This window comes from Vidua macroura, chromosome 8 (genome assembly GCF_024509145.1).
Source record: "Vidua macroura isolate BioBank_ID:100142 chromosome 8, ASM2450914v1, whole genome shotgun sequence".
Lineage (NCBI taxonomy): Eukaryota > Metazoa > Chordata > Aves > Passeriformes > Viduidae > Vidua > Vidua macroura.
Window position 1 is genome coordinate 25164213 of NC_071578.1, and position 288358 is coordinate 25452570.

Genomic DNA, 288358 nt, shown 5'->3' on the forward strand with positions numbered 1-288358 from the left:
AACAATAAGACTTAGGCCAAAAAAGTTATGGATATTTATTTCAGAGAGAATTGTCACTGGTCTAGAGTGATATCCTCTTTTGTAATTGTGTAATGTAATTAGTCATTTCAGCTTAGAAGTACTAGTATTAATTTTGAGCATTCAAAAACCTCCCACCAGCCCCCACCAACCCTACCACATGAGAAGAAATTGACCATTGATTCCAGCAAAAACAATTTTTTCTGGTTTTTCTAGAAACTTGATTAAAAACCCCCTTGGCCCATGGTTCTTGAGAAAACTGAGTTCAAATTCAGCCTTTGGTGAACTTGACTGGCAGGATGTGCCACAGGCTGCCAGGGCTCCCTTATCTTGTATAAATTGTGAGCTGTACCTCAGAGTATCAGGTTGCAAGTGATCTTTCATTATTGGAAGTTGAAGCATATTTTTATAAAATCCTATTAGCCAACAGCTACACAAACACAGCTGATTCCAAAACACAATAGATACAGGATTCTTGGAAATTAGAGTAGCACCTTAAAAAAATTATAAGAGGACTGGGATGTTTTTTTGAAGTCCCTGTTAGGAAACCAGGTTTTGGCAGAATTTCCCTTAAGGGTTGTAACCCAGGTGTGATGCCAAGTGAAACCTGGAATGAAGCTTTCACCCATCTCTGCCCTTGTGGCTCAGGAGCTGAACAACACTGCAGAGCAAAGGTACCTTAACCCTTGAGCAGGCTGTGGCAATGGGAACTATTTGACTATTAAAGAAATGAGATATTTTCTTGCTTTCTATTGGCTATACAGCTTCTGTGTTTTTTCTCAGCTGAGCTGCACCAAGTGACATATCAGAGACATCCAGAGGACGCAGGATCCTCTTGGATCCTGCAGTTAAGTCCATGGGGCAAGATGGCAGGAGCATTCATGTGCACTGATCACAGGTGAAATGAAGACTTTCTGCTCTAAAATGCTGCTCATAATTTAATTTTTAAAAATGCCTGTTGAAGTCTGCTATCCCAAGTGTTTACATCTTGCTGAATTACTTTTAGCGCTCAGAAAAAACAGCCTTAGCCCGCCTCTGAGAAATGGGACCTTGTGTCTCCTCATGCTCTGTGCTCTTCCTGCTATTCCCAGGCATAAGAGAGTTGCTGGGGACAGTCTGACAATTATTTGGAAGAGAAAAAGATGCAGAAAACACAGGACAAGGTGGAAACAAGGTAGGGTGGAAACAACAGCAGAACAGAATAAAATCAACTTAAACAGAAAATATTGCTGAGGTTGGGAGCATTTAAATACAAACAGAGAATAAGAAAATACTTTTTAAGGTTACCTGTGAATAGCACTATGGAAGAAAAAACCTAACTTTCAGGAGACTAAGTATACCAAGGAAAGGCTAACAAACAGGCTTATGGAAGGAGCACACAGCCATTCAGCTATTCAGCTCTGTCCATATTTCTCAGAGCAGCTAAGAAAGCAGCATTGACCAGCCTTTGTCCTTAGCAGTTTTGCCTTTGCCTACATACACTGCACAACACAACCTACTCAGAATATCCATCATTTGCTTCACTGGCACTGAAACTATTAAACCTCTTACTGATTCATGTGGAAACTGAAGAAAAGTTACCTCAGTACTCAAAAAAATAGTTTGTTCTTTATCAGGTCTGTGTCCTTGAATCTTGCTAGACCTCTGTGATATGTGATTCAAGGAAAGATCAAAAAATAGTTTACAAGCTATGGTAATTATATAAAATATTCTATTAGGCAATAATAAACAAGCAGATTAGAAATGAAGGTGCATTTAAATATCTATTTAACTTGCACCATCTTATTCATATCCTGATGAAAATCAAGGGTTTACAGTTTATCAAATCTACATGTTTTTCCTCCAGAGTCTATCACAAGAAACCTTTTGTCCCCCTCCTGGTTTCCCAGGCCCTGAGTCAGCATGTGAAACCCACAATTGCAGGCCAAACCTCCTCCTCTTCTCTCACTTGCCTAACTTGTGGTTTCTTCCAGGTGCAGTTAAATGTTCAAGTTGTTCTCACCATGGATGCAAAGGGCCAGGGTCTGCCAGTGACCTTTTCCAGGGCTCATCTAGAACCCAGGTACTGGCTTGTCTCATGTTCTCTGTTTGATTTTGGTGGGGCTTTTTCCCCCAAAAATATCAATTAAAAAACCTCTGCCAGAAGAATGTTGAAAGCATTACATCAAACACTCAAAATCTAAGAAACTTGAAATTTGACAAGAAACTTGAAACAAAAGTAACTAGTGCAAATTTAAAACAGCCCTCTTCTGTCAATGTGCATAAAACTGGGTACAGCCTATTTGTTTTTCACAGGACTGGTGCACTCAAGGGCACTCAATAAACAATGAAGCAGGATTTAATCCAGCATCTGTGGGCACACTACCAAGGACAAAGGTGTTGAAGCACACATCAGAGGCTGAGGTGAGCGTGGAAGTGCAGGGCATGGGTGCACAGTGCCTGTGGAGGTGATCTAGCCTTGCTTGGAGCCAGTAACATGTTAGACTAATACAGATACTGCTGACATTCCCCATCCAGTCTCAAAGCACTTCACTCCCCAGCTGTCTTGGCTGTTGGCCTTGCTGCAACATCAGGATGCTGGCCTGACACCACAAGTATGATGTGACCACATCTGACTTGGTTGAACTGGAACACAGACTCAAACACCTTTCCTCAAAGTCTTCCCTGCACAGAGCCAACTCTCTGCTGAGAACAGCTGTGAAATACTTGGCAAGGCCATCTCCATTTCAGTGATGCTCCTCATCTTGGGCCTCTGTACTTACAGGACTGGCATAAAGCAGTTTCTTTCCTTCACTGAGAGGTCCTTGCTCCACTAGAGAAAACTGCTCTTTTTAACACATAAATTTCCCCTGGAGTGTTCTGTAAGTTATATCAGCATGTGTCTCTCTAGCTGTCTCCTCTACATGTGCTGCAGATGCAACGCTGTCATTTGCCTTTGTTGCTACAATTGTGAGATTCTGTTTAGTTATGAGACTTTGGTCATTATCACTGGTAAGTCCTCAGTCTGTAACAAAAATGATGGTGGTGTTCCTGGTGAATATTATATTTCAGGTGAACTTGTTATGACTTGTTATGCCACTTGTTCTGTGGCATTTGCACAACCACTCTGTGGAAATGTTAGGTATTTCAAATATGAATTGAGAAATTTGTTCTGTTCCAGGGTTAGTGTTTTAAAACCTGTGAAAGTGTTTCTACAAGTTACAAAAGTACCATGTTTTAAGTATGCTTACCTCTTGAAAAAACATTCCCCCTATCATTCACGTTCAAGTTCATTAGCTTTCCATTTATATGCCAATTCATATCACATGATCTATTCTTTGTGCTCTCTGTAGATAAGAAGATGAATCTCAAGTTACATGCCCTATAAATTGGATCATTTAATGACTCTTTCTTAATTCACACTGGAGCTGCTAGGTAAGTTGAACATCTTTAGATAGGTTGCTGCTTCAACTATGCTGAATCTACTAAACTGTATCACAAAACTTTTCAATTTTGATGTATTATTAACAATTTCACCTCTTTTTATAGACCATATCACCTGAGGTGAAGAGATATTAAAAATGGATGCTGCAATAGAAGAATAAGTATTAGCAGTTGTTTTGCTCTTAAGCCAATTGAAGACAGCATGTCCCATTTTGTCTTAAACATTCTCTTGCTAAAGCAGCCATGGGTCTAATGCTCTCCTGTAAAATGAAACTATAACTTTTTGCATGGGGAAAATGGCATATAATGGTGTCTGATGTACAGGAAAGACCTTTGAAGGGGTGTTTTGGGTTTTTGCTCTGTAGACTTTTGTAGACTTAGCAGACTGTCTTTTGGGAAAATATTTTAATTGTCTGAAATAACTTTGCAACTACATGAATGGCATTCATGTCACTGCAGGCAAAGCATAATACATGTAAGACTTCACACCCAGAAAAATTCTAAAACATTCTCTTTTTTTTTAATGCAGGACTCTACACTGGAGACTAAATCAGTCTGGTTTACCTTTAGCTTTAAATGATGCTGTCTCCACAGCTGCACAAAATCTTAGCAGTAGCTTTTTTCCTGCTCGCATTCTGTGCTCAAGGTAAACTTGCAGGATTTCTTCCAAAGTTCTCTTTCAAGCCTTTTTTTGGAGGTAGGAGCAACAATGGAGATGAACAACAAATACCAGGTACATGAAGTTATCTCCGTTTTTATCTGTTGTGTTCTATTGTTCTATTTTTATGCTTTGAAAACTCAGTGCTATCTACCATAATCTGATGTGTGATCTACTTGAAATAAAATAATTAGAATTTAATATGAATTTCCTTTTATGAAGTAAGATGCTTAAATCTCTATTTAATGATGCAGTAGTTCAACTCACAGAGAAAAGTTTAGAATTTTCCATAGCACAAGAAACTTGTTGCTGAGTCCTAGGTTGTAGCTGTAAACAAGTGCTTGAAGAGCCTGAAGGATTCTGTCAAGGATTCAGTCCCTAGACACAGTTAAAAATCAGCTAAATCTACTGCACAAGTGCCAGAGTTTTGTCTGGACTGGCTCAATCACTTAGAGAGAAAACTATCTCCATTTTCCAGTTCCAGTTTTCCATAAACATCCCTGCTCTGCAGGTGACTTCCAGGAACTGATCCCCTCTCCTTACAATGATTAATGTGTGAAGATATCACCTGCTTAAAACACAGAAGTAAACTAAAACTTGTTAAACAAACATTTCAAAAGTTCATATTAATTTCATATGATGAGCTCTGCTTTATTTGAAAGCCAAGGCTGACACTGTAAAGCAAAGTGCATAATAGCTGGTTTTGTTCACAGATCTCACACCACTGGCTGGTTATGAACATGGAGATGCTATCCATCAATTAGAATATCGGATTTCCAGACTGGAAGGAGGTATTTTATCTGCCTTTACTTTCTGCTGCTACTGGGTTAGTGGGAATAGATCAGGTGGGCAAAAATTGCTTCTTAGGAAAAAGGCAGAATTTTCTGCAGTTTTATTGCATTCCTTTTATATCGTTTTTATTGGTATATCAGTGAGTGAAAACTTACAAATGGGAGTGGGGGAGTGGGAATTAGATTTTCATAACTAGTGGGAGACACCTGGGTAACAGCTCTGAAGTATGAGTGCAAGCAAAGCAGGAATGTGCCAGATTAAAATCCCTGCCTATGCAGAGCTGCTCCATGCACACCTTGTGCCCCCAATAGACAAACAGAACACTAAAAACATACTACAATCATGACCAGATCACATCTAAGATCCCACTCACTCAAAAACACTGGTATACTGCAAATCACCTCAGAGCCTTATAGAGAATCTCAAAGAAAATCATATGCTTAAAAAAAAAAAAATCCTAATTTTCTTTCCTCCTCCAAATTCTTACGTGATTCTCCTGTTTCATCACCTGTATGTTTCTTCCTATTCCTCCCTCCTCATTTTCAAATTTCTTTGAAATATTTTATTTCAGGTTCTCCTTTCCTGTACCTTTTCCTGGGTTTAATCTACAGTTATGGAGCAAAATAGCAAGAGTTAACACTGACAGCAAAGTGAGCACAAAACAATGCACAAACGTTTGACAGCTTTTCCCTCCTCTTGCAGTCCTTCGTTTGAACAAGATGATAACAGAGTCTGGAGGAAAAATCTTTGCTACCAGTGGAAAAAAAGCTAATTTTAATGCTACAGTGGAAAAATGTAAAGAGGCTGGAGGCTCTATTGCCGCTCCAAAAAGCCCTGGTGAGAACGATGCCATTCTGTACTTTGTGAAATATTTTAACACCTACGCCTACCTGGGGATAAAACAATCGCTAATTCCAGGAAGATTCCAGCTCCTGAATGGTGCTCAGCTGAGCTATACTAACTGGTATTCAAATGAACCTTCTGGCAAAGGGGAGGAGGAATGTGTGGAGATGTACACTGATGGCACTTGGAATGACAAAAAGTGTAACAAGAATCTCCTTATTGTCTGCCAGTTTTAGGGTTTCCCTTGCTGCTCTCTGGAATATGCTTCCCTATGACTTGTGTCTTCCTTTGTAGCTAGTAAACTTAGATAATGCAGCATGAAAAAATAAAATACACTTTTTCCCAGTCTGATTTGTCTTTTAAACAAATGCCAGCCAGCCATAAAGAGGAAATTGTATAATGAAAGCAGAAGCCATTTTTTCTGCTTGCTAATCATTGCCCACTGAGTGTTTTAATACTGCTGCCTATGAGCTTCTGCTGCTGTTAGCCTGCTGATTTATTACAAGACCAAAAATAAGAGTTCTTGGCCACATATCTAAAATGACTTGCAGCCACAAAATCTTCCAGTACTCCTTTACCCATGAGCCTCTGCTTTGTGTGTATTTGGATCCCTTTCTGTAAGTTTCCCTCACCAGAACTCCCCATACAGACTCTCTGCTGTTGCTCAGCCCATGTTGCTTTGGCCACTCTCACCCCCAACAGATGCCCTGAAAGAAGACATGAGCAGTGCTGCTGGGCTTCTTACATATCCCATTGGAAAACTTCAGTCAGCAGGTCTCTATCCTTCATGCACCTCAAAAGTGGTGACCAGAAGCCACCTGTTCAGCAATTCCTAATCCCTTTCCTGACTCAAAGAGCAGAAGAAGACCAAGGGCCCCTGTCATATGGGATGTGTGGGGAAGAAAACACACAGGAGACAACAGGAAAATTACTAGGTCTATGTGATTTAGGGAAAATCAGCAGAGCCATGACATGGCCAATTTTTTTAGGCTATATTGTCACGAGATTCAGATACAGCTAATTTTGGGCACCACAGAGGTGCTTGTCAGACCCTCATTGTGATTCCCACAGGGCCAAGGCTGGTGGATGCCCAGTGACCTGGCACTCTTTGCAGAAGCTGCTCAGTCTCTACCATCCAGCTTAAATTAAAGGATTAAGAGAAATCTTTCTCAGCTTTCTTGCTTGAGTCTGTTCACCTACTGAAGGTGAGGAATCCCCAGGCTTAGATTCACAGTTGTGCAGTATAGCTGCACACACAGAGATGTCTGATTTGGATTTTTCCTTTCCCCAGGGCAGTTGACTTCAACATAGCTTAGGCAGTGGAGGCTCTGCATCAGCTCCATGACATGGTGCAAAGGCTGGCTGAGCATCTGGGGGTACCTCCATAAAGCCAAATTCCTGACTGTAAGCCACACTCATGCACACTGTGTTAGTCCCAGCTGGGTCACAGAAACCTGAGCAAGGACATGCCCAGCTCTAGAGCCAGATCAGCTCCCCTCACCCTCTGCATGACAGGGAGACAGAACAGCCAAAGTATGGAAGGTAACAGGGGAGGGAAGATGTGCTCACAGCTCATGTGAACCTGGGGGCCAGCAAAGAGGCTGCCTGGGACCTCCTAGCTGTGCAAATCACTGTAATTCCAGAGCAGCAACTTGCCATGCACAACATTCCTGCACTGGCTGAAATTCAATTACAGGATTATTCTGGGCACATTGTCTCACCACCTGCTCTGTGGCAAGGAATGGGTCTTCCTGGCCTTCTTTAAGCCCTCTGCTTGATGTCAGGGCCTGTGAATCATTCTTGCTGTTATTGTCTGCAAACTAAGCTGCTTGTCTTTTAAGTATTAGGAAAATTAATGCAACAAGGTTGGTGTCAAACCAAGACAACTTTGCTTGAACAGCCTGGTGCCTGCAGGGGTCCACCTCCATGGGTAGGCTCAATTAGTCACTCCAGAAGTATTTAAATCCTTCATCAAAATGCATACTAAATAGGACCCTGTTTCCAAGATCTATAAAATTATCTCAACATATGCAAAGATAAAACTTTTGTGAGCAAAGTCCTTTTTATGCATGCATCTCTTTGGCATGTAAGGAGATCTTCAAGCTGTTAACAAGTGCCTTTATTTCTGGAAAGCACAGCCAAAATACAAACTACTGAATCCCATATCGTGTAAGGTGTAAATAGACTCCTTACTCCTCTGTTAACCCAGTGGAAACAGGTACTTAGAGGGGAAATGAGGACTCAGGAGTCCATATGGCACTGCTTCACTTTCCAACTCCATTCTTACTCACAAACACTTTACAGCTCACCAGTATCTGCCTGCACCCATCAGCTCACCTGCCCAGTCTTCAGCCTTGCATGACTCCTGTTGTGAAATTAACTCTGCCACGAGCACAAGGAAACAGGATCACAAACATCATCTCATATAGTAATTTTCCACTCATCATATTCCAGTAAAGTTTAAGAAATTTACAGTGATTAACATCAGCCTGAGAATGAAGTTGGACACACAGCCCACCATCAGCAAACATTTAAAGCCATGGTAAGTTTTTTATTCTATCCTGCTAATCTCCAGGGGGTCACAGAGTTATCAAAATTAAAGCTATTTGCAGGTGTGTATGAAAGAAAGCAGCTACAGTCAGTGTTAGTCTAATGAATATGCATCAGAGCAGAAATGTTCCACCACCATCCATTTTTGGGCTTTTCCCCTGTGGGCTCCCAGGGAAGAGAGTAAAGGATTTTGTTACTCCACAGCTGCAGGTGCCCTGCTGAGACACTGGAGCTACTGACAGTACAAGGATGAGGACACAGAACCTCAAAGCAAATGTTTGTCACCCTGCCTGAAGCTGCCACCTTCAACAGCCCTGCTGACAGCAGGCAGGTCTGGAAACATCAGTCTTGGCCTGAAAGGCAGACTGGTTCAGCATTTGGGCACCAAATTTATTTCCTAAATCTGAATGAGATGGCTGTACAGCATCCTCTGATTTGTAGAAAGACAGGATTTCTCAAGGCTAGCAAGCATTTATTTCAAAAGCTGTTTTCTGAATAATTTGTGAAATTATTTTAAATAATGGATTATTTAATAATCCATCCTATCCTAACTCTAAATACTAGTTGTGCTTTTAGAAACTGCCACTATTTGATGTGTATTTACTAGTACTTGTGGATATTCTGGACCACCCAGCATGCTGACAAGCCAAACTTTGTGATGTTCAATTTTCAGTCAATGGCATGCACTTTTCACTTCTGATTGTAGGACTACTAGTACCACCACTAGGATTAAGTAAAGTTAAAATTGTATTAATCTGAAGAGTTAGTAAAAGAACAGGACAAACAGGTTTCTCAGAAGGCAACTTAGCAAGGAATCTGATTTTAGCAAGATGAAATATTAGTGTCAAATATCAAGAGAGGTCACTTGTCAAGTTCTGCAGGGAAAAGTGTTACTGATTCTGCCTTATATAGTGGAAAACACTATTAAATTATTCCACCCATCCCCCTGCCAAGAATTGTTCAGAAAATTGTTTTGAATCTATAAAAAAATCCATCATGTGAAAAACTATTAACAGCTGTTATTTTCTGTGAAGACACCCTAGTTAATATTTTTTTCTGCTTTGTAAGAAACTGAAAAACCTATTGCTGGTTGTGTGGCTTTGAGGTCTCAAGGGACATCGTTGCAATCTGAAGCTCTGTACAGCCCTTTGGATGCATCTACTCCAGCACAGAGTAGATATCATTGCTAAATTTTTAAGGCAGGCTGCAGTTTGGCCTTCACATCTTCTCTTGTCAAGAGTCAAGAGCCAGATGCAGTAGTGTGTTCAGGCAGGAGGGCCACTTCTCTGGGACTGTGCAGTGCCACCTCCACAGCAGCATGGAGAGGAGCCAGAGCTGGCTTAGCAAAGCCTCTGAAGAGGTTTTTATATGCACTTTATATAACAGATACTGCAGCAGCCTGAGCACAGCTGTAGTTTTTCAAATATTGAAATAAAGCTAAGCTGTTGAGTAGCAAGTGGGTTGTTGAAGAGAGTTGGGTGTATGAACGCCTTGGATCTCCAATAAACTTAGGGGCATCAGCCTTCATACTCTGAATGCTGTTCACAGTAATCAGTCAGAATGAGTTACTTAACCAGATGACTCACTCGTCAGTAAAAAGATGGTGGTTTTCTGGTGAGAAACGGGCCCTCATTTTTCACTGCAAGTGGCTGTCTCCTACAGCAGGCTGTGCGTGTGTGAAGAGCCAGCTATTGTTGTGCTGATCCCGGGCAAACTGCGGTCAGGGCAGAGCGGCTCCCTCGCTTCCTTGGGAAGGCTTGTGCCGCTTTAAGAGCGCTTTAAGTGGGAGGCGGTGGAGGCACCGCTGTCCAAACACGGGTGCCTGAGCACCCTGCTGCGCTCACCTGGGGCTGGCACAGCCGGGGGAGCCCGCCCTGCCCTGCCCTGCCCTGCCTCTCCTCCCGCAGGTGGAGCAGCAAAGGCGCTGCAGCCCAGGGGCAGCGCCCGCAGGACTCCGCCAGGGCACTGAGCAGGCGAGAGGGGACGGAAAAGATCCAGATGCCGACTGTCGGGTAGTCAGGCTGCGAAAGGTGAAAATATTCGACACAAATTCAACTGCTTTGATGCCTTTCTGTAAAAGTAAGGGGGATAATTAAATTATTTCTAATTTGGGTAAAAGGTTGTCAGCAGGGAAGAGTTGAAGAATGTAGAGTTCTTAGTCACATAATTAATTTTAAGTGCAAAATAGTTTGCTAAATGGTTAGTATTATGTCTGTAAGTGGACTGCATAAGGCAATCTTCAGTCTCCTTTTACAGTTAGCACACCTCCAGCCTGTATAAGTTTATTCAAAAGCATTTAAAATCTAAATATTTCAGAACGCAAAATGTCTCTGTGACTCAGATGTAGGTATCTCCTCACTGCTACACATTCAAGAATCAGAAACCTAACAGACATATGCCTCAATGTGTTATCTATGAGAGCACAAAACCATCTTTTTAGACAAAATACAAAAATCTGAATTCATATGTCCAGAAAAGTGTGATTTAAATAACAACTGAGAAACTCTTCTTGCTTTTTTGACTTTTATTGTAGTCACCTGATTAAAATTATTTTTGGAAGTGAGGTGAAGCTAAGGGCTTGATCAGCTTAATTACAAAAGTTTGCTATGCTAGTTTTATCTATTAAATAGTCTGTCTTCATCATAATTTTTGTATTAAAAGTCTTCCCCCAGGTTTCATACATTTAATTTTTACCCCAAATTTTCACATTAAGAGGTTTTCAGTTTGATTTGTATCCTGCAGTGTGTTTACTCACTGAAAGATAAATACATACAGATTTGACTTTAAAATAATCAGACTAATCTGCTTCATCCTTATAAAGGCTGAAATACTTTTAAAAATTAATACTGAATTTTAATGAATACTTTAGTTATTTGTAGAGGGAGATATTTATAATAAACAAATTCAGTGAAATTTCTGTTAATATTTTGATGATTCTGAGTGTGTTCATACACTCTTGGTTTGAAAGGTTTGTCCCTCTAGAGACCAAAGCAGCACTATCAGATCTTTCTAAGGTTTCACATAATTGAAATGCAGCCTTTTCTCTAAGGTACCAAGCTCATTAATTTGATTTCTGGTTCTTACAGGAGTTCTAAGTGACAATTTTAATTTGCAGTGTAGTTATCTCTCAATCATCACCCCCTTTTCAAGTCCATCACTGTGCCAGACATCCAGGTCTGAGAATTTTTCCAGTTCCTACCATTTGCTACCTCTGTTTGCAGCACACAGCCCGGGAAGTGGCAGAGGAATGAATTCACCTTGCTGCAGTTGCACAGGGCTACAAGGCACACCGAGGAGGCTGCTGCAGCAGCAGTGACCTCTTCAGAAAGCCAGCCATGGGTAATTATGCAGGAGAGTTAACAGGAAGCTGGCAGTTCAGTTAGAGAGCAAGCACCCAGGAGCACTTGTTTTCCCCACTTGAAGGGCAAATATTTATATCACTGAGTGGAAAATGAAGCAGAACAAGTTCATTGTTGTTGTTGGTTTGCCCCTTTCAGCTTGTTCTTCCTTTAGAATAAGTGTGTGCCTGGGAGAAGAGTGGTCACACCGCTGCAGGGTGGGAAGTGTTTCACAGCTCTGGTTGTGCTGAAGCCACTGGGAGCTTTCTTTGTATCTGACTGAGCAGCTCTCAGGTGCAGATAATAAAACCCCTCCCCACATAAACAGCTGTAAGCCCTGTTTGTAGAAGATACTGAAAATTCCATATAGTCCATGTGGTTTTATCTGATATAATTTGTAGAATCTAGTGGAATTCCTGACCTAATAAAATACTAAAAATTGTATAAAGATATCATTAATGAGCTCTAATATTTCAGATATATTGTTTTGTGTTTTATACAAATTTTATATTGTTTTGTACTATTGATTGTGTTTTTTTATCCAATCTGACTGTATTCATCTCCACCAAAGTAAGAACTGAGCACTGTCACTAGATTTCACAAAGACAAATCTTCGACTGACATTAAGTACTCTAGCTCCTAATCAGAATATCTTCCTAGAAACAAAAGAAAATATAAATATTCATTGATATAAAACAGACCTTGCAGACTTCAATCCCTTCTGCCATTTGGTGGCTGCATTTACAAATTTACTGGGCTCCCAAAGTTTTAAAACTTGTTTTTCTGTTCCCAGAGTTTAGCCAGTACTACTAGCTCTGTGACTTTCCAGGCACAGAGAAAAATTATATGATAGCCAATAATTCTGTAGTTTGAAGGCCAATAAATTATACAAATATTTGCTAATTCAGATACCAGTTCATCTTTGAGCCCTATGCAATACATTTTCCAAGAAACCTCAAGTGAGAGCAAGTTACAGACTGAGAGGCCACCACCTCCCACAAGCATCTTGCTGAAGGGAACTTCTCAAGTGACAATAATTAAAGTTACTGTAAGACTCAGAGGGCTGTCTTGAACCTTCACACCATTTCTGTAGACTGCAAATAAGGTTGATTTTTTTTTTTTCCCTTACAGTATTGCTACCTTCTGCATTTGTCTTCATTGGACATTGAGGAAGTGCAATTCTCCCCTCCTGGATGTGATATGGGATAAATACATCTGGGGGTTGTGTAAGGTTTTCCCTTCTGTTAGTTCTCTAAAATCAAGATATCCATGTGTAATTTGGAGGGGGCAGGGGGAAACAAGATTAGCAGAGAAAAATAACTGTCTTTTTAACCTAGCAAAGATTACATTCAATAGAGCAGGCAGGAAAAGCACTCTTCAATAGTTTCAGATGGTGGGAAGGACTTCAATAGTTTCAGATGGTGGGGTGGATTCTTTGCAGGGCAGAGACCCCAAGGCAGCTGTCTCAGCTGCATCCTGTAGCAACACAGCAGCAAGACAGAGTAAATCACTGTCTCCCTAAATGTGGTTTTGCTCTTTTTCCTAATAATCAAAAGGTAAGGCTTCAAATCAAACAGTCAAACAGTATTTTCTGGCTTTTCAATATTGCAGCAGGCTGTAAGCCAGCACACAGTACATCAGCTAAAAACACTGAAGAGAAAGTATTTTGTTTCCTGCTTGTACTGTCCTCTGCAACAGCTGTGTGCCATGATCTTCAAGTATTGCAATTGAAAAGTGAATCTTTGCTAAGAGAGGGGGAGCAGTGAAGCAATCCACAATCTAGGATACATTTTTACAGAGTATACTTTAGCTTGTAGTAAATATATTACGTTAGTGAAGGATACCAACTTCATTTCCAGAATTATATAAGTTTATACTTCTGAAAGACAGAATGGTCTTTCATCAACTATAGTGTAGGAAAAAAACCCGCCTCAATTTGTATAACCTTCAGGCAAATCTTAAATGAAACACTGGAAATGGAAGGTGCAATCACAAATCACACCTCTAATAGGTCTTTTTTTCCCCACCCTATCTTCTTTATTGTATGCTTCTCTAAAGTCTTTAATTGCATGTCATTCAATATGTTCAGCTCAAATTCTGCTAGACACCCTTACTCATCTACCCATTTCTTAAATTTAGGGATAGATCTAGAACAAACCATTATTTTGTGGCTTAAAGACCAGATTTGACATGCTAACACATTCACTGATGAGGATTTTAGTTGAGATAAAGAACTCTAGAAGCTCCAGCATGTATTTATTCTGAAGACTTTGTATTTCCAGAGCTATGTTTTGGTTGACCACTATTTTGATTAATTTATGCCCTCCCATAATCAAATACTGTGTCCCTGTGAGAAACACCTGGTTAATAGAGCAGCTGCAGACCTTTTATAGCTGTGCTGAAGGGAGCAGGCTGCCTGAGATAGGCCTGCAACATTCAGAAGGGCACTGAGCCATGGCCTGCAGCCTCTGCTGATTGCACAGCTGAACAGCTTCACCTGGCAGTACACCCATGTTCCCTTTGGGATGACCTCTGCTTTGATGAGTGTACCTTATTTTTGATTATCTTACTGAAAAGTATGTATATAGCAACACTGACTTATGGCACAACCTCCTTGTCACATCAGCAGAGTTGTTGTATTCAGCCCCCAAAGACCAAAGCATGCTGCATGTTGTGCCCTGAGGCTGTGCAGCACTCCCTCAAACTAAGAAAAACCTTAGGACATGAGAACATAAGTACAGGAAAAGCTTGGAATAGGTTAATGCAGAACAAGTCCACACTTTGGGGACTTTATGTAACACTTGGTATCACTTCCCAGCCAGCAGCAGCTTTTCTAGCTAAAGCCAATGTAGCCAACAGCTCCAAAAGGTGAGCAAGGCCCTTGGCAATTGATCTGCTGCTCTCACAGCCTTGAACTACACATCCTTGAATCCTCAGAGCTGCCTCAACACTAACACAGACCTTCCCATCACTTCCCAACTGCTTCTGCAGCATCATCTTCGCCAAGGGCCAGGGCAGATGGAAAGCCAGCAGTGCTTCCCCCATGTAGGGCTCCTTGGTCCAGCCCTTGTTTCACTGCCAGGGGTACAACTGGCAGGACAGCAGCTCCTTATCCAAGCACAGAAATATGTCATGTCATCTCCACCCAGGGATGAAGGAGAGGGATGTGTGCCCAAACACACTTCACCTTCCCCACCCCAAACCACAGGAAAAGAACAGAGCCTTGCTTCACCCTGTCTCTTGGGGTCTCTATTTCTTACATGGATTGGGGTACAGTCCAGCTGAAAATCACTCCAAGTTTGTTTTATGCAGAATTAACAGGTGTGACCTTCCCTCACAGCCAGGATTTAAGGAAAGGGGCAGTGCTCTGCTCTCACCCCACCAGATCTGGCTGCTGGCAGAGCAGTGGATGCTCTCACTGGATTTTTTTTCCCCCCAGATCCAGACACTAGTCAGGAATCAATAAAGCAGAGAATGGGGACAGGGATTTCCCATGCAAACCATGACTGATTTTTCAAAAAAGAGAATTGCAACAAACAGAAGGGAAAAATAAAGGGAATGGAATGACAACAAGATTTGAAACAAAAGCTAGAAAACAAAGCAAAAGTAGCAACAGCAAGTGCTTAAGAGAAGATGCCTGGCAGAGAAAAAGGCAGGAAAAAAGGACCACAAAGCAAGTCAGAAACTGAGATATTTAAAGGAGTTAACTAACAAAGAGATTCACATTAGGAGACTAGAGGCTAATACAGCTTTCAGGTGTGTGGGTTCTGGCAAAGGACTTGCAGGCCTTGTGACTTTCAGGTGTGTGGGTCCTGTGGAAGGAATTGCATTGAACACTGCACTCCTTAAGACTTCCCTATTAACACTCAAGAACGCTGTGCAGCAGCTCTAGGCAGCAGAGAAGCAGCACAAGGAAGCTCCCTGAGCAAAAAAAAAAAAAAAAATCCCTCTCCAGGTAAAAAACAGCCTCACACCTATCTTGACCCACCAGCCAGTGGGAAGAGAACAACACCAAAAGCTGCCACAGGAAAGGTCAGACTATCACACAGCCTGATGGGCTCTGCAGCACAGCCCACACCAGCAGAGCCAGAGGTCAGAGCAGATAAAAACACACACACAATCAAGCAGCTGCTCTGTAGCTTGGGTGACAACAGACACAGAGCACAGCCCACTTCAGGGAATGAGCCTGGTGGCAGCATTCCAGCTCCAGCCACCCTCCTGCCACAGGTATGTGGCTTCACTGGTAAGGAGAGCAGCTGAGAGAGTGCTCCAGGCCCTGAGCTAGGGGAGCTCCAGCTGCAGCCTCTGTACTTTTTCTGTGCTTGTAAGATTTGAGATTAATCCAACTAGAACATGGCACAGCAGCCAAGGAGAGCTCCATCAGGACTCTGCTGATGGATAGCTAGGTTTCATTAAGGATATCATGGCCTGAATCCACCAAGATTTGTTACTAGACATACACCGGTAACACACACTCTCCTTAGAAACCGCAGGGAAAAAAAATTGAGCTAAGGGCAATTTTAACACTGTCGTGTACACAATTGCTGGAAAGTATTCAAATTTTCTACTCTCCTTAGACAAAAATACTCTATCAACCCAGTCTCTATCTTCACCTTTACACAAAGGTCAGGATTTAGTAACAAAAGCCCAGTAAAGCACATGCTTGGACAAACCTTAGACCTCCTCTGGTGAGTTGTTGTCCCACTTCCCACAGCAAAAGCAGCACTGCAGCCCCTCAGGAAACCTCCTCACTACTGGTACAAGGGACTGGGGAGAAAAAAAAAAAACCTCTTCAGCCCCTGGCACCTCATTTATTCACCCAGCTTTCAGGTGGGTCCAGGAAGAGCACTTGTCATCCTGATGACTTTCAGGTGTGTGGGTCCTGTGGCAGGAATTGTATTGAACCTGCATTCCCTAGGACACACCTGTTAACACTTAACAGAATCAACACAATTTAACTCTTTCCTAAGCACCCTGCTCTTTCTAAAGCATTTTCCATGGAAAAAGATAAAATATGCATTCTGATGGCCGTTCAATTTCCAGTTCTCCTTTCCATCATATTCTTTTATTTTCAGCTTTAGGGTGGATCAGGTGTCTTACACCAGCATGAACAACTACAGCTGAGCCAAGGGGGAAAGGCAGGCTGATGCTGTACGGAAGCCCCTCAGGGCACAGAGAGAGAGAAAAAGAGAGAGAAAGCAGGAGCTCTTCTAGAGTCTGCAGCCCCCAAATGGGTTTATTCTTCAGGCTGAGAAAGGAATAGGCCAAAGAGGCTGACACCCCTATGCTGGCTAATGCAAACCCATCTATTCAGACATAATTCCTATTTGCAAGTAAATAACGCAGCATGTTTTTTGCTTTGCAGCTTCAGACTCTTGACATAGAGGAAATCATGGTGGAAACAATCCTGGCCCCATGGGAAATCCTGCTGGTCATTTTTGCTGCAGTGCTGGTCATGAGTTTCCTGATGCTGCTGCCCCCCGCTGCGGTGGTGATCTGGAGGATGAAGCGTGTGCCGCAGATCTCGCTGCAGGGCTCCGTGTGAGCCAGCCCTGCTCCCACCAGTGCCCTGGGAGGATGGTTCACACTGATAACACCTCTCAGGAGCACTCTTGCTACCTGTGATCCACCCAAAAGCAGTGGGTCTACCAGTCTGCTGCTGCTAAGTTCCTGTGAAAAGAGAATGTGTGTGATTTTGTTGCCATGAGCTGCGGCTCTCTGCACTTTGCCCTCCGTGTTTTGGCTGGGTAGTAATTACTGTTGTTGGCTCAGTTCCTAGACTGAGTTCTTCTCTTGTGGACTGAAAGAGAAGTAAGGATAATGCAGCACTGTATTCCCTTAATTAATATCAGGAATCTCTCTCTCTCTATAGTTACACTGTAAATACTACTGAAGCCTTTAGCTGACTGACACTTATGCAGTTGGATTTATCCAAAGCATGCAGGATACTCTGGGAAGTTGCAACTCTGGAAGTTAGTCTGGTTGTATTGCAAAACATAAAAAAAAATAAAATTTCAGAGACTGTTTCAAGAAATAAGCCTCCCCTGCTTCTGTTGTTTGATCTGGAAACTTAATGGTTTAAAATGTTCTTACATTCTTTCCTTCTATATGCATTTTCCTCTTTCTTCAGTCCTGTAGTGCCAGAACAAACCCCATCGTGGGGCTAGAGCAGAGCACAAGGAATGGTCCAATGCTCAGACAGGCCAGACACCAACAAGAAGTTAATGCAAATACTCAGCAACCATTTCTATGAATGAAATTATGCAAATGTACTCTGGGAAATAACACCATTAAATTTACTTTAGTTTTAACTGTGTCATATGGGCTTATTGAGTCAACTTCCTGTCTCATATATAACTAAGAACTCAGGTGGTGGGAATAGACCAAAACAACTTCCCTGCAAGTTTTTGGAAAACACCCCAGCAACCCAATCTCCAGCTTAATATCAAGTTCATGACAGATGATCATTAAAGCTTTTCAGCCTCATTCTTCCACACTGTCCGACACTCACATGAGGATTTCTGACCCACAAATTAAACAGATTCTTCTGCTAGTTTACAGGTTTGATTTCCTCATGAAATAAAATATGAGTGCCTTTTCTTTTCTTTTGTTGGTTGGTTTGGAAAGTCAGTAGAATAGATTAACAAAATTCAGAGAAAAAATGGGGTTTAGCACCAGTAGAAAAATTATACTGCAAAGTACTCCAGATATTTTATGTGAGCATCGGTTGATGATGATTTGACTGGAAAGACTTAAAACCATTATAATTTCATTTGATAGAGATAATCTGTTTGCCATAAATAAATAAATACCAAAACCCAGTGATTCAAAACTCAATGCTTTCCTTTAAGACTACAGCACTTTTGTCTCCAACACAATGACTTAATTTATTGCCACATGGTTTATAAGCAGCCAAAGCAGCCAACTCATCTCCTTTCTGGTGTAATTGTCTGTTCCACTCATTGTCATATGTCTGCTTCTGGGCCCTAAAGCAGCTGGGGTTATTTATGGGTTTTTTTACTTGTAATGACTCGATTCTGAGCCTGAAATATAAGTATGTAAATATATCTATTTGAACCATTTAGCTGATTAATGAGGTATAGGTCAATTTTACATCATGTACCACAAAACTATGCTGTCTGTGTCTGAGAGACAGATCAACAGATCAACAGAAACAGGGAAAAGGTAAAAAATGGAAAGGAAACACAAACAGATGAGTTGTCTGTCTTCAGATCTACAGCTTCACTGTTTGCTCAACAGAAGAAAATTAAAATATTACCTCAAGCACAGATTCCACTGAAAACCAAGCAAGCAGTAACTAAATTTCTTGTTTATATTTCACAATAATTCACATGCATATTGTTTGATAGCTACAGCTCCACAAATAAGCTGGATCACCAGTGCTAAGTTGCCTTTGATCTTCACTTTCACTTAGTGCCAAGTGGACAATGGACAGGTTTTCTGCTGCTGTTCTAAGCCCCAGTCAAGCAAGCAAGTGAATAAAGTATTATACCCCTACAGCCAGGAACTGTTGTCACTTACAGCTTAAGCGGTCATCAGAGCACTAATAGTGATTAACTGGCAGCTGTAAAAGTGAGTAGAAGTACAGCCCTTTCTCAGTAAAAAGGACCCCTGACACGGGACAATTTCTGACAACAATCAGTGCTATCACTATCTGCAGACAGCCTAAAGAACTTAAGCCAATAGGAAGGCATCCATTTAAAAACTGCAGTTCTTACTTAACTCCAGCTAGACAAATTAAAGCCATAAAAGCGGTCTTCTTTCTTTGAAACTCTTCTGCCATGAGCTGCGGGATTAGATTTAGCCTATATATCCATACCCCAAAGCTGAGGTCATGACCATGATCTCCAGACCTTTAACTAAATAAAAGCTGTGTGTTTACACATGCTAGCCATGATTTCACTGCTCTGCTTCTGCTGCCCAAGTGCAGTGAGAGGCTGGGCTGTGCTCAGGCTGCTGCTAGTAACCACAGATGATACAATCGGCCCCCTGGTCCCGGCTGGAGCCGTCGATGCCCTGCTCCGCAATCTCCTGGAGGAAGATGTTCAGCTGCTCTGCCTGACTCTCAGGGAAGGCAAGCGTGTGCACACAGGTGCTGTTGCTGGGGAAATAGGCAGATTTAGCTCCACTGATGGCCACCTCAGAGGCTGGAAAAGATCAAAGATGATAATAAATAAATAAATAGGCAGCTGAATTAGCTTAGCATTGTCCTGATTTTAAACATGTGCTGGGATTCCAATTTTCTAAACTAAAGTCTCCAACCTGGAATAATTGTCTAGATGATTGCTTGCTTTTAGTAAGCCTTGGAAAACAACTAGCAACTGCTCTAGCAACCAGGCACTGTCAATGGTAAAATATTTTCCATTAAACATAGGAGTGGTAGAGTGGTCCTTTTGTGTATCTATATGCACATTTATTTTTAAATTAAGACAATAACAACAGAGTCATACAGCCTGCTTTGGGTCACAGATTGAGCAATGGATAAAATGGGAGCAGTCTTACAGTCCTTGGGCTGCCATGAAGATGGCATCATTGCTGGCTAGGGCCCAGCTGCTAGGCTTTATTGTATGTACATACAGGTGTTGGCCAGTTTGCTGAGATTCTTCAACTATTGTTGCAAGATAAACAGTTTTATGTCCTCTTGCTGTCTGTCCCGTGCACACAACCCTTGTGCAACATGGAGTTTGTATTAGGATGATACCAGTTTTCTGGTTTTTTTAAAAAAAAACAGGTCCATCTTCCCACAAACATTTGCAGAAATGCCTTATTTAGTACCCCAAGATGAAACAGCAGTGCCTTCATGAGAGTATTATAGCTAATGTGTTTTATTGCTCATCAGTTTGCCAGCTCAGCACTGACTCTCACAATGTCACACATGACAAGACTGTCATGAAAAGAGAAACTTTTCTTTCCTCCTATTTTTTTGAACAAAAGAGAGGAAGCCTCATGTCCTTATGAACAGATATATCTGAGAAGCACTCACGGTTGCAAACAGCCAGTGCCTTTCCCCCACTAAGCTGCGTGGTCCAGGAAAACCCCGTGGCATTGCCACACACTTCATAGAGCCTGCTCCTTCTGAGGAACTGGAAGTCATAACCCTTGGGAAACAGTGGTGGGGAGAAAATAAACAAACACTGTCTTAGGGTACATCATGGTAACTGCAAGGGGAAAAAACAGGGCAGGGAAGTACAAACACTACAACCTCTCCCAGCCCTGAGGGATATAAAAAAAAGTATAGCAAGCAAAATTACGCTTTACCTAATTCACCTTAGGCTTTACCAAAGGAAGGAATAGGTGCAGCAATATAGCAGCAGTAAGGCAGGAATGTTACCTTGTTGCACATGGGTTTGCAGTACTGAGTGTTGTCAATGGTCACACACACGAGCCCCCCGTTTTTTGGGGCCACTGGGCGCGGGCATGGAGGTAGCTGCTTGCAAACTTTTGGATGGATAGAAAGAAAGAGAGTGAGAAAACAATATATCAGAGTGAAAGTGGGTATAAAAGCTTTCCTTTCCCAAGCAAATTCATTGACCTGTCTCCGCCAGCTGACATCATCAAAGCAAGCATTTTTGCTTGTTTAAAATTTTTTGTCCCCTCACTTTTTCTTTTGGCCACACCCACCAAATTTTCCCTTCACTTGTCACTGTGACTACAGGGTCAGCCCCAGTTACACTTTAGAGGTGGCTCACTGTGGCATTTGCATTTGCAGCACTGACATTCAGCGCTATTGTGGCCAAACCTATCCAAATATTTCTTGGAAAAATGTGACTGGCATGCCTGCTCCAAGACAGCACAGAGGCTGGAGGGCAGAGCAGACCCTGCTGGCCCTGTGACTGTGCTGCTGCTCAGCACCGGTGCCTGGGCTGCAGAGACAGCAGGACCCCCTGTTTGTGCTGCCGTGCCTCCCCAATCCCAGTGCTCCCTGTTGCTGAGACATCTTTTACATTATGCCCCTCCTCCCGTAAAGAAATGCAGACACTTGGTTCATTCTGTAGTAGAAAGAATTTCCTGTGTGCTTCTCCTCTGCCACTTTGTTCAACGCCCAGCAAAGGGGAGTGCTGGTTCAGGAGGGGCCTCACATTTCTCCTGAACAGGGCGCAGCAGATCAAGTGTTTCTTGCAGTGTCCATGCCAGGAAATTGACTGAAGCTTTTTCACCCTCGGCAATAATGTCAGGCAAGCATTTTGAATATTTCTGTGGAGATAGGGGAGAAAAAGTTGAGGTTGAAAAGGAAAGACTTTGGAGCCTTAGAATTAACCTATCTGTGAACACATGTAAATAAAGAAGCTCAGGTATTTCTAGGTAGCTACTGTTATTTATCTCGCTATTCTGCTTATGTTCAAGCCACTTTATATATCTAAAGCAGAGCAAAACTGGAAAATATATCTACAAGGACATTTTTGGACAAGCAGTAGCAGGACCAAAGCTGTGGTAAGTCAGATGACACTAATGTTTTTCTGCTCTTGCGTGTGCCTCCCCTCCCCAGCATGTACTTTGTACATTGCCAAAGCAATACACGAGTTGTGCTTGCCCAGCAGCACAGGCAGACACAGCAGGAGCCCACCAGCAACAGGAGGTGGGTGCAAAACAGACCCTGGGTCAGCCAACCTCTTACCTTGAGACTCCCATTCACATCATCTATGGTTGCACTTTTGCATTCACTTAGTTCGGCAAAAGCTCTGATTTCAGTAAAATCTAAAAGACAAGCAGAAGCAGGTACTTAGCTAGGTCATAGTCCCTCCTGACACAGGAACAAACCCCAAATACCACTTGTTCAGAGGAACTGTCCTTCTATCCTGCTTCTACCCTATCCCACAGTCCTAGTACCAGCTTGTATATCCGACATGATCAGGGCTCAAATCTGAATAATCTGTACAAATATTGATTTGTTGGAAACAACAATGTAAGCACCTGCTTGGGGCCACTCAGGGCTGGGTTCCCAAGCAGGCCCTTCATTTCTCTAAGACAGCCCTATTTAAATAATTGCTAGTCATACTCAAGAACATCTTACCTGCAAGAAGAACTGCTAAACTTAGAACAAACCATATTTTCCAGAGGAGGCAGGAGCTGATCATTTCTCTCTGCAGGAGACCACAGGTAATTATTTGTTGCTTGTGGTGCCTAAGAGCAAAAGCCCTGGAGTCAGGCACAGAGCTGTGTGGCTGGATGTTTACCCTGTGCCTCACTCCACAGCAGTGCTGTGATCAGGGGTTAGGGGGAGGCACACATTGCCCCACTTGCTGGGAAGCCCAAGGAGAGCTTGCCAGAACAGTCTGGGGGAGGGCAAGGGCATGTTCTTGTTAGGGCAGGCTGGCTGAGGCGGGCTGGCTCTGCTGCTGCCAGCTCCACGGGGAAATTTTCACATTAACTGGTTTACTGTAAACATGTTCAGTGTATGCACGTTCTTGCATGCTATGGCTCTCTCACCACCTTCTGTGTTTGCCTTCTCTCTGTGTTTGCCTCTCACACACACACACAAATATACTTTTATAAAGAAGACATAATAATGCCTTAATTTGTATGTCATACTCAAAGAGAAAGCGTAGAACATCAAGTGACAACTGATTTGAACCAATGGGTTATGGTCTGTATCCTGTAGCATCCAGAGTTTTACTCTTTTCTTTTCTTTTCTTTTCTTTTCTTTTCTTTTCTTTTCTTTTCTTTTCTTTTCTTTTCTTTTCTTTTCTTTTCTTTTCTTTTTAATGAAGCCATGATCCTCATGTGGTTAAATCCATTTATGGGAAGAGCTGAATAGGTAGCAAAATTGCCACAAAAGTTCAGCCTTTACTACCCTGCACGTTTAATAGCAGATTAATCCAATTGTCCTAGGGGTGTGCCTGACCCATGTGTGAAATGCAGGGTTCAGAATCACAGCCTTTCACCTGACAGCTGTCACACATCTCCTCACACTGCCAAATCTAGGGCCATTCAGCCTCACCTTCCTGCTAACCAGCTGGGCACACACACAACCCTCTCCTTTCCAACAAACCTTTAATGGTTGTTATTGCCACCCCCTGAGCAGAACTGTTCCTTTCATCTGCAGGTGTTTCTTTTTGTTGAGAACGGACTTTATGTTTTCATGTCATGTTATGAAACACATTTGTTTATTTCTTAATTAATTTTAAATTATTTTTATTTAATTTTTTTATTAATTTGTTTTTATTAATTTTTCATTCACTTACTTCTGCTGGTTGTAGTGTACTACATTATGACCTGGAGCTGCAGAAGAAGTTAAGCCAAAAGGAAGGCACCCAGGGCACTGACAAATGTCTGTTTGTGCTATCTCAGGGACCTCTTGATAAACAGGTATGTGTAGGAGTGTAACACTTCCATGAAACATGAAAGTTCTGTGTCAGCATGAATGGTGACTTCCTTATTATTAGCAATGTGCCTTTCTATACATCCCTGACAAGTAAAAGGTCATTAGCAAAACAAGTCTTCAATAACAAAGGTCAAGGTAAATGTTTCTAGGCAGACCAGTAGGACCTAGCTCCAAACAGCTTACCTTTTGAGGCTGACACACACATATTCCATATTCCTCGGAAGACAACCAGTATGCAGCTAGGAAAACGGTCCCTGGGAAATCTTTGCCAACTCATTCTCTAAGATGGAGGTGGTCTTTAAGATATTTTCCTGCCAAAATATACCCAGGTAGAGACCCAACGAGGCCCACTGATTAATGTGCTAAGTCCTACACATAAACCTGTTTATCTCAACTTACACAGAACACAGAGTACATTAGCATAATTAATAAAAGTGAGAGACCTCTGGCTTGACTAGATATAAATTGTGTTTATACTTGAAAAGGACATACTTGAAAGGAATAAATGGCAGCTTTTTCTTTAATGTTCATCACAGGCACTTTCTTTCCACCACCACATCTGCTCGAGAGGCGCTGTATGAAGACACTTATTTAGGAGATAGATAAACACGGGGTGGCAGCACTTCTCCAGCGCAGATTTATCAGAACGCTGGCTAAAAGCAAGAAGTCCCTCTTGGGGGCCATACACAGACAACCCTTGCACTGGAGGATTAAGTTGTTGCCTACTGACAAACAAAACTGAGCACAGAAGATAAACGTGGTCTCACACCCTCCCAGTTTAAACAAAGCTGTGCCTAACTCAGGCATTTGCAAAGAGCAGTTTGCCACTGTCAAGGACAATACAGCACATGGGCACAGAGACGTCCTTGTCCTCAGCCTTGGCCGTGTCCCGGCCACCTGCAGCTGCGACCCTGACCTGTGGGGAGGAGAGGCGGGCGCTGGTCCCGGCAGGAACAAAGGGACACCGCCAGCAGCCCTGGCAGCCGCCGGGGGCAGCCCTGGTAGCCACTGGGACCAGCCCTGGTAGCCACCGGGAGCTGGGCACCGCCCCGAGCCGGGACCAGCTCTCCGGAGGGACACTGCTCCAAACGTAACCTCAGTGTGTTTGCTGAAGTTTTGAAGTTATTTCTCTCAGCTATATTTTATTCCCAATTTTATTCCCAACATAGAAAGCCATGCAATAAGCCTGATGCTTGGGAGTAAAAATTATCAAAAAATACTGCATAGCACAAACCTAAGAGTTACAAATAAAAATCGAATACTTTTTCATAGAGTTTCCATTAATCACAAAGACTAAAGAGTGATCATACACGTATTAACAGGGAAATGCATATAACAATTTCAAAATAAAATTAAATTATGTTGGTAAACTAAATTCCGACAAGACTAGAAGCAGCTGAGTTGAGATGGACCATTTAACAGCAACATTAAAGAAACATAGAAAAAATATACACCTTTACATACATGGTAGGAAAAAGTTTTTTATTCTATGATCGTTGTGTCACAGGAGAGCACTTATGTTTCAAAACCACAGGTAATTGAAACACGACAGTAACAGCACATATGCACTGAAGGTGATTTAAATATTACATATATGTTAACATCGTTTATAAAAGAGGCAAAGATACTGTCAGGTGCTATTCAGCCTTCTCCCATCAAAGCAGCCCCCAGCCATATGCATTGCTAACTCCAGTAAGGAAATTGGACCCCAGAATTTCCCATTGTCTGATCAGAAGCAACAGATCTGCTGATCCTTAGTCAGAGTTAGGAAAGTCGTCTTCACCATTGCCCATCAAAGGCTGAGGTTCAGCTTTTGGTTTGAGTACCTGAGTCACACTTAGTCTTTATCCAAAGAACCAACAAGCAGCAGTTAAAAGTAAACTGTATTTTGTTGTCTTATGCTGATTTTAAAAACAGACTCTGTCCATTATATCTTAGATAATGAAAGATACTGAGGGTTAAAAAAAAATCAATTTCCAAGAAAATAACCTTTTCTTTCTTTCCTTTTAAAATTTAAAATTCCTTATGCTGAATATAAAGCTGTCAAATTTAATTTTCAGAAGCATCCTCATCATTAGTGGTCTTCCTTTCTGGTTTTAAAAGGTGACATGTCACTAATGTCAAAACACGAGTTTTTTAGGCACTTCCCATGAGAATTCCTGTCTTCCAAAGTGACCATAACATGCGGTCTTCTGGTAAATAGGCTTTTTTAAATCCAGATCCCTGTGTGTATAATAAAAAGAAGGAAATTTTTTCATATTAAGATACTTCATGATAACTACTATTAAATGGAAAAGATTAAATAATCTAAAATTCCTTTGGTAAACCAAAAGATACCTTTTTATCAGAGCAAAGTAACTTAAAGTTCTTGGAATACAAAAGTTGTTTTATTTGACTTCCATATATTATAGAAGAAACCTTCACTAAGAGCTAGAAGAAATGATTTTTTGCAAGAAATAATTTCTTGGATGCAACTACTGGGATATTTTCCTTTCTGTGTGTTTCTTTACCTGACAATGACTCCAGGCCGAAGATCAAAGTTTTTGTGCACAATGTCCAGCAGTTCTTTCTCTGTTTTTTGGGAAGTTCCGTAAGTGAACAGTGAAATAGACAGTGGATGAGCAACCCCAATGGCATAAGAAACCTGTGGGAAAAAAGGTACCTTAGTCAGCCAATAAACACAGCACCTCGGGGCAGCAGTGGGCAGCAGAAGAAAGCATTAATTTATGAATCATCTCATGAAAACTAATGCCTCTTCTTCACTTCTCATATTTGCACAATCTGTATTTATAGAAACAGAGAAGAGAAAACTTTGAAAGTGCTAAGGCCTCTGGATTACTTTCTCCCCCATTATCCAGACACTTCATGCTCATTTCAATGAGAGTGAGTGTCAGAAGGTTGAGGGCTCAACAAATATCTGGAAAAATTGCCAATAAGCAAATTAGCCAAGAAGCTAAATGCAAACTTTCAGTTTCAAGAAGCCTGTTTCAGTTTCAAGAAGGCTGTTAGTGACATTACAGTGGGCTTGAACCAAGCATCAAGTCTTCCTTTCTCCAGAAAACCATCACCAAGACCACTTCTACTACAGGGGCTCGTACAATGGGCATTCAAAGAAAATCTAAAGAGGGAAAATGGTTTTGAGAGAAGCAACATCCTTAGCAAACCATACCTGAACCAGAACACGGCGACAGAGCCCGGCTTTCACCAGGGACTTGGCCACCCAGCGGGCAGCGTAGGCGGCCGACCTGTCCACCTTGGTGTAGTCTTTGCCAGAGAAGGCCCCGCCGCCGTGCGCTCCCCAGCCGCCGTACGTGTCCACGATGATCTTCCTCCCAGTGACACCAGCGTCACCCTGAAGCAGTGACAGAAGTTGTCCGTTTCACATCCATGCAGTCTCAAACAAGGCTATGCATTCCCTCAGAATACTGCAGCAACGTGTAAGTTCACCACACAGGCACTGCTGGGGGCAGCTGAAGGAATGAACTTGTCTCACCAAGGTCCAGTGCTGGCTGCAATTGTTCTTTAAAGCCAGATTCTCAAGATAAGCCATTCACAAATTTGTTTGGTTAATCAAGCAAACAGGCCTACACCCAGATAGCTACAACGTGTTTTAATTGTAAATATGGAAGCTTTGATTTAGAAATTACCTATTAAGTATCCAAACCTATTACAGAATACTGCTAAAATGCTACGTGCCATAAAGGAACCCTTGAGAGATTTCACACTGTTTAAATTATGAAAAAAACCCCAAAAACATCCAGGCTTTCCTATCTTTTAGTCAAAATCACAAATTGTGTGAATATTAAATAGTAGATTCCTTTTTTATTTACAGTAGATTATTTTTTTTATTTTTATTTATGTCAGTGGTATGTTATAGATGGTCACATGGACATTGGCATCCAGCACTTCCAGTGCAGTATCAGAGACTGTCATATATGTACTAAAAACTGCATTTCCAACCCCAAAATATTTATAGTCTAATTTATTCTTTACACAACAGGTATGGAATACTAGGCAGTTATAGGAAATTGAGAAAGGATTACTTCTTTCTAACAACAGACACTTATAGATGAGTATTCTAAAATATTAAATAAGGAAGTACAGATAATATTCTAGTTGCCTACAGCTATCCTGACTGCTCCTCACAAGTGCTTTTCAATTGATCTGAGTTAGCTGATCAACACCAGACTAATTGTCTGACCCCTGCAATTTACTAAATCCTTAGGCTTTCTGGTGTGAAAGAAAACATGTTCAAATTTTAAATTCCACTGCCACCTGTGCAGGCAGATTTGAAATTCTTTGCCTCAGAACATCATGTCACTAAAATTCAACTGCTGGAATGTTTGCATGGCAAACACAAGTGGGGAGTTAAAGTTTTTCTTAGAAAAACTGTGCATATACACAAAAGTAAACCTTTGGCACTGTTTTTTCTATTCTGCTAAGAAAGCACTGTGATGTAAACCTGGATTTTAGATAGCTGAATGTGTATTAAAGGATCCTGTCCTTGGGTTTTTCTGCTTGCCTCAAACATCAATTTTTTGATGGTGCAGACAGTTGCAATGAGAACACCTTGCGTGCCACCATGACTTGGCTGCAGAACTGAGTGAGACGAAGAATAAATGGACATGTGAAAGGCAAAAAAAACACCCCTTGTTTCAAAGGTGCTGAACAAGTACAAATGCACTTGTAAAGCATGTGGAAGTCATCATTGTGATGAGCTGTAAAGTCTGTCCTCATCACACCAGCAGGTATTGCTGGTGGGAAAACAATGACAGCAGCAAACCAACTCATTTTGCCATAGCCAGAACTCAAGGTCCCACCATACTCAAAAACATAAGATGAAAATCCCAAGTTAAATATGTGTATCTTCCTTAGATTAATTGAGCTGGAGGTAAGACAGCCTCCTGTAGCTAGCTTTGTTAAAAATAAAACTGAGTAACACTCTTCTGAGAAATAAGCAGAAAGCTAAAGTTGTTAAAGTCAAGAGGAGAAATAGTTATTTTCTGGTTGCTGCAATGCCATTGTAAATTGCACAAGTGATGATAGCAGTTAGAAGGTCATGGACACATAGGCAGATTGATCCATACTGAGTAAACTTAGGCCAGGTTTAAACAGCTGTAAACGCACACTGTGACTTTTCTCAGTTCCTATGTGCAAACACAGCTCCAGCACAAGAGTAGCGAGAAATACCTGGCTGGCTAATCACTTGTAATTATAGTACATTTTTTAAATGGATGCAGTTCAGTACACATCTGAAAGATTTACATTTTTAATGGGTGCACTTCACTGCACACATAACATTTTTCCTGTGTGTAGCCCTCTTTTTGTATGTAGCTATGATTGCTGCCTTGGTTCATTCACTCTAAGTTACAGCTCAAGTTTGACTTTCCTTTTGTGCATAGTCTAGGATGTCAATGATACACAAAATTACAGTGATACAACCCATTCAACTGCATAAAAATACTTTTTTTTTTTTTTTGTAGAATCAATAATTATAAGTCTTGATATCTTCCTACCTGTTACATGGCACTAATATTAAAAAGAGTGCTTTAGAAATAATTCTAGAAAATTCTGGTAAGTGAATGAATTTTAAAACAAAGGGAAAACGCTGTCTACTTGGATTTGTTGTAAAACTGAACCTAATTTCAGGAAGGAGCTTTGAAGTTTTGTTGTGATAGTTCTGAAGGCATCTGAAGATTAAAACATTCATAATGGTAAATTTGTTTTCAAAAACTAAATCTCAGAACTGCTGATCCTAAAGAGAGTGGAAGTTCTTCCTGACTTTGGTGAGTACAGGATCAAATTATAAATCCCATTTCCTGCATTGCCTACAAGTAAGAGGAACATTTATTTTCTCAACAGAAGAAGTCTTATTGGGGCTGATTTTCAGGACAGATTAATACCTTCAACTCTTACTGGTGTCAGACAGAACAGTGAGAGCTATGCAGATCTGAAAAGCGGGTTCACTGTAAGAGAAGTAAAGCTTCTCTTGTCCATCTCTCTGAAAGAAGTGCTTCCCATGAGGAAGGATTGCAGGTCTCTCTCAGTGCTGGTCCCCAGAGGGTTTGAGAAAACCCAGAACTGGGCTCTACACTCTACATGCAATGGAAAATTGGATGCAGACTTGCCTGCCTGGTCACCACACAAGTACAGTATCACCAGGCCCTCAAAGGTTACTTTGGCACAGGACATGTGAAACCCTGGGCCCTTCTCCCCCATCCAGCTGCAGGAAAAGTCTTCCACTGGGCAGCTTGCTCCTTACCCTGGGACAGAGATGCCAAAACCATTGAAGACAAACATATAGTGAAAAGTAACCTCATAAGACCACCAAAATAATACAAGAACACAAACCTGAGGCCCACCAATAACAAAACGTCCGCTAGGCTGAAGGTGATAAACAGTTTTGTCATCCAAGTATTTTGCAGGGACAACGACTTGGATGACCCGTTCCTTCAGGGTTCTGCGCATGTTCTCCAGAGAAATGGTCTCATCGTGCTGCACCGAGATCACAATGGTGTGAACACGCACGGGGATCACTGCTCCGTTCTTCTGGACGTACTGAACTGTCACCTGAGGGGCACAGGGACAACGGGAAAAAACAACAGAGTTGCCGTAAATGTGTTAGTGGTATTCATCAAATGTCACCCAGGCTATTCCAAAAGCAAAGCTGTAGCAAAGTGTCAGTACTGACATTACAGTGATCAGTGCTCACAGTGATGCCGGGGTATGAGAAATGAAGCCTATTTCCTCACTGCATCTTTGCTATGCTAAAGGAAAAAAGAAAGAAAGAAAGAAAAAACCCAACTCAATAAGGACAACTTGATTCTCTATGAAATCATTCAAAATATGTCTTTCAGGTGGGGCTTCCTTCAATACACTCAAGCCTCAGAAATTTATGTTCTTCATGCATCTTGAAAATGTCAGCCTGAACCCCTAAATACAAATAAATCCTTTGGATGTCACTTTTCCAACAAGCAAAAGCACTTTTGTTCTGAAGGGTTAAATGTCCCTTCGCTGGCAGGTGGTGAAGAGCTCTAAGTTAACCATTTTCCAACAGCCAAGGAGACAATGTCACAAGCAGTGGAAAAGCTTGATCTGCTACTTGTAGGTTATCCTGATAGGCTGAAACACATCAACTGCTGTCTTCAAAAAAAAATTCAGTATTTCTGGAAAGAAAAGGTGTTGGTTTCTAACTTTCTGGACAATCCCCTGCAGTATTTACCTGTGTCTTAGAGTCGGGCCTCAGCCAAGGGAGTTCTCCACTACGCCTCAGCTCTGCTAACCTGGCGTTCAGTTTGTGAGCAAGAATAATTGTTAGGGGCATGCATTCTTCTGTCTCATCTGTTGCATAGCCAAACATCAAACCCTACAGGAGGAGAGAACATACTTCAATCACTGTTAAAGGCACCACAATCAAAAGGAATGAGATTTAATCTGAAGCAAAGAGTCAGCAGTATCCTCAGGTTTACTTTCTACTGTTTTACATCACAGTGCAAGAAGCCAAAACTCAGATCAGGCTCCAACATGTTACAGTGTAATGAGAAGCAGAACATGTTCCTAGAATTTTTTCACTAGCGTGAAGGCTTACATGTTGAGCTACGAACCTGAACAAAAATGAAGACATTTCTGTGAAAAAACCAATAGGTTCTTTCACAGGAAAAAAAAATCTGCTGGAGAAAATATTTCAGGACTATTCTGTCATGGGAAAGAGGTTTTCAGTAGCCTGGAAATGTTCCAGAGGCTTTTATGTATGAATACAGACATAGTTATACTTACTGCAGCTCACATCTGAAATTTCAGTGGAATGGGGTGTGAGCACTCCATGAAGGACATACCCACTATTTAAGGCACCTGCCTCAGATTTTTCAATGCCACATGCTTAGAGTCACAGCTTATACTGTTATATATTATATTTATACTGTTATACATTACTTTTATAATTCTGTCATGTTCCCTGCATCAGATTATCATTTGCTAAATAGAATTAGCAGCATTTTCTTCTTTCTCCTCATCCAGTGTATGTTGTAGGAAAAAAAAAAAAAGGGAAAAAAAGACAGGAAGGTACTTGGATCAAATGGAAAGTGAGGCCATCAAAGTGTCAAAGAAAGTAAAATCTCTTTTCATCTTATGTAGTATTATGTCCCCATGACAGCAGAAAAGCATTTTAATTTAGTCCTCAAGGTATTTTTTTAACAATATTAGCTTGGCTCCTGAACTCTGATACTTGCACTTACAGCTCTCAACAGCACTCGTATAAATTAGATATCACTTCTAATGATAACTAGTAAATATTAAATTAACTCATATGGCATCAGTCACATTATGCAGTTTTTCTGTTAGTATCTTTCTCTTGGGATCACAGCATAAATGCCTACATGTGTTCTTTAGCTCAGAGAAACTCAGTTTGGACAGCCCTAATTGCATGGAACACCTATTACAAGAACTGCCTCTGGGAATAAGTGAGAATTAGATGTACTCTGGTATTTATTGTACTCATGCCAAGGGCAGGTGAAACATCACCTACGTTTTTGCTGCACCAAATCTCAACAGCTCTTTGAATGTGAAAAGATCCTTTGTTTATTCTATGTTACATGGCAAGACTGGCTGCAAGATGAATGGTCTGATGAACCTAAAACTACGCAACAAAAACATGAAAGACATAAGCAAAAAACCTTTGCTGAGTTCTAAAGGGAACCTCCTCAGCCAGTACAAATTGCCAGAGCTCTCCTGATTTGCCTGGAGTGCTAAAACAATACCAGACAAAAGTCTGCCCTCAAGGAACCTCCAGCTGTTTTAGTATAATTATGGGTTTTATTCTGGGGTAAAGAGAAGTGTGGAAATACTTTGACACGTGTTTTGACATAAAAAACAGGGCATTAAGTTGGAGTCAACTTTTCCCATTAAAACAGCTTTGGTGTTTTAGATGTGATGCTATGTCTACCTGATCTCCAGCACCAACATCCTCTTCATTCCTATGTAGATGAACACCTTGGGCAATATCAGGTGACTGCTGTTCCAGTGCCACTAAAACATTACAAGTCTTGTAGTCAAAGCCTATTTGGAAAAAAGAATAGCAGTGAATTAGCTTTTTCTGTCACAATTTAGGAATGTAACTTGCAACCAGAGGACATAATTTTTATTCTGAAGGATACCACATTCAAAACTCAAAACCAAACTGCTATTCTTTAGTAAAATTTTTGTCAATACCACACTTGAAACCTTTTTTTTTTTTGATGGGGTGGATCATACAGAGTTGCCTTTCTTGCTTGTTACTGGTTATTTTTTCTTGCACTGACTCCCTGTGCCAAGCCAAATCAGATTATGAGCCTCTCCCAAATGAATACTAATGAAGACCTCTACAGGAATTCCCAGAAGCTGAGTTTTTCAGCAATGGAAGACTCTGCTCTCTCCACATTATTTGTAATACATACAAAGCAGTGTCCATACTTAAATCTCTCATGGGATTTTGCATGAACCACAAACAGAAAAACACCAGATTCAGGTCTCACAACAAATCTGGAAATGGGAATTTATATGGCTTTCCAAGAGCAAAAATAAGGTCTTAAAAAGAAATTGAAAGACTTACAGAAGACTGTGGCAAAATTTCCCACCTCTTCCTAGGTATATTAATAGTAACTTGCTCCTCTCCAAATCCAACCTTTCCTAGAACTGTAGCTACTGACAGGTTCTGACCAAACTCATGTTCAGCCAGTACAACATATATACACATCCATATGCATATGATCCACTTGAATGCTCTTCACCCTCTTTTCAGTAGACTATGTAGAGAAGAAAATTATATTTCTGTACATAATTGTTTGGTTTAGGGTTTTTTTTACTTCTAGAAATTGTTTTTCACTGGCTCACCAAATGTCCCCTCATCTTTGTTGGCAGTTTGGATAAAAAGGAGATTTATGACCTCCTAGATTTGCTTCTGTGTTCTGGAAGCATTGTTGTTGTGTGACAGTGCAGGCAACCTGGAGCTGAGCTGCTGTAATATTCTCCCATCACAACCTCCTGCAAATTCGATTGCAATCAAAGGACTGCAGTAAACAATTTGTAAACCAAAAGCTCTTAAAAGATACACTTCACTGCAACAGAATACTTGGACTATTTCTACTGTATAAACAGATACATGCAAATCAGAAAGTGAAATGTGTCTGGTGCACAGAGCATTTTGTCTTTTTTATCATTTGCATATCTCACAACCTAGGTCTGGACAACACACTGCTCAGTGTAAAAGGAGATATTCAGAGCTAACAAAGCACCCTGCAGTGACAACCACCTTTACTTGGGAATTCTAAATGCTACTGCAGTACAAAAATACAAAGGAAAAATACAAAAATACAAATGAAATTAACTAGGTTTCTTCTCTCTTTTGCAATAAGATGCAACAATCAGCTTGCCAAATGAAAAACCAAGAGTCAAGTTTTTGCAAGTTTGGAGGAGTGACAGGTTCTATGGTTCAAGTTGCAGTTAACTATTGTGGCCAAATACCACAGCTCAAAGTATAGTCTGCCTACTCCAAATTCAGTTTTAACTAGTAAAAGGTTTTTACTTACTGGGGTAAAGCCAGAAAATGAAACATGTAGCACCATGTAAGCAGCTTTCACACAGCACATTCATTTTGTATCAGGCTTGCTAAAGCCCCTGTATGGAAGTGGTGACAGACCTGTTTTGCAGTTGCCTATTGCTTGCTTTTCCACAATTTCATGAGGTTTTCCACCAACCTTTAGCTGAATCATCATAGCCAATATGTCTAATTGCATCTCGGACAACTCGCTGGTAGTCCACAATAGCACGAGAAGTGATCTCCCCGCAGAGCAGCACCATTCCTGTCTTACATACTGTCTCTGAAAAGAGAGATGAGAACAGGATTACAATAGCAGAATAAGCCAGCCACTAAGACACAGAACTGTGTTTGTGATCATGCTGATTTTGAGAGATCTATTGGATGCATATACAGTGTAAATCCTTTCTGTCCATATTTTTAGCATTGTAACTCCATCTATAACAAATTTGTTTCATATTCACCATCTGTCTGAAAGCAAGGAAAAAATTAGTATGTCCAATTTACAAATGAGAAAGTCATAACACTGAGCATGATTCAGTGATATGCACCTGTTTCTTCCAGGACAATTTAGTCCACACACAAAATCAATGGCTCTACTCTTCCACAGCCTGCTTGCTCTTCAGTCTTTACAAAAACTTTTACTGTTTCTTCTCATCTCTCCTCTTGAAAACTGAAATTCTTATGTCATTTTTGAGAGTGAAACAAGCTAGGTCCTTGCAAACATCCTAAAAAAATAATGTGATTGTGTGATGACTTAAAGCAAAGCAGCAAACAGCTTACCACAAGCAACCTTGGCATTCGGGTCCTGTTTGAGATGGGCGTCTAGTACAGCATCGCTGATTTGATCACAGATTTTATCTGCAAGACATCAAAGCTGTGATTCAAAACCGCAGCACTCAATACAAACGTGGACTGTTTGCATCACTTTCAGTGGGTATTTCAGAAGGAATTCTTTTATTGCCTATTACTGGCATATTTAATGTAGCTAAATAGAAAAACACATTAAACATCCTTCCAGCAAACTCAGTAGGCACAGTGGGGCATTCACCTATCAGTGCAAACCAACCAACCAGAACTTTGTCTATAGTTTTCTGCACTTAGATGTGAAACAAGTGTGCAATGCACAGAATAACCTGAGAGGTTAAGAGATTTTACTCTCAGCTTTCTCCTTCTCTAGCACCACCAGCTCTGCAAACCAGTGGTGCTCTAATGGAGTGGTGACGTTCCAGCACCAACTTCCATCACCTCAACAGAAAGTTACAATGTACCTGACCAACACTGCTGGTAAAGCCTGAGAGAGTGTTTAGATTAATAGACATAATTCACAGCTCAGTGAAGGGCTGGGTTTTGGGTTGTTTTTTGTCACTGCTTCCTACCATCTGGCAGTGTCACCTCCTAATTCCTGCAATCCACCCAAAGCAGCACAGAGAATACACACACAGAAGCAAAGAAGGGGTTACCAGCTGAAGTTTGCCTGAGGTAAACTTTTAGTTACATGCCAAATACAAAGGTTTCAGCTCGAGTTTGTCACAATGATATTTTATCTTTTTCTTCCTTTATTTTCTAATCTATAAAACAAATATTGAATCTTAATCAAATAATCTAGCTAATCTAATGGACACAAAAGGGCATCACCCATAGCAATGTCTTTCACATGAAAATGATAAATTTTCTTACATAATTTAATTTTATTGTTCTTTAAAAAAAGGCCTAGTACTGCTTTTAGATTTTGCCATAACAAGCTGTGTGGCAAAATAAATTAATCTCCTGCTTTGCTGTGTGCAACACAATCTGTTGGAAAGGAATGTTTTGTAAGAGTCTGTCATTAGCGCCTTTAATACACTTAAGCTCAAGTCAAAATAAATTCACACTTATTTTCATGAGGAAGGTGCACATTTAGCTAAGAGGGACAAATCAAGGACTGGAGAACTAATGTGATTCTGACACTTTCATCTCCCATATTCACTCCCATCTCACCACTTCAACACAAAAACAATGAACACAAAAGACAATTAACACAAATGTAGGCTGCGTTGGAACTTTCAGCATTGCAAGAACTGTACATGGATTACTAAATTTGGGACATTTATTACCAAACAGGAATCAGACACCATTCTTGCAATTTAATTAGATATCCAACTGAACCTTGTTTAGCAAACCTGGGTACAAAGGTGGCAGGAGTGATTAAAAATGTATCTTTGCTTGCTGTCTTCAAAGTTTTCATTTTTATAAGGAAATATATCCACATTTTTAAGCATAAAATATGCAGTTTATTACCTTTGTGACACAACAGATCAGCTGGGGTTGGAATGGCTTTCTTAGTGCAGGTCCAATACCCAGCAGCAAACTCTAGTGGCGGGGACTGCTTTGTAGTCTTTTTTTCACCTCCCAGAGTTTCAATGAACAACCTTTATTGCTGTCCTTGCTCCACCTGAAGCATGTCTCACCTGCATTAGATGCCACTGTCCACCATGTCTAGGTTCCCTGTATGGCACACATGGGGTTTATTGTATGCATTCTTGCTAAAATGCTCAAGAAAGATGTTAAGAAGCCATGAGAAGGTTTAGGACAGAATGAGAAGAATGCCCTAAATCAGAAAAGTCTATCTTACAGGATGAAATCAATCAAACTCAATCTAGTTCTGAAAGATTGAAGGAAAGGCAGCCTACCAGAGGAAACCCCTATAGGCATTGAGATCCTGATCCCTAAGAACCTAAAAATACTGTGCTGAGAGAAAAGTGTTTTTTTGTTTTTGGTTTTTTTTTCTGATGGTAAATAATGTAACTACAGTTGATAAATGAAAGTTAAAAAGAGACAGATAAAGACTCAAAAAGGAAAATCTGAAAAGAGTGAGAGTCATGGAAACAATTCATCTAGAGGCATGCAGGATTCCTTATCCTTCAAATGTCTACATGAAAATTGGATATCTTTTTAAAAGGTATGAATGAAATTCAACTGCCATTTACTGCTTGCTTGAAGAACTCTTGCATGAAATATTACTATCTATGGAAGGTCAGATCAGATTATATTTTAGAGATCCCTTCTGATCTTTAACATCTATGTGAGACCCTAATAAACTAAAATAACAGATTAGAGTAATTTGATCTACTATACTTGGAGCATACCTTTACATTAAAATAGTCTGAGGCAAATCAGTTTGAAAATACACGTCATATCTGATTGTCGGTGCAACAACCAGCAAATCCAGATACAGATATGTCTATGAAGAAAGGAAAGAGAAATCCAGCTGGATGATTGGCTGATTAATGCATTAAAGTAAAGGCATGTCTATTACTAAAGGTCTCTGGTGTAAAATAAAACCAGGCTTTCTATTTTTAGCAATGCTTAGCAGGCTTTGTGCACTCTTCATTATGTTATTTAAATTTCTCATCTCAGCTGGCCCATTTCTCTTATTATCTGCTACGTGTGAGAGTTAAGTTTGTCCATTATTTTTTTCCATTTTATTTTCCCTTTTTTTAGAAACAGGGAGAGCATAATGGAACGCCTCTGAGATGCTATAATCTTTAAAAAAACCCATTTAATAGGTCAGAATTCAGTCCATGCATACCTTCATGTCATGAATTACTATCCAATAGAATGAATATTGCAAAAGGGGTATCTGAAATGACTGAGCAGGAAAGTATTAGATAGCCATGACTCTTTTCATGAAATCCAGTCATCCCACAGGCACCAGCCTTATGGCAGAGATGCCAACTAGCCATGAAACAGCTCTTGCTAGCCATAAAATGAGTCTGGGGAGGCTGATGATAAACCCTACTCAAAATCCCAGTTGTAATACTAGGAAGTAAAGGAGGTGTTCAACAACAAAGGTGATCTCTGATAATTAGAAGAAACTTCACAGTTTTCCAGATAGTTAGACATAAGTTTGTTACATGAATCTAGAGTATGTAAGAGCTTAAAAAAAGTTCTCAGAACCTTCCCAGGAATTCAGTTTCACAGACTCACCACACAGAGAAAAAAAACCATGAACAGCAGTAAAAACTGAAAATTTTATTCAAAAAAGCTTGAAAAAGCACAACAAAGTGGCACAGCCACTTTGGCTTTCATGGTGTAGTAAATATAATAAACATTGAACATTTGAAATGGCAAAACTGTTTTTCTTCAAAACCTGTAATAATCAACATTAAATTCAGTATTTTTAATTATATGTTATTTTTATCAACAGAAAAAAATTAAACTAGGATATGAATTTTTATATTCAAAATATGGCAAAAAGAGCAATTCTCAGTTTTCTGCTAAAAAAAATTAAACAGTGAAGAAATGCAGATACTTTTCATAAGTATTTCATCAAAAAATCAGCTTTCCTACAAAAGGCTTTCACTAGAAAGACTTCAAATACCTGCATTGTGCTGTACATTTTTCCTATTTAAAAGAACACTTGGGGAGTGCTAGTTGATAACTGGAGTGGTACTGCAATATTAGCAGTGTCTAAATGTCTTGTACATCTGTTCTCCTTGTTCAATGCACAGTTTACTGAAGTACCATGCATATCATTAAGGATATATAATCTTAGATATAAGACATGCTGGACAGATCTGCATTTTCTGGGGTATTTTTCCTTCATGATTTTTTTTTGTTCCTGTGAATATCTACAAGATAAACATGTGCTTTTAATATGCTTGAAAACCTGAGAGTGCTTTTAGAAGATGTTTTGTCTCATATTTTTAAAGAGATTCCTTGATACTTTCTGGAAACCTGAATGGCAGAATGGCAGTTTGCAGCCAATTCCACCTGAAGCCAGCTAGGGGAAGGAATTACTTCTTGGTGGTTTGACATTTTTAAGACATTGTGGGGCACAGAAACACATAATGCTTTTCAAAGCACCATGAAACCTGTGCAGCATGACAGACACTCCAGGACTAAGGAAAATGGAGCAGTGACAAAATACAGAGAGCAAAAAAAAAAAAAATTATCTTTTTCATGCTTCTGTCTGTGTGCTTTTATCATTATATTGAAAGGAAGAAGTCATGTGCAAGTCTTCAGAGAGTTTGGAATTTACACCAGTAAATGATTAAAGATCTGAAAGGAATTCCCAAACATTATGCCCAAGGGATTTTGAAGAATCTGGAGTGAGAAGATGACATAAACAGTCTTCTATAATGTCTTTGGGGAGCACAGGTGGTACCTGTATGTTAATTATTGACAGCTATTACTTGCTTCTATGGAATCTGGACTTCTCAGTGACACCCAGCTCTAGCCACTGCACAGATTCAAGACAGCTCTGTACACTCAAATAAATAAGCATGTAATTTCTCCTGCTTTGTGCATTAAGAAGGTCTCCATTAAAACATTCAATACTCAGCTAATACAATCACAACAATTCAAATTTCCACCAGACAAAGATCTGGTTCAGGATCTTCACTTCACATAATGCCCTCTAGCAAAATTATACTATCACATACGGAAGAGAAATAATCAAGAACACGCAAATTATCCATTTTGTATAAACAGAGGAAATCAGAACTCACAGTAAAATTCTATTGCTACAGATAACATCAGAAGCCCAACTACAGCCTCAGGCACTGAGCCTCATTTTAAGAAATAGCCAAGATTTTCCTAGGTGATAAAATCCTAATGGCATGTCTACACCTCTTGTGAAAAACCACAGAGGGAAAAAGGGGAGTTTGGCCAGGATGTGATCAATTTGCTGTCAGGAGCCAGAGCTGTCACTGAGGTGATTAAGATCCAGTGCTGATTCCCAGGAAAAAGAATTTGCAGGACAACTCAGAGTTACTGCCAGCCTGTCCTCCTTTGATCTGGAAAATCTCTCTCTTCCCTTTGCCATAGGCATTGTGGTTTTCAGTACCCTAAGTGAAGGTCTAGGCTGTTTAAGAAAGCATCACAGCCTTGAAAACACCCAGGTAAATTTCAGTTTTCCACTCACTCGAAAATAAACATCCCAGGTTGGTACTTTGTATCTCATAGTACCCAGAGACCCAGCAAGCTCTGCCAGGCGAGAGAAGCTGCAGAGATATCCAAGTGGTAACTGTGTTTCTCAAGGGCCTGCCTAGCATTTCAGTACATGAGAAAAATAATATTCATGGGGCTTAAAAGAAAGGCTCAATAGAGGGTTTGGAAATAAAGGCGGGAATGTGAATAAGAACTAAAAAATTGGCCAAATTCTAAAACAAGAACTAAGATAAAGAGAGAATTGGTAAGGAAACAAACCAAGGGACAAAGCTAAATCTGGGGATTCAGTTGAACTCTCTCTGCTCTGAGACTTCCCTATTTTTGCCCCAAAATGATTAGAAAACAATGATTAGAGTAGCATAACTTGCGACCAGTTATCTTTGGAAATAACATCATCCACATAAAATTACCACACTGTATTATGTTATTTTCCCCATGAAATTACATAGCACTACAGACACAGGATGTAAATAAATATAAATTTGACATGGGACATAGGTTCCAAGGACAAAATGTGGCTGTCATTTTCTGACTGTGTTACATCAGAAAGAACCCCAACCTGTTTAACCTGATGTAGTTGACTTCACATTGATGGAGAGGTACTCAATTGCATCAGCCATGGATTTGATCTGCAGTAATAAGTTAATCTAGAAGAGTATCAAACTATAAAGTTCTTATTGCTGACCTTTTTATCCTCTGCTATAAATTCATTCTGCCAATTTATGGTTCACTCACATAATATGAATACAGACCTGAAAAGCCTTATTACAGCAAAAAGCACAGGCCACCAAATCAGCTTCTAAAACAAATACACTTTTCAGGACCTCAAATAGCCCATTGTCCCCTGGCCTCACTTGAGGGAACAGTTGCTGTTGACATAAGGTGTATGTTTATGGTGGATGAATATTTGTTTTCAATAAAATTGAACTAATCTCTGCTGACCATACATAAAGTTTAGCCAATAACTGTCCACTATTTGCTTAAGCAATTCCATATATTGCATCAGATGATGGAAAGGGGTGGGAGGTGGGGGGTAAATTGGTGGCTTTGCCATGTACAGCTGCTGGGACCACTAAAAAAAGGCTCTAAGATAGGCTACTACTTAGGGATATTCCTGTCATAGGTGACAGTCTTAGACCACTCCATATGTGCAGGACAGTTCCACAGGGCCCATAAAGATACGGAACTTGAGAAGCAAGCGATGCATTCTTACCCATATGTGAAACTTGAGCCTGTCAGAGATACAGTAGTGTCTTCACATGAATACTGAAAGAAATTTAGATGAAAAGGAAGGAGCAGCACCCATAAACCTCACTGTCTTCCTCAGCTGAACACACCCCCTACAAAGGCACATAAACTCCTGTTGGAAGCACTGTAGTTATAGCAATTCTACAGTCTGTATGGACAAAGTCCACTAGAAATAAAGTAGAAAAGCAGCCTATTACAAATAACTTCTCTAGTAAGATTAACACCAGGTGGATTCTTCTTTACGCTTTTGAAACACCTCAAATGAAAATATTATACCTTTTAGACTTTTACAAGAGCTGGCTTCTTACCTGGATGTCCTTCTCCCACGGACTCCGATGTGAACATGAAAGCCCCTTCATCATCAAGCGTGTAATCACATAAACCATCCACTGGCCCATTCATGGTTCTGATGCTTTTCCTGATGGATTATTATAAATGGTGGTTGAAGAGCTCTAACTTCAGTGCCTTCTGTTTAAGAAGGCTCTTCTTATCAGCACGACTGTTGCTGTCTTCACTTATTACCTCTTTGGCTAACTTGAATTTCAGTGTGTGAAAGCAGCATGTGCTTGCATCCGTGCCTGTGTGCAAGGAGTATGCATGTGCCTGGAGTCTGTATCCCTACCTAGCCTGATCTGTCAGTCCCTGAGCTGCTCCTATATATGGAAAAGTGAAAGTGCCCAGATAATCATGTGAGAAAAATGGAAGAGCCCATTTCTTGGCAGGGGAGTTAGTTAACTTTAGGATACTTCACTAATTAACTCAGTTCTTGGAAACGCTCTGGATTCAACCTGTGCAAGACTGGTTATCTTAGCAGCACCACTGAGCATGAAGTAATGCAGGAGTGCTAGTGACAGTTCAGGTCAGCTGCTTTTCTCTTTGGCTCTCCCCTGATTCTGGGATCTATGGTGTACTTCCAGCTCTGTGTTGTGGTTTTGCAGGGATGGATACAAAATGTGTAAACTCACATCTTTCCTAACAAAGGACTAGAAGAAGGTTGCTCTGCATTGTAAAACTGTATTTTCCTTTTACCTTTTCATCTCTAGAAAACTAGAATTCCCCAATGAATTTTTTTTTTTTAATTTTCATTCATTTTTCGTGCATGTTTGAGCGACAAAACATCTGATAAGATCTAGCACCACGGCTGCTTCAGTCTGCTACACAGAGCTTGCCCTTCAGCCTTTGCTTTTCTTTCCCGCTGTCCTTTCTTCTATTAATCCAGGTCCATTTAATTATATTTTTGTATCATATTCCCATACTATATTCCACAACCCTTATAAATACAACAACTGCTGCATCTCAGAACTCAGTGATCAATTCTGCTGCAAAGAATTTCTTCTAGTCAAATGGCTCATGTCTGGAATATGCTGATGGTATGTCAGGTATGAAGGCAGAGGGCATCTAGTGAGTATTTGTGTCTTTAAGGGAGTATATAAGAAACAAGTAAACATACCCACAGGACAGATCCACAAAATGCCCACCACTACTGCAACATTATAAGTAGGTGTAATTTTATTTCTTTTACAGAAACCATTATAGTCTCAATCTCTGACCAAAGCACTGGTCTGTGAAAAAAATTATTTCAATGTCACTCGTCAGTTTAAAAACTTAGTTTACTTCAAACCCTTAGCCATTATTATTATTATTATTAATACCATTATTTAAAAAATCCCCAACATGGTTCCTTGGATTCAAATTTCTCACTGCTACATATTTATGTAAGAACTCATTAGAATTTTCACTTTCTGCCTACATTCCTGAAAACAATAACCAATGCCTGTGAATGTTCACCAGTAATCTGCTGCAGCATTGGCCCCTCTCTAATAATCATCAACATGGAATCGTTCATTTCAAATACTCTTCCTTGGTTTTCTATTGTACAGAATTCATCTCATGGAATGATGAGCACTGGTTGCCCTTGAAAAATTCCACAGATTCACACATCAGATACACATTATGAGGCACAGATTTCTCTGGAGTAAACTGTGGTCACCCCACTGACATGAAGATACTATCCCAGCCTGAATAAATTATACATTAACACCACCCAGAAAAATAGAATTTGTAAAAAAAAAAAAAAAACAAAAAAAACCCCACCAAATAGTAACTAACCATATTAAACCTAGTTAATTTGTAACATTCAAAAACTATATTAACTTTTAAAGTGAAATAACATCATTGATAATCACTCATTCTTAAATGCAAATGCTTTCTTCTTCCTTATGAAAGCACCAAAAGACACAATGGGAATGGATGAAACAAAAAATTATTTTGTGTGTATTAAGGGTTTTCTTTCTGATTCTACAAACAATCATCCAACAAAAGCAGACAAGACTGATTATCATTAGCCTGTGAGTTCCACTCTCTCTTGCTTCTGGTTTTGCTTTTCCTTGGTTTTCAATACCACTTAAAAGAGAGAAAGTGTAGTTTGGGAATCAGTATTCATGGTTTTAAGATAACACTTCAGGAGAATGCAGGGCATTCACACAATTCTCTTATCACATGTAAAAAAAAAATCACAAGCTCTCAAAATGCTGAAGAGCACAAGTATTGACATACATGAGGAATGAGTTTGCAGGACCATTGTTTATTTTGCTTTCACAGTTCTTTTTGCACTTGCTTCTGTCTAGTTAAATGCATTGGTCCTTGTGACCTTTGGAGGGTCACCCTTCATCAAAAAGCCTCTCTGCTACTAGTACTCCAGAAATGTTGCCCAGCTGCATTTCACATTAATTTGTGTAAAACCTCCAATTTGAGCTTCTTCCAAGCTGTGCTTTTACTATCAAGAACAATACATTTGCTTTATGGCCATGAAGCACCTCAGCATGTTCTCTTCTAGGACATCTATGACCAATGCTAAAGCATTGTAGGATTATGTAATGTTTAATTTGGCTTCTCTTCCCAGACAATTTGACTTTTTAAATATTTGTAAAAAGGCAAGATAGTGCTTTACCATCATGTCTTTTTGGCATAGCACTCCTGTCTATGAAAAAAAAAAAAATTACACTGAGTGATATCAGCATTTTTCCTTATTCCATTTTATTAATAAAGACCATCACTCAATGTAACAGGATTCCAAATTTTCTATTAACTTTATTGCCATACTCGCTATAACTACTGATAAAATCTCCCAAATCAGTATGACTACTGTGCTTTGAAATGAGGCTGAAGACAGGAAAACACTTGATGTAAAAACAACACTGCCCCTCTGTATTTCTCTGTATCGTCTATAATGCCAATTGAAATCACCATTTCAATTGGAATAGCAATGTAAATCTTTCTATTGACTTTAAGAGTCTTCATATTTGGTACCATCCTATGGTTCTGCTGCTTTTACTCACAGCAGTTCTGCAAGACCACCCCTTTTCTAGCTCATATAACAAAGACTGACAAGAAGGAAGAGATTTATCACAGCCTTGGGAAAGCCCTGGAAATCAGTGAACAAGATTTAACAGACAAACCTTTATGAATGATTGCTATTGATGGTGCTGATTCTCTAGAAAGATGATAAATTGTCTTCATCCTAGACCTCTCATTCTCATCAGATTGTTTTACTTGCTCATTTTCTCCTCTTCTACATTTATTTGCCTTTCTCCTGTTCCCTCATTTTGTCTTGCTTATATCCATTTAGTTAAAACACATTTTTCCTTTCTTCTTGTTTTTCTCCTTTACCTTGTGCATTTCCATCTCCCTTTTTGTCACTACTGATATCTTATTCAAGTTATAAACCACTGAAAATGGAGCCTACATGGGTGAATGATATCTGTAGAAGTGAGAAACAAGTTTGAGCTAATGAATTACAGACAAACATTAGGACAGCAGAAAGGCAAAGAAGAAAGCAGGTATCTCTTAAGGCTTAGGCATCCTCACTTCAGCTGCAGAATAATCAAGTTTTCCTGGCAAGAAGTACAGGCTCCTTCACTCCTATGGTTTCACCACCATGGTAACTTTTTGGTGACTTCTTTTGAGTGAGGATTGCATCAAGATCTCAGAAGAACTCTACATTACTAGAATCAGTTATGGGAAAACCATTTCTTAGGCTGTGCAATTTCTCTTATCACAGCTTTCAAATGTTAAGGATAATTACTTGATATGTAGAGATCACACACTTTTCACTACAGTAACTTAAAATTACAATTCCACTACATTAAAGAACCAAAACATGTTTAGGTGTAGCAATATACAGGAATACTTAATGGATACAAATAGCATGTAGGAAAGTGCTTTCCTAAATGCTTCTGTTTTGTTCTCTTATCTTCAGATATTCTTTTACCAAGTTAACTGTTTAACAGGCTAATAGTTTAAATTTCTTACTTGGCTATTTTATTCTCACTTCATGCAAGGAATTTACTCCTAATTAATGCCTGTGAAAACAGTTTTTCAGGTGCTTACAACAACTTTAATACTAGTTTCATTTTTGCTGTTTACTATTAGTAGTTTATATTATATTAATAATGTGTTTTCAAGGAGTTACTGCAGTCCATCTTTTTTTTCCTATTAGAAATGAGCAATAAATTTTGCAAGCCTCATGGGAATATCGTCTAAGGCTTTTTGGTTGGTTGGGGAAAAGCCTTGATTTAGCCTGTACATTTTGGTTAGGGGGAGGTAGCTGTTTTGGTTTATTTTTAGAGTTAACATAAGGAAAGTTTCTTAAGATGTATTTATTTCCTTTGCATGAAGAATGACAAACCTGCTCAAAGCAATAGAGTTTGAACATGGAGAATTCAAAACTTGCTTCCCACCTGCTTCAAAACTCTTGCCTCTATCTAGTATTATCTGAAAATGAGAGTGGCTCAAGGCCTCTCAAATGTGCAGGTGTACATTTCACTGGCCCATAAACATTCAGGGTAAAATAAATACAGCAGAGCAGAAAAAAATGGTTGTGATTGTAGAAAGAAAGAAGGTTGTGTGTGCCCTGAGATGGGTGTTTATCACCCAGCATTTATTCTTTCATCTCACATTTCTCCTTCTCCAGACTGGACTATGGGGCCTCCTGCACATGACCATGAGCAATTCAGCTCTTTCATTCTGGAGGGCCTTTATGACTTTTTGAGTAAATACCAATTCCAGTCAGAGCAATTTCTTGGTGTGCATTCTATGTAACTCACTCCACAGTAACTTCAGCTTCAGAGAGGTCCTCTGTTGCATCTCCCAACTGCCATGCCTGCCATTTCCTAAGAAGTGTTTCCAGGTTCTTCTATTACCAATATCAGAGAAAAGATTTAATTTTACTTCCCTCCCCTATGCTTGTCCTTTTTGCATCTGTTTAACCTCCAATTCTCTATTCCAATACCTCACTCAATCACAATGTTTAAAGCTGGACAGTCTTCTCCAACCTTCTGCTCAAAGGAGAACCAATCTGAACAGGTGTTCATGGCCATGTTATAAAGTAGTATGTGCCAAGCCTTTATACATGAAGTGGCAACTTTTAGTTTCTTAGGAAATAATTAAAGCTACACTGGGGCTAAATTGGGCTTTCATTAAAATATATCTTGGTGTTAATTTCACTGGGAGCATTATTTCTTTAAAAATAGCAGAAATTAATACAAATTAATTTTCTATTTATTCACCTAATAAAAGTACTAGCAGTTCATGTCTCAATCCCAAGATGAAAATAAATTTAAAAGTTTTTCCTAATAATTTTTCATTAATAACCCTCGATGTACTGGAAATGGTACAAAAATAGCTAGATTAGTTAAAGTTTAAAGTTTTCCATTTGCTGATTGGTTACTATTGCCTCATTTAAACAGCATTAAACCACACTGGTATATAATCAGTTCTGCCTTTAGTCTTTGGCAGTTTTCCTGTTTAAGTGCTAAGCTCTGTAGAGCAATGCACAAGCTTTTGTTTGTGTTACATGCTTATGTGAAGGCCTATTACAACAGAATCATAAGTTCTTTGTATCCTTCACAAACAATGAGAGGGTAGAAGGGAAAAAATAGAGCTCTGTTCCATACTCACCTCACACAATTAAAAGATTCAGTTTGCAAATGTAGCAGTGTACAACATACATATTTAGCATTTTACTCATAAGCCACCATAGTAAATTTAGTAAATTAACCCATTCATTGTTAAAATTATGCCTTAGACAGGTATGAGAAAGTCTTCAATTAGAAATGATCTCCCTTAAACCTTACAAAAAGCCATCTATATATTTTACTGGATGTTTTTTCCAGCTGCTAAGATGAGTTGTTTGGCTAGGAAAGACTCATCTGACATGTAACAAAGCACAACCCTTAACTTCAATTGCATGGGGTGTGACCACACATGAGATCCACACGCAGCCACAGTTTCTTTCTGTGGGAGTAGTTAGAGCTCTTTGCTGTGAATGACAGGTCTGATCACCTGCCCAGACTAAACCCCATTACAGCCATAGATCTGTATCTCAATTTGGCTTCCAGCAGCTTGGGCTCTGTACAATCTTCTGCTTTCCCGTGTCTTGTGACATTATCAGTGTAAACCATTAAGATTTCCTCAGTACCTTAGGAAAGAGACTGATGCATTTAAACAGCTATTGCCCAAGAGTTTTTGCTGCAGTGTTTCATAGATGTTTACAGTACAGGTGGTCTTTGGACTTTGAAACAAATATTGACTTTAGTACATGAAGTCAGGTTTCAGAAACCTATCTGCAAGAACAGTTGTGGAATTTGTTAATTCTGGCTTCCCAACAAGGAACATCGGGTTAAATTCAGACACATTTGACTTTTTTGAGATACAATGCCAGTACATACTTCTCCTTCATCTGGTATAAAACTGTAGTTACTTCTCTGGACCAAAACTCTCTACAAGCCTTCCCTATGTGAAACATACACTACACATATGGAAGCAGTGCACATTTCCTACACTACTAGTGTATGTTTTCCTACTCTTCTATGCTTGCAACAAAAATATTTACATACTTGAGCTGCTTGATACAGGCAAACATCTATTCAAACACTCCGTACTAATCTAGTAAATAATGTATAGCATAATTTTACATGCATTTTGCATGACTGAAAATAACTACACAATGCTGTGAGCTCAAGAATTAGGCTTGTATGGCTATCCGGAGAAAAAGATACTGCACACATCCAACATCCATTTTAGCCATGATTCCTATCCGTGGTTATTCACAGCCTTTTCAGAAATTCTCTCACTGTCACTGCTACAGAGCTCAAATGCTCTACTAGTGCTGTGAGGTCTGCAGGAAACTCTTCACTAAATCAACTGATTGGTGACATCTTTCAGAAATCCTCCAACCTGACCTTACTACAGTTGATCCAGACTGGGAAGGTTGCCACCTAAGTAGCAGTTTCACATAATTCACCTAGGCAAATATATTAGCAACCAGAAAAGATTGTTATCTTTTATCTGTGTCTGAAAGATTTCACTGCAGGTAGTCATTTAGCAATTTCAGATAAGCAGGTCTGAACTAAAACACAGCCAAAAAATATTATTAGATATCTGTCTAAACAGGGGATATTAAGTAATGGATGAAGGGTATGTAGGATCACCTAACACAAGTATATAAACAGTACTACACAAAAATTCATACAGCAATCACAATGCATCAATATTTCTAGATTCCCGTTAATAGAATATCGAATGGAAAATGGATCTCACCAAAAGATCTTTACACTTATAGACATAGTTGCCTTCTCAGAGTTTCATTATGATACTCTTCTTTTTTTTTCCCCTTCCAAGTCCTTTACCCTGAAACAAACTAAAAAGCTCAAGAATTATGATGTGTTATGATCTTGCTTTGACCCTTAGCAACAAGAATACTTGTAGCAATGAGAAATATCAGTACCTGGAATGTTATGTCCTACCCGTTGTACTAAAATATGAAAAATTATTCAAATGAACAAAAAAAGCCCCCAGAAAACCTCCTGCAATGAAAATTAAGACTATAAACTTCAAAAGTTTATTCTTAAGGTTTTAGATCAATAACCTTTTCATTTTTGCAATGGAAAGTATTCAAGTTTTGCACAAATCTCAGTACTCCAGAAAATAAACCAGCAACACTAGATCATCTCAAGGAAGAAGAGAATTTTAGTCCTTTAAGTTGAAACTGAAGCCTGCAGCTCTACTAGGCAGGGAAAGAGATGGACAAACCTATTCTCTTTACCATCTTAAATCCTACCCTACATAGGTAAACAGGCTACCCACAATGGTAACAGCTCATAGCTAAACATGTGGAAGAGTTGGTCTTAGGGTATATCTCTAGCTTTCTTCTCCAGTATTTTCTTTCCCCTTGAGTCTTCTTTTTTTCCTCTTCCAGGTTTTCCTGCTAATCAATTTAAGGAGCACCTAAACTTCCTACATTCATACAAATCACTGATTCAATTTCTATGCAGAGGATTCTTTTCCTGTTTCTTGACAGGAGGTTGACAGCTTGTAAGTTTCCTGCTGCTGCTTCTTTTTTATGTCTACAATCTGTGTTGCTTGTAATTAAACACCAGTGTTGCCTTTGGCCTCTCAACAGTTTGGTAAGTCAGCCAGAAAACAGAGATCAGAGCAGACCTGCCACAATCAAAACCTATCAACTACTCCTATTGACTCTGAGAAGAAAAACATTTGAGTCACACATATTAGAAGGTTTAGCCAGTGAAGTGAAGCCTCTCATTTCTGCTTTTGAAAATTGGTATTGAAATCAGCACCTAGCATAAGCCAACTCCTCTCAGGTATTCTCTTTTCTGTGTTTTTAGAAATCTTGGCTAATGAGAAAACTAATGGCAATTTTATTGGGCAGCTTATTGTTAAATTCTTCCCAATGGCTGAGAATCCCAAGAACAAGAGTCAGAGGTTTTGGGTAATCAGTTCTGGTTTGTTCCTTCTCCCCCTCTGCAGTACCATAAAACATGTCACTGGGATTTGTAAGTCTTTAGAGGCAAGGTCAGCAAGGTCATTTCAATGTGTAATTATTTTTAAGACACATACAGATATTCCCACGCAGTTGGCATGAGTGTTTTACTAGGACTCAAGTTGGATTCGTGCCAGCAAATTCAGTAAGCACATACCTGATCTCTTTAGAAAGTAAAATATGGAATTCATTTCCAGATTTTGAGTTCACAAATATGTGAATCTATTCAAAGCTGCAGGTTTCATTTTTATGAAATACTGTAAGCAATTTTTTTTTTTTTTTACTTAAAACTAGGAATTTACTTATCCTACCAAACAAAGCAAAATTGAGAGAAGTCAATGGACCTTTCTCTAAAGGTTAGATGGTCCTCTGATTTAAAGAAGTATGGAAAAGAATATTGGTGTATTGATGCCAGTTGCATGAGCTCACCACACACAAAAGTGGTGACTTTCTTGTAGTCACAGAGTAATGAAAGAGTTGTAGCTGCTGGAGAGACTTTTGAAGAAACAGCAGCAAAATAAAGAAGCCTGCCTTTACTCTGTCAAGAGACAAGCCAAATGTATAGAAATGCAAATATATAGGTCTGGCTGTATTTCCTTTTTTTTTTGTGCCATGCACAGCTTGGGCAAATTCACAGACAGATTCACATACCAACTATGCTGAGTTTTTAAGTGATAGCTAAAAAAAAACAACCTAGAAAAGTCACAGAAGGAAGGTAAGGGAAAAACATGGTACAGTTAACAGCAACCTACACGTGAGCAGTGGCAAAGCCATTTATCCTGAAGATACTAAGAGGCAGGTGCCTATAAACACAAACTTGAGAGATAATAGTGTTTCAGTATACTGCTCTAATATATCATCAGTGGTAGTTTTTATAGGGTTCATACTTCTTACCAATAAATCCTGCTCAATAGTTTTAAAATACAGGCAAATACAATAACAACCCAAGTTCAAGTGAGAAACAAAATACTGGTGCATGTTTGCTATAGGCTCCACTTAGATATATATGCCCACAGAAAAAATGTTGAAGAACAGCTGTCTCAGAACTGCACCACAGTCCCAGCCCTAGAAATTTTCAGCTGTCAGAGCCTAAGGGTAACTTTTCAGTGCAGCCTGGCTTACAATGAAACAAACAGATCCTGTTTCCAGGGTTACAATTATCAGCTAAATAAATAGAATTTTTTAAACTTATCTACTAAACACATCAGTGGCAAAACCGCAATTGCTTACGATAATGAACCAAATACAGGTGTGTCTGTATGTAGCCAGTCATTTCTGCAAGAAAGTACATCCAAGAGGTGGAGTAGAAATTAGGCAGAATGATTGGAGAACCTAACACACTCCCAGGAATGTGACTTGAAACAGAGCAAAAGAGAGCTGCAGTGCCCCTCTGCTGAAATGGAAATGATTTATTATCTGAATGTTTCCTCTCTCCAACCCTCCCCACAATTAAGCCCTTTTTATTTCTGTGGTATCTGCCTTGCATACAGTTTGAAGCAATCAATTCTCTCCTGTTTTACTATTAAGTACATTAAAAGTTTAATAACTAGGAGATGGCTTCTCAGGGGTAGAACTCCATGTTAGTTGAGAGCTCAATCCTCTTATGATTTCAACCACAACATTTTCAGCAACTTCAATGAGACCAAGACTGAGATCCTTGGAATGCATCTTCACCATGCCAAAAAAGGGTTTGCCTTGATTTTTTTTGAAACAAAATAACAACAATCAGCTCTATAATGGAGCTGAAAATATGACTCAGTTCATTAAGAAAAACAGACTAACCAAAATACTGATCAAGTTCAAACATACATCCACCTCCTCCATCAGGAACAGCCAATTTCTTTATCTGGCATCTGCTAGACAACATCTGAACTATGGAGGAACCGCTGAATAAAATAATTTGCTGAACTCAAACACCAGCTGGTTCTTGCATCAAACTAAAGTCACATTTTTCATGAGTACTTTCCCAAGATTTTTTGGAAGAAAACCCCCAAACTTTTATTATATCAACTTCCACTGAGATCCATGAGTAACTACATGGAGAAAGTGGCAGAATTCCCTTGGGGAGTTCATTAAAAAATTCTTAAAACTTTTTACATGCCCTTAGAGAAGCTCGCATTATTCAGATAACTTTGGTGTGATACACCCAAATATCAGTTTTTATTTCTAAATCAAATCCATGCTTCACATCATCATTTAAAGTACACTGAATTTTTATACTGTGATGGATGAAAGTAATGGGGGAAAATTTGGAATTTTTAGTGAAGCGTATATGTCAATACAGCCTTTGAAATAGGTAACTCAAAAAAATATTAATCAACAAGAAGCAAATGGCAACCTTCTCTGCTCATTCTATTACTTGACAGTATGAATGTGCATTTACTTTCAGGTGATAAAACAAACACACCCAGTATTAATGTATTAATATGGTTTGAATTTTTGGGCATTGATTTTGTATGACCTACAACTAAAGAAAAAATGGGAGCACTCAGTACCTTCAGACAGGCTCTCATGAACATAATTTTTCATGACATAGTATCTTCTAATTTATTTAAAATAAAAAAGAGTGTAGATTACAAAAATTGTGATCTAAGTTAAACACTGATGTTGGCTAATGATAATGATTCTGTGATGTACAAGTTAACAGGGAAGACCCATAATACTGAAGTTGCATACATATCTGAGAACTCTCAAATTCTGAGAATGAGTCTTCTGCTTAACTTCTTAAAAATCTGCTACACTGTGACAGCTCAAAAAAAGGGCACCTTCCCCTACCTTCTTCCATTACTATTAGCCCAATACCTGTACAAATGCTTGTAATAGTGAAACTTCTTCCATTGTATGAATTATAACAAATACACAAGTATAAAACACAATGACTGCATGAAGGTCTATAATGGCAGTGCCAGAAAATAAACAAAACTAATAAAACCAAGCAAACAAACTCCCCCACAAGAAAACCCAAACAAAAACTCCAAAAACTCAACAACTCAAAAACAAAACTGTAAAAGCAAACAAGTATACTGGTAAGATATTTTTAAAAGTCCTTATCAGCAAATAACAGGCTTAGACTCTCATTTCTAGCTGTAGCCAATAGACAACACTGCTCTTTTTCTAACCTAAGTACAGGAAATTCTTCAAAGAAGTAAAGCAATTAATAGCTGACTTCAAATATTAGTAAACTGTATTAGCAAAGTTCACAGAAATTCAATTTAACATTTCATCCAGACTAATTCATATGGCTCCCATTACCAGTAGCAAATTACTGTATACAACTTTTGGTAAAAAAAGATAATTTAGTTCCTTTAGACTACAAAGGAGAACCATTCATCATAAAAGGGACTCCAAACTTAATAAAACCTATTCTATTAAAAGATAACTTTAAAATGTGCTTGCTGCAACATGTGTTTCTCCATCCAAGAGAAGGTTCTCACACTGCAGACTTGTTTTCACCTCTGTGAGCAGACTGATAGTTAATCAGAATCATTTTGTCCTATTCTGGGCTTCATATCTGTTTTCATCCTTGTGCTTCAGTATTGCTGGAATGAGAACAGCTGTGAATGGGCATAGAACATACTATCAGCGTGTTCTCTGGAGGATCTGGACATGGCCTGGTCACAGCCTAAACAAGACTGCTCTTACTCTGAAGAAAGGAAAAATGAAAATTTCATAAATCTTCTGTCAGTACTTAAAACCTTATTTTCAGTGACAGTTTTCATCATCTGTCTATTAATTCTATCTTCTTTCCATAAAAATTTATTCAAAGGGAGTGTAAGCTGCAGATGAAGTTACATTTTGTAATTGTTTTTTTCTTTTTCCAAGGTACAATTTTATATTTTATGCAGGGGTTAAATTGTGTTAACACTTCTGAAATCACATCATGTTCAGTAACTAAAAGAGTCATCTGTTCTCCTCCAGGCTCTAGCTTGCTATACTCCAAAGAAGGTGAAAGTTCAGAAAGAGAAGGCAAAAATTATTTTAAGCTGCCTTAATTTCCCTCCAGGTTTAGACACCCAAGGAGAAGTCATCTCTGTTGTGAACTACATTTTCAAGTAACCTACAGGCAGGTTTGCACCTCAAGAAAGCACTGAGCCAATAACTGTTTACCTCTTGTCCCATATCCAAGATAAGAATTCCTATAAAGCTGTAGAAGTGGAATAATGCACTAGGTCTGTGCACACCAGATCCTGAAAAAAAAATGGGTATTCCTATAAAAAACATTTTAACAACAAAAAAATTCTGTACTTAACAAAGAAACTGGTAAATTGGAATCTACTTTATTTTGACCCTTACTTAGTAATTTTCTGATAAACATTTGCATCCAAAACTTCCTACCTTGAAATAAAGCGAGGAATATGGACTGCAGCATCACAAAGAAAAAGTCATAGTTAAAAATAAGCTGAAACAGAATGACAAACAGAAGCTGTAGTTTTCATGGGCTGTAATTGACAGAACTCCCAGTGTGCTTATTTAGGATGCACTCTAGTGGACACACATATAATGAAATCAAACAAAGATACAAACAGTATGAAACAATAAAAAAATAAAAGCAACATGTCATTAGAATTAATTTCTAGCATGTTTTACAATAGTGTCTTACATTTTGAAGGCTGTATGAAGGTTGAAAGTTTCATGGTCAACATGACTGGACATTATATGTAAATGGACATGAGTTACCAATTTTTGAAAGGGTCAGTCTAAATATTAAGAATCAGTTATACATATTGGTTTAAAAGACAAACTCCATCTGTTTATCCATCTACTCTATCCCTTTGAGATTGGCACAAGAGGTTGCTGTGCATGCAGTGTTAACAGGTGCAATTAGAACTGTGGTATCACAGTGTGTCCCTAAATTACTCTACTGTAACTGTTACTAACAAATATAATTGTAAACTGTGTCAAAATCTGTTTACTGGAACATTAACCACAAGGGTGTATTCATGCCACAGGAAAGGTTTTGACTATCACAGAAATTGCAAACCAATCAGAATTATTGTAGATAGCAAAGCCTGACCACTTAGACACAAAAAATAGTCCCACTTCTCATTACTCCAAAAGTTACACAAACATTTCTAAGTATTTATACCTCGTAAGTGACATTGTCCTCTTTCAACTTTAAGGATGCTCATGTAAGACATTGTTATTAACAGCATTCAAAAAGCAGTAATATGGGCACAGCATTTTTTTAATAGGGGTATTTTATTTTTAAGGGAAAAATACATTAATCTATAAAAAAATCAATAGTGCTCATGTTTTTAAAATTTTGTAAGATTATTATTAGTTTGATCTACATGATCAAAACAAGTTATTCAGAGCAGGAAAACATTTATTATGTGATTGACCCTTGTCAATTTTAGGTGTATAGTTATTTTCAACAGTTTGCCAAGCATAGCAAACCCCTTAGACTCAGCAATACTATTAAAAAAAACGAAGTGAAATTATCAGAAAAATCTTTTTCATCCCAAGACTGAAGAATGCAGTGAAAGCATTAACTATGCACTGATTTTGTAATGAAAGGTATTTTCATTACACAATATTGGCCACGATCATCCAACCTGTAGTAGAAGACAGATGCAAAGGCACATTTTATAGAAGAACAGCAGGATTTCTTAATGCTGATGTTTTTTCCATTTATAATGAAGAGACACAGAACATTCTTGACAACCTGTACCAAGATACCAGTGAGTACAAACATCTGTTCTTGTAAAAATGCAATCTTTAAGGATTATAAAACTTATTTCTATAGATAACCATGGATCAAGCTAAATATTTTTCTAAATTTTTAGAAGTGAAGTTTTGGAAATAATAATGGTATTTAGTGGAGAACACGTTTAATTTCTTGATTAACAAATTCAAGAAAAATGCAGAAAAGTCTTAAAAACTTGACTACTCAAGACTAATTTGCAGACATTTTCAGCTTACCTAGTACCACACAATACCCAAAAAAGGTTCTAATAATAAATATATTTATCCAATAATAAAGCCTAAAGCAAACATGTCATGTTACAAAGATCCCTTCATGACTTCTAGGAGACAAGATCTTCTAGTATATACTGAGTCAGAGTTAAATTTACCTCTTTCAAATATATTTGGGAAATCTGATTGGATTTTTGCACCAAGTTTGATGTCCAGAATACTCTCTCCATCTTTTAATTTGCAGAGTATTCCCTTTTTCTGTCAGAAACCATTCAAATTCTTGGAAAATAATGTTCAGTAATATTTTATTATTTTAATATTGATTCAAATTATCATATTGTAGCATCTATCCTCAAATCATATTGACACTTTAGTTATATTTTTATTTATTATGGTTACTTTAATGTGCAATAAGTAGAAAATATATTTGCTGCTTTCACTTCAGCTGCAGTTTTCTTCCTGCAAGTCAGCCATGCTACCTACAATGCTTTAAGAATAAAAAGGAAGAAGCAATGTCAGAAATAACAGACTTTATGCAAACACCTTGAAAACAGACACTGGAGAAACAGTTATGTAAATCACTTATATTTATAAAATACATAAACAAAGATACTACACTTCAGAACAGCAAGTAATGAGTAGAAAATATATTTACTGCTCTCAGGTCAGTTCTAACTTTCTTCTTCTTCTTCTTCTTCTTCTTCTGCTACTGTTGGGAGATTTGTTTGACTCTGGAAAACAACAACAAAACAACAACAAAAAAAACACTTACCAGCATACACTGAACTTTATAAAAAGGAAAATAGAACAAAACTGCCCATGACAGACAAGTTGGTACCTTTCAGTATAACCATGTATTCTTCCATTCAATACAGTGAATACAATGAATGCCATCACCAGACTTCTACTCTAAAATCCAGCAAATTTAGATGATGCATTGTAATTCTGAGGGCAGAATCAATAGTACAAGCCTATAGGTCTTATTTTATCAATATGATCTTAATTTGTAGCAAACATGGCACTGTAAAACGTGAAATAACATCCCCAAAAGCCAATGTAATCTAACACCTTCAGGCACAAAAACTTGGCAGATGTAGGAAGCAGCAGGTACTTAAGACTCATTTTCACTTCTAGTTTTGCAATTTTCTTATTAAAGAACCCATAAAATAAGCCCAAAGCCACAAGAATATTTTAAAATATGTAATTATCAGAAAATTATAAAAATTGGGGCTATATGAAATCTTGCATACACACCTGATTTACCTCAGTGGAAAAAACACCTGTGAAAACCTGACCCTAAGAACAGTCATAAGTATTTTCATAAAGCTATTGAGAGAACACTTGTAAAACAGGCTGCTATTAAAACAACCTTAAGTATAAAGCACATTAATATAACAAAATAAATTCTGGGAAGAATTACACTACTGATACCAGAAATGAAGTGATTTTGTACGTAACTGTTCACACAGCAGGGAAAGGCTGCTTCCTCTTTACATATATTCATGCTTTCGTCAGTAACATGTCTGAATACAAAATGGTGATTTAAATCTTGAGGATTTAGTCAGCTAACACCACAGAGTCTTCCACAATGGCTTAACTCCTACCAGAAAGCAGCTATGGGCAGTTTGGAGGTTGTGGCCAAAATACCTCTCCTTAAACAGTTTTAACCTATTGATGTGTAAGAATCAATCATTTATAATCCCTTTCTACACACTTACGGGTTCACTCTCATCTGGCTCCTCAGCTTTGGGTGAAGTAGGTGTTCCAGGTCTATCTGTAACTTCAGCTACTGTCTCTTCATTTTCCTGAGGTAATGAAAACCAGTTTTCAGTTAAAATGTCCCATGTCATGAAATCACATTTCAGGTGTGTTAAAATGCCATTATGTATTAATGTAAAGAGAACACTTTAGATAAGTGCTATACAAATTTAGCACTATGGGAACATGGTGTTGGTATGCTTAACCCTGTTTTTTGGGTTTTTTTTTAATTAACAGCAATTTAAAATTTTTACATATTCATTTTTTCTGTCGCTTCCATAAGCTCATCTTCCTACAGTTATGTTTTGCCAGTATTTTAACAGAGTTTTCTAAAAACTTAGATTTCTAAAATGCTCTACAGAGTTTTAAAAGCTTTAGGGAGATAAGCATGCCAATTATCCATGTATGTTTTTACTGAAGAAGCTTAAAAGACCATAAACATGGGTAAGTGTATACACACTCTCCTGTTAGTACAAATTCCCATACACCACTAAGATATCAGAATCCAGATGCATTACAATTCCAAACCACAGCCCTTTTTTCAGGTACAGTAAATAGATTTTGTGCTAACCCCATGAAAAATATTATTGCCTTGGTACTTAAATTAGACATGCTTATTCTAAAAAAAAAATTCTAATAAATACCATCAAGAAATGTGGAAGCATCAGGTAAGCTGACCTTATGCTGGATTTTTGCAGTAAATTTATGTTCTGTTCTGACCAAAATTCAAGTATAAAACCCAGACTGCAGAAGCCACATATTAGACATTCTCCCCTATCTACACTCCTGTTTCTTTATTTATGTGTTAGTTCAACACCCATGGGCTTCTGCTTTGTGTTTTGTAATAGATGCTTGCATCTGGAAAAAATGGCTGATAAATGGTATTTTCAAACCACCAACTAAGCATTGGCTTAAACCTCTTGATCTTCCTGCTGCAACTGCATTTCAGCTTCTTTTTTCTGTGCTTCCAACTCTGCAAGTTCTTTCTCCAACTGTGCCTGCAATCAGTTTAAGAAAGGACAAATTAGAATGCAAACAAGCCCCATATTTATCTTTTTCACCACATTGTTTACAATGTATTTAATATTGAAATAATTTTTAAAAAGTAAACATAAACCATAACTGCTGTGCTATGCTAATAACAAAGTCCTTTCAGTATCATCTGGTTTAACATTTTCAAAGGTTTGAGAGTCTTATAGATAAAGCTATAGATAGCTTCCTCTACCTAGAGGAAGCTAAAACTGAAGTTAGTGTACACACTTCAGATACTGTCTCATTACACAAGCTCTTTATCAGTCTGTATTAGTTATCTCCTATCCTTTGGATTAAGCTCTTTGATATTTTGTGTAGCACCTAGTACAGATGGATGAATCAATACAGAATCAAATCTATAGAAAAAATTTGGCAAGCAATGTCATTAGCATTAATCATGTCCATCAGCAACCTTTAGTATTTACAACTGGAAATATCTAACAGGAAGTGTTTATTAATTGTGAACATAAGTCCTATTACAGCAAAACTTCAGAAACTGCATAATCTAAGTACTTACATTCAACAAGCTTAGAGAGTTGGCTCTTGCATTCTGTGAGTAGTTACAAGTATAGTCATAATTTTCTTTTCCTTTTTGGTACATAAAAGCAAAACTTACCTCAGTATTTGACTACAGCCAAAACTGAGTTAGGTTAAAAAAAAAATGTATCTACAGTGAGTATTGTTCAATATCTTTCCCATAGCTCAGGTGAAATAATTTATTCAATTCTCAATGAATTATCTCTAGACACAATCTCTTTATTTTCATTTACTATTTTATATCACTCATGGAACCCTTAAGCACATTACTTTTGGTTTGCAAATTACTAAAAGCCAAATTTTAAAACAGTAAATGAAATAAAATGAATGCATCTTACACTAGGGCTGGGCTTAATGTGATCAGCATAAATTTAAAATTAAGCTTTTGATTTTAACATCATGAAAGTCATCCATACAAAAAAAACCAGTCAAGTCACACCAACATCACCATGGCAACACTGAGTTCATATGACTCCTCTACAAAGAATGGCTAGAAATGCAGATAGTGTACTTCTCATACTGTAAGCCCAAACAGTATTTTCAGTTACTTGTCACGTAACTCCTAAATTTGCTGCCTTTTAACTTAACAGCCATAATTTTTTAATAACATTTTACTGCATAGTATGTAACTTTTCCTACCTATGTGCTGACTAATAATTTTAGTGACTCAGAAAAGTGAGATTAAAATACTTGCTTTATGCCACCTTTACCAAAATCATTATACAGCTACTGTTAGTATACAAAGAGCTCCAAGATGCCACAGCACCATAAGCTGCTCAGAGTTATCTATTATTAAGCACTAATAACCTGACGTTGTTCTTCAAGTTTCCGCTGCTCTTCTTCCTGGATTTTTAACCTTTCCAGTTCTGCTAAGGCTGCCTCCCGTTCTTGCTCCAGCTCAGCTCTCTCCAGCATTCTCTGTTTCAGATGTAACACAGGATCAATTAAACATAAAAATGAAAGATAAATTAAATAGCATAAACTATACTGTAGCAATTTTTTTTTTCCTAAGTTAGATCTACCTTTTTTTCTTCATCTAAATTTCTTCTGTAATTGTAAATCCAGTGTGCAAGATACTCTATTGGATCTGCTGGCCGATGCTCTACAACCTCTGCCAGTCCTTTCTTCAAACAACTTCCCAGGCATTGCTTCAGGTACTGAGACTCCATTCAAATCTACTGACAATAAACAGGCAGATATTAGACATCAATGTTAGAATTAAGTTAGGGGCTTTAAGAGGTCTTGCTTCAGGTGCCAAACACTGACTACAACATTACTTTTTACTAAGCTTACAATTTATATAAGTTATTTAGCAGTAGTTTAGTTCTTAAAAGCTCCAGTGACAGGTCAGTTATAACAATCACTGCAGTAAAAAAAAATGCTAAAACCCCACCTTGCTGTTTGGACACGTATAATTCATAAACTACTTGGAAACACACTGCTAATTCTAGGTCTGCATGATAACAAAAAAAAAAAAAAAAAAAAAAAAAAAAAAAAAAAAAAACCAACAAAAAAAACCCAAACCTGAAAACCACATAGGACATTGAAAACTTCTATACAGATACTCAAAGAACAAGCAAGTAACTCTGAGGGCAATTAAGGGGTAATTTTAGTTTGAACTGTCAAAGCTGTCTTTAAGACATGTATGCAAGCTGAGGGCCTGAAGCACTCCACTCCCTGTGCAGTGACGAAAGGCACAGATCTCTGTGCACACACTCTACCAGCCCAGTCTAAGGAAACAGGAGCCTTCCTTTGCTGTCAGGGGGGCTGAACACGTGCCGGGGCAGAGATCCCGGGCACTCCGCACACCAGCGAATCCAGCCCCATCCTCCGCGTTCACGGCGGCTCCCGGTGACCTTAATGACCACCCTTTTAACCCGGAGCCGCCACCCACGCCCTCTTGTCCGGGCTCCATTTAAGCACCGGCTGGGCCTCGCCGCTTCCCCTACACTCCAGGCGGGGCGGGCCCGCTCCTCATCCCTGCGCTGGGTGTTGGGGATCCTGGGCGGGCCCGGCCTGTTACCCCGCCTCGTCTCACACTCCGCCGCAGTTCCCGGCAGCCGGTAGTGTGGCGGGGCTGTGCTGTAGCCGCTCGCCTTCCCTCGGAGCGCAGCCCCGCTCCGGCTCCTCGCTGGCAGCAGCTCCCCGAGCCCCGGGGCGGCAGCCCCAGGCCCGCCCCGCTGCTACCGCCCGGCCCGGCCCCGAACGCGCGGGGTTGCTCCGCAACAGCGCCGCCAGCGCAGCGGCCCCAGCGCCGCCCGCAGGAGCGGATGGAGGGGTGAAGGGCCTGCTCGGAAAGGTCACCGATGGCACCAAACCGGGAGGAAAGGCCGAGACCTCAGAGGCTTTTGTGGCCCTTGAGAGAGACCTCGACAGGCTGGAGGGATGGGCAGAGAAGAAACTGAAATTCAGCAATGGCAAATGCAGAGTCCTGCACCTGGGGGGGAATAACCCCAAGCACCGGGAGAAGCTGGGGGTGATGTGCTGGAGAGCAGCTCTGTGGAGAAGGACCTGGAGGATCTGATGGACAGCAAGCTCTTGCAGCAGTGCCCTTGTGGCCAAGAAGGCCAATGGTATCCCGAGCTGCATTAGGAAGAGCATTGCTAGCAGGTCAAGGGAAGGGAATCTGCCCCTCTGCTGAGGCTCTGCCTGGAGTGCTGTGTCCAGTGCTGGGCTCCCCAGGGACAGAGAGACATGGAGATGTTGGAGCGTGTCCAGCAGAGAGCTATGAAGATCATTAAGGGATGTGGGCATCTCTTACAAGGAAAGGCTGAGAGAGCTGAGCCTGTTCAGCCTTGAAAAGAGATGATTTATAGAAGATCTTGTTAATATGTATAAATATCTAAAGGGGAGGTGCCAAGCTCTGCTCCGTGGTGCCAACCACTAGGATGCCGGGCAATGGGCAGAAACTGATGCATAGGGAGTTCCATTTAAACAGGAGGCAGAACTTCTTTACTTTGTGCAGGTGACCACACACTGGAATAGATTTCCTGGAGAGGTTGTGGACTCTGTCTAGAGATATTGAAAACTGTCTAGATGCAGTTCTGTGCAACGTGCTCTAGGATGACCCTGTTTTAGCAGGGAGGATGGACCAGATGGGGTGTTGATCCTTTCCAACTGTTTTAATGCTATCTCTCTGTGAGCGGTTTCTCTTTACAACTGACGTGATCTTTTCGGCTCCCTGCCAAACTCATCGGCTGACGTTCACCTCAAATTTACCAGCTGCTTGTTTTGCTGTCAAGTTCTAATCGGCTATTCGAAAACCTAGCAAGGAACTACAGCTGGAAGAATTAACTCCGTGTGTTTATTAATTCCGACGTATAAGTGCACTAACATTATCTCGGCCGCTCCCCGGCAGAAATGGAAGGCGGGCTGCTTCCCTGCAGGAAGGGCAGCCGGCGGAGGTGCCGTGAGGGGCGAGGGGCGGGCTGCAGCAGCTCGGGGTGGGCCGGGCGCGGGCAGGGCCGTTGCGGCCGGGGGGTGTCGCTGGCGCCCCGCGAGCGCTCCGCGCAGGCCGCAGGGCGCAGCCGCCCGCCCCAGCCCGAGAGGCCGTGCGCCGGCGCGGCCATGGCGGCGGAGCGCGGCACGGCGGCCGAGGCCCTCGTGGGGCAGGTGGTGCTGCCCGGGGACCTGCTGCTGCTCCCGGCGCACTACGACGAGGACGCGGAGGGCGAGCGGCTGCGGCTGAGCGCGGGCACCGCGCCGCAGGGGCGGCTGCTGTGCGGGCCGGGGCTGCGGCGCAGCGGGGCCGGGCTGCTGGTGACCAAGTGCGGGCTGCTGCGGCACCGGCCCGCGGGCGGCGGCGCCTACTGGGTGGACTCGCAGCAGAAGCGGGTAGGGGCGCGGCGGGACCCGGGTATCCGTGTGTGTGTGTCTGTGTGCTAGCCCCCGTCTCGCCCGCGCTCCCCTGACCCTCTGTCCCCCTCCCGCTGCAGTACGTGCCGGTGAAGGGCGACCACGTCATAGGGATCGTGACGGCCAAAGCGGGGGACGTGTTCAGACTGGACGTGGGCGGCAGCGAGCCGGCGTCCCTCTCCTACCTGGCCTTCGAAGGCGCCACGAAGAGGAACAGGCCAAACGTGCAGGTGGGTGCCTGGTTAGCTGGCGGTAGCGCTTCAGCTGCGTCGTTTGGTGGCGCTTCTGTTGCGTTTCAGTAGCTTTCCTTAGGGGAGATTAGAGGAGGTGGGCAGGTCTGGCTGTAGTGGTTTCGCCTTGGTCCTCCTCGGAGGGTTTTGCACCCTTAGGCCGCGGCCTTTCTGAGGTTTCTTAGGAGGACTGTAACTAGCGTGGTTTGCTCTCTCTCAGCCGGCTGGGTGCTTCACGCTCATGTTTTTGTTCGCTCATAGGGCTGCCAGGAGCAGATGCAGTTCATAAGGTGCATCCGAAAGGGCGCTCCCATGTTAAGATTTTAAAATATGTGATGCTGGTAGAAAACGTTAGTTCTGTGGGTTCTTTTAACAGCACTATTAGGAAAGGTTGTGTTGCACATGAATGCCATAGTTTCTGCACTCGGATGAAATGCCATTAACAGAACGTAAAAGGAACTGTAAAAAAAAAAAAAAAACAAAATAGGTAGGCGTGATATTTTTTATTGTTGTCGTGCTAAATGATTATAAGAGATAAAATCCTATACTTTTGTTCTTTGACACTGTTTTGTTTAGGTGGGAGATCTTATTTATGGTCAGTTCGTTGTAGCAAATAAAGACATGGAACCAGAGATGGTGTGTATAGACAGCAGTGGAAAATCCAATGGCATGGGAATAATTGGACAAGATGGCTTCCTCTTTAAAGTTTCCTTAGGTCTAATAAGAAAGTAAGTACTACAAAATGTAATTAGTCACTCTCACGTGTAAGATGACCACAACTGTGTCTTCTGAGCAGAGTGGGGAGTTTGGTAAATCAGACTTGGTGATTCTTGTAGTGCATTGAAACTAGATTTACTGAATAGAGTATGGATTGATCTAGAAGGAAAGTTTATTTTTTCTCTTAAGAGACTTAGAAACTCTTTTGTATGGTGTTACATCACGTGTTCAAAAAAGTGATGCGGTTGCCAAAGCAGTATGGAAAATAAAAGTAGCAACTTGGGGAAGTCAAACATTCAGGATAGTATTTCAGGTATGTACATATTACCTTGGAGTTTAAAACTTGGCAACGCTTATTGTCCTTTTCCTGTTTCATGGGGTAGTAGAGGGTGTATGTTTGGCTGACAGCTGATTAAAGGGATCTTTGCACATCAGTACACATTATTTTCTGACTTCTAAAGAAAAATAAATAACATTGAAATAAAGATACAGATTTTTAAAATGTAGGATTTTAGTTTAAAACTGACATGTAAATCTAGGAACTGTTGCATAAGCTTTTAAATGTATTGTGAACTTCGGAGTTGCTTATGCTGATGTAAATACATGATTTTTTTTGTGACTGTCAAAGAATACCAGATTACATGGATAAACAATAGTCAAACTTTGTTGTTGCTTTTTGGGTGGACTTTTTTTGTTTTTGTCATTCTTTGGATAAGCAATCTGGCACTGCAGAGCAGCTTTTTCATACCTGATTTATATGTCCTATTAGAAGTCAGTGTGAACTGATACAAAAACTTCTTGCAGACAAATTTTGTCTGTATGCAAGTAAAAAAATAACAACATATTACAAGTAAACTGCTAAATCCTGATATGCTTTTAGTTTTTGTGAATACTTGTCCAGTCTTGATTTAATCCTAGACTTATTACAGTATTTAGTATGCTGTCATCTAATAAAAATAAAGTAGGCTGTTTATTGCTGTTAATACTGTTTCCTGAAATAGAAGGGAAGTCCTGTTTTGAAAGACACCTCTGGGGTGTCAAATAAATAGCATGTCAAAGGTGTCATTTGGTCAAACAGTGTACTTTTAGAATTTATTAGCTCATAGAATTGTTGTAAAATTATCAATTTGCTTTAAACTTGTCAGGGATTGCTTCTGAGTCTAATGAGAAAAAACCTAAATTTATAATGGCTTTATTTTTTTTAGATGCATGCATTTTATATGTCAGGAGCCTTGAAAATCTGATACTGTATTGCTAGTTGGATGTATATGCAACTTTATCATCTTCAGTGTTTCTTAAATAGCTCCTATAATAGCAGTATTGCTGGAGTTAAAGGTCAGTAATAATGTGGTCTCTGTAAGTGTGATCACTCCTTCATCTGACTTTTTTTTTGTCTTCTTCACAGGCTCTTGGCTCCCAAATGTGAAATAATTCAAGAGTTGTCACAATTGTACCCATTTGAGCTGGTGCTGGGAATGAATGGAAGAATATGGGTAAAAGCAAAAACAGTTCAACAGACTTTAATTATAGTAAATATTTTGGAAGCCTGTGAGTATATGACTCCACAACAGAGAAAACAAGCGCTTGCCAAACTGTCAGGGAACTGATAAGAGAAAGCCTTGAGGATTTGTTTGTGATGGCTGTAGGGTGTTTTGGTTATTTTTGTATTCAGATTTATATTAAAAGCCTTTTTTTAAATGAAGTACTAGACTTTGGTTGTTCTTCATTTCTCTTCTTTATCCACTCAGCTTGATCTAGTGTTGTTTAAGGAGTTTGTTTCGACTCACCTTTGTGGTTATGAAGCCCTGTTTATGTTCATGAATTTTCTGACTAGTGGGAAGATGGTCTTTAGAAGGTTTCATTAGATCTGAATTTTGAAGCATAACTACCTAGGTCTTATTTAAAAAAAACTGGTTGTTTTGTGAGCTGTATGTAATTCTTTTTACAGTTATTAAAATTTTAAACTATCCATATTTACTTGGGATAGCAAAAAGTATCCCATGGGTCATTAATTTTGGTTGGGTGCTCCATTTATACAATGACATTAAGTAATTATTTAATATATTATGAAATTTGGGAAGAGAAATGCAGGTAGAGAATACCAGAAAATAATTGCAGGGTGTAGCATAAAGCAGTCACAGGGTGGTTAAGGCAAATTATCAGATAAGAGCAAAAATATGTTCACAGGGATATTGTCACTTTCCCTAAGTGATGACCTGCCTAGTATTAAGGACATAGTGATAAGGATGTCACAATAATAGTCATGTGTTTTTTGATTCAAGACACTGTTTTCTTTAGTAATAGCATAAAAATGCCATAGAATTTTGCTAATCTTTAACAAAACCAGCATTTCTGAAAAAAGCTATGTTTGGCTTCTTTGTGTAGCAGTCCCTCGATGCATATAGAGGAGATGCTGTCTTGGAAGGGTAAGCTCTCAGTGAATTTTAATGTCTGAGTAATTTGCTACTGTTTTGAGAGAGGAGGAGAACCCTAGATTAATGGAAAGGTAGTAACTGATGCCTTCTTCCTGTGGGAGAAAAGCTTGATTGTAGGTACCTAATGATCCCCTTGCAGCTGTTAGGCAGTCATTTAGATCTGTGATGTTCTGTGCTTCTTAATGAGCTGAATGGTTTAATAGCAATAGTTAAAGGGAATTACTAAAAATGAATTAATTAGGGTGAGCCTAAATACCATCTTAATTAAAGTGGAAACATAATTTTTCCTGTTTATTCTGTATGTCATTAATCCAAAGCTCAACCTGTGGCATTTGATGATAGGGTTATCTTTGGCATCTCTGTCATTTAGAAATTGCTTCAGTTCAGAGCCAGCTCCTCTGAGTCATCTGTAATGTGATTACCTAGGGCTTCCCCTGGTTCAACAGGAACACAGCTCTTATGGTTTCCATGTGAGTTAAATGGCTACAATTCAGAATTCTTAGTGAATTTCTCTGGTCTCCTTATTTAGCATCTAGGGCATTGCTCATCTGGCTTGGTAGGTCTTTAGTCATCTTTTTTCACCTGTCATCTCCCAGGTGCAGTGACTTTCATTCATATCCCATAAACCTTTTGGGTCTGTAGTCTATCTCTTACTACACATGAGAAGCTGTAAATTAATCAGGTTTTCAATAACTGTTCTTCTCTAGAGCTTTTTCAATTTCAGCTAACCAGAGCCTCTGCAGGTTGTCTGTATTGGAACAATAGCTGGCATAGGCAGAAAAGCATTTGCCAAATTATCTCAGGGTGCTAACTTTTTTTTTTTTGTGAATTGTTCTTGGATCATAATAGTAAAACCACAGGAATGGGCAATGACATGGATCATTTCCTGAATAGTTGTGGCTTGAAATGGAATTAGCCTTACCACTGCACTTTACCTAATCAATCTCCTTTCCCTTCCAAAAGCCTGCATTCCAAGTTTAACCTGCAAGATACAAATGAGCAATCCCTGTTAAAATGCTGGCTTGGTAGTGCAGCACAGCAAATGGCAACCTTGAAAGGTCTCAACACAATCAGCACACTATTTCATACCACACATTATTCTGTCCCATTGTCACTCACTTATCACCCAAATACAAATTTAGTTAAATCAAGAACAGGATACAAAATGCATTAAAATTATGCATGTTATTAATTTAGCAAAATTAACCAAAAAGTTCTTGGGTTTTACCCCCTACACAATCATTTTAAGTATGCGCTACACTTAAGTTTCTTTGACAGTTTATACAGTGGAAAAAAATTACAGTGGATGTGAACAAAATGGGTGTGGGAAAAAATGTTTGAAAGAAAGTACACTTAAACACATTACTAACAGAAGACTATATTGATGTTTTGGTTTTTTTTAACTTGGGCAAAAAAAACCTTATCAACATTCCTCAAACCAGTTACAATTTGACAGGCTTTATCTAACAAAGCAACCATTCAGGCAAAATCTAAACAATATCTTTGCAAACTTCTAGTTATATGTTGGTGACTAATCAGTCACAAGGAAGGGTTATGGAGTATAACTTGGTTCTAGGAAGAAAGGCTGATCGTGATTTAGTTATGTATACTGCTGGAAGTCTTCCACATTCCCATTAAAAGCACATAAACCCATATGTTTTCAGAAATAGGACTTCAGAAGGGATGCTGTGGACTTGAAATGTACCTTGCTAAGTAAGTAGAACATCTTTTCTGCTGCATTTCTCCATGATGTTCACCCTTTAAGTCATTATTTAGAGTTTATTTCAGATACCCTATGATTGTGCATTGGATACTTTGTTATATTGCATTTCTTTCAAGTTGTCATCAAGTTATGTAAAAGTGGTAGATGTCAATGTGGAAATTGTATATATGCCCATGAGAGACGAGTATAATCTCTCAAAAAGAAAGTTCACCAAGAATTAAACAGAAACCATGCATTGAAAATATGAAATACATAGTTTGTGGCCCTTCCTAGGTAGATGTATAAAGAACAAACACTATCACAAAATAGAGAAATGCAGTGTTGAAATTCAGTTTGATAGTAACACATTTGTGTTTTGCTCTAGCAGAAGAAAGTTACGCAGACAAATAGCTCAGTGTAATAAGAGGATTAAGAGCTCAACTCTAAGGCTGTGGTTAGAGTGTGGCTGTAGCTCTGCTAGATTAGAAGTTTACTGTGCCTAACTACTCATAGCAGCCTTGCCACCAGGAGTTGGAACTGAGGCTTGCTTGCATGTGTATTTGATTCCTAGCCAAGTTCTGTTAAAATGACCCACATTGGCATCAACACTTCTAATACCAGGGTTATTTTGGTTTTATTACATGGATGTTCTTTAGCAAAAGAGGTCAAGGAATTTTTCTCCCAGAACTTAAATATTAAGAGCAACTCATCTTCTAGAGAAGATCAAAGTATTTACATCTGATTTTTAGCTGCATACAACCACCTTGGTGAGATACATTATTTGACTGAAAGTTGTTATCTTCAAGACGATGTAGGGCACTTCAGTTGTATTAATAACACAAGCAGTCTTGTCCTTACTCATGACTTCTATAGATTGGAAGATGCTTAGCTACTCTTGAAGTCCATAGTAAGAAATGAAACATGCCAGTTTCATCACAATAACTTGAAAGATAAATAGTCTAGAAACATGTTGAGTGCCTGGATTTTAACAGAAACCACACAGTAGTTGCAGGTGATTAACTAGAAACATTCAGGTGATTAACCAGGATCAACTGCAAAATGACTGTTTTCCTCTGATGTCCTGATTTTGCAGAAGTGCAGTTGCTGCCTTTTCAGTGCTATCTTTGTGGGTAATTTGAGATGTTCAAGAGCCTGGTTTTGCTTGTAGAGCCTGAGGCTTGATCACTATTCGAGTGAACTATCTGGCTTGAATAGTCATTAAAAATAACTTTTTTTACTGGTCTTTAGTGTCCTACCTAATCTGAGAATACTAAAATAATCAGAGTAGCTTTATTTGTAGCACTGCAGTAAACAGGAGACAAACTATAGACCACAGATTCTATTTTGCTTGCACTTAGTAATTACACTTACCTGACACAAGGATATTTAAAGACTGAAGGACGGTGGGAGGACTAATGACCTCATCTGCACTTTCCAAATGCCTTGGTTATCTTTTGTCTTGTAAATGGTAGGCTTTTCCATGATTCAGTGTTTATTAGGCTATTGCAAAAGAGATTTGTTGTAAGAATCTGTGTACCCACTGAAAAGACTTACTAATTCTTTCTTCCTGTTCCTGTCCAGATGGAGGGTATTGCACCAATCTATTCTTGGTGTCCCACTGTGAACTGCTTATGTGAATGAACTAATTTCAAAAGACCTGTATTTCCTTTGGTTTCTTCTGTGACTACTGCTCCCTGATCTTAGCTAAGAGAAATCTGAGATTCTGTGTCTAGGCTGACTGGTGTGTTTATTTCCTGAGAATCAGGATGTGGTTGAGAACACCCCTACACAGGTACATGTCACTGGACAGCCTCCAGACAAGAGACAGCTTCTGCCTGGCCAAGTGGACAGCTACATCAGTCTGAATCTGGGTGGCTTTGCCTTTAGTAGCACATAGGTGAAAAGTTCAGGCTGTTGGGTTTTTGTTTTTTTGGTTTTTTTTAATATCTACATCTAATCTTACTGGCTTGGTATTGAAAGTCTGGAAGTCCTTTTACAGACTTAGGGCCTAGATCCCACCACTGTCTTTCCTTGTTGCTTTAGAGATCTCCTGTTTCTTCATAGAAAAGACAGTTTCTCTAATATAAGCCATTTGTCTAACAATGCCCTTGGTCTAAGGCTGATCTATAGAAGCATGATCCAACAAGAAAAAAGAAAAAACTTCTGAAATAACGCATAGCTTTGTCATTCTGTACATGAATTGAAAGTTTCGTAATACTAGATCATGTTTTAGCATAGCTACTGATACACTGCATTCTGACTTACAGGCATGCCAGGGAAATTTAATTAACTGATGTACAAGCAGTTTACTGACTGATTTTCCTCGTTCACTGCTATAAAACTGAATTATGAAGGCAGGAAGTGAAAGGCTAAATGTGTGTTTTAAGAACGCTGTTCAAAACCTGGAAACTTGAAGATTAAATATTGGTGTCTCTTGCTTTGTGAAGTGTTTCCCACCGTATGTGTTAGAAAGTCCCGTTTTTTAAGAGGAAAAATATATTAATAACAAGTGAATAGGTGCATAGAAAAACTTAACTAGATGAGATCAATCTTAATATGATTTTTTTATCAAGAGGAAAAACCAGAAAACCAAAGAAGTCAAATTCCTATTTTCCTGCCAAAATTTCACTACTTTTCTGAAGCAATGAAGGCAAAGATATTCTAATAAAAAGAAAGTAATTTTTGCTGCAACTCCACTTAATGCAATACAGTAGCTTTTCAAGGAAAGCAGGTTTTTCTGGAGGTGTGGGTAGAGAAGGTTAGATTCCGGTAGATTATCATGACACCATACTCTTTGGATTCTGTGTCTATTAGATGTGTGCATGCATTCAAAGGATTTTGCTGCTTTGTAAAGTAGAAGGCTATTCCTCGATGGAATCCAGATGTGTGGGCTCAGATTTTGCTGCATTTTTTGCAACATTTTTAGAATAGGGACGAATGAAATCAGAGTCACTTCTGAGATGAACTGCCTGTTTCTCTTGCCTGGTGCTTTGTCATGGAGTCCTGCCCAGAGCAAAGAATAGATAGATGTTTTCATTTTGTGATAGGTGGTGTTTTTTTCCTCCTCAGTAATATTGGCTGCCTTAGAATTGTGATAGACCAGCTGCCAGGCTGTTAGAGGTGTAATGTGCAGAAGTATCATTAAGAAAAAAGTTCATTTTGTGTACTTACCTTGGAAACAATGGTAAGTACAATGGAGCTGCCATTCCACCATTGCCAAATGTTGTCAGCTCGTTCCACAACCATAGTGAAATTCAGAAGAAAGGAATCTTGATAGCCTGCAGAAATTAGGGTTTTAATTATACAATGATGGCTGACAACATTTGCCAATAATTTTTTTTACTCATAGTATTTTTCTAAAGATTGCTGTGTCAGCATGGCAGATACATATATTCTAATGCTGATTGAATTTTTAAGAAATGACAGTCACTTCAGCATATTATGTTTGGTGTTGACAGAGAGCCAACCCACACTGATTAAGGAGAAAAAGCAGAGCTATTGTTTCATGTATTTCCCAGGAAAAATGCAGCCACAAATTCTTAATCCTTCCAAATTCCCCATCTCTTTCAGGCAGTCTGGCAATACTGTTTCTGCCATGAGGTCTGCTTAGGTTATTTTTTTTACTGCTGCTAAGACTTTAGTGCTTTTTATAATCCATTTGATTTCTAAAATAATGTGTGCAGATAAAAGGATAACTACCACAATTTTGGGCAAAAAGACTCAAAATCTTTTCCTTGCAACTGCCCGAGCCCATGCCATTCTGACGTGTGCAATGCAATATGGTGCAATAGGCTGTCTCACAGAACTTGCTGTTCCATGTGGCTTTCTGGCAGCACGTGGCTGCTGCTGTGCTCTGCTGTAGGAGCAGAGTGATAAGAAAAGGCCATTTTGTCTAGTTAAGTTTGGAACGTGGTGAAAAACAGTGAAACAGTGGTTGGTGGAATGTGGACATGCCAGTACCATCAAAAGGGTTATGTTCATTTTGAGCTACTGCTGTGTTACAGACCAGACTGTTCTGTCATTGCTACTACCTTTTTTGTTGTTGTTGTTGTTTTTTGATTGTTTTTTGGGATTTCAGCTGCAAAGACAAGTCCTCTGAGTTTGTGGTTGGAGTGCTGCCCATTGACCACAAGCATCTGAAGAGCGTGTTTGTTAAACGATGTTGTGACATGTTATTGGCTGGCTTATCTGAGCAAGTATATTCTTGAATGCAATATATATGCAAACATCTTAAGTGCCCCATTAATCAGATTAGTTGAATGATAAACTCACTACATTCTTGGACTCGGGTCGTTATGGGTTGGGTGCTTTTTTTGCCTTGCGTATTTAAGCACTGTATCCCATTATGTGTTTAGTTTCTTTCTTTGCTTAGCCAGAAGCTACAGTAGCCCCCGAGAGGGGACAATGGGTTCCCAGAGGGAACAGAAGGCTTTCATCCGTTGCAGCCGCTAACGGCGGGGCTAATCCCGCTGGCCGCACCGGCGCAGAGCCGCCGGGCCGAAGGGCACCGAGCGCGGCCGGCAGCCGTGCGTGCGCGGAGGGCGCGGGGGGCGGTGCCGCGGCCGCGGGCCGGGAGCGGCGGCGCTGTGAGTGCGGGGCCGCGGTGCGGGGTGAGCGCGGGGCACGGTGCGAGTGTGCGTGCGGGGTGAGCGCGGGGCACGGTGCGAGTGTGCGTGCGGGGTGAGCGCGGGGCACGGTGCGAGTGTGCGTGCGGGGCCGCGTGTGCGTGCGGCGCGTCGGGGATGGGCGGGACAGCGGCGCTGGGCGTGCGGGGCCGCAGAGCGGGCGTCCGGCGGCTGGGAGGGCCACGGGTCCGCGTTGTGCCGCCCGGGGCCGGGTGTCCCACCCGTGGCTGTCGCCCCACGGGGGTCTCTCTGCTCCCCGCTGGCCCCGGGTCGCAGCCGCAGCGCGCCGGCGGGTGGGGAGGCGGCGGCGACCGCCGGCTACTGAGCACCGAGGGGCGGCCGGGGACCCCCGCAGCTCTCGCCAGCCCGAGCTGTCGAGATTTGGAATCCTACCTATGCCTGCCCTCGTGGTTTGACGTTTTGAGAGATCCCTGCTTGCTAGGCAATCTTATCCCGTGCGTGAGTAGGCACAGCAGGATCCGTGAAGGACGAAGAGACTCCGTGCTTCATTTCTCGTTCCATTCCTGATGCGCTGGTTGGGTCCTGGGTGCAATCGCTCAGCTCAGGAAATCCATTTTTGAGCTGCTCGAAGGACAGCCTGGAGGTCTCCTAGCCTTTTATAACCATAGGGGCACTGTTCCCATCAGACCTGGTTCATAGCAGTTGATGGAAGGGGAAACAAGGTTGTGTGGAAATTAATCTGCACTGGGTGGGTTTGTGGCGGTGTTACAGCCTCGTTCATGCATAAAGCCCCTCTGCCTTATGGCGTGGAGTTGAAACGTGTCCATTCTCTGGCGTCTTTGCTTTTGGTAACAATTTTGCTGTTATGAATTGTATAGTGTGAGAAATGCAGAAGTTAAAATATAGAACGTTAAAATATAAGCAAGGCCTAAGAACCCAAAAAGGCGGGGAAATCTTTATTTAAGCTTGAATCTGCAGGGCTTAGAATTCCTGGATCTGCTGTGTAGGAACAGGAGGGATCACTTGCTGCCTAGCACCTGCTGTGCTTTCAGTAAATGCTGACTTGTATTATCAGTGGGTCTGTTGGTATTCTCTTTCCTCCACCATCTCTTCAGACTGACACAGAGTGCAGCTTTCCTGCTCTGGATCACCAGCAGATTGAGCTGTGAGTTCATCCTGTATTATCTTCAGATAGGTACTTTTTGCAGTTCTGTGCTCCATGAAATATCACACATCTCCATGGTATCCATTCACTGACTCATCAGAGATCTGAATTTTTCCATACATAGTGTCTAGCTGCCTGTTCCCTCTCAATACACCAAGAGACCTGGAAGATTTCCAAAGTGGCTTGCCAGAGCTCTTTGCTCTCCTTTGCTCTAAAGAAAAGGCTTGTTGAGCTGTTGGGTTTCTTTAAAACAGTCTTTTTAAAAAGTCTTTAAATGGGGATAACAACTAACTTCCTTTCAAAGGAAGGAGTATGGTTTGTTTGCTTGATACAGCAACTTTCTCTACAGCTACAGCCATAGAATTCAGTAGTGAACCATGCACGAGTTGGGAAGAAACCTAAAAAGATGATTGTTATTTTCAACACAATGTGTGGTTTGATAGGTCTTTACAATGCTAAAAAGAAAGGAAAATAATCCCTTGTCTTGTGAAGATTACATTTATGCCAGAAGAAATGCTAGGAGGCCTCTCTGTGCATTGATTTTGGGGTTTACAGGCCAATTTAAGTTGGAAGAGTACTCCTAGGTTTCTCCAGTCAGAACCCTGCTTCAAGCAGGGCTAAGTTTGAAGGTCTGTCAGGATGCTGCATTTTGCAATGCTTAATGGTATTTAAATGCTCATGAAATCTTGATGAGCATGTTACCAGGTTATTGTGAATTGTAAATTTTCTTTATAGGGGTAGCTTACAAAGGTATTTGTAATCATGACTCATTTTTTGGGGGGGGGGAGGTGGAAAATGTCTCATAAAAAATCCGCTCAACTTGTAACTTGTTTGGGATACGCAAGTTATGACAAAGCTCTGAAACATTTTTAGGCTTGATATGGAATGTCTTGGGGAAGCTGGAGTGGGAGAGGAAGGAAGAACGAGCAATGGTCAAAACCGCTTTAGGCTAGAGAGTATTTGCTAGTGCAGTCCAACTTGCAAGACAGTTTTCTTTTTAGGAAAAGTATGTGAGGAAATCTGTTTGCTACTCTGAGTCTTACTGGCATCTCGAAAACAGAGGGACACAGCTGCAATGGGTCCTGTTTACACTATTAAAATAAATGTTTAAGGATAGCTGTCCTCTGAATGACAGTTTTTCTTTGGTTGTGGGTGGGAGGGAAATGAGACATCTAGAAAACAACGTTTTAACTGGTCTTGACAAAAGTGAAGACCATCCACTGGCACTTAAAACAGAATTAAGGTTAAGCTTGTCTAAATTCTGGTTAACTGAGTACTGACAGGCCATAAAATAACTCACTGTTATTTTATAGATTTCTTGTGGTCACCACAAAAACATAAACCATCTTTTTGTGTCTTCGTTTTTTCTTTGGCCTGTACTGTTTAGAGAGGAGTGTTGATTCTTTTCTGGAAGTTTTAACAGAGGTTAAGAGAGGTTGAAGATCTGATAGTCCCAGAGAAAATGATGCTTTTTAGCAGAGGGATGTTGCCATTAAAGCAGGTAATTGTCTATAAAAACTATAATTCTCTATAGAGGTACAGCCTCTATACTAATATTTTTTTTCCTAATATTGTGCGTTGTGATGACTTTTTGACTTTTAAATTTTTTCCAGGGTTGTTTGTATTGTTTTGGTATGTGTGAAGGGGTTAGATGTAGAATAGGCACAGGGAAAACATTACTTGTAAAAATGCCCAGTTCTACAGAAGAGCATGGCTTAGCATGCAGATCTAATCGTTTTGTGCTGTGTTCCCAGCTTCAGAAAGGCTTTCTGTAATTCCCGTTCCCTGTAACTACCCGCCCCATAAAAAGGGCTCAGTTAAAGAACAAACCAGAAGGTTGAACGATTAGGATACCTTTAAATGAGTCTTGCCCTGGGTTGGACAGCCGTGCTGGCTTTTGTCACTGCCGGGTGGCTGGGCAGGGCTTGGCAGAGCGCGGTCGTGGCGAGGCAGCGGCTGCGGCTCCTCCCCAGCCCTGCCCCGGCCGCCGCGCAGCGCAGGCGGGCTCCGCTCCTGCGCTCGCCGCCGGGGCGCTGCTGGTGCCCGGAGCTCAGCAGCCTGCATGGGTTCTGGTGAGTGCCGCACCCCCGCGGAGGCTTGCGGGATGCTCTCCTGTCTCCTCTCATGGATTGTGGCTTATGGGATGCTTTCTTCTGTCTTCTTATTGCTGCTCGGTGTTTAAAAACGTGATCGCAAGGCAGTTGTGTTTGTATTTTAATGTGGGGGGGAGAGTTTTGAAGTCCTTTTGAGCTTCAGATTTCCTTAATAAAGAGCAGCTAACCAGAAATGGAGCTTCTAGTTGCAAATGCTCAGCTGTTTTCCAGTCAGTCTCGGCACTTGGGGTTCAATGACATGATGCGTCAGGGCTCAGCCTATCTCGTTAGAAAATGTTTTAATAATCCTGCCTGCTGCTTCCCATGCATATTTTTCAAAGTGGCTCATTATGGTGTTTGCTTAGCAGGGGAGGAATTTAGGTATCAACTTGCAGAGCTGCATTTTCCTTTTTCCTATTTATATAAATAGCAAAAAAATCCCATATTTGAATAAAGTTGGTTTTTTTGTCACTGTGTGGAGCATGACAAAGAGTCCAACTACACTTAATGATCTCCTGGATCAATAACTACTGATTGGAAGCTGACTTTTAGAGATGCTCTTTATGCTAACAACAATTAAAAGCTATGTGAGAACTACTCATTAATTATTTGCCACAAATTTTGTAACATTTTTGTACAAATGATGTGCACAAGGGTTTAATAGTTGGGTCCTCCTCCACTGCCTGTAACTATAAATTAAAAAAAAAAAAAAAAAAAAAAAACACTTCTTGACCTGATGAGATTGAAATCCAAATAATGGGGTAATCAAACTCTGGGAGGGAGCGGGGCTTTAGCCAATGGGGTATGCTACAGAGATTTTAAGTCTTTACACAAGGATATTGCTGCATTACATACATTTGGAGTTACATTTGCATCATTCCAAAGGCTGGGGTCAGGATGGTCTCTGATAGGTGTCAGAGGCAGATATAAAAAATGTCATTGCAACATGACTTCATGTTTGAAAGAAGTATGTAAAGAAAGCAGATACAGTCAAGGAAGTTTTGCCTTGGTTAGAAATAATTGGTGAAATAGGGTAGGATCTGTTCTCTTATCTGCATGATGTTTGTGTAAACTGGCCTTGTTTCTTGCTCAGGATCATGGGTTACTTACGTTTTTAGATACCGTGATACTGCCTCCCTTGAAACCAAGTATGCTGTTAAAAGAACAATGTGATTTTTCTTTTTATTTCCCAATGTTGCATTTGTTTATCCAGTAGTATTCTGGAGCTGGGTTTAAGGATAGAAAGGGGTTTTCTCACAGAAAATTCTCGGCCCAAAATTGAGGAGCTTCTCCTCATTGTTTCTGAATTCTGGAAACAGCTCACTATGGGGATAAAGATGATGTGTATGTCTGGTTTATTAGCAGTCACAGTTCAAAAGACTAATATTTTCTTACATTTATTGAGGTGGGAACCTTACCCATACAAAAGTATATACAGACAGCAGTATTTACCAAAATATTCTATCAGGAATATTTGTAAGTGATGGTTCCCATTGCAATGCACAGTTCCAAGCGGTGTTCCAAGGAGTGCAGGCTGTTTGTTCCTGCTGTCCTTTCTGCTTTAGCAAGAGTGGCAGCAAGTTAGCATAGAGGAAGAAGGTGCTGGCCCAGGCATATTTGCAATGTCAGATCACTGGGTAATAAAATGGTTGCAAGTCTACATTTTTCTGTCTGCAGGCATGAGCTCTAAGTTTGGCTTTGTGCCTGCTTTTCCTTTTCTCAGTGGGGAACTCAGTGGTTCTCAGTGGGGAACTATAAGGAATGTGAAAGGTTACCAGTTATGATGAACCAGATACAGCAGGTTTAGATTTTTTTTTCCCCAAGTCTTCTATAGTATATTTGTAAAGTTCACTGTTTAATATAGTGTGTGTAAAACATTTAATTTACAAATGCTTCTCTTTTTTTTTGAAGAAACTTCTGTCTTACTGTAATAATTTAAGTTACTGACTAATGTACAGGTCATATTATGAGAGGCGCTTTATTACATACATTTTGATAATCTTTCTCCTCACTGCATCTGAGCACTTAATAATTGATGTTTTTGTCTGGTGTCAGGGAAGCATAAGAACATCTAGTTTTGATGTGGGTCAGGCACAGAACTGGAATGTAATTGCTATCTTTTAAAACCCCTTTCAGTACATTAATAAATATACAGATCATCTCCGTTAAACTAAAAATACCTGCATGAGCTTTTAGTTGTTTTAATCCACTTCCTCGTCCTCTCGCATCATTGATGTTCAGTGTCAGAGCTGTTCTTTCTTTCTCTTTGCAGAAATGTCCTTCCTGCCTGACCTGGGCGCCTTCACCATGGGCATGTGGTCTGTTGGCCTGGGAGCCATTGGTGCAGCTGTGACGGGGATTGTCCTTGCTAACACAGACTTATTTCTGTCCAAGCCAGAAAAGGCTACATTGGAGTTTTTAGAGGAGATAGAGCTAAAAACTTTGGGATCAGGTAAGATTCTGGCTATTTCAGACCACATTCTTCAAGAATTTGATTTCTATAAGAACCTTTCTAAGGCCAGGGTTGGAAGCACTTTTCTTAGGCTTTCCTAGTTATGACACGTAGTTGAGTGTCCTTGATATCCAATACTTGTGGTGAAGGAAAAACAACCAAAACTGTTATTTATTTCTGGATGAAACAAGACACACTTCTAAAAATCAATAATGCAGTAATCTCCTCTTATACTTATGATTTTTTTTACTGTGAGAACTGTATTTGAATGTGGAATTCTCTGCAGTGCTTTGGTCCATGAAGTATGAATCGTTATAAACAAGACTGGCTGATATTATTGTTGGTGTTGTTTCTCCTGTACAAACAGAACAAAGGACATTCAAAGCAGGTGAACTGTGGAAGGAGAATGGTGCAGTGATCATGGCTGTACGAAGACCTGGATGATTTTTGTGCAGAGAGGTACTTGCTGGGCTTGGGGATTAATTAAATAGAGTTGAGATCTGCTTGCATAAGTAGTCTGTAAATAAAGGAGGGGATGAATAGCACAGTCATCAAATACATCTGAAGTATCTGAAAGGTTCTGTTTCATGGTTCAAACTGGTCACCAGCTACCAGCATACTTAGTTTCTTTTGCAGCTGGTTTGTATGGTCCAGGTCCTTACCTTTTCCTTCTGAAGGTGATGTTACATGATTTTTACATCTGCCAGGGACCTAGCCCGTGGTAATTAGAAAGGGAGATTGCACAAGATTCACTTGGTAATGAGTCTTTTGAGCTATTTATATATATATATATATATATATATATATATATATATATATATATATATATATATATATATATAGTCCAAAATAAGTCTCTGTGAGCCAGGTAGTGTCTGGTCAAAAACAGCCCAAGACTGGATTGGCAGAAAGCCATCAGATAAAGCTCATTTGCAAAAAGAGGTGTGCATGGAGGGAGTACCTCTTGGTGCTGGGTGCTCAATGTGAGGCATAAGGTACAGACTCTGAAGATAAGAGTTCTTGTTCCATAACAAGCTGGGTTGGAAAATAAATTTTGATCCTTAAGTTGACATTAGGCTCCTTGGGTGGAGCTCCTTGGAAGCAAACACCTAAAACATGATTTGAATGTACCAAATGCCTGGGAACAGCCATAGCTTGCACCTTGGACATTGTGTTTCTCATAGCTATAGGGAAAAACAGTTATTATCTTGTTACTCACTGCTCTATAACATGGAGTAATTAACATTGTAACCTCTACCTTAAGGCATCTGCTCCCAACAGTAGCAACTGCTTAAAATACGTGTAGAATTCTTGGAAGGTTCCAGTGCTCTGCTCTCTGAACAGGTGGGAGGAGAATGCACTTAGGTGCCTGCCTCTGTAACTTTCACACACAGTCAGTCAGGAATCCCAGAGTGATTTTTTATTATTAGCAGTAGTATTACTGAAAGTTTCAAATTTGCCTGTCTGTTCATCCCTATCTGTTTACTCCTTGGTGCTCAGTAAATTCTAGATGTCCTGCTAGCCTTTCAGTTAAGGTATTTCTGTTAGGTGACTGAGAGTGATAATATAAGCTGTGTCCATGTTTTTAAAGTGTGGGGTTGATTTTTTATGTGGGAATTCTGTCCAGTAAAAAATACCTTTCTCCATGGGAGATAAGAAACATATTTTCAGTGCACACTCTGATCTGTTCAAAACCTCAGGGATCTCTGTATAAACTGTGTGAATTTGGATTCCTTTAGGAGAACAAAAAACCCAGCAGATGAGGGTGACACCTTACACTCTTATACACCAAAAAAAAGCAGTTTTGCTTCTGGGATACTGAAAGTCTATGAATAAATTCCCTGATTTTTTTTTTTACTGGGGGAATTAGGAAGGAGAGTGTATCTTCATTACTTACTGTAAACTTGTATAGCCTGCTTCTGCACAGAACCCTCAAAATACTTTGCAGAAGTACTGATAATGATGGATGTTAACTTGGAAAAAAGGATTGAAAATTCTGAAAAAGTTAAGTGATGTGCAGGCATTATATTTCTACCATTCTCAAATACTTCAGAAGATAGTTGAAGCTCTATTACAGGCAAGGTATCTCTACAGCTATAAATTAAATATATGTTTTATCCAGCTCAGAAGAATCTGTTTCCTCCATGTTTAACAAAGAAAATTATAGTAAATCTTATGAAGAGCTACCTAGGAGTGCAACTAGCTTAAATGTTACAGGTCTGTTTCTGGCTTGTGCCTCAAGCTAGAAGTTGTGTGTATCTGATAGTCTTGAAATTCAAGGTGAAGCTTTGCAACCTCCATTTATCGACTGAAATGCTTGGGGTTTTGTTCCTTTGCTTAGGAGGCTTCCGAGCTCTCCTCTCTGAAACCCCAGCTGTCCAAGCTGGGTGTCCCTCTCTATGCTGTTGTGAAAGAGAAGATAGGGACTGAAGTAGAGGATTTTCAGCATTACTTCAAAGGAGAAATCTTTCTGGATGAAAAGGTATAGTGAAGTTGGTGTTCTCCTTTTGTTTAAAAACAAATCTATGAATGCCCTCTTTGAGGAGCTTGTATAAATAAGTAGAATGTAGTCTGATTGAAAAAGGATTTAGTAGCACTGTAGTTTAAGAAGTTAATTGGCTTTGTTTTTCTATATTTACACATCTTGCTGAGCTTACAAACTGTGGTGTAGCAGTGCATTGATATCCTGCTGTTGCAGGCTTACTCCTCCCCTTTAGCAGGTAAACAATATGGCCTGTTAATATTTATTCCTTTCTTTCACTGGCTGTGTGACTCACTGATTTTTATGGTGTGTGAATCAAGGTTTGAAGGTGACACATATAATTAATTCATGGATTGCAGTGATATATCTTGTTCCAGTACACCAGCACGTGCTGGATTGCCAATCTCATGTCCTACAGAACCACTGCCCTGCTTTCTCCCTAAACCAGGATACACATTTAAAAATCATTTGGGTTCTGAAGAAAAAAGGATATGTAATATTCAAAATCTACTAGATGATCCTTTTGTTTTCTTTCTCCACCCTGCCTGTGTGAAAGAATCAGATTGAATTTAAAAAAAACCCACCAACCAACCAACCAACCAACAAAAAAAAATACATTTATCACAAAGCACTGCTGTTGTCAACAATAGGGATGTAAGTGTACATGGGGCTTAAAAACTTGTGGATGAGCTTGAAATCCACATGAATTAAAAGCCCTGTTCCCTTTGTTTGCTGACATATTTTCTGTTCCCCTGCAGAAAGGCTTTTATGGTCCACGCAGACGAAAAATGATGTTGTCAGGCTTCTTCCGCTTGGGAGTTTGGCAAAATTTCTTCCGTGCTTGGAGAAGTGGATATAGTGGAAATCTGGAAGGAGAAGGATTCACCCTGGGAGGTGTATATGTGATTGGGGCAGGAAGACAGGTACTGCAGGCCATCTAGGAGGCTTTTTTCTCTCATATAAGATCAGAAGTTTGTTTCCTGGAATTGTTTGGTTGGGCCGTGGATCTTTTGCTGGGAGACGTGTCTGAATTTCTCTCTTGTGTCTTTGACTAGGGTGTTTTACTGGAACATCGTGAGAAAGAATTTGGAGACAAAGTCAGCCTTCCATCTGTCCTTGAAGCTGCTGAGAAGATAAAACCACAAGCTTCATAAGTTGAAAACAGTTGCACGTGTTTCTGATTAGAGCTTGAAATGTAGAATGTATCCATGTCCTGAATGTGTGGTGTAATTGCTTAACTATTTAGTGATCAAAGCACAGGAAAGGTTCTCTATTCAAACATAGAAAATTATGAAAATCCTCTTGGGTTGTTTTTGGTTCCCTTATAGTCTTCCAGGTGGACAGGATTTCTACTGGTCCTTTGTATCTGACTGTATTAATGAAAGGCTGGGTCTAAAATCTGACCTAGCCTAGATGTTCTCAGTCAGAAACAGTTGGTTGAAAACCTGTTTACCTAGGGAAACAAAACTCTTCTAAGGCGGTAGGAATGCAGTACCAGCTCAGGGGAAAAGATAATAAAACTTTATGTAAATGAAATGCCTTTGGTTTTTGCTTTTTCATTAGCATGTAAATACATCTGTGTTTCTAGAAGACTACACCCTGTCAGTCTAACACTTGAGATTTTGCATTCAAGACATGCCACTATGTCTGCACAGTGAATTTCTTGTTAGTTCACTACTGGTTCTAGATCTTCTAAGTCCACGTGATTCCCTGCAAGGAAAATAATTGTGGCTCAAGGGCAGGTTCCTTTTTGTATCTAAGCTTCTTTAAAAAAAATTTGCATCCTTATGGATAAAATTCTGACCTTTTTTCCTTAGTATTTATGTCCAGGTAAAACTGATTTTAGAAAAATATATTTATATGCTCTTCAGAGTCTGTTTTTCACAGTTCCCAGAAACAGCACTAGCAGTGAGAATTTTGAGTGATTCATATGTTTCATTTGGAAACTAAATAGAAATTGGACTCATTTATGCTACTATCCACTGAAATTTGTGTTTGACTGTTTTGGGGGATGAAGGACAGAACAGGATTTGGAGAGTACACCAGCAAATTGACTCTGTGATATGGACTTTCTCTATAAAGGCTTTCCTCAGAGCCATGGACAGGTGCAGAGAACCATGAAATAAAGAATTGTGCCTGAGGGCTTCTTTTCCTGGGTTTCACCACTGAAAGGCATTACTGGTATCGTGTGCTGACACAAGCTCCTAAAAAATTCAAAGCATTGTGTAAGTGTCCACTTGTTTGCAGTCAGCATATGGATACTTGGGGTGCAAGTGGTAGGGAACACAAGAGATGCTAAAAGCAATGGGTGTGAGCTACCATTTCCTATGGTTGCAAGAGGGTATGAATAACAAAGATCTTAGAGCAGCATATTGTGGCTTCTGTAGAGTTCTGAGTTTTCTTTCTCATGGGAAGTAGAAAGCTTTGTGCAAGATCAATTCTCTGCAAATGGCAAAGACCAGCAAAGGAAATACTGATCTTAGACCTGCATTTCAGGCCTTGTCCCAAGGGCTGTTTGTGCATTTCACATAAACATGAAATGTGAAAGGCATAAACAGTCCTTGGAGAATGGAATGGAAGCCAGATAAATGCCTAGAAATTGAAGATAAAGTGAAGTGCCTGTAGAACCTGCTGAATCTGGAAAGTATCTCCTTACAATTTTGTGTACAGGCAACTGAATTCCACCCACTCTGTCAGAGCTGGCTGCTCAGGGAGCCTTGGATGGTGACAAGGATGCCATGGGGCTGCAGCCCTGCTCTCAGCCTACCCAAAGGGAGTGGCAACAGAAGTAGGAAGCAATGCTGTCCAGCACTTGGAATGTTCATTGGAAGTATGATGGCTGTCAAACGTGTAAATCACTAACACTACAACATGCTGAAGTGTTCCTGTAGTGTAAAAACATTTTTAGAAAGAGTCATGAAGTCTTTTTAAGTTTATTAAAGTACTCATGGAAACTGAAAGTTCTCTGCTTTGACAGATTCCCCAGAGGGATGTATACAGAAACCACATCAGACTGAGGTCTTTTCCTGCTTTAAACAGCATTATTTCCAATAAACAGTTAGTGCACGTCTTGATTTGAAAGTTATATAAGCTTACGTGCATTTTAAAGTTTTCTGTGTCTTTCAAAAATCAAGTAAAAATCTGGAGCCCTAGAAGGTTGAAATGACATTTGAAATTGTTCTGAAAAATTGTTATTGATAAATCTGATGATTTTTTTCAAGACAACCTTGGGATTACTTGGAGTTGACTCATCTTTTCTGAACACCATATTGACAAAATAAAAATGGGAAAGATAGACAATAGGTAGTACATAGGAGATAGGAATGGATAATTACCATTGGAAATGGGTTAACCCAAATAACTAAAATTAGAGCAAAATAGTAGAGAAGGAACAAATTAAATCTAAGTGAATTTCCAATACTGCAGACTGAATTTAGAATGTCCACTGGGAAAAAAAAATATTACAGTTGTTAATTTTGTTGTGCTAACAGCTACCTCTGCTGGCCCAGTCCCTTGTATGCATTTAATGTTTTGATTTTTTTTCTTTTAACATGGCATGTACCCAAAATCTAAATCACTTCTCAGCACATCAAATATCACATCATACTTTAACACTCAGCTAGTTACTGGAAACTAATAATTAAAAGTTTGTTATTCTGAGATGTGCATTTTGCACCCATGCAGTATGATATTCTATTTATCCTCATCTTTAAGGCTGAAGATGGATCAGGTTAGTAGGAAAGTGCACAAAGTGCAGGGGTAGGGCTTGAGAAACACAGCTCTGCTGTAGTAATTTCTCTTCCATCAACTTTTCCGTGTTTGTCAGCCCATTTATCTTTTCTTCAGCACGTAACTGGGGTTAATGAAAATATTTCAAGAATGAAAATGCTGTGAGGTCATTGATGTAAGTGTAATACAGGAAAGTGCTTTTTATTTGAACTTTAGGGATCCCCAATTGCAATTCCTATTTGCAGTGTCCTTTTAGGGCCATTAGAAAGATTGTCTGGCCCAGAGGGTGGTTTTGGTTCTGCATCTTTGTTTCCCCGTGCGCATTATCTGTTCCCACGCTGTCAAATTGCCTGCCCTTGGTGCCATTCGCGAATTTCCACAACGAGACGGGAATGCCAAGGGATCCCTGCCATTTTCTGATGCGTTTCCTGTGATGCACTGTGGACGAAAAAAAAAAAAAAAGGCAAGTTTCTCGCACCGCTGGATGTCACTGCTACCCAGGCAAAGAGGCAAAGTGCAGGTCAGCGGTGAACCCGAGGGGTTTTCTGCAGGAGAAGATTTGCACGACAGGTTCCAGGAGCAGACTGCTTAGGGTCCCATTCGGCTGGAAGAAAGCTGTTGGAACAGACATCTATTCCTACGATCTTTTCACTTGTATGGACATTTTCCTTTTAAGAATAAGAAACTTGGAGGAAGGATATACTGTATTGACGGACACAGTCTGTTGTATATAGATATTTCTAAGTGGAGGGAAAAAATTATTAACAGACTCACTGCGATACTTACAAAATGTAATCTATTGCGGTTTTGTGGTAGTAATTTCCGCTCCTGCCGGGATGTGTGTGGCTGCCTTTGTCTCACGGACTCTCCGGGGCCGATCGAGGGGACCGGAGCAGAGAGGTGCGACAGCCGCTGCTAACAGCAGAGCGAGGCGGGGAAATGTTGTGGGACTGAGGATAAACTTAAATCACTGGTTCAGCCAGATCCCCTCGAATTTTATTGGGTGTCTGACCAGTTCCAACCTAATTTATTATTCTTCTAATCTATCTCGAACGTCTTATAAAGGCTTTCCCTAAAATATTTTGGCTTCTCTTTTAGATCCAGCTACTGATTTCTTTGTACTTGAAGTTGCTTGAGATCTCTCAGTAGCTTCTGTGGGCTTTGTTTCCTTGCACACCCCTCTCTCTTAACCTCATAATTATCAAAACCACATGACAATTCCAACTGCAATTCTGATTTCTGGATGCCTCCCTCCATAAATAGACTTTTTTTTTACACTGAAAAATGGTATTTGGTGATAATGTTGAACATATACAGTGGTGAACAGCTCTGGTCAGGCCATTTTCCACCAGCTACTCCTCATGAAGATTTCATTTATTTTAGAAAGCGTTTTTTAGTAGTCAGAGGAAAACAACATTAACAAACCATACATGAACTTCGGCCTGCATATGTCCACTTTAAAAATCAGATTTCCTATTTTCATTCCTGCGGGATTATTACACCTCTTACTGCTGAAGTGACTGTCTTTTAAAAGTGTTCCAATTTGCCCTAGCACTTAGTTAATGGTTTCTGTGATGGATGAGATTTTTACTCCAATTTTCTTGGCAACACAGTGGAGCACTGTGTGGAGATAATGTCAAAGGCAAATAAATGGCACACTGAGAGGCTGTTCGAACCAGCTCCATGCTAACAGTGAACACACTCAATTCAACTATGCTGTGAGCTGCTAACACTAACCATTTTACAAAGAGTAAATTGCAAGAGAACCTTATTTTACCGACACATACCCTTCTTAATTCCACAGTCCTTGCATCCTAAAGCTGTTGAATTTCCATGAAATTTCCCATTTTCCCCATTGAATTGAATTAGAAGTTACTATTGCACCATCTTCCTCTCTCTTACGGAATCAGCATACTACAGCTTTCTGCCTTGGCTCTGGACTTTCTGAAGACATGACTCCGTGCTCTGTGAGATTACTTCAGTACTTCTGAGATGGAGAAAGGACCTCTTCTAGTTCTTCTTACCATCTGATAATCCAGTGACCTTTCTGAGCTCCCCTTCCCCTCTTAGATTCTTCTCAAAATTCAGGTAGTTCTTCTGTCATCTTCTGTCAGCTTTAACACTCAGTTCAATTTTGCTTTGGTTTCTAAGAAGGCTTGAGCAAGCTTGGGGGAGACTGGTAAATAGTCCCCCTCTCTTTAAAAAAAAAACAAAACAGCAACAAACAAAAAACCAAAACAAACCAAACCCTTCATTTATTTAAACAACTGCGTGTGGGAAATGAGAAGGAATCTTGATCATGTGAGCGGCGAGTGGGTGACACACTGGTGTGTATCTGCTTTGTCAGACATCAGAAGGGGTTGGGTGAGGGGAACTGTGCATTTGCTATTAATTTAGCACACTTTTGGTAGTCAGCTTTGATGAGTGGAGAATTAGCACAGTAGAGAAGTGCTAAGCTCACACCATTTGATTGCTCAACAGCTCCTTTCAGTTCAGTGCGACTGCTGCTGTCTTTGTGAGCGGGCTTGTTCCTGATCCAGGGGGAATAAGGGATTCCTCAAAGTCCAAGAGCTGGAGCAGGTGAAGAAAGTGTAAACAATATGAGGCAGCCTGTAGGAAAGAGCACGTGTGGTGCTGCACTACCTCACTTGGCCTTGCCTTCCTGCCACAAATGTATTTTCATAGCGAGACACCGAAGACATCAGTTTTGCTTTATGTATGAGCAAGGGAATGAAGGTGTTCTGTGTATATGGGATAATTCGTGCGTATAAAATGTTATCCATATCTTATATATATAGTATGCTGGTGAGAAACATTCTTATAAAAGATTTTTAAGCGCACAAGGCAGTGTAGGGGATTGCATTCACAGTGTCGAAACCACCCTGGACGAGAGGGAGGAGAACCTCATTTGCAAACGAATGAAAGTAGCCAGCCGGAGATGGGTCGTTCTCCAAGGTGATCCGAGGAACGCCCGGAAGATGAAAACGAGATAAATATCTAAGATTGAGATAGCCGGAGCCGCCGGAGAGATACATCTCAATACCGGATGCCAGGAACTCGATCATGGATGCTCATCACTCCTCAGACATGGTTTTGTTCAGCTCGTCACAGAGGAAGAACTCCACATGAATATGTGAAATTCTGAAAGGAAGAAAAGGGACTCTGCCTCGGGCAGAATAAACTGTATAAAAACCGCTCGGACGGGACGGTCGGTGTGAACATAGGAGACCCGCTGCTGTAGCGGCCGGACCTATGCCTCACCCAGCGCCGATTCCCGGGCTCGGCACTGACCTTTTTGATTGGATTGTGGCTATTTCGGACCGAATTTCAGTCGCGTAATAAAAATCTATTTTTTATTAAATATTAAATTCAGCTCGATTTATTTTTACTTATAACAAAGGTGACAGAGACGTTTCTCTGTGTCAAGAGAGATCACAAGGTACGGAAAGGGAACAGGAGAGCGTGGAGGTTGGGAGCCAAGCGAGACAGCAGGGGAGCATTTCCCTCCTGCCAGGCGGTGGCTGCCTCAGGTGGGAGCTATCACCCGCTAACTACACGGGTTTAAACAGCTCAGCCCTCCCTTCCCCTCCCTCCTCTTTTCTCAGCCTCTCTCTCGGGAGGTGTAAAGGCCCTAGGACGCCGGAAGACTCAAAATACTCTTCGGGGTCGTTTTATTTCATGTCTTTCCTTCGCCTTCCGGCTCTCCAGGTAGGCTCGACCGTGCCTTCAGTATCGCTCAGCATGCGCTGTCTCTGACACGCCGGCTCATGCTCCGAAGCCCCGCGGGGTAAGAGGCGCGGCCGCGGGCCGTGCCGCGCTCCCTCCCGCAGCCGAGCCGGGCTGGGCTGAGCCCCGTACGCAGGGCCGGGGCGGGGGACGCAGCCACCCGGCCACGGAACGAGGCCGAGACAACAAAGCCGCGGGCCTCGCCGAGGGGCAGCGCTCGCAGGGCTGCGGGAGGCACCGCCAGGGGCGGGGGCCGCCGGCGCCCGCAGCCTCCGCCCGGCCCCGGGGGTGCTCGGGGGGAACGTCTGCCGTGGGGGGGGGGGGGGGGGGGGGGGGGCACAGCGGGAGAAGCCGGCGGGAGCCGCGGGCTCCGGAGGCAGAGCTGGGCTTCCTGCACGCCCCTTTGTGTGGAGCGCGGCGGCGTGCGGAGCGGGCGTGGCCGGGACGTTCATTTCCGCGCTGCCTCGGCCCGGCGGGAGCGCGGCGGGGCGGCTCGGCACAAGGGCACGCCCGGCGGGCACGCCTGGCGCACCGGCCGAGCTGACGCGGGGAGGAGGCTCCGGGAGCGCCGCCGTGTCCATGGACTAGCCGAGGCAGCGCAGGGACCTACGCCGACCGCCGCCTCGCCCTCCGCCCGGCTCGGCGAAACTTAGCGAGCAGGCTGCTGCCCCGGTGAGTCCCTGCCTGCCCCGGCGGTCGCGCCGTCCGGCGTGCCCCTTGCTCTCCCCGTCTTGAAACGCCGGCATTTCTGTCCCCTCTCCCCGGAGCAGTGCGGTCCCTGCGGCATCCCCTGGGGGCCGGCGAGCCGGGCGGGGAGCAGCCCCCGGCTGCCTGAGTTTCCCGGCAGCTACGGCGAGCCCCTGCCATTGTCCTTGTCCATTAAAGGAAGCCGAGAGGCCGGGTGAGGCTTCCTCTGGGAGTTCACGCTAGCTTGTCTCGTTGAGGTGCCACGAGGGAGAAAAATAGTAATAATAACAAAAATTAAAATAGTAGAAAAAGGCCTTTCGGAGTGCTGCAGCCAGTTTGCTCGCTCCGTTCTCCGCTGTCGCCCCGGCTGCTGCCAGACCCTGCCCTGAGCCCAGGCTGTTTAGAGGGGGCAGCGGCGCAGTGGGTGTAAGGATTGAGGCCCGTAACTTAATTTTTAGAATATTTTAACTTTAATTGCCTGTCGGCTGTGGTAATGAGCGACCTCTCTGAGACCCTTTCAGCCTCCTGCCGTAACAGGCCCGGCCGTGGAGCGCGGGAGTACCAGAGGTGATGCTCCATGCTCAGTTTTGTTTCGGCTCTTGCTTTATCTTCCGTTCTCTGTGTAGATTTAGCGATTTCATTTTGAGACATTCTGAATAAAAAAAGAAAGGACTAAAACCCTACAAAGAAGCCTAACCCGTGCTGTAAAAGAGGCTACTTGTTTGGGTGTTTTTTCCTTTTTTTGATGGAACTTCCAAGGAGGTGGTGGTGGAGGTGTGAAGGATCTTTTAAAATAACTGGTAGGACAAAATTCTTCCAGCACTGCTTTTTAGTTTGGTTGCTTTTTAGTTTGTTACAGTGACATAAGCCTTGTGACCTAGAACTCTGGATAAAATGGAAGGAAAGCAGTTCCTAGAGAATGGAAGCACACGGTGTGTCTTGTTCATAAGTGTTCCCTGGTGAGATGCTCCATCATTTCTGGCTATCTCCAGCAGGGAGTAAGGCATCAGTACTGAGACACTTTATACTCACAATAAATGTGTGAAGCTTGACATGCTTTTGTGGAAGGTTGAGGTGCTAGCACCATCTGCTTGACAGAAGAATTGTGTACAGAGACAAGGAGGGATCTGGTGGGAATTCAAGTCTGGTCATTGGTGTGAAGTAGGAACGAGCTGTGGTGGAAACTGCTTTGCAGTTTTTGATCTGGTTTCTGTGTTTTGTTTTTTTTTTTAGAGGAGTTCAGGACAGTTTTGTTCGGTAGAGTGGTGTTCTTTATCCTTTGGTTAATGAGACTGGAAGAAAGTACTTTTAGGATGTGATCTATATCCTTTTAGCTCTGTTCTTGGAGGATGGAATATAGTGGTGTTACCTGTCCTTAGAAGGTTGTCTTGTTCAAAACTATAATGCCACTGAAACAGGAATTTTTAGAAATAGCTTTCCAAAAGTTTGTAAGTTTATTTATATTGAAAAAACAATGTGCAAGTAAGTTACACAGTTGGCATTTTGTTTTATGTTTGATTTTGTTCCTAGGTGGACTTGCTGAAGGTGCAGTCTGTCTAAATCGCAATCATGGAAAGCTGATTTTCTGGGTGGTGTGCGCTCTGTGTGGTTGTGTTTTGGTTTTTTTTTTTTTTGTGTAAGTCGATCCAGTTATCTTCCTTTGTAGCTTCCTTTGTATTGTCACCTTATCTCCAGTCCCCAAATCAGAAGTAAACTCACTTAAGTCTTGTTCTTTTTTTTGGGCACAGACTTTGTCTGGCATTTCGTGCATTGTAGACAAGCTAATCTTACTGTTTCCTGTATAAAGCTTCTTTCCTGTCCTTCCTGCCTCCTTGTGGGAAGCAGGAGGGTGGCAGAAAAGACGGAAAAAGTGTGATCTTTTGCTGGGAGCGGTGTCTGTGCAGAGCATTCGCATGGGTGACATACCTGACAGGACTGCAAGGGAGTGTGCTCTGGGCTGCCTTTTACAGGCGTTAGGTCTTGTAGTACTTAATGACAGGACCATAAAAAGCCCTTGCTCTCAGCTCTAAGAGGCTGTTTAATTGGGATACTTTCCTTGGTATTGAAGGCATAACTTTTTGCTCTTGGGTGTAACAAGAAAATTGTTGACATGGTGTCTTATGAATTTGGTTTTATCTGGGTGATGAATGAGTTTATTGTATCTTTCTATTGAATAACTGAGGAATACTGGATTGTTTTGAGGCTGACCTCTGATTTTCTTAAAAGGTATTTTTATTTAGTTTATGAAGCTTTAGTGGGTGACTACTATAATGTGCCATTACCTGTAAATGGGTGTTTGGAAAAAGAGGAATTTTTCTGCTGACAGACTGCTACAATGGATTCTTATAGTCTATCAAGTTTCTCATTGTGGATTAGGTGTGGCACAGTTTGAGCACTGATAAGTGTGAATAAATTAAACTCTTGTTTTGATCTCCCTGTGTTAGTTCAGAATTCTCATTGGGGTGTATGTGAGGGGAAGTGGAGTTCACAGAGCAATTGTCAAAACTGTTCCACAGATCCTCCCTTTATTTTTTTGCTTTTACAAAAAATTTCACCTGGGTGGGGTATGGAAAAAATCTGTGGATTTCGGACACGCTTTACTTGTGAGCTCTCTGTGCCTTGTTGCTTTGCATTGTGGCTTCCTGTGTCAAAACTTCCTGTTTTTTGGTAGAACAGACTTTCATGCTTTGCCACCTGTGGTACATTTTTAAGGCTAAGAGGGCTGCAATTCACAAAATCCATGAACGTGCTGTGGTTTGCATTTTGCTTCAAGCTGAAGTAGCTCAGATAAAGTAAAGTAGACCCTCAAACAGTAAATGGTGCAGGGTGTTACTAAGGGGGAATTAAGCTGAAGTTATTTCTAGATGCAAATGTTATATTCTAGATTAAAAGTATGGTCGTATGTCTTCCTCTCTGGTATTGCCCAGTCCTAAGGTCTCTGGCTCTTCCAAAGCTCTGCTGTTGGTGGCTTGGGTGGAGCTACTGATGCTGTCTTCAGCCCCCAGCACAGTTTGGACAGGGACAGGATCCTTCTCTTTGATTCCTTTGCTCATGCTCAGACAAAGTATCTCATGAAGGTTAAGAACAACGTCAGAGATAGTCAGACTAAAGCTTATCAAGGTTAGATATGTGTGGGTTTTAAAGAGTAACAGTTTGGATCTTCCCAAGAATACAGGAATCTGAATTTTGATTCAGCAATCTAAAAAGAAGGGGAGGGGCTGAAATATCTAAGCTATGATGGCTTAATTTTAAATGCACACTTTAACTACTTAACTATAGCTGAATGTCATATTGGAACTTCTTTTTGTGTTGTAAAACAACTTTTTTGTGGATAAAATCTGCTTTCAGGTAGCTGAAAAATCATTGTTGGGCAAATTCTTCTATTTTGGGAATGTCACAGGTGAGGTTAATAGCAAAGTGCAGGTGTTGAGGATCACCTGCAAAAGTGGTGATCCTTAAAAATTGACTGCATAAGAGATTGTGATGTTTGCAGTTGAAACAACTGCCTTGAATGGCCAGGGTTTTGCTAAACTTTTTGACCCATCTGACATTAATCTTGGAACCGAAGCTCTCAGATAGAAGAACCACTCTGCTTGATTAGTCACATGTGAATTCTGTTCATTTCTGCTTGATACATGTGAATTCTGTTATCACTTGTGCAGAAAACCTTTAACAAATAAAAAGACACTGGCCACAATAGGAACTATATCCAAACCCAGAGCTCTTAACTGGGTTTAAAAATAGGTTTATTTTCTTTTCTGGTCCATAGTGTGCCTCAGCCCCTTTTTGGCAGGGGGGAGGGATCAGCACTTGTTTTGCTTCAGTGTTTCCTGTCTTTTTTCAACTCTTTGGGAGCCAAGCAACAGTGTTTTGTCCTTTTCATTATACCACAGCTTATGTATGATACATGTGGGTGGAAGAATTCCTGCTCTTATCTAAGGTGAATGCTTTATCTGTGCTTCTTCTGAGAGCTCTTTCTGTGTCATTGTCTTTAGAAGCTGTGCAAAAGCTGAAAATCTTAGGCCTGTCTTCATCCTTAATCTGAACCTGAGTGGGAAAGGCAAGGGTGTGATAAACAGAGGGCTCTGCTTCCCCTTGATCTCTGTAGTAAGCGCTGTTGAATGTTGTCTTGGTATTGTAAAAGAGCTTCTGTGGTATTAGAAAAGAGCTTCTCCCTGTTTTATGTTCCCGGGCTAGAGAACAGGCATTTATACCAAACTGATAAAGGTCTTCAATGGGAAGAGCTGTCCTGACACCCCCTGATGTAGTTGGGGCTCTTTGGCACTAATTGGCTCTGGCACTTGATGAGCTTGTGTGTGCACAAGAGCTTTTGGCTTTAGGGGTTGTTTTGTTTTAGCATTCTCATTCTGTTTCAGGCAGGTTGCTTGTGTACAAGCCCAAATATGTTCATGTGGCCCAACAGCCCTTTCCAGAAATCTCTTTTCCTTTTTTAACTGTTTTTGTTTCCTGCTCAAAGACTAAATAATTGATACTTGAGTCCCTCTGGAAAGGAGCTTTCTCTATATAACTGATGGACTTGAAGGTAGCAAAGTCAGGTGTTTGAGTTGCTGCCCTTGCAGCTACAGGATGAAGTGGAGTATTTCGAGGCAGCAGAATGCTGTGAATTTTAATATTTTTTAAAGCCTCATTTGTTCAACTTGGCAAGTTGTGTACTCTTGCTTTGGGGCATAAAATGGGTGCTGAAATACGTTCACTGACATCTGGAAACTTCTGGAGTAGAAAACAAAGGGAATTGCCTCAAGTGGCTTGGATCTGAAGGAAGACACCTGAGAGGTTGGACTTCATGTGACAGCAGCCTTCTGACTGGCAGGGTATGGAGCTGGTTCTTTGGATGCATATTGCTTTTCCCTCAACAGCTGGTTATTAGATGGTGCTCAGGGAAGGACTTCATGGGGGTGAAATATGCCTGCAGTGGTGTAGCTGTATCGAATAAAGGGTGAAAACAGCAAAGCTTTCTACCCTGCCCTGAGTACTAAGTTACTTCAGTTTGGCTGTGTGGCAAGCCTGTGGAGGAGGAAGGTTCATCAAAAGAGTTGTCTGACTTGAAACTAATGGAAGGCAATTAGTGAGATGACTCTTGGAAAGCAATTGTTGAGATGACTCTTGGAAGACAGCAAGACAGCTTTCTTTGCCAAGTGTCCATCATGCTGAGCTTGCAAAGGATATTTTGATTCAGTGGTCATAGCAGTGGTCTGCTCCTGCGAAACAGGGGAATGTTCAGCTGAAAGAGTCTGTCCAGCTGGAGCGAGTGAGAAGGGAGGGTGTAGTTTAGCTCTGTGGTGGTATTTTATCTGAGCTGTGCTGCTCGTGTAGCCAGTCACACCGTACTGTCAGCCCGTTCAGGTGGCAGTTTCCTGTGTTGTCATGTTGTTTCCATCAGGAGCTATGTTTCTCATTTTACTGAAGGCACAGGTTGGGAAGTGTTTGTCTAAGCTCTGCACCTTCTAATTCTGCTGGCATGTTTGTAATTAGCTGTTGCAGAGACTGAGGTCTGTGTTGGAAGGAGCAGTGACTGCGTCCCTTCACAGCCTTGTTGCCCTGATCTCTTAATGGCACAGTGTTGTTCTTGGCATCATCTTGAGAGGTGGAAAGCCTGTTTTTCCTCCTTCCCCAGGGGCGGATACAGAGACTTTGGGCGAGACAGTGGAGGCTTTCTCACGACCTGCCAGAGCACTGGCTTTGGGGGGAAGGGCTGGAGCTGTTCAAGCATGGGCTTGTCCTGAAGCAGCATTGGTTTTTGTCTTTTTAATCTTTTCCCTGTGGTGTGGTAGCATGTGCAGGGTGCTCTGCAAACCTGCTTACTATAACTCCTGAAGCATTAATTGTTCCTGTGTATTTGGGCTGAGACCTTGACTCTGCTGAAGTGGCTGGGATTGTGAGCCATTGGTGAAGGCTGTTTTGTCACATCTTTAAGATTTTCCAGTGCTGCCTTAGAGGTTTATCTTCTAGTTGGGTTTTGCAAATTTCACGAGTGTGTTTCTTTACCAGAAAGGAGGTTAAGAGAAAAATTACACAGTGGTTGAACTGTCTACGTGGCCACAAAGAGCCATCTTCTCTTGTGGCTTGGAAGCTGGTGATTGTCGTCCTTGGCAAGTAAAATGCGGCTGTCCTGGTTGTTATGAACGCAGCTGCTGGAGGTGGAGGGCAGCAAAAGAAAGCTTTGAGGGCATTGTCCCCAAACCCCCCATGCCTTTCCCCAAAAAGTAGCCTTCCCTGGAGCCTCATTTGAAATGAGTGTTGCTCTGGTGTTGAAAGCATAGGCCCTGGTAATTGGGGTGGGAGGGGAGGAAAAAAAGAGGTTTTGTGGATAGAACTCCCTATCTGGTTTCTGTGACATGGTGTCAACATTGTTTAAACAGAGCAAGTGGTGAATGTCGCTAGTATTATCCAGATATTGCAGTCATTACTTAGCATCCTCGTTACTGGAGATCAGATTTCAACCCTGGAATTTTAATATTTTTTAACTAAGAAATATCTTGATCTGATTTAAACTGTTAAAATATAAATATCCATTTTATTATATGTAATAGATATGTTTATATATACAAATTCATATATAGGAGTGTTCAGTGTGAAGGCTAAGAAATGTGGTGTGGATGTAGACAGACTGCACATTGTATCCAAAGCAAGGAACATTTTTAAGGAAACAAACCGCAAAACCCAAAGCAAATTATATGCTCATCACTTCTTTGATTATTGCTATAATCAGTCTCTCAGGAGTTTTTTCTTATGAAAAGAGAAAATGAAGATATATTCTTTTAGACTGAAATATAACTGGAGACTGAAAACAAATGGCATTCCTGGAAGTGCAGACAAGTCACAATATATATAAAATTTCAGGATGTTCCCTGAAGAAAGAGTGTATTTGTCAGCAAAGAAAGGTGGTGGCTTCCTGTCTTTTTTTATGCTATGAAGTGGTATTGCAAATGGAGGGGCCCATTCAGTTCTTGAAACCTGGTCTGTGTGGAGGTGTGGGAGGGAGCAGACAAAGTGTATGAAATAGGTTCATGTTGGATTACTAAATAGAAGTAAAAATATTCCCCAAAACTGGAAGTTCTGGCTCCTCAGATAAGATATTTGCTTTGTAAGGCTTCCAAAACCTTCTGTTACAAGGGGGAAAAAAAATCAAATTACATGCTTCTTTTACATGAAGACTTTGAATTTTGCCTTGCATCTGTCAATGTTACAGAGAGTTGGTGTGTATCTGCTCTCATGAGAGGTAGTAGAAAGCAACTGGGAAGTTTGGGTCAGCTACGATTATTCTGTTTGCTTGTTCTGTCAGGTTTTGCACCCTGGGGTGGATAAATTCCTGCTCAGAATGACTAACTGGCTTCTATGTGTTTCCCAATACTTGAACATGCTGTGAAGTAAAAGGAAAGCATGACTTGTGGCTTGTTGTGTATCGTCAATAAATTGCAGCACAGGCAATGTCCTGTTCAGATGAAACTGGTCAATAGCTTTATTAAAGAAAGTTTTCATAGTCACAAAATATTTTTCTAAACTTTTCTAAGATGTTAATGAGGGATCTGTTGAACTGTAGTGGTAGTGTCTAGTGTTGTTTTCACTTACTTTGGTGTAATCCAACTGAATTTTAACTCCAGAGGTTTAACCAATAATGCATTTGAGGATAAGGTCAGTGAAGGCCCTACATCTTGTGCTCCTGCTCTTCTCTGCATTTCTTAAATATTAGTAAAGAGATGGATATCTTACTAAAGAATCCATCTCTCTCCCACTGCATTCTCCTTATTTTTAGAAAATTGCTGGCTTTTAGGTGAAGTTTACATGTAACATTTTCTTTTCTGTTTGTTTCCTGTGCTATCTCTTGCTTTAAGTCAGAATGCGGAGTCGATGCTTTGTTTGCAGTCAGCTACTTCAAGCAGATTTTGCTTGAACTAGGTAAGAGATCCTTGCCTTTCAGTTGGTACCTTTTGTCAAGAGCCTCTCTATGTTGAAGCAGAAACGACCTCATCTGTTCAGTTACTACTTCAATGAGCCTGAGGTCAGTGGGGCAGAACTAGCATAAATGTACTGAAATTCTCAGAATAATTGAGTTGTGTTTCTCCTCAGTGTACAGTGTCATTGGCTGGCGTTCTGACTGGTTTGTATAAATGAAAATGCAGACTCTTTGGAACTTCTTCTGTTTTGCTGATTTTGTTTTAAAATTAGTAGTAGGGTTTTTTTTGTTTGTTTGTTTGTTTTTTTTTTGCTGAGTAGGAATAAATACTTCTTCACATGGAAGCAAGGCCAGACAAATGTATCCTTTGTAGCTTCTGCATGAAGAACAGTGAAAAGTGAAATTGGTAGAACTGCTGTTGTCCTCTTACAGCTTTTGAATTGTTGTGGGAGCAGTACTGAATTCTGCTTGCCTTTTGCAAGTCTTTAGTGTAGTTCTGTTGGTTTAAGAAATCAAATAGAGCTGAAAATATTCCATGAATCATAGCTTGAATAGCTCCTTGAATTACAGTTGTGCAGTGTAGAGCTTTTATGCCAAAGGGTTGGTGATGTTAGTCAAGTGAGGAGTTCAGAAGAGGTTCTTGATGACAATGTAGCTTGTTCCCAAAAATGTGGAATGTCCACTTTGTGAATGTTACTCTGAGTTCTGAGCACTTACATGGTGTTTTGGATGCAACTCATCCACATAGAAGCAGTGGCTTGGCCAAAAGTGCAGCATAATGAGTGTGAGGTATAGAGACCTGGAGTGGAGCTCTTTTGAATTACTGCTTCCTTGTTTGAGGTTTGGAAACACTGGTGTGTGTTTCTGACAAGTTTTCCTAAGTTATAGTTTGTGATGCAGAAATAGACTAAACCCTGGTCACTGGAACATGAAATCCTTCCCGACAGGTTGGGGATTTGTTCTTCTCTGAGTGTTTTTTTAGTGCTTACAGTGGAACAGCTTCTGCTTGAAATATTCTTTGAGTCTTCAGCACAGTACAAAGTAAGGGTCCCAAGAGATGTCTTAAGAATTCTGTCTGGCTTTGGCCATGTTTTCCATTGAGTTCTGAGATTTGTTACTTGCCATTATTTTTCTGGCAAAACAGGGATAGCCTATTAATGATATTTGTTTTTCATCACAAGACTTTCAGGTTAAAAAAATGCCCATTTGTTGATTAAACCTCAGGTTCCTTCTAAGAAAGAGCAAATGTTTCTCTGCTCATCTGAACTGCAGCAGAACTAAATAAACTATACTAGTGTTCCTTAAGAGAAGCTTGTCTGTTCTTGTTGAGGCCCTAGTCTGAGTTTCTTTGAGACAGAATTGTGAAATGACACATGCTTGCTTGGAGTTCCTGAGTCATCAGCAGGACCACTGTCTGTTTCCAGGAGCAGGTTAGCCTGTAAGAGCATCACATCCTGTCAGTTTGTCTTGCTTTTTGCTGTACCAGCTCAGCCTCTTCACGTGAAGATTTGATGGACAGCACCCAGATACTGTTCTGAACATTAGGACCCCTTTGGTGGTCAGCTTCTCTCTAGAATGTGGAAAGAGCAATCTATAGATGCCTCTTAGTTGTTCCATTTTTAGAAGGTCCTAAGAATATCTCAGAATTTTTCCTGGTCAGGGATTAGGCTTCCTTTTACCTTCACAAAAACTCCTAATGATTGAGCACCTTCAAAGAATAACAGTTGTTTTTAATGGCACCATATCTTAAATGAACTGATGCTTTTTGATATATATTTGGTCTTGATGGAATAGAATTGAGTCATATCAAAACAAGTTTGTAGACCAGAGTACATCTCTTGCTGTATTTTAAAAATTCTTGCTCCTCAGCAAATTCTTTTTTGTCCATTTGCTTCACCAGCTTCATACAAATGTAATGCTTTGTATTGATGAACAGTGCTGGAGAAGCCAAGAGCTTGGCAAATGACTTTTTTTTTCCTCTTACCTCAGTTGTGCCCCTGTTCCCCAGCCTCACGTGTGTAAAAATAGCTTCAGGTGTGCTGCTGCTGTAGGCTGGCACTAGAGGGATGCTGTGTTTCCATGGGCACACTCATGGGAAAGCTTTTGCTTGTTCTCCTGCCACCTCCTGACTGCCCCCATGCTGGCATTTGTACACGGTCTGGCAAGGTAGATTGAAGGCTTAAACCTGTTTACTTCTTGGTGTGTGGTACAAGATTACAGGATTGAGCTGAAGATTTGCTAGTGGTTTGCTGTGTGGCTATTTGCTCCACTGAGTAGGTTGATTAATGATTGTGGATTTTAGGAGGGGCAGGGAAGGGGATCAGGATTCTATATGGTGGCAGTATTGGCTGAACTTGGAGTTTTAGTGTGACTTAGGTTTGCCTTGTAAAGTAAATGTCTCTGGAGGATTAAAATAATTTTTGGATCTAAATCTAGAAAATTACTTTGTTGCAGTTGTTCTAGACTTAACATCTTATCCGTGAGGATTTCTCTGCATATCTACATTAGATTATTCAACAGATGACATTGTGTGTTTTATGAGAGTTAGGAATACACATTAGGAATATCACTGCTGTAGCATTTTGAAGGTAAGAGTGGAATTGTGGGTGTTGAAAAGCTTTGGAAATGGCAGTATCCTCTCAATGAATGACTATGTTTTTCCCCCTCTCACTAAAGCTGTAAACACCAAGACAAAATTATATTCTACCAAAGCAGCAGGGCTCTGTATTGGATTTTTAGAAATTCCTGTTGCTGTGAGTGGGTGATAACTGTCAGCTGACACAGTGTGACTTGCTTTGTCTGAAACAGTAGAGAACGTTATTAGTCTGTGCTGCCCACATACTGCTTTAATCTTCCAAGTGTTTTTAGTATTGCCTAACCATAGCCATGCAGCCTGTGCTGTGAACAAAGTGAATTACTGACAAGCAGATTTCTGGACTGGTAACAGATGCCTTCTGTGTTAGGAAACATGACTGCTTTTAGTATAAACACAGGGAAGGTGGCTGTGTAGTCTTGAGTGGACTTCTTCATTTGTTTGTAGTGTTAGGGGGGAAAAAATCACGTACCTGCACTTCAGATTTATTATGCTACTCCCATACCAGCCATACTGTGTTCAGTGGTCTGTCAAGAACCACCAAAAGAATTCTGATGAAGGTAAGCACAGAGCAAGCCAAATCAGCTCTTAAGATAGGCAGGTGTTTTGGAAGCTAATATCTGTCTGAGGAGCTGTGTGCTGTTACAGGACAGCTTCTTGCTAGTACTGGTAATGCACCCCTCATCATTTCTGAGCATTTAGAGGTGTGTATGCTGAAAAAAGTATTTTACTTTTTCATTCTGCTAAAATACTGTGGTTGGTATTGACTGGGACATCTTAGCAGTTGTCTGAAGCATGGAGAAATGTCTTGCAAGCTGGTGGTCAGAATAGTGAGGTTGGTGGGGAGTAGTACTTATGAATAAGGATACTCTTAATCCTCTTATTCCTGTGAATTGTTTCAGTGAAGCTGGGGCTGAACAGTTGAATGTAAGTCCAATGCCAGGGAGGGTAACCTGACAAAAAGTAAGTCTTCAGATGATGTTTGTACTTTAGGTTGTGAAATGATTTGCTTGCCTTTTTGCCTCGGGTTATATTTTAAGGCTCTTTGTCTAACAGAACCTCATTTTTGTGAAACTGATTGATGTGCTAGCTAAATGCAACCTGCTGCCTTCTCTTTTGTAGATGTAACAGCAGCAAAAGCAACGTTCCTTATGTGCATTTTGCAGTTGCTGCTCCTGTCTTTTACCATGTTCCTGATTTTCAGAGGGAGGAGGCAGAACAATGATGGAAGCCTCGATGTGTCTGCATCTGGAGAATATATTTGCACTGGCAGCCAGTGTATTGCTGTAAAATGGGATTACACTCATACAAATGGGTCTTGAACTCTGCTCAGATTAGTGGGATTCTATTCTTGTGCCCTCTCTTTCCTCTCTTGCCCAGGCACATCAGACTGACTGACTTGGACAAGTGTATGCATGTTGATTGTTGACATAAGAATTGCTATTTGGAGCTAGAAACTGAAATGAAGTTGGGAAAGCAAAACTTTGTTCCTTTTCTTATATTCACTCAGTTGTGGACTTAGATAAACAAGAGAATGGTGCTTAAGCAAGAGTTCTTTGCTGTGATTCATAACAGTTGTAAAGGTTCCTAAATTTTGTCTGTAACATTGGATGGTTGCAAAGGTCAGTAACTAAATTACAAAACTCATTTTATGTGGTACAACTGGCCACATGTAGGAGGGTCTTTTCCAGTCACTGCCTATACTGCCAATAAAATACAATATCCTTTGCTTTAATGAAAGTTAAATGATTTTTGCTCTAAATGGACCATGCACATTAGAAGTTATAAGGTGAAGGAAGAAGACTTGTTTTTAGTGTTTGGTTAAAATTATATGGAAATCAACATCTGAACTCTAGAAATACCAAGCTCAAGTATTAATTCACACTCTAGTAATGGGATGAGATTCTCAAAGCCAGCTTCTGTTTCTTCTGTAAGTGGGAGTGTTTTTTATACTCAGGTGCAGATTCCTTTCTAGGGAGAAAAACTCCAAAAACAAACAACCCCCAAAAACCTAGTTTACCTTCTCATAGCTGTGGATGTCGTGCAGTCCACTTGTCCATTCCATGGTCTGGGTTTCAGATTTACTGGGTAGGCTTGGTTTTTGCATGCTGTCTGTGCATGACTAGGGTGGCACAGTACATTTTCTTAGTTAGGAGGTGTTTGAAAATTCTGCATTCTTGTTTCCTTGCCTTTGCAAACCTTCCACTGACATTTACGTCAAGGAAGTGGAGGATTGAAATGCTGCTCATCTGTCTTAGGCAGCACTCAGCTGTCCAGAATGTGAGGGCTGTGCAAGTGCTCACTCCTGCTCTGAATTTACAGCTTGTTCTGTTTTTCTTATGCATGGCATTTCTGCAGAGGTGGTTTAGTTATGATACTTTGAACAGCTGTAGTTGTCTGAAACACTTGAGCAAGACTTGTGGTTGAACCTTATCTCTCGTGTGTGTGTGTGTGTGTGAGGAAGCAAACGAAATCCACAGAGCAGGTGGGTTTTAAACGGTGGGACTTTGGCTCTTGAGAATAAAACCTCTTGCAATAGATGATCTTGTAAAGGAACACGCAAATATGGAAGAGTTGGTACAACTACCTTTTGTGTTTAGCAATCCAGAGACACTGAGAGATTCCAGGTAACCATTTTGGTATCCCGCTAGCTGGATTGCTGGATGTACAATCCACAGGGTTTGTGGATAAGCCCAAGCAGCCATTTCCAGAAGTAAAACAGTTTTGAAAGAGTGAGAAGGCAGATGAGTGTCAACTTGCTGATGTAGATCTTCCTAGGCTAGCTGTGTAGTGAGTTTCCTTTGTGGGTGTGCCTGCCCTGTTATTACATTAGGGTGCTTAAAGATAAGATTATTAAGCAACAGATAGTTGTTATGTGTATTTTGGATAATTCGTGCTTATGAGAAATAGATGTATGAAATATGTTATGTTGGTAAGAAATATTCTTACAAGGTTTCTTTAGCACTCAAACCGGAGTCGGGAAGATTGCTTCACGGTATTTTGAAACCACAGCTGGCAGCAGAGAGAAAAGGACCTAATTTGCAAGGGAATGAATGTGGCTCTCAGAGATTGATCCTTCTCCAAGGTGATCTGAGGAATACCCAAGCAATGAATACTCGATAAATATCTAAGATTGGGATAGCCAGAGCTATCAGGAAGATGCATCTCAATGCCGAGTTCCAGTAACTCCCTGATCGACATACATCCCTTCCTGGACACGGTTTTGTTCAGCTCGAGGCAGAGAAAAGAAACTACGTGAATATATGTGAACCTGTGAAAAGAAGACAAGAAACCCTGCCTCAGGCAAAATAGACAGTATTAAGAACTGCTCGGACAGAGCAGTCTGTGTGAACATAGGAGACCCTCTGCTGTAGAGGTCGGACCTGTGTCTCACCCAGCGCCGATCCTGGGCTTGGCACTGACCTTTTGATTGTGGCTGTCTTGGACCGAATCTCGGTCGCGAAATAAAAATCTATTTTATTAATTATTAAATTCGTCTTGATCATTTTTACCTATAACATACTGAAGGGAAGCGTAGGGTGAGTGGAAACTTGAGCTGACTTCGAAAATGCCTTTGGCTGGCATATGGTACTGATTACTGTCCTCTCTTTCTCAACAGATCAAGAGGGGCTTGGGAAGAACCTTTATTCATGAAATCTTTACCTAATCCCATCATTCTTTCTCTTCTGTGCAGACGCTGTGCCATAGAAGATGCACTATTACCGATATTCTAATGCAGAAGTCAGCTGTTGGTACAAATACTTGCTCTTCAGCTACAACATTGTCTTTTGGGTGAGTATGAAATGTAGATGCTGAAATAGTTTAGGCACAGCTAAGTTTTATTAACTTCATTACTCTGTTCAAGAGAACAAACTGCAATAGTTGCATGAAAGCAGGAAACTGATGTATAGTATGCCCCAGGTGTTTTGTAATTGAAGAATCTTATCCCTTATGAGAAATTAATTATTATTGAAAGTGTGAGAACTCTGTCCATATTATCCATGTTAAGTTGCTTCCCTGTTAAAAGAATCCTTTTGTAATGTTTCCTTTCAGATCATCTTTAATCTTTGTTGGGTGGTGTAGCTGTAAATATACTATGCAGAAGAGTAAAAAGGAGCTTCTTCAGAGAGTGTCAACAGCTGGCAACACATGTTGTGCTCCGTGGGCAGCTGAATTGTCTGATACAGTCTTGAAATACTTAGCTATGGACTAACCTGCCTATAATGTTTGGAATTGTGAGTGTGAAACGGTGCAACAATAGATGAGTGGTTTCAGATGTGTATGATGGTTAATGAAGCACCTGCCAAGGTTGGTGCCTAGTGTTCCACTAGAAAGAGTGAAGATGTCTGTGAGAGGAAGGTGAGGAAGCAATTCAGACAAACTCAATAATTCCTTTTGGAACTTTGAGGTCAAATGTTTACAAGTTTGCACTTGAACTCCTAGGAGCTGCAGTCATGGAAAGGCAGGAGTAGTCCTGGAAAAGTGCAGATACAGTGACTTGTCCAGTGCTAGCAGTAAAGTTGCTGAAAGCCACAGAAGTTTTTGTTACTGTCACCACCTTTTGTTTACTAGTGCAGTGCTCTAACATGATACTGTAGCATTAAGCCACAGGGGAGTTATACTTGCGTGGATACCAGGGCAGAAAAGATTTGTAGAAACTTTTGTTCCATTGGGGGTAATTTGCTACAATATTACATAGTGCAAGTGTTTGTTCGGCATGATGTTTTCCGTGTCACAATTGAGGATGCTTTCACCAGGTCAAAAGTTGTGCTTACAAGCCACCAGCTCTGCAGTTCCTTTTCTTCTGTATTGTACAATTCCCTTGTACCTGTGGTGGAGTGAGAAGTGATGAAGTGAGAAGTGATGCTTGCCAAACTGTTCTGGCTTTCAGAGAAATCACTTCATAATTATGCACATGTACTTCAGAAGTTCATGATGGGATATGTGAGAAATCAACACTCTTGTTCATGAACATATTAGGATTCTTCTAGACCTCTGCTTTTTTTCTAGTGTCTTATGAAGTGGGGTCTATGACTGTTTGACAACCTTTTAAAAACTGATTTTTTTTTGTCTTCACTGTAAGGGGAAGAAGACTAAAGAATTTGCCTCTGTTTTTTCACAGCAATAAATTTTGTATCTTTTCTTCTCTGCAGTCATTACATTTTTTCACTTTTAAGAAGCTGTGTTCTCTTGAGATGAATGATGAAGATCTAAAGATTTTTCTGTTCTTTAAAGAAAAATTTTTAAAGAGATACCAAAACATTGAGGAGAATTGATAATACAGCCTGTGTTTCAGCAGATCTGTTGGCTGGAGGAGTTAGCTTTCTGAACAGGTACTTGTAGTCCTGGTAGCTTCCTCAACAAAACGGTCTGATGCTTCTGTTGACCTTATCAGGCTGACCTAGTAATTGATGTGGGACTACAGCTCTTTTGATAAGATTTTTGGCACCTTTACTTGTAGAACAAGCTATGTAAATGTTGAAGGTAGACACCCCTATAGGCAATCCATGAATCATTTAGCTGACACAAGGATTCAGGAGCCTCTGAAATCCTGCTGGCTGGGATGACTACAAATTCACCATTTGTGAAACTGAGTGAATTTTATGTGTGCCTTAAAAGAGCTGAAGGACTTCAAAAGCAAAAGGAGAAATGTAACCATAACTCACAAGGAGATTTGAAGGAGGGGAATGTTGGTTTTGATTCACTTTCCTTGGGTTGCAGGACAGGTGCTTCTGGGAACTTATTTGTGAGCATTTGTTAGTCAGCCTGGCTGCTCTAGAGGTGGATGAGGGGTGGATTTAGCTAGATGTAAAGGGCCTTTTGCCCATATAAGCTATTAGAGCTCTCCTGTGTTTATGCACAGTTAATGCACAAACCAGGTAATAGTAAATAGTTGCATGAAAATAGTTGTATTTGTTCTTCTGTCATACTTATTAAAGTTAAATGTTGACTTTCCCATTGTAGCTCAAAAGATATCGTTGACTGTTTAAACTTTAAAGCATGTGGTGATGTAGTAATTCCCAGAATTTTTAAACTTTTCACTGAGTGGTTACTGCAATTTGTGTCATGCTTCAAATACAGTTCACATAGATTGGGATTAAACAAAATATTGAACTCAAAGAGGGCAAATATGACTAATTATGGCAAACTCAGTGTTTTCACCCTTTAGAAATCTGTAAATCTTCATTCTTTGGAAGTCTCTTTTTTTCAGGTGGGTCACTTGGGAATGCAAAGTTCTGGCTTTTAGTTGTGCACTGCTGTTGTAATACCACTTCTCTGTTCTTTTAAGAAAGGGAATGGAGGCCATAGGAAGGCTCTGCCTAGGTATGATTTTAATGTGCGATTGCTTTGTTTCCATCTTGCTTTTAAAGCATGCTCACAAGACTTAGCTTGTCCAAGTACACTCTTGTTAATGAGTGGTGATAAGGCAGTACTGCAGCCATTAAGATAGCCCTGCAGAGAGCAAGATAAGAAGGCTGGACCTTTTTGTCTTTGAAAGCGCTTTTTTTTTTTTTTTTTTTTTTTGTCAAATCGCTTCACTTGTCATGGTGCAATTTAAAGACTGCAACAAAGCCAAGTGAAGAGCTTGGTTTTGGCACCTTTCTGTTCTGAGTCATTCTGCAATTGAGTGAGCTCTTCTCTGGTGCTTGCTGCTTTGCCTCCAAACAGTTGGAAGGGTGTTCTTTGGGGTAGGCTGAGAATTGCACCTCAGCTGGGCCATGGCTGTTTCAGTGAAGTGAAGGACTGCATGTGCGCTCTGCCAAAGCCTTTTGTGTTGCATATGAGCTCACTGTCTCCTACATGAATTGAGAGGACAGGGTAAAATAGCTTTTAGCTGCTGTGATCTGGGTTTATCTTCTAAAGGTCTGTAGTTGTGCGTGACTCTTAAGTGTTATTGGAGACAAAACCAGAACTTTTCACTCCTCTTGTAGGAGATTTGGAATTTTGCCCTGCACATGGTGATGAAGGTCAAAAATTCTCTTCAGTTCTGGAAAAAATTCTGAGTTCGTCTCTTTGAAAAATAAGAGAAGACCCAGGTTAGCATAAGATTTTCTTGGCTCCTGCTATGTATGCTGTTTTCCAGGAACTTCTGAAACAGCACTGCTGTGCCAGGAAGAGGAGAGAATGTACCACCAGGTGGTTTCCTGACACTGAGAGGAAGAGTCTCTGAAGAGACAAGGATAGGAAGGAAGGGCTGCAGGCTGCTGATTACTCTAGCATGGGTGGAACTGCAGTAAAAATAGGATTATCCAGGGAGTGGGAAATGTATTCTCTGTAAGAATATTACAAAAACTGCATGCAATTCCTATTGCTGCTGATCAGAGCTAGGGGCAGAGTGACCCACAATCAGTTTGTGTTGCAAGAGTTGTATTGCAAGAGCTGCCTACATCTGAGAAACAAATGAGCCCTGTTTTCTCAGTTGGTAGTGTGATTCTGACAGCAGAGTCATAGGAATTGTAGAATTCAAAGTGTGCTTGGGAATGGATAAGTGGTCATTTGGAGCAGTGTCACTGAATTGGCATCAGTATTGTACATCTGAGCAGAGCCTACAGTTTGATGCAATATGTTTAAAAAGTGGATTTATCAGTTCCAAAGCAAGAAATAAGCAAATGCTGGTAAATAGTGTTTCACTTGCCTGTTCAAAGGGGCACAATTGACCTGCTTTGTGTATGTTTCCATCCAACCTTTCATGTAGTATGCATCTTCAAGGACTCTGCAGCACAGTAGTGAATTGGAAAATCCAGTTTGTTCTTGTTTACATGTCATTCAGATTCTGGTGAAAGGCAAATTTCAAAATGCTGTGCTTTTTTGAAATAGCTGACTAGCCTTCTCTCACCCTGGGAGCACTTTTGGTTGTCCTTGCTTCTTCTCAGCTGCCTGTTGTCCCATTCAGCCATTTAGTTCAGTGAGCTGAAGAAGGTTCAAACTTGGCCTTCAGTTTAGGCAGATCAGTTCCCTGGTCTGCCTCGGAGCCCTCGCTTGGATGCCTCTGTGTAAGTGTGTTAGGGAAGGTATTTTCCTGGGGCTGATTCTCTTGTAGAGCTCTGGGCATGCTCTATCACACCCAACTCCTGAGCTAGTTTGATCACCGTGGTGTGTTTGTACAATGGTTTTCAGTGAGATACTTTAAAGTATCTTGCACGTAGTCTTTGAAGCAAAAGGATTTAATTTCATTTTTCATTTCACTACTATTTTACGTTGCTGCAAATTGGTTGTTTTGGTAATTGCACCTGCCAATGGTAGTGGCTGATGCTTTGTTTCTTTTGCAAGTACCTCATACTTTACTGGATTTTTGCTAAAGAATTTTTAATGTATCTGGTTTGGTTGCTTTTAGTGAAAATATTGACTTACTTGTCTTAGCTGAATTAAGTTATAGATTTATCCACATTGTTTTAATGAGACTAAGTTTATTTTTCTTCTGATGAACTCTGTTTTACTGGTAGCTGGTTTGCACAGATGCATATGGAAATTTGCAAAAGTAGTATATTTTCTTGAAACTGAATGTTTTATAAAAACATGAGAGCAAAGTTAATGTTCAAAGGTGAGAATAATACATGCTAGTGAAAAATCTACTTAATCAAAAATCCGTTGCAATTTAATTAAGAAGCTAATTATAATGGAAGGCAGACAGTCTGAAGAGGTCACTCTATTTACAAATTCCATAGCATGGTTTTAGTATTCTAGTACCATTAATTTGTATACAGAGAGTGGAATATGTCTTCCCAATTATTTTTTTCTGCCTTGTTTTATGTAGAAAAAATTCCAAATATCCAGCTCTCTGTGTAATTTACCTTGATTACTGCAAATTATACCAACTGTCTTCATTTGTCTGCCAGCATTGCTGGAGCATTTGGAGTGAAAAGAATGAAGGATTCATCAATTACATGCACTGTGCAATTTAATGACATACAAGTTTGATTACTGACTATTTTCCCTGCTTTTTTTGATCTGAAGATCACTGAGTTGAGATCAAGGGTTAATCTGGGTCAATGTTCCGTTTATATTGGTGTGGTTTTTAATAGTATTTTTCAAGTTATGTTTTGATCCAAATGATCACTTTAGATGTTCTTAGCTGATTCAGAGTCCAAGGTGAGTAGTCATTGTGCTGTTGCTTCTGGCAATTTATTTTGTACAGCTTTGTCTAGCTCCATGTGTCAATGGTGGTTTTGGTTGCTTAATCTTTAAGACCCAGAATATGACATATAATAATTCCTGCCTAGACAGAAGTGTGAAACATTATTTGACTAATTTTTACAGAATAACATGGATGGTGCTCGCAGCCCTTTTTGGCTTTGCTCTCCCCCACTCTCCCCAGTAAACCCAGAACAATTTCACTTGCCCTAAGGGTTCTTAGGGCAAGCAGCCCATGGGCCCAGCAGTATTTTACACTCACACATCTGTTTTCTTGTGTGACTATAAGAGGGTTCCATTCTTGCTTCTTACCTGTGCTGTAGAAACTTGCCTGTGATGCCCATTTAGTTCGTGGGAGATGCTGCATTTACTATAGAAAAGGATTCTTTTTTCAAAGTGTTTTTTCAGTTTTTGGGATTTACTCTTCAGTGTGTGTAAAGCTTGGCACTGGGGAGGCAACTTCAGTCCTTTCTACAGGATAATTGAATCATTTAGGCTGGAAAAGATTTCTTAAGGTGGAATTTAGCTGTTGACCAAACTGCCAGGTAGTCTATGTTCCTAAGTGCCATGTCTATACATCCCTTAAACATGTCTAGGAATGGTGACTAAGCCACTTGCTCCAGTGCTTTATAACTCTTTCAGGAAATAAGTATTTCCTAATATACAGTTTAAACTTCCCCTGGTGCAGGTTGAGGCAATTTCCTTTTGTGCTGTTACTTGTTATATGGGAGAAAGGACTGATATCCACCTTACTACAACCTCCATCCAGGTAGTCATAGAGAGCCATAAGTCCCCTTACAGGGTTAAATTTTTTAAAGTAGTGAGGAAGAGCTGCCCTTGGGTTATGGAGAGGTCATTTTAGTTTGATTATTGAAATTAGATGTTAAGAACAAGTTGCCTGAGCACTGAAGAAAGGGAATAAGATATTAGAGCAAGGAACTCTTGCTTCATTTGAGTGACTGTAATTCAGAAATATTTATTATCCAAACGTATGAATTAGTGGAGGCTTTGTTGTAAGTTAGATTTGGTGCTTATGGAAAGTAGGCAGACACTTTATAGCAAGTCACTGGGACAAGGATAACTCCCACTTGCATGCTGCTCTGTGGGGTTGTCTGTTAAGTACCACATACTTCTTGAGTAATCATGAAGAATCAAATTAAAATACTTTTTAAAAAGTAATTTATAAAATGCATAAATGTGGAATAAATGCCCTTCAAATAATTTTTGTAGGAGATTGACTCATGGGGAGTAAAGTCCCATTACTGTTGTCTCAAATTACAGGCAATATTTGTTTTATTTGAGCACTAGTGCTACTAGCCAAGTTTGAGAATATGGTTGATTAGTACATCTAATTAATTTTTTTTTTAATTTTAGCTAGCTGGAGTGGCCTTCCTTGCAGCTGGTCTGTGGGCATGGAGTGAAAAGGTAAGGATAGAAATAACTGGTCTTACTTCAGTGGCTGCCCCCTCCTGCTCCAGTAAAACTACTTCCTCAGGAAGCAGCAAAAGTTAAATGTAGCATCTGAGCTGAGGAGCATATTCAAATAATCTAAACTGAGTTTAGTTGGAATTTGCTGCTTGTCCCTGATCAGGAGTTAAACTGTGACCCTTGATAATCAGAGTTTTTTTATGAGCTTGTAAGAGCAGGATGCTGGGCAGAATTTAGCCTTTATCAACAGGTTCTCTTTCAAAAGCATGTTTTCTAAAATCTGTTTTTCTCTACTCTCCTCCTTTTATTATAAACAAATATTTGCACAGGGTATGAGCTGTCTTTATATTTAAAAAAGCACCACTAAATCTAAATGTGCATCTTTGAAAAACTTCAGAAAGATGCTCCCAGTCTGTTGGCCCTCTGTCCACTCTATTCCCCATGGAGTGCTTAAGTGATTGTGTTTCCACATAGAGGAAAAAAACTGGGGAACATGATGTAGCTGAATAACTTCTTATTTTTAGCAAAGGTTTCTAGTAGCTAAGAAACTTCCTCAGCTGAAGGAAGTTATATGCATATGTAGTCAGAGTTCTCCTGTTAAAAGAGAAGAGAATGATACAGGTATGGAAATGAATGGTTCCCCCCACTGAAAAGGGAGTGTAAAAGTGTGGGTTTAATGAATTCAAGCAGTAAGAGAAAGTGCCCATTAGCACATTCACTGATCTGCATCTCAGTCAGGAGTGGAGGGCAGGTGCCCTCGCTGTTCAGTTGTACTACGAGCTAGTAAGACTTCAATTGCCATCATGTTCACTTGTCCTTGAAGTGGTTAAGTACAGCAGCTATCCACAAGCAGAGAGGTTCTGAGATTCCTCTTCTTTTTGGAAGTGAGTTTTATGGTGATTTTAATTCTGAGGTATTGATTCTCCTCCTCCCTGCTCCCCATCTGCTTGCACACATCCTCATAACTAGATTGGTGCTGTCATTGCTGTATGACAACCTACCTCAACACACAAATGCATTTGCCTCCTATGTTGTTACAAAAGAATTTTCTTTCCAACCCTTTAAGGAGGATGTTAAACTTGCCTTGAATTTGTATTCTCTTATGTTCATTCTTCTGTTTTGTATACAAGCACATAGGATCTGTGTGCTTGGTGACTAGTATCTCCATTTGCCAAACTGGCTTTATGGTACACTGAAGTTATTAAAAGGCAAAGGCAGACTCTTTCTGTCTTTATTTTTTTAACTTTGCCTGAGCTCTTTCTGCTCTGTGCTATCTTGCAAAGAAATGCTTCAAAGCCTTTCCTGTGCCTTTGAACTTCTGAATGGTTTGTGAAATCTGTTCATTATTTTTATGTCAGTTCTGTGCTATGTTTTCAGTCTTTGAGTAATGCCATTCTTCAGCCAATAGTGCCTGGATTTTACAGATAAACATCTGTGTGAACAATAGATGGGAAGTAAGAGAAAAACTTTGCAGAAACTGAGCTGCAGTGGTGAACCCAAAGATAAACTACAGGTGGTGGAAGAGTTCTGAACATCCTGTCTCTTACCACAACATGAAGTACATTAGATCCATTTCATTTCTCTGCTTTTCTCTTTTCTTTGTGCATGAGGACCACAGATTAATTAATCAGCAGTCTTTTTCTCTGGCTATAAATCCTGTGCTTCTCTTTTGGCTGATAATATATTGAAATGAGACTGCTGGTTTGTGAGAAGTGTTGAAAATACTACCTGGAAAAATGTTACCATCGTTACTCCTGTTATTTGATTAAGCTCCAGCTTCTCTAACTGCTGTATCTAGTTGGCCTATTTATGATTTTGTAACTGGCTTTAGTTATTCTGAACAGTCACATAAAAGTTAACTTGCATAAAATTTGAAGAAAAGGAAGATGTTAACAAAGGAAGATCTTTATGAGAGGAAGATCTGGAAAACTAGAGGCTGATCAGCCTAACTTCATTCCAGCAAGTTCATGGCTAATAACAAATGGAAAGAATACAGTCAGTTTTCAAATCAAGACTGTTGCTTAGAGGAACTTCAAGAGCATGGAGAAATAAGTCACTGTTCCGTGTGACTGAAAGAAAGGCTTAAAGTGTGAGTTTTGTTACAGCATGTCTGACACTGAGTATCAGGCTGCACTCCTGTGTACCTGAGGAACCCTGTTGTAAAGGGCAGCCTGTTTGTACCTGTTGCAGATGGCACAGGTGGGAGTGTCTTTAGCAAAATGGGTATGGTGGGATGAGAGTTTTCTGAATTAATTCCATTATTTCCTTCAGGATTTTAAACTTAACATCATTTCTTAGGCAAAATCCCCATAACTTTCTTTTTAAAAGAGCATGTTGTGAACATTGTGTGAATGTGAAGAAAGTGTTGTGGACCAGTGACATCTGAGGTTGAATAATAAAGCCCCGTTCCTGCCTACTTCTACTTGTAACATGCTTTAACAGAGCAAATTGTCTTCCAAAAAATGTTGCTTGAGCAGTTGAGATCATCTGAAAACAAAAAGCTTAAGTTTGGGTGTGGGAAGGAGATGGCTGGCAATAGTTATGACCAGCATTCTGGTCACACAGTGCTTGGTTTCACAGCATGTTGAGTCTACAAAGATGCTGCATCAGCCCATCTGATCCTGACAGAAGTTTCTTGACTGTGGGGTCTGAGCCAAGGTTTGATTAGGTGAGCCTCCCATAATTAACCAGGTAGACCAAGTTTGTTAGCTGTGAGCTGTAACAGTTTTTAAGAATGAAAATGTGTGACTGGTAAAACATTATGAACAAACTAGGACCATTTTCTAATAGCCTGTTTCAGCTGTTAGTCACCAGCTGTTGCAAGGCAATTCTGAGTGCTACAGTTTAATTATTTTTTTTTCCTTTTCACCCCACCAGCCAGTTTTGATAAAAACAACTCTGTCTTGCTGTTGCCAAATTAACAGCTCTGACAGAAGCTGTTATGGAGCATGCTATGAAAGAAGATGGAGTCTTGTGGAACACTGCAGTACTATTAATCAATGTCTTCAGCTGATGGAGTTTCTCCAAGGGCACATTTGCTTCTAATGCTGTAGATTTTATTTTTGTTAAGTAAGCAGTTGAATAAGAAGTGATAGGGATTTTCCCAAGGTGTTATCTTAGGTGTATATACTTTGTACTTTACTCCTAGAGCAGGTACCTGGTAATTCACATTTTATTGAAAGAATTGGGCAGCTTATTGCAAGTCTCTCTGATATTTTTTTCTTACTCTAAACATGGTTAGCTTGCGAATATACTTTATAAAGAAAAAAAATAGTGAACACATGATGATGGGATATTATGTTGATTTATGTTATTTATTTGTTTCAAAAGTGAAAATATCCCCTTATTAAAATCTTCTGTGTATTGTTGATGGTTGTATGATGAATGCTCAGACTACTGCAAGGCTGCTTGTGTGTCCCTACATATCATCCTCGTGAAGAGTTTGTTTGTCCCTTCTGTCATCTTTGTGCATTTTCCATCTTGTTCTTGCACATCACATGAGAATCCTGTTATGTGTGTTTAATGGAATTTTAATGGTAGCTGGTGTTGTAACTTTTTAAAACCTAATCTAGGAAGTATAAGGAAGGTTTTCACTGTATTAGCATTGCATTCACATAGATATAGCAATCTAAGCACACAGGCTTCATAGCAAAGATTATTGTCAAGATAAGTGGTTTCTGGATAGTTAAGAAAAAAGAAAATATTGCTTCTGTGTTAGGCAAATTGCAAATATAGAGAATAGTTAACTGCTTTTGGTATAAGAATTTTTATTGGGGTGAAAAGGGAGTGTTTAGACTATACTTATATATATATGAAACCGTTTGGAGGAACACTACTAAGACTCTTGAGCACTAGAAGGGTTGTAACTAAAAAGAGGAAAAATATGCTTCCCTTGAAAACAAAAAAAAAATTGTTTCCCTCTTTAAAATGTCATCCATAAGGTGCTTTATCCTTAGAATGTTTTTCCCTTTCTCCCACTTAAACACTAGGATTGGAAAAGTTTTCTTAATTTATTTTTTAGACCATGATATTGGAGTGCTTTTCAGATCGATACATTTCAAGTTAATCTAAAACATTCTTTTACCTTGAAACTAAATGAACATTCAGTGATAGAATTGAGGTTTTGGCACCATCTTGTGGAATTCTGTTTGGCAAATAGACGTAGGAGGATGTAGTCTGAGAAACTGACTTATTAAAAGAATTGCTAACTGTAACTTTAATACTTCCTCTGCTGGGATGAAGAAAACTGGTATTGTCAATGACCATTTTACAGCAAGACTTTTTTTTGTTGGTGTCACTGTTGGCAAGTTCAAGGGTTTGCAGCCAGTTCATTTGGAATCATGTGGAAATCACCCAGAAGGAGTGCTGAGTGAATAGCATGCTTACAGTGGTCATATTCTATTCTGGCTTTTTCTTTCAGGGTGTATTGTCTGATCTGACAAAGGTGACTGGTCTTCACGGTCTGGACCCAGTGGTGCTTGTCTTAGTGGTGGGAATAGTGATGTTTACTTTGGGATTTGCTGGTTGTGTGGGAGCACTGAGAGAAAACATCTGCCTGCTGAAGTTTGTAAGTAACATCATTGTGTGAGGGGATTATTATGTGTGTGAATGCTGCAAATGATGAACTGGGAGCTGTTTTCCTCTTTGTGGAACGTGCTCTTCCTTGCCTTTTAAAATTTGTTCTGCTCTGCGATGATGTTACAGTAGGTATATCAGAATCTAACAGTGTGATGTTATGGAACATACTTAGTCAGTTAGGAATCACTGAGAGACTATAATAGAGTGGAACAAAATCCCTTAAAAACTTTAAAGTTTCTTGTACATGTTGTACTTTGTACATCTTGTACTTTGGGACTTCAGTGACTGATGTAAAATTTCTTAAATAGTTCTTTTTATACAGACACTTCTTCTTTGCTTTAGATGTGAAAACAGTTAATCTGGATAAAAAAGTCTAAAAAAATAATTATAAAATTAGAACCAATCCAAGAGGTAATAAAGACTTCTTTAGCCCTGTGTTTCACAGATTCTCATTTATTGTTTTTACTGCTGTAAATAATGACTTTGTCAGATGCTCTTTTTACTGTCAAGTTCAGGTGACAAAAACAAAAGGGTAACTCTGCCTCTTGGGGCTTCTTTACCTTATATTCTCACTGTGCTCAGTGTCTGTACTGAATCAAAATTTGAACCCAATTCTGTGTCTGTTTCTGGTAGTACAGGGATGCATTCAAAATGAATTCATATTTTCTAATTTAGGACTTTTGCTTTTTACAGTTCTGTGGAACAATTGTGTTTATATTCCTGCTGGAGCTGGCTGTAGCAGTTATGGCTTTCCTGTTCCAGGACTGGGTGAGGGACAGGGTAAAAGAATTCTTTGAGAATAACATTAAATCCTACAGAGATGACATTGACCTCCAGAACATCATTGATTCACTACAGAGAATTGTAAGTTCATATCCTGTCACTTCTTTGATACCTTCTAGGAGAATATAGATGTTAAAGTTTTCATTTTTTTATAGAATTATAATAATTTGTAGGTGATAGTACTGTGTTACAGATGTGCTGGTTTTCTTCCTTCTCTATTGAAAGCAGTAGGGATAGAAGATACCCTGATACTCAGGCTTATTGTGATTTCTATTGTGGAAGCTCTCTCAGGCACGCATCTGCCTTTGACCTTTCTCATTTGCTCCCCTTTCCCTTGCTCCCTAAGAAAAAGCTTTCTCTTAAAAAAAAATTTGCAATGGAACAGATTGTATGACAATTACATCCAAAATGATAATTTTTATGATTTTGCTTGACATGCTGACACCTGTTTCCAGTATTCCAGATGTATTGCTTTGATTTCATGTCTATTAGGTTTTTTTACTCTGCTGCTGTCATTGATTCTGCACAGACTTAGGGATGGTGAAGATTTGTAAGCAAACACTTACTGTTTGGAGGTATTTTAGAGAAAATTTACCCACTGAACAAACTTCTGGAATGTGTTTATCTGCTGCAGAACCATTGCTGTGGTGCCCAAGGTCCAGAAGACTGGGACTTCAATATATACTTTGACTGCAAGAGTGAAAGCAAAAGTCGTGAGAAGTGCGGAGTTCCTTTTTCCTGTTGTATACCTGATCCTGCTGTAAGTTGCTTCCTGGCTTTGTTTTTGCCCTGAGATTGTAAAGTTATGACAGGAAGTTCTTCCTGAATAAGGTGTTGAAGGGCTCTGAGGGTGTCCTAAGAGACCAAAAATTACTCTTGTGCAGACAAACTTTTTTGTGTTTCTGTTGCATTCTTTTTAGAGTCCAAATGTGGCAGCCTGTTAACTGAAAATGTGTTGTCACCAGGAATTCAAACCATTTTAGTATGGTTTGGATCTGAAGCACTTGTGGCTGGCTTTTTTTTTTATTCCCAGTGTGTTGTTCCCTTGGATCTCTGGCCTTTCCTGGCTTTTAGGGAGCTGAGAGCTCTAAGAGTATGCTTGCCCCAGTTGAAATTAATGTTTCACCACCCCTCTGCCAGATAGGCAGGAGTAACTCCATTTGCTGCTTGTTTGTCAGTAATTAGTGAAGTATTCATGTATGAAGCTAAAAGCTTCTGAGTCATCCTTGCTTTTGGCAGGGTTTAGGTGCTTATTGGTTAACTTGTTTTACTAAACTTTGTGAAACATTTGAGCCTTACAGCAGATGCCAAAATGTGGAGGTAGGGGCTAACTTATGGTGCTTTATGGTACTGCTGGGAATACTTACAGCTTAAAATCCATCCAGTAATCCTTGTGCTGAGAGAGCCATTGGTAAGTTATATTTAATACCTGGTAGGCTTCTGGTTGTATTGGAAATCAGCCAAGAAAGGCCTTTGTCAGGGACATATTCCGTGTTAAGATTCCCCAGTAATTATTTTCTAGCTTAGTTTGGAGCAGTACTGTTCAAATGCACATTTTTCTGTTGTTGGTGCTATATTTAAGGAGGCAAAAGGATGCTTAAATCTCATGTGAGATTCTATTATTAATATTTCAATAAAACTAAGTATAAATTTTGTAAATGCAGGTGTCTCACCCGTGTGCTGGCAGTGCAGTTTTCATGTTAAAAAGTTGCTAGTTCAATGCCAAGTGATAGAAGCAGCTGAAATTTCTGGTGCAGGATATCATAATCTATAGTACACACTTTTGCTTTGTCATTAATTTTCTTGTGTTCTGATAGAGCTTTGCTTGTTTTTACTAAAAATACTTTAAAAAATGGTTGACTCTGACAATTGACCTGTTTATGGCTATAAAAGATAGAAAAACTTGCTGTGAACAGAAGTGAGTACAAGTCAATTGATTTGTTTATTTAAAATCTCTTTTGCAGCAAAAAGTTGTGAATACACAGTGTGGCTATGATATCAGAAAGAAGGTAAGGTGCTGTCTGTCATGTTCTGTGCCTGCACAGACAAAACTAAAAGTGGTGGGATTGCTGATAGATGTGTCAGCTCAAAATTCTAGCAACTAATAACTGTGCTACATCATAATACAGGTGTAGAGCAAAGTAGACATTGTCCTTTGTTTAAAGTAACATTCTACTGTGGGAGGGCAGAGAAAACAAGTGGGAATAGGTAAGGGGAAAGGTGGGTTTCAAAAAGGGGTAGGACTTGGATTTCAAGTGTGCATTTCAGTTACCAGTTGTAATAGTCTAAATCTGCTGATCTATTGTTTGCTGATTTGACCGTCTATTTGCTAATTCTACAGTGCTTCTAATAAACAGGATTTTCAGAAAGATACAGATATCAGTGTCTGACATTCCTTGATTCAGATGTGTTTTTTGAAGTGTGGTTAAAACTTAACTGCAAAAGTAACAAAACTTTTTGACAAAGCTTAGCTGGATCATGTGATAGATCTTACAGCAAACTTGAGCAGAAAAATAATATTCTTATTCTTCCTTTCTACATTCAGAGCAAAAGTCAATGGGATGATCAGATTTTTGTCAAAGGATGTATTCATGCGCTTGAAGCTTGGTTACCCCGAAATATCTACATTGTTGCAGGTGTCTTCATAGCTATCTCACTGCTCCAGGTTAGTTATGTTATGATTCTTGGAAAAAGTCATGTTTGCAAATAAAGACCTGCTGGGTTACCTCAGCCAGCTGTAGGTAACCTACAGTGGCTAACCTGAAGTGATTGTAGCATGCTGCTCAAAATGGTTGGGAATGTAAGAGCAGGGAAGTAGGTGAACAGGTTGCAAATGTGATGTTAGCAGAACCAGATGGAAGATAGTGACTTCTATCACCTCATCAGTGCTTGGTACATCAGGAGAGAGCTGAAATTCTCAGTAAAGCATGCTAGATCGCTGCTTTCAAGGTGGATCCTGCTTTCATTGTGGCAGTTGTTTGCACTGCATTAATTTCTGTGCTAGGAAATTCCTTCACTTCAATGAGAAACAATAAACTCTAAGTTCTGCTACAGGAAGTATTTTCCATGTAATTGACAATACTTGAATATAGAGTGCTAGCAAAAGACCTTCCTGGAACCCTGGTAATACTGCCCTCCGTAGCTTAGGGTTTGATCTGTTTTTTTCACCATCTGGTGATAATGTTTTTATTAAGAAGGAATTAAGAAGGGATTAAGAAATGCTATGCTAAGAACAGCACCTCTTGCTAGGAAGATGGTCAAGACACAAAGTTTAATCTTTTGGCGGTGTGTTGATTGACAATAACTTGACTTATGTTGTTCTCTATTTGTGTCCCAAGGCTTCCTGAAACCACTTTCAGTTATTTGTATTTTCCAATTGGGTCATTCTTGTGCATTAAGCTATTTCATTCTGGGACTGAGAATTAGACATAACCTGACTGCATTTAAATGAAATCTTTTAGCTTTCCAAAACTTCACCCCAGTTTTATATTATTGCTAAGAATGTTTTAGAAAATTTGCTGAGTTAAAAGTTTATCCTCAGTTCGTAAAGGAAGGTTTCCCTGAGAACTGACATGAATGTTAAAATTTCCAAATTTAAAATGTCTCTGAATGATCTGGGACTACTTTAACTGTTGTCTGTGACAAGAATTTCATTTTAGCACATTCTGTCTGTATTTAAAAAAGTTGATCTGAAAACTGACTGGGTTGTTATTTAAAGTTGTGCAATGAATACAAATGTGTGCTTTGTAGCTTTAGCAGTAGGTAAGCATGGGTGTTTATGACACTCAAATTTGGTTAAGTGGATTTGTTCTAGCTCTAAGCATCTGAAAACATATTATTTTGAAGGCTGCTGAAGTTTTACATGAAGCATTTTTTTCATGAGTTTTATTACCTGCAGGATTTTGTTGCCTTTATTACTTTTAGTAATAGCTATACTTTGATGGATTATCTTGGCTATGAAATGATATCTGAACCTGCCAACAAGCATCTTGCAGACTGGTACGTTACAAGTGTTTTATCTCACAAAATGGTATATTTTTTATCTTTTTAGATTTTTGGGATTTTCCTAGCCAGAACACTGATTTCTGATATTGAAGCTGTAAAGGCAAGTAATGCCTTCTGAATATGAAAGCAGACCCATGTTGCAAGAGAGTGTATGTTAAGATTATTGATTGGACACCAAGGCAGAAGAAATGCACGGACCATGAAATACTCCCATTGTTAAAAGCCTTATGTGGATTTTTTTCCCTGCTCATGGTTTTTGTTAAAAGCTGTTACAAAAAAAAAAAAAAACACCAAACACATGCTGTCTACCTTTTTTCTGGCAAGATAACTCGGTGCACTGGCGTTGATCTCTGAGGAAGAAATGGAATTTCCCAAGATATTGGCAGAACAGATTTTAAAGTCTGTAGCGGGGAGCCATGAAACTGCTGAACCCTTTCCTTGAAGGACTGCTAAGAAGATTGTTCTGTCTTCACTCCTGTCTCCTGTCTTAAATTGTAATCTTTTCAAATGTCTCATGCTGATTTCTTCAGAATCTTGCAATCATATTAATCTCTCCAGTAGACTTATCCAGTCGTTTTTGGCAACATATCCAGCAACCATAATTGGAAACTGGGGGGAAAAAAATCACAAAATGTCTAGATCTTGAATTGATTTTAGGTTGTGCAAACCCCACACAATTTTGAAAAATGCAAGCCAGTTCCCAGCATGGGAAAAATCTGATGATCTGTAGCATTAAGTCTTACAAATTTCTGTTTCAGGCAAGAGGGTGTAAAGCCCTGATGCTGTTCCCTGAGAAAAATGTAAATATTCTTTATTTATAGAAGAAAAACCTCTTTAAAAATGCTTATCCTTCCAATGATCAGTAATATCTTTAAAAAGTGCTGTCTGCATACACTCGAGAATGCAGCTTGTTTCAGTAGGTAGCAAGCATGCTGTGCTAGCTGTTGATGGCTTTTGTTATTCCTCTAGTTTCTCTCACAACTGCTATGTTGATCTTCACAAGTCTTAACTGCCACTGCCAGGACTGATGAAAGACTTACAAATTCAGTGTTAATCCTTACTGAAATACGTTTTTAAATAAGGAAGTACATATTTAGCAAAATATTAAAGTTGTTGAATTTTAAAGTCTTGTGTAAAGCTGTCAAGCCATCAGTTTTGCCTGGTTCATGGTTCCAGTGTGAATCAAAATACAGTGAAGCAGAATGATTTCTTCAGTCATCTTCTACATGAAGCTGAACTAGTCCTTCTTATTTTTATTTTAATCAAGAGAAAAAGTGAACTCTTCTTCCAGCCCTCCCTTTGTGGGGGCTTAGTAGATGGATCTGTAGCTCAGTAGGAGGTGCAGTCTCTTCTGGAAGACTTTGGTGTTGTATCCTTAGCTGTAAGGTAACAGTATCTGACTGAAAAGTTTTTGGAAGTAGCTCTGGCTGTAGGTTTTACTGTGGGCCATATAACTAACATCATTTACTGCTTCCAGTGACACCAGGTTTTTCAGGGAGAGCAGGTTCATTTACAGTGCCTAACATAGTGTACATTTTAGAAAAGTATCTATTTTTATAATGATATTTTACTATATGTAGTGTGCCTGAAGGGTTTAATACTTGTATTTCTAAAGTATATGGCTTTCTTTGGAAGCCAAACTTTTAAATATATTATGTCCTTTTTTTCTATTATGCATGTATTAACAAACATTTCACTGGGAAAAGTTGATCAACAGTAAGAATCTTTGTGTCTGGTGGATTGTCCAGACATCCTTCTAGCTTGTAATCTGTGAAGCACTTCAGACAGTGCTCATGTGTACTTCAGCTTTCATAGTTCTTTTTCTGGCCAGTGATAGAGACACAACAGGAAAAGGAAGCTTGTCTAAGGATGGCTGATTTCCTTACAGTAGCAGAGAATAGTCTGCTATTAACTCATCTGAAAATCTGAAAGTAAAATGGCTAGAAGTACACTGTGACTTTTAAAATTTGGTATACAACAAGAAAACAATAGCAGTAGATCACTGAGGGGAGAGCAAGAGGCATTTCTTCTGTAAAGCCATGAATTTGATGTCTGTATTACCTATTTGTTGAATCTGATCCAGGAGCAGCCAGAAATGTGTGATTATACTACGACTTGGCAAGCAGCAGAGCAGTGGCCATCAAACTTTGCTTTAAATTCTGGTGCTTGAAACTTTGCAACAACTCATCAGCCGACTTACTTGGTTAAGGTTATGTGTGATAATCTGATATATGTAAAATAGGAGAAGGATGATTCCTATTTGGAACTTTTTAGTCATAAAACATTGCATTGAAAACACCAGCTAGGGAGTACATTTCCCTTTGCCAGTTTTTGACACAGCCAGCTCCTAATGCTAGGAAGGAATTCCAGTGATTTGGTGGAAATCATTCTGGTGTCAAAGATGGCTGTGGAGTTCATGCACTGAAATTAGCTGCTGACAAGAGCCAGCATTACAGATTAGGATTCCAGGGTCTGCAAATCTTGCCAAGTTACCTGAAGACTAATTAATACTTGGTTTTTTTTTTTTGAAGTACTGTTTGTATGCTAACCAGAATTTAACTGAAATACAGTCTTTCCACAGTTTGTTCTTATGGCTTTGGCCATATTAACACCAGCTTTTGTATCAGTGTTTGTTATTTGGAACTGAATTTGAGAGAAGTTCATCTTGAGGACCTTTAAATTCATGGAGTGACTTGTCTTTTTTGCCACTGTGGATAAACTTCTCTGTGCTTATTCAGTATAATTTCTAAAATCCTGGGACTCTAGGTTGTTTTGCCCCTGTATGTTCTGAAGTATGCCCTATGTGGCTAGTGTAATTTCAGACTTCTAATGGGAAGACTTTCTACTTAGTTTTATTTAGCACCTTCTCTGTGGACCTGCAGTGATATCATGGCTAAAGATTTAGGTTATGGTCTAAAACAAGTCAGCAAAAGCAGCTGGGTGTGAGCCTGCCTGTGAAGCCTCAAAGGAAAAGTAATTCAGTGATCTCACAGAGGGGTTTGATACATTGTTGATGCTGAGATTTCAGCGGTTGCATTTGGAACAAGTTCACAAACACTACCAAGGTTTTTCATGAAGATGTCAAAAGAGGTCAGACTTGAAGAACTGGACTGAGAGAAGCAAACTTCAGTGTGATCACTTTTATTTCTCAGAAATGAGCACAACTTATTTCCGTTAAGCAATGTATGTCTGTGTCAGTCTGACAGTGCAACTGCCTCTGTTTTTATTGCTATAACTGATTTGGACACAGTTTCCCTGTGCATGAAGAACAGGATGAATATAAGCACTGAAGAGTGCAGTGACCAAAGGACCTTGGGTTGCCTTGTGAAAACCTGAATGTTTCTTCCCAAGAGCTCTTTAGCTTTGGTGAGCTCATGCAGTGCCATGTGGACAGACTTGTGTTTCCAGTCCATGGAGCTCAATGTGGCCATTGATTTGTGTGTAGAATTGCCTTGGGTTTTGTATCCCCGTTCCATCCTTCCCTCTTTCTTCCCCTTACTACCTGTGCATTGTCATGCAGCTTGAACATTGTTCAGCCACTGGAAGGGGAGCTCCTCTCCTCTTCTGAGATGGCTTTTCTGAGTGACTTTCAATATATTTTTTTTCTCAAGCCTTAAATTTGATTAAATAAAATTCAGTATTTTCTACTCCTGGAGTTTGATTCCTGAGATGTGTTGCTTCCAGTCACTAATATTTCACTCTCAAAGGTTTAGACTGGCTACTGAGATTGGGGGTGCTTGTTTTTGTATTTTGCTGAAACTAATTCTTGATATTTTTTCTTTTCTGTTTGGGTTGTTGAATAATAGATAAGACTGATGCTTTTCTCTGCATTTTTAATGGAAAGCCATGAGCAAGACAAGAGCTGCAGAATGGTGTAAAGTAACTATTAAATCTCTGGACATCAAAAGAAGTTAAAAGTGCTGTTTTTCTTTTCTCCTGCAATGTTGTCAAAACTTGTTTGTGTGTTGCTCAACAAGTGTCACTTCTCTGGGGTAGTTTTATGAAATTCCCTTTCTCAAGGCTACTCCTGAGAGTGATATTTGGTGATGAGTGTCAGGGGCTAAGTAGTGTTACTGGGTTTTGCAAGTGGGAAGGCTTTTGCAGGAACAAAGTTGTCATGTTTGTTTGCAGACATAAGCCAGTTGTTCTCAATTTGAGAACATGAAGCCTTGTTGACTTCTAAATACAGTCTGCTTTATAATAGGTTTCTGAAGATCACTGCTTGTTTATTTTTTTTCCCAATAGCTTTTCTGCTGGCTAAAAAAAAAAATAATTGCTTCCAAGCTTTTCAGTCTCTACCACTTCGTTGTTTTGAATTTGATCTTCTAGGTCTGGACAACATGACTCTTGAAGCAGTTGAAGCTATGTTGCAAAATTTCCCATAGAACAAGTTGTGGAATAGAATCTGTTACCTTCTCATCTGTTACAGTCTCATCCTTTAAATACAAAAGGATTCCACAAAAATGTTCAGAGACATCTGTTTTACTACATTTTTTTCCCATTATCTAAAGTTAAACCCACGTTCTCTTACGGGTGATAATGGAATGCTGGCTGCCTCCACATCCTCACCCCTACCCACTTGTAATTTCTGACTGGCTTTATTTCTGTGTCTTGTCCAAGCACTGCATTACTGACTGTAGTTTATTGTAAGTTTTGCTTCTGCAGAATCTCATTCCAGTAGGTGCAACTCTGAAATCAGGACAAGACTGTAGCCTCAAGTGTTTAGGAATATGACTTGTGACAGGAGCAGGTACAGTTTCAGAGATGGGCTTTAAAATTGGAGATTGAAGGGGGAGTTAGCTTAAAGATAGTTTTGGTTTTGACATGTTCACCTAACAGTGTCATTCACAATGTGCCAGTGAGCCCTTTGCATTGTTTAAGCTACAGCTTTAATCTAACTTGTGTTTCAGGTTGCACGATAAAAGCTTAAGACTTCTACATAATTATTTAAAAGTCCAGTTGATACAAGAAAAATTGCAAGTGTGTATCCTAATCTCACAAAACCAAGCCCCTGAAAAATGTATAATGAGTGGTAATTGCCTGTTGTTTCTCCTGTGATGTTTCTTAACACCATTTGCTTGACAGGACTTTTTCCTGCTGTGTGTTAGTGGCTTGGTGAGGAGCAGCAGTGGTGCAAGTATCAGGCCAAAGAGATGTGCTAATGAGGAGTTTTTTATACACAGCTTTTGAAGCAGGAGCTGCACCTGGGCCTCAGCAGTGGTGGTTGTGCAGCAGCATGACAAATGCAAGGGTTGCAAAGCTGGTGGTGTCTGCCTCAGCAGCAGTGCTGACTTGCTGTGGGGGAGAAGGGAGGTTAGTGGGGTGTCTCTCCTCTCAAAACCTGTAATGTTGTGATGGCTTCCTTGACCACGTCTGCATTGCTGTGGCTGCAGAGTTGCTCAAGGGTGTCTTTGATCTTGTCCTCTTCTATTTCTTGTCTCAGGTCACCTGAATGGGAGGTGAAATGATGACTTTTAGTTACCTGCTATGGCATAGTGGTTCCCAACAATTGTGAGATAAAATTTGTTTGGAGTACTTGCTGTTCATAATAAGCTGCTTCAATTAAAACATTTTTTTTTCAATATATACCCTTTCAGCCATTGGAAGTATTGGACATATTAAGGTTTTTTCCTCCTGCTTGACTTCCAAGAGCTGATTGACTGGAAAATCAAATTTTGAAATTCTAATACAGGACAATTTCTGGCACTTGTATGCTTTTTGCTACCATTCCATATTAGTAAGACTCAACTCTTAGCCTTACAGTTAGTCTATAAAATGCTATGTATATACATCTCTGGAAAAAAGTCTTATAGATCGTATCTGTTATGTCAATACTTCATAGTAGCACTGAAAGCTGCAAGTTCTTTATCCCTATTCCAATATCTGTGTGGCTACAGGGATAAAATAGAGTATACTGCAGAATCCAGCTTGTCTGTCAATACAGGGTGGCTCAAGGATTTGAAAGGCAGCTCACCTTGTGATCCATCCTTGCCCAAGTACAATTGTTATTTTCAATTTATGTAATGTTTGTGTTAAGATGTGAGAAACTGCCATAAGATTTTTGGACTCCTGGATTCCAGGATAGTCCCAGCCTGCTGGAAGCATTTGAAGTCTTCCCTGACCATGGAATGAAAGTGAAATTATGCCTTTCACATGCTTTACTGGAAGTCACTGTGGGAAGGCAGCATTGCTAAAATGGCTGCTTTATCTTGGCTTCTGGTTTGCTCACAGCACAGGCAGAACAAATGTATGCCTGCCTGTGAGCATGGTACAGACTCACTCTTTCTTTGGACACAAAAATACTCTGGGACTGCCAGGCACTTGTGCACGGTGAAGTTGGACAAAGATGCTTTTACTCCAATACTAATTTTGCTATTTTGGGACTTGGTTATGCCACTGACTCACTGGAATGAAGCCTTCCTCTCTTTCTTATTTTATTCAAGTAATGGCTTAATCAGCTTTTCCTAGAGAAGGAAACTACTTGACTGATTTTTGGTGATCACTATGGAATGAACCTCTAGTATCCTTTACTCATTCACTGGAGCATTGCAGGCAGCATATTTTGGTAACAGAAACCACTTGTCTTCTTCACAAATATTCATCCTTCTGTCACAGACAACTTAAAATGAAGTTACCTGAATTAAGAAGTCTGCACAAAAGGCCCATTGAATTGTATTTCACCTCAGGACTTGTGTTATCATCTCGTAGAAGTTTGTGTAAGCTTTGAACTAGCTGTGATTCTTTAAAAGATTCTTCAAGAGTTTCTGAAAAATAAACAAAGATATGCTGACCCTTATCTGGAAAGAAATTATAAAGTGAATATGCTTCCTTTTTTAAAGAAAGTTCTGGACTGGCTTAATTTCAAACTGGCTATACAGGAAGGTCTTGAGCGTCTGTCTTCTGCACAGAAGAATTTCTGTGCTCTTTTCTGTACAGAATATCTTTGTTGGCCTTATTCTTGAAGATGGGACCAGTCTACTATTGACTGTATATAGTTAACCTGATAGTAAATTAAAACCTGTTATGTTCAGTGCTAGAAATGTTGATTCCCATTAGTTGCCTAAATGAGTTTGAGAGTTAGTGGTAGACAAGCAGTAGAATAGGCTCCTCAGTCTTACGTGTTGGTAAAGAAAATTACAAATGTCAAGTTTATTTTTCTTTTCAATTTACCTTTTGATGTACATAGATTTGTGGCATCTCTTTATTGTAATAAATTCAGACCTATTTTCAAGTTATACAGGAAAATTCTGAAGAAATTTGTATGTAACTCTGAAAATTAGCTCAGGAAAATTAGTTTGAATATTTACCATTTTCTCACTTGCTTTATTTGCAGCTTCTACAATGCCTTTTTATTTATTCTTCTGGTTTATTCTTTCCTCATGGTCTGAAGATTATTTCTGCTACTTACAGTGTTCATTGACCATCTGAGTATATTATTTGTCCTTCATTTAACCTTTAGCATCTTTTTTTATCTCCATCACCTCCACTTGCCTTTTTTTTTTTGTGTAAGTTTCTAGCATCATATTATGCTACTTAAATAGTGCCTGTCCACAAAGTATGATAATTTGACTCTATCCTAAATAAAAAAGCCTTCAGGCCATTCCTAAAGCATGTTGATTTTATTATCTGAATGGTGACAACCTTCATTTCATGCTGAAGAGCTAAATCTAGACAAGAAACATGCTTTTCTGTATATGTTACCTAGAATTAACAGCATGCCAGTGTTTCTTAAGAATTGAGGATCTTGCACAGGTAAGTGCTTTTAGGAAGAAAATACCTAAATCGATGGCAGAAGCTATTGCCAAGGCATTCAGAGCCTCATTCTGCATGGCAGCATGTTCACTTGTTGTCATGGAAACCAGATGCTTCACTCCTTGTGCTGCCTGGATGGCTTTGACCACTTCCTGTGAAAGCAAAAGTAAAACAGATGGAAATCTAATGTAGGAATGCAGTAGAGTGAAGTGGGAAATGAGATTGCACCCTTCAGCTCCTGAATAGAGGGAAATGATTTGTTTGCTGCAGTGCAAACTGACAATATTCAAAGACTAGGGATAACATTGCTTTTGGCACTGATCATACGTGTCTGCTTAGGGCTGGTCTAATATACCTGGAATATCAATACTTAGAATTAACTATAGGTGCATATCTGTAAGATAAATATATATTTTGTCTTGTTTCTACTTGTCCTTATTCCACTTTCATTTCAAGCCATCAAACTAGCAATGATTAGTTTTGCTTTATCAAAGGCCATGCAGAGAGTATCTACTTTTTTAGTCACTACCTCATAGTAAAACATGGCTTGGATGCTTGTGTGTAATAGCACAATTTACCAAAAACAGAAACCGGTTTGAAAATGCCAGCACTTAAAGGTCATGCCAGATTTGTCCATCATGGGTAGGTGGGCTCTGTGGATCTTCCGAAGGACTGACATCTAGGACAGCTCTGGGTTACTTTTAACACTTTAATTTGAAATTTAAAACATATTTATGACCATAGAAAAGCTTGACCTGCTTATTACCATTTCTCAAGCCTTCCTCAAGCAGGGTCAGTGTTGACAAGTGACAGGAAGTGACCATGGTGCTCGTTTCTGTGACGTGTCTGTGCTTATGGGGTGCACAGGTTTCCCCCTTACTGGCATTGAGGCAGACCAGAGAGGTTGTCACTGTGAACCTTCATGGTTTTCATTATAAAGCTGCACGTGCTGTTTAATGCCTAGCTCTGTCCACAAGCTTTAAAAATATTTGAGAAGGTGAAGAAGGAATCTCTCAGAGCAGGGGGTCTGGTACCTGGGATCTGTTGTGGTGCAGGATGGATGCCAGCAGCCGGTTTGCCTCTCCGCAGATGCCGCTGTGGTCGCTCACACTGCACCACTGCACGAGCCTGTTGAGCAGCTGGGGGTCTTGGCCCAGGATTTCTGCTGCATCAGCTGAAGAGAAAAGCATCACCAAGAGGCATTCAAAATCAGGTCCCTCAGTCAGTCTGTCACAGGAATGCCAATGTAGAAGTAACTCAGATGGTGGACCTGTGCTCAGCAACCTTCAAGAACTCTAACTGAAGCACTGAGCTTTTAAAAGATCTTGGAAAAATTTTCCAAAGGAATCATGCAGGGGAAGGACAAAATAAGCTGTGTCAATAGACCTCTTGTTTTAAGGGGGCTGCTGAAGTAGGGCTTAAAATAAGCAGCTTTCTGTCTTTGAAAAAAATATTCTGTTGTGATACTTCAGGAGGCTCATCCCTTTCCCACTTGGCTTTTGGCACTTGCACTTTGAGCCCTGCACAAATGTAATTGTGGGCTCTTGGGAGCCTGTTTGTGCTGTTTTGGTGATAATTCATTACTGTTGGTAGTATGGGAAGCCAAGTCTTAGTACAGAATGGCAGCATGTCAGTAATTGAATGACCTGAGTCTTAAGAATGTGTGTTGAACCATGTATAAGGCATTATCAGAAATTCCCCTTACTGTGGAAGAGCCTTTTAATTTACATTCCCCTGCATTTCAGGAACCCTATCTCAAGACTTGATAGAAATATTAGTGTCTGTGGTTGACATTTGAAAAAACCTCACTAGATAACTTGTCCTAGGAAGTGGAACTCTAATTGTGTGAACATCTGTAACAGAAGGGATGGGTTTGATAGAGGCATCACCCTGCTCCTGTTCCTTTACCTGTCCCTTTCTTTGTGCACTTCTTTTGAGATATGCTGGAAGAATCAGATGGAGCATGCACCAGATGGTCAATGTCAATAAACCACGATTGCTCTGGACATTTTCCAGAAGCTGTAAGTGAGCCTATGCTCTGTCTGTTTTGGGGGAGGGAGATGAAGAAGTACATACACTTGCTTTTTAATTTGTCCAGTATGCTAAGGAACAGTCTACAGGTCAAAATCCCACAAGGAATCTGGGAGCTTATAGCCTAGCTGGCATACTTTGTTTTGAGACGAGTTACTGGGCATTGCAGAGCTACCTGCATGTTATCTCCTGTAACACAAGACTCTTGTTTCTAGTCAGATGTTCCTCATTAGTCTGCAGAGATCAGTAATCCTGCTTAGTACAGGAAGTTTAGGTAAGAGGCTGGAGGATGGAACTAGTTTAAGAGATTTGTGGCAAAGGCAGATTCTTTACTCAGTTTGACAGGCAGTAGAGCTCTTTAAGATAAACCCCAGTTATTCTTAACAGGAAGACCTTTTAACTTAGAATTTATTCAAATTTGTCATTTTATAAGATGGAATTTTCAGTTGTGCTCAAAGTCCTTTGGCTACTGAAGTGTACAAATTATTGTGCTCCTCTGAAGCCAAATGGTGGAAGAACCAGGAGTTTAAGGTCTTTTTAGAGTAATGAAACTGACAGATCTGCCTGCAGTTTTCTGTGGTTAGGAAGAAACCTGCTTCTTCTAGTCTGTAAGCCTCAGCATGCCTGCTGATAGTCAGAGTAATGAATTTATACTAGATAAGGCAATTGACTTTAGTGTGGACTTCTTAGTAGATGTGTGTTCATAAGTGTTCAGGCTGAGTTAATTAAAGGCAATGTTAGCTTAATAGAATAGAAGGTAATTAAAAGTGGGAGAATTGTGTGTTCATAGGTAGGAATGGATAAACATTGAGTATCCTATATATTTTATTCTACTTTGCATTTTGATAATTCATTTGTTTCAGATTCAGAAGTTGTACCTTGTGTCAAATTCCAAGTTTGTATTAGGGCTGGTTAATAAAATAAAAAAAGATAATTTACTGTTTGATAATTTAGATCTATGTTACTGTGATGTCTCAATTTTAAATGCTAAACACCTTATCACAATTGAGATATAACTTTGGAGAAATTCTCTTACAACGACTTTTTTCAAAGCCTCACAACAAGAAGATGCTAGGTTTCCATGTGTCTCACAATGTTCATTTCCTACCACAGTGAAATGTAAATGAAAGCAGCTTTTCACTGGACTGGAAGTAGTGCAAATTAATAGCAGGACTAGATCTAAATATTCTATCTTGCATGCTAGTTTGATAAAAGATGCAAATAGTTCTTATATTAAGTGGTGTCTGCAGCAGTGCAATAGAGTGCAGCATGGAATGTAGCAGAGTGAGCTTTTATCCTCTTCCATATAACTAATGAAGTGATGATGTCTTTAATTGTCCTATGTCAGTTATCATTTCCCATCACAAAATGGTCATAACTATTCTAGTTTTAACTTGTTATTCCTGCATATCAAGGAATCAGTACTGATAAGTGCTCTAGAGCAGCTGCTCTGGCAATGTGAAAGACAGTACCAAACTGCACGACATTTGTTTTGTGTCATGGTATGGTAAGAGCTAAGTAAGCCTAAGGATAAATGAAGATATTGAAGTATATCTTAATGTAATTCTGACATTGTGCATGTTTCTCAAAATGCAATGATGTGCTCAGAAAGATTATTGTTGCTTTTGCATACCCCCCTCTGTGTTAAACTGAATGAAGTACAAGTAAATAATCCAAAACATTGACATGAAAAATAAATTCAACATTTGAGCCACATGAGCAAGATAAAACTGGCAACATGTATAGAAAGACTGGTAGAAATTAATTTCTCCTGCCTTGCTCTACCCCAGCTCCCTTTATTCCTTTTACGTTCTCTAGTTCTTTATTGATTTGCTGTCCTGTGATTTGCCACTAAAACCTGTCTCTTTTTCATCATACTCATGCCTTGCTGCTGTATCTCTGGTGAAAAACATATTTTTAGGCCTTTGCCCATTCTCACTGACTGCTGCAGATTCATTCCATGTGGTTTGTTTCTCAACTGCCTCTGAGGCTGACTGGGGCAGTCTGGAAAGCGTGCAGCCTCTGGCAGTAATCTCTGCTGGAAGGTCTCCAGATGGAGTGGAATTGGGTTAGCAGGACACTCAGCCTGTAGTCTTGCACAGCCTTGTTTTGCAGGGTAAGGGAGGAGGGGAGCTCAGGCTGATCCCAGTGAACGTTGGCAGGTGCCTACCTTGGCCATCTGCTAAGGTCCGTAATGTTCCAAGGAGTTTAAACTGCACAGGAGGGCTCTCTGCCCTTAGAAGTGCCTCGATCCGCTCTGCGACACCTTCCTCCAGCATCTGAACCTTGCTGACAACTAGAAAATGGGAAAGAGGTGTTGATGTGAGGCTCAGTAATGGCACAAACACCTGAAAATGTAGATATGACATAACTGTTGTGAACTGTGTGTTAGGCTGTGTTAGGCTTCTAGTGAAGAGTCCAACTTGTTAGCGAGCTCAGAAATTAAGTCAGGACCACCTGATTGCTTAGACTTCTCTTTTGGGCTAAAACTTTGATAGTAACTGCTCTTGGGTAGTTTTGGTTACTTTTGATCTTAGCCCTGCCCAGAGCAAAGTATGTAAAACACAGCATTGTTGTTTCTCTTCCTTTTTCTAGTTGTAATAGATTATCCATCCACTTGCCCAGTCACATGAGGAAGCCTGTTCTTTGCTAGCTCATCTTGACTGAACTGGGGGGCAGAAGTGATTTACTCAGCCATATTTCTTGGAAATGGATTTTCTTTCTGTATTTGAGATCACTGATGCCCTGTTGTTCGTGCCTTTGTTTCTGTGCTTTCATCTTCTCATTTTTGTGCCTTTGCTCCAGTGGTTGGTGCAGTAAATCCCTTGAAATAATCAGAAGCTTGTTTGCAAGGAGTCTTAATACTGCTTAACTGTGCTACCAAAAGCTGCTTCCTCCAGAGCAATCTTTTTCCTTCCTTCTGCATATATTTTTGGGGGAGTGGTGAGGAAGATCGGACAGTGAAATGAGGGAGAAAACTTATATCCCTTATCCTTTTATTGGGCAAATTGAGAAGCACACCCTATTAAGTAATTTGCTCTTGATGTCCTTGCTTTTCAGTGGCAGACTGACTCCTTTTACTAGATCATAATGACTTTTAAATTTTTTATAAGCATCTGTTATCTTTTAAGATCAATGCTTAAATTGGAGAGTTTTTCTATGTCTATTTCCAAGTGTTCACCCATATTTAATTCATGTTTATGGATTTCCACTCAGTGTCTTTCATTTTTCTTTTTCAGGTAGCAGATTATATTGTTGAAAGTGATAGAGTTTGTTTCTAGAAGTGTTTCTCTTAGAGAATACCTAACAGATATTACAGATAAATTACAGATATTTTTATGAATTGATGGGGAAAAGTATATTGTAGGAATAGCATTTTAAGTGTCCAAACACTTGGAAACATCTAAAATGATTTGTAACAGACTTGAACAGAACAGATAATCAAAATGCTGTATGTTGATATTTTATAATTGAGTTGAGCTTTTTAAAATGCAGCTTCAAAGAACATTAAGATTTACTGGTTCTGTAAAATATGAATGAATATTAGCTTTATAGAAGAGAAAGTTAGACATCCCTATCAGGTGTATCCACTCCATTCTCTGCCTTTTAAGCCATGAACCCTGTTCTGATTTTTTTGTCTTGAGCTGCTGTGTGCTATTCATATGAAACTACTTCATCAGCTAGTAATGAGATTACACTTTATGATATTTAAACTCTTTATGTAGATGAGGAAGTCCTGATGAATTATTCAAATATATGTTCCTGCAGGGGTGGGGGAAAAGGTCAATTGCCCCTCAAAACACAGGGGACTGGTACTGGTGATTGGACAGAGCTGCAGGGATGCCCCATCTGTGCAGAGGATGGCAGTGAGGCAGTTGTGCTCAGACTGCGCACCTGGAACAGCGAGGCTCTGCAGGGCGCTGAGCGCAGCCTGTTGCACAGAGGTGTCCCCGCTCTGCACGTGCTTCTCCAGCAGATCCAGGAGCTGGTGAACGACTCCCAGCTGGAACATTCGCAGACAGTTGCCATCTGAAGAGAGAGGCAGAACCAAGCAGGTGAGAGGGGTAAGAAACACAATAAGATAAATGAATGATGCAAATTCTGAATGCAGGGAGTCTTTGCCTCGACTGTTTTCATGTCTTGACTATAGCTTTTGCATTGTTTTTTGTTACTTTCAGCTCTTTAGAGACAAATATCAGCTACCTATAAACTGATGCTGAGACAGACTCCAATGGAGCTTAGCTTGAGAGAGCTTTCAAGGGACAATCACTGTCAAATTGAAAACCATAGGTTCCCCAGTCCCTTTTTTTTCCCTTACTGCTGCTGCATTTTCCACTTCACATGAGGTAGAATACCAGTGGCATTTTTCGTTTCTCACCAGGACAGCTTTAACACTCCTCTAATTTTGCTATTCTACTGATTTAAGGCACTATTGTGAAACCAGGGATCTTACCCACCAATGGTAAGTCTGATTACTAGTTCTGTACTGCTGTTCTTTATTTTCTGTGAAATAAATAGTCATTAACAACTCCTTGAAAGAATCAGAACCAGGTTTTTCTTACCTCTTTTGAAAAACCCATTTTCTGAAATGAGAAGTCTATTTGTGTTGCACTCATATGAAGCTCAGAAAATATGTGTTGACCTGGTTTATTAAATCCCAGTGAAAGAGCAGATTTGTACATTCCAACAAACTACCACTTTGCCCAGCAATGCTCTGCAAGTATTTTGTCAGGGCATGTCTGGATCTCTCCTCCTGTCTTTGAGAATTTGCTCCATACAGGTGGCAGCTTTGTTTTCAGAAGCTGCTTAGCTTGCCTAGGAAATGAGAAAATTCTGCTAAAGAGCAAAAGGAAGCCCTCTATGCTGTAGATGACATCCTTTCTGATGGAAGTGTTTTGATGATGATATTTTCCATTTGGAAAATAATTTTTTGTATTTTGCTTTATGCAGTTTGTTATGCCTCAGGAGAAGCGTATGTCTGACACACATGAACAATTCCTTATTGTGTGCTTTTGAAAGCTGTTTGTTAAGAATGGCAAAACAGTGTGAACACTAAATAGAAAGACATATTCACCTGGAATAAAGGGTTATTAGTGGAACTGTACACACCTCATGCAAATACATGGTCTGGTCAAAAGTAGCTCTAGTACTTTGTTGCAGTAATAAGCAGATGGGACTCAGTTTCTTAATGCAGAAAAGCCAAATGTTACAGCCCATTTTTTACAGTTTTCAAGACCTCATGTACAACTCTAATTGGTTCATAACTTTCTTTCCATTCAGTTAATTAGATAGAAAATGCTTGTGTTTGTGCTAAGACTCTTTCTTTACCCAGGTGTTTACATATTTTCTTTGTGGATTCTCATGGGACAGGCAATTTTTTTTTGCAGATGCAAAAGGTTCTCTTAACAGAATAGTTTGTTGTGCTCACTGCTTCTCATTCCTCTGATTCTTTCTTATGGGAACTTAGAGGCTTAGCTGGTAATTCAGCAGAGCAAGGCCTTTTTTTTTTAATAATATCTCTAACTGTATGCAACAGTACTTCTCATGGCTGGGATGTTATTTCCACCTCAAAGTCATAGACACTTCTGTTGTCTTTTGAATGAGTGCCTATTAGTCTCTTTATCTCTTAACATTTCACTTAGTAGCCTTTTTTCCTCTGTATTCTTACATACCTTAGATCAGAATTTGTCAAATGCTTGTAAAATGTAGTTGGATATTTTCATTAGAGAACTGTCAGTCTGTGAAATAGTTAAGATTCTACTCACACAGAAATCTTTTGATACCATTTTATGCATATATTCTCTAAAGCTGATGGTTTTGCTTGTCATTCTTCAAGTGCTCTCTCCTAGTCCTAATCTTTGGAGATCAGAGTATATGAGGAAAATTGCCCGGTCCTCCTTAAAAACAGGTTCCATAGAAATAGGTCACCTCTTTTGGTCTGATAAAATTCTACAGGGAAAATATTTTGATCTTCATAAAGACTAACCTTAATTGAACTTAATTTCTCTCCTACCCCCACCTCTCAAACTGAAGAATGTCAGAACATTTTTTTTCCCCTCATGTAGTAAAGTGCAAATAGGCAGAGCCCATTAGTGGTTGCCTTGCTTTGATTGTCACAGAGTTCCAAATTGCTTTTCTCTCCTATGGAGTTTTTGCTTGGATAGCAGCAGAACATTCAATTTAATGGCTCATAGTTAAAGTCTGATAGGAACAGCCACTTTTGATAGCTGCAAAAGCTGTCTGTCATCCTTTCACTGCCTAGAAGTCATTTGATGCTCAGAACAGATTTCCATAGAATTTTTTTTCTCTCAGATTAAAAGCTGTGCATACATCAGTGACACACACTGAGGCATGAGAGGGATTATTCATTTCTTCCACATGAAATATCTAATGCTGTTGTGGGGAAGAAGAGTGAGTGACAAAGCAAGCCATTCAACTGGGTAAATTGAAATAGCCAGTTAAAGGCACTGGGGGCACTTCTGTGGCCTTTGTAGAGCCATGATGCACAATGGCAGATTCAGAGCAAGCTATGAGGCAAGAAGAAAGGGAGTCTAGAAAGGTTGTGAGGTGGAGGTGAAGAGATGTGTGGATGATAGCTGGCTTTAAAAAAAACCCCAAAACCAACATTCAGACAGATGTGAGGGATTTTTTTCTAATAATTAAGCACCTACTAATGCAGAAAGCTGAGCAATTTTGTTAATTGAGTTTGAAGCCTGTATAGTAGCTATTGGTGAGATAGGACAGGGAGTGTGGGGGGGATCTTTTGCTGATTGATTGAGCACAGCATGCTTTCCAGGAGTCTCCTCATAAGAATATCTCTTCCTCTCTGCAGAGTATAAAGGCTCATTGCTTTCTATAATAGGAATTGAAAGATAAAATGGCTTATCATGAGATTTCTTCCCATCTCAATGTCTGAGTAAACCTCCCTTCCTAAAAGTGATTTAAAACATAAACCAGCAGTAACCCTGTTGATTTTCTTTTTTTTTTATTTGGGTTTTTCTTCTGTGTGTTTTCGTGAGTTTTTGGTGGTCTTTTGGTGTGTAGTTTTTTTTTTGTTTGGGGTTTTTTTTTTTTTTTTTTTTTTTTTTTTTTGGTTTTGTTTTGTTTTTTTTTATTTTTAACAAACATTTGCCATTAAGTATTTCCAGAGTCTCCACTCTAATACAGTGCGGTTCAGCAAAAGAAAAAAAAAAAAAGTGCAGAGGCTTGCATACTTGATCACCCCTTTCTTTACGATTATGCCCCCCAAATTATTTTAGTCTCAGTAGTATCTGTAACTTAAAATCATGCAAGTCTCTAGTCTGCAGAACAGAAAGTAACTATTTCAGAACCAAGGAGTAGTGAAATCTGATAGTGTTGGTTTTCTATGCACTCACAAACAGTGGCTTTCCATCTTTGAAGGGTAGAGAATAACCAACCTTATAATTTCTTTTGTAAAATTAGCAATAAGCCTTGCCCCTCTCTTGGTACCTGCAAGTGTCTAGATGTGGTGCAAGTACCTATGTTCTAAGAGATGATGCCACAGCCCTTAACAAAAACCTTCTGTAAGTACTTACTTGTGTTATGAGAAATAGAGAATATCTCATATCTGATTATAATTAGCCCCCAAACTGAACTGTTCTGTCAGTCAGTGATGACTTAGTTTGTTGTTAAGGTTAAGACCTTTACGTTGTTGATTGCTTTGGGGTTGAGAGTGGTGGGATGCAGTGTAAGTGGCCAGTTCTTGATATTTTATTTTTTAATCCATATTGCCCAAAGTACAGCATAGCAGGAATATAAACTAAGTTTATATTAAGTTAGGCACAAGCACTGGGCTTTAGGCTATAGAAATGAAAAGTGTCATGCCTGAGAAGAATTCCTGCAAGGATGATAAAGGAGATTGTGAATAGGTCCCTCTTTAAGTAAAAGAAACCAACAGAAATGGAAACTCTTCTGCTAAAGAGACTTTTGGATGTTGATTCTTTATGCACCTGACCTGTAATATTCCCCTTTTACCTCCAAGAAGCAGAGAGACAATGAGATCCGATGCAGCCTTCACAATGCATGTATCTTCAGCCTGGGAACTGCCGTGGAGCCTCAGCAGGATCTCGGACAGCACCTCTGGCACACCTGCATCCACCAACTGCACTTTCAGAGTATCTGTAGAGATCACAGTAAAAGCACATTAAAAGATTCTTGTCTCTTTTTGGAAGCATTTCAAACTAGAAAGCTAAGTCCTTGAACTTTAGCCAGTCGTTTTTCAGGTGCAGTCACTGTTTTGGTTTTGTTTGTAACAGATTTCTGGAGCTAGGGTGACACCAAGGCAGAACGAGCAAACCTTTCTGCATTGGTCTTTGACATTTCTTGTGTTGCCAGTCATGAACTTTCATGTCTTTAAAATCTGTGCCAGATATTGTGATATTTTTAGTGGAGCAGTGTCAGTGCAGTCAGTTGCACTTCTGCTTAGAGTGTGCATCTTCACAGAGTCACAGAATATTCTGAGCTGGAAGGGATCCACAAGGAGCAGTGAGTCCAGCTCTTAAGTAAATGGCCCAAACAGGGATTGAACCGGTACCCGGTTGTTCTGATTTTTAAAACTAAAAAAATATCTGTGTTGCTGCTTTCCTCTTACCCACCATGGAGAGTAAGTGTGAATCTGCTGTCTTTTGGATCTACTGAAATGCAGTGGAATGGTATTCTCTCCTTCCTTTCTTTCTTGTCTCACCTGTTTGCGTGTTGCTTGGGCCAGGATCTGGCATGTTCTTGGGTTTATTTCTCCTGAAAGGATTGCTGGTTCCGTTTGCAGGATCTCATGGCAAACTTGGAACCCAGACCTTAAACCAGTACAATACCCAGTCTCCCCTTGCTCCACCCAGACCAAAAGGAGCCTTACCATTTTCTGCAAGTGCTTGCAGGACCTCAAAGACAATTTCTAACCTCTCATGGCTCTCTGCTCTCCTCAGTTGTTTCACGAGTTGTTCAGCAACTTTTGTCATGCTTAGGGCTTCCTTGGCTGAATCTGTGTATGTGATAAAGTCAGGATTTTGAATTTTTTTTATTTAAGTAAACATTTAAAAATATCTCCCTATGATCTGAAGTGATTAGACACTGTTTTTGAAGGCTTTTTCTGTTCTTGTAGACTCTTCTGTTTCTTTGGACAGCACTGAGACAGCAGAATTCTATCCCTTCTCCCCCCAAAGTTCTTTAAATGTTTTCTGTAACTTCTGTAGACCTCATAGGTATCAAATTAATCCTGGCATAATTTCACTGACTCATACAAATCCATCTGTAGCGTGATTATTTAATATAACAATTGGCACATGTGAGTTTGCTGTAGCAGTATATTTTTTGCCTTGATTAGGTGCTTCTAGTCTTGCTGGCATCTTAAACATCTGCAAGATGGGTGTTAGCAAAGCTTGCCACTGTTTGACATAGAATACATTTCAATTGAATATGGTATTAAATAATATAACAGATATAACAAGGACAGACCTCCTTAGAGAATAATGTGACAGTGTGATAGCATGTCCCCTTCCCTGCATATCCCCCTAAATGCAGGAAGCAGTAGATCAAATTTTAGCTAGACCATATATAGAGAGTGGTAATAACTTTATACTTGATCTTTTTCTTCCATTTCTACTCACAACTTGTGTAAAGTAGGGCAAATATATTTGTCTCCACAAATTTCTAAATTCGTGGAGAGATCATTTTTATTTGAAACTTCTGTAAATTAAAATGGAAGCTGTTTCAGTAAGGTTTAGAAACTTAATTATTAAATAGAAATGAAGTTTTAATAAACAAGCTTTTAATGTACCAAATCTGAAGGAGTTTAAACTGTCAATTTACCATATGAAGTTATGCCATCTCTTCATCTGGGGTCAAAAGCTGGCTGTTAAAACTTAATTGCTATAATGTAGTATAAGTACTTGCTGGTAGTCCATAAAAGAGTAGTTATTTCTCCAATCCAGATCAGGAACTGTGGACAGTTCCTGATTAGATATCAGTTGTGTTTTAAAAACAAAGCCCAAACACCAGCCCTACCCCACCCCAAAAACAAAGGAGAAAACAAACAAAGCCTGCAAACCTGTGGGCATGGAAAGGCAGTGACAGTGTGGAGATGATATTTTGCTCTAAGATGCAGAAACTTAAAAAAACTTTAAAAAAGACCTTACTTACCAAGGTCTGCCAGATTGTACAAGGCCAATAGAGCAACGTGGACAAGTGATTCAGTCTCTGCATAGTCAGTTAATATTCGGACCAGCGATGGGATTACTCCAACCTTCACCAGCTCTTCCTGAAGGCCCCCTGGTCAGCAAAGCAGAGGTGTTAAAGGTGGTTAAATCAGGAACTGATTAAACCAGTGGGAAGGGTCCAACTGAGATGCTCAGCAGCAAGGTAGTCTGGTTCTTTCTCACACTGTTAGTTAGAATTTGTAAAGGTTTTAGTGGTGGCTCCAGGCTAATATTTGTGTGGAGGAAATGCAACTTTGGGACAGATTTTTCCTAAACCTCCTGGTTCAACTTTGACTTAAGGTATTAAACCACTGTCTCCATCCACGTGTGCTTCCTGAGGAAAACTCTGATAACTGTTTTCTTTTTTTTTTGTAGTTTCTTTTGTAATGAATGAAAGCTTAATATCTGAAATGATTTTGAGGGTGCCAAGAACTGTAAGATACAAAGTTGGACAGTGATGGTTGCTTAACAGTGCAATGGCACTGTTTTTCAGCAGTGTCTTGCTGAGAGCTGGGCTGCTGCTCATGTGACAGAGTGCATGGCAGACACCAGGAAGGGTCTGGTGCTATTGTAGCACAGGCAATTGGAATTCAGACAGGGAATTGGTGAAGTTAATTTTTCTTCTGTGATGCATTTATTGCTGTGTTAGTAATAGGATTTATTAAAGCATGCCACAGTTGTCTTGGCAAATCTGTGCTGGGCCTGTGCTCTGCCAGAAGGGAAGCAGATGTGCAGGATGGCCATATGCTACAGCAGTGCTGTGTACAGGAGTTACATGAGCAGGGAATGAAATTGTAGGGGGAAAGCTTTTCTAGACTATTGTCATTCCCTGACCAATACCTGTAACTCACAGGGAGCTTAGTGAAATCTATACCAGGTACCTATCATGCTTGGATTTCATAAGAACAGTGAAGGAGGCAAACCCACACATTTCTAAGTTGTGCAGATCCACACTAGAAGGATTAGAGAAGATAGGTTGAAGGCAGAGTGTAATGGATATGAGATACTGGGTGAAAATTTCCATATTACTTTCAGTATACAGTAAATATTTTGGGCAGTCTGAGAGATAAAGATTAAAAAAATATCTTAAACTGTTTTGGGCAAGTAAATGAAAATTGTTTAACTTGTGAGACCAGCTAGCAAGCTGGTGTTCAGGGAATTTGGAGCACAAAGATCTCCTGCATGTAAGCAGTGGTTCTCAGAGAAGACTATTCCTTGCACAGACAAGTATCTCAGTATTTTTATCTCTTTTTTCCTAACACACTTTTAAAACAAGTGCTTTGCCCTATAGATGTTCTTATTACTTTGGAAGAAGTCCAAGCTATTCAGGATTTGGACCCAAGGCAAGTCTGCAAAATTGGTTAAGCTATGTGTGAGGCTCTGCTCCTCTTGTGATTTCAAAGCAGTTCTGACAGAGATGTGCTACTTGCAGTAAAAAATGTAGGGGGGAAGCCCAGAGTTCAGGCAGTGCTTGGGGTGCATGCAGCCAGGTGTCTGTGAGCTCTGTGAATTGCATACCTAACTGGAGGCTGAGGTGCATGATGTGCTCATGTCTCATAAAGTTATTATGAGTTAGAGGTTACAAAGCCTTTTAAAAGAATGCCTTAGAGCCAGGGAGAAGCGCATTCTCTCCAGTGGATACTTACGGTTATCGTAACAGATACGGCCAATGGCCCTCCCGGCATGGAGCAGCATTTCTTGGTCTGTGCTCTCCAGCAAAGGTATCAGTGCTAGAACCAAATCGGCGTCAATACATGGTTTCTTCATGTCCTCTGTGTAGATAAAAGAGAGGGAATTCCAGGCTTTTGCCATTTAGGAATAAAACAATGGCAATAGGAGTAGCTGGTAGCCGTGAAACAAAATTCAAGAGTGAAAACATGAAGCTAATGTGCTGTAAGGTGCCTTGTAATAAAATTTGAGTATGACTCACCATTTTTGGCTATCTCTGAGAGCACGTGGGCTGCTTTCACTGCACATCGTGGATTGCCCTTCAGGATTTTTGCCAAAGTTGGGAAGATCCCACTCCCTCTGAGTAGGCGGAAGGATCTCTGCTCTGCAGTGATAAGAGTGTTAACAGTACCTGCAGTAGGTTTGCAGCTGTTTTATTCACGTGTTCCTCTGTTTCCTAGAGTTCTGAGTGGGTATCTGTGGGATCCAAACCTCTGATTTAACAAGGTTCTTAAAGGCAGTCTGAGTTTGAATATATGGGCACAGTCATCTGCTTGAATTGCAGCAAGTGTGGTTCCAGCTGATTACTCTGCTTTATGCTGAATTGAAACAGGGGTGGCAAGGCAAAGAGGAAAACAGTTTCATCTTCTCTTGACTATGAAAGGATGCCTGCATAAGGCATGGGAAGTCAGGGATTAAGATGCTATTCCTGAGGTATGGCCTAGCAATTAATTCTGTAGGTAGGCACAGTATCTTTTATTAGACTAGTAATTAGAACAGACAATTCCCTTAGCCTTTTTTCATCAAAAATATGGCCAGCTGTCCTGAACATAGTAAATTACCATCTGCCAGGAGACTCAAATAAATGCAGGTTTATGTAATTTTAGGAGAATGTGCATAGGCTTTAGGGACTTTTGTATAAGTAGACTAGAAACTACTTTTAAAATGCCTGACCTGGTAGGGTCACCCTAAATTAATCCTAGGAGTTTATAATAAAGAGAATATTAAACCTGGAATTTTGCTGGAGCTTTTGGTATTTTAGTGACCAGAAACTTTATCTGGTCATAGGTAATTTTGTGAGTTTTATACGGAGAGAAAAGAAAGCAACACAGTCTGAGAACAGCTAAGTTCCAGCAGCAATCACTTCTTGAAATAGAGTTTATCACAATAAGCAAAACCTGCCATGAATTCTTTGGAATTGTGCAAATGGTTAATTGGTGATCCAGAGTAATACTTAACTATCTTCAGTAATAGCCAGGAGAATCCCATTCAAACTTTCAAGGATCTGATCTTCAGCTTCTGTGTCATCTCCACAAAGCCCAAGGTATTCCAGGTGCTTATTCAGGGTTTCTAAACAGAATGGGATAGAAAACTTTGGTGAGCCAGCTGGGAAAATATTGAGTTCCTTGTGCTAGTTCTTTTCAGTGCTAATGTCTTAGTATAAAATAAATCCTGAGGGGTGAAGATCAAAATAGCTCATTTATTCCAAGAGCATGAGGTCAAAGGCGTGGTCACTTCTCAGACAGCACATAGCTCTGGGGAAGCATAAACATGCAGGGATAAATTCTATATGGAAACAGAAATTAACATATAATAACTGCAGCAGAGTTTGAGGTGGGGAGGAGAGAGGAATAATTGCAGGACCCACATCAAGCCTGTAATTTCTAAATATATGTTTATGATAAAGACAGTACTTGCAGCTCAACTATCTATCTACTGTGGCAGTGGCCAGTAGCAGGCCCTGAAATGCAAGAAACAAATGAGGTTTGTTTCTGGCAACTTTGGCCTTTAGAAACATACCTAGTATTTACATCAATATATATCTAATACATGTTGATCAACTTTAATTCAGATTTTTTTTACCTCTATAGGTTAAGTCATAATTTTTATCTCTATATCACAGAGTTCCACAGTTTCACTGCTGTAAGAGGAAGATAGTTCCCTTTGTTTTAAAATATTTACCAAAAAGGTCAAAGTTGATGGCCTTTGAGTTGCTATTGTAAGAGAAAGGAATTATCCTTTACAATATATTAGCTTGTCCATGTCTGTCATAATGAGATGGATTTTTATTATAGTCCTCCTTTGTAATTCCTCTGCCAATTTGCTTAGTATTTACTAAGTATTTATTATTTATTGGATAACTTGCCTGAATATTTTTCCAACTCACTTTTATACTTCATGAGGATCTAGAATTTGAAAGTGTTCTCAAAACTCAGATGGACTGGGATTCAGACAGAGATTGTCATGTTTTGTTTTCTACTCTGTTAATTCTTTGTCCATTTGCGAATGGCTTCTGTGCAGTTAATCAAAATTATCTTCCAGGCAGTGGGAGGTAACTTAAACCCCACCATCATTTATAATTTGGCCATCTTTTCCCCATGTAGGTTGTTTTGCATTTGCAGTCACTGAGCTTGATGTGCCTCTTTATCCCAGGTCACACAGGATATGATTTTCCTGCAATTCTCTACAGTAAAATTTGAGTACTCCAAATAATAAAACAACTCCTTACCATTCTGCTATTTCTAGGTCATTTATGAATATATTGAATTACACAGGTTACAGCAAAGGTAACCTCTAATAATTTTGGCTTTCTATTGTAAAAGCAGCCTTTATTCAGCTCTTCAGTCTTCATCAGATAATCATCTCTCATATCCCAAGGTAACTTAGATAAAGGTTATTGAAAGGTTTGTAGAAATTGAAATGCATTAACAGTATCTCCTTTATTAACCTTCTTACCAGCTCCTTAAAAATATGTTTGGAGGCAGGTTGAGACAGGTTGTGGAGATTCACCTCCACAAAAGTCAGAGAGACTGTCCTTTTTCATCATGTCTGTGTTTAGTATCTCTGCACTTTACTGTAATCCTACAATTTACCTGTGCAGAGATCAGACTTCTGCATTTTAATTTCCCACATTCCTTGAAACTGTTTTTGTAAACTCATCCCACTCTTATTGCTTCCAACTTTATTAATGCTGTTGTGATCTCAATGATATTCTGCATGTCACAGTTAATGATGTGATGGATCATCTTTTAATCTCTTATAAATTCTGTAGTATAGCATCCAATTCTGGCAACTAGCTGCCATTTATTTTATTGTTTTGTTAGAATTTTTCTGTCCTTTTAATATGGAGATTCCTCCATCTGCTTTCTGGAAACAAAAAGATCTAAAGTGGCTGCAATTAACGTAAGAAATATTGCTGGAAAACTGATGTTAATGCGTAGTAGGATATGATGTAGGATGTTATCAAAACTATAGTAAAATAGCATTTCTGCTTTACAAACAGTTTCATTGAAAATGCTAACTCATGAGTCATGCCTCAAATTATTTCATAAGGATTAATAATTGATCACTTATTTTTGTTTGGTGAATTCACTATATTTTCTGTCCCTAAGATATCCATTAATTAATGTGAGATTTTTTTTTAAATGAAAACATGTGAATTCAGTGCATACAGGAATTTACCTCTGAGGAACAGAAGTGTCCTGAGCTATTTTGAAAAGAGGATGAAGTAAAGGGAGTTGAAGTAGAACATAATTGAAAGTTGTTACTGCCTATTGAGAAGAAAAATTATTTGGCTTAAAAAATTAAAAGCAGTTATTTAAAAACAGTTTTGCTTTTGTGCTTTAAAGAAGCTGGCATCTCCAGAAAAATGGCTGAACTCATCAGGTCAAGTTCTCCTGCTGAATTAATCATTTTGTGTAAATGAAGTACAGTATAATGCAGGTTTTTTACACAAAAACCAGTAGAAACTCAAACCACCTGAGCAACCTGACAGTTGAGTCGGGTTTGATCTTAAACAAAGATCTAGTGGGAGTGGGCAGAAGGCTACAGCTGCTGATTAAGCAACATGAAATAAATTAGAAGCCTGTGAGATTGAATTATCTACTGAATTCTGCTTTCATCTTATCAAGACCCAAAATATTTTGACATTTGACTTCTAGTGCTGCGTTCTCTAATTAGAGCAATAGTGATGTTTGTAAATACATTTCTAAAATATTTCTAATTAGGATCTATAAAGCTGTGGAAAGACAATTGGATTTCCTAAGATGGAGGAGGCTGTTTTACAAATAACAGGGGACAGTCTATCCTGGTGTCTCATTGGGTCAGTAGAGTGGTAACTAGAAATCCGGATGCTTTGTCATTTCTCCAGGGAATAGATAGTAGAATAGCACCATATGCATGATTACAAAGTCCTTGTAAAACACCCTCTGGTTTCAGTCTGTAGGATTTTGAAATTAGTAGTATGTGTGGTAGCTGGCTGAAGAGTTACTTATAAAAGCCTCACAGAAAGCAGCATTTAACTATAACACTGTTAAAATACTGAACCCTTTTCTCAGGGACTCAGAATTTTATCATGCTTGTTATTCATAAAAAGGTGATTAACATAACCAGCTTGGGACTGATTCCTCAGTACTCCTTGTGCTTAAATCCATGCTTCTGCAGTGAAGAGGACACTTAAGACAGTTATTTATGTGAAAAAGCAGTAGAACATATACAGATTGTGACTAAAGCTGACCAGAAAAGGGTATTTATTTCTCCTTTGTGGAAAATTCTGGGGTGCTGACATTTTGTTTCATCCCATGCTGGAATAGATTGTTGGCACAGTGGAGCTAGAGGCAAAGCAGAAGGATTTGTTCAGGTGTTTTGCAGAAGTGGTTCTGGGCCAGCCGGGGGCTGTGTGGTGCACTGCCCGATGGGGAGCCAGGCTGGAAGGGTGCCAGCCAGGCCAGCCAGCTGGTCACACAGCAGGCACTGCCTGCCCCCCTGGCCTCTGAGGAGGCTTTTAGCAGAATAAACATGTTCTGAAGGAATACTATTCGTTCTCTTGAATCAGCATTTTTGCTAGAATATCACTCATCAGCTTCAGTAATTCACTGTAGAAGAGAGGGAAATGGGCACTCATTGTCTGCAGGGCCTGAGTTTAGAAATCTCTTGAGACTGAGATACAAAAGGCATTTTTCCTGAGCTGAAGGCATAGAATATTAATTCACACATAAATCTGTACATAAGATACTGAGTAAGAGGCATAGGAACCAGACTTCTGCTGTGGGAGCTGGTTTTTGATCATCCTAATGAGAGCAGAGACAATAGTGCAGAAAACGTGCGGTAGCACAGCAACTTCATCTGACTTCTGCAGTGGGCAAAGAGCCACGAGGAATGAGCTCCTTGGATCCCTTGGACCACTGCTGTGTCAATTCTCAGTGCTAGTTTTGACCTATAAAGTCCTTAGGGAGTGAGAGAATTCCATACATCTCCTTCTTTCAGCAACTGATTTTGCCCCTTGTAAAACTGCAATGGCTTCTGATTTTTTCCTTTTTATAGCTGCTCACATGTGTAGAAATGATTTTCTCATTTTTTCTAGAGGAAGCATAGATGCTATACTTTAATATAAATGCTACTCATGGTATTACTTATGGTTATTTGGGTCCTGAGCAGTGTGAGGTCTATATGAGCCAATCTGAGGGCTTGAAACAACTTAATCCAGTCAAATGCCTTGTGTTTTGCTGCCTTGTCCTTCAGTAATTTCACATACTGAACTTATTCTTCTGTCACTTACCTTTAGTATACTTTAGAAGGTTCTTCCATAGATTATCATAATCATTATTCAAAACAGAAGAACAAGGTAATGTGTTTTTCCAGAGTATAAAATTGAGGTAGTTATTCACAATAGAGGTCTATTTAGCTTTGTCTAATGTCTCTGGTAATAGATGATTAAAGAATGACAGTAAAAGACTACACTGTATAGCCTTTCCCAGGTATGCTTTCATAACTTACAGTAATCAACTCCACAGGGATTTTCTTTGGTGGAAGTTTCCTCTTATTTAATTGCACTTAAATTCATTAAAGTATTTATGTTGAATTTGTTTGTAATTTAGCCTGCAGAACATGGACTAGAGATAAGTGCCTCAAAGTAACTTTGGATTGAAAGAGAAAATAACTAAAATTCCTTTTTTTTCTTGAAGTTGTCATCTGGCCTTCTCTTGACTGTGGCTTTCTGTAGATGTATTTTATCACCAGGGCAGGAAACACAAGTCTCTATTTTGATGTATCCTGTGTAACAGATGAGGGTTAGGGTTGAGAAACTCCTAGAGTTCTCCTAGAGTTCTGCAGGTCAAGAGTAGCTTAAAAGCACAAGATGTAGCCTGAAGAAAGTAAAATTTCAACTCATAATACTGCAAAACAGCTGTTGGGTCTGTTTAGCAATGTAATTAAAAATAAGGTGAAAAAAAAAAAAGTTGACCTGCATTCATGTTAGTGTGGCAGCCTGCAAAATCATGTAGCTGTTAAGTCTCCATATTCTCACAGTATTTTTTAATGCTCTTCCCTAAAACAGATAAAATAATTCCTGGTTTGTTGTGGCATGTCCTAAATGAACCTATGGTAATAAATGTACCTGTATGCTGAGTAGAAGTATTACTGTATAGTAGTTGAAATAAAGCTCCAGGTCTCCTTGTCTGGGAATGTGATATTAAATTTGTTTCATAGGAAACATAAAGGTATAAACTGGGGATGGAGAACTCCAGGAGGGCTGGTGAGTGTGTGTTAAGAGCAAATAAAGCCTGTAAGGTCAAATACATTCCTGCCAGCTGTGAGAGGTGCAGCTACATGATTATAGCATTTTGCTGTAACCAAGGGTAGCAAAAGCTGCTGCTTTTGATTTTGTTACCAGGGAAGGGAGGAGAAAGGTACAATTCAATCCAAGACAAGGTTTTTTTCTTTTTTTTTTTTTTTTTTTTTTTTTAATTTCTCCAGTGGTGAATTACTGTATTTCATCTCTAGAAAGTCGTGCAACTGTTTTGGGACTGGGCTGACATATATTCTTTCCATTAGAACTATCTTATCTTGGTACATGAAGTAGAGTATTGGAGGAACAGATCCTCCATCTCTTCAGACTTTCAAACCCATGGCAAGGAAATTGTCCTATAAATCAGATAAGCTATTATCTGTGTCTCCATGGAAAGTCACTTATGGCCATGTTAAAAGATACATTTTCTGTCTTTGTCACTGCACTCAGGGGTGATGAGATGTAGGAGAAAAATCACGAGATTAAAAAGGACCTGGGGAGAGAATTTAAAACTAATATCCTGAGGATGAAAGGGATGTAATTATGAACAACTCCTGACCTGGCTGGTTTTTAGCTCTTGTTCCTCTGCAATCTTCAGCAACTCTCTTCAAGGGGGAAAGGAGCAGGAATGTATGAGTATAGTTTTTCCTAGAAAGCTGGAGCCCTGTTATTACCTGGGAATTGAAATATCTCCTTCCACCCACTTTCAGAATCTGAAGAGGCCCATATTTTCCCCAATATTCTTCTGGTGTAGACTATGGGTAATTATTCTCTATGTTAATGGAGAAATACATAAGTGTGCACTAAAAATAACTCTTGCCTAGAACTGGAAAACAGAGGACAGCCCACTGTGTTGTCCCCAAAATCTTGTCTTTGCTCATTGCTTTTGCAGCCTTTCTGGACTGCATTGGCCCATCCTGAGCTCCTTAAAGTATTCAATGCCTATAATCCTGTGGGCTGGACCTTTGAACATTTCACTATTCAAAGAATATGAGAAAGCAGCAGGTTTTAAAGGAGATTTTCACTGTTTAGCCTGAGCCATAGGTGGAAGGGCTGACAGAAACAGGAATTTAAGCCTGACTGGCTAATATTTACATTAATGTTCTCTATTAATCACAAGGATTTAAAAAACTTTCTATAATCCATGTCTAAAATTCTCTTAATTGTCACAAATCAGGTAGGACAGCCACAAATGCTCTCTTTGATGTGGTGTCACACATGGCTTTTTTTTTTTTGAAAATGAGTTAAAGAAATCACAGAAGCCCTGGTAAAAGGAGATACTGATATTCTGGTGGTAACCCAAATTGATATATTATAGTGAGAAAAAAAATGGCAATTGATTGTGAAAGGGAGACTGTTTGGGAGGGAGAAAGCAACTCTATATTTTTATAATTTTTGGCTTTATCCTTGGGTAATTGAAGTCTGCCAAGGAGGGAATACAGGAAAAAGTGTGTGTGGGGAAAGCTGTGGGTAGAAAGCAGATCCTGTTGGCTTGCGGCTGATGTTATGCCCTGTGGAGTCAACAAGAAAAATGGCTCCAGAACCCTGACTTAAAACAGATAAGAGGAAAAATATGATAACCTAAAACAGGTCAGTGAGATTAAGTCAAAATAAAGCCAGCCAAGTGCAGACAGGGAGAACATATCTGCTGAAGAGTATGAAAAGCTGCTTAATTGTGTTCTATTTAACTTGTTCTTTTTGAGGGATAGAGAATGGGGATAAAATTCACTTCAGTGTAAAGGTATCCCAATGTTGTGAACTTGTGTACCAGTATGTGTTTTTTTACATGCCTGATAATTTAACTGACTTAGTGCTTAGAGAATAAGTCTGATGGAAATAGACCAGCTTCATAGGTTAATGCTGAGCCTGAGCTCCCAAATACTCCAGTTTATTATGCAAGGTAAGGAAATTCTAGATCCAAAGGCTGGAAGTCATGCTTGCAGGAATAGCCACAAATGTACTGTGCTCAAAGCAATGAGTCAAGTACCATCAGCACAATTTGTGTTTGGGTAATGTTTTCTGGTAGGTTTTTTTTTTTAATAAACAAAGGGTCAGGAAACTTGATGGTTTTAATCAAAGTTCAACTTCTTTCACAGTTGTTTGGTTCCAGGAGGTGTTGATTTCATCATGTATTGTGAAAGAGGAGTAAATTGTCAGTGCAGCAAAGCTACATGTGAGCAGATAAGCAATCACACAAATTGTGACAGCTGGGGATAAATTGGCTTCATTTATGGAAATTAATGACATTTCTGTCTTGCTCACTAGATCTAGTTTTCTGCATTTGTTGAGTGATGTTGGTCTCTAAAGATACCTTTGATTATGCAACTGCATATATCAAATATATGTCTTAAATTTTGCAGCATAAAGTGGATTAAAGGAACTCTTCCCTATGGTTATCATGTGTGTATGGGAAGTGGGCTGTAGTCTCAGCCAAATAGCATTCAGCCTAATTTTCCTGGCTCCCTAAATTTAGCTTGAAGAACTGTCAGTAGAGAAAAAACCAATTAGACTCCATGGCAGAGAAAACACTAATTTGCTTTGGCTGACAACTCCTACAAGGGGCTTTTTGGCCAAGCAAAAGAGCAGCTGTGAAAAAGCAGAAGCCTTTGTTGCTGATATGAAAGCATCAGCCCAGCCCTCAGCTCTCCCTGCTAAACAATCTGTTGGGAGTGTAGGTGGATGTTGGGCACAGCTGGCAGAGCAAGGAGGCCCCACCAGGAGCCCAGTGGCAGGAGACCTATGTGGAGAGATGACAAATAACAAAACAAATGCAATTATTGGCTTTTTGTGCTTTGACTCCACCTAAACAGGCACAGCACAAGGGTTCCACTGTCCAGATTAAAATTCCTGAACTTCTAGAGTTTAATTAACGATGGCTTCTATGCAAGTAAACTCACAGGCCTGAGCATTTGCGTGTTCTGCCTGTGTGTGACAAATGTTTTTTTGAAGAGCTATAGTACAAAGACATATTGTAGGCCTGGAAAGGGCATTCATTTCTCTTTTGCTTCTCTGGTACAATGCCAAAAGAGTATATTTTGTCTGCAGCTTGTCCTCTACCTGCACCTATCTTGTTCTTGCTAATTGCTTGTATGACTCCACTCAAGATCTGGAAGAAGCCATTGAGAGAGGAAGATTTTGTTCCTGCACTGTTGAAGATAAGAGTATTGCATGACTGATGGAGTGAGGTACCTTATTAATCTCAGAGATCTCTGGACAACAGTGGGAATTTGCTTAAATCCTGTTAAATTTAAAATTATTTTGTGGCACTGTCTGAAATGTTGTAGTGCTGAGTATTATGATTTTGATCCTGACATGTGCGTTTCACCCATTTGAAAATGAGAGACATGTGAAGAAGATCCTTGGAAGACAGTATTGAAATAGGTTGCATAATGGATGTACCAGGAATTTTTTTTCTTGCTTAGTGGGTGTGTGTGTTTGGATATTTTTATGCATATAAGAGACTTTGTACTGTAAAAAAAGATCATTCTCAATTCTGACACACATTTTAAAAGCTACGGCCTTATAAGCTCTCTCAGTGCTTAATGCAAGTACCATGGTGCTGTAAGCTATGACCTACAATTTAAAGCTCTGCTCCAAACCCAAGTTGCTCAGCAGAATCTGCTTACTGGTGCATCACTTTTTCAATATCTATAAAGTGTTACTTTTATGGTTGCTCCCAGCAGAGCAAGAAGGATCAGATTTTAAATGTATGCAGGTGGACACAGGGGTTTTAGCAATTTTGAAAATCCAATATTTCTTTTTGCTGGGTAATTTCTTGTTTGTTTTAACTTAATTATGTTGACCTGGTTACCTGTGCTGTGTGAGTAGGTTTGAGCTCTGCTGCATGAGTGGGTTGGTGTTGCCTGGGCACTGAAGGTTGAAATAAGATTTTCCTGGACAAATTCATGTTTACATAATGCTGTGCAAGCTTTTTTGACATTACCTAGAACTATCTGGTTCAAAATTCTTGGCAAGTTTCTCTCACTTTTATTTGTCTGGCAGAAATGCTTGCAATCATTAGAAATTATCTAAATAATTTTATTAATATTAATTTTATTCATATAAAAATTATCTAAGTGAGTGGGAGGGGCTTTTCAGAAAAAGAAACATGTAATAAAGGGAGGGAGGGACTGTCTCTGAGCAAGTCCTAAGATTCTTTTGCTGTGCTGAATTTGTCCTGGCTGAATTACTTTGTGGCTAGATTTCTTCCTGTTGGTCTACTTTTTTTTTTTTTTTTTTTTTTTCCACAAATAAGTTAAAGAATGATAAAGTTATTTGGGTAAAATAGTTTTGGGATGCTAGATTCAACATCTGCATTGAACAATGCTGATTCCAAATACTTCTGATATTTCTAATTGTCTTAAGATATTATCTAATTTGTAACATGGGGTAATTTCTTTTAAATGGGTATTTGTGTTTCCCATCTGGAATTGGTGTTTTTGAATGACTTTCTACAGATCTTTCAGTAAAGCTGAGCTGCTTTTATTTCCAAATGTTTTTCGACTTGACAGAATATAGTTTTGTACTCTTAACTACAAAGGACCATAGCAAAGTCCACATTCCAGTTTATAAACAACAATATACTGTCACTGTCCTTCCCTGGACTGGGCCCTGAATGAAGTACTTTTTCTGTATAGATTTAATTTAAATTGTAACTCCATTAGAAAACAGCTCCCTCTGAAAATTTGTTTTTGATATTAGAATAAAGATAATTTAGCTCTTTCCAAGCAGCACTGTGTTTTATTTACATAATTTAGTTTTTTTAATGCATGTGGAGGGATCCCAAAGCACAAGAATAAGTTTAGGCAAATGGATATTAAAAGTTACTTGGATTGCAACAGAGCAAGAAGAGGGGGATTGTTTTTTTTTTTTCTTTTCACTGTGATACAAACAAGTCCTTAGAAACAGAAAAAATGGAAACACATACCAGCTATGAGCCTTCATCCTTCTCATCCTTCCTCAAGTGCAAGAGCTTTGTTTCATAAAGCACCTCAGAAATGAGGCTGAGAGCCTTTGAAGAGTTGGTTCAAAACAGCTTTTGGGACCCTGTCTCCCCTCCTGCAGCCTGTGCAGGTCAGGATGGCTTTATTGACTTTGGTGCAGTCTCTTTCTAGTTCTAAAGAATAAGAGTAGTAGCTGAATTTTCATTATGTTCTAGACAGCAATAAGTTTGCTGACTCTGATTTATTTAAGTGCATCTGATATAATGCTTTAAAATCAACAAGGAAAAGCAACTTGTATTAAAAGCAGCAGCTGTGGGATTTCCCTATGGTATTGCTGTATTATGGGTTTATAATGCTGTTGAAGCAAATGCCAAGGTGCTGGGGAAAGCTGAAAACTGTACACACAAGGAATTTGTAATATTTTCCAGGCTGGCTTTAGCATTTTTAGTTGCAAGGAAGGTAACACAGCCTACATCTAAAAATTGCCTGAGTTGTTATATGATTTTACATGAAGGAATGGTTTTGGTTTATTTTTTTTTTTTTCCAGATAAGTTTGACAAACCTGTACTTAGAAGTATGTGGGATTCTGTTTGTCATTTCTTATTATGCCTAGAGTTTTGTACTAAGGCAGCAGAAACAGTGCTGTGTGAGTAAAATCAGGCTGGAAAGAGCTGGAACAAATGTGGGAATAAAAACTTTGAGCCATGACCATCAAATATATCAAAAGGATAAGCCTTCTGAGCAGAACATTCAGAAAGTAGGACAGGTACACATAAATGATGTAGGAGTAGAAGAAACAATCCACCAAGTTCAGCTGTCTCCACCTGAATTGCAATAGAAATGACCTGTACAGTAGAGGTGGTTTAGCCAGAAGCAATACCTGTCTAATACTAGTTTAGTCCACTTATGTTTTGTGCCCGTCTCTCTAACTGTTTAAAGTGCTTTTAAGTTAAATTTTGACCTGCTTTTTTATCAGTATCCCAAAACTACTGAAATGCTTAACTTTATTTGAATAATCATTTAATTGACTAGGAAGGTAATTACTCTAAATAGCAGCTCAGTTGTCATACTGCTCTTAAAGAGAGATTATTTCACCATTAAACATATTGAGTCTTACTAAGATTAGTTCTGCTGATGTCATGAGGTCCAACTGTGACGTGAGTTGCCATCACGTGAATGAAGGTGGAAGGTTGAACCCTTTGATCCAGTTAACCAATACCTTGGAATGATCTGGAGACTAATGGAAATTAAAGTCTCAAAGGTATCTTTTAAATCCAGTATAAAAGGCATTCCTTTCACGTGGAAAGGTCAGAGCTAAGGGCTTGTACTCCAGCTTTCCCTGTGCTGAGGGTTGAATCCTAAAGAAGCATATTCAAAGGCTGGACCACCTAAATGCAGCTCCAGTCCTCCCAGTAGTGCTTGGCAAAGTGCAGCAGAGGCACGTGTGAGCATATTGGCTTTGATGGATGTTCTACTGTCAATAGAGAAGAATGAATTTCAGTTTGCTTTCAAATACTTAAATTTCATAAGAATTCATAATTTTCCAGTGCTTTAAGTTCCCTTTTCATTGCCCTTCTTATAATTTACTAGTTTCTTTAAACCAGCCTTAATTTTCTTGTGACTTTAAATGTTAAATATTGTTTGAAATAGAAGAGAGAAGAATTTTAGGTCATCTATAGTATTGCATTTGTCATAGAACTACACTTGTATATTTAAACGAGCCTAAATTAGTTTTCTATTTCTGTCACATACATTTGCAATTTGTAGATGAGAGAAAATTAAGCACAGACTAGAGATTGTATCTATCTATAGTTAACAAGAGCTTTACTTACCCATAAAAGCTGTAGCTTTCCAGAATGGGAACAATAAAGAACAGCTGATCTGTACTGTGAGTCTGTGTCCTTTACAGCTACCACACTGTGAGTAAGGGGGAATATGTTATGGCTTTCAAGCTGATGAGCAGCCCACAGCATGCTCACTCTTTCCTCCTCCTGCCTTTTTCTGTGACCCTGCTCTTCAAATGCATCTAATACTCCATAATTACTTAATCCTCCACCACTACTTTTGTTTCCAGTTCTTAGATGTCATTAACAGAAATAGAAACATAGTAATTATCACACTGGGAGAGATCCTTTCAGATCTCCAAAACAGTTTTTAGTGAATTTCCCTTTACTGTCTTTCAGAAGAGTGATTATTGAATCTAATAAGGGACAGAGTTCCAAGAGAGACTAGATTATGTTTGGCATCTACTTACAGGCAGATTTAAGAGTGTTCCTAGAAGCTGATTCTAAAGTCTAGCCAAATTTTATCCTTACCTGGACCTCACCTGGCAGGTGCCAAGCACTTGAGAAATGGTCCAAGCCCTTTACACTCATCTGTCAAGTCTGTGACTAAAATATAAAAGAGGATTTTTTTTTTCCTGTAAAGGAAACTTTAGAACCTGAAGGTGCCATCTCTGGCTTACTGTTTTTCATCAAGTAGAATGCTTTCTGAAATATTCTCAATTATTATTTTGTAATGGTTATTTTAAAAAGCATGGCTTTTCAAATAAATGGTTATAAAATATTGCTGGTTTTGAAGCAATAGTTTGAAAATAATAGTTTGAAAAATAATATATTTTTCCCCTGTTGCCTTTCTAAGCCCACTTTATGGGAGAGTTGAATTTCTAATAAATAAGAGCCAGTTATAGGACAGCTTACGAAGCATGTGCTGTGTTCTATTTGGGATGCATTACAACCCCCTAGTGTTGCTGCAGCCTGAGCTAGAGGAAATGCTGTCTGCCAGTTAATACTATTTAAAGATTGTTCCAGTAAGCAGATTGAGCTTCCCAGTGTGGTGCTGCTTGGTGGGGGCTGTGTGTTGCAGTCTGTGGTTGTAACACTGGCTCCAAGTCTGTAGCTTCCTAAAACTTCACTGTACCATGGAATTATAATCACTGTGGTGGTTATAACACTGGAGGGAGTTTAATTTGCTGACTCTTAAAAAGCAATCTGATAATGAGTTTGGAGCCTGAGGATCCTGTAAAGGAGGTGGAGATGTTTTACTGTCTCTTGCTCGATAATTAAAAAGCCGGTCCCTTTGGCTGGGCTTGTGGAGAGGGAGGATGAGCTGAATTCCCTCTGGCATAATTTGTTTTTTCCAATTGAAATGACATGTCCTGCAAAGTTGCATATGAATTGGAAAATAAAAGTCCTAAGGTAAAGATTGCTACCTTACATCCTGTAATGGGGGAAATTCTTGTGTGTATTGCATTATGTTTGCATTGTCACATCCAGAAAAAAATGCTTTTTACAGATAATGGGCAAGTAGAGCATGTATGCTTGACTGCTTAAAAGGGACCAAGATCAGTCATGGATTAAGTTGCATGTCACAAAATGATGAGATCTTCCTGCTGGTTCAGAGATTGACAAGATGAGCTGCTTCTTGCTGGCTTTTGGGTATCAAAGGTACCGCTGTTTATTGAGGTCAGAGTGCAGACTGAGGCTTAGGCAGGATTGCCACATGGTACCAGCATGGCCAAACGCTGGGATATTTCTGAAATGCAAGCAAGGGGGGGGTAAATTTTAGCATTTTATTGGCAGAGCTGGTAAAGTGTGAAGCCCCAAAAGAGACAAGAACCAGAGAGGATGAGTAGGTGGTGGTACTGCAGCATTAGGCATGCCAGACACATTCATCCTCCATAGAGGCCAGATCCAGTGTGTTCTGAAGTCAATAGGAATTTTTTCAAAGAAGCTGGAACAGGTTCATGGATATGCAGAAAATGGTAATCATGAAAAAAAAAAAACAACCAGTTTTCCTTGGTAAAAGACTGAAGACAACAAAGGAAACAAAATGAGGTATAGAAGGCAAATAAGAAATCACATCAGATAAATACATCTTCAGTGTCATTCATCATCTTGCTGCAGTGAATAGTAATAGAGGAACAGAGGTTCATAACACCGCACAAAGCACTGACAAGCAGCCAGGTATGGAAATCCTGTGCCAAATGAACTTTGGTTTTTAGATGCCAACTAATCCGTTTCAAAGGTTGACAAAATAAATGGTTTGGGAATCCAAATTTATAGAACAGCACTATCAAGCTAAAATGCTCTTTTTGTTTGCACGTAAGCCTGGAAATCTCTTGTTAGAAACACTGCACAAGGTTCTTATCAGCATCAGGTGCTGATGGTGCTGTACAAATGCACAGGGAGCAATTTTTGCATTGGAAAAGTTTTACACCAAACTGAAAAATCAAAAGATATCTCATCAGTAACCTGATAAAGGGTCAGTGGCAGTGAGAGGAGCCAGCAGTGTCCCTGCTGCTCAGGTGAGGAACAAGCTCAGCTCTGGTGAAGCATTAACTGGTCAGCACTGCTGAGAGGAGCAATGTGCTTGGGTCTCAGGCAGGCCTGTGCCTCTACAGCTTCTGAGGTAAAGCTGGGCCTCCACTTGGGGGACCCGGGCTGTATTTATGCCTCCTCTTGTAGGCACATCCCAGGATAGACAGAGAGAAATTATTTTCTCTGCACATAATGATAAAACTTCCTTGCAGCAAAAGAAATTCTCTAGAATAAATGAATTAGTTTTTCTTCTTTTCTTAGTTGATGGATTGCTTTAAGTTAAGTTAATCTAATATTCTGCAGTGTGATGTATCTCTCATCTGAGGCTTAATTTGCTGCTTCAATTTTTTACAAGGTGGAAATGTGATTCATTTGATTGTGACTTCAAGTAAACGGTCCTGTTCCCAGAAGAAAAAACAAAAATAGTGGACAGTGTGTATCTGTGTTGATCTGAGCAGTAAAATAGCAGAAAAAGTTTCACTGGAAAAGAATTTCTGCACTGGAGAATATAATCTGATTTATATAGCACTGTTTAGCTTCTCTGCCTTTGAATACTAGTGAAAGGGTATTTTGGTCTGGTTCACAGGTCTGGTAGATGCAGTTATTTTGGGGAACATCAAAAGATTTTCAGAAAAGGAACTATCATTTTACTTGCTCAGCATGAAACTTCTGTAACTGGGATGAAAATAAACCTAACGGAACAGAAGGGAGAGTGGAGGAGTTAGAGCAGAGGGTGAGCATATCTGAGAGGAGAAGCAAGCTGGAGCCTGTGGTCGTGCTTCAGTAAACTGCTTTGGGGAAAGAATTGGGAATAGGCTGATCTACAGCAGCACATTAAGATGCACAGCAAGTGCCATCCTTTTCATGGGGACACATCACCACACAGGGAGCAGTGCCCAACGTTACAGTGCTCCGAGAGGTGTGACTGCACCTCCCTGCGTGCTGCAGTGCTGCTCCAGCTGTGTGCAGGACATCAGATTTATTGCTCTCTTCAATTCAGATTACTCTGCAGTACTTTGATGGGGAATCCATGTTAGCAAATACCATTATTGAGTTTAGAGGTACATGTCTGATTTATTATGAAAATTGTTATATATTCTAATAGGTAAAAACATGTAATTACAGCTACCAGAGTTCTGTCCAAGACTTTCTGAAAAGAAGCACGCACATCTATTATGCACTGGATTTACTCTGCATGTTCTTGTGCATGTTGGATTTGATCTGAGCATGCTGTTTCTCCTGTATTTCTTGGTGTTTTATAATTCTCTTGTAACTCCAGGCCCAAGTAGGCGACAGATACCCCCAAATCCAGGACAAATTGCCACTATGAGCATGTAGCACTCTGGTCCCTATGTACTTGCTAGAGACAGAATTTATGCATATCCATGTTTGGAGTTCTGGCAGTTTGGTCAGGGTTTTTTTAATGGGATATACCTAATGGTCAAATTCCCAAACTGAACATTTCCTGATAGTGAAAAACGTCTTGTTCAATAAATGTATGAATTGCTACTGTAACTTTTCTTTACTTTCAGACTGGCTTATCTTGGTATTCCTAATTAATTAAAAGCAGCAACACTTATAGTGACAATAAGTAGTACTTCAGGTGTCCTTTTCTATACATCCATTAAGTATCTAGATCCTGCAGATCTATTTATTTTTCAATAATTCTATCTGTGCTCTCACTTACTGCAATTTTTATGCACCGCTTCTTGCTTTCTCTTTTGTGTGGTGCTGGTGCACTAAAATATACATACAGCCACAGATTTTTATGCTTTTTAGTACAGAACAAAAATACTAAATGGAAAGCATCAGGTGCCTGTCAGCCTGAGTAACTTCAGCTGAGGAAAAACCACCACCATATCCTGCCTTTCCCTTGACCTGCATTTCAAAGGAGCTTATCTGGAGATTCCCTGTGATGGTCAGAGACTTGATGGAATTGAAGTCTGTGATTTTAGGAACCAGAAAGAAACTATCCTTTCCAAGAAAAGGGGGAAGGTAGAAAATATCTGTCATTTCAATCCACATTACTAAGAGATGCTTCTGGAAAGCAAAGAAATGACTAACAGGAATAGATGTGATAGTTTGTGTTGCTGGCAGAATTTAACTTTAGTCTGGAGGCTTGCATGTGAGGATTGAAGTTGTTGGTAAGGCTGCAATGCTCTGGTTTCTATTTTGTGTGAGTCACTTTTATGAGTCCCACATGCTAATGTTTCTCAGAGTTTTCAAAACACTATTCTTAATCTTGTTTGGTGCTGGAACAGTGTCAAGGAAGAAGGTCAGGTTAGCTCCAAGGCATGAGCACCATTAGTCTCAGGAGGATGACCAAATCACTCCACGCTGAGGAGTAAGAGTTCTGTGGGCAATGAATTTGGGTTTAATATCCTTCACTTCTGCAACATTTTAAGGAGTAGTGCTGTTGGGACAAATGGTTTCTGTGAGCTCAGTCCAGGAGGTCACTCACACTCTTGAGTTTCACTTCTACTTTGCCAGTCTTGCACTTCAGTCCTAGTGGACCAACACACAGCTCTGTTGTGATGCAGGCTGCTGCTGCTGTGTGTTTGTGGCAGTCTGGCGGGTTTGTGCAGATGCTGCTGCCCATGGAAATCCTCAGGCTGCTTGAGAGACCGTGGCACAGACTTGCACAGATGCAGCTGTGTCTGAATGGCTGTGGGCGAAGATTTTTGTCTTTGCAGGCTTTTGTTAAAGGGGTTAAAGCAGGGCTAATACTTCCTTTTCTCCCTGGAGCACCGAGGCCGTAGTAATTAGGTAGTGAGTCCTTGTGGTGAATTAGAAATCTGTGAATTGCATTAAGGCAGTAAAGCCTAAGCAATCTCAGTGCATGTTCCTGAGCTATGCTGTGAGGGGCAGGAGCTGGGGATCTGTGTGACCAAAGGACAGTAAAATTACAAACCATTGCCACTCTCTTTTACCTGGGAATTCTTTATTATCATGAGTACAGGCCGGTTTTCCATACCTTGTTTCACTGGCTGTGATGTTTAGCATAATAGAAATCCTATCCTGTAGGAGGTTAACTCTAAGAGTTTATTTATGTGAAAAAAGAAAGGGGAAAAAAAAGGAGAGAACTTTTCTATAGGTTCCCTAGTTGTGTTGAGGTTGGGCAATGTCATGTCCTTTCGTGTAACTTTCAAATTCCTTATTTTTTCCTCAGGACCTTGGTAAGAAACTTTCTGAAAGAAAATTAATGAACTTTTTTAGAGACTAAACAACAGTTAAGGGAGTATCAATGATGATCTGGAGGGTAAATGAGCAAATCCCTTGTTTAGGAGAACTGTTCTGCCACTATGCATTTGGAAAATATTTTAGATATTGTGTGTAGCAGGCAGATTTTAAATTAGCTATAGATTTTTCATTCTTCCTGTCTGGTTCAGTAAAAAGATAATTTGCTTCATAGCGTGTCACAATAGAGGCTGGCTACACAACAGAAGCTTGGTTTCAGAAAAGTTTTTTGATGTTTTGACATTTCATTTTCTTCTACATTGCACGATTTCAGCTTCCTTTTTATGCTTCTAGAACCAGAGCTGTCCTGGGGTTTCATATCTGGAATTGAAACCTTGGTATTTCAATTAGAGGGCTGCAGAGATACCCAGCTAGGCTCATAAAGCTGGTTTGGAATGGGCTATAATGCACACATCTCTGTTCTGTCTGCTGTCTGCTGAGTGTGGGTTTAGATGGGAATTCAGTCAGGAACATCCAGGATTTTAGTATTAGGGCCAGAGCAATAAGAATGTCTCACTGGCATAGATAGACCTAGCCCCAACCAGCCTTTCTTAATGAAATTTTTATTGATATGTTTCCAAAATACCTCGGCTTTCACTGAACTTTTTGAGCCAAAACCCTTCTGATAAATGCTAATTATTTCCATCCATGTGTGACAACATGTAGAGCACAAAAGGAAAACTAGATCCTGCTTTCTGCAATTAGTGCATTTATTGCTCAGGGGAAAGGCTTAGAAGCAGGTATTAGATTCAGTTATTTGTGCTTTATCTCTGTCAGACTCAGAGAACTCATGTATTTGGCTGCCAAATTCAAACAGCACTGCAAGAACTAACATTAGTGAAATATTCACTATCTTCTATGCCACTTTTTAATTACCTATTGTTATATAAATCCTGCTGTTCTTTTTCAGTTTATAATGGAGATCAGAGGAACTTCACTGCTGAGATTAATTTTTCGTGTCAATTCTTTCTAAGGCCCTCTGAGTATTTGAAGGTTTGCTTCCAGTAGTTTTCATTAATAGCTAGAGGTTTTTTTAGGCTGGTTCTCCTTTAGTTGCACATGCTGAGGCTCAAGAGACACATTCAAAGCCCAGTGAACGAATTCTGACTTGAGCTGCTCTATTTCCAGCTCTCTGTCTCCTGAGGCAGTGAAAATTGTAATATCAAGAGAAAGAAGCAGGTAGGTCCTACAGCTCAGCTGTATAAAAAATTGCCAGACTTAAAAAATCCCTCACTTAGGGATATTGGATTATCATTCCAGCTGACCTTTGGAGATACTCTAGAAGATACAGAAAAACCCAACCATGTTTGTTCCTTGGGAAAGATTCCTGAAATGAAATACACTTCTCCATCATCTGAGTGGAGAATTCCCTGTTCTGAAGAGCAGTAAAGCAATCCAGCACCTTCTTTGTTCAGAGAAAAGGGCTTGTGCATTTTGCTCATGGTATTATAAAATTGCTTGGAAGGTAAAAAAAATTACTTCTTTTTTTTTTTTTTTAAGAGAACCAGAAATGATTGAAACTACCTGAACTTCTAACTTTGTAGGGCATAAAAGAGCCTGTAAAATCCACAAAAAAGACTTGTTGATACACATGAACTTAGAAAGAGATATGACAAGGGAAGGATATGTGCAAGTATTTATGATGCTCAGAAGAAGTGAGTGTGTTCTTCTGAAATTGTTGTGGATTTTCTTCATCTCTTTCCGCTTTGGTGATGACAATATATAATTAGACATAAGAAGTTATGAAATTAGGATTGTTCTTTCGAGTGGAATTGCAGATATGATTTTTTTACAACCCTTGTGTGATAAAGGAGTGTGTACATACAGAAACATATCCTTATATATGATTTTGTTTATTGAATATTTAGAAAGAAAATCACAAAATATCTTTGCTCACTAGGAGATCACGTATGGTAGATATGGTACATTAATGGTACCAACTATTTTGTTGATATATAGGAGCTGCAAGATACAGTGATATACTGGTAGCAGAGAAGGATGTTTGTGTTCAACCTGCTCCTGAATTAAAAAAAAGGGAATTTGTTCACAATGGAAAATGGATCATAGTAAGTCTGGAAGCTAATGAATTTCTGAGAGGCAAACATCATGGAAATCTAGACTTGGTTGCAATTTCATGATTTCTACCTGTCCAGTATAGTTTCTGATTGAAGATCTAGATTACAATGAAATATTAGTGACTAAAATATGTGCTCTTGCTTTATTGAAACAGTGTAGTCTGCTTATTTTATTTTTAGTTTGTAACAGTTTTCCTTTCTCCTTTTTCAAATTCAGCTCTCACCTTAAATTGAGCTGAGACCTTAAACTGACTTCCTGTATCAACCATCTTCATCCTCCTGCAGCTTGTTTTTTTTTGTCTGTGCATTTAGTCCCTGTTCTACATACTGAATATCTGCAGTATCCCTCCTAAAGAATGCAAATATTGACCATCTTGCTCTACAATGGATTTTTATTTCCAGAAAATAAGTTTTTAATGCAGCATTTTTGTAATGAAACAACAATAACTAAAGGAATACAGTCTCTGTGTATTTCTGTAGGATTGTAAGAAGAGAGGCTAATCAGAGAGGGAGAAAATGCAGTAAAATGCAATCACCAGAACCAGTTTTGTGTTTAGCTGACCTAAACTCTTTGCATAGCTTTGGAGTCTGTGGGAAGGGTCTGGAGTGGAGTTGGGGCAGTTCAAACTCTTGTTCAGCCTAGAGAAGCCTCAAGGTTGTTATAGAGCTCAACCTACTTTTCCTTGGTCCAAAGGGACCTGCATGTGTGCATCTTTACTCCAACCAATCTCCCTGTTCTAGAGGCTCTTTGTAGCTTTTCGGCCCTTCAGCTGAATGTTTTCTTGGTTTTGTGAGCTTTCCTGTGGCTTTCAAAAGGTTATTTCTGGCATAACAATTTGGCCTGTATTATCCTACTCCCACACATATCACATAATAGTCCCTGGTAGTTACTGTGCTTTTTCAGGGAAAATGCAATGTCTGATCCCATTTCTTCAGTGACCTACAAAGCTCTTTAGTATTGCACAGTCTAGGTAATCCCATTGATTTTACTAAAGTTGACTATACAGCATAAAGTTAAATGCTGGCTTCAGTCTATATTTTCTTTAACAGCTGGGCCAACAAAGTAGGGTCTCTGCTGGTGACAAATCTGCAGGCAATTCCAATAAAATTTAGAAAGACATATAAAACTTTCTTGTTTTTTTTTTTTCTTTTTCATAATAATTATGCTTATAAGGATTGTTACTTTAAATGAATAAATTAAAGACTAAACATAAAATTTTCAGTACAAGTCCAGCATCACTCCAGTGCATTCTGGCATTTGTACTTTTTAAGTTCTGACTTCTTTGATCTGCTTCATGACAGCTCCATTTAGGAGCAGTCTGTCTTACTCTTGTGTGTTTATAGATTCATAGTAAATAAGCCAGCAGGGACTATTGGATCATTTTGATCATCACAAGCCATTATACCTTCACCCAGTTATCCTATTTGTTCTTGAGGCTGAATGTAACAGATCCATGACCTTTCTGAATTTCACAGGAGAAAATGGGGTGGCTTCATGTGGTTCACTGGAGCACTCTAGGGCTCAGAATTTATGGTTAATTTAGTTTACAAATAACTGTTTGTGGTGCCAGTAGTGAAAAATTAAACAGTTTTCATTAACTTGTTTCATGTCAATGTATGACTCATCTCACTGAGAGACTGATGATTATCAGTATAATTTAATTGAAGGAACTGCTTGTATCTATAAGATGTAATCTACTGGATGAGTAAGTTGAAACTCCTGAGAGTATTAATGTAAAAACTCCCACCTCTACTAAATAAATCACATTCTACCACTCAAATCAGAGGGATGAGGTCTTCCTCCTCCATTGTTTGCACTTGGAGCCGGTGCAGTTTATGGTGACTGTGAGATCAATTCCCTGAGCCTCACCTTTACTTTCAGAAGCTGACCCTCTTGCTTGCTCTCATGAGGAATAAATGTTCTTTTCTACCTGCAGGGGTATCAGGGAGGTAGCAGCACCCTCCAGGGCACCATCAGCCCAGCTTCTCTGGAAGGTTTGTGACTAGCACGGAGAGCTGGGCCTCATGGTGTGGTGTGCTGGCCTGGCCTGGCCTTTGGGCGTGTGAGGAGAAGGCTGAGGATGAAGAGCAGTGAGCTGCTCTGGAGCTTGGAGCAGAGCAGTACTCAAGGCTTCTGCAGGGTGTGGTGGTGTGAGAGGAGCAGAGCTCGGAGCTCTTGGGTTGTGCAGTCGGGCCAAGGGCTCTGTGGAAGAGAAGACAGCGCCTCTCCGGAAGGCGGCTGCTGGTGCGGAGTGTGGTGAGTAAAGCTTGGTATGAGACATCAGAACCCTGAAAATAGGACAGGAGTGTCGCTGTCGAGCAGGATGGGAACAGAGAACTCCAGATCAGAAGGCAAAGAAAATGAGCTCTGATTTATTTCAAATATACCGCTCTATATATAGAGGACATCGTGCAGACTCATTTCATTGGTCTTAGAGTAAAAACATCCCACACCATTGGTGTGCAGTGAATGACGCACAGTGGCAGAGCATAAAGGTTAGAAAACCTTTCTCTTTCTCTCTGACTGAGCTGAGAATATCCACACAGGAGCTGAATCAGTGCTGTGCTAACAAATTCAAGGTTAGTCCAGCTGTGATGGAAATGGACCTATGGGCAGCTGCAGCCACTTGTGAGTGGCTTTCAGCTGGAAACTCTAACCATTACAGGCCTGCGACTGCAGCACACTTTGGTGGCTGAATCTGAAGTCTACTCCAGATTTCTGAGGGCAGCTAACAGCAGGTTCTGTCTTCCAGTGCTTTGCAAGGCATGGAAGAGATCCCCACTGCTGATGATCCATATGGGTAGCAGTGAGAGAGTAGAAAAATACAAAACAGTGGTAGTGGTACATCACCTGCCCCCTGGGCAGCTCACTCATTGCACCGTGGTAAAATAAGGAGGTACTTATAGAATTCTAAGATGAACACATGAACATGATGTTTGTTTGGCTATTAGAAATAATACTAATTTTTTTTTAAACTGAGGACATGGAGGTGGCTTAAAATGACTTATTAAAAAGATAGAAAGACCTGGAGCAGTAGCCATAACCTGCTTGAATCCATTGTTACTGAGGAGTGGCTAGAGTATTTACCCAGTTCATGTAATGTCTCTTTGCATGAGCTAGCTTGTATGGTACAGTGTCAGTTACAGCAAAGCAAGAGTTTCGGTAGGAAGAAGTTCCTCAATCAACTCTGAGTATTTAGTCGTTTTTGTGGTCATACTGTATAATATATTTTTGTGGTCATACTGTATAATATATTTAATATAATGCAGTTTACTTCCTCTGCATGTTTGGGTTATGGGGATGGTAGAGGTGCTCATCTTCCTGTTGGGAAAGGGGAAAGTTGGGATGCCATGAAAACGCTGCAGTCCTCTGTTGCAATGAGAGGAGCAGGGGTGAAATTGCTTGAGGTGGTCATCCTTCCCAGGCAGGAGCTTCTGACAATGGGCAGAGGCTTAGTGCAGGAAGCAACAGTAGAAATATAAAAAGAAGAAACTTAGGAGAAAATAAAACCTGGAGAAATGCAGTGCATGGTACTGTTGGAAAAGACTGAGGAGGTGACTCTCATGACTGAGGATATGACAAGGGCAGAGAGAATGAAGTAGAGCTGCTATTACTTCATAAGTCTGACATAAAGGATTGATAGGAACACATCCCTATTGTGAAACTTGGATCTGTCATAATTTTGCAAATAGCTTTGAAAATGGTATTTTCTGTCAGGTGAATGGAGCACAGACATGAATGCCAAAGCTGTGCAGGCTTGTATTGTGAAAATGAGCCAGTAGGCTTAATCCAGGTTTTGTGGTTTGAAACTGTGAAGATGATTAGAGTTAAAAAAAAAAAAAAAAAATCAAGTAAGTTTCAGGAATGTCCTGAGCTCCTCTTTGTTCCATGGTATGTGACAGCAATGGTGAAGGTCTTAATAAGACATCAAGTAAAAGGGAAAGATTTTCAAAATCCTTTAGGTACTGATTTTCAAACTTTTGAACAGCACCTCAGTGTCAAGACATGGAAAGTGCTGAATGTGATCTGCAGCAGCAAGTTATGCACTTTTTCGCAGCAGAGGTTTTGCCACCTTAGGAGGTGGGCAGCAAGTGAAGCTGAAAATAAAAGAACAATATAATAGAACAATATAAAGTGTTTGTGGATTTTTCCATCTGACCCTTGAAGACAAATAAAGGCTGGCTTCTTACAGTGAGTGAAATATTACAATTAAAGAAAAGAACAACAGAAAAAAAAAAAAAAAACAGACCCACAAAAACTCCCATCAGAAACAAAACTGCTTTTGTCTAGCTGGACTTTTATTAGGTCTTGCAAACAAGAGTCTGATAGTCAAAAGAAAGTTTATAGTCAACATTCAGTTTATGGTCTGCCTTTTGTAAATCCGTAGGATTGTACTGCCAACAAAGATGACAAGAATAAGAAGTGGCTTAAAACGCTCTGGCCTGAAAGTCACTTGCATGGTGCCACTAAAGCAAGACATTTTGTATATAAAACTGATGAATCACTTAAATGATTAAAATTTTTCTATTTCAATTACACAAGTAATCAATTCAGCTGCCATAATGCAGTGTCTGATATGTGAAGTTGATATGCTATGATTGCTGCATTATGTATAATGCAGCTGAATAGTACCAGGGAGTATATGAAAGAAAATTAGCTCTTACATGATATGTTCTGATGCACTTATGGTGAGATGGAAAAAAGTGAACTTACTGAGCATATTCATAAGTTAATATATATCTGAGAGAAGAAACTCACATAATGTAGAGCATGATATCTCTTGGGTAGCTTATTGTAATGAACTTCACTGAAAACATGCCAAATGCTGGAATAATTTCATGTAGCAATTAGGTCATGGGATTCAAAGGTCTCTTTGGGCTTTGTGGATACACAAAACAAGTAATTCATATGAAGGAGAATACTGAATTCCTGCTTGAAGTGTGCTGTTGCTATGCAGACAGCTGGGTCTGGAAAGGTGTGTGCTGAGGGGCAGGGAAAGAAGAGCAGACCACAGCAATATTCTTTACACAGCTCTCTGCATTTAGAGTTTCCTCCTTGGTTAACAGATCTTTATAAAGATCAGATAGAGGTAAATCAATAAGAAGAAAAGGTGTATAGACCCTTAAGAAAAACCTATCACTCCAGAGTTGAAAGGCAACCATTTCTGCTTTGAAGGGTCATGGATGGCCTCCTTCAGTCTCCATTGGAGACTTCTGCTGAGAAACAGATGGACTGATGTATTTAGTACTTACCCAGCACAAAGCTGGCCTGCAGTGTGCAGTGTAAGCACAGGCTGTGTTCTGTACAGTGAAATATAACGTCCTGATGTGAGCAAGAAAGTGTAAATAGGAGAGCAGGAGGCAGTGCATTCTGCATATCTTTTTGAACAAAGAAAATCCTTGGAGGCTGTTACCAGTGTGCCTTTTAATCTGATAAGGTTAGATCCCTACAGACACTTAGTGAGCTGTAATTGCTTCCCAAGTAGAGCCTGCTGCCTGTCAACCAAGCACACCCCATTTGTAGCTGAGAGCCCAACCCAAAGAGCTTGATTACTGTTTTGTCAATGAGATATACACCAATTAAGTTAGCACAATCCCAGGGAGAGGTTGGTGAAGAGCTCTGTTCTCGTTAACTGCAGTGTATGGGAGTGTTCTGTCATCATCTTCTGCCCTTCCTCTGCAAAGTCTCTTTCTTCAGTGGCTGGCTTAGGGAGCACTGGTCGTAGCCTTTTTACCATGTTATCTCAGATGAACTCTGTCAAGGAACCTTGACTTTTTTTTTTTTTCTGTTTGGTTTACTTTACTCGCTTTCACTCTGAATTATTTTAGTAGTGGCTGCTTTATTCTCCATTTGAAAAATTATGATGGAACTTGCCAGCTCTTTGCTATGTCTTGCTATTGTTAGTGTATTAGTAGCAATAAACATCAAGTATATATTTTTCTACATCTCAGACCTTTGTAATGCAGGTCAGAATTTGGAATATCTATTATCAACTTGAAGAAAAATCAAAGGGCTATCCTTTCCACTCAGGTCCCCAAATCTCTAATAAATTGTGCTGAACCTTGAAGGCATCACAGGCTCCAGTGTAATTGTGTGTGTGACAGCTGTGGCACAGAACACAAAAGGATAGCCCTAAAGTAATCTTGCTGGGTAGGATTGCCACAGTGCCAGGCAAAAATAATCACTGATGGGACTTCTTCTGAAGGGCAGGTAGTGTTGCAGAGTACAAAACTAACCTTGGGAGACTGGACTAATGACAGATGGCTCTACCCTCTGCAGCCCTGGACTGCAAATACTGCTTTCCCTGGGTTAGTGCCCATCCCTTTGCTTTCCCTACGGTCAATGCTCTCTGTAATTGTGATTGTCTGATTTCTGTGTGGGACTGAGGAATAACAGATTTGAATTAAAATAAAACCAAGCAAAACCCATCTATCTGATGAGACTCCTGCCACTGTAAATCTTCATTGCATCATTAAAATCCCCAGTTAACATTGTTTCACTTGCAGCTGTAAGACTGACAGCATAAGATGTATTTTCTCATGGATTGGTTTGTAGCTCTCTCTCTGTATTTCATTTCATTAAGATGAGGTTTTAATCTATCTATTTAATTTTTATTTTGCTATACATATCTCAATTTTTTAAAATTTTCATTTTCTTTGTAGTTAACACAGTGCCTTGCAGAAATAGCAATCTTGAATGAGTACAGAGAAGATGATGAGCATGCAAAGCCTGCCCATGTTCCAAAACATGCTGCAGTCTGATTTACTGATGCTAGAGCTCTATTGAAAAGGAAGGCCTGGAAAAACATGCTCTCATTTTTGCTTTATGTGGTGCTTTGTAATGGAATAGCTGCTTCAGGGAAACAATCATTCTGACCCAGCTGCAGACTGTGCTGCTGAGAAACTCATTTCAGCCCTTAGAGGGAGCCACAGACTTGACTATGGAAATGGAGTAAAACCAGGCAGGTTTTGTTGTGCCCATCTGTGATGGAGGAGGTGGGGAAGGGATGGTTCTCAATTGGTTTTGGTTTTTTCTAGCTTTTAATTAATAGCAACTTCAAATCAGACATAAGGCTAGTTCATGGGGAATGCCAAAGCACATTTGCTTTTGTAGTGACAGATTTGTAGGATTTTGGAGACCTCAACCAAATGTTAATTTTACCTTTCCCCTTTACATGGTCAGCTCCCTCTGGCACCATTTGGTTCCAGGTTCTACTGTTCTTCTTTTGATGCTGACACAGCAGGACTTGAAAAATTAAGATACTGCGTGCTCCTTCCTCTTAAAAAAATGAAAAAATATAAAGACAAAAACCACAAGAAATTAAGACGATGGAGTTCAGAGTCTGAAAAACATGATTGCCACTTTTCTTCTTTACTGGGTTTTTTTCTTAATCATATTAAGAAAACATTTTTTTTATTAATATTTTCTTAATCATATTAATCTTTCTTTAAGGAGAAAGATGCATTACAACCCTCTCTTCCCCTGTAATGTGTATGTTATAGCACAGTATTTTTATGTAAATTACATGGCTAGAGTAGATTATATGGCCGTGTCATAAAACGCAAAGCTGTTCTCCTGGCTCAGCAATAATCAGCATTGCCAGTGAGCTGTTCAGTTCAGAGAGTGGAAGATGCAAATAGAGGAAAATGGATGAAGAGATTTGCAGCCCTTAGCCAATAAAGGATTTCCCCTTTTGTTAAAAAATTAAATGAAAATGGTTTTCTGTATCTTTTCCTCTCCCTCCCTCCTCTTCCCCCAGCAGATGGATTCTAGTGGCAGTGTTGAGGAGTGCTTAGCCAGAAAAATGCTACACCAGAGGTGGGGCAGAGTGTGTCTAGTCCCAGAAGATGCCATTTAAGATTAAAGGAAACTCCAAGCTTAAATTTTAAACAGCTCTGGGCTCCTTGAAGAGACTGCTACTAATTAGAGCATCAAGTTGTGTGGCAATTATTGTAAGGCAGTGACTGCCAACAAAGAACTCCATTAATAGTCACTTTTATTTTGTGCATAGGCTGCTGAGTTGTACTGTTTCTGTAATGATTTTAGCTTAGCTTGGACTGTTGAAGTAGGGGTAACCAAAGTGGTAAAGCAATGGAGAGTTCATTGTCCTCTTAAACTATTCAAAATACTTCTCAGGAAGGCTGGAAAGAAAATGGATGGCCATAATCAGGAAGCAGGCATCCTTACTACAAATTTCCCTGCTCTTCTCAGTCATTAATTTATCCATATAATAATTGGGCCTGGGAAAGGAAGGGAAGAGAGAGAATAATTATTTTGCAGTAAAAGTTTTATTTTTTGTTTTGTCTGAGTTATTTCCTATCCCTGAATTTTCTGACTCCATGTTGGTTGGAGTTGCAAATCTCATCACTTTACAAAATATGAGCTAATCCTAGAAATAGCAAGAGTTGTTATAGTAGGTTTGGTGTTTCTTCAAGGTTATTTTGGATCTCATAAATTTGCCTAATTTTCTGAGCAATCAGGAGAGAGCGTGATAATTTTTTGATGATAAAATTATGTTTTTGGAATATTTGTGGAAACATGAACTGCAATGAGAATCAGTGTCTAATAGGTTAAAAATTAATGGCAAAATTTATGGAGTTTGTCTCTACTTCTGTTGGATGTTGGCTTCCATCAGGTGGGATGTTTCTTTATCTTTCTTACCTCTCTTTTGTATTTCCAGTTTTTTATTTCGGGATTGCTGCAACTCAAAGAGAATCTACGACAAGGAAGTTGATCAGATTTGCTCCTGTGATTAGATGATAACACTTCCACATGTGACTTTTTATTTTGTTAAAGAAAAAATAGTTCCCACACAGATTAATTCCACTTGATCATTTGATTATCATCCTCAGATATTTTTGGTGAATAATCTTCAGGCAATGGGTTGTTTGTGAAGTGTCATTTGATCTCTTTGCTCTTGCTGTTTTTCTTGTGTGGTTGCTCATTGAACATTACGAGTAGTTGCCTGAATATTTGTTTGCATTCTGTTTTGTGTCTTGTATCTCCATCCTGAGCTACTTCTGCAGCTGAATGCTGTTCAGAGATGGTGCTACTTGTCATGCTTAAATACACATCATCCATGATGAAGAGTTTGTTCTCTGCACCGTGATAGCTTCTGATCAGGATTTAATTTCTGGTCTGTGAAGTCAAGCAAAATAAAATAAGAATGATGATAAATGAGTAAAACAGTGAAACTGCTTGCCCCGAAGCCTTTGCAAAGGCGAGTCTTTTTCAATTAGTGCCAAAATGTGGAGGCACAGCTCAAATATAATTGAATAGAAGCAGAGAAACAAAAGCCAACCCCCTCAGGGTCTCCCCATTTTATACCTGACTAAGTAAAATAGAGAAGCATAACAAAATCTTTCTTACTCTAGGTTTTTTCTTGCCAAGCTGTATTTCTTAAAAAATAATAGTAATAATAAAAGCATTTTGTTTTGGCAGACAAAATCTGTACATAAGACCAATCCTGAATTGCAGAGTAGCATGTGGACTACACTCATTACAGCCCATACATGATGGATTCTGAAATCCTGTTTCAGCTGGAGGCATCATTCCAGCATCTTTGGCATTTTGTTTCCAGGTGATAAAAATGTCTTCACTGGAGTTTTGGTTTATATCAGTTTGATTTTCCACCTAAATTAGGGCAATAGTATTTTACATTCCTCAAAAGAAGGATGTGTAGGTGCATTAGCAGGATGTTTTTGAATATGAGGTCATGGAAGTTAAATAGGGCTTTGATAGCTCCTTATCTATAAAGCAGGTTTCTCGTGAGGAGACATAGGCCTGTTCTTTCTCTTCCTTCTTGTGTAATAATCAAGCAGTGGGATGTGGCTCAGCCTGCTGATGTGATCTGTGTTTAGTTGTGCTTCTGGGCCACACTTTGGTTTGCAGCCCCCTCCCACAATGTGCCCTCCCTCCCCAGAAGAGCTGAGCCCCTGCCCAGGGAAAATAGGCTCCCTAATCCAGAGGGTTTGAGTTTTAGTGTGTTAGGCTTTGGTTTGGTTTGGGTTTTTTACATAACTAAGTGGCTGTTGGCCCTAGTGCTGAAATATTATTTTTGCTGATTTTGATAAAACTGTTACATAGTAAAGAGCTATAATCTCCTGGAAGAGCAGCATTGTAACTTTCTCCAGTCACCACATGGAAAATGAATTAACATCAGGGCTTGCATAGCCTGTGTGAATTGCTGAGAACTTAATCTTGTTTAATTCATATTGATTTATTTATAAAGTGATAACAAGATTCTTGTGGCTTTTGTAACATCTGCTTTTAATTTTAGAAGCATATTAGTCAATTTACTGCATGACAGTATTTGTCAACACCAGGCAACTATGACCTCTAACATGCCTTACTCTGTTGAGACTGGTTAACAGGCTAGACTGAGAAATAATATGCAAACTCCTCTCTTATCAGGAGAGATCAGTTCCCAAAGTGACATGGATATTGTTGGTGTAGGTGATACCTTTAACCATGACATCACTTTAAACCCTGGGCAACGCTCACACCCTTGGGAGTGTATTGCTGCTGAAGGGAACTGCTTGACTTGAAACTCTGAGACTCTCTATGTTGGATTTTCTTCTGCTCAAGGGAGCAAAGCTGCTGGGTTCAATCAAGAATCCCTTATTTTTACTGGCTTGCAGTCAGGAGCACTCAAGTGACTTTTACTTTTTTCTCCCAGCCTTTTCATTATATGTTTTTTCCCTAGCCTTTTCTGTTCATTTTTCTTACATTCACTTGACACCTGTCCCTACATTTGGAGGATGAGATAAGAAAAGAACTCTGTCCCTGTCAAGACAAGGAGCAGAATATGCCTGCACCAAAAGGGCCAGAGCAGGAATCAAACCTCTCCTGGGCGGGCAGGTGTGGGAGCACTCCTTTGCTGCAGTTTGCTTTCTGGAGTGCCATCAGTGGGCTTTTGTCACTGTAGTGGGTATAATTGGAAGCAAGTTTCTCTCTCTCTTTTGTTTTTCCTTATCATTTTTATTTTTTTGGAGTCATCATGCTGCAGCAAATTTTGCGTGATATGTATATTGACCCTGAGCTCCTGGCAGAGCTGAACGAAGAGCAAAAGCAGATCTTATTCTACAAGATGAGAGAAGAGCAGCTGAGGCGCTGGAGGGAAAGGGAAGAAAAAGCCCGAATGGAGGAGGCTGTGCTGAGAAAGACAGCAAGGCGCAACCAGAGTAAGATTTCTGACCTCCTTCTATACTTCAGAGCTGGGGATGGTGGGCTTGCCACCAGCTGTGGTGCAGCAGGCATCTGGAAGAGATTGCAAGGCTGAGTGCCAGCTGTCCTCATGGGCAAAATGACAGTCTGGGACTGCAAAAGCAACATGTTCCTACTCCTTGTATCTCCAGTCTGGTCCTTTGTTTTGGGACTATTGTAGTGATGGAGTAAGGGGAATTGTTTTGAAGTGCTTATTTCAGTCAGGAGTCACTGCTGATGTTCTGTCAGTGGTAACTGATGTATTATGACCAAGTTTCTCCTCTACTCTTAATGCTTTTTTTTTTTTTTTTAATCACTTGACATCCTTACCCCTCACTCTAGGTCAGGCAAAAGCCTGTGCTGTTGCAGTTTCTTGACTTGGCATTAAATATTTCCATCTGGCTGTAGTAGGAAATAATTTTATGAATTTGAGCTTGTTATAAAGGGCTCTTTGTGAATAAATGTAATACCTAAAGAGCCATACTATATGAGACTAAATTTCCAACTGTATTAGTAAATAGTCTCCAAGAGATTGTTTAGAGAATAGGATAATAGTGTGGCAAGCCAACAACCAAAACCAAAGAGAAGAAACCAGAATTGTGTTTGCATACAATATGTAGTTAAAATATGGAGCTCCTCCCTGAGGCTGCTATGAATGCTGCATGTGTATGTTGACTTGAAAAGTGAATAGGACAATGATGGAAGAAACATCAGAAAATAACTTCTCCAAATGTCTTTTCCAACTGACTGGCCTTGGGTCCAAGTGGTTTCAAATAAACAGAAATACTTAATTCCTAGCTCTTTTCTCTGAGTAAGTGCCTTTCCAGCTCTTTCTCCCATTCATAGGATGAAGACATTAGGCTGGTGTAAGATAAGATAGAAAAGATTTTCATCTTGGAAACGTAACTACAGTGATTCCTCACTCAACAAGGAGATGTCACAGAGATACGTAAACCACTCATTTCCCTGCCAAAGATCTTATCATATCTTAAAATCTATTAAAGCTTGAGTATTCAATGTTTCTAATAACTTCTGGTAGCTGATTTTGAGAAAGCACTGTAATGGTTATGGGACTGCAGTCAGCATTTCAAATGTTGCTTATTTGAACACACCCATGGTAGAAACACCCCAATACAGAGACATTGTTGGATTCAGTTGTCAGACTTGAAATATCTAGAGCTTCTGAACCTTACAAAGTGCCCCTTAGATAGTTATCAATTCAAAGATTATTATTATTAGAAAAGTGCTTCAAAGCAAAACTATTTTCCAAGACTCACTTGAAGCACAGACCTGCATGGAATGACTGGACTAAGCTACAACAGTAGCCTTAAACCGAGGGGGGAATGTCCAGAACACCCTAATCAGCCATAGTAGGAATTGAAAATGACCTCTCACAGATGGCAAGGTGGATGTTTAATTTCTAGTTTTTTCATGTTAGTGCTCTCAACTGTGAATGGCCCTCTTGAGAGGGATGGCATCAGAACAGCTTCTCTCATACAGCACAAAAGTCTTGTTCATTTTGATTGATTCATAGCTGAGAAAAAATTAAAAATGCAGTTCAGCTTCACATACCAAAACAACATCATATCATTGAGATAATCTGTGTCATGCTCATTCTTTGAGGGAGACAGATACAGAAAACTCTAACTGCAAAAATATTTATCTGATGAATTGTCACAGTGTTGACACCTACATTTCCATATATAAATTATACATTAAACCTGTTCAGCTTCCTACTACAGGAGACCATTTTCTGGGTAAGTAATTTTCTGATTAATAAGTAATTGGAGAAAGGAGAGCAGCTGAGTACCCTATAAATTATATTTGCTCTGACAAAGGTAGTCATTGAGTTAAATTTCACAAAAACCCATTTCCATTTTACCTTCATAAATTGCCAATTAAAGGTATTGCTTAGGTTTGACTTTTGCCCACTGTTTGGAAATTTCTACTTTCTTTAGAACTGTAGTGAAGAACCGTTGGAATCAGATTTGCAAGTCAGGCATCTGGTTCTGCTGGAAATATTTCTTTACTTTCATGAACTGATGTTCACCAGAGTTAGAAAATATAACTTCTTTCAGGTGTGCTGATCATTAACTGTACAGGTACTTGTAATTGATTTCTATTGCATAGTTCCACAATGTGATGTTAAATGGTCTCTCAGTGAAGACGGTTTCTTGTTTAAAACCGAAAAGATAAAAAAGCCAACCGCAAATTATGGCTATAAAATAGTAATTACTGTGCAATAGTCTTGCCTGTAGACTCAAGGGGTCAGAGTAGATGCCAATAATATTTTTTTATCTTAAAATATTTTTTTCCTAGAAGACAATTTTTTGGGCCTTGAAACTGCTTGATTTTAAGTTGCCTTTAATATATAAGTGAATTTCCAGACCTCTTTCCCCTGCTACACAGTGTAGAATGTAGAGTGGTTTTATTCCTGTTTTAAATTAGTGGCTACCAAGAAATGCAAAGCTACCCCAATTATGTGTTCTTTATACCCTTGAAACTGAGGGATCTGAGATTTTTCATCTGTGGGTGTTTTTTTGACTCTGCTGCATGACATATTTTATGTTTGTGCTACTTTTTTTAGGCCAAGAGTTATTCTGAGTTTATAGATATCATTGTAGCCTGAAAGGGTGGCATAGATGTGAGGTTTCAATATCTCTAATGTAGTGCTGAGTTTCTGAAAACGTGTGTGTTGTTTGGGAATACAACATAGCATTTGTATAAAATAATTTTACACTAATTTAACTGTAATTATCTTTATAGCACTGCCTTTCAAATCCTTCTGCTTTCCTCAAAGTTTGAATAGCCACATATGAAAACTTTTCTTCCCATCTCTTTGGGATGGGACATGGTGAGATTGAACAGAAGCTGTTAATGACAATGGAGACTTCTCTAAATAAAAGTGCTCTGAAAAGTGCCTTCTGCTTGATCTAGAGTTCTATATCCCAGCTGCTGCAATTCCCCATGGATTCAGGAGCTTAGCTACAGTGGGATGTGTGCACCCAGCAGCACAGCAAAAGGCTTGGATTTTTCAAAACAAAGCAATGATTGTGAGTTCAATTTTGATTTCCTACAGTGACTTAAGGATGAAGTGTTCTCGTGCTTTAAGTGTGCTGACTATGGAAACCACAAGTGCAGAGCTGGGGGCAAAAAGATTGGCATATGCAGGTCAGAAAGGCCTTGTGCTAGAGTTAAAATCATCAACAGACTTAGGGAATGCTCATTAACATGATAATTTTTTAATTGTTTGGAAACTGACTAGCAAAGGTGCCAAATCTGCATTGTTTTTTAAAGCAGTGCCACTGAGTGCAGGTTGTCCATAAATGTCCTATTCAGTCCTATGAAATTTGCTGTTTAGAAAACAAACAAGTCCAAACCATGAAATAAGATGTAAGCTGTTGAGAGTGTTTAGCAAGCTAAATAGTGTACTCATCTGTGTAGTCTTATTCTTAATTTATAAAGAAAATAATATTAGTCACCTGCAGTAAATGCTAAACAGTGCCTGCTTCTGTATTTAAATTGTTTGGTTCCATGTGTCTTGAGGAAAGGTTAAAATTGAAATTAGTATCAGAATGAGTCAATGTTGAAGGAATTATTTCACTTTGGAGGTGAATGAAATGTGTTCAGATTATTCAATGGTTTTAATTTCTTTGCCAGTTAAAAAACACAGATTGATGTCTAAAGGGAAGCAATGTATAAACATGACTTCAGAATTAAGTATTTCCTTTAGAAGATATTGAATAAATTGTACCTTGCCTAAAATTATTAGCAGAATTTGCGCATCATGTAGGTCCTCCTAAAATGACAGCATTTATTGAGCTTATTCAATGTAAAAGAGATCTTTTGTAACTTTAATTGAATAATCACTGCTGGCTGGTGCTGGAATAGCATCACAGGTGAGCTGAATTCTTGGAGGTCCATCTTCAATTCACTTACAAATTGCTCCTGGGCAGATGTTTCAGGAACATATCTTCATTGTAATAAAATAGTTTTCTTGTTCCTACTGTGCTAAAATCACTGAGAGAATTTCAAGATCCCTTGGGATTTTCTGGGATTTGACTAACAGGCAGCTTTGTAATTTGCACAGAAACATATTTATGTGATTAGGCAGGAGCCCTTTAGCCACTACAGCTGAGCTGGGAGGAAGCAGAGGACCCTGCCAATTTCATTTTTGACACTGATGCAGTATCCAGCACTGCCAGCATTCCCAAAATGAGATCTCAAAAACTATTGAGCATTAGGTAGCTGAAGGACAGTCATGTGGGAGGAGAAACAATGCTGATCTGCTGCTGTTATTTCTGCCATTTATTCATTGTGAACTGCAGCTCGTGGTGGTTGGATGGGAGCTATTTGTAAATGCTCTTATTTACCTGTCCTTAACAAGAGAAGCTGGGAGAAAATAGGGTTGACTTATCACAGCATGGATAGAAAATAATTTATCTATCTAAATGGCATTTGTGTTAGAAAGATCATTAGAGAATAGATGATGCTATTTGGAAGGAAGTGTCTCAAATATACCAAGTGGATGGCTGGAGAAAACATCAGTGTCAGAGGAAGGCCAGTGAGTGAGCATGTGTTTCAGTGGGTGGACACGCAGTGACATTTTTTCTGACTTTGAACTTGGAAATGTATTCCTTATTTATGCTCAGGCCTCTACAGACCCTGATAATACTTAGCTAAGATTTTATCTCCTGTGGAGACAAGTTCCTGTCAGTATTCAGCGTTTCTTTCTCTTTATCACTGGATATGGATCTAACCAGGGACATCAGACCTCAGTATTTCTGAAATTTCTGGCATTACGTGATTGTGAATTCTGTACAGTCCTGTCCTTTGTTTCCAATTCAGATACGGATGGAAAAGTAACAAGAGAACAGGAGCAAGAACATTAAAATAATTTTTGTTAGGGTACTGAGCCACCTAATTTGAAGTCATTGGATAAGTTTTAATGTAACACTTACAATGTGGAGCAGCTTGAGATATCCTGCAGCTTTGTTATGCTTTGTACCTTGGGCCAGAACTGAGCTGCTCAGGGCCTGTGCCTGGTGTGGCTGAGTGCTGAGGTAGGGTTAGACAGCAGCTTCTGAACTCACTTCTCTGAACCTGGGGCCATCAAGAGACCTCCAGCTGCTGGATGACCTAGGTGCACCAGACGGAACAAATCCAGAGGGACTTCTCTCACCTCCTATGATCAGCAATAAGCCTGTGCTTTTTTGTTTTGTATCTTGTCCTGCAGCTGATTTTTCTGTTTTGCAGAAAAGTGACAGCAGAGTATTGCTGCCTACCTGGGGCCTTCTCCTGCAGACATGCAATCCTCAGTGCTCCTGTTCCTGAGACATCTGGCATCAGCCACTCTCTGAGAGAGGCTGCTGGGTTAGAGGAGCCTCTGGCACAGAGGGCATTGCTGTGTTTCTCTGCAGTGTCGTGTTCCTTTGCCTGTCTGCACACAGCAGTGTTGGACTTTCTCCCACATACTGTGCCTCAGTAACGATATGAGGTTGTGCCTGTCTGCAAACTCATGAATACTTGATATGGAAAGAGGGCAGAACTGTGGCCAAGGGGAGAATGGGATTTGCCCAAGTTAATTCAATATTTACTTGCTGATTTTGCCATTTTTTTACATAAATGACTAAAACATTCAAGGACAAAGGAACCAGGTTTTGAGAACAGGATTTGGAAGGTACAGGAAAACTCAATGTGTTCAAGTCAGCAGTGGATTTAGTCAGACACTGATGGCAGTTCAATAACCTTTGAGTCCACTTGTTTGCTGTGGTGCTAAAAAGCCTCACTGTAGGGTATAGTTCTCCCTGCTTCCGTGGTCCTGTGTGCCTGACAAAAAGAGTCAGTGTAAACCAGGCATGCTGCATTAATCAGGAGAGCCTGGTGCAGAAAATGATCCATAGCTCCCTGTTCATTCTGTGACACAGAACCCTTATCCTCCTGTTTTGAGTTTCCAGCAGACCCTGAAGCAGCCATGCAGACTTGGTTTTATTTTATTCTCAAAGGGAAAACCTGGAAGCTTTGATAGGTCGGTGAGAGAAACCGAGCCCTCTATATAGCTTTTACACTTTACAAGATTCAGTTTGGATGAAGAATCAGAAAATATGGTGCTGTGTTCTTGAAATTTTTTAATGAAGAAAAAAAATCTCAGATGAGCAATACTAATGGGAATTATTTTTAAACCTTCAATTTTCCTCTGATGCTTACCTATATTTTTATGCTGTTTACGGTGAGAGGGTCAGCCACTAAAGTGGACAGACAAGAGGCTGCCTCTAGATTGTACAAGGAGTTAGAAGAATGTCTTTAAGAAAGAGTTTTGAGTGTTATCTCCTGATTGAAATTGGGCCAATTACAAAATTGTTATATGTAACAGTGTGCCTTGGCCAGGGAGCCACAAAATTGTTTGCAACATACTGGGTAGATGCAGCTTAAATGGTATTTTATTTCTGTGTTTCTTTTCTCTTCTTTTTGGTTTCTAACATGCAAACCCCTGTGTGTATGTTGCATATATACATACCATGTCCTAATGTAAACCCACTTACCTTTGAGTGTTGTGTACAGTTATCCCTGCTACGTTTGTCAATTACCAGAGTCCTACGTGAGTAACTGTTTCCTCCCTTAATATTTGCTCTCTTCAGTCACTCTTCCTTTATTTGATCCTGCAGGGGTTTATTGCAGCATAATTATTTCCATGGTAACAGGCTGTAATTCCATAAACAGAAGATTGAGTTTGTTATATGATCAGGAAGCAGCTGGAGAGCCATAAAAGGCTGATTTTTCAGCAGTGCTGAAATCCTGCAACCCTTATTGATATATTAATGTAATCAGCTGAATTTCCTTCTGCCTTTGCAAATCCTCCCCTCAATAGAAAGGCACATAACACAGCATTGAAATTCAAAGGTGTGTAAATTGAAATGTTAGGGGCAGATGTTTCCCCCATTCTTCTAAGAATTGAAATGAGGGGGTTTTTTGAAGGTATTTTGGGAAGAGAGGGATTCTATGCTCCCATGACTATTAGCAGGGGCAGAGCAAAAATTAATTGTAGCTCTTCAGTTTATTGTGGGATGATGTTATTTTCATTACTTTCCTCAGAACCATCTAGTTCTTCTCTGTATATTTTAATGGATTTACAGCAGTTATTGTTTTGAGAAGTGCATTCTGTCCTTTGAATAGTCTCTTGAAAACATTCACAGTAATTTCCTAGGTTTTCTCCTTAGAAAGAAGTGAAATTCTGTTTGTGTGTTTGTAAAAAAAAAAAAAAAAGATAATTCAATACTTATGTTGGCGAAGCTCAAGGAATTGAGAACAGCCTAAAGCTCACATCCTAATTTTCATCCTAATCAATGAGCTTCTAACACATGTCCTCTAGCTAAATGAAACTGAATGGAGCCTCATCTACCCTGCAGACTAACAAAACTCAAGCCTCTACTTTAAAGAAGCCATAAAAATAATTTGCTTGGAAAGCCAAGAAATCTCAAATAAAGAACATTGTGCTTAGACCAGAGTATACCAGATATCTGAATTGCAGAAGAACAAAAAATCCACAACTCTACAAACACAGCAAACTCCACGAGCTATGGTTTAGCTCTCCATGGCAAAAGTAGATCAGGCAGATCAGCTTTTAATGCACATGCAGCCTATTTCAAATGCATAATAAATTTCAGGAGTTTATTTCTAGCCCAGAGAGAGAAAAGAATAGAGATGTTTTCTGTAGAGAGTCAAAGGATACTTGTGTGACTGCAAAGCTTCCCAGCGGGTGAGGAAGGACAGTCAATTGCTACTGCAGAGTTTTGTAGCTTCCAAGCAGGAGAATTATGGTGGGAAGCCCAGAGAAACAAGGCTGTTCATGGAAATAGCAGATTCTTTAGTACAACATTTAGCAGAATTTGAATGCTGTCCTGTGGTTCTGAGATTATAAATCAGTGATCACATAATTTTCTGAATTTACACCCTGTGGTATTCCCTACCGCAGAAAGGCAGGAGGGTGCTTGGTGCTGTCTGTCCTTTTGCTGGACTAAGCAGGCAGGCTGGGTGATGGCACAGCTGGGAATCCCGACACCAAATCAGGCCTCTAGCTCCTTGGAATAGCTCCCATGTAAACACTGGGGATGGATCACAAAAGGGGCTGCTGGGGATTCTCTAACTGTTAAAGCAATGGTGACCAAGCTTGGAGAAAGGATGCCGACTTCAGCAGTGTTCTATTTGCTCTAATTACCATTAATTCCAAAGCACTTTTATTTGGAGATAAAAAAAGAGGCCAAGAACCCATAGAACTCCTAAACCCAGTGAGTGGCTCATGTCCTCTGTTCCAGCTGGCAGAGGCAGTGTGGGGCTCTGGTCTCCTCGGCGTGTCTCTGTTTGCTCCCAGCCTCAGACACAACGTGGAGGTCTGAGCTGATAGGATTGGAACCCAGTGTGGCCTGAGCTGGGATTCCCCGTGCTGGTGCTTCTCTCTGTCTCCAGGCATCCAGGCAGTGTTGGTGTTCCTTGGCAACATTTGGCCATGGCAGTGACAAGGTGACAATGCTTCGCTGGCCCTGGGGCAGCTCAGAGGCCAGAGCAGCCTGTGGTGCCCCATGGCTCAGCTCGTGGTAGCACTCCAGCACTCTGAGGGTGGGATCAGGAATGCTGCTGGCAGAGCCTTGGAATTCTTGTAGGTGAGAGCTCGAGTTTCTGATTGCTCTCCAGGCATTGTTTTACACTTTCATTGCTGGTATGGAATTGGCTGTGCAGACAGAATAGACAGACAAATAGAAAACATGATTTGGTCTTATTTTTGATTCTGTGTGTTTATATGTACAAACTTGAGTTGCAGTTGGTTCTGGCTTTAGGTCTCCAAAAAAGTTTTTGCTGTGATCCCTTTGTGCTGCAAATTTGAGAGACCTGATTTTGCATTTTCTGACCTGGCATTTGTCTGGAGTAAGGAGCCAGAAGCCAGTTTACTGGTCTCAAAGCAGTGTGGGTGTAGATTTAGAGGAGCTCCATGTGAGATACTGATTCATGAACTTCAGGTGAAAAGAACTTCAAAAGTTTGTTGTCTTCTTCTGGTGCTACAAAGTTGTTTTAGGTGAAAAATGGTGGCAGAGTAGGGATGGTGAAGACCTAGTAAATTATTCAGTAAGTTTTCCTGATAAAGCAGTGCTTGTTTCTAAAATACTTCCATTTCTACTCGCCAAACCAGACTAATGTTGATGTCCACTGCTTCCTAACGGTTATTATTTTCAGCATGCCACAGTCTCTCCAAGAAGAAAAAAGTACTTTTGTGTCAAGGCACAAGACCAGGGCTCAAGAGGTTTAATTTTTGTTTCTTGACTGCTTTAGGCTTTGTGACTGGGCTCAGAAGCCTGCTGCTGAGCAGGAAGCATTAGGCTCTCTTGCCTCCTTCTCATCTACGTTTCAAATTTGTTTAGTCAGGACTTATCTCTTCCTTTTATATTTAGTTGAAGTTTTCTTTTTTGTGTATTTCTCTTTGATTTGGAAATAAAGTGTATTAACAAAACATCTTATTTTGCAGAAAAAATTTAATACTTGAGAGACATTTTAAAGCAGAAATTATTTCGTTATAATCAGCCATAAATAGTGGTAATTCTCTGCTTGCAAAGCAGACAACACTAGTTTCCTACAGGTATTAGGGAAAATAATATTCTGGACTTTCTTCATCTTGCCATAGGTTCTGTAGTTTAAAATATCATTAGCCTAGAAGAACTGACCCTCTCACTGTGAATATGGTTCTGAAGGCTGCAGAGACTTTTTGTATGGCAGAAATTCTGCTTTCACAGTGCCAGATTTCTCTGAGGTGCTCTTTTTTTTTTTTTTTCCTGCATGCTCATTTTTGATGTTATTTTGTGCTAAGAAACTACTGAGTTTTATGATCAGATTGTACAGTAAAGCCCAGCTGCAGCTTTATGGGAGCAGAGGTTTAAGGGAAGGTTTGCATGGGAGTCATTTCTTGAAGTAAATTCAGTAGTTGGATGTGAAAAAGCCTTCTTCTAGAGAGAAATCTGAATTAAGGCATCTATGCTCAAGCTGAATTATTTTAAAATTATAAAAATATGTGGGTCTATCTGTTTAATGCTGAAAGTTAAAATTGCCAGATTGTTTAATACACAAATCTTTCAGCTTTGACTATATTTGAACATGCACTTTATGCATATACAGTAGAGTTCTGTACTGTGTGTAGTGCTGAACCAACAATACTGATGGTTTCAAAGGAGTTCATACATCTACTGGCTAGAACTTTATAAAAAAAATCCATTGTTTTAAAAGAGGAAAGAACAATTTCTCAAGACAAGTCTACAAATCAGCTATTTGTTTTATTGGGCTGGGTTGCAATGGGTAAGTTGTGCCTCTGAGAAACACATTAATAAACCTTTGGCACAGAAAACCTTGAGAGAAGCAAAGACGAAATTTTTCTGTTTACCTGAAAAATTATATATTTTTTTTTCCTTCCTGGTTCCCTCTGATAAGGTCATAAATGAACAGAAATAGTGAAATTGTCTCAGAGCTGGAGTAGTATTTTGTATCTACCTGTTATGGTACAGATCAATTAATACAGGGTGTGTTATTTGCAATCTTTTCTTTAAAGTACTAAATAAAGGAGAGCAACTAGGATATTCAGATTCCTCACAAGAAAGAAGACATGCTGTGCTTTTAAAACAAAAACTGCCTTTGGTTTTATGGAATTAGTACTCCTGGGAGTAATCATTCCATACTTCTCAAGATACTTTACCAGGAAATGCAGTAGGAGAAAACCTTGCAGGCAAGTAGTGATATGGCCAGTCAGGTCTCAGCAGATGGTATTCTAATGCTGTATCCAAAAAATACAAGTTCAAAATAAATGTTGTGTTGACAGGAACACAATGTACAGAATAAGAACCACAATGAAATACATTCACATTTATAACCTGAGACATAATCTGATAGACTGTGAAGGAGCAAATGCTTTTGAGAGTTATTGAAGGAAAACACTATTAGCTTAAATTTCCACCCCTCTTTGAAGTTAGTACCGTTAGGCCAACACTGGGGATTCGTATAAATTACATTTTCAAATTTGATATAGAATATCAGCTTTCATGATGAGATCTGATCCGTTCATTGCCTTCAGTCTGGATTGTCAACACTTGTGAGTGTGGGCTGGTGCTGACACTGCTGCTGTCAACAGCCCCACTCCACTGCCTCCTGCAGTTTTCTGCCTTCAGCCCGTGATGTCAGAAACACTTTATTGATTGTGCATTGGGAAACTTAATCCAGTTAAATGGATATGTCCTCACACAGAACAAGTGGTAGATTTAGGTGAGAGTAGCTAAGCTGATGCTGGTAGAGAGAGATGGAGGAAAAGTGCCTGTTCAAAGGCAGGTTTCTTTTAATTCTTATGGGAACACTGGAGAAAAACTACTTAGGAAAATGGTGCTCTGTCCATTTCTTTATTTCCAAATGAGACAAGATTCCTTTTAGAAGATATGTTGTGGTGCACGATTTTCTCGTATCCATGTTTGGGTGAGAGGATGAAATCTAGGGGACTGTAATGTACAGGGAATGATGCAAACTGCTGACCCTTTATGGCTTTGTAGTCTGAATTCTTTGAAATAAATCCACTGTTCATTTGGCAATGGTCTTTGTGGCAGAATCTCCTTTTGTGGACGACAGTTTCAAGAAACTTGCAAGAAATAAAATATAAAAATTGATGCATAAGAGGTGTTTCTACAAATTCCTTATTACGAACCTCTAAAATGCTTATAATATTTGACAGTTGTATTTATAAAAGCAGAAGGAAAAGACCAAATCACACTAAGTCAGGTAACGTAAATAACTATTAAAATGTGTTCAGTTAGGATCTAATCTAGTGCCCCTTGTAGTCCTATGGTTGGTTCTTGTACTTGATGGCTCACTAAATGTAGTCTGTTTTGTAAAGAGCTCTCAGGCCTTTTGTGGTGTTCTTAAAATCACTCTGTCAACACAGTAACCATAGATTTTTGTGTAGTTTGTGTCATGAAAACTGAACCAGAAATTTAATCCCTTTCAATTGCCTATGTGAGCAAAATAGGCTCTGCAGCACTGAGTGGTGTGTTCTGAGTATGCAGACTCCCTGAAACTCCTGCTTCACACAGTGGGGGCAGGAAATTCCTGGATTCCCTGAAGGTGTTCCCATGAAGTTTCTCTGCCTGTTCAACACTGGACATTCTTTGTGCACAAAGCATTTTTAGTCACATAATATCAATGGTCATTGATTTTGCCCCATCTCTTTTTCCATGCTCTGCATTCATCCCTTGTTGAGTGAAGTGAGCAAATATAGCCATTAAAAAGGGATTATAATACTGGAATTCTGGGAAATGCATGCTTGAATTAATAATTTTTATTTTTGTGGGACAGTGAGTCTTTAAAGATTGGGTAATCTGCAGCATGAAAACATTTTCATTTTTTTCCCCCCAGTGTTTGACCAGATTTGGTGAAATCTGAAGATTTCTTTGGACCTCTGAGCAATGTTTTCTTCTGAGTTGTAAATTGCAAGCTTAATGTTTTCTAAATTGCAGACTTCCTATCCCTTCATATCTGTTTATGCAGGATTTGAGGCAGTGTTTACATTTTGGTGTGTTCTCGGTGGCTGTTGCAGGTAACGGCAAACGCGTGCAGTGGCTGCGGGGCAAGGACGGTGAGGTCTGGGTCTGGGTGATGGGAGAAGCCCCGGGAGACAAACCCTACGAGCAGATCTCGGAGGAGCTCATAGCAGAGCGGGCCAGGCAGCAGGCACAGAAGGAGGCAGAAGAGCTATGGTGAGGATTTAAGAATCTGAGTTCAGGGGCCATTTGGCATAATGGGAGGCATGACCTTGTAGAAATGTGGGAAGTAATGGTGGGCAAAACTGTTAAGTATGTTTTGTGAACATTCGCTTTCACTTGTTTTGTCAGGTTTTCAGCGTGTTAAAAATGTCGTTTTGTTTTTATTGAATATTGAAAGCCAAAAACCCTATTTGCAAAAAAAGTGGTGCCAACTTTTTTCTCACCTGGGAATTTAGCAAAACCATTGACCAGCCTGCAAATAAAGAAAAATTAATCAGTCTGGTTTTGAGATGATTAAATTAGATATGTTTGTTATATCACAGTTCTGAGCCCACAATGGGGGTTTAGTACATAAAATCCTTTTTGAAATTGGTTTTATTTGTAATTTGCTTGTATTAATTTTTATTCCAGCAGTTCAAAAACTCATTATACAAAGTCCCATGCGGATGTTTCTAGCAGGGCCTTTTCCACTTTTGGGGGAGATTCAAAAGTGCATTGATGCTTGATATTATTAGGAATTAGGCCACCTGCCTCACACACTTTCTTTTGTAGTGCAGCACTGAAAGGTGACTCTTTAATATCTGGTTATTCTATGTTATCCTCTTTCATATGAAATCATTCTTGCTTTGAGTCCTTGCATATTTCAGCAGGGATTGAAACCTTCAACCTGTGCTCTGAATTTCTTTTACATTGTCAGTACTAATAAACAATCTAGCAGAAGAATTTGGGAGACATTTGTACTAGTATTTGAAAGACAATAAATTCCAACCACATTTTGCTAGACTAACAGAAAAAATATAAGGTATGACTTAAAGACGTCCAAGAAGTACTTGTCTAACTTAGAAGTGCTATTTTAATTAGTAATTCATCAAAAATTGTAAATTTTCTGCTCTCTGGATGGTTTCTTCAAATATGATTTGTGGTCGGTCTCTTTTAAATAGATTTTAATTCTTTGCTTGCATCTTTCCATTAGGTCTTATGCTAATTATTTATTGCAACCAGTGAGTAAGTATTGATCCTCAATTTGAGAAAATTAGTGCATTAAATTTTTATTTTCACATCCTTTTCTGAAGGCGACAAAAGGAAGCTGAAATAACAAAGAAATTCCGTGATGCTATGGCTCAAGAAAAAGCCAGAATAGTGGCAGAAAAATGGAAAATAGAAATGGAGGATCGGAAAGCAGCCAAACTGGAGGAAGAAAAAATTCAGGAGGAACTGAAGGTTTGCATTGAGAAATTTAGGGGGTTTTTTATAGTGTTTTCAAATAGATTAACAATTCTTGTCACCTTCAGTGCATGCTTATTAATAAGCTTTAACATCCAGAGCTGTAATTTTTCATTCTGGAATATACAGATAGCTACATGGTGTTCAGCAGAACAGCTGGGTGAGCGATGAGAAAAAATTACAGGTCTCATTCAGAAGTGCCAGAACAATCAAACTGGATATTCAGCTCACACATTAACAGAATTGTTCAGTCAGCTGTGCTGGATGAATCATCCTGGGGAAAAAAATGTACAATTGGGAAAGATCTCATTTTAAGTTAGTTTGCTTGAACGTATTCTGTGTATTTTGGATGAGTTTGTTCACATAATGGACTTCAAAACTGTGTCACTACTTCCTTCAAAACAATAAGGGGTGGATCCTTCCCCTACTCAAAATATGGGAAAAGTCCAGTTGGCTTTGCTGGGAGTAGTTAATTTGCTTGACTTTTCTTGACTTCACAATGAACTTTTTATGAGCTCAGTTACAATATTTTAATGTTTGTTGGAAATAATATTTTTTCACATTTTCTAGTTAAAAATAGCAATTTCAGAACTAAAAAGGAAACACCTCTGTGCACCTTTTTCATATTACTTGATAAAGACAAAAACTGGTTTAAAAATGAGAACGCGAACTATAATGGGTTCAGTGTGCAGAGAAGCCATGACAGTCCTCTGAGGCTGGGATGTGCATGCTGGGACTGCACACGATTGGTGAGGCAGAGTTTCCATGGAGAAAGCCTGTAGAAAATCTGATTCTGAGGATCCAGTAACTTCCATCCACACTCCTCTCCCCTGCTGACAGCTCGCTGCGTCTCTTCCTTTCCTGGTGCAGTGATTTAAGGTATGGAAAACGGGGATTGACTTTTCCCATTGTCCCTTTGTGATGGGAGGAATGCTGAGAACTTAGTGTTCCGTTTATGTGGTTTGATTGCAAATAGCAAATTTCTTGTCACTCTGCAGGCTGTGGGCCTGGGATTTGGGGTGGTTGTGGAGAACAAAGCCAGGGCAGTTCCTGCAGAGGAGGCTGCATAGAGTTGCTGATTTACCTTTACACAATTAATTTGAATTCACAGGAGAGAATGGGGCCTTTGAAATTTGATGTCAATGAGTAATGAAAGTATACCTTTCTGCTTTATTAATGTATGAATAATGAGCAGAGCAACTAATTAAATACTCTTTCCTCTGCTCTCTGGAAAGTAAAGCCCTCTTGAACAAAGGCTGACAGTGTTCACTTATGTCTATGTGGCTGACTCACAGGACACGATGGGGAAAATGTCCACAAGCTCACTGTTACAGTTCTGTTCCAAAGAGACTTTTTCAAAGAGCAGTGAGCAACTTCTGAGACTTTAAGTGGCCAGTATTCATAGCTTTCTATTAAGGAAAACTAGTTGTTCTGTTGTTGATACAATTAAAAGGAATGGCCCCAAATTCTGCACATATTCATATTGATGGAAAGGTAATGTCACAGTCATCTATGTTTACACAGTTTCCCAGGACATGAGCAGGTGCCCTCCATCCAGCTGTGTGCCTAGTAGGAACACTGATGGAAGTGGGATGAGATTATGGTTCAGTTTCTACTTTGAATTTCAAATATTTTGGCCAGGATTTCTTTATCTCTCTTCCTAAAGTTGCCAACATATTTGTTCTGTCAAGGAAGTAGAAACCCTTTCTTTCCCAATGGTTTCTCTTAACTCAAGCATTTGAAGACAGAATTTGCAAAAATTTAAATAAATTAACCACAGTTTTCAAAACAAGATCCAGTAGAAAGGAACTCCTGACTTAAAGAAATAGTTTGCAAACCAGATATGATGCAGTGATTGTTTCTTTAAATGCCCTTTATCAAGTGTTCCCCATAATTTCCTGTATTAATCCAACAACAGAGTCTAATTCCACTTTCAGCATAGACTCTTCAATTAGATCTATAATCTGAGATCTGCCAGGAGCGACTTGATCTGACATAGAGTTCCAGCAGCAGAGTTCCAAATGCAGGATTGATTCCTGGTACTTTAACACCACTCCTTTGCAACTCAGAAAAGCAACTTATCTGTTACTTGCTCTTGAAAGATCAGATCTTGTACATTGTGCGTGGTATCTAGACAGGGAAAGAAAATTGTGTTTCTGACATCCACATCCAACTAGAAGGAAGGAATACAACTAAGGTACAGGGAAAAAGATGAATGAATTAATCTCCTGGTGTATGATAGAAGTAATTGATAGAATGAAGAAAAGGGTGTGGAATTTGATGTAGGTCTGTAGGCAAGCTCACTTCAACAGATCTAAAATATTTAATGCACTGGTAATCATCCTTCTGTGATGATGACCAGACCATGTTTAAAGAGGTCTCCAGACTGAGGTATGGAAAGTCCAGTCTCTGCTAATGCTTCATCCTCTTGAAGCAGTTTGACTTAGGAAATTGAAACTGTCTCCTTTCTGCTGGCATGTTTAATTTCTAACCATATTATGTCACAAAACCTCCTTTTAAGATGCTTTTATTCCTCTTGACCTATCATAGGAGGTTAGGGCTATCTGCACTAGATAAATGATATCTTACATATCAAAGAGAATGATGATCCCTATTTCCTTTTCTAACACTATTCCAAAAGTATTGCTTTTCTTGGTGTTTCTAAGCAGGATTGCCTTTAATTTATGATGCTAGAATATAAACGTCAACTACTCTATTTTTGCAGTTTAAGGACAGCTATTCTTTTATGCACCTATTGCAAAGGACAAATAAGAGAGCCAATTACTATCATTAATCTTTTTGCTAATTCAGAAAGGCTATGAGCTCATAGGCATAATTTTCTATGGTTATCAGTAGCTGTCATTAAGAGTCTGAATAATGTGCAGAGCTAAGGCAAATTGAAGATGTGAGTGTCATCCAGCCAGGGATGAGTATCCTTCAGCTACATTTAGAAATAAAAGAGATCTCTTAGTTCAGTCTTCATGTGGTCTACATAAAGCAAGAGAATATTAATAGTAAAACACTGTCCTTATGACAACATCAGATACCTGCCAAATTTAATAATATAAGCGCAGCTGACAGCAGAGCTAGATTGCTTCTTAAAAATTCCCTGGAAGATGAAACGTGTCTCATCAAAGAAGATAGGTTCAGAGAACAGAACAATTAGTGCTTCTGTTCAGGAAATATCTAATTAACCTTATGCTCAGTAGAAAGAATACACTTTCTATTGAGCTTGGATAAGCTTTCAACACATGCCTGAATGCTTTACTGTGCCCCCAAGTGCTGTGGACCTGATTCTTCAGAAAACTGCTGCCAGATGCAGAGTTTAGGAATACAGTGAACTGTCACCATTGCCATTTGGAGTACTCTGGGCTTCTTAGGATAGAGCAGTGAGCATTCTGTCTTGATCTGAAAAAACTCTTGTCTCCAAGTAAACGTCAAGCACTAGAGTGGGACTGTTATCTCCAAGTGCAAATAAGCTGTAAGTTCAGCTCTGTGCTTTGCTGTGCCAAGAAAACATTGAACTCTTTCCCAAAGACAGCATATTTAGAATCTAGGAATATGACAACAGCTTCTTGCTGGGTTCGGCACCCAATTCATTCTGAAAGTGCCTTAGTTGGGTTATTTCAATGGCAATTGCAATAATTAATTTTATTTCCTTTTGGGTGACCACAATTCAGCAATTCTTTTTTTTTTCCTATGCCATTGTGTCTTGAACAATGTTGTAAATCAGGAAGCTGTTAGTTTTGGTTGGGAACTGGGTCTTCTGGTTTTCTGATATTATTATTTTCTTCTGATATTAAATTTAAAGGAAAACATCTTCCTCAGTGACATCAGTAATGATTGCACTTCTGAAGCCACTGTCTTCAGTCTGGATTGCTGGTAAAAACTAGCAAAGCTCGGGTGTTTTCCATGGGTAAATGAGAAAATTTGAGTCACTAATAAGTGTAGCTTACATGTTAAGAATTCAAGCTGTGAAGAGTCTCTAAGGTCCAGAGAGAAACTTTAAGTAGATAGTCACTGGATCTGTGGCAAATTACTCGAGCAGAGTCTGTTCCAGCATGTGCAGTAAATGTCAGATCTCCCAACCAGGAACAGTCCTTTGCTTTCCAGCTTATGGAACACAGGGTCTTTGTGATCAGAGTAAGTGGTTACCGTTGTATGAGATGTGTGAATAGCATGTCCTGGACACACCCATGGCAGAAATCTCATAGCTTCTGCATAATGCATTTCATACATTTGTCTCTGTGCAAATACATGCACAGTGAAGCAATGCAAAGCCTGTGTTCCTTTTGAGACACTGGTAGTAGAGAAAAAAACAATGCCTCTGCAAACACTTTCTTTTCTGATGCAAGTGAGAGAATTTTCTCAGAAAAAGGCTGGGAAGGAGTTGGACATATTTCTGCCTTTAATCAGAGCTCTGTTGGCACCTGTCAGGTGAGTCTGGAGAGACATCTGATTTCTGAACTCAGCTGGCTGTGCCAACCTTGCTGAGAGCAGCCTGTGCTGCAGCCGGGGACCCTGGGGTTTCCAGATTTCCTTCCTCAGAGCAGGGAGTCCCTAAGGGCTCTCAGCTGTGTTTTAGGTGGCCTGAATGTCTTTCCTGGCCCAGGTGGTTGCTGAGTGGGCTCAGGAGGTTTACTGCAGCTGTAGTGCAGCCAGCTGGCTGCAACTTTCAGGGCTGCCAAAGACACTTCCTGCCAGCCTGAAGCACTGAGAGAATCCCAGGCAGTATTTGCTTCAGAAAGGGCTGTTGTAACACATACACCTTGTGGGTTTTGCCCTGAGCAGGAGGAGGGTGGTCATTCAGCTGCCCTGCAACCTGTAAGACTCTCCAGAAAGACCCTAAGAGCTGTGGCAGCCAGAAGTCCAGTTTTCCTCTGTAAAAAACCCCACTGCTCTGTTTTGCCATTTCCTCAGTATATTTTAAAAATCTTTCTGCAGCAAAAGCTAAATGATGACCTAATCTCCTTTCATCTGCCTTGGACTGAAACATTAAAACTTAACCATGGCTAATATTAAATATTATTTAGAGCTGCTCATAGTAAAGCTGTCAAACATGGTGACATACACATAGACAGAAACAAGTTTGTGGTAAATTCTCAACTGCCAGAGGATAGATAAGATCATTTAGCATGTTCAAATTCTCCATTGGAGTAAAGGCTGGACAGGATTACTGCTGCCTGTTGAATTGCCAGTGTGATTTGTTTCGGCAGCTTGATATTTCTCAACAATTTGCAACTCTGTACTGGATTGTCACTTCCTAATTATTTTGGCAGAGCTGAAAGGGTCAGCACAGAGTACAATCTCTCTCAACTGTCAGGCAGAAGATGGTGTTTGTAGGTATTACAGCTCTTCACTCCCAGCTCTGATGTGCAGGATTGGATTCCTGGGGAGAAGCAGGCAAACTGCTTGCTGTATTCTTCCAGTGGAGTAAATGTAAAAAGTTCAATTGTTGTTCATTTTAAATACAAACACACACTGTGTAGTCATACTTGACAAAAAGATGACTGTTCTTTTCTGTGTCATACCAGCAAGGATTGTTTCTTGTCACACACACCTTGAGGGGGTCGGGCAATATACCTGCACATCTATGCACTAATTTAATAAATATAAGTTAAATCTCCTCTTTCTGTGAAAAGGAAAATTGTGTGAAAAAAATTGGTGAATTCAGAATCAAGTGCCTGTGTTAAGCTTTTGTTATCCCTTCTTTGACTTAAATCTCCTTTTCAGTTAAAAAAGTAGGATTTTCTTAGTTGGCATTGTTGCTTTCCATTAAGAACACAAACTCTACCTGAATTTTAGTTTTTGGTGTGTGTGTGGGTGCTGTTTGTTTGTTTTTCTTAGACCCTTTCATCTTTTTACTAGAAATGTTTCAACATTAAAAAACAAGCCCAAACTTACAACAAAACTCTTGTGTGATTCAGGAAAACTGCAGTGAGATTGATTTTTTCCCCCCTTCTCTATTTTAAGTTTACCTTGTGGTTTAAGATGTTGAATAGAAAATATTCTGATAACCCAGGACTGCTTCTGTGTCTATCCATCTTCCTGAAGGATACACTGAATGTATTGAATTTTTTTAGGTAGTGAAGCTAAGTGAATAAATATTCTCCTCATAAGAATAAAGAACAGTTGATCTCATATTTTTTTCAAGAAGAGAATAGAACTCTTTACTCGCAGCTAAAATGTGCAATCCCTAATTCTACAGAGATATTAAAAAAGATAATTCTTTTTTCTGAGGAAGCTGCTTGGCTTTGAAATGAATGTTGTCTAAAAGCATTGACTTTTCAAAAATAATGAACTGTCCACTAATGTTTTTAGGAGCCAGGAACTAACAATGGAAGGATGATGCTAGAAATAATCCAAGATAGTAGCGTTGAAATTGACTGAAGAACAATGCTAGACTTTTACTTCTTAGAAATAGTAAGAGCAGTCTAATGTATTGTTCATAGAACCATATAACTTTAAGGGCTGGACCCTTAACCTTCACCCTAGAAATTTCATAGGATTAACATTTTGCAACAATTTACTTGGGTTTCCTATACTTATAGTTTAGGTCAGGTAACTAGATAGTAATTCAGGGTGATTTTACTCAGGGATTTATAAAAAAATTCTTACCTGTAAGTTTGTTACCCATAAGGGTATAGTGCTGGTTCCATTATAAAATTAAATAAAAACCGTTTTTATTTGTAATTCAAGTTATTTCAATAATATGAGTAACACTTAATGAAGTTCAGTTTTGAGTTTTTTGTGGGCTTCAATTAAACGATATGATTTAAATCTGTTTCTTCACTACCTAAGAGATTTGGGAAAACTCATTGGAAAAACAGATACAGATTCCTAGTTCTGCATTAATTATGCTCCTATGTTATTGATAATATGAGGGAGGCCAACTGCAGAAGAAATCTTTCTCAGATTTCTATCTCTTTTAAGGCTTTCTTGGAAGGGAACTTTTTTGGCATGTTAGTCTTAGCGATAATTTACAAAGTGACTATAGTGTGCTGAAGGACCTGCCTTTTCCTCCAGAATGTAGTGATCTTAGTTTTTGGAAAATATTATTCCTCCCTGTGTTGGTTATGATGACACACTGGGACAGTTTCTAAACCAAGAACAGCAATAAATCAGTTCCTGAATTCTAAGGTCCTGTGGATGATGTGTGTAGTGCTTGAAGGCAGCAATATCTTCAGTGGGAAAACCAAGCTTTGTTTACAGGCTGGAGAATAGCACAGGCTTTGGTTCTATGTGATAAAATGTTTTCTGTATAGTTTTCAGATCTTAGATGCTTACATGTTCCTCATTCCTTTGATACTGTGGTCTCAAAATGTACCCTCCTCAGGAATTCCTAGGAGGTGGGAAAATTCAGGTGATGCCTGCTGTGAGTCGTAAGAAGCCCCAAGTTAGAAGAGATAGTGATTTGTCCAAGGTAATGCAGCTTCTCTGTGATAGGAAGCAACTGAAGCAGTGTCTCAACTTTTGGCACATTCCTCCTCTTTAGTCACTTCTGGCTTACTCCATTTTCCCCAGAAAAGAGAAGAAGAGGAAAGACAGAAAGGTGAGGAACTAATCAGGCAGCAGGAAGAAATCCGGGCAAAGGAGCTGTACCTGAGCCTCAAGCAAGCTCAGCAGCACAGTCAGCACAGCGACGACGACCAGGAGTGGGAAGAACAGTGTGAGTAAAGCCACCTTCACAGCATTCCTGTGTTTCTGAAAGCACATAAAAGGACACTTGCAGAATAGAGAAGGTGTGGCTCTTCTACCTAGAGCAATACAAAGTGCTGTATTATTTTGGTGGAAATTGCCAGCTTAAAATTACAAACAGACGTTTTGGATTGCTTCCTGGATCTGTGTCAATGCCTTATAGAAAAGTTTTTGTGTACAATGACTGAGATCATTAAATTCTGTCTAATGTACTTAATTAACAGTTTTGGCTTAGTAATAATAACTAAGGGCACAGTTATTTTGACAGCTTGTCCTCAGCTATCTTTGAAGAGATAAAATCTGTCTTCATCAGTATTTTAATTGCTTCCATATGGTAGTGGGGTGAAGCTATAAAATCAATGCTGAAATTCACTTAATTCCAAAAGATTACAGTAAATCATACTTAGATTGTTGCTCTAAAAAAATCACTGATGATGATCTCATTCTATGGAAGTCCTGTTCCTTTTTAGATAACCTGAAATTCTTTATCAATTTCATAATTGTGATTAATTTCAGGGTTTTTTAGGTGATTTTTAAAAGTATGTAAGGAACAGAACAATTATATTATTATATAGATCTATATGCTAATATTGTACATAAGTGAAGGTCCACATTATAAATAAATTTCAAAATATACAGTTATTTTATTTTATGGCTTTAGTCATCACTTCATTAATTCCTGAGGACTAATTACTGAAGTGCTATTACCTGGAATTGATCTGATAATGAATCATTCTGTACAAGATGAATTAAATCTTTATGATGCACTGGTGCCATTTTCCAAGCTCATAATAGGGTATGTTAATTTTGGTCAATCAAACCTCTGCATATTACACAGTCAATAAAGATAAAGTAATTATTTTCTGGAGAATGATCTAAATCCAGGTGTACATGTTTATATGGAAAGAAAAACTAACTTCCTGTATTCTGGGTATGTGAGAGTAAAATGAGTTGAGGAAAAAGTATCCCTTTAGTTCTGCAGAAAATCAGCATCAGCTGGCAACCCAGCATAGAAGACGGTATTATTGTACTTTAGGATTATTTTGATGCTATATAAGGAAAGAAAATACATTTCAATTATAATGTTAAAAGAAAAAAGAAATCCAGGATACCTTTACATTGAAATAAAACAAAATACTACAAACACTACTAAAACCAGGTATCATTTTCTTACTATTGCATTAATGAGGTAACTGATGTTTTAAATGGTTTTCTCTGTTTTCTTTCATTCTCAGGAATGCTGTTTGTGCAGGGATAGACATCAAAAATGCAGAATAATAGAATAATGGGAGAAGGGAGGGAGAAAAGGAATAAGCTATGAAAGGAATAAGCTATGAATTCTGTAATTGCATTTTTGGTCTGTTAAAACACTCGTGAATGCATCACATGCTTGTGGGTATAGTCTGCCTTTTTTTCCTGTGAAAGCTCTGGGGTATTCTGTATGTTCTGGAGGAATTTTATCACCTCCAGTCTGAGTGCCTCAGTACCTGCAGGCGTGTCCCCTCAGCCAGAGGGTGACTGAGAGCAGCTCAGGTGACTCGGAGCTGCTGAGCCTGGTCACCAGCAGTAGTGCTGTCAAAGCAGAGCAAAAGCTCAGCACCTTCTCTCCTGCTGCTGGGTTTGCAGCTTGCTATAAATTCTGTGCTGCCAGAGTTATGCTGTTAGCAGTAATTGATTTAGCATTAAACTAACTGCAGACTAATGACTAGAGTGTACCATATCCTTGTTTATCCTCTTATGCTTATCTCAGTGTCTCAATTTATCCCCGTTGGTTTGAGGGCTCAGAACCGTGCTCCATTAGCAAATGGGTGTAACAACTGAAGATAGGAAGATGCAGTGTCTAGTGCCTTATCTGAGATCAGCTGCTGGCTGGTTTAGACTGTGCTATCAAACTTTGCACTGAGTTTCCTCAGTTATATTAACATCTTCCATTTCCTTAACTTTACTGCAGAAGCCAAAATGTGCAGCAGATGGTCAGTAAGAAATATTTGGAAGTGGGAAAATCTGAAATTGCTATGAAATGAATTAGTACTTCAGGTTCACCAGATTTTTCATTTTTTATTTCATTTCCACATTTTTTTGTCTCTTTATGGCAATCCTTCCATTTTTTCTGCAAGTATTCCTGTGGGACACTGAGATGAAATTTAGTAAAGTTAGGCAAAACTCTCTACGACTCAGCTTTTCTAAATAATAAATAAATGCATGAATGCATAAGAGAGTTACAAGCAGATGTAATATTTACATTTTTTTGCCACTACAAACCTGCAGTGGAGACCATATTGTCTTTTAGGAACAATGCCAGGCTCCTTTGGGTCTTACCTTCTTGAAGTGAGCCCCTACCTATTCCACAGAGACAGGGCTCAGTGCTGCAGGGGAACAGTAGTGCTAGAGCAGGTATTGGGGAGAGGAATGTAGCAATGATATTGATGACACTACTAATTAGTTTAGTAGATGGAATTCAGAATGTGATGGGGATTCATCTCTCCTCATCACATTATCCCTCAGCTGTTTATTGCCAAGGCAATAAGCAAAGTGGTGCAAATATTAGTTTCTGTTGTTCAGTTCAGTTTGCTTCTGCTGTTTGCCAAAAAACAATAATGGCCCATAGAACTACTGTGTTAACTGAAATACATCATTTTAGGGCTTTCAATATACTAAATAACAAATGTAGAATAACTTGGGAAATCAGTACTAAAAGGGAAAAATGGTGTTGTAAAAGCAATTACACACCGATTTAATATAAAAGATATGTATTGGGGTATTTCAGAAGGCAGTTGTAAGTTAGTAAGTCAAGCAGGGATATTGGTTGGCAAGTGAAAAGATGAATATTCAGAGAGTCTACTGTTCAAAATGCTTATTTTTGAAACTGAAAAACAAAACAAAGCTCGGATAGCAGAAGGTACATATTCTCCTTAGTTTTGGATGTTTCTGTGTGCTGTCCCATTTTTAGGTTTCTAATTTATTTAAGTGTGACCTGTCTTGAGAAAGCAAAAAAAAAAAAAAAAGAATCTGTGAAACAAGATATAAAAAGCTGTAGCACAAATATTCATCTGATTGAATATTTTAAAAGACATTCTGTTAATACACTTACAAAGCCCTGCAAACTGCAAAAGGCAGGGAAGTGCTCAGATACCATCTGACCAGCTTTATTCATCTCCAGAACAAAATTATTCCAGTAAAAATGAAGACAGAGATGAGTGAGTTGATCTATTCTTTTGCCTTTCCCCAAGCACCTACTTTTGGTCTCTCTTGGAAGAAGGATACCAGGCTGACTCATTATAGCTTCTTTTATATTGTTGTATTTTTATGTTCTTCTACAAATGTGTCTATGAATTTATTTTTACCTGACTTTTAAAGGAATGCATTGGGTATTTATGTATTTTAAAGTGAATGTTCCTCAGTTTAGCTATGCATTAACTAAGCAAGTGCTCAACCTTGCATATATGTGCCCTCTGAACTCCAACAGGTCTCACAGTGCATTGTTGAATAGAAATGAGATTATTCACGTGCTTTCAGATAAAATTGCTGAACTGAAGCTGTATTGAAGAGCATTTGTGGGAAGTTATATTTTCTACTTAGGAAAGGGCAAAAACACTGAGTGATTTGTATGTGCACTTCAGAAAATCTGAAGATTGAATTTTATGTATTAGTTAGTAATTTTTAATAGCTCATAAACAAGCTTCCAAAAATTTTTAACAAGGAGAAAGCTTAAACAAAAAATTTTAAAATTATGATGGATATTCATAGCATATGTTTGGGTTTTTTTAGCTTTCACATATCTGACTGTAAATCAAAAATAGATTGATTTAGAAAATAGATTATAGAAAATTAAGAGGTCTTAGTCTTTCACAAATTATTTTGCCAAGTTCAGCTGCAGCGCAGCATGAATTAATCCTCATCTATATCAAAAGATTTGGTCCTAGAACTTTGCCAGGACTGCTAATAGGGATTTCTCAATCCTAAGAAAATATAGAAGAAAAAAGGCACCTTAGGTTAGTATAGAGAAAGCATAGATTCTCATAAACTGTTCATGGAAAACAGGGTGAACCCAAGCCAACCCTTGGAGGACACAAAGAGAGCCCCTGCATACCCAGCTTTGTGGTTTGCTCTTTGTTGTTAAGAGGATGTTCATGTTGCATGTCACAGAGACATGTTTGAACTATTCATTTCTAATAATGACAACCAGATAATGATGGCAGTATGGACCAGTCTTGGATGTGTTTTCCAGTTTTCCGGGAGGGCTCGGTCACCCATTTTTGGCCTGCTGTGCTGAGGCTGCAATCACAATGGTACACACCTCTCTGAGCAGCTCAGGCATTTCTACACGAGCTCCAGTTCCAGGAGGGCAGAAATGTCTTCATTTTATGAGCACTGGAGGATGTACCTGTTGTTGGTACAACCAAGACAAGAAGAGAAAACCAGTCTTGGAGCTGGTCTTACAGGACCTGGCTCAACTGTAGATCTCCCATGGGCTTGGCAAATTCCTGATTTCCCCACCTTACATTATTCCATGAAATAAAAGAAAGATGTAAGAGTATGTAAATTATTATTTGTAGTAATTCTTTATGCTAGACATATGGATCTGTTATGGTGATTTGGAGCTTTTAGGGTTTTTTCCCAGATATCTAATCTCCCCACTGAGAATACTGACTAACTACACTACTAGTGTTTTTCATAGGAGTCATGCCAGAAGTAAATTTACTGTAAAAGGATAGCCAGCTAAGGAAATGAATCTGTTTCTACTTAAGTCAGTACTAGAAGTCCTGACTACTTGTGCTTTCTTGTTACCAGGTGATGATATGTCTTAAAATACAAGTAATATAGGATTTTGGCTTCTTCTATCTTAAAATATTTGTGCTAGACTTGATGCAGACATAAAGTTCTCCCTCCTAGTGAGATGGTTCAAAGCCATAAAGAAAAATACAAATAGTAATGAAATTCTATTGTAAGAAAAACCTTCTACAAAAATACATCCAGATTTATCTTCAGATTCTAAGTGACTTTCTCAAGATAGATAAATTTGTGGGAAGTGTCAGTATGGGAGGATGGTTCATGTGGTATATATCATTTTGTCTGGGGTGTAGTGAAAAACTTTTCTGTAGATTCCTGACTGTGATGGCTTTATCCCCAGTACTATTTCTAGTCACCAAACATGGATATTGATGCCAGTGACTTTGATTATTTGCTCAAAAAGCCCCTTGACCAACCAGAGATTAAAGGAAACTTAGGATAACCTAGGAACACAGGTCCACAGCTGAAGCTCAACTAGACAACTTCTAAAGGTAGAGGTAGACAGTCTGCCCTCAATCTGAATACTGTGATGGTGACAAAGAGTTAAGGGTTTCTAGATGTCTTGCTAAGTTGCATCACACTTATCTTCCTTGCAGTCTCTCCTTGTGCTGTAAGCACAAAGTTCATCTTTATAGTGACCATTACCGAGTGGCTTTATAAGGGATAAATCGCAGAAATACTGGAGCCATTGAAGCACTATATGTAAATGACATTATCTACCCTTAAAAATAATGATCTCTAAGATAAATAGTGAAGTCGGTTACTTGTATTTCCTGTGCTGTGCATTTGTTTGTTACTGTGTTTAGCCAAAACTTCAGGGTATGTAATTAAGTGAAACTGAAATCCTGCCAATTGTATACATGTGAAGCATCTATGACTCGTTTATTATGCGATCTTGATGAGCTTTTAGTCCTGCATATCTTTCTACTTAGGATAATATTATATAATTCCAAGCTTAAAGGTCTTTTCCCTTTCCCTCATTTGCCCACAAGGTTTTATTTAATTTCATTTGGCTTTGAGTGCTTTTATTTCTTGATTCCATTAAACAGTCTTAGAATTTGGGAGTTAAATCCAGTTATACTTCTGCTTACTTTAAATTGGGAGTGTAAACCAGAGGGATGCAAGCAGACTAATGAAATGCAGCTATCTGGTATTATATCATGCATTCCTAGTCACAGGTACAGTCACGGGGGAGTAAGAAATGGAGTTTTCACTTTATGAACTGGGTATGATCTAAGCCAGGATAGTCATGGTAGGATTGATAATTGCTACTGGAGGCCATAGCTAGCTTCTTTAATATTTGCTTCACTGCATGTTAAAGGTTTGTTTTGCACTGGAATAATTTGCCTGCCTGCAGTTATTTGGACTCAAAAACATCATCCAAATGGGGCTTGAGGCACCAGAAAAGAACTGATAGATGACAAATATTTACAGTAGAATTCTTAAGTTATACCATGTCAAAGACAGAATTGTTGGAATATTAACTTTAAAATGAGGAAGCTTTAGTGAAAGATGTCTGAGCCACAGTGGCCAGAGCAGCAGTCTCATTTCAGGTTACAGAAATAGGTAACTACTTGGTCAGTGCCATGGTCAGATGTGTATTAAATCTTCCAGTACAAGTTCTGGTTCTCCATATACAATTTCAGAGACTGAAGTGTGAGGCAGCCCCATCCATAGCATCAACATACCCTTCCCAATGGCTGTTAATTTATCCATTGTTACTGAAACCATTTTTAGACTGTGAATTTCAAGTTGGAAATGTCTGTGACTATAAGTACCATGACAAAGATAGCATATGCCTTTCTGAAAGCAAACAGCACTGACAAAGTGCAACCTACGTGTCAGTTTTTGTAATGGTAAATTTTGGGAGTTGACTCTTCAATTCTAGTTACGTTCATAGTGGCCAAGAACACTGCTAGACACAGACTTAATTTAAAGCAGTAATTAACAGCCTTTCTTGAAACATAGAACTTGGTGCACTTCCAGGGGAAAAGATGTCCCCAAGCAGAATTTCTCTTATTACAGCCAAAAGAAGTGTCAGATTTAGTCACAATATGTAGAGGCTCAGTTATTGCCAGTAGTGGTCAGATCATTGATAATTTGAGTCGTCTTCTAGAAGTGGGCCTGTGTGTGAAGCATCAGGGAAGCCATCCAGTTATCTGCCTTCTGTCACAATTTATACATTCTTAAAATCAGCTCATGTAGGAATAAGGGCACTAAGCTGCTCTGTAAGCAGAGGGCTAAGTGGCTGTTTGAATTTCTAAATCTCTCCTCCTGTTCATTCGGCCCAGTGCGCCGCTCCAAGGCTGCTGATGAGGAGAGGAGCCACAAAGCGCGCAGGGCACGGGACGAATACCGACGGCAGTCCCTGCGTGCAATCCAGAAGGGAAGAGTGGCTGGCCTGAGTCATTTGTTCCAGGGGACAAACCTGAGCAATGATCAGGAGATCAAACTGAACAACAGCAGTGCGAGTCCTTTGCTGTCTCCTGCAGCGTCCAGGTTGGTTTGTGCTGGAGTGGTTTTGAAAGAGTTTTCTCTTGGATTGCTCCCTCTCCAATCCCCACCATTTCAACAAGCAATTCTTCATGTTTTGGGAGTCCTCAGTCTTGCTATTTCCTGATGATCAGAAAAAAGAATGTTTAAAGGAAAAGAAAAACACATTTAATGCAAACTAAATGTCATTTATCTTCAGGCTGATTTCTTAGAATTCACACAGAGATGACTCCTTGAGAAGACAGCATGAGATCAGTATGTGAGGCTGAAGTTCAAATGGACAAATTCTTAGGCAAGTCCTAAGCGTCAAGCCTAAAATTGCCTGAACTGCCTGCTGCCTAACAGCTTTTTTTTTTTTTTTTCTTAAACAAAGAGCAGTCCTAAGTTTCAGAGGCTTTTAGTTTTTTCTGGCTTTTTTTTCAGGCAAAACCAAGTATCTTTGGTATTTATTAATCTTTCCTTTGATTATTTAGGGAGCACAATTAATCACAGGAGAGGAGAAGAATTCAGACTGGAGGATAATTCCTACTAACTAAAACACATAGAAAGTAGTAGAAAGAGTAAGGCAGGCTGTCAAGTAGAGAATGCAAAGGAAACATAAAAGTTTAAACTAAACATTCCCTATATGGTGCTCAGTGGTTCTTGTTTGGAGACATAGTGTATTATAGCTGATACTGATTTAGAGGTTTTTTGCCAGTAAAAAGGAATATACTCAAGAAAAAAGAATTGCTTGTCAATATTTACATGGGAATAAAAATGAGGTGGAAAAGGAAAGCTGACTGAAATGTCCATTGTGGTAAATTATTTTTTCAATTCAAGTTCTGTAAGAAAATGTTTAAGGTGCCACTGCAAATATAAAAATCACACTACTGTAATTTCCATAAAAACACAAAGTAAATTTAACAAATTTTAAAAAGTTAAAGTTGTTCAGTGGGTTGTACTGAGCAGAAGTTGTGCTGACCATTTTGCAGCTGTATGTTTTGTAAATATGTAAAAAGAGGCTATTATTTATGCTGTCCCTTGTTTTCATACACTGCTGATGCTCTGTCTCTGCGTGCAGTAACATCTGGGAGCGCCCTTCCCGGCCCTTCTCCCGAGACGTCATCATTCGCTGGTTCAAGGAGGAGCAGATCCCTCGGCGGGCTGGCTTTGAGAGGAACACCAACAGGATTGCTCAGTGGTTCCATGGTAATTCCCCGATCTCTCACTTCGTGTATAACACAGCTGTGAGCATTCGCTCAGGAAATTAATTTGCCAGCTTCCGTCCCAAAACCAAAGCCTATTGACATGGTGAAACTGAGTTCCTGTTAAAACAAGACTCTTGCAGCTTTCCTACTATTAGCATATGATTTCCTCATTTTCTTTTTACTAATTAACTAGACTAATTTGGGACTCATATCACCAAAGTTTTTTTCAAGACTATTTTGGCCAAAACATATTTGCTGCAAATTAGCAAGTCAAGCAAAAGTAGTGAGACCAAGAATAGGGTGAGAGGTGCTCCAAAATTAAGTGTCAAATAGAGGCACAGTGATATGGTATGTGGATGAGTGACATTCAAGTTTTGATTTACCTGATTTGCAAGAATGACTTGAATTCATATCTTTTTAATCATTGTCTTACTTTATTTCATAAATTGGGGAAGCATTTTTTTATTTCTTGCTTTCTTTTGCAAACAAAAATTATTTTTTTTTCTTCAAAAATAATTGAGAGTGCATAATTTTAGGCAGTTTTCCTGAGATGGGACATGTGCAAATCCAAAATTTGCACAGTCTTATCTGCTGGAGTTCCTAGCATCTCTGAGATTTTTGCTTTGTATAACATTTGCAATGCAACTGAATCTTTGATATATAATTCACAGGTAAGATGTTTTGTATTCATAGGTACTAGCAATGATCTTTATATTCCCTATTCTTAGACATTAAAAAAAAAAAAAAAACCAGTTCTGGTTTAATAGCTGACATAATTGAGGGACCAATAAGACTTTAAAGTTAAATCTTTTTTTTTTTTTTCCATTGCTGCTTTTGATGAGTCTATTGCTTTGCTCAAAGCACTAAGCTGACCCTCATCTGATTCATGATTCTCTTAGGCTAAGATGAAGATGTGTGGGCATTCTGAAGTGAGTCAGGCAAGGAAGACTTCTGAATAAGTTTAGTGTTTCATATATTGCAGATTTCTGTTTATGATACACAAATCCTTATGTGTTTAAAGACATCAACAAGCTGCTATTTTCATTGGCTTAATTGGTCAAAGACACTGAAGTCAGTCATGTATAGCTTGTAAGTTCTAAATACTTCCATTTCTTACGAACAGTGATGCAGACAGTGTTTGTTTCCTTAGGGAAGACATTTGGTGTGGTTGCTTTCTGAGAGACAAACTGATTAAAATTTCATTTGTGGACATTTGCCAGACGTGCTTCCAACCAGGATCTTTCTGTATGATCCAATGATAAATGTTTTTCCTGTGTGTGGGAAGGTCACATCCTTATAAATTCATGTGAGGAATTACAAACATAATTTATGCTAAAAGTTAAGGAGGTATCTGGGCTTGAGCCAATGCATGTGCAGTCTTTCCACTAATTTTGGTGACTTTTGGATTAGTTTGTAAATCACTGAAAGAATTGAGACATTCATGATCATTCTTTAATTTCCCAAGTCATGCTCTTCATATCTTGAGAAACTGAATGCAATGACTTATAAAAGTGAGCAAAGTACCTATTTTTTCCTTCTCTCACCCAAAGAGCCTGACAAAGACACCCAGCCTAAACCTCAGTGGTTTTCTTTGCAGGGACTCCTGTGAGTGCTGTTTTGGTACCTATTTGCTGCATGAGTTGTTTTGGCTTTTGCAGCTCTGGTCAGATTAATTGTTACAATTGTAAATTGTGAACAACTCAGCTGCCTTGTAACTCTTCTGCAGTGGTGGAATCTAAAGAGGTTATTGCAGGCGCAATAATTAGTGTTTGGTAGTGTTGTCTGGTGTCTGTGTTACAGTTTGTAATGGACACAAACTCTGAGGAAAACCAAACAGAATCACAGATTCTGAGGTGGAAGGGACCCACAAGGATTATCGAGTCTGACTCCTGGGCCTCCTGCTATTTTGTATTGTATTCAGGGAACCAGGATACATTATGAATTATTTTTGTCTATGAACAAATATACAGCAGAATATATTTGACTTGTATAAGAAATTGGCACAAATGAAAGCCATTCTGCAAAGCCCAGAATTACAGCTGTCAACTCGAACCACTGGGTCACCTCAAGCATCTCTCACAACAGGTATAATTAGATCCTTCACATCCTTAAGCAACTTCTGTATTTTACTATATCAGTTTTGGACCATAAAATGGGAGTTTAATATTCTGCCTCACGTTAAGGGTTTTTTGAACGCCATAAACTAAGAGGGCTATTGCAGCAGTATTGAAAAAGTAGATACCAGTTTATTACAGAATTACATGTTTTTGCCAGGGTCAGTAGAGCTTGGCTTGCCTGCTTTGACTGTCAGGCTGTTCAGCTTTCTAGCTGAAGTTAAGCATTAGCTGATTCACTGTCTTCAAATTGTAGTGTGGACATATAACTTATTCTAGTTATGCAGAGATGAAGCTTTGAGACATGTGTGTAGCTAAAGTAGCAAAGTACAAATCATAATGCAAATGTCTTTATCCTCATATATTTGGCTTATTTTGCACTTTAAGTCATCAAAACAATCTGGATTCCATTTAAGAATACACATTGTCTGGGGCATTTTCATGGTACATGAAACACGGTAACACATATGGCATGCTTAATGTACCTGAAGTTTTCCTTTTGTCTTCATTTGAAGAATCACTACAAAGTGTTTCATTTGAAGCAGGGTAGTAAAATCTGTACAACAAAAGATCTTTCAAATCAGAACATTCCTTTCTTTAGTCACAAAAAGTTACTTAAATAAATATCAGCTTCAACTTCATCCATCTCTATTTGTCTCTTGAAATTATCATCAGTTATCTAAATTCCAGCTGATGTTTTTTAGCTTATTTGAAGTAGGCTTTACTGTTTTCTTCATTAAAAAAATTGACATGTTAAGGATACAAATTGTAACATATAGCTGAATCCTGGATGTAAATTCAATTATTTTTTGCTCTGTTTGAATGATAGATCCCTGCCAAAACTCAGTTCATTTGCTCTTTCAATCTAGAATGATTTTCTTAAGTTTGCAAAGAAAAATGAATTACATACCCATTTTCAAATGTTTTATATAAATTAAACCCAACTTTAATTCTGTCCTAAATCATAAAGTTATGATATGATCTTTACTACATTTGGGTTGTGAAGCAATGAACCTTTTTTTTTAAAGCACCTTATGCCCACTTTGTGGTCACAGTGCTCAATGCTCAATTCTCAAACAGTTAAAAAGAAGAATCATCATAGCTAGTGATTAAAGTCAGGACTATCTTGGGATTTAATGTAATCAGTGTCTACTTATTTTGTATTGTCTAATAGTTGCCTTAGGTTTGAGTGAAAAGAAATATTATTTAATTTTTTTGACTATGAAAACTAAGAAATTGGTCTAAATTTAATTAAAGGTAAATTCTGTACAGTGTGATAACCAGAAAGTTAATAATTTTATTCTGATTTCCTACCTGCTAACTGATGAGTATAAGCATATGAATCAAACTCTTATGGGCATCCTAATGCTGTATCAAGTTGTATGAAAGGTTTAGGTTAATTTGAATGAAGAGCATTATTTGCCACAATCCCAGTTGCTGATATGCTTTGATAGCAGGAAAGTAAATTGGTGTTTAGGATGGGAGAGCTGTCTCTCAAACAGGAAAGGGGGATTCATTCCTTTTTTACCAAGTTTAGCTTTGAACTGGATTTTTCTTTTCAAACCCCTGTGGGACCCATGCCAAATAAAGGGGAAGTTATCAGTGTTCCCTGTAGGTTGAAGAGTTCTGCCAAACTATCACAGGCATTAGCAAATTGCAGATTTCGGTTCATTGCAGGCATAAGACACATACGGATAGAATTCCGTATGGCAACAAAACTAAAGACCCTTCCTCCCCTAAGGATTTAACAAAATGTTGCTGGTGGCTGAAATATGTATTATTTCCATATGTGCTCTTTCATTTGTCCTTTAACCTTTCTAACCTTTCTTTTGTGCTTGCAATCTCTTTCAGCACTTTTTTTTCCCCATTCCAATTACTTTGTCAGCTGTTATTTTTGATAGTTTTGATATTTTTAACTTCAGATGTTAGACTGTTCACCCTTACATACTTTGATCTACATTTGGTTATTTTCTATTCAGAATATAGGGGTGTTGGTCTTTGCAGAGGGTGTTGATCTTGAAATATTTCCCCAGCTTTAGTTGAGAGCAATGTTTTATGAGTGCTTCTGTTTATACACAATATAACAGGGATCTCTCAGGTATGTAGTGAGAATAGTACAGAATTTATTCATTGCCTGTCTGTGGGTGGCTGTGAGCTTGTTTGCCAAGCATCTGCTGCAGCACTATCATATCTCCACTTGCCTTCAGGTTAAAAGGAAAGTTCAGAGGCTGATACCACAGATCTGGAAACATGACGTAGTTGCCCTAAAGGCTGTACCTTTAATATGTAATTGCAGGCGAATGGGTGCTACTGTGGAGAACCTTTCACCAGGGGGAGTCAGAGTGGTGGAGCAATTAAGGGAGTGGGGAGCTGTGGAGGAGCTGATCAGAGAAGATCTAAGGATGGATTGAAAGACTGCTGAGAGATGCAGAAGCTGAATAATCTCTGAGGTCAAGGGAGCCCAGGGAAGAAAATTTTCAGTTTATCAGGAAAGTGTTGCAAACATGTTTACAGATCAAGGCTACCTCAGATGGCTAATGCTGTTTTCAGGAAGAAACTTGTTTTCAAGAGGAAAATCTAGAGCACCAGAAGAGTGATAATGGTTCTGCAAATCAAGTGTTCTCAGTAAAGGAGATATTTTTGAAAGTCTATTCATTGAGTCCTTGAACAACAGCAAGGGCACTGGGCACATTCACATAGCTGAACTGTGGGAAATATAACATATGGCTTGTATTGTAATATTTTTAAGGGACACAGAAATGGCAGTGTTTTGTTTGAAAAACATCTAACAGTGAATAAAGTTTGCTACTTTGAGCACAAAAGCATGCTTTTTCTTCTGCTCTTGAAGTTTTCTTCTGCTCTTCCAGTTTTTCAATACGTGCATTTTAGGAAAATGTAAAGCAAGTGTTGTAAATCTAGAAGAAGTACAGTCTCTTGATATTAATGATCTATTTTCTAATTGACTGCTTTATCATTATTAAGGTTTTACATCTATTTGAAAAAGCGTGCATATAGACTATCTGCTTAAGTAAACTGAGCCCTAGGGGTCTGAGATTTTTTCTCTTCTAGAATTGTAGCTGATGATAAAAAGATACAAAGTTTGTTAAACATCTCCTGAATTCACTGCGAGCTTTTCACTGTCTTCCACAGGTCTAAAGGATGCAAAAAAATAGCTATGTGTAAGGCTTAGTATCTAAAATGTTCCGTGGCTGGGAAACATCGGGAATGGAATCAGAGAATTCCTGACTCAAATGAAAATTGTGACTATCAATGTACCTGTTGCACACATTTGCAGGACAGATCCAGTTCTCTAATTTATGCAAGTAATGAAGAAGGGGAAGTGAGATTAAAAAAAAGGGGTTACAGAATATAAAAATTTATTTTGAACCATTGTCTGGGAAAGATTAAAGATAAAGGATACTTTCAAGATGACAGATTTAGAAAAGATTATGTCTTACTTCATTTATTAAAAAGGTAGAGTTCTCTGTTCTCTGCCAGTCAGTTCTCAGAGAAGGATGGACACAGTTGTGATCAGCAGTTCAAATATCTGTAGGCTTTGTGGCTTGTGGCTGCTGCAGGGATACAGCCAAGTCAACACAGGCTGCCAAATATTGCCACCTGGTTGATTTTGTGCAAAACAAGTAATGCCACAGTCAATTAGTATCAATCAGCATCCCCAGTCTGTGTGGTTTTCTCGGAAAACTCAGATAGGAATTGAAGTTACCTTTGTTGGGAATCTTGGCAGGAAGAACAGATATGGAATAAGTTTGGACACCAAATTACACTCTCATCACCTAATGCTACATTAGAAAACATGTTGAGAAGGCCTGAGTGGGAAGGCATGCTCAGCTGTCACCTCTGTTGTCCCCATCCTGTGGTTACACAGAGCACAGGAGTTTCCAAGGCTGCTTAGTCCTGTGCTTTCCCCCGCTGCTGAATTGAGGCACAGAATGTCTCAGAGGTGCTGCAAGATGAATGAGAGCCCTCTGGTGTATGATACAGAGGGGTTGCTAAACCCTCCGTGGGGCTGGAAAATCTGTCTTGCATTTGAAGGACTGAGGATTGGCTCACCTTGGGTTTGTACCTTTGCCTTTAAATAGTAACACTATTGTAATTTTACTTCAGAATTATTATAAAGCTGTAATTTTTATAACCTACACATACAGGTTTTAATGCAGCACCAGACATGAACCAGTTTGTCCTTGCAGTTTTATATATATCCTTTATATGGGTGGATATGAGCATGAGAGCTCTTATTAGACCCATGATAATTTCTTTTACTTCCTGTGAGATGGAACATTCTTTTTCTGTATTTTCTGAACATATTCTTATCAAACATTTGCTGGATATTCTGATAGTATTTTTCAAAGAGCACACAGTATTTGGAGTTAGGTGTTGAGGTCCTATGGTGGATTCTGGTACTTGATTATTTTTGTCCTAAGTCAGACCCATAACATGAAAAAATCCAAATGCTTCCTCAGCTTCAATTCAGCTCTCAGCTTCTTCTTTAAGAAATGAGAGGTGTTTTTCTGTTTTCTCAGACATAAGATGATCCTTTACCCACTAATTCATTCCACTTAGGTCATAATGATTGTTTCAGTCTGTCAGTTCTTTTGAAGGCTTTGGAATTGTTTTTCTTACACCATTAGAGTTCCAAAGTGTCTACGCAGACAGGTTATTAGCAAACAAAATAAATGTTTTAGACTCATGGCTCCTCTTGGAAGGGAGCAAAGTATCAAAGTGAGGTAATGTGAGCTGCAACATGCTGCAAAGAGAAAGGAAGCACAAAAGAACAGCAGGGAAATTGTAGAATGAGGCAGTTGAATAATTAATGTAAATAGGCTAATTGCTAATGTGAAATGAGCTTTCTTATTCTTTTACAATACATTGTCCTTCTTGACTGCTTTTTAACTGGAAGCTATATTCTAAAGATTTGGCACATTCTGAGAACAGTGGGCAGCAATTTTTCTTAGCAGGTATGGTAGACATTTAAAATGAGAGATAATAAGGAACATGTGAGCACAAAGGGGAAACAGGTGTGCTAACAGTTTCACTGACACAAACAGGTCAGGTACAGAGTCCAGACAGTGCAGGGTCAGTTGAAAATAATATTTTTTTAAAAAAGAGGCTTTTCAAGTTTGCATCAGGCAGCTCTTTGCATAGTGAAGCATATTGAGCAACTTTTTCAGAGCATTTACTCCCAGGTGAATTTACTGAAAAAATATTGAAAATCAAATTCCTTTACATTTTGAAGACATCTTCCCCTTTCACTTAAAACACTTTTAAGATTTTCTTCTCCATCTGCTACTGTAAGCGCATGCCATTGTGAGCAATTATGATTTTGCTTAGTAAGCCATCATGGTAGCTTACAGTATTTACCTGTATTTTTCACTACAGTTCTGTCTCTATTTTGAGCTGGTCTGTGTGTGAATACATTTCTCTGTTACTGCAGCTCCGTCAGGCTTTATCACATTACATAAAACAAAGAGAGGTGTGTCTGGACAGAAAGCTCTGCAGTTAGTGCTTAGATATGAAGAATCATTTATAAAAACTATGTGATACAAGAGCAAGAGTTATTTGGAAGAAATCATATGTAAAGACATAAAAGTCACATTTTACACAAAATGAGTATTACACACAAGTAAAAAGCCCAGACATCTACAAAGGTTGCTTATAGTAAGACTGGAAGGGATTATGATTATTTGATGGTGACCAAAGCAAATGCAGAAGGCCTTATTCATCTGTCCAGCAGCCTGAATCTGTGCAGTGGTACCCTTTTACAGGTACTGTAGTCTGGTCCTTACCTGCTGGACCATGCTTTCTCCTTCCAGTGGCATTGTGGATGTGTCAGCTGGAGTTTATCCATGCACATTTAGATACCAGTCACTACCAGCACAAGACATTCAGCTCATACTGTGCACCTTTAAGTGCTGTGTCTGTTTGTTTCCTGATCACTCCCTCTAGCATACCACAGGTATCCTGTGCAGAACCTTGTTAGTCCTAGATGAATTGCTCATATCCTGCTTATTGTTAGTCTATATCTAAGTATCTATCAGCCATGCCTGCAGCTCTTGTTCCTCTGCCTGCACACTTACAAAAATATGCTTTCTCTTTCACAAGCTTCTGTATATTTTTACATCAGCTTATGACAGACTGAGTTATATTTATTATTTTATCTATTTAAAGCCCAGCAAACACTTGCAGACTGAGGTCAGTAAATTTCCTTGATTTCCCAGAAGCTGGATGCCTTATTGGTCCTTCTTCTTGCTCTGCTAAGCACTGAACCTGCAGTCCTATTGATCCAGCCTCAAGGGAAAAGATTACAAGTTATTATTTTTCAGCTCCTCTGAGGTAATACTATCTTCCTGCTAAGCAAAGACAACTCTCTCAAACAGGGCACCAGCAGGTATTGTGTGTAGTCATGCAGGGGGGAAAGTGTGGGTCTGAGTGGAAATATGTTGCTGGTTTAGCTTAATTCCAGTTCACCCAGTTAGAAGCAGATCATGACACTTGAACTACTTTCCCTGCAGGAGGTAAACAGTAGGAGATGGTAGAGAAAGAAAGGAAAGAGATTTCTGTGACTGCAGGCAGCTAACCTGTGTATGTCACTGCACTGTGTGCTGCTGGCAGGGAGGCAGAATGGGATGGAGTGAGGGAGACGGAAATTTGCCTTTCCCTTGCAAACATTAAGGGAATGACAGCTTCCTTCCCTTTTCAATTTCAGAAAGGTCAGTTCTTCCTTCTTCTCCTGCCCTTTCAGTGAATGGGATTGTCAAATCACAAACTCACAACTCTTTTGAAGAGGAAAAAACTCCAAAAGAGCCATGCAGGTTGGCACACTGATTGGCATTGGCTCTGACTGCTTCAAACCCTAGCTCTCTATCCAAGATTAACATCCATAATAAAATACACAAGAGTTCTTAATCCACCATGGGGAGGCCTCAGATCTAAATTATTTGTAATTCCATGGGCCATTCTGCCACTGCTGCTACCACTGCTTCTCACAATTAAGCACAGCACGGACCTTTCATGAGTGCATGTGGCTATTATAAATTCATTCCAATATGCTTGGTAAAAGGAATCTTTTTGACTTAAAGTGTGCTATAAACATTTATAGATACTCAATCCAAAGTACAAGAAAGTAGTAGTTCATTAGTCATGGGACAGAGCTCCCTCTCCTATTTTCTCTCTTAACCATGCTACTGTTTACAGGGTGGTGACAGAAGCTTTAAGAACCTAGATGGTGTGAGGAACAAATTATTCTGCACAGTTGCTGTATGAGTTCAGTTCCTTTTATCATGTTTCATTTATGAAATTTAGTGTAAATGAAAGACACTTAATTCCAGACTTTGTATCCAAAAATTAAGTAAAAATCTGTGCCTGCTTCTGTTTATAACTTTTTCAGATGAAAAAGTTGAGATGAAAAGTTGAGATGAAGTTGGTTCCTCCATGGAAGTAATTTCTGTTTCTGAGTAGTGGCTTCAAACCCCTCATTCAGATTATCCTGCTGTGAGTTTGAGCCTAGCTACTAACTCACTCACCTTAGCTCTACTGCTGGTAGGAAATGAGGCAATTTAGCATCTGGTTTTTGGTGGCTTAACTGAGAACTGTGTCAGACCCCAGGGGATGTCCAGAACTGGGTCACTGTCAGAGCTGCACATGGGTACTACACTGCCACTCGTTAGGTGTGAAGTTTTTACTATCCCAATGTTGTTCTCATTTGACTTTCAACAGTGCTTCAGTGTCTGGTTCACTTTATTGAGTGATTAAAGGTAACTTTTCCCCCTGAGGAACACTACAAGAAATCAATGTTCAAGGATGCTGCAAGCAGCTAGAAAGCACTGTAATTAACAAAGATAGCCTAAGGTTCCCAAATCTAGCCAAGTGTGTGAGAAGAAAAATTAGTTATCAATATTATGCCTAGATTTACTTTTCTTTGAGCTAGATAAAGAAGTAGTTTCTTAAGCAGTTACAGAAAATGCTTTGTAGAAATCTATCTGGACCTGCTGTTTTAATTTGAATATGGGAAATTACTCCAGATATACCATGATTTAAATTTGTACCCCTTTTAGCAATAAAAGTTCTAATAATTACTTGATTAAAAAAACATGTAGAATGATTTCTTTTGAGATCAGTGATGTCATCTGGAAGCTTCTCACAGATAAAAATAGATTTCAGATTTCAGATTGCTAATGTACCGAAAAAATAAATGCATTCTTAAACTTTACACAAAAGGAATATATTTAAGGAAAAAAACATTTTCCTTCACCTGAGAGAAAAGCATGTAAAGCAAAGAACACAGTATATTTTCTGCCTAGTTATCTGTGGAAACATTCAGCTGTAAAATTTGAATTTTCCAGGGCTCCATGTCAACTGTGGCTTTTGTTTTTCTCCTCCTTTTGAGTGAGCTCTGCTGACACTGTGATTTACTAGTACACTTGTCATTTAGGTTTATGGGAAATGTGTCTTGACAGCTTCTTCAACACCCTTGAGATTATAGTGTTCTAGGTGAGCTGTAAGATATATGTGCTTTTAAAAACCATTGTGAGCATGTGTATGTGGTAATATAATCAGGGTTTTGTACTTTTTGGCTCTATTCATTTAGTTATAGAAAGGAGAAGAGTTCATCAGTAGTTTTTGATTGTGGGCTGTATTTTTTGTTAAAAACTGATGGCTTCCTTATTAGGTAAAAGCAAACTGAGAATGCATTCCACTGCTTTTTTTCTGTCTAATTCATGGCCTAGAACATTATCAGTAAAGCTTCCTTGCCTTGTACTCACGCATTGCTGTGGTGATTGCAGAGCCAGTTGCACCATGTGACTGCCTTTATCAGCTGGTATCTACTCAGGGTATTCATGAAAGGCTATAAACTCTGGGCCAAATCTGTGGCACTAGTCTAGGTTCTCCCTGAAATAAAGAATTTCACCTGGGAGCATGCAGCAACCCTCAGCTGTGTCATGAGGCACACGGAAACACAACACGTGGAGAAAGGGCCCCAGGATCTAAAAGCCAATCCTTGCTGCTCGAAGTCAAACTAGAGGTCTAAAGAATCTTGTTGGATGCAAGAAGAATCCAAACCTAACTTCCATGTAGTCAGATAAAAAGCATAGATACATCAATACAGATGAGTATCAATATAAGGCCGGTGGGAAACATTAGCAACACCAGCAAGTCAGCAGCTTGTCAGAGACTGTAGTGTAATATTTTTTTACTACCATGTAACTCAATTATCTTCTAGACATTTCACTATCGGTTCATTGGGCAAATGCTTTTACAGTGAGGCCACTGAATTAATGAAGTTTTATTCATAATGCATTCCCTGTGTACTGAATAGCAAATCAATATTAGCATAAATAAAGCAATTTAACCTAACAATCTAGGAGGAAGGCTCCCAAAGAAGGCTCTGAACATTCATAATGCTCAAAAAACATGATCAGCCTGGGTAGCACCTCTCTGTTAATAACCAGTAGAATTACAAAACTTTTCCTACCCGTGTGTATTTTGTGTTACACTATTCAAGACATTTGTTCACAGCAATTTGACATGTGAATAAACCTTACTAAGCATGGGTGTCTGTGGAGAGCTTTGCGTTCCAGTTTACACACAAGCAGATTTTGAATATCTAAGAGTCATTACTCATGTCAACTTTTTTTTTTTTGCTCTTTCATTGAAGTCATTGTGAAGCTTCTTTGTTTTAGGTGGAACTTAAGATTAATTGCCTTTATTTATGGAAAGTAATTGAAGTATTCATTCAGAGATGCATCATACAGAAAATTATTTGAATCCATCTGCTAGTCTAAAGCCAATGCAGTTGTCTTCCTCTAACACTAACATGGTAAATTTTCTTCAGTGTTCTAAAATGTGCTTTCATTCAGTACGTCTCATTTATTTTTTTAAGATTTTTCCTAAATAGGACTAAGATATATATCCTGTTTGCCTGAAGCTATAGTCTATATTTTGGTTGTGTTGTTACATCCAAGTAAAACATTTGAAACCTCTAATAAAGACAGTAAGTTCAGTTTCGAAGTCCAAATTTGAAGTGTTGGGATTTATCTTAATTCAACAAATTCATGAAAAACTGGAATATGTATTCAAAATATTCTTAAACATTCTTTGTTTTTAAAATGAAAACATTCTATTTTACTTTTATACAAGACATATTGAAAAGCTTTATAACAATGTTAAGTAGGAAAGAATGCCTAAGAATTACCTTTTTCTAAAATTATTTTCCTATTTTTCTAGAGATAAGCTTTAGAAAGTGGCACTGTTGTTTTTCTCTGAGATTTAACCACTAAGAATTGCAGGCTTTTTATAATTTGGCTCATGACTGAATGCACTATTTTTCCCTCCAGTTTTTGGTTGTTGGTTTTTTTGTTTTTACTTTTTGTGTGTGTTGTGTGGGTGGGTTTTTGTTTTTTTTTGGTGGGTTTTTTTAATGCTTTGTGGAGATGATCTGATAAAGGCAGGGATACTCATAAAATGTAGTGTTATAGATACATCTGCTTTGTTTTTGTTTGCCTTTTTATAGTTTGTGTCATGCAGCCACCATGATTTCACAATATTCTTGTCTATTTTTCTGCTTTTCATTTGGCTTGATGAAATTTGTCAGTAGCTTCCTATTACCTAAGCAATTAATTGCTTTTCTGCATTTAGTAAATGCAGTACTCTCTTTCCTAGCCATTTACAGCTATGGCAATAGTGGCACAGGGAACTGCACTAGGACTTAAATTTGCTGTCTTGTTAATTTTGATAGAAAATCAGAGTATGTTATAATTCTAAGTAATTTATTGCTATTATTACTAGAAAGCTTTTTGGTAGCTGATTATCTCAGTCCAGTCTGTGTGGACATGGGCCTGATTTTTAAATTCTTCTTTATTTTCTGTACTTAATTACATGATGGAAAAATGGGTATAATGGGTCGAAACCTGCCTCAGAATAAATGGCTGCACAGTAAACAAGGCAAAGTCTAATCAGGCCCTCACTGGTTTGCCAGAGTTTATGCTGATTTATTATATAATTTATTCAGGATAATATCAACCACAGTGTAGATATTATGAAATCCACTGGTGCTGAATTAAATCCCGTTTTCCTCTGCAAGTGGTATACTCATGATAGAGCATGCAGATGGTGGGGTAATGTCCTGCTTTTGGCTGGGATGGAGTTCATTTTTTCTTAGCCCACAGCAGCCTTTTTAAATGAATGCTCATTATTTATTGTCTCTTCTATACATCTGTAAATGTGGCATTGTTTTAGAGAAGGTTACACAAAGGAGCCAGTCTGCATTGCAAACTTAAATGTTTGTGTGCCTAAGCAGCCAAATATTCACAATTCACAAGTATCAAAACTAATTTATGTATCAATACTGAAAGACTGTTAATGAGAAAATATATATTTGGTGTTAGAATATAGTATTTTTCTTATGTCAAAGTTATTTGAAGACAAAAAGAAGCATCTTACTTGTTAAAAAATATCAATATATTAAATGTGTAGTGCAGAAGCAGAACCTGGTGCTAACATAAGTAAATATATATGTATATCCATTAGAATTTTAATTTTTAAAATAGTGATTATGGATTTACATGTCTGTAAAATATTCCACACTTCAGTCAGTAATGCTTATTTCAGAGATAGGAAAGTATGTAGCTATTTTAAAGGACTGCAGAGTTGAAGTTTTGTGCTTGAATTGTCTTTCTTGTTGAGATTAAACACCTATAGATTTGCAAGTACAAGTATTTCTTCTGACACTGTTTTTAAAAGAAAATCCTGATGGTTAAATGTGCCTATAGGCTTGAGAGAAGGAAGATGCTGCAAGTAAATAAAAATCTAAGGAGGCATGTTTTTTTCCAAAACAATCCCCAAGACTGACAGAAGTTTTAACACTTGCAGTTTTTCACCCTTGTCTTCCACTTGCAGTGGGAAATGGTAACATTTCCATGCTCTGAGTGAGCAGTGGGTCGAGTTCCAAATGCAGCTTGCACAGCAAGTCAGGGAACTGGCACTCACTTCTCATTGTGATGCCTTCAGTGGGTGAAGTGTTCAGCGACTGCTGTTTTTGAATTGTAAATAATTTCTGCTTTTATATATTTCTTTAAATTAGTTTTCAAAGGAGCCTTTGATTCCAGAAAGAATTACTCCCAGCTTCACAAACTTTCCTCAGTCTCTGTGTATTCAGAACTGTGCTCCCTACAGCAACTGCCCATGAGCCAGTGCTGGGCTCTGAGATCTCTGCAGGAAGGTCATCCCAGCCAAGGGTCCTTAGCAGCAGTGCTGTTCCATGCACGGTTCTTGCCTTTGGTCCATGTGTTCCCCCTGGAGTGTCACCAGGCAGTGTTGCCTTGGAATGACATGTACAAAGCCAGGAAGGTTCTAAGAGACTACTTTGCCTTTTTGCAGAAATCCAAAGTAAACAAGAATCTCACTGTGGGCTTTGTTGTGTTTTGTGCAATTGGTTTGGTAAAAGCTCAGTCTTTCATGCTCATGTCTGTCTCCCCCTCAGAAGTATTTAGGAGAAACAAGAGCCTAATGATGGCTAGAGTTATGAAAACATAAATAGGTCCCAGAAGGGCTTTTCCTCTTCCTCTTCTTGCACATATCACTTTTCTCATCTTTTTCCTTGATTTAGATCTAATTTGCACACTAGAAGGTTTTTCTCTCTCATTTTCAAATTCTCAAGTAAACTTCGAGAATTTAGATGAGCAGTAACAAGGTGAGAAATGTGAACAAGTGAAATGCTAGCAAAAGATGCCCACAAACTAGAATTTCCCATTTCTTGCTTCCAAGACCAAGACTGAATGAATGCAAACATTTTGTCTGCCTGGAGAAAGGATGGTGAATACTGCCCACTAACCTTTTAAAAAAACTGTCACACTCTTCAGTTTGCACACAAAACACAGTATCAGTGACTATTGTACCAGGGCAGAGGTGTTTCAGTTTGCTGAGCCAGGATCAGAGCAATAATCTGTTTCTTTGCTCTGTTTTTATTATTCCACAAGACAATTTCTCGCCCTGCCAGGTTTTAGTGAGATATTTGTGTTCTTTACTGATTAAGCAAATTTCCATGTTTCAGTAGATACAGCAAGGTCTTGATATCTACTGCATGTGTCACATCATGGATCCATCACAGAAGTTTATTGACGGTCTGTATAGCTTGCTATAGCTTTTTTGTACATAATAGAAATAAAAATTCAATCTCCTCTGTATTGTAAGGAGGTGAATGCATCCTACAGGAATAATATTTGTTACAAAATTCCCTACTTGGATTAGCGTATTGATATTTTCTCAAGTTTGAAGACATCCTCATGCATATATTTATTTTCCATGCTACTTGCAGGAAATGTCAGGTACAGAGTCTAAAATCTAAAATAGGCCTGGAAGTATTTACTGATTTAAAAACCCAACCAACAAAAGCAAAACCAAAACCGCAACCTTCCTGTTGTTGATCTTCCATTGAGTTCACATTGAGAACATTGAGGCTTCTGACTTTGAAACATAACAGTGTTCCAACAGTGAAAAAAAGTACAAAATTAAATATTCTTGACCCATAATTTCTGAAAATGTACTGATCATACATAGTAAACCACTCACAGGATTTTAGTTCAAGAAGCCACTGAAAATGGAATGGTTAACTGTTCCATCCTTTAGCATAAGCTTCTTTTTAGAAGCTATTTAGACAAGAAGAGAAAACTCACAAAAATTAAAGGGTCATAGCAGAGATTTAATGCAGGGATTTCAGGTCAGAAGAGCCTCTAGCTAAAGCAAAGAAAAAAAAAAGTATTTTGTGCTATATTTTTTCTTCTGATACATGACAATAATGTAAAGGGAAGAGAGAGATTAAATTGTTTTCCTCTCAGTTAATGAATTCTATAGGCTGTTCTGAAATGAAGGAAGAAAAGAAACCAACACAAGGCTTTGAGGAGATATTAACAGAAGAATTTACAGCTCTATTGTACAGTGGTATATTCAGACAAGTAATGCCAACACCTGTCTTTTATGTGCTGCACTGCTTGCTAGTGAAAAAGGTGTAAATGTTTTGACAGTGGGTATAAAGGATTTTTACAATATTTGATATTTGGATGTAGAATGAACTCCGAAGGAGACAATTAAGAGGTATATTTTCTGCAGAGTGCATAGGGAATTAACTGTGAGCTGCACTGGCAACAATGGATGTAACACACCCGATTTTCTGTAAGCCTGAAGAAAAATACCCTTTATTACTGCATTATTCATTTAGATGGGATTTTTTAAGATTCTCAGGGGAGTAAGACATCCATTCCTTTCAGGATTTCAGTAGGTTTTTAATTGCTTTAGAGAATCTTATTCTTAGGGAATTAAGAAATCTTCTGTGGACTGAGTTTACTTTATTCTAAGAACTGTTGTACCCTGACAAAACAGAGAGCTGAATCCACATTAGAAAAAAACCCAAAACCAACCAATCAAAAAAAACTACAAAAAACCCCAAAAAAACCCTTTAAAAACTCCACCCAAACAAAACCAGTTCTACATAATCTTACCTGTGATACTTTGCCTTGAATTTCTCCTGCGTATAAAGACTCAAGGTAGTCCTACACATCAAGTCTTCAAGGAGCGCTCATTTAGGACATGATGGATTATCAAGGTGCCTCATCCTTGCCTAAAGGGATCTCTTGCCATCAGAAATATATTATTCCTCTGGGCTTTGGTTTGCTGTACATGTCTATGCATAGCCCAGGGCATAGTTCCTATACTGAGCAAGGCACACTGGAGAGATCGCTGAATCTAACTGAGGTGTTGGTTCCCAATTCTGCATATGCCTGAAATGTGCCAGGATGGTTGCAAAGGAGAGGAATGGTGAAGAATGGCTAATAGCCCCCTGCTCACCTTTCCCCAGCACAGATTTATCTCCATCTGAGGTATGTTACTGCATGCTCAACTCCTGAAATTGTGCAGAAGAGGTGGTGAGTGTGGAGCAAAGAAAACTTTCTCCAGAGGCTCCCTAAAGAGTCTCACTTTGATTTGCTTATGTAGCTCAGAGAAGGCTGGCCCCATACTGGCCCCTGAGTACTGACATAACTCATCTGTGAGTATATTTCAAATGTGTTTTTTTTTTACCTGTTGATTTCTAAATACAACTCACTTTCTCTCCCAGTGCAGTTCTATGGAGGCAGGAAGGTTTTATTTACACATATTTTAGGTTTTGCTTTTTGTGACCTATTGCATATATTTTCTTTATTATCAGTATCCAAGAATATTACTAGTTACTAGGACTTAGATTACCAACCTGCAGCACAGCATGAAATAGCTGCATTCTTACTAGCTGTAAATAGCAAAAGCATTACATAGGAATTCAGGACCCCTTGGCTCTTGGGCTCTTGCCATGACACTTCAAGCCAGAGTTTGGAAAACAAAAAAACACAATTTCCCCCCCAAACCTCAACAAACCTACCAGTCATTGTGCTGGTTTTTGGTTTGGGTTTTTATTGAATTTTTGTTGTTTTATAATTTCTTGGTTTTTTTACTAAGCATGGCCATTTATTTCAATGTCTAAATGGAAACAGTACTCTTTTGAAGATCTAGTCCCATATGAGTTTGTTCTGCCTTAACAGCAGATGGTGAATAGCTTCAACAGCTTTGTTTCTATTACCAGATGTCTTTGATTTACTTCTTTGCTTTGCTTTCTGGCCTTTATTGCTTCTATTCTGAAATAGCAGAGGAGAGCTATTGTTACCTCTCAGCTATAGCTTTACTCACACAATGCTATTGATCTCTTCTTGTGGCATTATTCAAAAAAACATTGTGACTAAAAGGAAGGAGAGGGTGAAACCTCTTCAATAGCAATACACTGTAAGATCCTATTGCTGCAAATATTTGTGCATGTATTTAGTTGTGCATGCTACTCCTGCTGGAATCACCAAAGAAATGACAATGTATAAGTTCTATTTATATATATTTATCGTTACAGGCTGAATTATCTTTTTATATAGACAAGACTATTATATGTGGCACTTTAGACCCTTTGTTATTTTTTGACTATTTCAGTCGCAGCATAAACCACCGTACTGATAACAGCATTCTTTAAGTTCTGTGTGACATTGGCAGTCTCAAGGATGACATAAAGTATTCAGTCTAGACATCACCCTGCTGTAGATTAATTGTGTCCTTCCCAATGAACAACCAGAACTATATTCAGTCAGTTTCAGAGTCCACATATAGACTTGCACTTGTGGGAGAGAATTGGAGAAGTCGGCCTGAGGAAACTTGCTTTGAGTGATGCTTTTCCTTGAGAGTATAAACCATAGCTGCTCTAGTTTTTCCACTGCAGGGAAGCCATTACTTGGGAAGCCTGCTTTTTCATTACAGGGAAGCCTGCTTTTATGCTTTTGGTCTTTTAGTGGCTGAAGGAGCTGGATTTTTCACCTTCTCCCAGACCAGAGATGGTTACTGGTGTCATTTGAGTGTTTGTTTCAAGCCTTTACTATACAACCTTATTGTGACCTCAAAAAGGTCAGATCTATTCTAAATTTTCATTCCACAGCTTCATTTGGATCAATCCCTTCTGAATTTCTGTGTACTTGTCTGATTATTTCTTTCCAAACTGATTGCCTTCATTCAGATTTTGGCCCCAGGCAGGTTTGATCTTTACTTCCAAATGCATGATTTTTTAAAATCATAATGAAGTAAGGAGAAAAACCTGTGATGTATTTTCCTCTCACCAAATCACAACTTTTGATTCAAAATGCCCAAGACCATAAAATCTGTTCTATACAAATTTATTGTCAAGCTTCTATAGTGGTTTTCCCCCCTGAAACTTACTTCAGCTTTTTTGTTTTTCTTTCATTGTGAGGTGTAATCCAACTTTTGACTTTCAAATTAAGTCTTGAAGAGAAGAAGTTGATTTGGAAATTTTTGGAAAATTTGCTGTTTTGCCATTGGGAACTATTTTATTCTAAATGCTATATTTAGAGTAGTATGTCTGCCTATCTCAGTTTTTCAGTTCAAAAAATGGAAGGGTTTGGCTGATACTTGGCAAACTGCTCCTTCCCTCTTATGGCTATTTTATCATTATCTTTCAAAGTCCTGATTAGATCTGCCTGTATAATTGAACAAATATAGTCGCAAATATTGTCCTCCTATTCAGGAGTTATCTGCTAATTCCTCATAATTCCTTGTGTCTACTTATTTATTTACTGTTTACACTTGCTCTCAGTGTAATGTGTTTTTATGACCTTTAGCATGTGAATCATTCATGTAATGATTGCCAGGAATATTTGTATTCATCTAGGCTTTGATCTAATCCTATTGAAAACAAAGGAGATGCTGGTATTGGCTTCTCTCTGGTTTGGATCCTGATTTGTGACCTACATCATCCTGATTAGATATCTTAAGTTGTATAAACAGGATGGTCTCTTTCTTCTGCATTTATTACATGTGAATATTCATAATTGCTCATCAAATCAATTTTGCACAAGGCTTTTCATAATGGTCGTGAAAGCACTTTTGCCATGAATTCTTTCATTACATTGTTCTCATTTATTCATGCCGGTATTTGTAACACCTTTTCTGAGTAAGACCTCATGCGCTGGAGTTTTTGAGATCAAGCTAATGGAAAAAATATGAAAAGAGCATATATCAGCTGAGCAAGTAGCTTCTATTGCAGAATGGTAAATGAAAGCTTCTGGGCTGTGTTTTTACTTGCTGTCCCTCTAACCTTAGCTGGCCTCTTGGCATATACAAATATATTATAATATACATGTATTACACACATATATATATGTATGTATGTGTATTAAAAAGATATTGACCATTAAAGGCTGAATTATCTTTTTATATAGACATGACTATTACATGTGGTACTTCAGACCCTTGCTGGGTTACAACAAAGGACATGATGTAACTTTATCTGCATAATGGTGAAAAAAATAATTCAAGACTTCTAGTACATAGTCTGCCTTGTTGGCAAAATTTATCAGCCTTGGATTCATACTTGGTGTGGCATTCTTGTAACAAATATATATGTACTTCATCTTGAGTTTCACTCAAGGATGTATGTAGGATAACCCTAAAAGTAGAGTGGGAAGCTGAGGTGTCACTGCAGAATATTGCAGAATAGCACTTTCTGCTATTGAGACTCCTGTAAACTTGGAAGGCAGCATTAGGATTTCTTAGCTGAGCTCACTAAATTAATAATGAACTCACCACTTCTCACATGAGCTTAATATACCCTAAATGTTAGGATGTTCTTTTTCCTGTTTGAAAGATTGGTGGCAGTAAGCAGAACATAATTACAACAAAAATGTTAAGACTTGCCTATCATCATCTAAAAATTGTCCTGTATTTTAAAAATGAAGCTGTTATTTAGAAACATGTCCGTTGATGATGAATGTTCTATGATTTGAAATAACTGTCTTAGAAAATCTTATTCTCTTGCTATGAATCCAAGCTCAAAATATGTATAAACATTGCAAAACTGGACTGCTTTTTCCTTTTTTAAAAATCTTTTTAAGAGATTAGCAAGAATAAGAGTGAGGAGAAATTAGTTTTTAAAGCACTAGTGGTTTCTATTCAATATAATATTTATCATTAACATTCTAACTAGCACAAGTAAGAGCATCTGTGATTCTATACCTCTTAATGGAGCCTTGGGAAACCAAAGTTTCTTAATTTTAGTTAAAGCAATTTTAAATGTAAGGGTTTTACGGATGTCTATCTTTCTACAGTTATCTCAGGAGTGAACAGTGCCACTCTTTTTCCAATTGTCTTGAGAACAGGATAATGTTTTTTAAAGGGTAGAGGGAAACTTTCATTGCTGTAATAACCACCCTCTGAAGAATCGAACCAGAGAAAAATAAAATAACTGGGAGGCAAGGAGAGAGAGAAAAGATGGTTTGGAGAGATGCTTTCTTGTGAGCTTTTACCAGAATCAGGAGAGTAAAAGAGAAGAGAGTAGCTGGCTGATAATTTATTACACCATCTTTAGCAGAAAAGAGAATTAAAAAAAGAACTTGGCTGTGAGTGATGTAGCATTTCTCACCTACTCAATGATATGAAGTACCCAGAACAAACCTAAGGTCTGGCAAAGAATATGGCATCGTGTGTAGCCTGGAAGCCTCCAGTGTTTTAGCTCCACTGGTGGGAGTTGAGAGCAGGTGAACAGATTGTTTGCCATTAAACTAATCAATGCTAAATGAATTTCATATGATATGCCTGATAGTGATTCAAACCCTAGAAATATCCTAATAGTGTTCATTGTATAATATAACCATTCTTTTTTTACAACTCTCTTTGTTTCACAAATCCTCTATATTAATCGGGCTGAATTGTCTAGTCTACCTCATTCCTTGTCAGGGCTGCATAATGGTTCTGGCACTGTTTGGAGAAGAGGTAGTTATAACAACACCAGTTCCTATTTCAAAAGTTATCAGCATGCTTTCAATCTAGAACTACAGTATAAGTACTGATTTATGGTAATTAATGTAGTATTTGCTGGTGTTTATCCTTTCCTGTCATTACGCTCTGAGATTGGTAGTGTGGCTCATCTACATTTATTTCCAGTAGAGATTTGTCAAGGAAGTAGCCATCATAATCACTAATAAAGCATTTAATGCATATTTAAATTAGGCCAGTTTGAAAGAAGACTGGGTTAACAGATACTGTGATTTCAGAATCAGTTTTTGTGTCAACCTTGGGTACCTGGTATTGGGATGTGGTGGTGCAGCTTCTCATAATACGCTGTATCATATGGATTCATATTGGTACTGTCTTTTTATTTGAACAGAGTTCAAAAATTTTTAATCATTCATCTGGGAATACCTCCAATAAAAGTATTTTGAATTTTGAAAAGTGCATAAATTGACACTGTTGCTGAGCAGTTACTTGCTGTTTCTAAACAAACGCTTATGTTTGCACTGCCCGTTTTTCATGTCTGATGCAAAGAGGATGCAATATTCTTCATAAAAGAGAAATGTGTGTCATTCAGCAGACTATATGTGTGTATGTTTCTTCTTAGTACTGAGGGTATTCCCAAGGGGACCTCTGAGCCCCATTGAGATTGAGCCCTTCATCACTGCACCAAGTAAAACTGTAAAAGAAATTCATATTCTCAAAGTAGACAAAAAATGAAAGAAGTAGATGTTTTTCTGTCTTTCCTAATATCACACAGTGCTTGCTTTTAGTGCCCAGACCTCCTCAGTCCCTTCCTATGTCTCCCAGATGCATAATTTTCTTTAAGGACTTAATTAAAGCATTCTAAACTTTCAGGTAAACCCTTCTCCGTGCAAACTGATAATCCCTGAACTATGTTTATTATTACACTAAAACAATGTGGCTTTTCAGTACTTGGACTCCATGGAACTCTCACTAGGACATGTGTAGGATTCTATGATGACAAGTGGTTCCATTAAATATTACATGCATTGTTTGGAGAAAGCTATCCCCACAGAGAGTAGCTTTGGAACATGTACATACATTATTTACTGACGTATGTGCCATGTTCACATTCAGAATGGCCTAATTCAACATCTGCTCCCAATGAGAGTGAGCATCTGGTGTTTCACAGATAATTGAGACATGAGCTGACTGTCCTCTAGGCCGACCAGACAGACTGGAACTAGGCTCTCTGGGTGGGTGGTAAGACCTGGTTCATGCCAGGTGCAATTCTGATCAACCTGTATTGTGGGCTGGGATCAGAATAGGTTTTATCTTTTATAACCTCTACGCAAGCAGAAGTACTAGCAACTTCAGTGCTGTGCCCCAGAATCAAAAGGAACAAGAAAGATGAAGATTTTTCCAACACAAAAGAATACAAAAGAAAGTTCTTGAAACTCTACTCCCGTTAAACCTTTTCCTCCAATTTACCTATATTCATCTATGGATGTGTATGTTTGTGGGTGTACAAAAGCAGAGAAATTATTTTTCTCCTGGCACTTGCCTTACATTCTTTCTATAGGACCTTTAAAGCAGTTGTAAGACAGAAGTCTGCAGAACTGAAAGACAATTGCAAATATCAGCAATGCATTGCAAATTCAAGCTGCAATGCCAAGCTGTGCTAGTCTGCTTAAAAGATGGCTTGTCCAGGATTTGCTTCTTTGATAGGCCAGTTGCATTTACGTACTTCCTTTGAAAAAGAAGTAGGGATGAGAAAAAGCTAGTCTTAATTATCAAATTAAAAAGCAAATCCCACCAGACTCCATCAAAACTCTTACAGCTATTTTTCAGAAGCAAACAGCATAAACATTGTCTCCATCTCCTCCTAGACTCCTCCTTGAAGCATTCCAGTCTTCAGAAGTTACACCGTTGTGATTTCACTTTTGTTCACTGTTTGCTGCATTTGATTGCCTCTGGCAGACCTGTTACCTGCATAACCACGGGGTTTTTTCTTGCCAGGCATTATCAGCCGTCAGGAAGCAGAGGAGCTGCTGATGAATAAATCTGAAGGGGCGTTCCTGGTGCGAGTCAGTGAGAAAATCTGGGGCTACGCGTTGTCCTATCGCCAGCAAAACGGCTTCAAGCACTTCCTGGTTGATGCTTCGGGGGATTTCTACAGCTTCCTGGGGGTAGATCCAAACCGACACCCAACACTCACAGATCTGATTGATTTTCACAAGGTAACACTTGCTAGGTGGAGATCAATAGCTGACTGGAATGAATAATTAAATGAGGAGCTGTGTAGTTTGAAACCACACTGGAAAATAGGAATGACCATAGTGGGAAAGAGTATTGTACACTAAGCCCAGCTGTAACATTCATACTTCTGTTGCAGTGAATCAGAAGGCTTTTCCCCTTCTTTCAAATGCTCCAGTATGTACTTGTTTCCCCTTATAAAGTGTGTACTCTCCTTGGCTACAAATGGCCTAATAAGGGCTGACAGATGTAACTCTTTCTGAGCCTTTTTGCTGTGGAAAATTGGATTGGAAATACCATAGAAAGGTCTTTCAATGAAATTTCAGCATTTTTCTACCTTTGATGTGAGGGCTGTAATGTGCAATAGCAAGAGAGTGTGACCCTGCACTGAAGGCAATATGGAGGGTCTCTCTTTTAGGGATGTATTAAGGGTCACTCCTTATTACCCAAAACAATCTTGCAAGAGGAATTTACTATTCGACTTTAGATGGGTTTGAATTACTTTACCTCTAGGTTCTGTTTCTCGTTGCCAGACTGTAACTAAATAGTAGTACTGTTTCTGAAAGCATAAATTGTTTTCGTCTTGCATCTCTCCCTATCTTCATCAGTTTTAATTCTGTTTTTTTTTCTTAGGCACCCTTATAATTCCTCTTCTTCCTTTCTTTTCTAGTTCCCCTTCCTATTTTATCCTTTTCTTGCTCTTGTCTCAGAGTAATTCTATAAATTTTTTGCTCCTCCTTTTCTTTGCAGCTTTTAATTTTTAACTATTCAGCCTCAGGTTATTTTTATTATAAGTTCCCTATCTTTTAAATTTTGCTTTTATCTCACTTGTTTTTGGCATCTGTTTAGTGTTGCCTTAGTGTCCCCTTAGAGATCATTAGTACATTAAATATCCACAAATTGTATTTCCACATGGGGAGATGGTAGGTGTCACATTTGACTAAAATATATGTCCTCCCCTAAATTAAATAAAACCTTTCTCAGTGGCCACCTTGGAAGCTCAAATCCCTGACACCCTTCTTGTACAGAATGTCCTTTTGGCCAGTTTGGGTTAACAAGCTGGGCTGTGTCCCCTCCTAGTTCTCCCTTATTCCCAGCCTACTCTGCCAGCAGGGCCTGAGCGGGAGAAAGAGAAAGCCTTTGTGCTGTGCAAGCACTGATCAGCAGCAGCCAAAGCCATAGTGTGTTATCAACACTGTTTTAGCCACCAATTCAAAACACAATGTCACAATGGAGCACAGGCAGCTGTGAGTTCCATCCCAGGCAGCCAGCCCCAGTGCACCTGGAAAGAGTCTAACCAGGGCTTTGTCAGGGAAAGAAAAGCAGACATGCAACACATCAAATGCAGATTATCAGGTGTTGAATGTGGAACCTCTGGCTAATGTAGTTTCCCCTCTGCTCATTTTCATATTTGCATCACAGCTCACGTTAGGCAATCAGTGTATTAAGAACACATCTATTTACAGACAGCAGTAGAGCACTTGTCAGAAGCAGAATGGCTTTTAGTTCCTGCCATTTATAAAAAGGAAAAGCTTGCTTAGGTGTCCCATGATAAAAGTTAATAGCTACCCCTGTAGTAAGCCTATCAGGCAAACCAGTTCAGCTCTAATGCCAACACACAACTCTATTTACCTTGTCAAGCTTATGGCTGTATTAAAACTGGTACCTTTGGCAATTGTCTCAGGAGGCATTTTATCCTGTCTGTCACATGGCTTTCTTGGAGGCTTTTCTGCCTGCCCTCTCTGGTGAAGTACACTGTCAATTGTCCCAAAGCCTCCTGGTAACCCCAAGCAATCTGTGTGTGAGCAGTTGTGCTGTGGGCACATTTTCCCTTGAGCTATTGCTGTATTTTTTGGGAAAAGGTGCTGCTTTCCTCATGACTATTTTTAGCAAGAGTATACTTCCCCACCCCACAGGTTGTGTGCACATTTTTTAAGTTAATGTCAGAGGGCTGACATTAACTAATTTTTCACTTGCTTATACTGATTGACTTCATTTTGTTTCATTTTGATTAAAAAAACCTGAGAGGTCACTCAAGCAACTCAGCTGGCAGACACAAGGGGTGGTAACCATTAGGTGGAAGAACAAACCTTACAGAATATGGTGTGAGTGTGCATCTTCTGTGCATCGGTGCTGTGAGTACAGACTGCCTTTACCTAGCAAGGGCAATGTCTTTCACCTTGCTGTCATCAGTCAGAAAGGTGTTACTGTTGTGTGTGAGCACTCAACATTGAGCTCCTGCTCAGTGTGCCTGGGGGTAGCAGCATGGTAAGACTGGCATCTGTCTGTTCAATTAACCCATGAGAACACCCTCTATAAGCATCTGTATCTGGCTTCCTAAGTAGTGCAGCAACTTACAAGTAGTACAAATCAGAGTCTCTTGTGTGCGCTGATTTCACTGTTTGATAGCAGCACAAGTTGCTACCAGCATAAATAAGAGATAAACAAAGCATGAAGAAAATTATTAATTGATAAGATCCTTTTCCTGGCCTGTAATTATTTTATCAAGTGTTTATTCATAGTTGCTTGCCAGTTACAGAGGAGTGATGGCCTTCATTGCTATTCTTAGAAGGTAGGTGTGGCTTTGATCTTTGATATTTTAATTGGTTCTATCATTCCAGGAAGAAATTATCACGTCCTCAGGTGGGGAGCTACTCCTGGAGCCATGTGGACAGCAGAAGAATCCACCAGACTACAGCCCTTTATTTGAATGACTGATCCAGGACCAACAGGAATGCATTCTGGATAGCTGTAGTAATAGATAGTTACAAAAGTAAACAATGGAAGTAGTTAACCCACTTTCAAAGCCACTGGTCTTGTGGCCAAAAAGTATCCTCATTAGGAGGCCTAAAATATTTCTGGTTTGTATCTGAATTATCATAATCATTATTCATGTTGCTAGCACTTGAAAGGTGATAAATTACCAGCAAATTGCAGAAGAGGACTACTTCAAAAAATTTTTCAAGGGGTTGTAGCCAATTGCACGGAATGCTAAATTCCTGTCCTAATTTTCTCATGTTTTATACTGCAAGAAGCATGGGCAGGAGCCATTCACAGAGTACTGTATGAAGTATCAGTGTTGGTGAACAGATTCTGTGTTACAAAGGAAGGTTTGACAGTTTCTGTTGACAATTTCATTGCCCAGTGGTGCACTTTGATGACAAGAGAAGCAGCCTTCAAACATCCCTGTGAAGTTTGTGATTGTGTATGTAATTAGGTGTAGCTTGAAAGTTGCCATTATGTTTTTAAATTCAGGCCTACAAAGTTCCCCACAGCAGAGACAGAATAAGGTCATACACATTTTATTTACATTTTCATGAAGCCCAATAGCCTTGGAAAGAACTTTACTCCTGTACAGTAAGTGGTCAGTTTATTCTAAAGGAAACTGTTTGATTTGCTGCAATTCGCTCACTGGCCTTGTCATGCTTTCCACTTTAAGATGTGTAACAGACACAGTGGATATCCCTAGCTTTACTTTGCTACAAGACTGGGTATTTTCCTTTTCTGAGTTATGAGAGGGTGGGGCCGGTGTATTTATACATGGAAAAGGTACAGCTAATTACATTATCATCATGCTATTTTATGTGTAAAAACAAGATGCACACAATGTGTTCCTGATCTATTTACTATAAATATTAAGCCCATGAAAATAAACCAGAAGCCTAGATCTGTGGGGCAGTTGCTTAGTGCTTGGACTAGAAAAATAATAAAATCTCATCACAGTACACATAGGAAAGGCACACTGAGCATATTTCTATAAGCTACTGCTTTGGGCATTCTCTGAGCTCTGTGGGGTTCTGTTCAAAATCCAGGTGTAGACCCCTCCTGAATCTCCTGTAAATCCTTTTGCCCTCAGTCATTTGACTCTTGACTCATTGTTACCTTCTGTACTCTGTCTGATCTGGATGGTAAAATCAACTAGGAAAAGAAACTTGTCTTATCCAAGCCAATAAAGCACACTAAACATTTCAGGTGCTACAACAGTAAATATTTGTGGTAGTAATAACAGTATTTTTTTATAATTAATTTTATGGCTAGCTCATATTAAAGTACAGATTTTTGTACACAAGCTGCATTCTTGGTCAGGAACCTTTTCTTCTGTTAACATTGGGTTTTGTGTGACTTAATCCATCAGTGTTTGTGGCCCATGAAAAGAAAATTCTATTGAATTTCCCACAGAGACAGCTGGGCAGTTTCTGTACTAATCACTTGGCACACTGACTCAGGAGGTTTTAAGTAGTTACTGTTAGCACCTCAGAACAAAGCAAGTCAGGACACAGCACATAAGCAAAAAAGATTTGTGTTCTCTGAGAAACCAGCTCTGCACTTTCTCCTTCCTTCAGAGGCATCTCAAGAACCACCTCAGCCTCAGGTTATTCACAGCTGCACAGTTTTGTCATGGAACAACTCGACCTCTACTTAAAGGAGAATGGAAAGTGACCTTTAAAACAATAAAAAGTATAACTATGCACAGACTTACCTCTAAAGTCAGAAAGCAGTAGGTGACTGTACAGGGTTAGACACCTAGGTGTCTTTTCAGACCAGTCTTTGCCCTTATGCATTGAAGAAAACCCCCAAAAAACCAAGAACAACAACAATAAAAAGCCCCATGAAATGCCACTTTTTCTCTGGAAAAGGTGCTAGGCATGCTAGAACACATGCAAATTCCAAAGTTTGGGGAAGATTACTCAACACAGTATTGTGAATGTTTATACACAGAATATTGAAGAACTTGTTCCACATGCAATTCACATTGAGAAGCTGATAATAATACAGCCATTTATTACTAGTGACACAGTTCCCAGCAACTGCTTGTGTTTAGTTTAGCATTAAGAAGGCCTGGAAAAAATAGCTCTTTAGCTTATGTGTCCTCTTGTGATGTAATTAACATTATTTTCACTTCAGAGCACATTTCCTAATTAAAATTTTCTAATTTTTTGCCTGCATTCCATCAATTTCTCACTCTAAGTTTTACCTAGCTTTAAAATAAAGCCCTTATAAGTTCCCCTGCAAATGATATTACTTGGAATACTGCAATTTCTTCTGAGAGTTTTACCATCCTAATAAATGGCAGAATTCACAAGCAAAGGAATTGCTTGTTTTTTCTCCCTTAAGCCCCACAGAAATAATGAAAAGGAGTCAGCCAATTCATAGAGTTACCAAGGAAGAAATCTAAACAATATATAACCAGAAGCAGCTGCAATGAAATACGGTGCACTTGGCTGAAGATAAGTTTTGAAGGAAACAAAAGGAGATAATAGCTAGCAGAAACTAAAACCAGAAGCTTTCCATGGTAGAGATGTGCAGCTGTTGCCAATATACTTGAGTGAAATACAAGCTTGGAGATGTTTTCTAAGTTAACAGGTGCTTCTTGTTGCCTAAGGGGGCAACAAGACAATAAAGGGACTATGAAAAGGTAGCCCAGTTAGTAGGAAGAATAGAAGATAAAACAGTGAAAGAGTAAATATGGAAAAATAAGAAAGGGCAAACTGTGCTTATCCTGTTGTTTTGAAAGCATTTTTGATTTTTATTGGTCTGGGAGGAAGACCAGGCACTGCTACCTCTTTTTCTTTTACAAGCCTGGAAGATTTCAGCTTTGAGCTAAATCTACCTTGGAGGTAGATTTGACACCTTTGAATCTGTAATAGCTGGGCTGGTCTGTGCTGCAGCCTTGAATGCTTCCCTCTGTCTGCCTCTCTGAGTAATGCTGGCTGCAGCTGTTCATCACTGGCTGAAGAAATGGTCGTGGTGCTGCCATTTCCTTGGCTGCCAGGGGTAGCTTTAGCTCATCCCCTGGGACCTTCCAGTCTTGCTTCCTGACCTGTTTTTCTAGTGGTGACTATTGGTGGGTAGTAAGAGGGGCATGTTATGGAATTTCCTTATAAGACTCCCTGTCAATATTTCTTGCTGATGAGACCACCAGGAGTTCACTGAGAGGTCTGCTATGGTAATTGTATTTCATAAAGAAAAATGCCAGAGCAGTAAACTTTTAAACTTTAAAAGGAATTAACTTTTCTCATATCTGTTTCACACCAACAAAATATGGCACACAAGGACTCAAGCTTGTTTGCAAGTATCTTTGAAAAAAGCATCTCTTGAGGATTTATTCTTGCTTTTTCATAGATCCACACATCCATCTGTTCTTTTGAATTTTGTTTTAATCTGTTATGGTACACAGACATCTCCAACTTAATATTGCCCTCTTCTCTAAAAAAGAACAAAAACCAAGCAAAGAAATTGACAGCAATCATTGGATGAGATTTCCAAGGTTACTCAAAGAATGTAGATGCCAGCCTAACTCTTGTAATTAATGGAATAATGATGTAGTATGAGTTTTTGCATATTCGTTTTATAATAGATGTGCTGGATTATTCTTTTAAGTACTAAATCCCTATTATTCTGAACAAATGCTAAGATAAGCTAAATAAAATAACACCTCTCTCAACACAGAGATACCTAAAAATTGTTTTTATAAAAGAGATTCATTTTCAGGCTGAGTAAAATTACTTCCAAAAACCAGATTCAGAGGGACAATTTCTTCTAGATTTGTTACCTTGAATTAAATTAAACAAACTTATTTCTTGGCTGAGGTGAGGCAGTATTAATACACTGACTACAGTAAAAGTGTAGTAAAAGACTAGTTTTGTGTGAACTAGGAATCCATTTCTGCTCAGTTTTCCTTTGAAACACCAGAAACCTGAATATTGAGCATTAATGGAGTTACACCACATTTCACTGCAGCCGAAATTCTTCCATTTGCCACAACACAAACCTGGTCTCAGGTAGACTGTGGTAGTTCACAGTGGGAGAAGTTTTTTTTCTTTCTGTGAATAAACTTGTTTCCATAATTTACAGGTCAGAGCTTATTTTTCAATGATTTTCAAGGACTGGCTTTCTTTTCTGTCTTATTTGGCTTTCCATTAAGATTAATTTTTGCCTTCCCAAGAGGATGGGGTAAGTGACCTCTGTGAAGTGTGTCCCTGGTCAGGCTATCAATTGCAGAATGAGGTGCTTGCACTTGACCAGATGCTTGCTTTGTGTTTCCTGAGATCAGTCTCCTGGATACATACTGTCAGATGATAATGATGCATAATTGATTTTTATAGCTACTTTCTTGCCATGCAAGTGCTGTGTGAAAGCATCTCTTCAAATATTTGTTTACTGCTAGTAGATTAATCCTCTAGCTTGTATATTTACATGATGGCCCGTAGCTAATGCAAATTTTCTACTAGGCTGGAGCCTTCAATGGGTTTGGTTTCTTCTCTCTTGGAATTTCTTCCAGTAGTTTTAAATGAAGGTAACATTTTATGATATCTTTATTATACAACAATAAGTGACTTTTCTTATGGAAGAGAAATAACTTCAAAAGAGACTGGACATTTAGTTTGGTCCCCTTTGTGTCCTCGTGATGTATGTACAAAGAAAACACTTGGCATGTTAATGTCTCCTTTAAAGTTTATCTGCCATTTCTCCCCCGTTCTCAGTTTCAATGAGAACTGTGGTGGGAGAAGATCATAAGCTCACAAGCCATGGAGAGAAAAGAGAGGAGGCAGGACTGGTTTATTCCATACAAATTTCCATATAACAGCAGGCAAAGCTTGGATTAAGTACTTCTTGAGATGCACTGGTTTTCCTGCTTACCATTCAAAGTCATGTGATCACTACTTTTCACTCACACAACAGCAACAGGAAGAAAATCCTAGTGGGTGAGAAAAAAGCCCAGAAGTTGTTCAGTATGCAACATTACAGTGCCCCAGGAATGATACAGAAGGAGTGTGGATCAGGAACACAGTAAAGACATATTTTGTGTATGGGTGCGCAGACTGGGAGTGATTGCAAATTCTTGTTTGGTAGGAGTTCATTCTTTTAATTACATGATTGTTGTCATTAGTGGCCAATGTATGTGAAGATGTGGCCAAGTGTAATGCACCTTCTATTCCACAAGCTGGTAGAGCATGGACTGCCTGAAAGGAAAATCAGACATAGTTGTCTTAGACAAAAGTTACTAAGTATTCTTGTAGTTTATTTGGGGCAGAAAATTGTAAAATGTGTAATGCATATCAGGATTTACAAATGTAAAAACCACACACTACTTACCACGTGAAGTACGATGAGTTTCAGTGTAATTTTCACAGCACTTAAAAACTCAGTGAAGAATAAAGGTATCCCTGGTTATTCTGCTCTCCTGTAGGAAATGTCAGCATTGTAAACAAGAAAATCTCTTCCCATCCAGGAATTTAATCTTAATAATGGACTACAGCAAGTCATTTCTGAGAGCTGCAGAGTGTACAGTGCACTGCAATTAGTAAGATAGCCAGCCTGTTGCTCTTATGTCTGTTCTTGATTCTCAAAGACTTTTTGCTCATGATAGCCAGATGCTAATGTGAAATGCATTTTTAGGAAGTCATTCAAATCCAATGTAATGAAGAAGTGTTAAGGTATATGTTTCTTTATCATTTTTGCTGTTGACATTTTCTCTCAAGGAATCCCAGAAAAAAAAAAATTCTCAGCAATGCATAAGTTCTGGTCTGCCTTCTAGACAATATTTTGTTACCTATTATGTGCTGTACTCACATAATGCTACTTCATTTAGTCTATACGCTATATTGGAATCCATCTGATTTTTTAAATAAAAATGCAGTAGAGACAGATGTAGGCAGGCAAACCATTCTGTGGGACAAAAAACATCACTGGATTCCAATGCTGAGCTCCCACAACATTTGCTGGAATTCATGTGGCAATCCTTAGTTGATAAATATGAAAATTTTTTATCAGGGCTGCCTGTTAAAATCACATTTCACTTTCCCCAGAGCTACTCTAAAATCTTCCATTGACACTATTTAATGGAGAAATGTTCTGTTTTCAAAATGCCAAGCTTCATAAAATTGTTTCGATTCCTTAGAGTAAAAAATAAAAAATAATAAAATTATCTAAGGGCGTTTTTAATTGCAGAAAATATGAAAAATTTGCTCAAATCTAACACAGGAAATTGTTATATTTTTATTAATCACTGAAAGAAAATGTGCTACATTATGCTCCAAATTCAATGCAGATATTCAATGTTTTTGGCATTTCATTAGGTATCCATGCTCTCCTTTAATACTAGTTTCCTTTTAAGGGAGAATGAAAATACCCAGGGAGCAGTTACTCAAAATGTCAAACCCATTAAATATCTGATTTGATGACTGAAATAAATTTGTGAAGGTGTAAATAAGAACCCAGATAATTTTCTCCAGAAAAAAATCAAGCTAGGAAAGTGAGTTCAGAAAAGAAGAATGGATGCATCTTGTCCACAATTTTGAATATATTGTGTTACATGCTTGGATCCTTAGAGTATGATTTACATTTATACACTACTAAAAAGACTGCGCATCAAAATTAATTAATGAAGATGGAATAATAAATAACATAAAGTATATTAGACCTACTGTTCCAGTTTCTCTGAAAAAAGTTAATTCTATTAATGGTTATGTAAAAGACCAAGCCCATTCATGAACTTTTGTAGAAAAAAAAATCTAATTTTCCAAGTTGTCATTGTGATCAAGCACAATAGAAATCTCCTCCTGGATGAAGGTTTGTGATTAAGAAATACAAAGTTCAGACTACACATTCAAATACCAAATGGAAACATTTGCAATGTACCAGCTCCTTTGAAAGGTGAAACATCCCACAGAACAGCTGTTGTGGTGTAGCAAGAATGAGTATCTTGAATTCCAGTTGTTCTCCTCAGGCTGGACTAGAAATAGGCACTTCAGAGTTCCAGGTCAGAGTTGTATCAGCTCCTCTGCCAAAGACCACTGACTATTTGAGAAGGCAGGATCAGGAGAGAGTGAGAAAACTTGTGAATCCTTGAAATATTACTATGAAAGGAAAAAAAAAAAACCACTTCCCCTTCCCCACCCTAGATAAGAATCAGTTTGTAATGGGGAAACAAGGAAGCATTGTGGAACTGGCAGACATTGTTTCCTGTTGGTGAGGAGACATGTACACAATTTGTTGAAGTCAATGAGATGGAAGTGGGGAATAAGGATTTCACAGCCGGGTCATTTTTTATTCATTCTGTTCTACAGCAGTGCACATACAGCCATGAAGTGCTTGGAGTGCTAACCCATCTGTTCTCAGGAGCAGCTCACATCCAGTGGGCTAAAAATACTCGGTCTGCCAAGGAGACAGCTGAGGTACTTTGAGAAGTCTTGGATGCTTTTACTTTGGGCCACAGATAAAGGTGATAAATTAAGAGGCATTGGGGTTCCTTTTTTAAATCTTTTTTCCTCCCCCAGACCTATTAATAATGAAGCAAATTCAAAACAATGCAGGAGAAAACTGGCTGCTGGCTAAGACACTGTTTGTAATCCTGGGTCTGCACCTGCCCACAGTGCTAAAGTTCAGTTCAAGTTACACTTCAGTAATTGATGATCACTTGTCAAATCCCTTTATAAAGCTTTTTCATCAATGTCTCTTGTGGTTCATTTTCTATCAGCAGCAAATCAATGAAATTTTAATGGAATAGAGAGCCTTCTTGAGACTGAATTATGTTGCTTTACCTGTTTTAATATCAAGTGAAGTTCTCAAAGGCTCAACAGATAATAGTTTTTCAGTTTTTTTTTTCTTTGATAACTTTGTTTCTGCAGAATGGTGGCATCTTTGTAATCAGCTCTAATAAAGATTGAAGGCATTAATGAACTTGGTTTTAATGTGCTGTTAGAGACAATGGGAAAATGTGGGGCATGAAGCTGATAGCCAGGTCATTTTAAATGCTGCAGCAGTATTAGTAGGGAATACGTTTAACTCCTGGATCTGGTGATTCAGGGAGAATCTGAAATAGTTTAAAAGTCTCCAGGCTAATGCAGTAATTAACCAGGCACAGGGAAGTACAAGGTCACGAATTGAGTTCCCTTCTTGAGAGCAGCAGTTTAGCTGCAGAGTAGTCCCACCCATCACTCTGAGCGCAAAGCTGCCCCGGAGCCGGGTCTGTGGGCAGGGATGGCCAGCGCTGGGGCCGCCCGTGGCCGCCCCGCAGAGAATATTCGAGACAAGTGTCGGTCAAACAGCACACCTCGCTTTTCCTGGGGTAAAATTCACTCAATGGATTTGAGCCCGCTTGAACCGGTCAGGATTCGTTGCCTGGCTTTGCCGCATGTCACCGGTTCGGGCGCGCTCCGCCCTTGTCCCGCGGCTGCCGCTGCCCGGGAGCAGCCTCGCCCCGGCCCACCCGGGCGCTGGGAGGGGCTGCGGGGCCTCCCTCAGCCGGCACAGTCTGCAGCCTTCCGGATGCACTCCTGCACCCTGCGGGCCCTTCCAGCCTGACCCGTCCCACGACCTGCGAGAGCTCTGCCGCAGATGCCGGAGGAGCGGCGGCCGCAGCCTGGAGAAGGAGGGTGCGGGGTGGAGCGGTCCCACAGCGCTGGCACGGCAGCGCTGCGCAGGGCGGGCTCGGGGCTGAGGGCCCAATCTCGCAGCTTTGCTCCAGGAAACTTTCCGAGCAGTTTTCCTGAGCCCAAAGCCTCCTGTTTCCCGAGCCTTACCCAAACCAGCTCCCGAAATACAGGCATGATAAAATCGTGCCCCGTGGGTTGATTCCTCTCAGGCTGTACAGAGCAGGTAGTTTACAGATCGACAGGATGAAACTGGCAGGAAATGCCAAACTGTCCTGGTTTTTGTCCTGGTTTAAGGACTCCTCACCTGCTGAAGAATGGGAAGCTCCAGGGAAGGGAGCTGCCCTTCTGTCCGTAAAGACAAGGGAAGGAACCCTCTTCAGTAAAACTTACATAATGGGAGCAGACCAATAGGCAAGATGGATTTTTTGTTCTAGTGTGGCTTAGCTTCCCTGAATTGCCAGTGTAACAGTGGTGGAATGCAGGAAAGGTACCAGCTGGTTGTTGAAACAGGAAAATCACCCACAGTGATTGCTAAGGAGGTCAGTGTTCACTGCCCTGATTTGTTAACCAAGTCCAAAGTTTGAGTCTGATGTAGAACAAATCTAAAGGAAAAAAATTCCAACACATTTGGATCTCCATAAACCACTGAACACAAATCACATATTAGTTAAGTATCAAGGATGTTTACAAAAATGTGAACGTTTTCCAATTATTCCAATGGGTCTTGGGTCAAGCCTTGAATGCAACAAAAAATGCCTTCTCATCTTCACAGTCACAGCTGGGGCACACATTATCAGGGCAGTTTGTGTTTCCCTTAATGGAACTGTTTCTATCTGATGAAGTAAAGTGTATAATTTTCTGAAACTGTAAATTTAAATATTATTACTACCAACTTGCTCCAGACAGCACTAAACACAATTTCAGATACAGGAGAGGGAAAACTGTCTGAAGACTTAGAAATGTCAAAATAAGAAATGTCCAAAATAGGATTGTGCTAGAGAGTAGAGTGGCAAACAGCTATGTTCTGGTTGATTTGATGTGCTTTGAACAGTCTATAAACTTTCAAAAACTATTTAACACATACTGAAAAAATGCTCAGAAATATAATGCAATAAATCTTTTGTATAAAAAGGAGTGTAAATGGCTATCAAGAATGCAATGTTGCCTGGTTTTCACAATGAAATTATTCTGTTTTGATTTCTTTGTCTAAAGTAATCTCTGTACATCCTTTAACTACAGAACAAGCTAGAGAACATCTAAAAGTTAATGCTTCCTCAAGTGGCTAAATTGAAATGTTTATGCTTATTTACTATTTTGTGAGTATTTTTCATGGTAGTTTAATTTTTAACAAACCAAGGAGTCCAATAGAGAAAATAAAATGCGGACTTATGGCACTGTAATTGTATTTGATGAGAAGCAGCAAATAAAAGGTGAAGACTCTCCTTTGCTCATTCTACACAGCACAAAACTCAGGTAAAGAATTCTTTTGTGATGCAAAAGAAAAGAAGATGATTTTGACTCAGTGTAGATGAATTATGGCATAGTACAATAATTTGTAGCTTTAGGGGCCTTTGGAATTCATGTTTGTATTAAAATTTTAGGATGGCATCTCCTGGATTTTCATGGAATTAACTTAATTTTCTTTCATCTTTCAGCATCTGGACTTTCATTTTTTTCCTTGTCACTGCACCCTCTGGAGGACCATAGCTGTCTAATTTATTGGTCCAACTAACAGATCTGCTCTTTTATTTTTATGAATGTCTTTCAGGCTGTCATTCCTGGAGCTCATTGTTCAGTGGAGCTTTTGCTGTACACCCTATTTTTTTCTTTTAGCTTTAAACTACAGTCAAGGTGCTGGACTTTGTTATGTGTGAATATGGGCAAAAAGTTCCAATGAAAAGGCTGAAAAATATTTTACATAGCCCAGCTGGAAATACTTGCCCATCTTTTATTTTTGCACTATTAAAGTTCTTTATGTATAGTCATAGAGTAATAGGAGAGTTGTTGATTTTGTTGTTTTGTTGAGGGTGTTATCATTGGTTTTGGTTTTGTTTTATTTAAAAAACAACTGTGATGGGACATGAGAGGATTTGTTGAAAGGTTCATGAAATTTCTTCTTTAAGCTTGATATTTTACAGTGATTGTTTTTGTTGCGTGGCTAATAAAATGCCTTTGCTTTGAGTTCTGTTACAGCTATGGACATGACTGAGATGTTGGGAGGTATATAAGAAAAAGAAAAAGCAGCCCATTTCTATCAAAGAATGCAAGGAAACAATTTGTCACTACTGACAGCAGGAAGATGAATAAATATTGCAATAGATACGTGTATAGACAATGAATTTGTACCAGCATCTGAGTGATGTCCTGTCTCAGGAAGGCAGGCAGACCAGGGTTATTAACTTCCTTTATGGAGAGCTTTCCTTTCAGGCAGGGAATTTGTGGTGGAAATCTACAACTTGGTTATTGGTTTTCCTGTATTCTTTCTCTTTCCAAAGTACCTTGTATATTATTACACAACACTATGTTTAAAAAAAAAAAAAAAAAAAAAACCAAATCAAAACCAAAGGGCTTAGTTGCCTGTCCAGAGCTAGGCTCCAAAATTCACATTTTGGCACCACAATAGAAATGGACAAACTGAGAAGTCTCAAATATTCTACGTAGCTGTGTATGTACAATGTATGTTTAACAAATTGGTTTAACAAATTGGGAACAATTGTGACTCAGTATAGTAATAAAAAAAAAATTGAGCTATGTTGAGGCACAGAAATTTCTGGCAGCTCCTGTTAATATATTTAGACCCAGATTATGAGTCCCTTATCCATATTAATTATAAAGTTATAAGAGGAACGGATCATGTCTTCTAGGACAATAAACAGCCAATAATTGTAGCACAACTCAGCCTGTGAACTGCCTCTCTATTTCTTCATTATTTTTCCTTCATTTTTCTTGTTGCTCAGTTTTACAGATCCAGGATCTTTTGCCACTTCGCTTCTTTCAGAAACATAGACATCTTCCCCTTCTTGATTCCCACCTCCTGCCTTTTCTTCTATGTTTTTTTTGTTTGTTACAATCTAGTGTTTGCCAGTAAGTTGTCACTTCAGTGCACCATTAAACTGTGCATAATAGATTCCTCTGGCAAAGGTTCCAGAACAGTTATTGTAGAAATAGGAGAGAAGAAAACCTTGGATAAACCATTTAGTTAAAGAAAACAAAACCATTTCATGCAAACTGAATTCATTCTGGTTTTATAGGTAACTATAGCAGAACTCTCTTGAAGTTTAAGAATAATTCAGTGCCTCTACTTCCAGTCTCCCTTTAGGGCCTCATAAAGTTCCTGGTTCTTACTAGTTTTGATCTGAGTGCTATAAGGATGCTCTGTGAGTGCCTGCCTGATCCAAAAGTCCTGACATTTCATGCAAGTTTGCCTTTATCTTCCTTTTACAAGTCATTAAATGTCTGTTACAAGAAGCTGTATAAAGAATGGGAAGTCTCAAAAGACCACCTTGATGCATCCCAAAGACCTCAATTCTGTGGAGCATTTTCAGATGAGGGTCTGAACTCCTGTGCTTCATATAAAAGCATCTGAACTTGAGAAGAGCTAATCTCTAATGAAAATATCCCAATGTATTTTTTAATCTATTCTGCTATTCTGGATGCTAAGTCCTTTAAAAACTATTTAGAATACATCAAAATGTCATCTTGTGCCGAACATCTACTTTTTCCCCTCTGGATCCTAGCTTAAAAATGAATGCTGTAGAATAGGAGATCATTTTGGATTACAGAACAACTTCTCAAAATGTCAGTTGTAAATAGTCAGCAAATCCCTCATTATCAATAAAATGGCACTGATATGCAGTTAAAAAGTAATTTGTAATACTTCAAATCCATATCCTCACAAGCCATTTATCTTGTAGCAGTCCTACCAGCACCAAGCAAAATACTGTTTAATGCAAGAGGGATCTTTGGGGGCTTTGCATGCCTAATGAACTAAAGGTTTTAGAAACTCCTGCTGGACAAAGGACTTTGATTTTAATAGTGTTTTAAATGAAACCACTCAAAGTTGTTTTTAAGTCATCATCTCTCATCACTGTAATAGATATAAAATCCTTTAGTATGTGTTCAGATACCATTCATTTTCTGATAATGACTCTGGATAAGATTCATTATTGTTTATGAAACTGCACTGCTCACAATACAAGCTTGGATGTTAATTAATCTGATTGAGGTTTTTGATCTCTGACTTGTGTTTAGTTACTTTATCCATTCACTCATATTCCTTAAAAGGTCTTTATCATGTGTGAAGTGAAAAAGCACCTCTCTAGTGTTACTTGTGTGGAAATTGTAACTCAATAGGCCTAAAGTCAGTATTTCTTTGATGTAGGTCAACTGTAAAAATCCCATTGACTTAACTGGCAGAAGAGTTAGACCTGTATAAGAAGCAGAGAAAAAAAAACAAGTCAGTGGAAAAATAGTATGAAAATTTTATACTGTCAGAGAAAATTTGGTGATGTTGAAGGCAGAAAGTGTGAGCACAGTGATAGGCACTGGTGTTGGATTGCAGAGTGCAAGCTCGTTTAACCACAGTGCTGGACATTCAGCACCATGTTACTGCAAATTCATCTTGTTTCTGCAGATTTTATGGCTGGAATTTTACTCTGTACTTTTGACTTACCTGCTGAGGTCTTCTGGCTGCTATTTAGGTAGCTGTTTACCCATTAATGTAACACAGTTCATCTTACATTAACATCTGTAAGTGAGCAGCCTGAACTGAGTTGTCCTTGAATAAATGACTCCCAAAGGCAATCCAGGTTGCAAGCTGCTGGCCAGTCAAACATGTGTAAAGTATTAGGAAGCTTGTAAAATATAACTCATTAAGGAAAAAAAAAGTTTTCCAGGAGATAAGTGGATCTCTAAAATTTTTAATAAAGAATAAAGGAAAATAATCTTGTAAAATGCATCTGTTACATATGGTTGCTTACCAGCAAATATGCTTTCAGTGACATGCAGTACAAGGTCTCCAAATATAGATGTTTTTGAAAGGAAAAAATTTTCAAGTCTTTGGATAAAAACTGGATAGAATCCAGTCTGAATAAAATAGTGCCACAAATGTGTGTGAGAAGAAGTTTTTCTCAAAATACCAAATCAATTTAGAATGAAATTTGTGAATGGTAGCTAAGTTTCAAACACATACATTTGTTTTTAAAACACGGTACTCACGTGCTCATTAGAAAAGTTTGTAGACTTCTGTCTGACTTCACTACAGCCTGAACTGCCTGCACAGCTTTTCTTGTGGTTCCTGAAAGTATTTTATGAGTCTTTCTCCACCTTCTTTTTTCTTCTCATCTCTCAATGATGGTTCATAATAGAGCAATCAGCAGTGCTGACAATGGACTGTGTACCTGAATCTCAAAATGCTTTCTGCCAGGAGTCCAGACTAGATTATTGCAGTGGTATCCCTCATCTAACACTTGAGCTGGAAACAACTAAGGCTGAACTTACTTGATTATCTCCTTCCAAAAGGATGGAACATGCAAGCTCCGGAGGATAATCTGAACACGCTTCCAGATGTGGAAAGCAGAGCTTTTAGATGTAAAAACGGGGCTCTAAGGTTTGGTGATCATCACAACAGGTCCTCTGAGGTAAAAGCAAGTAAATGCAAGCCTTTTCCTTAGTCTAGTCTATACTTTGGGTGTTTTGATTTTAGAGAATATAATCCTCAGCTTCAATTCATTCCCCACATGGGAATGATGTTTTAGATGATTTTCCCCCCTTCACATTGCCTAGTCCTCTTGTCCTACCAGAGAAAAATTCAGCCCCATTCAGAACACCAGCACACATCCAATGCACATCTGTTTTGAAGCTTCCAATCAGCTGTGTGGGGTGACTTGGTATCCTGGGAAAATTGTAATGTTGTCTGGCCATGAACGCAGTGTTTCCACAACCTGTAGAGCAAGGCAATGGATGTGGGCTGGAGACATAATTGGAAAGATTGTTTGCTACATGATCGGCTAGATTCCAGTGGAAGACCACCATAGCAATAAGGTAATGATGGAAGAACTCCAAGTCAAACACTAAATACTTTCATGCAAAATATTAGGTACCAAATATTTGCTTGCTGGGAGGATATATTTAATGCTACACAAACAGTTTGTGAAAAGGTATGTGCTGTCTAAGGAAGAAAGGTGCAATTAAAACCTCATTAAAACTGTTCTAAAGGGAAGGGCTTTGAAAAACCGACTCTCTCAGAGGTTCAGAATAACTAATTTCTTTCCTTCTGAACCTAGAGTACAGAATCTGAGAATGAGAATATAGACTAAATACTGTTATTCACACAGATGTGAGTGAAATATTTTACTTTGCTTATTCCTGCTGCAAGCAGACGTGGAAGTGTTCTTGTGCTCAGAGATCTGAAGTCAGTGAGCACAGTGTTGAGGCAAGCTGCAAACCCTGAAGCAAGTGAGTGTATATTAACTCAGCTCTGACAGTTGTTAAGCACAGCTCATAAGTTTGGGGTCTCCACTGGATAATCATTTATAACTCATAGTGCTGGAGTCAGGAAACTCCTGATGGGCCAAAGTTGAAGGAGGAAAGCCAGATCAATTTCTTTCCCATTTATTCTAGGTATAATAGGAGATCTTTGAGTAACTGGTAGCACCCCCTTGTATTGGCTTCAAACATATATGTTGTATATATATTTATACTAGAATAGAAGCTTTCTTCATATAAGATAGGGAACCTCCTGCTGCAGTATTCTGCCAGGATTTGACAAGGGTTCGTAATGCATCATTTTTGTGCAATGAGAGTAGTTTTGACAGGCATGGAGTCAAGTAGGTTGCATTCTGTTTCCGTCTGGACATTCACAATTAAACCTTTCTCAGGATTTGGCAGACACAGACAATTTAAAATGTTTCAGATCACAGTAAAATTGGAACAGGCATAAAATCCTTCTTAACTAGTGTGTTCCTGTCACTGCAAAAGGCCTGAGTTCTGAAATGTCAGTGAATTCACTTTCTCATCACTCTTCTACTAAGGATACAAGCAGACAGCACCTTCTATAAAAAAATAATTATTTTAATAGCATTTGGTTCTTTGGCTTGCATGTGGAGTTATGCCTTTAAAATTAAAGCCAGAGAGCAAGAAAAAAATTGACTTGTTTTGTAGAAACAGTAGCCATTTATGGACCAGGATGATTGTATGCCCTTCCAAGAAATACAGCAGACAGAGTTGATCATTTTGGCAGCACTCTGCAGTTAATATATTTGTATCTCAGTTTCAAGCACAATCTTGATTTGGAACATATCACAGCCCAACTTTTCAAACATGATGAATAATTTTTCATTGTCTTGTTGTGTTAGAGACATTTTATAAGGTTTTAAATTTGCTAGTGCTATGCAGAACAATTCTTTCCAAATGAACTTGGGCAAAAAATTGAGGCATCCAAAATCAGTAATTTTTGAGCAATCTTTCTTTCAGTGTTGATAAAATCCTTCTCAACAGTTCTTGATTAGAGCTTTTAAGAAAATTAAGGGTCTAAATATGGTTATCAACAAGAATGCTCAATTGCTGAATATTTTTTATGTGTGTTAAATATAGTACACAAATGCAATGCTGCAACCCAGCCTAATGAAGAGAGTGTTTAGGTCCTATCTGTCCCACCACCATCTTCTTGAGAAGATGTGGGGATGTGTTGCCAAGACACAAAATGCTGCTCCTGATCCGGTGAGGTGTAGAGTTTGTTTCTGCAGGAACAGAAATGACTTTGCCCTCAAAGGAGAGGCATGCTAAGAAATACTTCAGCCCTTTTGGCTGACTCAGCCCCAGGTGGATGTGGAGCAGCTGGAGGACAGCAGCTGCCCCTGGTCCTCAGGTGAGAGTGATGAGAAGTGAGTGCTCTCTTGCCCCACCAGTCCATTGGGATCTCCATGGGTTCATGTAAACTTAGGAGATCCCCTCTTTCTCTTTTCACTTTGGTGGGAAAGCATGGGAAACTTCAGTGCAAGGTAAAAAACCTCACAGACTGAAATGAAGTGAAAAGAAAATCAATCTCTTGCAGCAAGTGCCTAGACAGTAGTTCATCTAGGAGTCAGGCTGTCCTTTCCTCATGATTTGTTGCTGGCGCTTCCCTTCTACATTATCACTGCAAAGAGTTGTCCTTCCAACTTGTGTGAGCTCTCAAGGCCTCCAGGTAAGTGCTATTAGGAAACTTATGTTGTTTTTTTCATGAATTACACGATGGACTAAAACTATGACTTTTCTTTTGATATCTCAAATTAAATTTGGTATTTTAAAGTTTTACTAAAAGTGTGAAAGAAGTTTACCCAGAGTTCCACAGCTGTGATGACTATAAAAAATATTTATATCCATGGATACCACTGAGACCCAGCTTAAAACAAGAACTTGAATATCAGTTTCTTACATCAGGTTGCTGCTTAAATAATTTCCTGGCTTTTGACTGTCTTGTCTCTGTTTGTCCCTTCCTTTTCTTTACTGCAGTATTCAGAGAAACTGAATTTGTGTAACCAACTTATCTTCTTACTGTACCTTGCAGCCTTCTGGCTGTGCCACCAGCACTGGATGAAGACACCAGGAATAGACTTGTTGTTTGAGGGGGAGGAGTGTGTCTGTGGGGAGGTCCTCAGGTTTTGGTGTGTTCTTCTGAGTTTTTTTCTCCCACGACTTCAGCAAGTCGAGAAAAACTTAGGTCATGAAGTGGGTCACGGTAGTAAGTAGGGGATGGAGGCTGATGGAAGTGACTCAGCAAGCAGTCAGGAGAAGGCAGGTAAATGTCTGCCTGCTTCTTTCGACAGCTTAAGCAGACACTTGCAGAGACAGTAAGATTGTTAAAGAGTCCTAAATTTTGGGAATGTGCTTGTAATACATCAAGAACTGCCAAGGCTAAATTACAGACATAATGGCTTGAAGAACGCAGCATTATTAGTCACATTTACTAATTAAAAAAATGCACTGTTCCCCCCAAATATCATTAGAGAGAAATTACACAGTATTGACATTTCCCTGAGAAATCAGCATTAAAACCAGCGTTGTTGTCCTCATAAAGCAAGTAATTAAATAAGGGAAAAAACAGCACCAGCACATATTCCATGGGCTTCAGACATGATGGCAATGGGCATTGTGACCTCCGATTTAAAAAAGGACATGTCTACTGTGAATACTTCATTTCTCTTTTACACAGATTGTCTACAAAACACTAGGCAGATTTAAAATATTTGTTTTGAACAGCAGAAAATAGCGTAGCTGTTCCTTGAGCTCTTTCAATGACTTAAAAATAAGCTTAAAAAATGAACAAGCTGCTAATGATAAAATTTTGTATTCGGGGCGACATATACATAAACCTGGGAAAAGTTACTATTACCTATCATTCTTGCTGTAAAGCTGCATGAATGTGTACAGTGCTCACAGCTTGAATGTGCAAAAGAATGTACTATGCAGAACAGGTGATGATCAATGCAATTTAAGCACTTCAGGGACCATCTGGGCTTTCAGTTATTTTAAGATGGAGAAAAAACAGCTTGACATGTTTACTGTGAAACTGCAAATACCAGCACTGTACAATATTTTTCAGTATTTTGTTTTGTGTCTTTTAGCAAAAGAATGCTTACAAATCTTAGAAGTGTAGCACTAGAAAGGGATTTTTTTAAATCCAGCTTGTCTTCTCTCAGTGAGATACCATTAATGACAGGTATTTTGTCCCTTACTGTCTAAGCAGTGACACAACTTCCCTGGACACTAATGATAGACACAGAAACACTGTGAATTAGAAATTTCTTTTCCAGGCTCCATCTGAAATCTCTTCAGCAGGCAAAAGTTATTTCTCTTTTTCCTCCTCCCCTGAGTCTGGAGAGCAATTTATCTCTATAGCACTTTTACCAGCTTTCATATTATAGAACTGTTGTCATATTACCTGTAAGATCCCTCTTCTCTAACTTTGCTGAATTCATGGCAGCCTTTCCTTTTAGTTCACATTTTTAAACCTTTGACTCTTAATGTTGTCGTCTGGATTTGGTAATTTGCTTTTGTCTGCCTTAAGCAGACAGGCCAAACTACAGTCAGGGTTCTAGCTGGGCTCTCACCAGGATGATGAAAAATAGAGCAATTTTCTCCATTTCAGATTTACAATATTCCTGTTAATACAGTTCAGAATAAGTTGACTCTTATCCAGGTTTAATCTTAACAACGGGAATTTTCCCTGGTGTAATCTGATGGTTTGTTTCCCTTCTTTGTATTTACACTCTTTATTTCTTTTTACTATGTGCTTTGCTCTGGTCCTAATTGAATTTATCTTACTACCTCTAAACCATTTTTCTGGCTTACCAGGATTATTCTAAATCTTAGTATTTTCCTTCAATATGATTTTAAATTATCCCAGTACAATGTGACGTGTGAATTTTCTGTGTTATTTAATTACTCAAATAATTTATAGGTATTATGGCTTAAATAGTTTAAAAAGTAATTACAGGGCAGACTTCTGAAAGATCTCAAAGTTTCCTAGTCTGATAAGTTAAAAACTGCTAATTTTTGAGGTTATTTTACTGGCCACCTCCAAATATTTCCAGTTTATTATAATGCCAGTCACAAAATCTGAGAGGTGGCCCATCTATTGCTTAACCTTGTTCATTAAGCCAGCTAGAAGGAAATTCACTTGCTCTAGTGAGATGTTTTGTTTACATCATGGAGGAGATTATTTTATTTACTTATCGCTGCAAGTCTTCCAGGATCTTCCCAAATATCTCATTCAGGGAGATCTCATTCATGTGATCTGTAATTCTCAGGTACTTCTTACACTTTTAAAAATACGGTTGCTTTTCTCTCTCTGCTTTTGCAGTCTCAGTCATGCTTTTCCCTCTGTATCAGGATCAGTTTCTGATCTCAAAACACAAGTATAGGTACTGTGTTTCTGGGGGAGCTCCTTCCAGCTGTGATTTTATTCATCTTGCAGGCTCATGGCATTTCATTGCTGTCACTCTTTGCATGCATGCATGTATTCAGGCACTCTCAGAAGTCTTTGTATGAAAGAACTGAGTTAAAAAAAAAAAAAAAAAACAGGCTAGAGCCCACAGAGCAATAGGGATTTTTCAAAACCTATCTCACAATGTCACTATTAGGATTAAGATATACATAAAGGAATGTTTTCAAAGATGGAAATTAGCTTGTATGCTGTAAAATGGGTGTGGTACTTGCCAAGGTTCTACATGGATACATGTGAAAAATACTGAACATTGGATAATTATTTTCTTTATTTCCACATTCTAAACTTATGAAGGAAATTAACAGAAGTGTCTCAGAAAATTGTGAGTTATGGCTCTGACTACCAGATAGGCAGTGCTCCTTCTCTGAATTAGGGCATGGAGACAATATTGAAAGGTGTTGGGAAAACCATAGTCCCAGCCTGAATTCTAGAAGGGTTTGTTTACTATTAAGCAAAAAGAAGCCAGTTTGTATAAATGAATTTGGAATGGCAAACATACCCCATAATCCCCACAAAATAAACAAACTTTGCCTGTTCCATAATGGAGGGGTAGGGAGAGGTCAAGGGCACAGGTGTGCCTATATTTTTATTAGTTATTACACATTGTAAATGCATGTGCTTTGATTGTAAATTACAAGGCAGTGGGTAAATTATGATGTTTTTAGTGAAATACATGTTGCAGGAAATCCCCAGTTGAATGAGATGGTGGAAAATGACAGCAAAATAATAAAGTATAAATTATATAAGCTGCAAAAGCTGTCTTTGCTCCATAATTTTCAGTTTAACAATGGACCAACACTGTTGCATGTGTGTTTATTTGCTAGTATTTATTTAAGAATTAGTGCCTACACTGTTAGAGCCTGGATATTGTCACTGGACATGTGCAAACAAATAAAGTGAGAGCAAAGGTATAAAAAAAACATTCATTATATTTTAGCCTGCTGCAATTGTTTGGAGAAATTGATTAGAGCATATATAAGTCCTCAGAGTTTGTCAGGGTTAAGCTGTTAAGTGTATGGCACTGGTACATGAAGCACATCTCTGAATTCCATGCAAGGACACTTCAAAATAGGGGTCCTGCCTAGGAACTCAGGGAAGCAATACACTGGGTGGAGAAGGCAACCCTGGCTGAATGGTGTCAAAGTGCTGCTCTTGAGGTTTGTCTGTGCGCTGATGAAGTTCAACTTAGTAACCGGTTGGATTTAGGAGCTTTTTGTTTAATGTGCTCAAATTATAAAGAGCACTATTATGTTAGAATGGTGAGAATGTGTGCCCTTGATGAGCTCTGGTGATAAACCTGTGGCTTGAATTTTGCAGGTGAAACATGTTGGTTTATAAGGGAATGGAGCAGACATTTGTCCATGTGGGGTTTTTTTTTTGAGGTATTCCTGGGAACTGCCTCACTTTGAGTGAGAATTTTGTTGGAGGTTGAGACTGGTATGGGGATAGGGAAAATACTCTTCAAGCAGGATTTATTTTGAAGTAAATCTAAATGACTAATTAGTCATCGATTAACAGCTTAGAGGAAGGCAGCTAGAAGTAGTCAATATTCTCTTTTGAACTGGACTCTGTATCTCACAACAGAACAGAGTTTTGCAAATTCTCATAACCAAATATCAAACCTTCAGTGCAGGTTGCCCAGCTTCCATAGGATCAGTTGAACTGTAGCCATGTACGCCAGCTGAGATTTTCTCCCATGGAGCTGTAGCAACAGAAGCATCGACACTAAGATAAAATTGGCATGTCACGTTTTCTTTTTGGGAACTGCAGTTTATCTGGGAACTAAGTTCTAGCATTGCAGGGGAGAAAAAGTCTTTTAAACATGAAAATAATTAATGAACATTAAGCAGCAGCTAAAGCAAACTTAGAAGTGGATAATCATGCCTTTCAGTAGTAGTTCAGATACAGTGTTGTTATTTTTCTTTCAGAAAAAAAGTCAAAGGGTTTGAATTAAGGAAAGTAAGATAATTATTTTAATTGTAAACACAGATTTCTACATCAAAGACTCAATTTCTGCTTTTAGTAGTGAGTAGAGAATGTTTTGGGGATTTAACATCTTTTTCCTAAGCCTGTTTTTTCAACTCCAGCACCAAAACTGATTCCACTTGCCCAATATGTGGTCTTTCATCACATTGTTAACTCTCAGAAAAGTCTTTCCAACATTTCAGAAATTCTTTAATAGAATAAATGCCTACAGTTGCAATAACTGTTTCTTCTGACCCATGGGGGATTCGTGTATCTGATGGCTGAGAAGCAAACATCTTTTTATGTGTTGAAAGGGAAGAATGACACATTCAAGCTGTGATACATTTTATTGCCTGAGACTTCATCATGTGCATTAGGCCTTGAAATTAAAGCTTCTTGTTAACTGAATGTGCTTCTACTAAGATTTGCCTCGATAAAAGCAAGAGTTGTAGTGAAGACAAAACTACTTTGTTTGCTTTGTTTTAGGAACATTAAGAGTTACAAGTGGCATATGTTCATTTTTTTCAGTTAAGTCAAAAGCTGCTGTTTACTAAATCATTGACACAGCTTTACTGATAGTAGATCAACATGCTAATTAATTTCCCCATGTTCTCTAAAGGACCTCCTTCACATTGGAGCTGTGGGACAGAAAGTCTTGTATATGCATCCTTTATGGCTTCTGCTGGCTTCCAAGCTCCTACTGGAACTTTGTGACTTCAACTTTGCAGCATGACTTGTTTCTTCCTCATAAGAATATGGAAAGTGAGAGCTGAAAAGTTCTGGTGCTGATTTTTTACAATATCTATGTCTGAATCAGCCAAATTCTCAAGAGTCCTTTCATTAATTTCAATTATACACTATCAGTGTGTTTTAAGGCCTGATTTGATGGCCTGGGGCTATAAAAGGACTTCAAAAATTCTTAATGATATCATTGTAAGTGCTGTTACTTTTATGAACATTTGAAGTATTCATTAATTTTCCATGATTATGAATCTATCTATCCCTAAATGAATGTTGGTGCCCTGTGTCCTCAAAGCTATTTCAACAAAAGCTTTGTGGGGTGATGTTTTTTTAATTAAAAATTGCTTTTGATTTTTATAAGTAGGTGAGATGAAGAAGGTAAAAAAAAGGAGAAATTCAAAATAAGTGATTTAAAATATTCCATCTTGTAGCAAAGTGTCTACAAATTTTCCATTAAAGCAAAGTAACTTTTTCCTCTTGCTGTAATTTTGAATTGCTTTAAGAAGTAGTAACGTTATGGCAGAGAGGACCATGTTGAGTACATTTAGCTAAATAAATAAACTCTGTATTTCTAGTGATTTGATGGAGCACCAAGATTTTCTGTTACCACCTTTTTTTTTTATTTATAGACTTATGTGCACATATACTAGCACAACATGTATATATATATATATATGTATATACATATAATCAGCAGTGACAACTATGGTATGTGTTTGAGACACACATGTGGAATTATTAATCCTGTTTGTTCTCAATCTGAGGTCTCTAATATTCTAAAAGAGGAAGATACATTATGTAAGCCTCAAAGTGAAACTGGTGTCTCTTAATCACAAAATCAAACAGGGGAGAATGTCCAAAAAAGGTGTTAGTGGCTAACACAGAAAGGAAATGGTGTATGTGCAACAGTTCCCACAGTAATAAAATAGAAGTTCCCTGATTTAAATTAGTCCAACAAGACTAGATAATTTCCTTATACCTTGCTAAACATTTATTCAGAATGAGCCAAACAAATAATCATTTAGAAGGATACCTATAGATTAATAACATTCAAGAACTCGTTGGTTAATTTTTTGGTTTACAAATTGAGAAGTTGTAGAGATGTACCATGAAACTACTGAAAAGAAAGAAGTCATGCTGGCTTAGTTGACATTAAAACCTGGAATGAAGCTGTACATGACTTAGAAAGATACCTTAAGAAATCACCCTATTTTTTTGTTATATACTGAAGTCATTATGAGTTGTAACTTCCCAGGAAGTTCCTAGTGCCATGCAGCTGTCGATACCTGAAATAGGTGCAGTGGAACCTGGATATTTATGTTCCCCTGCTTTTGGAGCACATGCTTGCAAGTAACTATTACAAAGTTCATAGTACATTGTCAGTTGCCATGTAGAGAGAGAGCTTCATGCTGCTTCTGCTGTGACTAGAGCTTGAGTGGAGTAATAAAGCTGGCTTTTGCTGTTTCATCTGGCTCTGATACCCCGTGGTTAAGGGTCAAGACCCTTAATCAATTCTCTGGGAGTCTTATGTTTCTGATTTCACACTGCCCTGAGCCCTTCCATAGAGAATTCTTGCAATCTCTTGCCTGCTTCTGTTACCATCAAGAAGTTCTGTTCACACTCTGCAAAATGAGGTCAGGAGAACTGAAAGCAAATCAGGTAGATTTTGGTGCATTTTAGGTAATCAGTGCTGTTCTTCAGCAGACATTTTGTAGGCACACAGAAGAATCCAATCTGAAGAATAGTAAAACAATGCTGTTTATTTTAGCAACTCAACAAGAACAAAATGGCAACCTTTAAAAAAGATACGGCAGAAAAATGCAGACTCATCAATAGCTTGCAAGATGAGACCTTGTACTGTATCAGATGTCTCTGATATACTGAACTTTTTCTCACATCTGGTTATATGAAGGACAATCCACTTTGTAATGGTGACCTTTGGTCCTTGTGTCTCTGCCTGCACAGGCATCATAGACTATAGCTGTGATTTCAAACTGTTTCCAGTTCCTTTCTAGTCTTTGCAGGAGTTCCATAATTTTCTGCATTGGTGCAACGTGGCATAACAGTGGTAGGGTCAGTGTCTCCTTTACATGATGCCAAAGCAGTTGTAAGACAAAGTTGTTGAGCAATGACTCCTGTTGGGCAAGTCACAAGTTTGGGCAAATTGCAGGTCTGTCAAAAGAATAGATTACACAGGTGGAATTCATGGAAGCAGGGTTGATGGGAATCCGATTATAGCAGAAGTACTTGACTGGGAAGTGCTGTAGGGAATGTTGTGTGTTGAGTGCATGTGAAATTCCTAGTGGGTGCATATGCCTGATCAGGTTCTTTGGAAGATCCTGACCTAGTTTGTCCTGTTGATATAAATGCATCAATAAATGCACCGAGTCATCTTGGCTACAGATCATGGTGCTCTTATCCTGGCTCATCATTCTTCATATCTTCACTACTATTCATGCCAATTTCCTACGCACAGTTTGTAGGCTCCAATCCTTAAGTCTCTTCTGAGAGCATTCTGCCTTTTTCCAGTCAAATATTAATTTCATTTAACCAACATGGTTTTAAAAGTTATTTTCTAGTCTAATGTTATTCAGGAAATTTTCCTGTGACAGTCTGTCAACATTGATTGTGATGTAACAAACACAGCAGTAAGACTAGTGCCTGAGGTCTTAGAGAAAATGTATTAAGATTCATATAGAATTTTACAAGAATTAATGTTTCAGATAAAATCCCAAGGACAAGGCAAACAGCATTTTAATAGAAAAACAGGTTTCTATTGAAGTTTTACAGGGAAACCTCACATATGAAAGCTCTTATTGCCAAAGAAAATGGGTATTCTTACTATCTAGTCATATATTACAGGAACATTTGCTTTTCTTTGCATTGCATCACAGGCATTGTGTGAGAACTGAGGTGATGAAATCTATCTGGAATCTAATTTAGTAAGGTCAGCCTTATCAAAGGTTTGGTACCTCTGTGAGATTAGCTGGGTTCTGTGGCTTGGCTCTGTTTGTAGAGTGGGAATAACGCTACCAGGCGGCAGCACATGCTGTGAAAGGCTGAGGAAGGTGATAGTGAGTGTGCTCTGGGTGCCCACCTCTGCACAGTCCTGGCTGCTGCTGTGACTGGGAATGCTGTTCTGCATTAGACCATTGCCTGCTTTTCATTGTAATGCTTTTCTGTGAATAGCCCTGGCATCCCTTGACTGTGCATCAGGCTGCTCACATGCCTCACCAAGACAGAGCACTGAAATTCCTTAGAGAGAAGCTTTTCATTCCCTCTGCCAGCACCATCCAGAAGCAGAAAAAAGTTATCTTGAAAAATAAGTGAGGTTTTTCTTTGCAAAATTTTGCATAAATTCCCCTCAGCAGAAACATTTTTCCAAAACCAAGAGATTTAAAATTTGCTCTGATATTGTTTTGGCAGTTAATGAGATCTGAAGTTATAATGAATTTGAACTCAAAGAAATTGATATTGTCCCCTTTCAAAGTATAAAGGAAAACAAGGTAATGAATAAAAAAGATTAAGGAGTTATTTTATGAGATTATCTGTTTGAGGTTATTCTGTCTATCCTCGTTGTTTTGGATATGACTCCCTTTTCCCTTTCCTTCATTTATGGTTGAACAATACTATGATAAAAATAGCACTGACTTGAAGTGTAGGATTTGAGGGTTTTTTTGTTGTTTTTTTTTTTAGGTTGGATGTATGTCAGGAAACTTTAACACATTCTAGCCTGCTTATATGTATTAAATATCAAGGAAATGGCTTCTACCTTTACCTTCCCACCACACAATTTATATAGGATAGAATTCACTAGTTTGTTCTCGTTGCCTCTATGTGAAACTGAATGGATATATTGGTTTATTATTTAAAATGACATCTTACAGAAGTTACTCCACTGACATTAATGGTTATTTGCCTAGCTGGTCCCTTCAATGCATATATCCATATGTACTTGTACATTCACTTTTAGATAAGCAAAATTAAAGTCAACTGACACTATCATTCTGCTTATAACTGTAAGAAACTTTCCTCATCATTTGAAACTAAAGGGAAAATTATATTTTGACAGAATAATCATCAGGGTAGAATTAGTGCAAATTGAAACACTAGGAAAATTAAGTAAATTCACCTGACAAATACATTCATTTTTCTCCAAAATAGCATTGCATTTGCTAGTATATAGTGAAAGAAATCAAGAAACCTGTGGTAAAACAGGGCCTTTTTCTTTTTGGAAGAACTTGCTTGTAGAACAGGATGTCTTGTATGGCCTACTATAGACAATAAAATTCAAAATACTTATGAAAATAGTTCTGCATGTCACATGTGCTTTCACATTTATGTCTTCCTGTGTGTACCCTGAAAGTTCACGTCAGTTACACAAAGGAATAAAAATGGAAGGAAGACTGGGATAATACTGTGATGCTCAATGGTAGTCTGCCTGTGAGGTGATATAAATAGTTCACACACTGTTGTTATTTGCTATTCAGACTGTAATTAATTTTTCATCATAGCAAAAAAGAGAACTCCCTCTCTTCCTTCCCCCCTCCCCTCCCTCCCCCAGAAGATTTTAAAAAGTGAAGGGATGGCCAAGTCTAGAACACCCTCTTATAGCTAAGTCGTGTAGGAATTTGTAATCTCATGCATCAGCAATGGACATCACTGCTGCTTCAGAACTGTTTATGTGAAAGGACTCCTCTGAATGGAGGAGTAAACTATGTCCATTTAAAAGTGCCATGGTGGGCAATGAGACCAAGCAGTTTTGGTGATACGATTTCTTGGAACATTTGAAAGAAAAAAACACCACAACTACACAGAAATACCGTAATAAAAAAGCTTGGTGCAGTGCTCAGTTTTCATTTACTCATAGATCATGAGAATTAGAACAGAAAATGCAGATAAAACAAAGAACAGTGGATCAAACCACTTAATTTTGTAGTTTTATGATTATTTAAAATTATGATAGATTTCTTTCATGGGGTCCAATTAATACCCTTTGTAATGAAATATGAGTGACAAGCCTAAATAATCAGATTTTTCTCTCTCTCTTCCTGCCCTTCATTTTGTTTTCCTCAGGTACCTACAAAGACTTCAAGGAGAATCCTTAGATCTGATATACTGGCTTCAGTGCAGTGGAAACTGAGTGCTTTCTATGGGTGTGTTTTACATCATAGGTCTTGGCAGCTGACTGAGTTTACCAGTTTCACTTGAAAATGTGTGGGTCAAGATATTCTTCTTTGCTGTACCTCTGGAGGCTGTGCTCTACAAACTCTCACAGCTGCATTTGATTTTTCTCTTCAGAACACCCCCTGAGTTAGACTTGCTAACAGGAGTTTCATGTAGGCTTCACTTCCACACTAGGAAACACAGTTCACCAACCATGAAACAGATCACTCTGTAGCCTTTTCCTTCTTGATGCTTCCATTACTTTGGAAGAAGATGTATGGTTTGTGGTTTTCCCCCTCATTTTACTCTGCCACGAGATGTTGCAGGGAAGGAAAAGCAAACTCATGTGCTTCAGTTTCTTGAATTTTCCCTGTTTCAGGACTTGTATGTCAATGGTAATGCTGAGTATATGCATAGAGGGATAGCCTTACAAACAGTAGTCCAAGTGTCCTGGAGGTGCAGGATTTCTGTTGCTTGGACTCCTTTCAAGTGCTTGAGGACACCTCCACCCTCCCATTTCTGAGTGCTATGCCACTATGGTGAGATAAATCCAGTCCCAAAGAGGGTTTCTCACCTCAATATTTGCCCTTTGTCAGTACTTGACCCTGTTTGTAAGAATTTTGTTTTGAGGTTTAATAGGAAGGTTGTGTTACCTGATATAGAAGCTGAACAGTGTTGACACAGAATGAGATTTTTTGATGTGAAAATACAAGCATTCACTTAAAGAAGACCTGTAGTTTCTTCAGTTTTATGAGCTTGACACTAGGAACTATGTTTTGTCTGCTTCCTTTCTTGCCTTCAAACACAGTGTGGTTTTACCTCTCTCTGAAATAGCTTGTCTCAGCTGTAAAAAAGGAAAAAAGCTCCTATTGCATAAACTACTAGCATTTATTAATACAGGATGACAAAAGTCTGATTAAGCTAATGAAAGAGACAATATTAAGAATAAATATGGAAAGGTTTGAAGATGGATCCCTTAAAACCACTGTCGTAATCTAAGGAAGAGACAGATGGGTAATGTTCACCTTCTAAATCCACAGCTCGTTTGCACTTAGGCCGAGCCTGATTTCTGGACAACTGCCAGACAGATGGTGTCCCTGGTTAGTCCATCTCCGAAGGAGAACGAGCGGCGGCAGGGCAGGAAGCCTTGCGGGGGTGCGGGGCGCGGGAGGTCCCGGGCCGGGCGGCGCGGGAGCGGCTCCGTGCGGCCCCGGAGCCGCTCCCGCCAGGTGGCGCCCTCGAGCCGGTCAGCCCGGCACAGCCGCGTCCGCGCCGGGCTTCTCCCTCCCCCTCGATTTTCAATGAATTATTTTCTTTTAATACCGTGGTGATGTCTTCCGCATGTGTCTCAAACTGCAAGTCATGACAGGGTGGTGTTGTACCACTTTAAATGCAGAGGGCAGCAAAAACCCTGCACAGGAACGAGGTTTTGCACTTTGTTCCTGCTGAAAGTCCATTTCTTTCTGCAGCCACGATAAAACCTGTTCGGATTCTGAGTAGTGCCTACTTGTATCATGTTTTAAAAGACTATTATTTTTCCTTGGTTGCAAGAAATTGCATGCATATTGACAAAATATATAATGGCACAGCGAACAGCTATGGACAGAATTTAGGATGGTTCAGTCCTCCCAGCATCCTGGCCTGTGCACCAATGCAAAACGAATCCTGTGGGGGGATCTTTATGAAAGCTGGCCCCAGCCTTGTAGGGAATTGCCTACCAAGCATCCTATTGCTAATACTGCCAGTGTCATCCTGCACAAGTATTAATGTGTGAAATACTTTTAAGAATAGGAATATTGTGGTTACTGTAGCTGCATTTTTAAATTTCCCTGTACCTGTCAAGCCAGTTTCCAATAGCTGAATGCTCACATTTCACCCCTGCTGCTTCCCAAGCTATGAGATCTTAGGACTGTCATTGATGTAAAACTGAACATAATGAAGGTCTAATCTGCTAAAGTTGATTTGTATTACAGCAAGGTTTGGGTTTAAAGGAGATAACAATTCCTGATTCATTCTTGTATAGCTGCTGTCTGAATTACATTCTTCCATTTAAATGTATGCTAATTCAGAGCTGTGTACTTTTTTTTTTTTTTTTTTTTTTTACTTCAAAAGAGCAGCACCAATGACAGAAAATGAATAAGAAGAATCAGGAATAACAGCTAAGAATAAATACCCCTGCAAACCCTTCCTCAGTGTAGTTTGTAGGAGATATTCTATATTGACTCAAGAGGAAAAAGAAAGAAGACAGACTGTGACTAAAAAATGCTTACAACTGGAATGTTAGTATTCTTAGCAGGTAAATAATAGCATCCTACATACTTCCTCATTTATGTGTTAACAGCTGACAAGTCAAAAATAGATTCAACAACACAATTAAATGTGTCGGTGTAACACACCAAGGGGTTATTTCTGCTCTTTTATTATGTTGGTCACATCCAGTCTGGGATAAACTCTCCCATAACACAACACAACACAGACGTGTTCAAGTTATTCCTGTCTGATGTGTTTGCCTCAGTCTTTAAAAGCACGAGCATTTGTTCCTTGGATGCTCAGCCCCCTGAGCTGGAAGACAGGGGTGGAGAACAGAATGAAGCCCCATGATCCAGGGGAAATGGCCAGCGTCCTGCTGAACCACTTGGACACACATACACCCCTATGGGGACAGGTGAGATCTATCCAAGGATACCGAGGGAGCTGGTGGAAGTGCTCACTGAGACATTTTCTGCCATTAACCAGCAGTCCTGGCTAACCAGGGAAGCCCCAGTTGGCTGGAAGTCAGGAAACGTGATGCCCATCTGCAAAAAGTTTTGGAAGGAGAATCCAGGGATCTACAGACCTGACCTCAGCCTGACCAGGAAAATCGTGGCGTAATAGATTCTCTTGAGTGTCATCATGTGGCAAGGGCAGGACACCCAGGGGACCACACCCAGCTAACTTGGTTTTAAGAAAGGCAGGCCTGCTTGATCAACCTGATCTACAACAAGGTGACGTGTTTAGTGGATGAGAGAACAGCTGTGGATGTTGTCTGCCTGGACTTCAGTACAGCTTTTGGCAGTGCTTCCCACAGCATTTGCCTGGACAAACTGGCTACTTGTGGCTTGGATATGTTCTAAAACCCACTCTAAACCTTCTGTTGTGCAACTCGAGGTCACTTCCTCTCATCCTGCCACTTGATACTTTGTAGAAGAGACTGATTCCACCTTACCACAAATCCCTTTTAAGAAATTGTAGAGAGCAATAAGGTACCCTCCTGAATCACTTTATCTCCAGGCTAAACACACCCAGCTCCCTCAGCTACTCCTCACTGCTCGTGTGCTCCAGACCTTTAATCAACTTCATTGCTCTTCTCTGCACCTGCTCCAGCACCTCAATGCTGTTCTTGTAGTGAGGGACCCAAATCTGAGCACTGTTCTCAAGGTGTGGCCTCATCAGTGCCAAGAACAGGGGGACGATCACTGTGCTGGGGCTGCTGGCCACACTATTCCTGATAGAGGCCAGGTGCCTTTGGCCCTTGTTGTGGCAAGGTGAGGGTCAGTCTCCCACCAGGTATCAAGGGACACGACGGGAGGAAATGGCCTCAAGTTGCAGGAGGGAAGGTTTAGATTGGATAATAGAAAAAATTTCTTCACTGAAAGAGTGACCAACTACTAGAACAGGCTGCTCAGGGAAATGATTGTGTCACCAACCCTTAAAGTATTTGAAAAACATGTAGATGTGGTACTTAAGGACATGGTTTAGAGGTGGATGTGGCAGTGCTGGATTAACAGTTGGACTCAAGGATCTTCAAGGTCTTTTTCAGTGTCAGCAGTTCCATGGTTCTCTATATTGAGATGTCTTAGTCATTGTTTTTAATATCTTTTTTAAAAAAGAAAACAGCTGTATTCCTATACACAATTATATGGAACAAGAATACATTGTATACTATGTGTTCAGTTTTCTTGACTTTATACAGGCAAGAAAGAAGTGAAAAGTGACTGAGGCATGGTCTGTGCAATTCTGACTGTGGTCTGTCCTTAGCTGCTCAAAAACTTGGGTGTGGCCATGATACATTAAAAATGTATTATGAACAGCTAGAATAACTAGCTGCTTTTAGCAAGGATCTTGATATTTTCTTCAGAAACCATGCAGAAATTAGTTTCTGTCTAAGTTTTACACTTCATGAAAAAGAGTGTGTTTCTTTACTCATCACTTTTGAGACACTAGCAGCTTCCCAGGCAGGTATTCCATCTAACTGGAGATTCAAAAGGCATTTTAGAGCAGATGTTTCTGCAACATCTGATATGACTCATCATGGGTGAGATGCTAGTAGAATACCAGAATTTATCCTCTCTTAAGACCAATAAGAAATAATCAAACTGCAGAGACGGTGCCCAGAGGTATGAAACATGACATGTTCCAGGGATGTGTCTCCAAACCTTTGTTGCTCAAAGGACATATGATGCCTCTAGACAAAATTGTTTCCCAACACAACATAGAACAACATCAGCACTCTCATAATGCACAGCTGTGTATCCTATACCCTGTGGAGCTTAGTCTCTGCTCTGGAGAATTGCTTACATGACACTGCCATCTGGATGCATGCAAATTATTTTGTTCTTAGTTTTATAAAAACATTAGCCTTGCTGCTGAGGGGAGGTCAGTCAGGGTGTCTTTATCTACATGTGCATAAACACATCTTCCCTGCCCAGACAAGCTTACTGTGTGTAGTTGCAAGAACATAAGAATTTTGTGATGCTATAGGCATGTAAAAAATGTAGTGGTATGCTTGCTTTATTCTACTAGTGGAGACTGTCATTGCAGCAAGCCTCTTCTAGTTGTCTTTCCCTTGTTGCAAACTACATCTGATCTGTGGCAAGCCCAGCTTGCTGGATGTGGGATGAAAATATCTCAAACTGTATGTTTTGATCATCCTGTGCTCTTACTTGCCTCCTGCTGACCTTGCAATTGCAAGACATCCTCCTTGTAAGCATAGTGCTTGATTAATCACAATTCCCCTTCAGTCAGGCTTCCAGCAGAGCAGCTGGCCTGCTTATGCTTTTTCAGAGCTGTATTTGCTCCCTGGTTTTGAGGAGTCCTGAGCAGATAGCACCCTTTTTTTTTTTTTGTCATCCTTATTTTGGCTGCATGTGAATTAGCAAATGGACTGTAAAAAGTATAAATAAAGTGTAATTCTAAACAAATGGTATTGTCCATTTGTTTTGTCAGTTGGTTTATTTTTTGGAGAAGGGTGACTTATTTAATCTTCTTTTAATAAATGTCTTTAATGAAATAATATGCTAGGACATGTTTGTATGTGTGTGTCATGGTTGGACACTGGCGCAATGCCAGCATCCCCATGAAAATGCACCTTTTCTAAATAAATGCTGTGAGATGTTATCAGGAACAGAGCAGAGCAGGCTCAAGCTTAATAACAAAGGAAAAAAAACTTTATTAAACTACTACTAATACAGAAAACACATAAACTAAATCTAGGATGAAGACCTTTTAAACCACCCCTCTTCCTCCTAATTCCAAAAACACCCAGCCATGAAACATCACCCGGGATTCTTGATCAAATCACCACCCTTCAGGTAATCTATACTCAAACTATCAAGGGAGAGAGAAGTCTCTCTTGTACCACAGACCCCCAGGAAACACAGCTGCCCCCCTGTGTTTCCCTGTCACACATGGCAACCGCCCGGAAAGAATCTGCCAGTGTGACACTCTCCATTCCATGTCACAGTGCTCTCACCACCGTGCATGGACAGACTGCTCATAGGGCTCCTTTAAGGATGCTTTGCCACGGACCCAAAGATATAACAGTTCAGTTTCTCATCCTGGGACTACAGTCCCCCCCATTTTCCCCTGGGGCCGAGGGGTCCAAAAACAGGACTCATCTTCTTCCCGAAGACAGAGGGTATCACCATTCCCTCTTCAGCTTTCTTCGTTTCTCGCCATTCTTGTGCTGCTCGAAGCTGAAACAGGTCTCCTTGGGTCACCACTGCATCCCCCTAAAATGCAGTCTCTATTGCAGGAGAGTTTGGTTCAGTCCATGGCTAACAAGAAAAGTCCAGCCAAAGCTACTTCATCATCTCTTCCCACCTAAATATTTCTTCTTCTAACATCTCAGTTCCCGGACTATCTCTCTTCCACTACAAATCAAGGAGGAGTAATACTTTTAAAAAGCCCTCATTTCCTGGAAAGGGTTAAAAGTTCAGACTCCCTGGACGGCTGATATCTCAGTCCAGTGTTCCACTTCCCACGCTGGGCATTCCCCCCCCTTCTCCTTCTCCTCTGCCGGCAGATTTCCAGGTGCCGCCAGGCTCTCTGTCTCTTTCCCTCTTGGGGGGGGGGGGCAAAGGGCATCTCCGCTTCTCTCCACCCTTCCGTCCACAGGAGCTGGCTCGGTTCCAGACCCTCAGCCCCTCGGCCTACCTGGACAAGGCCGCGTGGCTTCCCCTCCCCCACCCAGCCTAAGGCTGGGCAGGGGGAGAACCTGCACTCTCTGAGGACCGGAACCCAAAGAGACAGTTCCCCTGGGAGTTCTTGCTTTTAACCCCCTGTGTTCTCAGAGGCGTGTCCATACTTTCAGTGGTCACTCCAGGTGCCAATATCTAAACCTGACCACTGATTGGTTTGACCCAACTTCCTGGAAAAAATTCACTTCCATGTCAAACCACAACACTCTACCCTTCGCCTCTGAGAACACACATTTCTAAAATTATTATCAAAATTACATTCAACACACTTCTACATAAAACAATAACCTACACTAACCCTCCACCTCTATATTGGCACCATAACCTAATACATGCTTTGCTCTTATTCCTTTTGATCCCATCTCACAGCTCTCATCTTATCTTCATCTCATCCTGCCCAGAATTCGATTTCCCGGCCAGGGAACTAAAAATGTCATGGTTGGACACTGGCGCAATGCCAGCATCCCCATGAAAATGCACCTTTTCTAAATAAATGCTGTGAGATGTTATCAGGAACAGAGCAGAGCAGGCCCAAGCTTAATAACAAAGGAAAAAAAACTTTATTAAACTACTACTAATACAGAAAACACATAAACTAAATCCAGGATGAAGACCTTTTAAACCACCCCTCTTCCTCCCAATTCCAAAAACACCCAGCCATGAAACATCACCCGGGATTCTTGATCAAATCACCACCCTTCAGGTAATCTATACTCAAACTATCAAGGGAGAGAGAAGTCTCTCTTGTACCACAGACCCCCAGGAAACACAGCTGCCCCCCTGTGTTTCCCTGTCACACATGGCAACCGCCCGGAAAGAATCTGCCAGTGTGACACTCTCCATTCCATGTCACAGTGCTCTCACCACCGTGCATGGACAGACTGCTCATAGGGCTCCTTTAAGGATGCTTTGCCACGGACCCAAAGATATAACAGTTCAGTTTCTCATCCTGGGACTACAGTCCCCCCCATTTTCCCCTGGGGCCGAGGGGTCCAAAAACAGGACTCATCTTCTTCCCGAAGACAGAGGGTATCACCATTCCCTCTTCAGCTTTCTTCGTTTCTCGCCATTCTTGTGCTGCTCGAAGCTGAAACAGGTCTCCTTGGGTCACCACTGCATCCCCCTAAAATGCAGTCTCTATTGCAAGAGAGTTTGGTTCAGTCCATGGCTAACAAGAAAAGTCCAGCCAAAGCTACTTCATCATCTCTTCCCACCTAAATATTTCTTCTTCTAACATCTCAGTTCCCGGACTATCTCTCTTCCACTACAAATCAAGGAGGAGTAATACTTTTAAAAAGCCCTCATTTCCTGGAAAGGGTTAAAAGTTCAGACTCCCTGGACGGCTGATATCTCAGTCCAGTGTTCCACTTCCCACGCTGGGCATTCCCCCCCCTTCTCCTTCTCCTCTGCCGGCAGATTTCCAGGTGCCGCCAGGCTCTCTGTCTCTTTCCCTCTTGGGGGGGGGGGGCAAAGGGCATCTCCGCTTCTCTCCACCCTTCCGTCCACAGGAGCTGGCTCGGTTCCAGACCCTCAGCCCCCCTCGGCCTACCTGGACAAGGCCGCGTGGCTTCCCCTCCCCCACCCAGCCTAAGGCTGGGCAGGGGGAGAACCTGCACTCTCTGAGGACCGGAACCCAAAGAGACAGTTCCCCTGGGAGTTCTTGCTTTTAACCCCCTGTGTTCTCAGAGGCGTGTCCATACTTTCAGTGGTCACTCCAGGTGCCAATATCTAAACCTGACCACTGATTGGTTTGACCCAACTTCCTGGAAAAAATTCACTTCCATGTCAAACCACAACAGTGTGATGCTTCAGGAATTTGGCAGATTGTATGTGCATGCTGAGAAGTTTGCCAGCCTCAGAAAAGAAATTGTTTTCTTAAAGTTGTTCTTAGAATAAGCACTCTTAGAAAAAGAGAGGATGTGGAAGAATATTGCTCAGGTTGCTGTCATGCTTCAGTCATTTTAACCTCTATACTTTATGCACTCTGCATGAAATCTATTTCCCTTCTGGGTCCCCTGGTTCATAGTACCTAACAAGTGAGGTCTGCTTAAACATTAAGTGATTTCACCTGGGACACAAATTAAGGTTTAAGTTCTTGAAACTCTGACACCATGTGACAGGTTATGAAGCTGCGAGATCAGCTATGCTTCTTTATTTAAGACATTAAGTAAGAGAGGTGACGAATTTGGGGCACCCATGTGACCTTTTAGAGGCTGGAACACTGAAACTTTCTTGCTGTTTTAGTTTTTAGAATACAGAACAAAAGAAATATGTACAGAAAGATAGCTGATGTTGCTTTTAAATCTCTCGTAATTTTCTGGATTATTTCAGCAGACCAAGAAATTATGGTGTTAATATATGGTATTAATTTTTCTCCTTATTCTACAGGAAAGAAATAAGCCACCTAAGTGGTTTTCTTCACCCATGTGAGTTCTCTTTAGTAGTACAGCATTTCTGCTCAATACAACCCAGTTCTCACTTCTTTTTGTAGAAACCTACTAAATTCCATTTTGGCCAGAAATGATGAAAAAGGAAATCACATAAGCAGAGGTTTAAGTAGGAAAGATTTCTTTGGCAGCCTCATGACAAAGCATTTCCTTAATTTCTCCCTGTCCCTGACACATTAACATGTTAGACTTTTGTAAAACATGACTGCCAAGAGTATTTTATGATGCTGAGGAGAAATTATTGAAGATTATTAAGGGCTTTCAATTTCTGCCCTTTTATTGGTAATCGTCTAAATTACTGTCCCTGATCAGCAGAATTATTTGATCAGTTTCTAAGGTGTGGATGGTGAGTAGTAAAACTCCATATGAGTCTTTCTATTTTCTCTAAAGTGGTGTGTTGTACAAGAAACACAGATTTCAGGGTGGATAAACAAAAATGAGCTTTCAAGGAAAAGCTATTGAAAGAGGTTTAAGGGAGTCCTTGGCGGTTTGCAGTGGAGATTGGTGAGAAGGGAAGGACTTTCATCTCTCTTCACCACAGGTAAGAGTGATACTGAAATTCTGTGTGAAGTTGCAGTACTCATGCCCTTCAAAAGATGGTTGAAAATCTAACAGTGCAAAAAAGAAAAAAAATCACTGTGTGGATGAATTGGAGACTATTATTTATAGAGAGACAAAAGAGGTCAGCCTGATTAGTTGACCACCAGGCAAAATGTTTCCATTAGTTAACTCTTTTTTGTATAATTGAGAAAATTATATATTTCCTAATGATCAGTGACTTTGTATAGCCTACACTCATTTCAGCCAACACTGTAATTCATTAAAGTTAAAGTATCAATAGGTTGGGATTTGGAGGGAGTGATGCTGCCTTCCTGGTTTGTTTGTGCATGGAAACTGAAGCAAGGTTTCTGTGTCTCAGTCAGAGGACAATGACAGACACTCTTTATTAGTCTGAAGATAATACAGGGTCATCAGACTCTGCCATGCCAGCAGATATGAAAATATGAAGAAAAAGAAGGCACACTTATTTAGCATTTTAATACGATAAAATATTTCTTTTTACATGACTGTCTTCTCCAGTGACTACCAACACTGCATAATAAATCACCTAAATTATATCTAGGGAGTCTCACTGTTCTATAACTGCTGCAATGAAGGTGTTTTGTCTGCTCTGATTGCTTTCCTCTATGCTCCTGTCACTTGGAAGACACTGAACCTCTTCCACAAACAAATTTCCATCCTGGACTGTGTTTCATAGGCTGCACAGTAGATAATACCTTTAAAAGAGTGGGGTCAGAAGAGGGAAACTGAGTGAAAAAGTCAATACTGAGAAGCATTTAAATACTTTGTTGCACCAAGGGTAAACCAGTTACAATCTGAACAACAGCTGAAACTTCTTATGATGATTTCTTTCCTTTCTTTCTTTGAATTCTAGAGCAGCATGCAAGGTGAAAGCTTAACTACAGTGCTTTACTTCAGAGGTGCTCATAGGCAGTGGAGCGTGCCAGACTTTACTGGAATTTGAAACTACAGTCAATGGCATTTTCTGCTGTTCTGATGCTCATCCTATTCAAACAGTAAATTTACTGTCTAATCACAAGTTGCATTGTCAGTCTAAACAGAGTAATGCAAGGCTTCAAGGCATAAGGTAATCCAACTAGGATGACAGCCAGTGGAATTACTCTTGTGTTTGCTTTTTCATTATGGAGGAAGCCTTTGAACTTTCAAAATTAGTGGCCTTATATTCTCTGGGGCTTCCCAGGTGTGTGATTCCAAGTCGAACATGGTAATCAGACAGCTGGTCAATTACTACTTTCTAAGGCTAAATAGTGCAATTGGACATTGATGAAAAGCAAAATGGAATATTGTGAGCACCCTGTAATTGACTCATCAGAGGCAATAGGGCTTTCGCTTTGGGCACTTGCACGCAAAGGATCTGTAATTCACCCAGGAAAAGAGTTCATGGTCCATGACCCAGCGAGTATTCCCTACTCCCTGCGCCCATTGTAACATTTTGTATCCTCTCGGCTCAAATTAAGGCTGGCATAGAAACTTAACAGCCCTGGAGAATCAGGCTGATGGTGTTGCTGGGAAGTCATTATTGACCTTTTAATCTTGTGCATTATGCACCCTCAGGGACACCCTCAGGTTAATGGCATTTTAGAATAACATCAATATTTTGACATGACAGCCTTGCAAGGACTGTAATACAGACTTAAGTCAGGTTTTACAAACAATTCATGTACAGCCAGATGCAGAAGGGGTGTGCTTAGTCTCGGAGGCCGCACACCGTTCTGCATATTATTCCTTTTGCATGCTTGGTCTCAAATGTAATGTCACTGAAGTAACTTATAAAGTGCACTTCTAATGATTCATGCAAATATTTAGAGGGAACAGTAAACACGATAGGTAAGACCTAATTTTGCTGAAAAATGTAGCTTAATTTTTCCATTCCTCCCTCATACATGTGATCTGATATTGGTACCTCAGGGTAAGATGTATTTATCTAGATGTTGAATAAGATGACCTAACATACAAGACACCTGAAATTATAGTAATCTAAAAGTTTATTCAGTTAACTGGAATTAAGAATTTTACATTGTTTTCCTATTTCTGACACAGCCTTGCCTGGTAACTTCACTTAAATAATTTAATCTTGTATGGTATTTTTGTACTAGAGATATAACAATTTCATCAGGAAGAAATGCAATAGAAATTAATTTTTTCATGTCTCGTGCATTTTTCATGATGGGGGTTTTTAGGTATACCCCAAAAATGCACATTTTAGAGATCAGTGGTCTCCCTTCTTGAGGGCACAGGTTTCCCTAGCAGAATGCCATGCAGAAGTGGCTGTCTGAACCACTGCAAAAACTACCAAGGCAGAGTATCCAACACGGCACGAGAACAAGACACAACTGATCCAAGAACAATTAGACTTACAGGACCAAGGTTCTCTGTGGTTCCATTTCAAGCCCAACACATTTAGGGAGATTATACTTCCACTGTTTATGCTACACCTGCCCTGAGATGTCTGAAGAATTTGTGTTCTAGAGCAGTTCATCTGGCAGTTCTCACCCAGGAACAGACTCCTGGAAGCCAAACACCAGTGCTCCCACTATCAGCTTTGCCTGCCTCCAGCCCTTGAGAAGTTAAGCTGAGCTAAGTGAAGTTTTAGGCTGATTACAGCTGCTGGATGCTGCTGCCAATTACAGCAATCTTGGCTCAGTGAATTTTTTCTGCTGCCACCAAGGGCTCAGTGAAGCCCAGCCTTTTTTTTATCCATTTCTTAGTCCCTCATCCATGGGGTAGACACATTCAGTGTCACCTTCAAGTTTCCTTCCAACCACTTTTTTAGTTTAATCGGAGGTCTTTGAAGCAACACAGAAAAAAAGCCCCTATGAATTATTGGAGAATATAATTATGTATATATTTAAGATGTTAATGCAATACAGACCTAGGGTTATTTGGGCCCTTACTGGCCTGAATTTTAGAAAATTGCATACCAAACTAAAGCTACTTTTTTAAGAGTCCATTAACTTTTAATGCAATGACAGGTTTCTTTCTGTTATGTGAAATAAATCAAGGCTTTAACAAAGGCTGACACATCCTACAAGACTAATGTTTGCATGACAAGTATCAGGAACAATGACAAAAATAAACATCACTGGAAAACTGATTTATGAGGCTTGTTTTTTAATCTACCCAAATCATATTAGTCTGGACCTTTTACTCAAAAGCTATTATCTCAGTCTGTTACCCTAAAGGAAACTGAAGAGAAGGACAGATATTTTAATACCAGGCTATAACCATTTATATCTATGTGCTTAAGTACAGCAACAAGGTTTTGATTTATTTGATAGAAAAATAAACTCATTATCTAGGAAGACTCTTCATAATTGGTTAGGTGGCACTTCAAAGAAATAACCCATCCAGTAGAGAAATGACATGAAAGATCTAAATTTAGACAAAAAAAAGCCAAGCAATCTGTACATTTGTCATTTAGAAGAACAACATCTAACAGTATAAATCACTTCATGTTTTTTTTCCCTCTAAATTCCTCTTAATTTAGAAAACTACATGCAATTTGAAATCATTGTCCTTTGTGCCATTAATGCTTAAACACCCAAAATTTAAAGAAGAATAGGACTAATATTTGTCTAGTTTACTGTTATAATGCTTTGGACAACTTTTATTCAAGATTCTTGGAGAGTTTGTGCTGAGAAAACCAACTTTGCTCTCTGTCCCTTGAGAATAAAGTTGATCTAGATACATTTTTTCAAGTGAATTTTTTTGATGGTTAAAGCTAAAAAATGTAAGCCATTTTGACTTTTAATTTTTTTTTTCCACTGAAAAGGTAAAAAAATTACGTTTTTTACATATTTTTTACAAGGTGGTGTAAAATTTATTGTATGCAATATTATTGCATTGTAGGAACTGTGTTTGGGAAAACAGACACCTTCCTACTGTCTGCCATTCTCCATGACCTGTGTCTCTGGTAATCAACCACAGCTTCTCCTTAGACTAAAGAGAAGGATATTTAACAGGAGTCGTGGATTGTCTCAAATTTGTGATTTCTTGACTTACTTACTCGTGTGACAAAAAAGTAGCTTTATTTAAGCATAAACTGCAGTGCAGAGTTTTAAATGATTGCACAAAGATGTTCTAATGCTAGTAATCTAGCAGTACAGGTGTGAAACGCAGAATTTGATTTCATAACAGATAATGCTGAGTGACAGCTGAAGTAGCTTATTAGAAATACACAGCTATTGAGCTCCTTCATTAGAGTACTGTGACAGGATCCAGACATTAACTTTCCTTTGTTGTTGTGGTTTTTATTCATCTAATAATAACATCAATTACATTAGTAAAAAACTGCCTTGAATATGTGTGGGAAGTCTCCTCAAAAGTTCCTGGTTGCTTTGTTTATGGGATAGCTGATATAAGAGAAGCAAAGAAACCATGCAGTTTTTCATAGCCTGGAATGAGTCATGTTAAAGGCTGGCTTTTACCTGTTAGGCAGTTTAGGTTTCCTGCTACTGTGTCAGATTCCTACAAATTGATTCTCTTCCCATACTCCAGTGGCTTAAGGGTCAAAATAACTCCTTTAACTGGTCACAGAATATTGAAGTTTCTCACTGTAATATCCTGCCCTATGCCATTTAAGCAACCAAACCTCTAATGGGTGACGAACCGACCACCTGCCAGCTTCTCTTTGCTTTGTAGTGGAGTACATAATGTGTAATATTGTCAGGTCTTTAATGCCTTTCTCCATTTGCTCTCCCAAGAAGGGACATGCTTTGAAGGCTCATCCTTCTCCAAGTGTATTCTGTAGCAATGGAAGTTCAGCAATGCCAGCCTCTAAATAGGGTGATGACTCGTGTTAATTATTTATAGATTAATTGTGTGGAAAAGAAGATGATATCACTGGTAAAAAGCTATATTTCACAACCTCCCATCCTACTCAGACTAAGTGGCAGTGACATCTGCACAGTAGAGCCATGGGACTAAATGCTTAAAAGGTCTCTCTTCCTAATTAGTACTTTTTACTTTTAGTCAAGGATACAGAAAACTAAAGGAGTGTCAGGCTAAAAAAGAAAAAGCTCAAGGAATGTAAGAATATGGAAGAGAGTTGGTAAAATTTCAGGATTTAGTGATGTGTTTTCACCTGTCCAGGTGCTGTCTGCTTCTCCCTCTCTTTACTGGTGTAAATCAGCTTGAGATACTTAAGTAATAGAAGACCAGACCAACTATTTTCTATGGAATCACTGTAGTAATTTCAACACTAACAGATTCTTCAGGTATTCAATTAAATACAATGCAGAGTTCCACTGCAATTATGTGTAACCTGTTAAAAAACATAAATGTCCACCTATATCCTTAAAAAGTGTTATAAAGGGATTTTCTTATCTTCAGGTGCCACTAAGACTCTTGATGACCATTAACACCAGTATTTAAGTTGTGTGGGATAATTTGAAGAAAATATTTATTTCTACTGTATAGCTGTGAAATAATTTGTTTGTTTGCTGCTAAATCATGAACAATTATTGCTGCCCTCTAGCATCAGAGAAAGCAAACATTTCCCAACAAGAAAAGAGAAACAACCCTGAAAGAACCTCACGCAGCTTTGTATTTCTCACTTTCAAGAACAAAAAGTTCTATATTAAATTCCTTGAAGCCAGAGTGCATAGTCTATGTTATATGTCTTTGTTAAGGGATTGAGGAGCAATAACTCACTTCCTTATTTCTGTGTGACAGCTAGCAATATTTATGGTATATCTGCAGAGCTGCTGCTGTTCCTCTAGATAAATCATAGTTGGCCCAAACATTTGAAATATTTTTTTAACAAAAAGTAAATCCACATTTCTATTTATTTTGTTCATATTTTAAAATCCATTAGTATTTTAGAGAGTTCTCTATCACCCTGAAGCCTAGTTTTATATATTTTTTTTTAATTAACATTATCACATGCTTCAAAGATGAAGTACTTGCAAGGCAAACAAACTGTTGCAGGATCTGGATATTGGTCTGACACAAGAATGCAGGAGGGACTGGACAAAACCAGGCACTCCTCTCTGACATCAAGCAAAGCAGGCACTAGGAAAAGTCGTGTTACATTAGGTCTGTACAGCACCACCCTTCAAGGGCAAGGAGGCAGGCCCTGACTGTTGCTGTTCATTTCTCAGTTTCTTCTCTCAAAATGCTGAGTCCACACAGAGGATGTGCAGAAAATGAAGCAGCAGCTCAGTCTGTTCCATCATAACTTCAGAGAGCTATGAAAATAATCTTCCTTGAAAAGTAACCATTTTGTTGAGGAAGGAGAGAAAGAGGTGGCACACTTGTGTGTGTGAGAAAGTGAGACAAAAGTAGATTTTGGAGGAATCTCTTAAATTTCCCATTGAAGTTTGAAAAATTTCCAGTGCTCTGTGGCATTGCTGTGCATGTTTGTCAGATAGGAAATGTCAGAAATGTACAGAACTGGCACAGATTTGATTATTTGCCTTTTTAATGTATGGGTGTTTATGTGAGCACTTCTTTTGCTGGGAAGGAACTATGGAAACAGAATGTTTTGTTTAACCTGTCAGTACTTGTTTTGAGAAAGGTGTAGCAAATATTTTTTCTCCCCAGGACAAACATAAAGGAGGTTTCTAGGGTCCAGACCCTGCTGTTTTTGTCTGTCCCTGTTTCTTTGGAGATATGCTAATTTTTCTATGCCAGGATATATCCATGGGAAACCCCAGATTCAGATTTTTCAAATTATGCAGGACTTAATTTTCTTTATATTATAGATTTAAAAAAAATTATTATTGATCTGGTTTTTTTTTCCAGCAATTTTTTTCCAGAGAATTCAGATTTTAAGCTCACTTTCTATCCCACCTCAGCCTCCTGAGAATAACAGTTTCTGAATTAATTTAGCTGAAAAAAAACCCCAAACCAAATCACTTTTGCTGCCGTGGAGTGGCTTCCAGCGAGCTATGAGGTTACTTGCCAAGATATTCTTACCTGGGAGTTGATTTAATCTCCCAATAATTGTATCCTCTGTGTACTGTCTCTCAAAAGTTGGTTCTGTGAGTATTTTATTTCTGCTGTTGGTTCCCACTGCATATGAAGCATCTCACTCAGGATCAGGCTTTCTCCTGGGGGTTCAGGGGCTGCCCTTCTGCAGAGCCCCTTGTGGAGCTGCTGCCTATGGGTGCATGGCAGGGCTGGCTGTGGTACCCAGGGTCACTGGGGCTGTGGGACACGTCCTTACTGGGCTGGCTGTGACACCTGGGGTCACTGGGGCAGTGGGACACGTTCTTACTGGGCTGGCTGTGACACTCAGGGTCACTGGGGCAGTGGGACACGTTCTTACTGGGCTGGCTGTGACAGCTGGGGTCACTGGGGCAGTGGGACACGTTCTTACTGGGCTGGCTGTGACACCTGGGGTCACTGGGGCAGTGGGACACGTTCTTACTGGGCTGGCTGTGGAGGGATGTGTGAAGTGGTGGGAGCTGAGAGGTGCCTGGGGGTGCCTGCCATCCTGTAGTGCTGCAGTGAGAGCTCTGGGTGTAGGGGTGGGGAGAATGCCATTAGAGCCTTTGAGCTGCTTCGAACTGCTTGCCTAACAACCCACTCCATTTATGAGGTTGATAAGTGGGCTCCTACCTTCCATCAGACCCTTATGAGTGAATAGAAACCATTTCAGTCTTGTGAGGGAGAGAGGTTTATATTGTCCTCAATACATTTGGAGACCTTGTGCTGCTAATTTATGTTTATAGTGTAAATTTAAACACATACATTTACGAACTTATTGTGTGCCTAGAACTTCAATGTTTGCCCATAATAAATTAAATCCTTTTCGAAGAATACGAAGAATACGATGAAATATGTAGTCACACTAAAGGACTTCCTGCTTCTGAAGATGAAGCTATTGACAATATTCTAAACTTAATTCTCTAATCTCCCAAAGCATTCTAAATTAAATTTTTTAAACTCCCTTTCAGTTGGCACATTTTTTCCCATGTTAGAAGGCGAGTACCTTAACATTAGGATGAAAGGCTCATGTAATATAGAATAATTGACCATGTGATAAAAATGAATCTTTTTTAACATGAGATGAATAAATATCCCAAATCTGATTTGAGCTTCAGTGTTGCTGACACACCTGCTGTTAAGTCCATGTCCAATAAAGCTCCATGTGTGGCTGTAACTTTAACCTACAAAACCACTGTGGAATGGGCATCTAACACATTCAGGCACTTGGTCTACTAGCAATAGCAGCATATAGAGGAGCAGGACATAAGAATCATATGCTGTGACAAAGAACTAAAGAAGGTAACAAGCACAGCTTTCCTATGATTTAAAGTACTAAGTATTTTGGAAATGAGCTGTCTGTGAAATGTTCAAAGGGCGGACTTGACATATATAAACATGGAGAGACAAAGGAATTCCCATTCTGCCCTCAGCCTCAGCACTTTCACCTCACACTTCAATCTTCTATTCATAAATAAAAATTAATTGCTAAAAACTAATTTCATTTAACCAAATAAAATTTTGGACTAAGATGATTTAAGGTATTTTTACTTGGAAAGGTGAAATCAATAATTGTACCACTTTCTAGGAGACTAGTGGGTAGTCTGCATTCTTCTTTTCCTCAGTTTACCTGGAAATATCTTTCTCAAAAGCATTATTATCACCATTAGAGAAATCAGATAATACCTTGTGGTCTGTTATCTCATCCCTCATGGGAAAATGCGGAGCGATACAAAAGTATTAATTTTAATTTTTGTATTAATTTTTAAAGTTTAAACATGAAGGCCTGGGAGGAGGAAGAAGTGCTTCAAATCCTCAGCTAGAATAAACTCTTTCTTAACTTATGGCTGATCAAGAAGGCCAAGATTTAATTTGTAATGATGATGTATTTACAGTACTTTAGATGAAATCTTACTGCATTCAGGAAAATGTTTGCTGGCTGGATCTGTCTCATGAGAGTTGGTTGAGAGAGGTATTAGTGGATTAGCTAAGACTTTATTGGCCTTCAGCTCAATACTAGCATTATTACAATGAGTTTAGTAGATTTATGTAGTCCTCACTCAATACTTAGGAGTCAAACAGGATGGAATGAATTTTAGAATTTTTCAGAAAACCCAATGAAGGAAACAGTGCACTTAATTATGCCTTTTACAGCCATGGCCCATTCATATTATCAACAGAATATTCATCCATAGCTCAGAGTACACAAAAAGATCTCTCCATAGACAAGGGAGAGGATATGAGAGAGGTCCATGAAGTCTCAGACGGCTTCCTGCTTTCAGAGAGCATCAACAGCAAGAGGACTGTCATGGGCAAAATGACTGTGAACGGGATGTTACTGTAGAAAAGGATTATCATCTTTCAGAAGTAGCACAGAATTAACATTATTACTGTTTCATGGTAATAGTATTTCATTACCAGTCATTGCTTTTGTCACTGTCTGTTCTTATCGTACAACTAAGTTCACATGTGTCACTTCTCATCTACTTTCAGGTACTTGGACACAAAGGAATGCCTTTCAAAATTTGCCATGTGTTTGGGCCATAAAAGATATCCCAAAACTTGAAATTTTGTTGCATTTTATAATTTCATCGCTTGTTCTTTTTTTCCTGTATAAAATTCTAACAAAACACTGGTGAAGAATTTGTAGAGTAGGCATTCAGTAAAATGATGTATTTATTTTAAAAGTCCTGTTTCTGACTTAATTCTTTGATATAGAAATTGGATTTCAGGGAATGAAAAAAAATTGTTATAAGAGCAGCTAATAACAGACTCTTTGTATATCCATGGAAAAAGCTAATTTTTTTTACCCCATTTTTATATTAGATTCCGTATTTTGCTCCCACTACTTCTTTGTGTCAGGAGCTTTTTATCCTTTCTTATGACTCAGTTTTGAGGTTTTGAAAACATCAGAAAACCCAGAGCACTAGAAGATCCAAAATGCTGTCTGAAATGGGCTTCAGAAATACTGCATTGTGTTTGCATGTCTTCATACTTTACTCTTTTTTGCATCACTCAACTTCTGTGTATATCCGAGCATATTTCCCACTTTGAGTGTCCTAGCCTGTGCTATAATCTATTTCACTCTTGGACAGTTGCCACACTTTCATTTCACGTGATATGAATGACTTTCCCTCTGATCCACAAAAAATACCTTGAACTTCTTTTATGTGGTGACATCTCTGAATTTAACTCAAGGCTCAAGAGGGCAAAAGGTTTCCTAATTATTTACTGTGCCTCTTGCTGAAACATTGACTAGAAAATATCTGCTTATCAATCTGCTAAATGCTGGGAAATTGCATTTTTATGTGCTGTTAGTATGTAACCTTTTCACTGCTTCCCTGTACCTTACATTCCTGATGTCTTTTTCAGATGTTCTGAAAATGTCATAGATGAAACCTTTCAGTAAAGATGTAATATGGAACAAACCTGACCTGTTATGACCTTAAGACCTGATTTGCTTGAGCTGCATTATTTGTGTTTACAGAATATGGCTTCCTAATCTGCGTAGGGCAATATTTTTTTTTATTTTGGTTTTGTTTTTCATTTTGCTTCCCTGTGTTTCAACTTAGCATAGAAATTCTTCTACCCAGTAGAAAGAGCACTTCTTGCATAAAGATCCACCTTCTTCTTAAATAAGGAATGAGTGGCAAGTACGGACCCACCTTACACTTTTGGGGAAATACCTTCCTCTACTCCCTCCAGTTACATTTTTACTAAGAAAGCTTCACAGGAAGGAAAAAAGTTTGTAATTGGTTTGTGTATTTACATTTTACCAATTACTCTGGCAGGCCACTGAAAATGCTTCCTCTCAGAATCCTGTTTTCAAATCAGCCAAATTGAATTTCAAGCAAGCTCTTTTTCCAACTGCATCAAGAACAGATTAAAGAGAGCAGATTTTAGCGAGCAGGATTATTCCTGTCAGTGGCATGAGCAGCGCCACTGTTGGGTGATACTCAAATACTTGAGCCTTGACTGTAGATTCTAAGAGGAAAGCTTGGACACAGAGGGAAAACTATGTTTGGACTGAAACACTGCAGTTAATGTAGTTTAATTGGTTTCATTGATTTTTCCTCTTTTTTTTACCATTGTAGCACAATAATTGCAAAGCACATTCTAGATATTGTCCTCAGTTGTCATAACTGTCACTTCCCTAGAGAAAAGTGCCATTGTAAACATAAACAATCACATTGCAAGATGAAAAAATAAGTATTGTGTGTTATACTGTACAGTATCTGTGAAAAGCAAGAATTGTTTTTACATTATTCATTTATTTAGAAGGTGCAGCTGGCCTGATTCTACTTCTAAATCCTCTAACATGCCTTAAGAATGTCAGACTCAGATCCTGCTGTAAGAACTCTTATTGCAAAATTAATTCTTTATGCTTACCTCTGCAGACACTTGTAAAGATGGTGACAAAAATGGCTCTTACCAAGCACAAATTACAAGGGAAGACTTTTGAGTCCTTTTCCAGAACCAACCTTTTCCAACCACAAGGTTTTGCTTTGGAAAACTTTAAAGTACACCATGGTGGTTGTATTCCAGCTGGAACCCAGGCTGTACTCCTTAATCTGCTTCCTGGTCATGGTTTCAGGAAAGGACTTGGTTTTGCTGATGAAAGTTTCTGACAGTTAAAATACCCACTGTGGGTATTTTGGTAATTTGGTAATTGTGGTAGCCACTAATCGAGACTAATTCTTTCCTTAGAAGCCAAAAATATCTTTGCAAGATATGATGTATGTGCAGAAGAAAAAGCAACCCACGACTGCTCTCCAGCTCCTCTACCACACTACCAAAGCAGAAGGGTGTCATGGCATGATCCTGGGAACAAGTGCTGTGATCCCTGCCTCAGGAGAAAAGGAATTGGAGTCCCTGATGCTTCTCCCTGGCTGAAGCTGTGCCCTTGTGGTTTTCCCTGCCATCTGACCTTTACGTGATTTGGGAGAGGTGCCCACTGTGATTTCTGGGCATTCATGGATCACATGTTACAGTGGTTTACCTTTAAACCTCCCTCGGCCCATGGTCAGAGTTGCTGAATTTACCAGATTTGACCTGTTGTACACAATTCAAGATTCTGATTAAGCCGTGAAGAAATCTGTTAGTTCAATCTTTTGCATTGCAGTCTGCTTTTTAAAACCCCTTTCTCTGGGAGGGGTTATGAGTTTTCTGTTTGAGACAGATGCGGGAATGTAAAAAGCATTTTTTCCCCCTGAAGCAAATTCTATTCTACTAGTATTTGGGTGGAAATAATTAATTTGGATTTAATCACAGTAAATTTTGCCTATGCAGCTATAAGCATTGTGGCAGTCAATTACAAAATCACTCAAGTAGTTATTACTGAAGGAACATAGTATGGGGGAAGAGTATTAACGTAGTAACCCAACATTAAATTAGCCAGCAGGAAGAAAAATAACCCAAATCCTGAAAAAAACCTCTTTCACTTTTTCAAGAACTTATTCTTTTCACTCTTTCCCAAGTACTGTCAAAAAGTTTTCTAGACAGCTCTTTTCCCCCAGAAGTGTAATTGAAAAGGACATCTCATTTGCAGATGAACTATGTCTCTGAATACATTAGTAAAAATATACAGCAGCCAAATCACCAAAGGAGCATGTATAATGAAGAGATTGTCATCAGGTTCTAGAGTGATATCTGTTTGTAAATTCATGTGTTTCAAGCTTTGAACAACGAACAAATCTCCATGTCAGTCAAACCCATGGTACCTGTTTGATTTCAAATGTATTTTTGAGGTCCACTGAGACCACAAAAGAACTTCTTATGTTGGTAGTCATTTCCCAGCCAGGTCAAAAAGGGTGACAAGGGGTTGAATGTGTTGACACAATTTTCATTTTACAAAATTTATAAATCTTTGTTCCCTTAGAGTATCCTAAAATGTGGATGTATGAATATACCAAACTTAACTGGTCCTTCTAACTCTGATCCTTCAGATGCCTTTTTTTATCCAAAAGGAAAAAAAAATTTGCATACTCTGAACTGAATGAAAAAAACAGGGCATAGACATTAGTGAAAAGGTGTAATGCATTTAATTTCCTTTTAAATAATCAGATTTCATTGCTGAGAAGAAGGAAGATAAACACTGCTGGGGTAATTAAGTGTTAGGTAAGAGAATGTGGCAAGTGGCGTAAATGAAAATGATATTTAATGTGCAAAACCAATGTTCATTTAGTGTACAGAAGAAAACACTGATTCTAATTGATCACACCATTTAGGAAAGGACATTCATTCGCTCAAAATATGTAATTTTTTTATTCCAGAGTGGCAACATGTGCCTACTCGTGGAGAAATAACATCTGCTCTCTTCTCAAAGTTCAGGTGCTGACAGGAGACTCACTGGCACGGCTGCCCTTGTGTCTCCTCGGCTCCTCGGCTGCCCTCAACCTCTTCGTGTCTGCAGCAGCAGCAGCCAAGGCCAGGCACAGACAAAGCTCTGATGCCTTCAGATCAGTGTGGCTACACATTGCCACAGGCTACTGGGAACTCTCCTCTAACAGGTTTCTATCCAATTTGGGGATGAATAAAGAGCTTTGATCATTGGGTTGGGACCCCTGCAATGACAGCAGCCAGGTCTCAGTGTGTATGACACATCCTGAACGGTGTTTTGTGTACAGAATTCGGGGTTGGATAAGAATTTAGGTCTATCAATGTATGTGTGGTCTAATAAGGAAGTAATGGCTTCCTTGTATCAATCCTTGTTCACCACATCTACAATGGTTTTCAGTGGTAAAGGTGGTTGGTATGAAAAGCCTTTTGTTTCAAATTAACTATCAGTGATACATAAAAAAAGCCAAAAGCGTCACACTTCTTAATACTGCACTAAGATTCAAGAAGTTTATTGTTTATTTTCCTAGATTAAACAGGGTTATTTCTCAAATAAAATATTTATATAAGAAAAACAATTTGTGAGAAGGAAATGTTTATGTAGAGGAGGAAAGCCATTAAAATAATTTCTGTCAGAATATTTGTAGCTGCAATAAGACTGATGTACAGTGGAAATTCTCATTTACAGACCATAATGAACTTCAGGTGGGATTTTAAAAGGTCTTTGGTGCTTGGCAATCCTTTTGGTGGTGATCCTTTGGAAAAAATGTGGAAGCAAATACAGGAGTTTTACAAATGGAATTTATGTTCATAGAATCAATGTATTACCTATGTGTGAAAAAATCTTATTCCTTCCTTTCCTTTTGCCTTGATGTGTATTGATGGAGCCCCAAAGCAACAGAAGTATATTTCAAATTTGGGTAGCTGTGGCAGACAATGCAGTGAGCTGGTGCAAGGTGTCAGGATGATGAAGCAGCAATTCACTGTGCTTCATTTGCAGAGCAGGACGAAAGGAGCAATGCTGGAATGAGCTATAAGTGGGGGCAAAGGATCCCTGTAGTCATAGATCATCAGCCAAATGCAATGTCATGGGATGAATACCACCCTGAGTCCTCAGCACTATCACTTATGTGCTTATATCTGTCCTTTGTGAGCTGTGGGAACATTCCACTACCTTCAGTAACCTTGCAAAAATCCCATTTAAATAAAAATTGCAGAAGGGACCAGTAGGACACTAAGTTAATATATGTCTAAAAATCTGTATATTATAGTAACTATGATGCTATTATCAGGTGGCAGTCCTTACACGATTTAGGATGCTCCTTGAGATCATAATGTCTTCCACAGCCATAATTATTACATACAAAACAGGAAGGAAGAAAAGTTTAATTTTTATTTGCTTTCTCTGCCAGTAAAGACAAGTATAGGTCTTAATAGTTTAGGTTTAAATCAGTTATTGTCCATTTTCTGGTGAAGACATGAAGTGAGTCAGTGGTTGATAATTTGGAGTGATCAAGTATTGTTTCTTCTCTGAGACATTGCTGAAGAGCTGAATTACTGATATCTGAATTACAGATAGGCTTGCCTCTATCTCTGTTGTTTCTGTACTTTTTCAAAATCTGTTTGTATTGAGCAGCTTTGATATTATCTTTGGAAAATAAATGTGATGAGATATTAATTTCTTTCCTTCCAATTTTCCACTATGGATTGTTTTGCTTTGCAAAGCTAATCATATTCAGTCCAATGCAAGAGTTTTTTTTCATTCAAACTTATTTTTTACATTACTTTATGCTATTTTAGCATCGTACATTTGTGCACACCTGATTCATCATTTTCTTCAGTAAAGATAGGTTTTGAAAAAAGGTTGAGTTTTCAGATGCACAATGTGCACTGCTTTCACTTTTTGATTTGAATGGTGAAACAGCACCTGTAGCTGAAAGTTCTGGGCTATGTCATAAACTGCAAGGCATAGAATGGATTAGAACTAAGACCAATGGTGTTTCAAATTTGCTGTGTCTACTTTTAGCTATGGTATAGCTTAGATCTAAAATTATGTTCTGCCTGAATACTAAATACTCAGAGCAGTGGGATATACAAAATGTGGCTAAAAACCTAGAAAAAATTTCTGTTGCTTCCTCTCCCAAAAGAAAACACAAAAAAACCCCCATGCCACCAAAAAACCCAACCAAAAGACCACACCAAAAAAAAAAAAAAAAAAACCAAAAAAAAAACAAACCACACAAAAAAAAGCCAAAACAAAAAACAAAAAAAAAAAAAGCAAACAAAAAACCCCCAAACAACCCAGACATCTCCCTGCCTCACCCCATTACTTAGAACTCCCCATTTTGTTTCCAGAAGAAAGTACTCCTAACAATATTGTGCTTGTTCTCTCTACTGCAGTCTTGGTCAAACTCTGTTTTAGCACACAGAATTTAGACTGAAATTGTGTTGAAGATCACACTAGGATGTGCTAGAGTCAGAAAAGAAAAATTTCTAGGCTTTGTTTTCAAAACTTGCTTGGGTGAGTTTGACTACGAATACTGCACGTTGTTTGAGCCTGTTGATATCCAGTTAATGGAGCTCCCAGACTGAGGGAACCACCAGGCTCCCTTCTCAGCACTGCATTGCAGAGCTGTAGAATAAATATTCGTGGATGGTGACTTGCAGGGGCTATTAAATAGATCTATTCTACACTACAGTTGCCATGCACTTCTGAACTACCTTAGATTCACAATACCTGTTCTATTAGTTTTATATTCATCTTGGAAACACTGCCTTCTGAAAGCTCTCCTGTAAGAATGGGATCAGCATAAACAGGACTGTACTAATAGCTGAGGCTGAGCAATTGCACACAGCTATTTAGGTTTCCAGGCCCTCCCTCTGCTGTGTTTAAGGAAGGTAGACATAGGAGACATCTATGTGATCTGTCTCAGCCTTCACCCCTGACAATTGTGTGAAAATTTTGTCAGTGTGAGAGATAATTCACGAAAAGCACACTGAGTTTATCAAACTTGTTATAATTAAACCTGTCCTGTCCTCAGTGATAATCAAATGTCATTTTTTTGTGTTGTAATTGTAGGATTAAGAAGTATGCTTTTGAATGTGTGGGAAAATCCTAGTAGTAAATCCCATTCTGATTTCATGAGAATTGCATTAAAAGATGTAGTGTGAGAAGCAAGTATGACTGATGACTCACCACAGATGGAATAATTTTCAGCTTTGAAAATACACTGTTTTAGTAGTAGTATGTATTAGTAGTATATCACTGCAAGTAAAATAATCATCTGACTCAGGAAATGCTAGATATGTAGCATAAAAAAAAAAACAAAGGGCCGGCATATGACAAATCTAGGAGTGATGAATGAATAAATAACCTGAAGGAAGCTAGAAATAAATTCTATTAATTTGAAATTAATTAATTAATTAAAAATAAGTAGCTCTATAAATATTTGACATTTTCATGCACTTACATTGTTATTGCAATAACAGTTGCAAAAGATTCAAGTCACATAATAGAAGATCGATGTAGCAGCTCCTGCCCCTCTGTGTCAGAAGCAGAATGCACTGAGCTCTTTGGGTATCTCTACACTGAGCAAAAGTAGAAATTACAGTCTTAGAGCCCAGGGTATTGAGGTAAACCAAGACTACCCTCTGGGTTTCTGTAATACATCAGGCTGTAATTTGTGGTTATTCAGCCACTGCCACAAAAATAGTTGCACTTCCCTATAGTCAGCTGGAGCAGGACTGCAGGATTGCCACCTCAATGCAAGTTACCCTTAGTCATGAATAAGAGCCATGGATATTTTCAAAAGCTAGGATTTAGCCAATTATCCCCCTTACTCTTCTCTCTTGACTAGTTCTAAAAAGTTCTGTGAACTAATTAACCTACTCAGTCATTAAATGAGGGAAGCAGCAGACTCATGGGCTGTTCTGGATTGAAGAAGACAGCTAAAGGGTACTACCTTTGAGGCTGCAGGTAAGCAAGTGTTCCTGCATCTTCCTCAGTGGTGGGGAAACTGAAATCATGGCAGTTAAATTAGTTCACAGAAATCCCTAAAATTGAGCTGGGATAGACTTCTGTCAGAAAGATTAGACAATGTGCCTCCAGAACTAGTTCCCATTCAAGAACCTGGAATAGTCTTCACTTAAATGCTCTGAGTTGCCCCCTGCAAATAGAGTTACTAACTTGAGGAACACATTTGGTGTGAGCAGCTCAGGATGCAGCTGCAATGGGAGCTGCAGGTTGAGCTCTGGCTGGTGGGAGTCTGAAGCAGGAGTCCATGAAGTGCTGATCCTTTGCGTGACTTGGGGCTTGGGGACCTGGTGAGGGACACAGGGACATGGCAGGAGCTGAGGACCCCAGACTTTAACCCCAGACTTGAGAGGGGATAAAAGCTCAGGGGTTTCTTTTTTGGGGTCCTTCTTTGGAGGCACCAGCTCAAGCTGTTTTGTATTTATTTATTTTGGTCACCTCTGTGTCAACCTCCAGGTCTCCAGTCTCTTACAAATGTTCGTGCTTCAATAATTCTTTTCAGGCTTGCTTCTTTGTTTCAGAAGTCTCTGTAAATCCTCAGTTATTTAATCCAGCTGATGATTCTCTTTCACTTTAATATGAACTATGTGGGGCAAATGTCCTCCCAGAGAGTTTTGTGTATTATGAGTCACTCATGCTGTTTACTCTTGCTTTTCTGTCATTGCAAGTGTTATTCAGGACATTTGTCAAAGGTGGACCATGGGACCACTCACATATTATGCAGTTGAAAAGAAATATTTACAGTAAGTGTTTTGAAAGCTTTTGGTTAGTTCTCAGCTGTGGGTGGATGGAAACATTGGTGTTGATAATAGCAATTCAGATGCTAAAAGACAAATGTGAATGCTCTGGAAATTTTCACCCTGTCATAGTTTTGTCAGGCACTTGCCCATGCTTTTCTGTCTGTTAGTACAGTTCATCCTTCTGCCCTTAATAGAACAGAACCATATTGAAAAATCAAGGGTAGATCTAAGTAGATTTGTGTGTCCTTGATAATAAATACATATATATGACTCCCTTCATACCTATTATGCTAACTGTTATGTAACATAGCTCCCAGTTTGGTCTTTATATTAATTTATATTTTACAGTGTGTTAGGGTGCTTCAAGTCTTGCATTATACTCATATAATAAACTGTTGATAAGATGAATTATGCTGCATTCTTTTACTTATATGGATTAATGAACATTGTGTTTTCTGTTGGAAAGGACATTTGCTCTCTGTTCTAGCTTTACTGTGTCTGCTTTGTAGTGATATTTTGTAAAAGCTTCCAAACTGAATCTTACCCATGTGTTCAGACATACGTGTTAAGGTGATATCAAAGGGATTTTTTTTTTTTTTTTTACCTCTAAGCGAGATTCCTCTTAAATCACCTTTGGCTGAGCAAAAGCACACAAGGGTATTTAAATGTTTGATCAAACTTTTGTTTTACAAGTTTGTTTATATGTAAAAGTTAAATGATAAATAGGAAAGAGCAAGTAGAAATTATGAGAACATTGCTTTCTTCCTAGCTTACCTGAAATGAACACTTTAAAGAATATACACAGATGAACAGAAATTCCATTTCTGTGGTTTTTTTTTTTACTCCAAGCCTTTCCAGCACTACCTAGAGTAGAATTTAGGTGTTATTTGCAGTGTCAGTGGTTCGTAGGAGTGAATAAACTTCTGATGTTTAGCACAGGGCTAAGTACATTCAACACTCATGACAATGTTATAGCTAAAATTGTTACAGGACTTGATGAAAGTAATTTGCAGTGTTTTGGTTGAAGACTGAAAAATTGCACCTGCAAAGACATAGGCTCCAAATTGTGGAGAGCAAAGCATAGTCATGGTTTCTACAATCCAGGACAGCGATCCTTCCTTTTCTCTATAGCCAAAGAAGCAGCAAATAAGAGGAATGTATTTGTGCTGCAAAAGTAATGGAAGTACCTTGGTATTAAAGAAAACTGCCCTCTCCAGTCCTGTCAGAAGAGGGAATAATGAGCCTTGCTACAACAAGGTAAGTACTTCATCCTTTTCCTTCATGGCTGGCATTTTGCAGCAGCGTGTATATCATTGGCAGAGACTTGATTATGGTACCAAAGAAAATTCACACATTCTAGCAGGGTTGATGACTTTCTGGCTTCTGGAGGCCAGTCACTATTATTGCTGTGTATTTCTTGTTTTACTTTAGGTAAAGCCGCTGCTATCTTTCTTCCTCTTTCTTACTCTGTAAAATGGATTTTACAGTATGTCCTTTGTCTTTTTCCATTACAGACTCGTATACATGTATAGGTGGGCTGTTAGGTTTGGCTTCTGATCTTTATTTTAGTATAAATTATATTAAAAATCCAGGAGGAAAGGAACAATCTTTATTACTTTGATTTAGATTTTTATTTTAATACAGCAAATCTGTGGGGAGCAAAGGCCATCTTAATCAACTTCCAGAAAATTTAGTGCAGTGGGTCTTTATGCATCACTGCCCAACACTGGTCTCATTATAAAGTCTTTTCTATACAAAGTAGCTTATCTTTAACAAGTAAATCCACTAGAGTTCACAGAGAATATACATGATTGCAGCAGGAGTTACAGTAGGCATTAAAAGTGGAGGTAGATAGTACATCTAAAAATGATAATGAAGAGACATAGCTCAAAACTGTATTGCAATCCTCATACTGCAATTGCAGTTGATACAGGAAGAACTTACCCTTTGTCACAGCAACAAATACTGACAAAGATACGATTGCCCAAATTTTCTTCTTTTATAAAAATGTCATCAATGACAGCTGTCACAGCTGCAAAAGCTTCCATGAGCTGCAGCATCTCCTCAGACATATGGAGAAATGTAAATATAGTAAATAGTAATCTGAGCAGGACATAGACAACTGAGAAAAGCATCTTTTAAGCGTTGTGTCGGCCAAGGGGATGTTACACAGTTTTCACTATTGTATGTACACCTGCAATCCAGTACTGCATTCTGTATATCTATAATTCTTGTCCAGAATCTCCACAATCATGGATTCATAGAATAGTTTGGGTTGGAAGGGATCTTTTGAGGTGATTATCTTCTACCACACATGCAGTAATTGATTGACTTACAGGTGTTCCATTTGCTAAAAGCCATGTAAAGAGACAAGCATGTGACAAAATAATTTCATTTAGTTTTAGATTAACACTTCTAGTCCTTCAGCTGAACTATGTGGTGAGTCTTGGTGAAGGCAGTATTTCATCACCAATACAAAAAAAAAGAAATCCAACCCAAAGCTGCTTTTGTTAAACTTTTTGCTTAGAATAAATACTAGAACATTCAAACAGCATCAAAATTCTCTACTTTAACTTTCTGAAATGTATTTTTATGTACTTCATGTTTGCTATTAGATAT

At 39.3% G+C, this 288358-nt stretch overlaps 9 protein-coding genes across 23 annotated transcripts; 5 read left to right on the top strand and 4 right to left on the bottom strand.

The window, feature by feature from the left end:
- The first annotated feature begins 3974 nt into the window (after window positions 1-3974).
- Window positions 3975-6133, top strand: LOC128810907 (pulmonary surfactant-associated protein A-like). Its single transcript, XM_053984070.1, has 3 exons — window positions 3975-4174; window positions 4813-4890; window positions 5594-6133. The coding sequence occupies exons 1-3, from the start codon at window positions 4018-4020 to the stop codon at window positions 5968-5970; spliced, it is 612 nt and encodes a 203-aa protein (XP_053840045.1). The 5' UTR covers window positions 3975-4017; the 3' UTR covers window positions 5971-6133.
- Window positions 6134-18447: 12314 nt separating this feature from the next.
- Window positions 18448-22853, bottom strand: LOC128810906 (uncharacterized). The gene is made up of 6 exons (XM_053984069.1): window positions 22655-22853; window positions 22259-22338; window positions 21723-21837; window positions 20975-21081; window positions 20627-20741; window positions 18448-19790 (listed from the first exon to the last, which is right to left on the bottom strand). Exons 1-6 carry the CDS (start codon window positions 22716-22718, stop codon window positions 19603-19605), a joined length of 669 nt encoding a protein of 222 aa, XP_053840044.1. The 5' UTR covers window positions 22719-22853; the 3' UTR covers window positions 18448-19602.
- Window positions 22854-25426: 2573 nt separating this feature from the next.
- MAT1A (methionine adenosyltransferase 1A) lies at window positions 25427-42357 on the bottom strand. Its single transcript, XM_053984067.1, has 9 exons — window positions 42026-42357; window positions 35319-35396; window positions 34696-34818; window positions 32907-33019; window positions 31188-31331; window positions 30317-30535; window positions 27135-27317; window positions 26476-26609; window positions 25427-26188 (listed from the first exon to the last, which is right to left on the bottom strand). Exons 1-9 carry the CDS (start codon window positions 42117-42119, stop codon window positions 26086-26088), a joined length of 1191 nt encoding a protein of 396 aa, XP_053840042.1. The 5' UTR covers window positions 42120-42357; the 3' UTR covers window positions 25427-26085.
- Window positions 42358-56454: 14097 nt separating this feature from the next.
- On the bottom strand, window positions 56455-63211 carry DYDC1 (DPY30 domain containing 1). Of its 8 annotated transcripts, XM_053984075.1 has the most exons (7): window positions 61823-61986; window positions 60822-60974; window positions 60607-60717; window positions 59148-59228; window positions 58191-58277; window positions 57128-57203; window positions 56455-56959 (listed from the first exon to the last, which is right to left on the bottom strand). In XM_053984075.1, the coding sequence occupies exons 2-6, from the start codon at window positions 60966-60968 to the stop codon at window positions 57144-57146; spliced, it is 486 nt and encodes a 161-aa protein (XP_053840050.1). In that variant the 5' UTR covers window positions 60969-60974; window positions 61823-61986; the 3' UTR covers window positions 56455-56959; window positions 57128-57143. The 8 variants fall into 8 exon arrangements, with proteins under 8 accessions (XP_053840050.1, XP_053840053.1, XP_053840052.1 ...); XM_053984078.1 differs by lacking the exons at window positions 56455-56959; window positions 61823-61986 and adding an exon at window positions 63134-63211 and having other exon boundaries at window positions 57042-57203; XM_053984077.1 differs by lacking the exon at window positions 56455-56959 and having other exon boundaries at window positions 57042-57203; window positions 60822-60977.
- A 155-nt stretch (window positions 63212-63366) lies between these two features.
- Window positions 63367-66303, top strand: EXOSC3 (exosome component 3). The gene is made up of 4 exons (XM_053984068.1): window positions 63367-63633; window positions 63735-63884; window positions 64461-64612; window positions 66007-66303. The coding sequence occupies exons 1-4, from the start codon at window positions 63367-63369 to the stop codon at window positions 66206-66208; spliced, it is 771 nt and encodes a 256-aa protein (XP_053840043.1). The 3' UTR covers window positions 66209-66303.
- A 2424-nt stretch (window positions 66304-68727) lies between these two features.
- Window positions 68728-83052, top strand: PRXL2A (peroxiredoxin like 2A). 5 transcript variants are annotated; one of them, XM_053984161.1, is made up of 6 exons: window positions 68728-68749; window positions 78855-79034; window positions 79402-79493; window positions 81376-81516; window positions 82275-82439; window positions 82572-83052. In XM_053984161.1, exons 2-6 carry the CDS (start codon window positions 78857-78859, stop codon window positions 82668-82670), a joined length of 675 nt encoding a protein of 224 aa, XP_053840136.1. In that variant the 5' UTR covers window positions 68728-68749; window positions 78855-78856; the 3' UTR covers window positions 82671-83052. The 5 variants fall into 5 exon arrangements, with proteins under 5 accessions (XP_053840136.1, XP_053840132.1, XP_053840133.1 ...); XM_053984157.1 differs by lacking the exon at window positions 68728-68749 and adding an exon at window positions 73204-73324; XM_053984158.1 differs by lacking the exon at window positions 68728-68749 and adding an exon at window positions 73530-73967.
- Window positions 83053-88896: 5844 nt separating this feature from the next.
- Window positions 88897-123747, top strand: TSPAN14 (tetraspanin 14). 2 transcript variants are annotated; one of them, XM_053984111.1, is made up of 9 exons: window positions 88897-88953; window positions 103861-103958; window positions 110673-110723; window positions 115147-115293; window positions 115998-116168; window positions 116722-116847; window positions 118052-118096; window positions 118633-118752; window positions 120139-123747. In XM_053984111.1, exons 2-9 carry the CDS (start codon window positions 103878-103880, stop codon window positions 120208-120210), a joined length of 813 nt encoding a protein of 270 aa, XP_053840086.1. In that variant the 5' UTR covers window positions 88897-88953; window positions 103861-103877; the 3' UTR covers window positions 120211-123747. The 2 variants fall into 2 exon arrangements, with proteins under 2 accessions (XP_053840086.1, XP_053840085.1); XM_053984110.1 differs by lacking the exon at window positions 88897-88953 and adding an exon at window positions 89524-89643.
- Window positions 123748-125366: 1619 nt separating this feature from the next.
- LOC128810920 (rap1 GTPase-GDP dissociation stimulator 1-like) lies at window positions 125367-155235 on the bottom strand. The gene is given in 14 exon segments (XM_053984088.1): window positions 125367-125540; window positions 126728-126856; window positions 127870-127996; window positions 128879-129018; window positions 132046-132171; window positions 133770-133904; window positions 137871-138014; window positions 138748-138873; window positions 140031-140159; window positions 141733-141858; window positions 142017-142139; window positions 142994-143104; window positions 155095-155146; window positions 155149-155235. Coding segments are annotated over 14 exon segments (1689 nt in total). The 3' UTR covers window positions 125367-125406.
- A 17152-nt stretch (window positions 155236-172387) lies between these two features.
- SH2D4B (SH2 domain containing 4B) lies at window positions 172388-233031 on the top strand. Of its 3 annotated transcripts, XM_053984090.1 has the most exons (9): window positions 172388-172474; window positions 173946-174077; window positions 186710-186869; window positions 187949-188096; window positions 195624-195768; window positions 202880-203087; window positions 204142-204269; window positions 227740-227960; window positions 230598-233031. In XM_053984090.1, the coding sequence occupies exons 2-9, from the start codon at window positions 173984-173986 to the stop codon at window positions 230688-230690; spliced, it is 1197 nt and encodes a 398-aa protein (XP_053840065.1). In that variant the 5' UTR covers window positions 172388-172474; window positions 173946-173983; the 3' UTR covers window positions 230691-233031. The 3 variants fall into 3 exon arrangements, with proteins under 3 accessions (XP_053840065.1, XP_053840064.1, XP_053840066.1); XM_053984089.1 differs by lacking the exon at window positions 172388-172474 and having other exon boundaries at window positions 173894-174077; XM_053984091.1 differs by lacking the exons at window positions 172388-172474; window positions 227740-227960; window positions 230598-233031 and adding an exon at window positions 208679-208752 and having other exon boundaries at window positions 173894-174077.
- The last annotated feature ends 55327 nt before the right edge of the window (window positions 233032-288358 follow it).

Excerpts from the sequence above, each read along its gene's own strand:
- DYDC1 (XM_053984075.1), bottom strand. The coding sequence starts at position 60,968 with ATGGAGTCTCAGTACCTGAAGCAATGCCTGGGAAGTTGTTTGAAGAAA. Across the intron at positions 59,229-60,606 it reads AACTTGAAGAACAACGTCAG|GCACAGTTGGAGAAAGAACT; the intron begins GTTATTAGTGCT and ends AACTGATTGCAG. Across the intron at positions 57,204-58,190 it reads AGCCAGATGAGAGTGAACCC|AGTCAAACAAATCTCCCAAC; the intron begins GTAAGTGTGTAG and ends GTTGTTTTCCAG.
- LOC128810907 (XM_053984070.1), top strand. The coding sequence starts at position 4,018 with ATGATGCTGTCTCCACAGCTGCACAAAATCTTAGCAGTAGCTTTTTTC. Across the intron at positions 4,175-4,812 it reads AGATGAACAACAAATACCAG|ATCTCACACCACTGGCTGGT; the intron begins GTACATGAAGTT and ends TTTTGTTCACAG. Across the intron at positions 4,891-5,593 it reads GATTTCCAGACTGGAAGGAG|TCCTTCGTTTGAACAAGATG; the intron begins GTATTTTATCTG and ends CTCCTCTTGCAG.
- LOC128810906 (XM_053984069.1), bottom strand. The coding sequence starts at position 22,718 with ATGATCAGCTCCTGCCTCCTCTGGAAAATATGGTTTGTTCTAAGTTTA. Across the intron at positions 20,742-20,974 it reads GCAAACCCATGTGCAACAAG|GGTTATGACTTCCAGTTCCT; the intron begins GTAACATTCCTG and ends CTGTTTCCCAAG. Across the intron at positions 19,791-20,626 it reads GGCACTGGCTGTTTGCAACC|CCTCTGAGGTGGCCATCAGT; the intron begins GTGAGTGCTTCT and ends GATCTTTTCCAG.
- TSPAN14 (XM_053984111.1), top strand. The coding sequence starts at position 103,878 with ATGCACTATTACCGATATTCTAATGCAGAAGTCAGCTGTTGGTACAAA. Across the intron at positions 110,724-115,146 it reads TGTGGGCATGGAGTGAAAAG|GGTGTATTGTCTGATCTGAC; the intron begins GTAAGGATAGAA and ends TTTTTCTTTCAG. Across the intron at positions 118,753-120,138 it reads TAGCTATCTCACTGCTCCAG|ATTTTTGGGATTTTCCTAGC; the intron begins GTTAGTTATGTT and ends TTATCTTTTTAG.
- SH2D4B (XM_053984089.1), top strand. The coding sequence starts at position 173,894 with ATGCTGCAGCAAATTTTGCGTGATATGTATATTGACCCTGAGCTCCTG. Across the intron at positions 174,078-186,709 it reads GACAGCAAGGCGCAACCAGA|GTAACGGCAAACGCGTGCAG; the intron begins GTAAGATTTCTG and ends TGGCTGTTGCAG. Across the intron at positions 188,097-195,623 it reads AAATTCAGGAGGAACTGAAG|AAAAGAGAAGAAGAGGAAAG; the intron begins GTTTGCATTGAG and ends CATTTTCCCCAG.
- MAT1A (XM_053984067.1), bottom strand. The coding sequence starts at position 42,119 with ATGAATGGGCCAGTGGATGGTTTATGTGATTACACGCTTGATGATGAA. Across the intron at positions 31,332-32,906 it reads ATGTTGGTGCTGGAGATCAG|GGTTTGATGTTTGGCTATGC; the intron begins GTAGACATAGCA and ends CTCCTCCTGTAG. Across the intron at positions 26,610-27,134 it reads GTCGCCGTGTTCTGGTTCAG|GTTTCTTATGCCATTGGGGT; the intron begins GTATGGTTTGCT and ends TTTTTCCCACAG.
- EXOSC3 (XM_053984068.1), top strand. The coding sequence starts at position 63,367 with ATGGCGGCGGAGCGCGGCACGGCGGCCGAGGCCCTCGTGGGGCAGGTG. Across the intron at positions 63,885-64,460 it reads GGAACAGGCCAAACGTGCAG|GTGGGAGATCTTATTTATGG; the intron begins GTGGGTGCCTGG and ends TGTTTTGTTTAG. Across the intron at positions 64,613-66,006 it reads TCCTTAGGTCTAATAAGAAA|GCTCTTGGCTCCCAAATGTG; the intron begins GTAAGTACTACA and ends TCTTCTTCACAG.